This window comes from Sarcophilus harrisii, chromosome 1 (assembly GCF_902635505.1).
Source record: "Sarcophilus harrisii chromosome 1, mSarHar1.11, whole genome shotgun sequence".
In the NCBI taxonomy this organism is placed as follows: domain Eukaryota; kingdom Metazoa; phylum Chordata; class Mammalia; order Dasyuromorphia; family Dasyuridae; genus Sarcophilus; species Sarcophilus harrisii.
In genome coordinates this window covers 403,805,212-404,093,569 of record NC_045426.1, presented here as the reverse complement: position 1 = coordinate 404,093,569, position 288,358 = coordinate 403,805,212, and the positions used below count along the sequence as shown (strand labels likewise).

General features: G+C 34.5%; 1 protein-coding gene and 1 long non-coding RNA gene across 3 annotated transcripts; one reads left to right on the top strand and one right to left on the bottom strand.

The window, feature by feature from the left end:
* Nucleotides 1–21,722: 21,722 nt before the first annotated feature.
* On the bottom strand, nucleotides 21,723–32,077 carry LOC105749289. Its single transcript, XR_004231571.1, has 3 exons — nucleotides 31,932–32,077; nucleotides 26,129–26,205; nucleotides 21,723–21,761 (listed from the first exon to the last, which is right to left on the bottom strand). It is a non-coding gene; the product is annotated as an uncharacterized LOC105749289 (long non-coding RNA).
* A 105,402-nt stretch (nucleotides 32,078–137,479) lies between these two features.
* Nucleotides 137,480–285,858, top strand: ANKH (ANKH inorganic pyrophosphate transport regulator). Of its 2 annotated transcripts, none has more exons than XM_031946137.1 (13): nucleotides 137,480–137,536; nucleotides 138,325–138,470; nucleotides 213,112–213,328; nucleotides 222,926–223,044; nucleotides 226,108–226,191; nucleotides 235,455–235,625; nucleotides 237,842–237,976; nucleotides 241,205–241,297; nucleotides 247,989–248,084; nucleotides 273,702–273,831; nucleotides 276,171–276,294; nucleotides 276,757–276,856; nucleotides 279,000–285,858. In XM_031946137.1, the coding sequence occupies exons 2-13, from the start codon at nucleotides 138,375–138,377 to the stop codon at nucleotides 279,111–279,113; spliced, it is 1,479 nt and encodes a 492-aa protein (XP_031801997.1). In that variant the 5' UTR covers nucleotides 137,480–137,536; nucleotides 138,325–138,374; the 3' UTR covers nucleotides 279,114–285,858. The 2 variants fall into 2 exon arrangements, with proteins under 2 accessions (XP_031801997.1, XP_031801998.1); XM_031946138.1 differs by lacking the exon at nucleotides 137,480–137,536 and adding an exon at nucleotides 137,699–137,777.
* The last annotated feature ends 2,500 nt before the right edge of the window (nucleotides 285,859–288,358 follow it).

The following is a 288,358-nucleotide window of genomic DNA, read 5'->3' as shown; positions in this document are numbered from 1 at the left end:
TTATCATCCTTTCCAGGCAGATATTTTTTTCCTTTTTTTAAAAATAGTATTTTGGTTTTTTTCCAAATACATACAAAGATAGTTTTCAGTATTCCAGATTTTTTTTCAAGAAGCTAAGCATATCTAAAAAATATGATTCTCGTTGGTGATATTAACCTTAATTTTAAATATACCTTTTGTGTTACAACTTTTTTTTTATTATAAGGCAAAAAAATGGCAAGAAAAAGAACAAAATCCTATAATACAAATTGCATATTCCAGCAGCTATTTAGATATCTAAATGTGCCCTGAAGTGAAAATAAGAACAATATTGTTTCATGTTAATTTACTCTCATGCTATTGAATGCTACTGTTTTGAGAAGTTAATACTGTGCTTTTGTGTCAGAAAAACATAACCATACAATTATGGTTATCTAGCAATTATCTATTAAAAAAAAAAAAACAGAGTAGCAGACTTTGGATGTCTCTCTCTCCAAACCTCCATAGTAAACTCTACAACGTCCTATTGTAGTTGCATTTAACTCTGAGTTATGTCTCACATTCTAGAAATTAACAGAATTTCAACCAAAACTATTAAATAAAGATCCAACTCAGAATAAGCTGGAAAGCTAACTAGATGCCCATTTCTACTCTCTTTTTTCCTGGATTCAACTATGTTCTCTCAGGTCACTCACTGGGTGCCTTTTTCTTTCCTGGATGAGAAGAATTAATGTCTTGGCTTATGAGAACTTTCTGTAAGCTCCCTAAGTTTTGGGAAGGGGACCTCAGGTACCCTCCTTTTTTTTCCTTTCCATTTACTACATTATATTATAGTTGGCACATAAGTCATTGCTTAGTTGGGCAACAACAGAAAAAAGATCATCATCAAGATGTCAGAAATAAATCCATGCTGCAGAAAGATTAAAGATAAGTCTCAGGTATGCAGCAAGGTGATAAAAACTGAGAATAGATAAGAGTCAGTCAACCATTTTACTGGTAGATATTTATTATATACTAAATGTATGACTGTTACGCACATGTCAGAGTCAAAAATTCTAGGTATGTCTAGACATTTCATTATTTGAGTAATCAACTTTTACACAATATTAAAACATTGTCTTGAATTCTATCTTGGCCATGGTGAGTTGAAAACATATAAGATATCCAGGTCTGATGAGTTTGAAGTATTTTGGTCATTGACCCTTCATTATATACCTTCAACTCATCATTTCCAAAAAGGAAATTGAGGAAAATATTTTAATATTATTCAGAAGTTGATTACTCAAGTGACAAAACTGTCTGGACACACCTTGATCTCTTGATTTGTTAAGCACATAACCACCACATTTTTAGTGTAAATGAGACACCTCTACCAGCAAAATAATTAGTCAACTACCCTAAGCTATTATCACTTTTTTGTATATGTGGGATAAATCTTTAATCTTTCATCAGAAATTTTTGTCTGATGACTTTCATGATATTTTTTTCTCTGTTACTGCTCAACTAGGAGCTATTTGTCTACCAACTATAACAGTAAATAGAAGGGAAAGAAAGTTTACTTGAGGTCTCTTGCCCATACCCAGACAGCATCCAAAATGGCTTCATAAGCCAGTGTATCAATTACCTGCCTTCATTTCTAGGAAGGTAAAAGTCAATTAACTAATCAGTGATCTGGCAGTAGCACCGTGGATATAAATCTGTCCCCAGACATTTACTAGTTTTGCAATCCTGGACGAGCCACAGTTCCTATCTGCCTCATTTTCCTATATTGTAAAATGGTGATACATTTTATCTCCCACAGTTACTATGAGGAGCAAATCAAATAATATTTGTAAAGCACTTATCATAGCATTTGGCAGATGGTAAATGCTTAATAAATTGTTGTTTCCTTCATTATTTCCTGAGAGATCATCAGCTGAATCCAAGAAGGGAAGATGGATAGTTTTAGCATGGAGTGAGGGGCAGGGAGGGACAAGATGAGCAAGAGAAGAGAATCTGGAATCTAGCTAGCTTTCTAGCTCAGTCTGAATTGGATCCTTATGGAACATTTTGATCATTTTCTTTGAAATTCTGTAAATTCCCAGAATGTGAAGCATACTCATCATTAAACACAACTACAATTAAGTATTTGACAGCCCAGATTGGAGGTTTAGGGAGGGGGACTTTTCTGCCTTCTATTTTTACTAATCCCTTTAGGGCAAATTCATCTAGATGTCTAAATGGCTGTTGGAATATGCATTTTTATGTTATAAATTGTTCCTTTTATCATTTCTTACCTTAATATGAAAAAAAGAGTTAAAAGAGAAAAACATATTTAAAGCAAGAGTAAAGCAACATGAATCAGATTTTTTTTTTAGACTTGCTTATATTTTTGGTAGTGAGTAGTGCAGGACTGAGGTTCACTGAAAGAGATTAAGGCTGATATATTGATTTGAGAGTTAATTGCATAGAGCTGATCATTGAGTCCGCTGGAAATGATGATATTATTGAGAAAATAAAGAGAAGGCTTGAATCAGATAAAACCAAGGACCTAGGAAGGCAGTGAATTAGAGAGCATGCCCATTTTGTATCTTTTTTTTTTCCATGAATAAATATTTCACCCTTGATTTTTACACTATCAAGGAACTCCTACAGTTAAATCCAAAAAAACCCATTATTCTGAAGTGGAATTAAGTAGTTATGAGAGCCAACAATATTACTTTCCTTGTATATTTTCATTTAGTCCCTTTGAGCTGCTGTAATATCAATAGACATTTGGAAAAACTCACAATGATATCACATGACCTACACAAGTGCCTCTTTGGAAAAGCTAACTTAAAGTCTAAACTTTATTCAAAAAAATTGAAGAGACTGAAAAAGTATTTCAAAAGACAACCTTTTAGATACAGATTCTGAGATTCTATCCTTTGAGATTGTCTCATGCTTCTCTTGTGATTGGGGATATGTTAGATGCTTCATTAAATGTCTTCAGACAGCTGGGTATGCCATAAAGATACAGTGTCTCTTTATTGTCTTTTGTATTCAAATTTAGAATTGTATTGTGTGCAGGGAAAGAGTACTTTATAGTCTCTGCACTGAATCATATACTAAATGACAAAAATGTACATTGTCACTTAGAGATAGCTCTTCTCATGGATAATAACATGGGCAGTTGTGATAGGAACTATCCAGATACATCTGATGTAAAGGAAGACGGAAGGTAGGAAGGTAGAATAGTTTCATTCAACTAGTTATAAATATACCTGCATGCTCAAGGAAAGCTGAGAGCCAGAAGTTAGGGAAATTCATTAAGGAATTTGGATCTCGTTCTTTTTTTTTGTTTGTTTTTTTAATCTTTTTTATTTTCAAAATATATACAAAGTTTTCAATATTCATCCTGCAAAATTCCATATTCCGATTTTTTTCTTCCTCCCGTTCCCTCACCCTCTCCCCCAGATGGCAAGCAATCCAATAAATGTTAAATATGTGCATTTCTTCTATACATATTTCCATAATTATCATGTTGCCCAAGAAAAATCAGATAAAAAAGGGGGGAAAATGAGAAAGACAACAAAAAAGCAAGCAAACAACCACAAAAAAGTGAAAATACTATGTTATGATCCACACTCAGTCCCCACAATCCTCCCTCTGGGTGCAGATGGCTTTTCCCATCACCATTGGAACTGGCCTGAATCATTTCATTGTTTATTTGGGTTCTTTTAATTATTATTTTTAGACAATTTATTATTATTATTATTATCATTATTTGGCTTGCCCAGGGTCACACAGTTAGGAAGTGTTAATGGTCTGTGTAACCTCCCACTCCAAGGCTACTGATTGCCAAGGCCAGATTTGAATTCAGGTTCTCCTGATTCCTGAGCTGGTGTTCTATTCACTACATCATCTAGTTGCCCCATTTTATTTTTATTTTTTTATTTTAAATCTTTTTATTTTCAAAACATATGCACGGATAATTTTTCAACATTGACCCTTGCATGTCTTGTGTTTCAGATTTTCCCCTTCTTCCCCCCATCTCCTTCCCTAGATGGCAAATAATCCAATATATGTTATACATGTTAAAATATATGTTAAATTCAATATTTGTAAAACTATTTATACAATTGTCTTGCTGCACAAGAAAAATCAGATAAAAAAGGAAAGAAAATGAGTAAGAAAACAAAATGCAAGTGAACAACAATAAAAAGAGTGAGAATGTTATGTTGACTCAGTTCCCACAGTCCTCTCTCTGGGTGTAACTGGCACTTTTCATCACAAGATCATTGGAAATGGCATCAATCATCTCTTTGTTGAAGAGAGCTATGTTCATCAGAATTGATCATCATATAGTCTTGTTATTGCCATGTAATGATCTTCTGATTCTGCTCATTTCACTTAGCATCAGTTTATGTAAGTCTCTCCAGGCCTTTCTGAAATCATCATTTTTCATAGAACATATTCCATAACATTCATGTACCACAACTTATTTAGCCATTATCCAACTGATGAGGATGCTATCTACTTCTAACCTAGAAGTCTTCTCAGTTCCTTGCTATCTCTATATTCTACCCCATATCCATATTCCCCTAACTTATATCCATACCCCCCTACTCCATATCCAATCTATCGCCAAGACCTGTCAATTACACTTTCTTAATATCTGTCAAATACTTTGCCTTCTCTCTTCTGACATTACAACCATTCTAGAATATGCAATATATTCTATTACAACCATCATCTCATCATTCCTTGACTATTATAGTAGCCTGCTGGTGGGTCTGCCAGTCTCAAGTCTCTCCCCTCTTCTATCCATCCCCTATTCAGTCAACAAAGTAATGTCCTAAAGAGCAGATCACCCCCTACTCAATAAATTTCAGTCACTCCCTATAGCTTTCAGGAGCAAATACAAAATGCTCTACTTACTATTCAAAGTCTTTAATAACCCAGGCCCTTCCTATCTTTTCAGTCTTCTTATACCTTATTCCCCAAAATGCACTCTTTGATTCAATGACACTGACTTCCTGGCTGTTCCACAAATAAGACATCTCATCTCTCAAGTCCCAGATATATTCTTTAACTGTCCCTTGTGCCTACAACTTCCTTCCTCACTTGCTCCAACTACTGATCTCCAAAATTTTCTTAAAGTTCCATTTAAATCTCACCTTATATAGGAAACTTTCCCCATTCCCTCTTAATTCTAGAGACATCCTTTTAATTATTTCCTATTTATCCTGCATATAGTTTGCTTTGTATATATTTGTTTGTACATTGTCTTCCCTATTATATTTTAAATTCCTTGAAAGCAGGAATTGTCTTTACTTTTCTTTATATCCTCATTGCTTAGCACAGTGCCAAGCACTTGGCAAATGCTTAATTAATGTTTATTGATTAATAAGTACAGCTACTTGAACTACCAACTCCCCTAACTAGTAATATCCTTTTGATTTATTCATACACTTTTCAGTAGCATTTCACTTCATCCTTTAACACTTGGAAAGTCTGTTTTTAACTTAAGAAGACATCTAAAATTAGTCTCATTGCTTTTTGAATTATGTGTACAGATTAACAGTTACATTTGAATCAAGCAGCCAAGGCAAAGGCAACCCCTGTGATTCTTTTTTTCTTTTTCTTTTAAGGTCATGGACAATTGTATAGCACAGTTATGATATAAACAGGATAGATGAGCAGTATTTTCCCATGCTTGTGACTGATGAAAAATTGAATGTCTAGGGCTTTTTCCAGACATGGTAAGTTGGAGACACTTACTCAATGGCACTGACGCAAATAATATTCCCATTGGTAGGGTGATTCAAAGTATTAAATACAGCAGATTTTTTTTTAAGGATGAAAAGCATGTCTAATAGGAAAGAAGGGTGACAAGTAGTTACAAACCACAGTCGGTAATGTTTACTTAATTTTTCCTGTGGTAGAGCTTGTGAAAACCTAGTTCATCTAGGGTAGGAACAGTCAAAAAACAAGTACCTGAATTGAAGACTCACAAGATGACCTGAGGACTTTAACTTTCTCTTAAATCCTTCACTTGACCTTTTTGTCTTTTGTTTTATTATTTCTTTCTCTTTCTTTCATGGGGAGAGAGGATTATATCACTGAATGCTTACAGCCTTATAGAAAGAAGTCCACCAACTGGAAAAATAAATATATAATAAGCAGCCTGGGCCAGAGTTGCATTTTTTTTTTTTTTGGATAATCAGAAAACTATTCAATTAACCTCTCTTCTGAAGTTGCTATGACTAACTGACAGATGGCCTCTCCAGATACTGAGGTCATTAATCCATTTATCTGATCCCCAATAAACCCTTGTTTACAACATACTGGATCAGTTTGAAAGACAAAAGGCTCCATATCTCCTTACCATTACCCCTGGTAATGTCCTTTCCTTCAATCTAACCCTAAGCCTTTCTCTCAGAAACTGCTTAAAAGGCAATTAGGTTTGAGGAGCATTCTCAGATGACCCTCCACCTTTGGACTTTTAGCTGTGATGCTTAGTGGACTTTTAAGCTTAACTTAAGTATAGGATAATAGATTTAAGGCCTCAAGACCATCAAAGTCAATTCCTTTGGTTTATAGATGAAGAAATTGTGGCCCAGAGAGATTGGAGACTTGACCAGAGGCACACAGCTAGTAACTGTTTGAGGAAGGATTTAAATTCAGGTCTTTCTAACTCCAAGTTCAGTGGGTAAAAACCTACTGTGTTAATCTAGATGCTTCTGGTTCAGTTTATCCACTTTCCCCTTATGTACTTTTAATCCCATATCTACAATATCTTAAGAGAATAGGCCTCAATTTTGTAGCTATTTAGTGTTGTTTATATAATAATGATCCTAGAATTGAAAAGACCTGGATTCAAGTTCTGCCTTCAACACAAATTAATTGTATGACCATGAGGAAATTTCTGAAGTACCCCCAGGCCAATAATCCCATAAATAGCAGAAAAAAATTGCTGAACATGAAATATGTTATGTTTAAAGTATTTTTTAAAATATCCAACAAATAAAGAGAAAAAATTTAAAAAGTAAAATTAAATTTCTTAATGGAGATTGTTGATCATGAGGAGCTTGAAATCACAGGTCCTATTATCACCATCCCCCTGAAAAAAACTTTCAGTGAGTAAGAAACTCTTCTCAATCCTACTACTGGAAATTGTACTGTTACCCCCAACATATCTTTTCCTGTATGTGATAAGTGCCTGAGCAACTTGGAAATTTTATCCTAATCTTCTGTTACAGTCAGTTTTCATCTAAAAATAATGGTTACTTTGCTTAGTGTGTCAGGAAAGCTTTTTTTTTTTTTTTTTTTTTTTTTTTTTTTTAAATTCTGCAGTACCTGGAAGAACGCAGTGGGGAGGGCAGGGGACTTGCTGCAGCTGAACTGTGATCTCTCTAGCACCCCAAGGAACCTAGAAACAATCTCCAGAGTATATTCTACCCCATTTTGCATTTGATAGAATTATTTTAGGGTAGAAAGCTAAGAAGCTAAGAAGCACCAGGTTTCAGGCCTACACACAATGTAAGAACCACTGCTTTTCCATGTCACTATCCAAGGGAAAATAATGAGTGCTATTGTCATAGACTTTGCTTTTTCATTTTCCAGTAATATTTTGAAATGAAACATTAAGGGTTACTTTCCAAGAAAAGGGTTGCAAGTGGCTTAAAAGTAAATACTCCTTTTTGGTTTTAACATGAAAAAGAACTGGTATAAAAATTTTCCTTTCCACACATAAAATCCCAAACCCTAAGATTTTACCACCACAAGTTGAATGTGTGCCCTGGTCTCTCATAGCATGAGCATTAGCCTTCTAGACTGCTTCCTTCCTTGTGGGTCTTGGATTCTGCAAGGTTACTGTATGAGTACTATAAACATCTGGATTCACTTACCAGTTAACAAAATAAGGAAGTCATTGCTCTCTTATTCATACAGAAATATTAATTTTGTTTTTAGTCCCCTCAAGATAATTTTATCACAAATGAGAAAATAAAAATCAAGAAATTTAACTTTACTTTTCCCCCTTTTTCTTTTTATTTGTAGGACATTTAAAAATACTTTAAATAGGAAATTTTCCATGTTCAGCAAAATTTAAAGTAACTTTGAATACTACTGAACCTATGAAGTAGAATTTTATTTCATAGATTTAATTTTACATTTGAAGAAGCATTGTAATATAATGTCTAAAGAGCTGGCCTTGGAGCTAAGAAGACCTGCATTCAAGTCCTGCTTCTGACATAAAATGGCTATGTGATCCTGGCTAATCACTTAATCTGTCAATGATCTGGATAATTAAGCTAAGACAAGGTGCTAACAGAGAACTCACATTGTACTCACATTAATTTTACATTTGGGCTATTTTTGCAACCTCAGCAAAATAAAAAGTTGGATTGTCCAGGTAAACTAGGGAAAATGATGTACAAACAAGCAAAAAAAACAAAACAAAACAAAAAAAAAAGATTGAAGGAGGCATGGGAATTCTGCCTAGAACTATCCAATTTGGGAGTATATATTTTCCCAGTATAGATGTGATATCAATAAACAAGAAGGATATATTAGGTCAGGAGGGTTGTTTTGTTTTTTGGTTTGTTTGTTTGTTTTTGTCATCTACCTTTCTGACAGTGTAGTGATGCCCATGGACCCCTTTTTTGGAATAATGTTTCACTGCCTATATTCATAATTAAGGGAAATGCTAAATTTCAGGTAGAGGCTAGGAAAGCTATGTATTTTTTTTCTCATCTAAAGTTATGGGCCCCCTAAATCTATCCATGTAAACACAGAAACCCTGATTTATATCTACATTCAGATAAAATGATTTTGGATCCCTGCTGGATATTGTAACAGTATTATCAACATTCATTTTCCAAGACCCAACCAAACGTATATAGAGACTTCCCTCTTTTACTATATTCTCTCATTTATTTTTTTCTCCCTAGCAACCTTTTTCAATGTTTGCAAACTGTCTTTCACATTTGACTTCTTCCTCTCAAACTCCTTCCATCTTTTTGTAGTCACAGAAACTTAACTCTTACCACACAACACTGTATCCTTGGTCACCCTCTCCAGTGCGAGATGTATTTTCTTTACTACCCCAAATCTCCAACACTCCTCCCCCCGAAAAAAATGGGCCTAAAGAAATAAACAATGTCTTCCTTGCTCTTTATGGTCATTTGTTGATCCTTTCTTTGCAGTCATTAATTCTGCACCTTCTCCTTTGAGGATCACATCAGTCATTCAGAGACTTTTGGAAGTTTTGAATCAGCTCCTTTGTCATTTTCTTTACTTTCTCAAGGAATTCATCACCTAACTGACAGTTTTCCTCTCTACCTCAATTTCTGCCAGCAAATATGGGGAACTTCAGACTAAATATTGACATCCCTTCAAACAATTGACTTCTCAGTTCATCATCTTCAACTCCTGTGTCTTGAATCTTCATTCCAATTCAGTCACACACAGGAATAACTGTTCTCTTTATCTCACCCATAATTTACAAATGTTCATCTAACATGAAAGACTTGGATTTCTCTATCTAACCATAACTTCCTTTCTGTCCATCTATCCTGTTCCTCATCCTTCTTGATTATATTATTTATCTTATTTTCTTCAATTACTTCCATACCTCTTTACCTTTAACTGGGCATCACTTCAACTCTAAATTCACTTTCAACCATTCCCCATTTTGCCCTAGTTTGATTGACTATCACACTTGTCATGACAATTATTCCAAACATATCCTAGGCTACAATGACCATTTGCATAAGACTCTCTTCTTTGGGGGAGATTGATTACTCTCTATTCCGTGTCTGCTAGGGAGTGAAGTTGGTAAGAGCTTAAAAGAAGAGAGATTCTAGTCTTCTGAATTCCAGCTTGAAAAAAGGAGAAACTTGCTTTTAGAATCTCCTCAGGCCTCTAAAAGTTTCTGAGAAGGAAGAGAGAAATAGTTAGCAATGAGAGAAAAAAAAAAGAGTAAAGAATAGGGAAAAGATACCATCTCCAACTAGTTTTTCTTGACATGATTTTCTCCTCCTGTTTGACCAATTCTTTTTGGTCTCCTTTCCTGTATGATAAAGTATGCCATAGCTCCTAGGATGGGGGTACATCAGAATTTTATCCTAGCCACTCTATTCTTTTCTCACTATTTCCCAGAGTTTTTCTCTAATCAAAACCTATTCCTTTAATAGAAAGACTCTGGGAAGAATCCAACATGTAGGACTTGGATCATGTCCCTACTCTTGGCTTATTGTATCAGAGACTTTTAGAAATTTCCCTTTGGGTGAGATCTAGGAATCTCTCTTGTTTCATCACTCCCAAAGGGAGAGCTCATTTACTTTATGTATTGATTGATATATATACTTGTATATATACTTTCTATGATGGCCATTTTGCTATCAACCTGGATAAATGAGTTAATTCATTATTAACTACATGTATTCATTGTAGAATCAGAATTTGGTAGGAAGGGAATCAAGTCTTTAATATATGGCTAAGGCAGTCCTTCCCCATTAAGTGTTTGATCTCAGGACTTCAACTTAAAGTCATTTTCTCTAGACTAACAATATTTAATGGATTAGATATAGCTCTAGCCGAGTACCTTTTCTTTCTGAGGAGAACAGGGTGGTCAGTGTCTGGTCCAAAACCCCTGCTTTCCTTCCTGAAAGGAAGCAAAATCTCCCTTGGAAAAGAGGGTAGGAGGGAGGAGACTCTTGAGATATTTATTCTTACTTAACTGCAAGCCACATCTAGACAGACACATATAACCTACATGGACAAAACAACACAGCATACCACAGTACCACACCCATACACAAACATTCTCTTCTCTCCTCAAACCTTGCAGACTTCCTTCTTCACCTCATCTTTTCCCACAGTAGAAGACCTAGACTCTTTAGCCAAAGAATTGAGACAAATTCTCATGTTCTACTTCTTTTGCCCAATTCCACAGTTCAAATTCCCTCAACATTATCCCCCATTCTTTCCTATAGTATTAAAGGAAGTGATAAATCCTCTCTTTGATAAAATCAACCCTCTCCTTGTGCCCTTGAGCTCCCTTAGCCTTTTCTTTTTGTCTAATCTCCCATTATCCACTGGCTCCTTTCTTTGACCTACAAATATGCCCAAATCTCTCCTATTAAAAAAAAAAAAAAAAAAAAAAAAAAGCAAAGTCCATTGGAACCTGCCATCCTCTCAAAATATAGCCCTGTATTTCTCTTCCTTTAAACAGTCAACCTCCTGTAAAAAGTTGTCTATATTCATTGTGATTTCCTTACATGCCACTCAATTTTAATCAATTTTAATTTGTGCACTAACTCACAATTTAATTGTAATTGAGGTTTCCCAAAGCAACCAATGATCTCTTAATCCTTGACCTTAAGGCCTATTTTTATCTTCTTCCTTCTTGATCTTGTTATAGTTTTCAACACTCTTGATTCTTTCTTTATTCTAGATAATTTCTCTTCTATGGGTTTTAATGATGCCACTTTTTCCTCCTTCCTGACTAGTTCCTCTAAGTCTCCCTTTTTGGATGATCATGCATATTTTGGCTCTTAGGAATGACCATCATGGGTGAACATCAGAACTCTGGACTAGTAACATTTTCTTTTATACTCTTACTACATTTTTCCTCAGTGAGTTCATCAGCTTTTATGTGTTTTTATTATCATCTTTTTACTGATGACTCATTTCTTCAAATTCAGTCTTCATCTCTCTTTGGAGCTCTAACCCCACATGACTTATGATGACCTTCTCCATCTGCATGTCATAAACAACAAATCATTATCTTCCCTCTTGAAACACACTCTTTTTAAAAAAAATTCTGCCATTAACTAGGCATTGATCCATACTTAACGCCGTACACCAAGATAAGGTCAAAATGGGTTCATGACCTAGGCATAAAGAATGAAATTATTAATAAATTAGAGGAACATAGGATAGTTTACCTCTCAGACCTGTGGAAGGGGAAGGTCTTTATGACCAAAGCAGAACTAGAGATCATTACTGATCACAAAATAGAAAATTTCGATTATACCAAACTGAAAAGTTTTTGTACAAACAAAACTAATGCAGACAAGATTAGAAGGGAAGCCATAAGCTGGGAAAATATTTTTACAGTCAAAGGTTCTGATAAAGGCCTCATTTCCAAAATATATAGAGAATTAACTCTAATTTATAAAAAATCAAGCCATTCTCCAATTGAAAAATGGTCAAAGGATATGAACAGACAATTCTCAGATGAAGAAATTGAAACTATTTCTAGTCATATGAAAAGATGCTCCAAGTCATTATTAATCAGAGAAATGCAAATTAAGACAACTCTAAGATACCCACTACACACCTGTCAGATTGGCTAAGATGACAGGAAAAAATAATGATGATTGTTGGAGGGGATGCGGGAAAACTGGGACATTGATGCATTGTTGGTGGAGTTGTGAACGAATCCAACCATTTTGGAGAGTAGTTTGGAACTATGCTCAAAAAGTTATCAAACTGTGCATACCCTTTGATCCAGCAGTGTTACTACTGGGATTATATCCCAAAGAGATTATAAAGAAGGGAAAGGGACCTGTATGTGCACGAATGTTTGTGGCAGCCCTTTTTGTAGTGGCTAGAAACTGGAAACTGAATGGATGTCCATCAGTTGGAGAATGGCTGAATAAATTGTGGTATATGAAAATTATGGAATATTACTGTTCTGTAAGAAATGACCAACAGGATGATTTCAGAAAGGCCTGGAGAGACTTACACGAACTGATGCTGAGTGAAATGAGCAGGACCAGGAGATCATTATATACTTCAACAACAATACTATATGATGACCAGTTCTGATGGACCAGGCCATCCTCAGCAACGAGATCAACCAAATCATTTCTAATGGAGCAGTAATGAACTGAACTAGCTATGCCCAGAAAAAGAACTCTGGGAGATGACTAAAAACCATTACATTGAATTCCCAATCCCTATATTTATGCACACCTGCATTTTTGATTTCCTTCACAAGCTAATTGTACAATATTTCAGAGTCTGATTCTTTTTGTACAGCAAAATAACGTTTTGGTCATGTATACTTATTGTGTATCTAATTTATATTTTAATATATTTAACATCTACTGGTCATCCTGCCATCTAGGGGAGGGGGGGGGGGGGTAAGAGGTGAAAAATTGGAACAAGAGGTTTGGCAATTGTTAATGCTGTAAAGTTACCCAAGTATATATCCTGTAAATAAAAGGCTATTAAATAAAAAAAATAAAATAAAAAAATATATAAAAAAAAAATTTAAAAAAAAATTCTGCCATTAACAAACATGAAAAGGGGGAAGGGAATAACATTTCTATAGATATGATAGAAAAGAAAAGATATATTAATCTACTACTCTATTTCTTATTTTATTTTATTTTTTGCTTTTTAATTTTTTTCAGTTAGCAAGCATTTACTTTCTCTCCCTCTCACCAAAAGGCATATAATAAATTCAACATTGAGACCTACTTTTATTCCTAATAATTTATTTCTGTAAAGGACAAAATCGCCCTTCCAGTCACCCAGCTTCAAAACTTAGAAGTCACTCTCAATGTTTTATCCTATTGCATACTCCTTATCCCAATAAGTTTCCACATCTTATTGAGTCTATCTCTACAAAAATCTCACATATGTCCCCTTCCCTCTCTTCCTATGACTACCCATCATGATTTATGATTTCTTGCTCAGACTAATACAATCACTTAATTCATTCAAGCCTCTTTCCTCTCTAATGTGTCCTCCATATAGCTATCAAATAGAGATTTCTAAGGCATATCTCACTATGTCACTCTCCTGCTCAATATACTTTAATAACCCTCTATAGCTTCTAGGATAAAATATAAACTTCTCCATTTAGCATTTAAAAGCCTTCACAATCTGGTTCCAAACTATTTTTTCCAGGATGATTTCAAATACTCCCCCTCACAAACCCTATATTCCAACTATCCTGATCTACTTGCTCATCCCTATATATATCACTCCATTTATGCCACCTGACACACACACATACACACACACTCACATAGAATGTTCTCCCTTTACACTTGTGCCTATTGGATTCCATAGCTTACTTCTAAGCCCAGTTTCAGTGTCAATCAACTCCAGTCTAGGGCTTTCCTGCATCCCTTCATTTGTTGGTGTCCTTCCAACTTAGCTCAACACTATAAAGTGTTTGTAAAACAATATAAAAGAATTTGTATTTATAGTACTTTATGCTGTATTTACTTTGCATTGATTTGTTTATATACATATTATTTCTTTCCAGCAGACTATGAACTTCTTGCATACAATGCATGTTTCTTTTTTGTCTTTGTAGTGCTAGCATTTTCATGTGGAAAAATGACTAATAAAGGCTTGTTGATTTGAATGGGATCAGATTGCATGGTAGGAGAGAATGACAACAAATTAAATGATGGATCCTACAAAGTATCTAGGTAGAACAGTTACAATTGTAAGATTATACCAAATAATTATTAAATACTCTAAATAGAGCAACTACAATATTATACAAGTCAGCATACCCCATACTTCTTTAAAATATGAACTGATGAAGTAATAATGATAATTTCATTCAATCAGTATTTATTGATCAGTGCAAGGGAAATGAGTCTGTTGGAACTGTTTTTCAATTCAACAAACCTTTATTAAGCACCTAAAATGTGTTAGGCATTGAGGACATCAACCAAAAATTCAATAGTTCTTGCTCTCAAGGAGGGAAATCAAGAATATATAGAAAATTAATTACAAAACATTACAAAATAATTCTGAGGGAAAGACATCTCTCTAATATAAAAGGTAGTTTATTAACAATAGAATGGGTTTCAGATAATTTAGTGGAAAGATATCAGGGAATAGAGACTCAGGAGCAATGAACTGACATGGATTTGCTTTATGAAGAAAGGAGGAGTGGCCAAAGAAGGCAAGTTTGACTTAGCCAATCCACTGAATTCAATTTACTGGGCGCCATAGGCAATTGATTGCCCAATCCTTCACAGAAGCAATACTAATATAGATTTAATTGACAATTCCTGAAACAGAAATGGAAAATGGGAAGGGAGCAGGCCTTCCCATTCGCAGGAAAGATGATCCAATTCTTGATCTTGCCTAGGATTCAAGGCAGTGGTGCTTTTGTATTTCTTTATTTTTCCACACACACACACACAAAAAAAAAACAAACAAAAAAACAAAACAAAAAAAAACATTTTCACAAAGAAAGAATTTAAACTTTATTTCAAGAAAACTTACTATTGTTTATATAGTTGAGAGACATATACAAATAAGCACATAATATAAGCCTTTATTGAAGAACTTCCCTCCATCCCACATCCCATAAGCAGCTGTAATGAGGAAACTTGTCTAAAAAGTGAAGCTGTAAGGAAGTGGTAACGAGGTGGAGGTGGAGGAAGCAGGAAATGTGTGGGATATTGAATCTGTGCCACTTAAAAGAAAAATAATGACATGGTTCCAATTTGAGTTCAGGCCTTCAGTGCACACATACTCTGATGTATATCGTAAAGTAAAACATGGACAGAAGCAATACACCCACTTTAGCAAAAAAATATGAAATTTAATGTGAAGAAACCTCATGTAGGAGTCAAAGTTGAGGGTGTATGTAAGGTTTAGTTAGTATAGTCTGTTCAATCCTTTGCCTATCAATGTAATTGTAATTAGTGGAATAATAAATAAGCATATGTAATAAAATCTATAAATAAGCATATGTAATAAAATCTATCAAATCATATTTTCCAAACCAAAAAACAATAATCATGAACTGTTCAGGCTACTGTACTGCTATTTTAGACTAGATTAGAAAGAAAAGAGCCCACCTACCAAAAACTCTCAGCAATTGTCAACTGAATAACAGATTAGACCTGGAAATGATCTCAAAGGCTACCTGTTAGAGCTTACTCATTTTATAGATAAGGAAATAGTCCTAGAAAGGTAAACGACAGTCAAGATCTCATAGTTAATAAGTGACAGCAGTAGGAATTGAATCCTGTTCTTTTGACTACAAATCTAATGATTATTCTGCCATGTCATATCTTTTTGCCAGTTACTGGGGGAAAATATAAATCTGTATCCTGTTTTGTTATTAAATATTCAAAGATGTCAGATAGGAGTTTTATGGTAAAACAGATTATCCTACATTAGACTAACTATGATACAAAATCAGAGTTTTGATGTTTACCAAGTTTAAAAGAAACCAGAAAAGTACCTCTTGCATTGATTAAAAGTACCTCTTGCAATGGTTAAAAGTATTTACATCATCATTTAAAGGACTGCCAGCTTTTCAAGGAAGCCACAAACACATGTAGAATATGGCTTCTGAAACATGACCAAGATTATTGCCAAAAAGAAGTTGGCCATGATGAATATTGAACTGAATGAGATTGGTTTCAGTTAATTTATTACTTTTCAGTTATGTCCATAGATTCAGTAACTTATACTAACTTCTTCAACAAGATAATGAGTGTGTGTGTATATATACATATATATGTATATGTGTGTGTATATGTGTGTGTGTGTGTGTGTGTGTGTAGTAGAGGCTAATAAGCACATCTCTCTATAAAGTATTGTCTGTATACAGATCCTATACCAATCATGGTAGATGAGTCTTAGCTGCCTTCTGTCACCACTAAGAAATGAGGGGGAAGGGGTTCTGGTCTTGCCTTAGCTGTAACCAAAATGGACCTTTGATGTCTGAGTGGTTGGATTTTGTTTCATCAAAATTTAGCATAATTTTAAATTGTCAGGAAAAAACAAGACAGTGACAGTTGCATTTTTAAGGGCACCAATTAACCTATTTATAGAACACTAAATTAAAAAAAAATTGCTTGGGGTGCCTGAGTACACCTGTAACAGCTGCCACTGGAGAGGCTGAAACTGGTGGTTTTTCTGAACTCAGGAATTTTAGGCTGCAATAGGATTGAAATCAATCAGGTGCCTATACTGACTCTAGCACAAATTTTATAAGCTCCCAGAGCAGGAGACTGCCAAACTGCCTTAGAAGAGGCAAAAGACCTACACAGCAAAGTAAGCAAGTCAAACATTCAGTGCTGATTGGGAGTAGGCTTGGACCTGTGAGCTGCGGCTATATTTCCAGACAAGGCAAGATTTATCCAGTTTAAATATATGTGTGTGTGTATGTGTGTACATATATTTTTGTACATACATACAAATATATATGAGTGTGTGTTTTTATAAATATATATGTATGTATATATATATATATATATATTTATATATATATATATATATATATTGGCAGGAGAGAGGGATTTATAATAGGAAGCATATCATAACTTAAGTAGGCCTTGAACCATAAAAGAAATGGACATGGAGCCAAGAAACTTGGATTCGAATTCTTCTTCCAAAATATAGTAGTTATATGACCAAAGATTGGGACCTAGCTCATCTGAAATGCCACAGGGCATGAGATAGAACATTCCCACTCTGGTTCACAAGGAAGGATTTAAAATGGTACAAAGCCCTTTTCTATGACACATTGGGAAAATGTGGGACCAGCTGCCTGCCTTTTGGTTCTGAGATGACTAATAAATATACAGATTTAATATCATATAGAGAGATGTACTTATTGGGCTCTACTATATAAACTAACTCATGAAACAGATTCTATAGTTTACAATGTGTCTCCTGGCAACAGTACAACCTTGCAATAAATCTTGAAAAATTTGTGTCTTTATATAACACAATCCAAGTTTATGTCCTAAATGATCAATTCTAAGCCAAAAGCTTAAAAATGTCACTATAAAAGTTTCCATATGGTAAGGAAAATATACATTATATATCATAAGACTGATGAATCTATAAAAGTGACTAGTAGCCACAAGGAAGATATATGATGTATTTTGAGCCAAAAATGAGGAGGCCTGGGCTCTGTTTTGGGCTCAGCCATGAATTAATTACATGACCTTTGACAAATTATTTACACTCTCAGGGCTTCGTTTCTTTATAAAATGAAGGACTTGAACAAAATTATCTAAGACCTCTTTTTATTCTAGTAGTCTCTAGTTCTATGGATATAATTCTATCCAACCAGTTGGTTTTCCAAGGGTTTTAAAAGAAGAGGATGGCCACAGTTAGAAGACCAGAGGGAAGCTGTTACTGTTCAGTTGTTTTTAATATCATCCAACTCTTTGTGACCTTTCTTAAGGTTTTCTTAAATAGTTTGCCATTTCCTTCTCCAGCTCATTTTACACATGAGGAAACTGAGGCAAAAAGAGTTAAGTGATTTACCCAGAGTCACAAAGCTAATAAGTGTGTGAGGTCAGATTTGAACTCAGGAAGCTAAGTCTTCCTGATACCAATGCTCTACCCAAAGTACCACCTAATTATTCCTTGAGTGAAGCTAAGAAATATTAACTATTTTTAAAAAAAGCCTTGTATAAGAAATTTTATAATTTAATACCTTCTTTGTAAGATGATTTTTTAATTAAAACTTTTTAATTTTCAAAATATATGCATGGATAATTTTTCAACATTAACCCTTGCAAAACCTTGTGTTTCAATTTTTTCCATCTTTTCCCCATCCCCTCCCCTAGATGGGAAGCAATCCAATATATGTTAAACATGATAAAAAAATAAATGTTAAATCCAATATGTTATGCATATGTATTTACAATTATCTTGCTGCACAAGAAAAATCAAATCAAAAAGAAAAAAAAATGAGAAAGAAAATAAAATGGAAGCAAACAACAACAAAAAGAGTGAAAATGCTATGTTGTGATCCACATTCAGTTTCCACAACTCTCTCTCCGGCTTCAGAGATCATCACAAGATCATCACCTCCTTGTTGGAAAGAGCTCCGTCCATCAGAATTGATCAGGATGATTTTTTTTTTTAATGTTTACTGCTCAGGTTTTTGCGTTGCCCTGAAAACACCTACGTTGCACAATAAGCCCATTAAATTGTTGCTTTATTGTGCATCCATTGACACAACATCAAGGGCTCAGCAGAAAGGATCAAAAGGCCCCAGACAAACCTCCTTTCTCCGCATCATCAAGCCACACAAAGTACCACAAGGGTCCAGAAACGGAAACGAGAAATGGCCATTTTCAGGAAGCCACATTGTAGAGCCTCAAGAAGTTAAAAGTTGACCTTTTAAGGGTCAAACTCCCTCACCAATGTGGTGTTCTTTTTCCAAAACACAGCCAGGTGATAAAAGAGTTCAGAACTTTTATTGTGTCCTTCAATATAGCCCGGTTAGCTCAGAGGCCTATCTCTCTGCTTGGTTCCAAGAGATCTTGCAGCTTTGTCCTTTATCGCCTCCAGCTCAACTCCAACTCGTGGCTTCTCAATCTCCAACTGAGGTGAGTACGCTTCTGTATCTCCCAGAGTGCTCTGTCTCCGACTCTAGTCAATGTTCCCCAAAAAACTCCCTCAAGCTCTAAGAGCTCCCTGTACATATATGATCTCCCAAAGGTTAACTCCTCCTTCTGGAGAGAGAAGGATTCTGGGTTATCTCCCAGAGTGCTCTCTGGCCCTAAGGGAGGTGTAAATTCGGATATCTCTTTCTAAACCCTGACTCTCCCAAACCTGTGAACTCCATTGAGTACTTAGATACTTATGAGCTCTCTAAAGGTGTGAACACAAGCATTGTTTCCATCAGTTGTACTTAGTACCTTGTTTTAGGTTCTGGCCCAAAATATCTCCTTCTAAGATCAAATCAATCATATTAAACCATGCCAAATTAGATAATTATTGTCTCTATCAACTCCAATGGCTTAACAATTTGTAGAGATTCCAACAACCAGAAATGCTTGCCTCGCCCCCGCCTGCTTCCTCATATCCTCCCTCACTTCTACCCCAGCCTCATTTACAATCCCCACACCTAGAGAAAAGTCCTGGAAATGGCAGAAGCCCAGCATAGGCTGAGAGTTGTTCGTAGAAAAACTCGGTGCTTTTCTCTGAGCATTTAGTCATTTAACCTCTCCACACCACCATTTCCTCACTTTAAAATGAGAAGAGAAGAGAATTTAAAACCTCTTCGGTTCCTTACAACTCTAAGACTATGAAATACTTTTGGTAAAAAATTGTCAAGTTGCATCCATCCTTGACCAAGCAGTGCCATCGCCCTCTGCTGGCTGGCACCTGCCAGCTATGTCCTCTGGCCAGTCGGACATGTTGGAGTAATTTTCTTGGGTGTGTTTGTCAAGCTGCCGGTCTTTGTTAGTCCAGAGCAGAGGGGTCTGGGTTTTCAGACCCTAGACTGGGTACTTTCCTTCTGGAGCCTGAATTATTGGCAGACAGAGGGGCTGTGTCAGCAGCCAAAATGGCTTGGGGTTTTGTTTTTTCCCTATCACTGAACAACGAGGCTTATGAAGGACTGTAACTCTTAAAAGGAGCCAAACACAACACACCTCTTTCAATATAGCTGCTTAAATTGTCATAAACAGGAAGGAAATTTCAACTTTGTTTTTCCCAAGTGTCTGGGCTCAATACGCAGTCTAACATTCAAAAGCACACTAAGCAAAATGTAAAATCTGCAACCAATCAACAGATCCCAGCAACTCAATTCTTTGGCTTGTTTTCCTCTATTCAGCGACATTTGATTTTGTACCTTGATGTTTCTAAGGATTGTATGAATGTTTACCTGTTGTTTGGTTGATTCATATATTCTGAATCTTGGCATATATAAGTATGCAAACTTAAATTCAGAAAATGGCAGGGTCAACCCAATTATTGGTCATATCAAAATAACCAAAAATCAACAAGCAATTTTCCAAGAATCTGTTTACTCAATTGACCAGAAAAAATGAAATCTTCAACTGTTATGTCTGGGATTTTTAAAAGAAGTTTGACCCAAAAATTTCTAATGTTTCATATTATTCTAATGTTATATTTTCAAAATCATAAACACCCCAATCAGTTTAAAAATATTTTCATATATAAATTTATGATCTTGTGAAAACATATTCCCTCCAATGGCCTAGATTAACCTGTTCACATATTCTTAACTTGTATGAATCAACTTCTTGTCAGTTCCCTAAGATAAAGCATCCATAAAAGGTCTTCCTATATGTGAAGGGCCATCCTCTATCTCTTTCTATTGATTGGAGATCAGTGAAGGGTATGATTGTTAATTGCTTATCTCTCACTTAGCTATATGGACAACCCACTTTTGTATCTAGAAAAACATAAATCTTTTTAATGACACCTTTACCATGATTGCATTTTTATTCTTCCTTGGTACTATATAAATAACCTGCTGACATATACCAGGCACCTCTCCATTGCTCTTTGGGGTGGATCTCAACTTTAATTCTTCAGAAATTGGAGTATTCCATGATTATCAGTCATATCAACCAAGAATCAATAAGTATTTATTAAGCATTAACTAAATGCTACATAAAACATAAGTGTGACCCACTAGTGCCATTACTGGGTCTGTATCCCAAGGAAATCATAAAGGAAGGGAAAGGATCCCCATGTGCAAAAATGTTTGTAGCAACCCTTTTTATGGTAGCAAAGAATTGGAAAGAGTGGATGTCCATCAGTTGGAGAATGGCTGAACAAGCTGTGGTAAACGAAGATAATGGAAAATTATTCTTAAAAAAAATTGATGAACAAGCTGAGAGAGAAAGACTTGGAAAATTTTACATGAACTGATGCTGAGCAAAACAAGCAGAACCAGGAATACACTGTACACAATAATAGCAAGAATTTGCAATGATCAACTATGAAAGCCTTGGTTCTTCTCAGTGGTTCAGTGATCCAAAGAAATCCCAATATCATTTGGACACAAAATGCCATCTTCATCCAGAAAAAAAGATCTAAGGAGACAGAATATAAATCAACACATACTATGTTCACTTCTTTTTTCTGTTTTTATTTTTATCTCTCCCATGGTTTTTCCTTTTTGCTCTGAAATTTTTGTCCCAACTTGAATCATAAAGCAATATGTATTAAAAAATAAATAAGCTTACTACAATAAATAAAACAAAAAAAAATAAATGTTAGGAGTAAAAAGGCAGGCAAGAGGGATGAAGTCAAGATGGCAAAATAAAGGCACATCAAATCAAATTCTAAGTAGCACAACCAATAAACTGTCAAAATGAGTCATTTTTTTTAGGCTAGAAAAATTTAGGAAGTCAGAAAGAGAGGTCTTCATGCACTGGGATAGGGACTGAGCAGAAACACAGCCTGGTGTAAATGACACATACTATGGTATTTTGAGACAGCAGAATGGTCAGTGCCCAGAGATGTTAAGTAGATTGAACACTTGGTCAGGAAAAAAAAAATTACAAAGAGCCACTGTGCTAAGACTTGGTATAGCTAAAAAAAATGTCATAGAACCTCAATGAAAAAATGGTGCACCATCCTAACTTTTAAGGAATTAATTTTTTTATTGAGGTTATATGCCTTTTTTTATTTGAATATTCTGATTTTTAAGGAATTATTTTCTTCAGTATTTTTGTGCTCCCCCAGATGTTTTTTTTCATAATTTTATTGCATTTCTTTCTACAATTTGTATTCTACTATTCTTTTTTAGTTTCTTTTTTGTTCTTTAAAAAAAAAAGCTTTTCTAATGTTTGTGGCAGCAATTTGTAGTGGCCAGAAACTGGAAACCCAGTGGATGCCCATCAAGTGGAGAATAGCTGAATAAATTGTGGTATATGAATATTACGGAATATTATTGTTCTATAAGAAATGACCAGCAGGATGATTTCAAAAAGGTCTGGAGAGACTTACATGAACTGATGCTGAGTGAAATGAGCAGGACTAGGAGATCATTATATACTTCAACAACAATACTATATGATGATCAATTCTGATGGACGTGGCCCTCTTCAACAATGAGATGAACCAAATCAGTTCCAATAGAGCAGTAATGAACTGAACCAGCTACACCTTAGGATATACTTTATATTCTAAATATTGAAAAGGAGCATGTCTTTGAATTTTTTCTGGTGCTATGTATAATTTGTAATTCCTTAGTGTTTCTATGGTCTTTTGTAGACATGCTTCTAACATTTGCTCCTCAGGTGCATGCCCCAATATATCAACCATGTAATGTAATTACATAACTTTTGGAAATGCTTTTCTTACTGGAGTAAGAGCAGCAGCAACATACATTTGACACATAGTAGGGCTGTTTTTCATTCCCTGTGGCAAAACTGTCCATTCATATCTTTTATAAGGCTCAGCTAAATTAACAATGGCCACTGAAAAGGCAAATCTTTTCGTATCCTCCTTTTCTAGAGGCATAGAATAGAAACAATCTTTAATATCTATGACCCAAAGAGGCCATTCTCTAGGCAACTGAGTAGGAGATGGAAGTCCAGGCTGAAGAGTTCCCATAGCTTCCATCTGTTCATTTACCTTTCTTAAATCTGTCAACATCCTCCATTTTCCAGATTTCTTTCTTACAACAAATACTGGGGAATTCCAAGGACTTAGAGAAGGTTGTACTTGGTCAAGTTGCTCCTGTACTATATCTAATAAGGCCTGAATTTTATCGATAGCTAAGGGCCAATGTTCTATTCACACTGGTGTATCAGTTTTCCATTGAAGGAACACATGAAAGTGTTGGAAGGCCTTCAACAGCAGCCCTGCTTAAAAAACCGAAGTACTCATTTTTAATACTAATTATTGTAAAATGTCTCTTCCCCACAGATTGATGCAGATTTTTCAACTACAAAAGGAGTAAAAATTCCTCTTTCACCTTCAAAAGTCCATCTCAAAGGGGTAGCACTAACTTCAGCTGCTATTGATCCCCCTATGCCAGACATGTAGGTATCTGCTTTAATCTTTGGCCAGTGACTGGGCCAGTTGGCACCTCTAATGACTGTACAATCTGCACCAATGTCTACCAATCCTTCCAATGGTATGTGATTTATATAGATAGTGAGCATAGGTCGGTCAGCTGTCACAGCTCCTGTCCAGTATATTCCTGGATTTTGTGGTCTGGAGTCAGAATCAGGGTAACTATCACCAGGTTGCTTATTAGGAGTCTGTATTAGTAAACCTGATGCTACTACTTCGCCTGGGTGATAAGTCACACATTATCTTCCTGTATTAGTGACTGGGATATTATCTACACATTCCCCAGTTTCCCACATCAGTATATGGATGGACACTGTTTTGTAAGTGCTCTCAGGAGGTAAAATGGTCAAGCCTACTGTGCCTGGAGGCAAGGGATCCATAGGCTGGAGAGGGACAGATTTCACCTCTCTGCGGGGTATTTCAGTTGTCCCAGCTGCATACAACTCTATTTTCCCCAATTGTAATCCACTTCTCCCATCAGGTTGCTTCCTGGCTGATTGATCATGTCTGGGTACTGGACTTCTAGGCATTCTCTGGGTGTCGCATCAGCTGCCATCATGCCCCAAGTGTTTTTTGCCTACCAGCTTCCAATTATCTAGTCCTATTTCTTCTTCCTCTAAGAACTAAGAGGATGTATGTTCTAATGTACTCAAGAGTCTAGCGATTTGCACCCAAGTTATAATTAAGCCTTGTCCCTTGATCAACTTAAGCATGCTTTCTATAGCACCCCCTCGGGTGGGGTTTGGGGTGGGGCTGGGGCTGGGAGAAAATCTTTTCCTAATATCTGCCCCATTTCAGCTAGAAAAGGTTACTAGTTTAGCCCTTAACAAAGTAAGTTCCCTGTTTGTCTATTAAAATACTCACTCTATTTCTTGATCACCAGGGACTTCAGTGAAAATAGGGTCTTTGGTCCACACATTGGGCACCAAATGTGAGGACCAAGTTAACACCCTGGATGCCTTAGAATCAGCCAGAGTTGGGAGAAGCAAATGCCCTTGATCTTTATTCTTGGTCTTTTGGGGTAGCAGTCAGGTAATGGACACAGGAATCTCCACACCTCCTTTCTCTCTTCTCCACAGCCAAAAAGTGGCTCTCATTTGTCTTACTCACCCTCTAATCCCTCTTACAATTCTCTGTATACACCAACAGACCCAGCCAGCACAGAATAGTGGGGTGGGCCATTTTCTAAGCATATGCTAATAGAGTATTGTCCAATAAATACTCAGCTTTAAGTGCTTGGTTGTCCAAGTGCATCTGCTCAGTTTCAGCCCTTTACAGGTTTGAGAGGCTGGAAGAGGTCAGATTGCCAGAATCTTTAAATCCTAGAAGGCTAATTTTATTTAGAAAAAGGGAGAGGGGGGAAAGATAGTTCTTTGTTTGAAGGACAAGCTTTGTGTAGCATTAAAAGCATTGTGTAATCCAACCTACTCCCTTGTAGCCCTACTAATTGTCCAATTATCTACATTCAGAGTCTGTCCAAGATATGTGGATGAATAGATAAATCTATGTAGATGTACATGTGTATTTATGTATATATGTGTATATATTTGTGGGTGGATACACACAGACACACATGCAAACCAATGGAACAGCTTTATAGAGTATCTCTCTAACTATCACAATATGAACAATAAAATTTTTATTTCCTTATTTTTCCCATGAAGAGAATGAATTCAAATTCTTTTGAGGAATTAAGACTCTTTGATAGGTATTACAATAGTCCTAGTTTTATTTAAATCATTATAATTTCATCAACAAATATGAGCATCTGGAATCCCTCTTTCATTTGGATTCTGTGTTGGATTTCTTGCATGACAATGGCAAATCCTTTAATGAATATACATCTCTTTGTTTCATGTCTTATTTGACATTTATAGTAAGAGGGTCCCTGAAAAGTTATCTCTACTATTACCTCTTTCAAGGTCTTGTATGATTTTGACATGCATGGGAAACGGCGTGGGGTTTGTTGGAAGAGAGACATTAATCTGGCATTCTGCTCTACCAATAAAAAATATTTTATTATCTACAAACAAGAAAAATTGTAAAATCTATTCTCTATCCCTTTCAGTTATTGTGTTGTTCAGTTATTATATTGTCTATTACAGAATATCATTTTCAAAAGTCTGCTTATTTTCTCCTTGTATCTTAATTAAGGATGCCCTCTGTAAAGGTATAAATTGTTTTGATTAAAATTGTATAGCCCTTTTGGTTAATAACTACTATTGAATTTTGAGTCATCTTTTGGGAGGAACAATAAGGCTTGAGATGCTTTTTCAGACCCTTTATATACTTTGAGACCAGATTTCCTGTCCCCACAGCAGTGTAATTTCCAAAATGAATTCACACTACCTGTATTTGATGTGGTACAGATTACCTGAGCAGAGCTGACCTGGCAGAATATTGGAAAGTGAGTACCTGGAAAGACCTCACTTGTCTGCAACTATCCAGGCCCTGGAAGGAAGGAAAAAAACTTTAGTGTTTGAGAATAGTCCTAAAATGCCTAGGAATTGAGTTACTGAAATAGAATTTGGATTCTATATCATGGTGCTTATCCAGGGATAACAATAGTTGTGTGCCACCATAGCTTACCAAGGTTGGTGGTGGAAGAATTGTAAAACTTGGAGTTTTGCTTTTTTCAAGAAACTGGGCCCAAATGAAAGATAAAAATGCATTGAACAATGCCAGGATTGGTGGGAGGAGGTGGGCACAGAGAAACCTCTCTTAGGTCATTGCTTTGGGCTTTTTTCCAGGAAAGAGAAACATATTCTTAGAATTCAAGGAAATGCTCTGGGCAGAATTCAGGGCTGCTGCTGAATAAGGGATGCAGGTAGTAGAAAGGAAAGTAACGTCATACTGGAATTACAGTGGGAGCTGACCCAGACTGAGTGGAGCTTCCTTCTTCAGAGATCCTGTGGGCTACAAAAATAAAAGCTCCTTGGGGCTGAAGTTGGAAGGGTGAAAAACATTGGGCTGGGATTCAGGAGAGGAGGAACTGAAATCTGGTTCTGCCATTCAAGTCTTAGGAGGGTCATTCCCCTTCCCTGGCCCTAATATTTGGGTTTTGGCCCACAGAACATTTAAGGACCCTTCAGATCTTAAATTCTATGAAAATTACCATCTTGCCTCATAAATGAGGGTAGAAACCGAGTTCATAAACCTGTACCAAATTCAGTTAATGAAATTGCTTTTTAGTTTTTGGTAAGCAGAACTGATACTGAGATACTCCACCACTGTAATAAAAGGTTTTTTTTTTTTTTATCTCAAACAGCAGTGTAATATGCAAATTATTTTACAAGAATATGTGTCTTTGTGTGTGTATTTGCTAATGGAGTGTGAGAGGTAGAAGGTAAAAGGGGATAATGATAGGGTAACAAAAAAAAAAAGAAGAAAGAAAAAAGAACAAAAAGAAAATCATGGAGTCATTTTTTTGAAATGTAGAGAATACAGAACAAAGGTCAAATAGAAGATAAACAAGCAGGTCAGCATTGAGAGCTACAGGCTTAATTTACTGAATACTTAAAAAGTGATGAAATACATAGAATTCCAGACCTCGAATTAGGAAGATGAGTAAAATCTAGCTTTGGAAACTTATTAGCTGTGTTAGCCAGGCCAAGACACAAAATTCTATGAAAATTACCATCTTGCCTCCTAGATGAGAGTAGAAACCTGGTTCATAAATCAATTTAGTTGCTTAATGAAATTGTTTTTTAATTTTCTGTATGCAGATTTCCTCATCTGTAAAATGCAGAGAGCAATAGCATCTCCCTCCCAGGATTTTTGTGAGGTTCAAATGAGATCATTTGGTCAAACTCTTAGCATGATATTATAGTACTATGTAAACACTATATAATTTTAGCTTTATCATTATTATTATTATAACACTATAGAGATCTATAACTTCATATAATCCTCTTCTGTTCTACTTTATGAAAATGCCTATTTTATTTGCTATTTGCTAATTTCAGAATAAAAAATATTTTTAAAAGAAATATGTGTAGAGTGTTACAGAGGACTTTAGAGGGGTACCATAGGAAAAATAAATGGGCCAACCATGATTTCAAGGGCACAATTTATTGAGGAGATACTCCCATTGGGGATGGATAGAAGGAGAAGGTGGCAACAGAAATGTACCAAGTTATAAAAAAAAAAAAAGTCTTGGAGCCTTTGTTAAATCTTCCCTCAAATATCTCCTGTAAAGGGTGAAACTCTTGAGTTAATTCATTGAGGTCGGACAACCTAACACTTAAGGCTAATTACCAATTAGACAATACTCTATGGGCATGTGCCTGGGGAATGGCCCTTCCCACTATCCTGTGCTGGCTCAATGATTGGTATATACAAAGGATTGTAAGAGGGACTGGGGGTGGAGTAAGACTAGCCAAGGTCACTTCTGGGTGGGAAATGAAGAGAGAGGTTGTGGAGATTCTGCTTCCATCCAATTTAACCCTACTTCTAAAGACCAAGAATATAGACCAAGGATTTTTTATTATTGACACGCCCCCATCAACTCCACCTTCCAGGATGGAGGGGGGAGGAGTAGTGGGAGGGGCAGTGACAGCACCAAAGCTGCTCCCAGAAGCCCCCCAAGAAACCTGCTCCCAGAGAACATTATATTTCAGAGAAAAGAACATTACATTCCTGAGTTCAAACCCTGCCTCAACATTTATTGACATTGCAACCAAGGGAAAGTCATTTATTCTCTCTCAATCTGTGTTCTCCTTTGTGTTAGTATAATAATAGCATCCACCTTACAGGGTTGTTGAAAAAATCAAAATAGGTAACATGAGTAAAGCATTTTGTGAAATTTAAAGGTCTATAAAAATGGTAGCTATTGTTATTTTACTATTATATCTATATGGCTAGATTGATGTAATATGTATATGAAATAGGGCTTTGCCAGAGTCACCTGGAATCTCACCTCCAAGATTGCCATTGTTCTATCCTGCCTGTGCCTAAAACTGAAAAAGATCAATAAAACAGAACATATCAAAACCTCCAAACTTGTTTTCAGGGATTTAAAGCCTCAAAGGGAGAAGGAGGGAAGAAGTTCTTCCCTCAAACTTGCTCAGTTCATGCTCCAAAGTTGACCATGAACTTTCACACTCTCTGGATTCAAGCAGAAAAAAAAAATGCATCATCCCAGGCTAGAGGTTTTAAAAAATCAGCTTGTTCCATGAATGGAGCAAAGGAAAAGAGATTATTTCCACTCACATGGTGGCGGAATGCAGATTGTCTTCTCCAAGAAGCAGGTCCCCAGTGTCTCCCATATTCCCTAGGAATCTGAGCCGCACAAAGAAAAGCCCTATTAAATATCTATCTTCCATGAAGATCCCTATTCTGACATTTCACTGTGGTATGGAGCCAGCTTCCCAAAAATGTGCTTATAGAAGACAAGTCTTGACAAGCCCTACCAAACTGGATAGACATATTGGAGCAAGGGAAAAAGGGAGTGCACTGAATGACTGTCCATTGCTTAATCGCAAGGTTATCTCAGTGCAAAGAAGATTATTACCAGAAGATTAGCCACAAATAATTATTTCTTTTTGTCCACAGCAACAAAAATATCTGTTGTGGGTCATAAAGACTGTGATGTGCATGAGCAGAAACAGTATCTACATCAGTGAAATTACAGATCCCTTGAAGTACTGCATGTGCTGTACCAGAGAACACAATGAGGAAGAGGTATCCCCATTAAGTTTTTGAGTAGATAGGTATTGTCAAATTAACTAAAAACCTTAGATCTCTTAATAACTATTGCTTATTTTTCACAAAGTTTTAATTCTTAAATAATTAAAAATATACATGTAGAAGGTTCATGGCTTCATTCCTAAGGCTTGAGTGCTGAATAATTATTATGAAATATGATAATGAATTTGATATATGGGTTATTTTTTTAAAATGTAGGTCATCTAACCTGCTTCATCTTATCTCCCTACATGGAAATAAAGGGAAAAGAAAGCCTAAAGTGAAAAATCTCAGTGTTGGATTGAATGAGTGAGAAAATATACCCCCCAGATCAGTTAACAAGCATTTATTAAACAACAATTATATGTGTCAGACTCCATGCTTATTGATGAAAATACAAAGCTAGGGGGAGGGGGAAGTCCCTATATCCAACAAGCATGTATTTTAACAGAGGAAATATGTGAATCATTAGTTACACACAAGATCTAAACAGAATAGCTGGAAGGTAATCTCATTAAGGCAAGGCATTAAAGCCTCCTGCAGAATGTGAGCTGAGACTTGAAGCCAGTCATCAAAACTAAGAGGGGGCAGAACACTGCAGGCCTGGGAAACAGCAAGGCAATACAAAAGCATGGGTATACAGGGTGGTATAATTCATCAGCCAGCCAATTGAAATGTATCACCCTTTCCAAGGCAGGAATGAGCCTCCTTTTCTTAAACCTCCTGAGAAACTTACTGAAATGAAGCCAAACCCAGCACAAAATGTCATATAAGTTACTTTACTTCTTAATTCATCTCAAACAAATGGAGATAGCTTTTTAGGAATAAGTCTACCACCAAAAGCCAAAGATAATGTGATTGCCATTGTTTCAAGATTTTATTCTTCAAAATATAATGCAGGGAGAGACAAATGTTAAATCCAATGCCATATTTTATCATTTGTATTTTCAAAGCACAGTTGGAGAACATGAAACTGTGTTCTCAGAAAACTTTCCAAAAAGCTTGATTTAGCTGTTCTTGGCAATGCAGATGAAGATAGCAACTTTAGTTCCTTTAAAAATATATTCTAACTAGAAAAACTAAATAGGGATTTTCTCCTCAACTCTTCCATCCTTCTACATCTTCAACTACTCTTGTTACTCACAAGATTTACAACATTATTTGAAAATGACTGGGGACTCTTCTGAATTGTAAAGAGGAAGAAAAGGTCATATAGCAAAAATAAATTTGATGAAGGTCACATAATAAGTGACAGAGCTGAACCCCTGACTCCAAATCTAAGAACTCTTCCACTATATCACCTATCAAGACCAGTAATTCTTATTTTTTCTTTCTTAAGGGAGCTAGGTCATGTGATACAGTTCTGAATTCAAATCCTATCTCCAACACTAGTTGTATAACTTTGGGCAAGTTATTCAATCTCAATCTGCCTTAGTTACTTCAACTATAAAATAGGGACAATAATAGTACCTATTTTACAGGATATCTATTTTACTCATCAGAGTGCCTAGCACATAACAGACATATAAATATAAATATTTAATTCATTCTTTACTCCTTCTAAATATTATTGGAAACACACAGAATTATGGGCTTTCTTCATAGTATATATAAAGGATTTTTTGAGGAATTGTATTTGAGATCCTTGGTTGAAAGAATTTCAAATGTAGGAGAGGAAAGTATTTTATTGTTGCTCCTGGTAAACGATTTTTTTAAAAAGTTGGAGCTGTCTTGGAAACATTACCCTTTCATCCACTAAGATACTTATTAGTCATGGCTCAGTGCTAAATGACCATTAGATATTTTTCTGAACACTGACTATGTTTTGTCATAAGCATGAGGAGTCATCCATGCTTACATATAGTAATCTACAAAAGCAGAAGAAAAGAAGCAGGAATCAGTGAAGGTGAAGTCCAAAGACTTGAATAAATTTTAATGTATAGGCTCAAACTTGGGCCAAAGATCATTTCTGAACAACCCTTAATCATCAAAGGAAACAGTTTAGGATAAGCTGTCCAAAGTAGGAGCTTAGAAATGGAAAATTCCAATATATACTAGAAGTTTATTTTCTCAAATATTTCTTTCAAGAAGTTGAATAATGGAAGTATTTCTTCATGTTGGCTTGATCTTAATTATAAATATAATGAACAGTAAAATAGTTGATCATGACCAACAAACAGACAGCGACAGAGACAGACAGAGAGACGGAGACAGAGAGAGACAAAGAGACAAAGAAAGAAAGAGAGAGAGATAGAGACAGAGACAGAGAGAGAGAAAAAGAGAGAGGAGGGGGGGTAGGAGATGGGTGGAGAGGGAAGGCTTTACTTTATTCTCACAACTTTCATCACAATTATATTTCTCTGTGTGTCTCTCCACCACCACCACCATCATCAACCCCGACCTCATATCCTTGTAAATCCTTGTTTTAATTTCTTGTCAGACATAACACATTTGCCATATCAGAGTCTCCTAAAAGAACTGGGAGTGCTTACCGTTTTGAGTATCCCTCTACTTCCCTGGGTGGTAGGTTATTAGTCTTCATTGGCCAGAGGCTAATGGTTTAGTGGCACTCAAACAGAGATGACAATCTGCACAGGAAGTGGATGAAGCAATACACATTAAAGTAGCTCATTTTTTCCTGGAAAAGTCATGGAACAAAACCATTCCCCTCTAGGAATATTTGAACTAAAGGTGCTTTTTTCCCTCCCAAATTCAAGTTCAAGTTGTTTAGAATATGTCTTTCACCTATATGTCTCCTCTTGGCATTTCAAATCCATTATGGAGTTGAAAGAAAGACATGATATGAATAGTTTAAAGTATATTATTATAACCTTTATCCATTCCAAATCCACCAAAGCAAGAATACATTTTTCATCATTTGGATTTTATCTCCCCAAAGCAAAAGTAACAGAATGTGACAAATTACCATGATGATGATTCCCACAAAAAAAAAATCACCAAAGGACATTTTGAGCATAGGAAGCATAGAGTTTTAAGGATCATTTCATCCAACAGCCTTACTTTACAGATAAGGGAACGCAGACTCAGAAGATTTAAGTGGCTTTCCCAAAGTCCTGGAGGATGTGATCCTAGATCTTCTGATTCATCAACAGACTTTTCACTTTAGCATATAACTTACAGGAGTAATTTCAGTTAGAAAGAGAAAACAAACAACAAAGCTCCATAAAACTACTTCCAGGAACTCCCAAAAACATAATATACCTCAAAATTGCTATATTAACATCAAAGAAATCATTACCTCTGCTGTGCCTTTAAAACATATAATTTTTATATGCTTCTGGAAATCATTAGTATATTCTTCACAAAATCTCTACTGAAAATTGCATGTCAAATTATGGTGAGGGAGATTATGTTTGAATTGGGTTAGATGGAAAACAGAAACTTGAGAAAGCAGAAATTTGCTTTCAAGATCCAATTCACCTTTTCTCTCTATTCCAGGAGAATCAATCAATCTGGGCAGTCTGATATTCCACTGGAAGCATGAGCAGGATGACACGCACTACTTAGCTTCTGCCAAGTTTATTGCCAGGTGGAAAGAGTTCAAGTTTTGACTGATCATTTTGACTGGTCGTTGACTCAGAAGACTGGTGAATTTCAGAGATATTAGGGGACATAACAAAGCCATTTGGAACTGCATGGATCTCCAAAATCATTAGCAAATATAAACAACTAAAAAAGCAACTTTCAGTCAGTGTGGTCTCCTTTGAAACTATAATTAGAAGTTGCAACTAAGTCTCGGTTCAGGAAGAAAATGAGAGATAGGCAGGTAAACCAAAATACAGAAACAGTGTTAGAGACAGACACAGACAAAAAAGGAGAGAGAAAAGATAAAGAGGTAGACAGAGACAGACACAGACAGACAGAACAGAGACATGCACAGAGAGAGAGAGAGAGACAAAAAGAGAGAGGGAGAGAGAGAGAAAAAAACAAGTGGAATGTTCATAAGTAAGTTGCTTAAGACCCAATTCCCTTAGGCAACTCCCCAATACAATAACTTTTCTATGAGAATTTCCCTACAACACAAAATGACATGTCTGGAGAAAATAAATCACATTAAGAATATCTCTGTGGTGCACATTCAAGAAAAGAAGAAGTAATCAAACAAGCAGGAGGGGAGCTTTAGGTTTTAGTCATACAAAATGGTTGGGGTGGAACCATATTAATAATATTTTACATAAATCTATATGCTTTTTCAAAATAGTTTCCCATTCACTATTTCCTTCAGCTCTCTAAAACAACCATATACAATAAGCAGTACTGGTATATAAATAATGACATTTTACCAGTGAAGCAACTGAAACACAGTCTGGATAAATTAATTTACCAAAGGTCACAGTGAGTAGTTGAGACTAGAACTCTGCTCTATTTGATTCCTTGTCTAAGATCGCTTCTTATTATCCAGCCTGTTTGTACATTTTTCCTATCTGCTTATCTTTGAAAGAAGCATGGGTGTCACAAATATATATATTTTTGAGAGAAAAAAAAATCAAGCAAGAGTTTGGGTAAATGATTTTCACACAGTTTACCTGAACTAAATCTTTTGAGGTTTTCAGCCATTGCTACCTTTAGTCCTTGGAATCATAAAGAGTATTAACATGATTAATTATACTTGTATAATTGCTTTATTATTTTAGTCATTTGAGCTAGTTTCCTTGTCTCCGATTTCCCTTTCTGGTGGAGAACAGAAGTACTATAAGGTAAACTGGCCATTCTTTGACTATATTTCTGCTCCATATTCAAATCTAGCCCAGTCACAACCAGGCCTTTAATGTTTCCCAAATACCACAGTGACACTATAGTTCATGCTTGCCTTGGATGGCCTGAGAATAGTCCCAAAGGCCCAAGCATAATGTTGCTGGATTTAAAAACCTAGGTGAATATTTCACCTCACCTACACAACTCCCTACCACATGCAAGCTTGAGCAAGTTTCCTGAACCTCAGTTTCTTCAACTGTAAAATGGAGATAATGGCAGATTTTGCTATTGGCCTCATAGTATTGCTACAAGGAAAGGGCTCTATAAATCCTGAAGTATTATGATTGTGTGAATTATTTCCAGCATTTTTATTTATCCTCTACTGAATCTAAATTTCCAGTTGTCTAATGATCTCTTTCCCTTGTATTCTCTAGAGTCTAAATGATTTGACAAACATCCTCACACAGCTCAAACCAGAATGAAGCAAACTGTTCAATTGACTACAGTCCCTGTAAAACCTGCTTTGTCAGAAATGGGTAAGAACTGGACTAGCCTCTAGAAGAGAAGCCAAGGAAATGGTCATTTGTTTCAACCAGTTATTTTCTGTTTCCCAATGTAATCGCTTTCATTAGTTTAATGAATAAAATGTTATTTACTGCTACTCTCTGTACTGTAAATCAATTGTGGATATAAAAACATAAACTGATGGATTTGTCAGTATTCTTGGTAGTGCAGGAACATGTCATCTGAGCTTTTCAAGATTTTTTGATCTTGCCTCTAGAGGGTGGGGCCATTTCTGTATTAGCAATAAAGATAGATCTAATACAAAGATAAATCTACTTAAGTATAATTTTTTTTTAAAGCTAGGTAAGATACATTCTAACTCCAATACTTAAACATTATAAAAAATTAGGCAGAAGAGTCAGTTTTAAACATCCATTTGCATTTATCTTCAATTGTTTCATCTATTTATTATAATCAGAAATTAAGGGATTCCACATGAGTAACTTTCCTCTTTAAGGACATAAAATTTATGTTAATTTACTTCCATGGAAAGATCTCTAAAACATATTAGAAATCCTGACTTATTAAGTAGCTTATGCTTTAGCATTGAGGAAACCCAAGAGAATAAAGAAGATAATAAAAATCACTTAGAATCTGCTATGGAATAAGGGGTAGGAAGTGCAATGGGGAAAAAAGGTATCAGAATCATAACATCTCTGTCCAACCCTTTTCAAATTCAATCAAGTTAAACAATGTAATTCAGGGAATCCCAGCTCCTTTCTTCATGGCAACTATCCACAGTTCCACATTCCCAGTTTTGCACAGCTTCTCACAGTCTTTCCATCTTTACCTCCCTGCATATTCTATAGATCTCTTCAGGGTTTCCCTTCAAGTCTGACTTGAACTCATAAATAGATTTCCAAGTGTCACTCAGAGGACTTGTCCAATGGCATTCCTAAATATAGTTTGTCCTATGGTATTATTCTCTTCTTAATTCATTTTAGGGACTTGTTCATACGTCATAAAGTGATAATGACCAGACTTTTATAATTACTTTTTAATAACTCATTATCAGTCTCATTTCTGTGATTCCTAGGTTTTCAAAGAACCATCTGAAAAAGTTCTTTGCTGAACATGAATTTACCTTTTCTTGGTGATTCAAGATAGATTGATTAACATGACTAAGTTTAAGAAGCTTTGCATTATCCCTTACTCCTTCTCTTGGTAAGCACTTACAATTTTGAATAATGTGATATAGAATTTTGTCAAAAATCAATGTTTAACTAGTCTATAGTTTGAATATTTCACTCTCTTTCTTCTCTTTAAAAAATTAGGAAATTTTCCCAATTCTTATACCTTGTTTCCAAATTGTAGCTTCTGAAGCAGGTACTGCTAAATCTCACCCAAGTGACTGGGTTCTTTCAACTGAATATTCTTTTGCATCTTCTTTCACTTCTCAATCTTTGTTTCAATTCAATTAATTTAATGCATTATACATTTATTAAGTACCCACTGGCTTCAGAAGCTTTCCTCCTCCTTCTTTCCTTCTAGTTATAATCAACTGGTTGTTACAATCTCCTAAATTTAAAAGATGCAGGTGTCGGTAACAATCTCCACTGAGACATTTTTCTATTGATGAACATTGAAATTCAGTGAATATTGAAGCCACTTTCATAATATCTTTAATAAAGATGGGAAGGCATTAGATCAATAGGCAGATAAGCCTGTTGAATGACTGTTCTTTAAATGTAATCATCACAAATCACCGTAATTACTAGAATTGAGCACTAATCTGTTCATCTTCTTCAGAAGAATATAGTGTAAAAAACCATGTAAAATGTTCTATCAAAATCTAGTATTTACTACCTCCAATAGTCCCCTAGTGTATCACTCTACTATTCCTACCCAAAAAGGAAATGAAATCGACCAGGAACATCCTATTCCTGAAGACTTGCTGGTACTTATATCTCCATGCTAATCTCTACAGCATATCTATGAATTACAGTTCTTCTAGCACTCTAGTCTTAACATCATAGATTCTGAACTACCTTAAAAGTCATAAAGACCAGCATTTACATATGAAGAAACTAGGGAAGGCTAAAAAAAATTGTCCTAATTTTTTAAGGAAGAGAGTTAAAATGTTTAAACTCTAAACTAGTTAAACATTGATTTTTAACCAATTATATTACATTATTCAAAATTGCAAGTATGTACCAAGAGAGGCAGTATGAGGAATTGCAAAGATTCTTAAACTGAGTCACTATCCCATATGGAATCACATAACTCAATATAAGGGTCCCAAAAATTTGACAACAGTAAAATGTTTCTAAACATGACAACCAAAAATTAATTCAAAATCAAATGAGGTGTTTCTGATATCTCTTCTGATAGCACATGATTTCACTGCAACTTTGGTCTTAAACACACAATATGGCCATTTTGCACTGAGCATGCATGAATGCTGCTAGAAATATCTTGGCTCAGATTTGAGATGAGGTTGCATAAAAATTTCTTGGGCAAAAAGGAGATACTGAAAAAGTTTAAGAAGCCCTAGAATAATAGAAGGCTAGAGAGATGGACTTGAAGTCAGGATTACTTAATTTTGAATCCTACATTTGTAAATGTTGGACTTTATGACTTCAAAGACACTTGTTAATTCTGGAAGACCTTTTGTATTCTCCAGCTTTTTAAGGTTCATTTTTACCAGCTCAGAAATAACATCTGCCAGTTCTTTCGAGTCATCAAGGCCTGGTGACCTGAACTCATTGAGAGCAATTTGGTATCCTCTTACAGTCTTCTTCCTTGTCACTAGTTTCTACTCGTTCCTAAGCATTTTTGTTCTGTCCTCCATCCAAAGACCATTTGTCTTGGCAGAGAAAAGAGAAATTGAGAATTGAGTAATTATGTCCTCTTTCTATAATCCATCATAATCATCTCATCCTTCAAAAGCAGAAATATTAGCACTTTTAAAAAAATTCTTCTTCATGTCCCTAATAGAACTTTAAAAATACAAAGGTATTGTTCTTGGAATTCATTACCTGTTCCTAACTTTTCATAACACTACTCTCATAGAACCTTGCCAGTCCATTATAGTCATCAAATAATGTTCCACATGTCTTTTCTCTATTATATACATACATATATATAATATATACAAATACACATTTATGTGCACATACATATTTATATACACATATATACATAGGGGTTGTTGTTATTCATCCTTTATTTTAGAAGAGACCAATTATATCATGTGGTAATATCTTGACTTGCACTGAATTAGAGTTAAATGATGCAAAATTGCACAGTCATCAGTCCCATTCTCTCTTGCAGTATCATTAAAGTCTAGTAGCAAGACTAAAGTCTAAAGATCTAGTGATGTCCCAAAATGCAGTGAATGACCTTGGTATCTTTGGTATATGAACAAGCTCTAAGCACTCCATAGTCATCAGATCAAATTGTTCTCATCCACCCATTCTGCCAAGAGAAGTCTTCATATGGTTGGGTTAGAGTTTAATGCCTATTGAATATCTTCAACCAGATTTAGCCTATCTGCCAAAATGATTTTACTGGATATGGCCACTGTACATGCTATACATTCTTGAAGTCACAGATGAGAATTGTATGACAGATAGACACCAAAAGTGGAACTCTGACAAGAGTTTAGCAAGCCTTTATCCCAGAGGTCCTAATCCCCTCTAATCTCTCTCTCTCAATCTCTCTCTCTCTCTCTCTCTCTCTCTCTCTCTCTCTCTCTCTTTATATATATATATATATATATATTTATATATAATATCTCTCTCTCTCTCTATATATATATATATAGAGAGAGAGAGAGAGAAGGCCACATACACACATACATATATATATATATGTATATCTATAAATGAATGAGTAAATAATATGATTTGTTAAAGTTTCTGTGGATTTACACAGGTTTCTTTGGATAGTTCTGAGGACTTTTCTTCCTTATCAACACTATTTCTTCCTGTAACTTCAAAATTTCATTATTAATGGTTTTCCATCCCACTTGAACTGATTTAGGTCATGGTAGCCAAATTAATCTTCCCATATACATAAGATCATAGATAAAAGAGAACTTAGAGGTCATCAAATCCAACCCCCTTGTTTTATAGATGAAGAAACTGAGTCCCACAATTCCAATAAACTTGTGATGGAAAGCCATCTACATCCAGAGAAAGAACTATGGAGACTAAATTTGGATCACAACATATTTTCACCTTTGTTGTTGTTTGTTTGCTTGTTCTTTCTTTCTTTCTTTCTTTCTCATTTTTTCCCTTTTGATCTGATTTTCTTGCACATCATAATATATGTGTAAATATGTTTAGAAGAATTGCACATGTGTAACCTATATTGGATTACTTATGGGAAGAGTGGAGGGGAGGAAGGGAGAAAAATTTGCAATACAAGGTTTGCAAGAGTAAATATTGAAAACTATCTTTGCATGTATTTTGAAAAATTAAAAGCTATTATCATTTTTTAAAAAGAAACTGAACCATAGACAAAGCCTTCTCCTAGTGTTGTGCTCAGTAAATTTTATGATATCTGACTTACCAGATATTTGAACAGTTTTGTTCCTTTCTTAGTTAAGCTTAAAATCCTTTCATTCAGATTCACAACTCAGTCAATGGTATATAATCAAGTCATGTCAATGCCATGTATATTATATCCCTGAGGAAAAGTCTGTCATTTCTGTATTTTAATCTATGGTCCAGAAATTGAAATCCTATTTGCAAAACATCATTTTTTTGTAATTCGTTTTTTTATTTCTAAAAATCCTATACTCTGCAACAATTAGTGATACGTGTGCTTGGAATTTGGCAGATCTCTCTATTGCTAATTTTGTTGATAGCTTGAGGCCTCAGTACCTCTCAGTAGGAAATTATGAATCCCACTATCCCTTATCTCTTCTTTCTCTGACCATTACTGGATCATGTCTCTCCTAACATGACACTCCTTTGTGTCTATTCATCACAATTCTTCAGAGCAAATGAAGTTCCTTTGTATCCTAAGTAATTCCAGATATCACCCCACAGGAAGACCCTTACATGTGGTTCATTCCAAATGTTTAATGGAACTTCCTTTCTTCCTTCTGTTTCACATTATTTTCCCCTCCAAGCAAAGATTAGAATTCCTCTCAACCTCTTCAGATACTTGTTCTAACTTATTTTTTCTTTTTAAAACTTATTCATCCTTTCAATTAATGATACTTGAAATATATACAGAGACACAGATACAGAAAATAAGGAGATACATGATCCTAACCCTTTTATCTTTTGCATATGTAACATTGTTACATATTGTTGCATAACAAAAGCACAAAGTAATCACTGCAAAATCACCCTTGCCCTCCATACTTTTTCTTTATTTAAACATTTTTATTTTTATTTTGAATTTTTATTTTTATTTGAATTTCTTATTTTTCCAGATCCAAATCTCAGAGTTAATTCTAAATTTCAAAATCCCTTTCAACCCTCTCTTATCTAAGTCTTACCTTTTGCATAGGCTCTGCTTATAAAAGCTGCAAAAAACCTATATGCAGCTGAGGGGATGAAGTTTTTTTCAGCCTTCAAAATCCTAAGGACCAGATGGAGTTGCAACTTCTATCCTTAGTTTTTTTCTTTAACAAATTTGCTTATGTTAAAACTTTTGCCATCAATAAAGACATTTGTTTTCTTATTTATTAAAATAAGGGATTTGAGTCGACTAATAGAACCCTAATTAATTGAGTCCTCCCTCCATACTTTCTGAAACAAGATCTTCAATCTTCTGTTTTCCCTCTTAGTGGCTGATATGGCTAATTCTCATGGTGAATTGATGTTGCAAATTGCCTTTTTGCCTCTTCTCTTTGCCACACCTAAATTCAGTGGCTGCAAGCTCTTGAATGAAGCTTTATTTATATATGACAAATTTCCTACTATTTCTCACTATATGATGCTAGCTCACTCAGTTACTGTTGATGAGTAATTAGCAGATTCCTACTAAATGCTAATGCAAACACCAGCTGTCCTCAGCTAGCCTTTCTTTCAAATAAGAAATACAATTACATTAGAGCTTTATTTAATTAATATAATGAACTTATTTTCTTGTCTTCTTAATTCTAGACTTTAGATAATAGAAATATATCTAATAATAGCTGCCACTTACATAGTGTTTTAAAGTCTGCAAAGTCTTAATGAAAATTATGTTAATTGACCCTCACAATAATCCTGTGAAGTAGATATCACTGATAGTATTATTCTCATTTCATAAATGAGCTGTAAAAGCTCATTTAGAACACAAGGTTTTGTTACTAGCTCATGCTCACAAGCAAGTGAATGTCATAAATAAAATGAAAACTCAGGTCCTCTCCAAACTCCAAGCCTGGCCTTTTCTATAATACCATGTTGTCTCTCCCATTTCATCGTACTCTTTCATACCCACAACATTATTTACCTCTACTGGGAGCAAAAGATGATGGTGGTGGTGATGGCAATGATCAATAATAAAAATGATTCCCTTATTTGTATGATGCTTTGAGATGCAAAGTACTTTCCTCATACTTTGACATAATTAGTATATTACTATCCCTGTTTTGCAGATTAGGAAATGGAGGCTTTAAAATTCTAAGTGACTTGCCATTTATGACATAGGAAGTATATATCTCACCCATTATTCAATCATAGGTTTCTGGCCTCAAAATTCAGAATTGCTGAACTTGCCTTTCTATTTAGAGCTTCCTTGCCTTCCTATTTAGCTCAGGCTTTTCACATTTTCTAATGAAAGATAAAGTTTAGTGGCAATAACCAGACTTAAACCAATAGGTCTAATTTAGGAAGTTAGAATCATTGTCAGACATAAAGATTATCAGGATAATAATAAATACACCTTTAATTAAGAATATTTACCAATAAGACTACAGAATTGTAAAGAATTGGCTAAAGGACACTTTTGATGTATTTACATCATGACTAATGAAAGCAATTTTTGATAGTTGGATTATATTGAATTTCCCCTCCTTAAGACACAATTTAAATGCCATCTTCTGCATGAAGGTTTTCTTTATCCTATAACTGCTAGAGGCCTCCTTCTTCAAATGCCTTACATTTAATTGTTTGATATATTTGTATTTATTCACTTTGTTTATAATGCATATCTTTAATTTGAACTTAGTCTCTCCCCCATTAAAATGAGTGTCTTGTCTCAGTAGAAATCATTTCTTTCTTTGTACCTGAATTTCCACTGTCCAGCAAAATATCTGTTTATTTATTAAATAAATATCTGAATGATTGAAGTCTCTGTACCTTTTTTTTTTAAACACTTCCTGATTGCTTCCATCAGTAATCAGGCCTTATAAATTAGACTTTATTTTGGATCTACAATTTAATCATAAGATGCAATATTATATGATGTATATATATATATATATATCTGCTCTCCTTACTAATTTTGGAAATCTGGGTATATCATTTTGAATCTGGCATAATAGATAGATGATGAATGAAAGAGGGGAGAAAAAGACAAGAAAGACTCAGCACTCCTCAGTGCACTCCATTCATGATGTAAGTAATTTCTAGTCAAAAAGTCCAATGGATAGAACAATTTGGAACTATGCCCAAAGGGTTATAAAACTATGCATATCTTTTAATCCAGCAATACCATTGGAAAGTCTATACCCCAAAGACATCCAAAATAGGTTGGGGGAAGACCTATTGTACAAAAATATTTATAGCAGCTCTTTTTGTGGTGGCTAAGAAGTGGAAATTGAAGGAATGTTCATCAATTAGGGAGTGGCTAAAAAACCTATGGTATATGATTGTGATTGAATATTATTGGGCTATAAGAAATGACAAAGAGGCTGATTTTATTAAAAAAAAAAAAAAAGACCTACGGGAACTGAGTCAAAGTAAAGGAAACAGAACCAAGAGAACATTGTACACTACAACAGCAATATAGTATAATGAAGAATAGACTTAGCTATTCTCAGAAATATAATGTTACAAGACAATCCCAGAGGACAAATGACAAAGCACACTATCCACATCCAGAGAAAGTACTTACATTGAATACAGATTGAACAAAATACTTTTTTTCACTTTCTCTTTTCTTTCTTTTGTTGAGTCTTCTTATACAAAATGATTAATATGGAAATGTTTTACACATTTCCAAAACAAAAAAAAAATAGTCCAAAGGTTTCCCATTGCAAAGTGTTATTGGAGATTTTTACATTCTTGTGAGGGGAAAATACTCTAAAACTCTAATTGTTGCTTACACAAGCACAACTTGCATACCAAGTCATCATAATGCATTTTATTATGGAAAAGGCCAAAAATTGTAATGTGGATCCACAAGTGCTTTTGTTTATTTTCCCAAAAAAGCCAATGCTGAGAAAAAAGGCTGTTTTGAAGTATTCCAAAATGAATTTGGAGTGTTCAAATAAAGAATAAGACTCTATTCTCAATCACAAAGTGTTCAACCTATGTCAGTCAGAATCAAGGTCCCCAAATTGGTGTTGGAGCTATAACATATTAGAATCCTTGCCACAGAATCCAGGTGAGCTTCAGTATTATATGAATACAGCATTTGGCAGTTTAAACTTAGTGATTCATAAAGAGGATAATGAACCAAAAATGATGGATATTGCATAATTTCTTTAAGATTGCTGTGGCCAAATGCTATATAGCACGTAGCTTCTTAGAAATGAGCCAATTCTATCCAATGAATGATTTACGTATGATTTAGCTAGCATCAATCCATCAGCGAGCAGTTATAAGCACTTACTAATATCAGGTACTGGGCATACAAGATAAAGCAAAAATAGTTCCTACCCTTATTCTAAAATAAGTAGAAATAAGATAATTGGTAATTACCATCTTAGATTAGGAAAATTAAACTTCAGGACTGGAGAGATTCTTAGAGATGAAGAGTCTGAAGTCCAAGAGATTTCCAATAACTTGTTCAAGGTCATATAGTTAGTAAGGAATAGGATGGAACAAGACCCCCTCACCCCCAGTGAAGTGATAGATCCTGTAATCACACTAAGAAGTAATTGAACCCAATACTTCTACAACATCTTTGAAGCTACTCTTGCTATCAACAGAATTAGGTTTTTTTTGTTTTGTTTTGTTTTCTTTATATCTATGGTCAACCTGTAGGGAGATGTACCTAACACAGTGGTAGGCATATAGTGGGCAATTAATAAATGCTTACTTACTGAGTGACATATTTTAAGAACCTATGGGGGGGTACTCCCCCAATCAATGGAAAGAACAACTCCTCTGTAATATATTAGTTTTTTTTTTGATAGGTGTTATTTTATCGCTCAAATAGTCCAGCAACAAATCTTATTACAAACCTTTCCAAATTGGTAGAAACTCTGTGGGTATGGTCACAAATCATCAAAGACTTCAATATCAAGACAGAATTCTCCTTCTATTCTAAGGAAAATTATAATGAAGAGTCAGAAAATTTAAGAAAAGAATCTGAATTCTGGAAGCTTATCCACAGAAGTTTCCATAACTTTCTTCCCCCAGACCTATACTTTCACTCTTTTGTAACATAGATTTGCCTGAGGCATTGAGAAGTTTGCCCATAATCATGAGTGTCATAAGAAAGACCTGAAGTTAGGAATTCTTATGTTATACTGCTTTTATAAACTTGATGCCATTCTTCAAGTTAGTTATCTACTTCTTTTCACAAAACTTTTTTACACTACACTTTTCAAACACACTAGTTGTTTATTTGATAGTCCTGGTTTCTGCAAAATAAGAAATGAAAACAAATGGTTTCTTTTTATGGCGTCAAGGCAAGAAAGTAAAGATGGGTTTGAGGTTTTGCTGGTAGTGGTGATAGATAAATTCAATTAAAGAAACACCAAAAAGGATTCTTTTTTTTTTTTTATCAAATCTGACATCATTCAATGAAAAGGTCACTCCACCTACATGTTAAGAGAGCTAAGCATTTTGACAACAGTCCACAACAAATGACTCAGAATTAAAAGTCAATTTTCCCTTTCAATAATGAAACTATTAGAGAATAGAGGAGGCTAAAGGGAACTCAGCAACTAATACAGCTGGGAGTTATTAACAATCCAAGAATATCAAACTATAACAATAATATTTTGTTTTCCTGAATCACTTTTCTGCCAAAGAGCTCAAAGCTCTGTATGACTATGGATGTCTACACCCTCACAATGATCCCTCTGAAGTAAAGACTCATTTTCTTAGCAACAGTATCTGTCTCTACAAATAGGGAAATTGAGTACCTCAAGGCAAGCAATGTCCTGGTCTTGATTGGGAAATAATCTAAAAATGATACCTTTCCTCTATCTAGAAGTTGCATATATTTTGAAGATAAACTAGTACATAAAATTTTAAAATTTCCAAAGCATATTTGCATTTCTTGCCTCATTTTATCTGCCCCCTGTAAGTTGGAAAAGTGCCAAGCACAATATACTGCCCAGAGCTGATAGGCAGTAAATGTTTGATGGATTGAACTTGATGAACCCTCATTTTACTAACAGGAAAGATTAAAGTCTGAAAGATTTAGTAACTACTCTAAGGTCACATAATTAAAGATGCCAAAATTATCCCTCAACATCACTGCGACACTAGACACTAAAGTGGAGTGAGTCTCCCTCAGATATTTTCTGTACTATTCTACCTCTTCTTTTAAAAAGAATCTATAGAAGTTGTATAAGTTTAGAAAAATCTATATATGGCTTATAGAAGGAAAGGCGACCAGGATCATGAAGGACCCAGAGTATGTAAGAAATCAATCAGTCAGCAAGCATTTATAAGCTACTATATCAAGTACTATGCTAGGTACTGAAGGTACAAAGCCATAAATAAAATATTCCCTGCCCACAAGGGGATTATGTTCTAATAAGGGGATAATATAGCCTCATACATACATATATGATAATGAGTTGAAAGAATTCAATGTGGTTAGTCTGGAGAAGAAAAGAATTAAAGGTGACATGATACCAATTCAAGCATGTAAAGAGCTATCACATGAAGCAATAGATTTCTCCAATATGACCCTAGAGAAGTGAAGCAAAACCAATAGGTAAAAGTTGAAAAGTGGTAGACTGAGTCTGATGTGGGGCTGGGTTGAATGTGAGGAGAGGAGTCCTAACAATCTGATCTCTCCAAAAGTGGGTAAATGAGCTGTCTTGGGAGGTGATGATTTCTTCCTTGTTAGAGGTCTTCAGGCAAAAGATAAATGAACATTTTTTAGGCAAGTTATAAAAAAGATTTTTTCTTCAGGCACAAGTGAGACTAGATATCTGACTCCAGGCATGCATTACAATCCTGAAATTCTAAGATTCTCTGATTCTTGCTGCCAATCAATAGTCAGTAAGCATTTTAATATTATCTACTGAACCACTTCCTATTCATCTACCACATCCAAAATTCCCTGGAAAGAATTATATTCCACAATCATTCCTTTTTCTATTCTTATCAAATTTCCTATTTCCTAAGACCCAGAGTCTTACAAAGGAATAGAAGGAAACAGAAGGAAACAATTGGTGAATTTTCACTTTAAGGTATTATAATTTCATGTTACTTCTCCTGGAGGCATTTTCATTTTAAAACAAGACATTTAAACTAAGTATCAGATAGGGAGAAAATGGAATAGGAAAATATTTAGTGGAGGGAACCTTTGACTCTCCTTAGTTTGTATCACAGAGGTGACCTTTCTACTATAAGGACATCTTTGCTTATGAGAAAAGGAACAAGAACAGACAGGAGATGTGACTTGCCTAAAGTCACATGGTGAGTCAGCAGAAGAGCATGGAATATTTCAGTCATCTGGATGGAATTCCATGGTGTGTAAGAAAAAGACTTGAGGGGTTACTTTATAAACTAGACAAAATATTAACAAAATTCATCTGGAGAAACAAAATTCAAGATTCTCAAGAGATATAATAAAAAAGTCAGAAGAAAGTGATGCTTAACAATACCAAATTTCAAACTATTACTATAAAGCTATAATCATCAAAACTATTTGGTATTGGTTAAAAATATTTTTAATTGGTAGAACAAATTAGATAATGAGGCTCTGAGCAAACATAGTAGTATAATTACAATTAGTTCATTAATATCAACTCTTTGAATAAAGCTATTTGACAAAAATTTCTGAGAAAACTGAAAAGTAGTCTGGCAGAATTTACACCATTTTTGAAAATATATACCACTATACATGCTCCAAATAGAAAAATTATCTAAATATAATAGTTTTTTTTATTTTAAATATAGTAACATTTTTAAAACAAAAAAACCTGTGCAAACTGATTAGAAGGTAAATTTTTTTATTACTTTCAATATATAAAAGAAAAGAAAAGCAGGAAAAGCACACATTGCCATGTACACAACAATACATGAGAGGATTCAACATATAAAACAATAGATTTCCTTTTTAAAAAACTCTATATAATAAATATTATACATTGTGTTCAGAGCTATCTATCTTTATTTCCTTATAGGTTTTCTTTTATTCTCTGCTGTGCACTTTTTACTTTATTCTTTTTTCCCCTTTCCTTCTCACCACTTCCCCCAAGAAGACTATAATTAAGCACAAATACATTTATATCTACATACATATATGTAGATATCAATAACCATACACATACATCTGTACATTCATATACACTCATGTAAGGCTATACATTGCTTGTTTGCCCTCTGATTCTCTGAAGATGGATAACATCACCCTTCAGAATACCAAATCTTTTCATATTTTTCTAAATTCACCAACTCATCATTTCCTATACCACAGCAATTTTCCAACCTTCTACTATCTAGTTATTTTATATAGTTTAAAAATTAATGTGGTTGGCATATAGTGTAATTTCCCCATTTTTCTTTTTTTGATTAAATCTATTTTAGCTTTTGCTTTGTCTGGAATCAATAATTACTAGCCTCATTTTTTTTCTAATAAATTCTTCTCCTGATCATTATTATTGTGTTTGTATGTATTTCTTGTTTCCTATTCCTACTGAATTCTCTGCTTTATTTCTACCTTGCTATTGCTTAGACTACCTCCCCCAAGAATCTCCCCAAACTCTCCCTCCCCACCTTTCCTCTCCCTCTTTATCCCATTCCCATTAATCTACACACCCTTCTATATTCCCGTCTCATTCTTTCCCTATCATTTTTTTTTTTATAAATTTAGAAGACTTTTTTTATCCTTCTAAATCTATATGTATTGTTCCCTCTTTAACCCATTCCTGATGTGAGTAGGATTCCAGAACTACCAGCCATTTTCTCCTTTTTAATCCTTCTGTGTTAGTTCTTTCTCTCACACCTATCTCTCATTCCTAATTATTTTTTTTTTTGCCTTTTTCTAAATGGTTTTGCTTTTTAGAATCACATCACACTTGGCTCTACCTCAGTCTTTCTTTCGATTTACCCAGTTACTAATGACCATCTTAAACATATAGTTTACATTTCTATATATAAAACATAAATAGTTTGTCCTTAATTAGTCTCTTAAAATTACTCTTTAATGTTTATCTTATATTTCTCTTGGATCTTATATGTCAAATTTTCTATTACATTCTGTTTTTTTGCAACAAAATCCTGAAAGTCTGGTAATATATTAAATAACACTTTTTGTGTTCAAGATTATGCTTAACTTTGCTGGGTATGATATTTTCTGCCATATAACTCTAATTTTTTTTCTTTTTGATATATAACGTTTCAAGATCTTCAATCTTTTCATGTAGCCATGTTAGAACTGGCATTGATTCTAATTGTGATTCCACTATATTTGCATTGTTTTTGTTATTCTTGTTGTTCATAATATTTTCTCCTTGATCTGGTCATTTCAGAATTTGGCTCCCTGTAGGTTTTCCTCATAGGAATTCTTTCAATTGGTGATAGGTAGATTCCCCTCCCCCTATTTCTACTTTACTCTTCTGTTCTAATAATTCAGAACAATTTTCTTTAATTATTTCTTGTATTATTGTATCAAGATTCTTTTTTCATTGTAGCTTTTAGGTAGTCCAGTTATTCTTGTTTTCTTTTCTTTATCTGTTCTCCAGATCTATTGTTTATTTTTATGAGATGTCTTACATTTTCTTGTATTTTTTCATTCTTTATATCTTATTATTTCTTGTTCTTTTATAATTTCACTGGCTTCCCCTTGCCCAATTTTAGTTTTCAAGGAGTCATTTTCATCCTTAAGTTGCTGGATCCGCTATTCTAGTTGGTTAACTTTCTTTGCAAAATGTTCTTGTTTTTTCTCAGATTGTTTTCATTTTTTATTTTATTAGTTTTTCCTCAATATCTCTCACTTAATTTTTAAAGTCATTTTTTAATTCTTCTATGAATTCTTTTCAGACAGATGACTATTTAACATTTCTTTTTGGGATAGGAGAAGCTCTTTTTTATACTTCAAGATTCTTTTCTGAAGATGAAACCCCAATTTTCTCTATTGCCATGGTAATTTTCTATAAGTGGGTGCTCTTTTGCCTGCTTATTGTTTTTAAATAAGAGCTTATTAATGTAATCACCTCCAGTCCTGGGGTGAAGGGGGGATAGTGCCTCTGACCTCATATCTTCCTTCAGTTCTCTCTTCTAGATTAACACCCCAAACTAAGAATTCTACCCTCCTATAAGTATCAAAGTCAGCAATGTCTCTGTCCCACTGCTTCTGAACTTATCAGACGTGTACTGACTCCTTCTTGCCCAGGCCTTCATCTGAGCAGCACATCTGGGCCTGGCCTGGCATCCCTCATCAGCAGAAGTTCCCTCAATCTTCTCCAGTGTAGATAAGTGACTCCCATACTATCTGGGAGCTAAAAGTTCTTGTGTTTGGAGATGGCTGAGGCTATAACTTTGAAGACATCAAAGACAGAGGAAAAACAAAATGTTCTATTATGGAACTGATTATTAAACTAGGTAATATGAATTCAAGGGAATATGATTTACTATAAGAAATAAAAAATATAATTTGAAAAACTGTATGACTTTTATAAAATGATATAGTGAACTTCATAACAGTCTTGAAAGATTACAATCCTGATTTTATAGATAAAGAAACTGAGGCTAAGAGTGGTTAAGTGTCTTAACCAACATTGAACAGTTTGAGACAGGATTTAAATTAGATTTTCATGGGAGAGGAATCAAAATAGTGACATGAGAGATCACAACCTTACTTCAGCTGTCCCAAAATTTCATTAAGAACAATCACAGAAAATGCATGAAACTAACTGTGAACAGGCAAGCAAATAAAAATTCAGAGTCATTTTTTTAGTCCAAGGTAGATTAGGAAATATACAGTGAGGTAGAGGGTCACTGGGCTGAGGGATATCTAAAGGTGCAAAAGAATTGACAGTAGCACAAGCATCTTGTCTGTAGTCATAGCTACAGAAGCAAAGGAGCCCAGCATCCAAGCATCCAGAAGCAGATCTCAAACTATACTACAATTCTGTAATCATTAGAAGAATATGTTATTAGATAAATGATATAGTGGTTGATCATAGAAACAGATTACATACACAATATACAGAAACAAGTGAGTACAATAAACTTAATGTGTGATTAAGATCCCAGGTATTGAAGTAAGAATTCACTATTTCACAAAAACTGTTGAGAAAGCTAGAAAGTAATATAACAGAAACTAGATATAAACTATCTCATGCCATATACCAAGATAATAATCTCAAAATGTATATATGATTTACATATAAAGAGATATCATAAGCTAATTAAAAGAACCTAGAAGAAATTACCTGTCAGATCAATGAATAAGGGAAGAATTTATTACCAAACAAGAGATAGGGAGGTTTATAAGATGTAAAATGGATAATTTTGATTACATAAAATTTTAAAAATTTTGAAAAGTTAAAATCAATGAAGGCAAAATAAAAAAAACAGGAAACTAGGTTGGTGTTACAAGGAATATGAAGCAAAATTCTATGACAAAAATCTCATTTCTCAACAATATGGGTATCTATTATAAAATTAAGGACAATTCCCAAAATGATTTCAAGAAAGAAATAAAACTATAATTATATGAATAAATGGTTTAAATCATTAAAAATTAGAAAAATTCAAATTAATACAAAGAAATGCAAATTAAACTCTGAGGCATTACCTCATACCCACCAAGTTGGCTAAGATGAAGGAAAAAAAAAAAAAAGATAAATGCTAAAGCTAAGGACTGACCAACCATTCTGGGTAGTATTTGAAATTCTGCCCCAAAAGCTATAAAACTGCACATATCTTTTGACCAAAAATATTACTCTAAAGATAACAAAGAAAAAGGATACATATGTACAAAAACATTTATAGTAGCCTATTATAGGCCAGAACTCTGAATCTGAAACAAGGATTCTTACAAGGTGCTAATTCAGTGGAATTAATAGAGATAATAGTTATTTAGCATGGTGCTTAACAGTTCTCTAGTTCAGCACATGTACTTAGTACTTACTATATAGTTCTACAAGATTCACACCTATAATGAGAGAGTGTATAAGCTCGAACAAACTCAGCCAGGTTCATTCAGAGGCCAGAAAAGACAGAAAGCTGGAGGCTGAAGCACAAGCCCTTGGACTATTCATTCACTTCATCTCACACCACTGGTGGCAGGGCTCTCCTCCTTCACTTCCCCACTGAAACCAAGACACCAGAAGGCCTCAAGGAAGCTAGCTGGGCCCCAGGCAAGGAAGCAATAAATAATTTGGACTTTAACAACTGGCTATACTTGTGGTGATTACTCTGAACTGAAATGAAGGCTGCTCCCAGAGACCCCAGGAAAACCGAACCAAAGAGAACATGACAGTAGCCCTTTTTTTTCTTTGTAGTGGCACATAACTGGAAACTGGGAAAGTTCATCAATTTGGAAATCATTAAGCAAATTGTGATATATTAAATAATGAAATATTGTTCTGTAAGAAATGATGAAGGAGATGGTTTCAGAAAATCCTTGAAATGCATATATGAGAGGCAGCTAGGCAGTGCAGTGGATAGAGCACCAGCCCTGAAGTCAGGAGGATCCGAGGTCAAATCTGACCTCAGACACTTAACACTTCTTAGCTGTGTGATCTTGGACAAGTCACTTAACCCCAAATACCTCAGCAAAAAAAAAAAAATGCACATATGAACTGGAACAGAATCAGGAGAACAATCTACATGATAACTGCAATATGTGAGGATCATCTCCTGTGAAAGATTTAATAACTCTGACCATTATAATGATCCATCACAATTCCATAGGATTCATAATTTAAAATCCACATCTAGACAGAGAACTAGTGAACAAAGTGCAATTTGAAGCACTTTTTCCTTTTTCTTTTTGTTTGTTTTCTTTTTTTTTTCAATATTTGGCTAATACAGAAATAATTTTTGCATAACTTCATCTGTATAATGATTATTGCATTTCTTGCCCTCTTAAATAGGAGAGGAAAGGATGGACAGAAGAAGAAAATTTTGAACTGGAAAAATAAATAAAATTGAATGCATGAAAAAAAACAACATGAAAAAATTGATCTTGTTGATTCCAAGTATGCAATCTAAATTAAAACACTCACTTTTTATCATGGAAATGAACTAAGGGGTATACATTTCTAAATGTCATCATAACATCATAGAAATTATATTGATTTGTTTTAGTAAACTATATTTATTATAAAGGATGGTATGTATTTGGAGAAATAAGATGAACTAGTGGATAAAGAGAGGCTAAAACAAAAAAAATTCATCAAAAATTTAAAATGCACAGAAGGAAAAAAATTTCAGAAATAAACACGTCATTAGAGATTTCGTTACTGTCTTGTTCAATTCAATATATATATATATATATATTTTTTAAAAGAAATGTTATGTAATAGAAATTCAAAGATTTATATATACAATTCCTTTTTTCACTGTGTATTAATTCATGGATGACTAAGTTAATAATAAAAAATTTAGAAATGATTATATGATGTAGGGTCGATTTTTTTCTAGACTGATTATTTTAGTATGTAGAAAAACTGGTTTTCTTGAGTCTTGGGGCAATGAATTTGGAGGGCCAGCATCTCAGTTTCAACCCTGGTCCTTTCATTAATAATCTCTATGATTTTCAGCAAGTAATTTAATATCTCTGGGTCCCAATTTCATCATATATAAAATGAAGACAGAGAAAAAAATCAGAAAGGGAGAAAGAATTGGTCCAAATGACCACTGAGGTCACTTTCATCTCTAAAATGGTGATCCTATAATCATTTTTTTTCATTGAGTTCCACACACAGGTTAAAGATTAATAGACTCCCCAGAATCCTCATGCCTCTACACTGAATACTTTCTTTGAGAGAAGAATTAGTAGCTGCCAGATGTTAAGAATACTAAATAAGCTTTCTAAAAATGAAAGTAATTTTAACAGTCCTCCCCCCCAAAAAAAGCTCATTATTGATGAGGTTATCATTCCTAAATGAGTTGTCTACTTATAGATAGGCAAAGATCAAAACTAGAATAATTCTAGAAAAAAGAATAATAACAAAAATATATAACAATATTGAAACAATTCAATCCTGACCCATTTAAATACATTATTGTTACTGACAAATAGCAAAAAGTATAAGTAACATTAAGATTAATTATAAACATTTCATAAAGAAGTATATTCATAAAAAATATAAATTAATTGCCAATTATGAGAACACTAAAAGAATCTAAAAGGCATTTTTTTTAATTTTAGCTTCAATTTATTTCAATAATGCTTGCTTATATTTTATGTCCATATATCAAATGAATGACGTAAATTTGAATAAATTATCTACACATTTTAGAAATGAGGCCTTTATTAGAGAAACTTGCAGTAAACACTTTTTCTTCTTTTTTCTGCCAGTCTTTTCATTTTGTTTGCATTGATTTTGTTTGTACAAAACCTTTTTAACTTTATTAAATCAAAATTTCATGGTACTTCTTGTGATAGTCTCAATCTTTTATTTTGTCATGAACTCTTTTTTCCTATGTCAATCTGAAAGATAATTTCTTCCTTGCTCCTCTTTTTGGTTTATGATATCAAACTTTAAGTTTTAATCATGTACCCATTTAGAGTTTATCTTGATAAATGTTGTGAAATGTTTATCTATACCAATTTTCTTCCAGACAGTCTTTCTATTTTAAAAGTACTGTTGAAGACAAATATTTGACTTATTTGCCAACTGGAAAGCAATGTAAGCCAAAGGTAACACTAGTCTAGAATGCAATTATGAAGAAAATCATTTTACAAAGAGAAAAAGAAGAAATCAGGCATAAATCATGGTTTAATTTTTGTTTGTTTTTTTAAAGTTTTTTGAGACACCCAGAAAAATAAAGTCATCACAAGGATGGAAATACTAGGAGAGTTCAAAAGAAGAAAGGTTTTGGGGAAAAGATGATGAGTTCTGTTTTAAATATATCAAGTGCATGATGTCTATAGAACTCACAGTTAGAGATGTACAAAAGGTGGTCAGTGATAGGGAAATAGCTTGAATGTTCCATTGGTATTATTTCAATGTCAAGGAAATTTGAAGAAGGCTCCTAGCACATCGGGTTTAATTGAGTTATTGTTACCTTAAGTTCACATTATTTGAACCTAAATTCAGCAAAGTAAGTTTCAGAGGAAATCCAGCCCTTTCCCTCAAACTAGGAACCTTAGCTTTATGGAAATTGCTCATCAAATTGTTTTGGAGTTGCTCCTAAAGGTGAGAACCTTCAAGGTAATCTACATGCTCTCTTATCTTGATTATATTACGACATATAACATATATATATATATATATATGTAACAGGTAGAGATAAATTAATTACAGATTCATAAAATATCAGAGCTAGAGGACTTTAGAAATGAGGTTGTCAATAAATCCTATTTTAGGTTGTAAGATCATAACTTCTGAGATGGAAGGGAACTTCTAGTGCAATGCCTTAATTTTACAAATAGGGAAACTGGGACTCAGAGAGATTAAATGATTTTTTTATGTTTTAAAAATAAAAAGCTTTAATAATTAAAAAAAATTTTGAGGTGAGGGAGCTGCACCTGAATTAACAAATAATATGTTAGTTGGTCTGTCAATATACATTTTTAAAAAATAATTATAATTTTTTATTGACAGAACCCATTCCTGGGTAATTTTTTACAATATTACCCTTGCACTCACTTCTGTTCCGACTTTTCCCCTCCCTCCCTTTATCCCCTCCCCCAGATGGCAAGCAGTCCTATACATGTTAAATATGTCACAGTATATCCTAGGTACAATATATGTGTGCAGAACCGAACAGTTCTCTTGTTGCACAGGAAGAATTGGATTCAGAAAGTAAAAATAACCCGGGAAGAAAAACATAAATGCAAACATTCATTTCCCAGTGTTCTTTCTTTGGGTGTAGCTGCTTCTGTCCATCCTTGATCAATTGAAACTGAGTTAGATCTTCTCTTTGTCGAAGAAATCCACTTCCATCAGAATACATCCTCATACACTATTGCTGTTGAAGTATATAATGATCTCCTGGTGCTGCTCATTTCACTTAGCATCAGTTCATGTAAGTCTCTCCAAGCCTTTCTAAATTTATCCTGCTGGTCATTTCTTACAGAACAGTAATATTCCAAAACATTCATCTACCACAATTTACCCAACCATTCTCCAATTGATGGGCATCCATTCATTTTCCAGTTTCTGGCCACTACAAACAGGGCTGCCACAAACATTTTGGCACATACAGGTCCCTTTCCCTTCTTTAGTATCTCCTTGGGATATAAGCCCAGTAGTAGCACTGCTGGGTCAAAGGGTATGCACAGTTTGATAATTTTGGGGGCATAATTCCAGATTGCTCTCTAGAATGGTTGGATTCGTTCACAACTACACCAACAATGCATCAGTGTCCCAGTTTTCCCGCATCCCCTCCAAACATTCATCATTATTTTTTCCTGTCATCTTAACCAATCTGACAGGGGTATAGTGGTATCTCAGAGTTGTCTTAATTTGCATTTCTCTCATCAATAGTGATTTGGAACACTTTCATGTGAGTGGAAATAGTTTCAATTTCATCATTTGAAAATTGTCTGTTCATATCCTTTGACCATTTATCAATTAGAGAATGGTGGGATTTCTTACAAATTAGAGTCAATTCTCTATATGTTTTGGAAATGAGGCCTTTATCAGAACCTTTAACTGAGAAAATGTTTTACCAGTTTGTTGCTTCCCTTCTAATCTTATTTGCATTAATTCTGTTTGTACAAAGGCTTTTTAATTTGATATAATCAAAATTTTCTATTTTGTGATCAATAATGATCTCTAGTTCATCTTTGGTCACAAATTGCTTCCTACTCCACAAGTCTGAGAGATAAACTATCCTATGTTCCCCTAATTTATTTATAATCTCATTCTTTATGCCTAAATCATGGACCCATTTTGATCTTATCTTGGTGTACGGTATTAAGTGTGGGTCCATGCCTAATTTCTGCTATACTAATTTCCAATTTTCCCAGCAGTTTTTGTCAAATAATGAATTCTTATCCCAAAAGTTAGGATCTTTGGGTCTGTCAAACACTAGATTGCAATAGTTGACTATTTTGTCTTGTGAACCTAATCTGTTCCACTGATCAACTAATCTATTTCTTAGCCAGTACCAAATGGTTTTGGTGACTGCTGCTTTATAATATAGTTTTAGATCAGGTACAGCTAGGCCACCTTCATTTGATTGTTTTTTTCATTAATTCCCTTGAGATTCTCGACCTTTTGTTCTTCCATATGAATTTTGTTGTTATTTTTTCTAGGTCATTAAAATGTTTTCTTGGAAGTCTGATTGGTACAGCGCTAAATAAGATTAGTTTAGGGAGTATTGTCATCTTTATTATATTCGCTCGGCCTATCCAAGAGCACTTAATATTTTTCCAATTATTTAAATCTGACTTTATTTGTGTGGAAAGTGTTTTGTAATTTTGCTCATATAATTCCTGACTTTCCTTTGGTAGATAGATTCCCAAATATTTTATGCTATTGACAGTTATTTTGGATGTAATTTCTCTTTGTATCTCTTGCTGTTGGATTTTGTTGGTGACGTATAAAAACGCTGAGGAGTTATGGGAATTTATTTTGTATCCTGTAACTTTGCTAAAATTATGAATTGTTTCTAATAGCTTTTTAGTAGAATCTCTGGAGTTCTCTAAGTATACCATCATATCATCTGCAAAGAGTGATAATTTGGTTTCCTCATTACCTACTCTAATTCCTGAGATTAAATGAATTGTGAAATGAAAATTGCCTAAAGACACAGAGGACGTAGGACAGGATTTGAGGCAAGTGGATGTTAGAGCGTGGAATGCATGGTTATACAAAGAGTGGATATAAGGCTGCCATCTACAAGTTCCCAACAAAACTTTTTTTATGGTTTCTTAAAGACAAATTCTTCAGATCTTCAGATCAGGGATCCCCAAACTATTGACAGCAATTAACCAATGTATCTTGAAACTAAGCATGGTCAAATACATGAAAGCAACTTCTGCATTGATGTTTTCCATCCCTTATAGCTATTCTCATTGCTTTGCAAGGGGTAGGCAGGGTTAATAGCTACTGGCATGGTCTTCTTCCTGCAATTTACAGGCATTTCTAACAGAGGAAGAAGAATGCTTGGAAGCTTTTAGAATTCCACCATAGACAGAAAGAGTCATAAGTAGGGCAGAGGGACTGGGGCTTTGCTCAGTCAGACAAATTTAAAGAGTGCTGATGCTTGCACCTTTCAGCAATATAGAAACAACAGAATTTCACACATAATTGGCAAAAATAGTTAAAACAGAAAGCTACCAAATGGTGAGTTACAGTGAGCTCCTTCCCTGCCCTACACTGCTACCTTGCATCATAGCTGCATATTACTGTTGTCCCAGCGTCCCTGTTTCCAATGCCCTGCCATCAGTCCCCAAATGAGAGCGAACTTTATCTATCTGCCCTGGATTCAATTTGTGTTCACTGTCACAAGTACAAGAATTAAGGATCAAATGACCTCTTTCATCTAGCTTCTCATTATCAACATCCTTCCCTTCCCAACTCGGTGATTATAAATCTTCAAGGAAATAAAAAGGTACCATGGCATTAAAAGAATTGGCAAAACCAAAAAAAAAAAAAGTTTGGTTTTATCCTTATCTTGCAATAAGGATAATGTCTGACCAAATAATGAGTCTAATTTCCACAAATGTATAGAATTTTAGAGAAGAGGACTTTTTGGGCTATTTAGTGCACGCTCTCATTTTATAGATGAGATATAAGATAGAAATGGTAAGAAATTAAGCCAGAGAAATTAAAAAATTTTCCAAAAATCACATAACTGGGATTGTAATTAAGAGCTCTAAACTCTTAGATCAGTCTTTCCACTAGAGTTTCTCCCAAGTTTAAATTTAGAAGGTAAGAGTAGAGGGTTAAAGAGAGCATGCATTTATTAACACTATTACTATCTGATGTAGTGCTAGAAATGCTAACTATGAAAATAAGAAAAGTAAACAAAATTTGGGAAGAAGCATAGGCAAAAAGTTAAAAAAAAAAAAAAGGAAACCACATCACTCTGACTTTCTATATTATAGCCACAAAAAGTCAGTTATTACCTCTGATATCCTAATGACCATTTGCTATAACAGCAGATTTTTTCACATTTTCACACACACACCTGGTTGGTAAAATGTTTGCTAGGACTAAAAAAATCTGTTATAAATAAGATTTGTGTCTTATATTGAAGTCAAATGACATTGAAGGCAAGAAAAATGTGCTGCTCCTTGTTGGGACAAAGGATTGATCACAGGATTGAGGTCAGTTAATTCAGCTGATTGTCATTTCATTCAATCTGAGCCTATTGGCAAAAAAAAAAGAAAAAGAAAAAAGCTAAAGATGTCAATGAACAAAATATAAGGTCCCATTTCTTCATTTCTTCTTAAACAATGAAATTCATTGCCACAAGAAGGTCACAAAAGTCAAAGGCTACAAAATCAGGCTTAGTGTCATGCCTAATAAACACATGTGAAGAGATAAATGTCACAAATCCTAAATATTTTGGGCACAAGCTAATTGTCACAAGGCCAAAAATTATCATTTTATATCCATAAACATAATTAGACAAAGCAGAGTTTTATTTTATTTACAACTAGAGAATAGATACAGACCATAATTGAAGAGATATGCTAGGTAAAACAGTTTAACATACTTCTTGAATATTTCAAAAATATCTATTTTTTTTTCAACATGGCCATTGCATCCACTATAACTCCTATATAATCTAGTAGTCAAACTTAAATCGTTGTTCTGTAAAAAAAATCTCTTAAATTACTGATGATTTACTCCAAACTCAACTAACCTATAGATGACATTCAGAGAAATTTTATTAAAATATTCATAATTGTATGAATGTGTGGAAAAAACCCCTGAAAATCAACACATATTTATTAGAAACTACTCTTGAAATAAGCAACAAAAATTTAACATTTCCTAACCTAATGAAGTTTATATCCACATAGGGGATATAACTTGGATCTCGGATAGGACACAAAATCTCTAGGTAGATGATCTGATAATCAAGGACAAGTGATATCATCCTAGTAAAGCCATCCCAGCCAGTGAGCTAAACTAGATTGAGGATAATCAACAAGCCTTAACCCATGGTGAATAAGGATGCTGTCCAATCCAAGGATGTGAAGACTTCCATCAGTGGAATGGGCAGGTGAGAACAGATTGTGTCAACAGCCATAAAGAATCCACGTGAAGATTCTGTGGAGGACCTAGAGTTTGATCTAACGCCAATGTTATACACTGCAACTTGGGTCAAGTCATCTTGATTTTTTTCTTGCCTTTGGACTTTTTTGATTGCAAGACAGAATGAGGCTGATGACTTTGTGCCATTCTGTCTCACTCAATTTCAAATCAATTCAAATCAAGGTACCACCTCATGACGTCATTGGACTTCTCTGAAAACAACGAATGAACAACAACAATTTCAATACCGAGAAGTAAATATTAGATTTTTTTTTGAGAAAGAGTACTGAAACTGATAGAGTATTACAAAGAAGATGATTCCTAAAGCTTATTTTTTGAAGAACATCAATAATTTTGAAAGATATAAAGTACATTTCTGGCATAGGGGATATCTTGTATGAATTCTACAAAGGCACAAGATAGAAAATTGAGTCCTAAATTGAGGGGACAATTAGTAATCCAGTTTGATTATTCTTAAAAGGAGCACAACACTGGAAAAATATAGCTGAAGAATAGCTTGGAAAAAAGCTTGTGAGAGGTATTAAATGTCAGTATCAAAAAATCTCTTCTCTCCTTAGGGCAACAGGGAATAACAGAATGTTTTACAGCAGAAGAATGACGTGGTTAAAATAGTATCTTAGAAAGATTATTTTATATCTGTATGGAAAGTAGAGTGGAGCAGAGAATGACTGGAAGAAGGAGTACCAATTAACTATTCCATTAGTTCAGGTAAGAGGTGATATGGATATTATAAATTATGAAATATGAAGATGAGCTCAGGAAAGATTTTATTCTCTCAATAAAGAAAGAAGACGACAATGAGAAGGAGGTTGGAGGGAACACAGAGTAAAAGATTTGAGGGAAGAGGATATGATTTAATACAAGGAAGTAAGTAGAAGAGGGAAAAAGAAGGGCAGAAAAGCCCTTATATATTGACTATATAATCTCTTCAGTCACCACCTAACTTTGAGAAGCAATGAGAAAACATAAAAATTACTAAGTTAATAGAAATTGAGGTACAATGAAATCAACAAATTTTATTAAAAGATGTAATTCATTGCACTTCTTGTGTAAAATGTAGCATAAGTTATTAGATGATGGATAAGAGAGAGGCATCCTCTACTGAGGTCAGAACAAATGAAAATCATTCTAAAATTACTAAAGAAGGGACTTCCATTAGCCATAAAAACAATTTCCTAAAAGTGCTATCAAACAGTATAATTGATTTAAGGGAAGTTGTGGATCCTTCTTTTTCAGAGGTTTTAAAGAATAGGAGAAATCCCATTTGCTAGCACAGTTATAAGTAGTTCTGCCAGAATAAAAAGTAATGACCTCTTCAGTATCCTCTGAAAATATGCCTTTCAGCAAAATTGGTCAGAATCTATATTTGTGGAGGGAAGGTCACTGAAATAGCAAATATTGCTCTGTTCACACATCCTTAATGAAATTAAAACTTGACCACATTAGCTGTCAAATGATTTATATAAAAATAGTAAAACTGGTCATATATTTTTCAGCTATGTGAATAAATGGTACCCTGCTATCTCCAAATGATTTGTAAACAAGAAAATGCTATAAGAAACATTCATCATTTTCAAAAATTGCTTTGATTAGTACTATAAAAATGGGTTAAAAAGAAAAAAGTTTCTGGTCAATAAAATCTCATGATTAAAAAGAAAAGTAAGCATGTAGACATGCAGCCCATGAGTCCCAACAACTCTGGACCTTCTCAAATTTGTTGTAGGAATTTTCAATAATCTATTATCCAAAAATGTTTGTGTCAGCCCTCATTGTAATGGCAAGAAATTGAGTGGAAATTGAGTGGATGCCCATCAACTGGAGAGTGGCTGAATAAGTTGTGGTATATGAATGTTATGGAATATTAATGTTCTATAAGAAACAATCAGGAAGGTGATATTAGAGAGGCCTGAAGAGACTTTTGTGCACGGCAACAAGAAGACTATACGATGATTGATTCTGATGGATGTGGCTCTCTTCAACAATGAGATGATTCAAACCAATTCTACTTGTGCAGTGATGAAGAGAGCCATCTACACCCAGAGAGAGAACTGTGGGAACAGAGTGTGGAATACAATATAGCATTCTCACTCTCTCTGTTATTTGCTTACATTTTGTTTTCTTTCTCAATTTTTCTTTTCCTTTCTTCTTGATTTGATTTTTCTTGTGCAGCAAGATAACTGTATAAATATGTACACATGTATTGGATTTAACATGTATTTTAACATATTTAACTTGTATTGGTCTACCTGCCAGCTAGGGGATGGGGTGGGGTGAAGGAGGGAAAAATTTGGAATAGAAAGTTTTATAAGGATCAATGTTGGAAAAATTACCCATGCATATGTTTTGTAAATAAAAGCTTTAATAAAAAATAATAATAATCTATTATCCATCTGGCTCACTGGGGCCCATCCAATTGAAAAGCCAGAACATGTGAAATTAATTTCAGTCTAAGTATTCAGCTGTTTACCTTACCCAATAGACTCAAGAAAAGGATATCACTGAATAAGTAAAACACATAATTGGGACAAAAATGAAGAGCAATGCAACAAAAAATAATGTCAGTCATGTTCCTAGATGACTTCAATTTGTTCTAGAATAGTTTGTAAAATGAGCTTCTGCAAGACTCACAGCAAATTTCTAACAAAAGACTGAAGAGATTATAAAAGATAAAATAGATAGTTGTGATGACAGAAAATTAAAAAATTTCTGTGCAAATATAATCAACTTTTAAAAGAAAATATAGAATAGAAAAATATTTGCATCAAATATCATTGTTGAACTATATCAAAATACACATCATATAAAAATGTATAAAACCAAGAATCATCATTCTTGAGATTAAATTTTTTAAAAAGATTTAACTATATATGATGACCTAAAAATATGCTCCAAAATTACTTGTAGTGAAAAAAAAACAGTTAAAATATCTCTAAGTTTTTATTTCACTTCACAAAAATTAGCTAATTGGCAAAAAGATGGGAAAAAGAAATGTTAGAAATGAAGTGGGAAGACAGGCACAGGGATGGTTGGTGGATCTGTAAAGCAGTCCAACTCTTTTGGATTTCAATTGGCAATTATGCAAGAAAAGTCACTAACATGCCCATATTCTTTGACTCAGCAATCCCACTACTGGGCATGTACCCAAGAAAGTCAAAGCTAGAAACAAAGGTCCAGTATATACCAAAATATTCATAGCAGCACTCTTGCTAGGAACAAAGAAATGGAAACCAAGTAGGTGCCTTATGAAAGGGAAATAATTGAAAAGACTGTGATGTATAAAGGTAATAGAATATTATAACACAGTAAGAAATGATACATATCAGGAATTCAAAGAAAATTATATCTCTAAATACTGATGATGAAATAAGTAGAACTAAAAGAATAAACGCAATGACTCCAACAATGTTAATGAAAATATCACCACCAGGGGCAGCTAAGTGGTGCAGTGGATAGAGCACCAGTCCTGAAGTCAAAAGGACCTGAGTTCAAATGTGGCCTTAGACACTGAACATTTCCTAGTTGTGTGACCCTGGGCAAGTCACTTAACCCCAATTGTCTGAGCAAAAAAAAAAAAAAAAATTTAAATCAGAAAATATCACCACCAGAAAGCCAGACTCTGAATAATAGAAAAACTAATGAGGTCCTGGAGAAGAAGTAATGAAACTGAACCTCCTTTCTCAAAACTATTAGGGCAGGATAGTTCACTATTCTAGTATATCATGTCAGACAAGGTTTCTATATCAGATGTTTCTTATTGTTGATCACCAACAGGGAGAAGAAAGGGAAAGGAGAAATAGCTGTGATGTAAATTCAAAAGACATCAGCAAAATGTATTTTTTAAAAAGAACAAAACTCAGAGCTCCAGTACCACAAGATATATATATGCAAGGTTCCTATGCAACTAGAAAGAGGAATGGGAAACATGGGTGTGGACAGGCTTGGCCTCTGTACTAACATAATGCTTTATCTATTATCTGCTGGGTGCTTCTCACTTGCCCAGCCACTGTCAGGATCCTCCTATTCTGTAGGAGCCCAAGCAGCTTCTGCCTTGGCTCACCTCAAGCACAACTTGCTGCTCCCGTCTGTGGCTCCCATCTGTCTGCTTTTCTGCAGCCGGGATGTCTCATCTTGCCCTGCTCCCCATGATCACAAGCTCAAGAGTGACGTTCATGGTTCCTCGCTCTTCTCAGGAAATACAAAAACCAAAAAGTTGTGTCCCCAGCTATTTGAGAGAAAAGACAATCAGTTTTCAAGACTGTCTTCACCCCCATACATGTCAGCAAATTCTTCTCTCTACCAGACAGGGAAGGGAAGAAATTTCCATATGGGTATCCTTCTAATAAAAGGCAACATACAAATCTATAAATACAGCAAAAAATCAGGGCAGCTAGATGGTGCAGTGAACAGAGCGCTGGGCCTGAAATCAGGAAAATTCATCTTGTCGAATTCAAATCTGGCCCCAGATACTTCCTAGATGTGTGACCCTGGGCAACTCACTTAACTCTATATGCCTCAGTTCTTCATCTATAAAATGACCTAGAAAAGAAAATGTAATACTCTAGTATTTCTGCCAAAGAAAACCCCAAATGGGGTGACAAAGATTTGGACCCAAGAACGAAGAGCTTACTGGGTTTGGAGTTAGAGGACCTGGTTTTAAAACCCAGTTTCATGATTCTGTGGTTGGAAAGAACATCTGAAACAGACTGATAGGTCCAAACAGCATGGGACCCATTTTTTTTAGTCCTCTTGGATAAGGTCCATGGATAAGGACTAGTGAGGTATAAGATAGATTGGTTCTAGAAGTACTCGCAAAGCAGCAAAGGGACAGGTCTTCGATTTTGGGGGGTTTTTTGAGGCAATTGGGGTTAAGTGACTTGTCCAGGGTTATATACATCTAGAAGACTCTATCTAGCTCTATCTAGCTGCCCCAGAACAGGTCATCTGTATGCAATATACACCTTCTGACTTTGAAGAAGACAGGGAACATAGAGCAAACAATAAATGATTCCAGATACTAATCTTATGTTCGTTTAGGTTCAAGTGTTATCTTTTTTGATAGAATCCTCAGTTGAGGCTAGAAATGAGTTTATTTGTCTCTTCAACTTCCCCAAAGTCTAGCTCAGTTATTATTCATAATAGATATTAAATCATAGGAGCACAGATCTGGAAGGGATCTCAAAGACCCTCTGGTCCAAGTTCTATCTATTCCAACTGATGAGAAAACTTGGGCCTAGGGAGGTTGTAATTTATCCAGTGACAATAGTAAGCTTCAGAGGTAAGATATGAACCCACCTTTTTTATTCTCTGACCCCAGAATCAGTGTGTATTCTTTCTACTACCATACCATGCTGGTGAATGTTTACTAAATGAACAGATGGGTTAGTTAATTAGTACCCTGGCATAAGACTGAAGAAAATCAATAGTTTAAGTCATGGGCTTTTATTTTATATAATTAAACAAAGGCTTGTTGCCTTGTTTACAGAATGTTAAAAATATAAATGATGGTCTTCCTGCCTGCAGATAAAAACACTGCTATTTTGAGCTTTTAAAACATCTTTTTAATTTGCTAATTCTAACATTGTCTGATTCAATTTTTGGTACTTAACCAAGGGCAAAGCTTCTTTCTAATTTCTCCAGGGAACCAAGTCCACACCTAGGATCCCAAAGTCAACACTGTGAAGGATTGCCCTGCAAGTTAAGCGTGGCATATTATACTGTTGCAATGGGTAAAAACAAGGCAACATGATTTACCTAAATCTTATCAGGTCCCTCACAAAGAGGAAACAATGGAAGAATGACTGTTAAATAGTCTATTTTTATGAATTCAAAATGCCAACAAACTTACTGGAAAGAATTGGTTTCCTTAAAGCCTGAACTAATTTCTTTAACAATAATAATAATAATAATAACAACAATAATAATAATAAAGTTCTGATGGTCTTGTGATTAAGAGAGCCACCTGCACCCAAAGAAAAGTGTGGAGACTGAGTGTGGGTCACAAGATAATATTTTCACTCTTTTTGTTGTTATTTACCTGCATTTTGTTTTTTCTCATTTTTTCCTTTTCGATCTATTTTTTTCTTGTGCTGAATATTATTTGTGGAAATATGTATAGAAGAATTGCACATATTTAACATATACTGGATTACTTGCCATCTAAGGTTGTGGGTGGGGGGAAGGGAGGGAAAAATTTGGAACACAAGGTTTTGCAAGGGTGAATGCATATATTTTGAAAATAAAAGGCTTTAATTTTTAAAAAATGAAATAAAACAGACTTCCATCTCCTCCATTGACTTAAATTTGATTACTGCCTTCAGCCAATGGTTTTCTTAGAAAGATAAAGGCTGATAATCCAGGTGAATTATTCTGTTATCTGATACTATAAAGAATTTTTGGATAACTGTAGCAAAGTCATAATTGATGTTTACAATGGTTCTCTCAATCTTTCTTTTTTTCCAAGTTCCTGATTCACTTCAATAGTCCTTTTTCCTTACTTTCAGTAGATGACCTTGTCTTCTACTTTCCTGAAAACATGAAAGACTATTTGATATGAGCTTCTTCAACTCCTCTCTTCTGCAGTAATCCAGAGGAAAGGAATGTGACAGTGCAACAGAAATTAAGGACCTGGAGGGAGAAAACCAAGGCCTAGGTCAGATTTTACTACCATCTAATGACCTGTGTGACCTTTGGTAAGTCCCCATAAATCTTTGGGGCCTTAATTTTTTTTTGTCTACAAAATGAGGGGATTGAATTTGATGGCTGACAAATCAATCCAGAAACCATTTTTACTAAGCATCTATTATATTCCAATCACTGTGTTATAGAGATACAAATATACTACTATGATTCTTTTTTTTTTAATTTAATAGCCTTTTATTTACAGGATATATACATGGGTAACTTTACAGCATTAACAATTGCCAAACCTCTTGTTCCAATATTTCACCTCTTACCCCCCCCCACCCCCTCTCCTAGATGGCAGGATGACCAGTAGATGTTAAATATATTAAAATATAAATTAAGATACAAATATACTACTATGATTCTTAAGCTGCTGTCATACAAGTTCGCTTAAACAAGGAAATGTAAGAAACATGTTTCTCTTCTCTCTCTCTCTCTCTCTCTCTCTCTCTCTCTCTCCATCTCTGGTGAGCTGACACCTTGCAGGAGACAATTTTTAGTCACTATACCTTTTGTTTCTCCATGGTATTTCCTAAATATAATTCACTGAGAACTATTCTGGGCCTTAAATACATTTCACTTCTTGTTTAGCCCTCTAGATTACTATGTCTGATGTCTCTTGGTGTCAATCCTAGAGCATTTTGTTAAGTTTTAAATTGCCATGTAAAAATTATCATTTCAGCTTGGGTTATTCCCCTTCACCAATAAATTTCTCTCCCTCTAGGTCTTCTAATTACAGCCAATTTTTAGCAACCTTACTCTTACTTGCTATGGATTTGTGAAAGGAGACTCAAAATTCCTGTGTCATGTCTCAAAATAAAAACAGCAACCTGATCTTCTCAGACATTCAGACAAAAGTTGAGCCCCCTACTGGCCTTATGGCCCTCCACCAGAGGTTCAGAAGTTTTACAGGAAAAATTGTGCTCCAATAACTCCCAGGTGAGATTACAAGAGAACTGGCTATGTTCTGAAAAATTTGTCTCCTACAAGGTGTCAGCTCAGGAGTGAGTGTGTGTGTGTGTGTGTGTGTGTGTGTGTGTGTGTGTGTGTGTGAGAGAGAGAGAGAGAGAGAGAGAGAGAGAGAGAGAGAGAGAAGGAGAGAGACAGAGACAGAGAGAAAGAGACAGAGACAGAGACAGAGAGAGAGGCAAAGAGAAAGACAGAGACAGAGACAGACAGAAGCAGAGAGAGAGAGAAAGAGAAGGGGGTTATGGAGGGGGGGAGGAAGGGAGAGAAAGAAAGAGGAAGGGAGGAAAGGAGGAAGAAAAGAAAGGAGGGAAGAAGAGGAGAGAGGGGAAGAGAGGAGAAGAGAGGGAGAGGGAGAGAGGAGGAGGAGAGGGAGAAGATGCTACTTACATTTCCTTGTTCAGGTTTTGGAAATTTTACAGAAAGGAGAACAGCTGTCTGCTTCTAAATACAAGAATCTGTTAAAAAATTTACAGACTGAGAGGAAGACCTCCTATTTATCCTCATTCTACCTGTCCCCTATTGGACAATATTGATGGGTTCCATTGGAAATTCAAGGAGACATGTACATGAGTTCTAACCACTAGATTCATAGCACAAGACAAGAGCAATGACCCAAGATAGATTATGTCATTTCCTACAGGATTTGTCTCAGACTAGACTTGCTTTTGTTGATCAAATTTTAAGATTAATCAGTTTTTTAATTTTTGATAGATTAGCCCCAACGGAGGTAGCCACTAAAGGTTCTCATATTTATTAACAGTGCACCTGCATAGATTTTCAGCTTCACTTAAATCTTGCTTTCTCTCCAAAATTTTCATTTCCCATTCATTTACAATATGATCCCTGGAACCCTTAACATCAAAGCAGTAAATACAAGTCAAAAAAGAGGACTATTCACAGACCAATCTATCTAGCTCAACCAACAAAACCTCAAGAAACCATTCCTTATCAGTTTTTACAATGTCTGATTTCCAAGGCCCTCCTGGAGGCCCACATGATCCTGACTTAGGTTCTAGACAAAAGGATGAATTTTCTACCCATTGTCTGCTATAAATCAGTTTGGCAGCCTCTGGAATCTCTTAAAAGCTTATGGATCTGAGCCCTCTTTTGCTACAGCAAGTCCATAACCCAAGCTTTCACTGGTCCTAAAATCATGAAAAATGCCCTTTTCTCTTTGGACTTGTGATTTAGGAGAAGCCACCTTTAAAAGACCAAGAAGAAATGCACTGGAAATTGTTTAGTCAGAATATTATCCACTACTCTTCTCTCCTTGGGGTCCATTTGTCAATGCTGGATAATCTGAACATTGTGTGGAATTTAATGAAAGTCATTTTCCACTCACCATGCTACTAGAAACATTGCCTAGAGCAGATATACTTAATAGCCAGCAATGGTCTTTTCCCCAGCATCAGGAATTCAGGGATATATTTCAAGCAATAAAAGCAGGGCTGTTACTTCATTGATATTTTGAATGAATGAATGAAAAAGCAATTATTAATCACTATATTTCAAGATACTAAGGATACACATGCAAAAGGAAAGAACGTGTCTGATGTTTATTTCTAGTAGAGGAAGGTGACATGTATAGAAGAGTGATGGCCAGAGAGCCACATCTTGATTTGAAAGCCAAACTATGAGATGATAAGTGGAACTATAAGGCAATAGACTGACATATCCTTTCCAGAATCAATGACTAAGTTGATATGAGTATAGTTATGAAACTAGAAGGAGAGTAGAGGGAGAAATGAATAGACATAGAATGTGAGTTTATTGGCATGGAAGTGGATGAGATGGCTCAGGAGGGAAATAACTGTGGATAGAGTCAATCCTAGGAGTGGGTGATTTGTTTCTTTTATTAGTTTGTTTTGGACAGGACCTGTGATTTTGTCAGAACAAGGAGTTGCAGATGATAAGCTCCTACCATTGCAGACTAGCAACTTTTCTGGGAATTCAGGTCTTATAGAATTTTCAGGTACACAGAGATATTAAGAGACTTATATAGAGTCATTCTTTTGATGGAATAAAACTTAAATGCATATTTTTCTGACTTCTAGGCCAGCTCTAGCTGCTCTATCATACTACCTCTCACTCTGTTATTTTCCTATTAACCTATTCCAGATCTAAGTGCCAACCAAACTTGATACTTCAATACTTCAGTAGTTTTTTGAAAAGAATATAGAAAAGTAGTTCATATGGTTATTCCCATCAGTTTCAAGATTATCTGTTAAGAAAAGGCATGGAAAATTAGATGGTACAGTAAATAGACCTAGAATTCAGGAGAACCTGAGTTCAAATCTGACCTTAGACATTTAAAACTTATTAGCTATCTAATCTTGGCCAAGTGACTTAATCCCAACTACCTCACAAAAAAAAAAAAAACACACAAAGAAATACATACCAAAAAAAAAAAACAAAAAACAAAAAACAGAAAAGGCATGGAAAAGTTGTATTGTATCTTTACTATACAGTTACAGGACTCATATAGGACTAATGCAGCCTGCCCTCAATACATGATGTAATGAACCTCTTGACTATAGTAATTAAAGTCATCAAATTGTATTAGTAGGAAGCATACAAACTGATCTAAATATGGGAGATGATAATTAAAACTGTTAATAACAAAACAATAACAAGAAGAAACCCAGAAATTATCCCATCCAATTATAATAGGTGTGTGGAGGGGGTCATCTACTTTATAGCAATTCCCACCCTCACATGGCTGTGTAGACACCTACAATCACATAATCAATCTATTAGTAATTTCTCTAATTATTTGTTTCCATGATGTTCCTCTGTCTATTTAGACATATCTTAATAGTAAATGTAGTCTTTATCTTCTAGCTTTAGTTGATGGAGTTCTGAAATTTATCCTTCCCCCCCTTTCTTTTTTCTTATCTAAATTCAGACTCTGTGTCCTTTCTACAAACCATTCTACTATATCTTATGATTAGCACTCAGATGTAACTATCTTATCAATAGCCATAAATTATATTTCTGTCCTAATCCTGCAACAGTTCTGGTGTCTATATCTCACCAGTTTTGTTGTCACTTTCAAAACTGATCAACTGCTTCTTTAAGAATTTTCAATCAGACTCAACTCCAGCATTTAGAACTCTAAGCATTCTTAACTGAACAACAAATTCTAAAAGAACAGTACATTAATTAATAAACAGTCAATGTCTTTGTCAAACTGGAGACATGGCAGAGAAGAGTGCAAAACACTATAGTAGAGAATGGTAAAATTATGAGCAGCATCACCTAGTAAAACAGCAAAATACATTGGAAGTAGAAAAAAAGTGTATACAAAGCTTAGTATGAGACACAATTGAGCCATTATTATCAAGGAGCTTTCTTACATGGAAGACAACAAATAGAAAATGAAATAATTTACTGAAGTTTCTAGGATGATCTTTTTTCCTAATTGAGTATAATAAGACAATGGAGTTCCATGTCCTAGTGTTCAGTCCTCTAAATGGTATATGAAAAAGTTAAAAAAAGGAATGGAAAGAAAATAACACGAGTAACAGTGGCTGAGACAAACAAGATATCCACTGAGAAAATCAGCGATAAAGATAACAAAATATTCATTGGAAAATACTTTCAGTGAAAGCACTGAGAACTCATTTTATAAAATCTATCAAATGGAAATGATAGGAAAGATTCTGAGGAAACTGGCACAATATTATATTTAAATAAGGTAATGAAGAGAATAACAATAATTACCGACTTTTATATAAAATCTTTATGATAATGATCTATACATGTAGCAAGAATATCCATAATGAAAATATAAGGGAATGGACAAGCTTTTCTCAATGACTTTCTAAGGCAGTTATTTTTACCAATCACATAATTGACTGAAAGATATAAATAATCACAAATCCTACTATTTCTATTTATTGATAACAACAACAAAATATGAGGCAAGAAAGCAAAATGAAGACTTAAAAATCTCTCATATACAAGTTAAGATTATGTAGGCTATATTGATAAATAAATCACAAATATATCCTTATTCAACTATTCTTGATTATTAATATAAAATGGTAGAGAATGTCCTATACAAAGACAAATTCCCTAAAGATGAAGAAATCCTCCAGATGGTGTTATTTGGGGGTGATATTACTCTGTACATTGAATCCCAGAACATGGTTGGCAATCTACAGTAAGATCCATGATTATTTAAAGACATGATTTAGGGGAAAAAATAAATAAGTAGAAAAGTCCATCACCCAAACCATGACATACCATTGGATGACCAGTTTACCTGTATCTCAGTATATATGTATGTATGTATATATGTGTGTATTATACATACACACACACATACACACACACACACACACACATATATGATCTAAATGCATATTGAATTGGGCCAAAATTGAAAAGAGGAAAAGTGGGTTACTCCTAAGGTTGCCTTAATACACAAACACATATTTCAAATATTTGATAAAAACAGAGCTGGAACTTGGACCCAAGTCTCCTGACTTGAGGGGAAGATAGCCTTTCAGATATGCTAGTCAGTATGATCTTCAATCAGTTTTATATGCTACATTCTAAACTTTGAGATAATTTTTCATCTTGATGATATCATCTTCTCCTCCTGGCACCTCACCTAGCACACCACATTGTGTGTGTCCATTGGAACTTACTAGCTATTTGCCAAGATGGAGAAGTGCCCATTTTAAGGAGGAGATAAAATCTTTAGGATATACAAGGGGCCAGGGAAGGGGCCAGGGCTGATTGATGAATTCTCGTAAAACTAAAGCTGAATTGTAGTAGGCGGTCCTCTCATTGTCATAAGACCTGAAGGTGTTCCTTAGTTCTCTGGGCTGTAACTACTCAACCTCAGATCTTCCTCACTGATGGTACCTATTAAAGATGTATTGAAAGGTGCCAAACATTCCACTAGTCACCAGAGGCAAGTTCAAGCATTGCTGTAGGTTGGCCTCCATCTTGCTCCATCCAGACTCTCTTAAACAATTTGTGCTAGAATCCAATGCATCTGATGTTGCAATAGGTATGTCCAGACAGCAACTTCCTTCCCCATCCCTTGAACCCAGGCTGCCAGCTGCTATATAGAGCTGCCAGTGACTATGAAAGTTAATGAAGATGTCGAAGAGGGAGGTCAGTGAAGTGGGATTCAAAGGAAGGTACAAGATTAACCCAACCTAAAAACTCACACATGTACATCAATGGTCAATGCACTCATTTGGAATTATACTAATTTACCTCTACATTCTTACATGCTCCTAGGATCTCAGTAAAGAACTACAATGTCTGAATACTAAATCTCATTCAGGCCATCTTCTCTGGACTTGGCTGTGCCAATTGTCTCAATCCAGCCCCCTCTACTCCCTCTGAACCATTTGACTCCACTAACTTTGGCTTCTGCTTCCAGCTTTTATTACCACCTAGTCCTTTCCATGTAAGGCCTGAATCATTGACCTTTAGCAATTCATACTGTGATTTTGCTCCCTGTCTTGTTCCAATGCTTGTGTCAAAACATCTTGGCTGAAATGTTACCCTTACTCAATCATTCAGTAAACTCAAGGGACTTTCTATCACCTCCAGGATCAAATATAAAATCCCTCCTTAGAAGTCAAAGCCCTCACAACTTGGCCTCTTCCTACATTCCCAGTCATCTTATACCTTATTCTTTGACCCACTCTGCTATATTCTTTGTTCTCCAGTGACACTGATTTCCTTACTTCTCTGTGACTAATATACTTCATCTCCAGATTTTAAGCATTTTCATTAGCTGACATTTATTATAGAAATACTGTTCCTTTTATTTCTCGGGTTTCTGGCTTCTCTATTTCTGCAAGTCTCAACTAAAACCATTTTCCCAGATTTTTATGAACTTTATATTTAAATCTTATTCAATCTTGATCTCATTAGATTTATTTCATTTTACCTCATTAAGATATTTTCAGATCCTGACTTTGTCATCCAGTCTATTAGCTATATCTCCCAGCTTCATGTCATCTGCAAATTGGAAATACAGACCCTCTGTGCCTCTATCACGTCATTCATAAAAATATTGAACAGTGTAAGGTCCAGGACAGATTCCTAGTGCATTTCACTAGTTATGTCCCTCTCCAAGATGATATTGATAAATTCCTACTCTTTAGTTCTGGTATTATCTATGACTTATCTTTACCTCTTGTTTCCAATGAAAGAATGAGAATTGTTGGCTCAGATCTAAGTATGCAATTTGTTTATAATTTATTTTTCACCTTTTTCAATTTATTTCACCAATTTCAATTTATAATTCACCTAGTCCACTAGGCTTGTTCAGTACATCTGAGATCTCAGGGCTAAATATTCTCTATAGAAAAATATATTACAACCAGTCTAGTTTCCCTATTTAAAAAGGGAAATGAGATTTGCTTGACATGACTTGTTCTTTAAGAAGATATAATATTTTGTTTTTAACCATAAAATTTTAAATATTAAATAAAGACTCAATTTAACTATAAATAACCAAATTAACCACAAAGGACATATGGGGAAAAAAAGATGTCGTTTGCTTCCAGAGAAAGAATTGATAAATAAAAGTATGTATAGAAAGATTTTACAGATATATTTATGTGTCACACACATATTTGGGTCTGATGGTAGTTATCTCTAGGGTACAAAAGGGGTAGAGGAGAAAAAAAAGAAATTTATACAAAAACACTATTATATTTTTTAAAAGAATAGGAAAATTGTACAAAATAGATTCGCAGTTTCATGTGGATTCTTTTTTAATTATACTATATTGTAGAAATACCTTTTTTATCTCATAAATTAAAAATAAAATAAATAGACAATTTTAAAAAAAGAAACTATGCTAGCTTTTAGTGATTACTTTTTTTTCTTTGTAAATATTTACAAATTATCCTTTTAATAATGTGTTACAGAAAAGGAGTCAGATTCACCAGCATTTTGCAGACTCTACCTTCTTTTATTTTTATGAAATAAGGAAATTACCCTTCCCCACTCTGTAGCACCTCTTTGGTTCTCCATTATCTTTAACACACATGCAAACACACACACACGTAGATATATACTGATGCCAGTTTAACAAATGCTACATGTTTTTTTTTTTCAGTACCCTTAAATGTAGTTTGTCTGGGCCTGATGATATGAATTTAGATCTTGGGGTACACTCCTCATTTTCTTGGTTTTCAACCACCTGTTAGCCAGTTTGTTCTAACCACCTCAATACAAGATTTTTATTTTTGGCAGAGAAAATATAGGTGAAGTCAGACCTGGAGAGTTCAATATGATTGTTTTTTATCCTACCATCTATCCCAAGCAGCAATTCTATGATTTGTTTCATCTTCTTAACCTATAACAAGTAATAACAAAACAAAATATCCCTTTTTATTGCCCTGAGCAGTCAGCAGCAGCCTCAGCTCCTACTGTGCTGTAGATCTCAGATTAGGACACCTTGGAGAGAAAGAGGCTCACACATAAAGGCCTGTGGAGTTTTGGTGGACTAAATCAATAGAGCGACTTGGAAGCCAAAATACCTAGTGTGAATTTAAGCTATTTTAGTAAAAGTATAATGTTAATAAAAGAGAAGTAATAGTCCTGCTGATATACAACCTGGTCAGACCATTTCTGACTGGTTCTTATTGTTACGTTTTAAAAGACAATGACAAGTTAGAGAACAGCAATAGGCAGATAGATTGAACAAACTAGGAATGCTTAATCTAAAATAAATTATGGAAAAAATGATTTTAATATACTAATATGTGAAAATTTGTCATGGAAAAGTGTCAGGAAATTTTAGTATCAGGAAAAGCTTTCTAACAATTACAGGCAGCTAGGTGGTATAACCACTGGGTTTGGAGTCAGGAAAAGCTGAGTTCAAATCTGACCTCAGACCTCAGATACTTACTAGTTGTGTGACCTTTGTTTTGGTCCTAAACTTTAAAAACTTTAAAATAAGTATAATAATAGCACCTACCTCCTAGGAGTGTTGGGACGATCAATGAGTTAAAAAGTTCAAAGCACAGTGACCCCTGCATATAGTAAACACAAAATAATGCTTCTTCCCTTCCATCAGCCACAGTTTTCCAAACATGGAACGAGCTACATTATAAGCTAATAATTTTCTCTTCCTAAAGGCCTTCAAGTGAGGCCTGAAATGTTGAGAACTAGGGGTGTTACAAAAGTAAAAAGAGGACAACAAACCTTCATAAAAACTTGAGAATCTGAAGAGACCTTAGAGTCAATTTCCTCCTTCTGCAGAAAAAACAGATCCACAAAGATTAAGTGATTTATTTAATATCATATGGCTGGTTATCCTGACAGAGTCAGAACTCAAACCCACTTCCTCAGATTTCAAGTCCACTGTTCCTTCTCTGGCACATGAAAATACTTCATAAAAAAAAATCAAGTTAAGGTAGTACTACATGTTCCTAAAGTTGAATGTTTTTTTTTCATGAAATGTTAAATTAGTTTCAGGTTAAATGTTCATTTTAAAAGCATTTTAATGTATCTTTTTTTAAAACTGAGAGCCCACTTTTAAGCATCACTACCTTGAGGTGAAAAGTATGGACTAGGTAGCTAGTCCCTTCAGAAGGATGATTTTTGACTCATCAGCTAGGTCAAATTCTGAGTCAAGATGCCAAATATAAAAGAGCAAGTTATTGGGGCAGCTAGATGGTGCAGTGGATAGAGTGCTGACCCTGAAGTCAGGAGGACCTGAGTTCAAATCCAGTTTCAGACACTTAATACTTCCTAGTTGTATGACCCTGGGCAAGTCACTTAATCCCAAATTGCCTCAGCAAAAAAATAAAATAAAAAGAGCAAGTTGTTGTAACCAAGACGCTTATATTAAAGTATTGTGTAAAATTAAACTAGAATAGCAGTGGAAGGACAGGAATATGAGAATTAGGAGAGAAGTCAATAGTCAGGAAACCAAGGGCTCAGTCAGGAGTGTACAAATGATGAATGGTCACAAGAGCAAAGAAAATTGCCAAATGATGACTGTATTGAGCTTCTTTCTATTTCCTTTCTCCCACTAAATACTGAAATAGAACTAAAAGGGACATTTGAGATCATTTAAAGAATAAGTTCTTTTTTTTCTTTTGAGACCTCTCATAAACCACTTTAGCAGTCTGGCAAAGCCTGGAGACCACTTTTCAAAATAATGTATATATATATATATATATATATATAAAACAAAATACTTAAGATTTAAAGGAAACCAATTATATCAAAATATAGTTTTCTATTTAAAAAAATCAAAGACTACAGTTTAAAAAAGAAGCTGATCTAGAGAGACCCTCTGATTATACAGATTTGAAAATGAAGGCCCAGAAAAAGGCCAATGGCTGGACACTTCTGTGTTCATAGAGTAATCTTCTATTAACTAGAATACTATGTTCCCTAAATATGTTAGATGGCAGAATTTATTCAATTGTGACTGATGAAAATGAAGAAAGTGTTGATCTTTAAATATACCACATTATGATTTATGAAAGATGAGAAAAGATTATTCCCTGCATTTCTTAGTAAAGAGAGATGAAATGTGGTTTTTTTCCCCCCTAACTTATGAATTTCTAATTAAGTTTCAACAAAAACAGCAACACTGAATGAGGTTAGCCCACTCATCCATCTGCTGAAAAGTAATCAGCAGGAAAAAAAATGTCAAATATATCCCTTGGGCAGGCCCACACAAAAAACTAGAATATGTCTACCCCTTTATTCTAGTGCCATAGCTTGCCACAAAATGAGATTTTTAAAAATTAGCTACATTTTAAAGGCTTTAAAGTCACTGACTCTTTGGCACAAGCAGAAGATACCAGTATAATTAGAATGTTATGGAAATGCCCAATTCTCTGTATAAACAGAAAGAAGATAAACAGACAAATAAAGCAATGATTTTTAAATGAACATCAAAATAAGCAATAACAAAAGTTAAATATATATTTTAAAAGTAGTAAACTCATACATTATTTCTTAGTAGAATACTACAAATTAGCCAAAAAAAAGTTAAATGTTTTGTTTCTATCTCTCTTCCCAAATCTATATAGTTACTTGCCTTCAAATAAGTACTACTGACTAAGGAGTAATAATCATAATAATTTACCCTTACATAACACTTTAAGATTTACAAATCATTTTGAATATCTTATTTCATTTAAGCCTCACAATATTGAAGTTAAATATTGTAGGTATTCTTATCCCCATTTTATTGATAAGGAAAATGAAGGTTAACTAGTTTGTCCAAGGTCATCCAGCTAAGTACATAGAACTACAAAATGGAAGGGAATTCTACTGCATTCTACCTGAAGCATATATCCCTTCTTCATTATGACTAACAAGTGGTCATCCACTCTCTGGCAGATCTCCAGTGACTATGTCCTAAAGCATCTCAATCCATTTGTGGACAGCTTGGAACATTAGGAAGTATTTCTTCATCAGGAGTCAACATCTGTTGGTTCTATATAGTTCTGCCCTGTTGGGGACAAGTGAAATCCTTGCTAACTCAAGTCATTTCCCTTTCTGCACCATCTTTACCAACACTTCCTTTCCTCTTTCATGAGTTTTTCTTGATACTTACTAGACTACCACCCTATTTTAGGTGCCTCTCACCTGAATTATTCTAATAGCCTATTGTTTGATCTCCCTGCCTCATGTATCTCTCTCTACAATCCATCTGCCACAGCACAGTCAAAATAACTTCACACATCACTAACCTGTTCAATAAATTCTACTGACTCCAAGATTAAATGTTATTTCAATCTTTGTCTCATTTTTATCTCTTTTTACATAATATACATGTTTATTGATACAGTAGCAGAATATTATGTATAAAGAAGTGAATAGACAAGTTTATATATGTATTTTTATACATATATATATATATGGGGGTACATGTTTGAACATTTTTACTGATAGGGATGCTAGATCAAACAAAGTTTGGAGACCACTGGTCTATGGCCAACAAGACATACTCCTTCAAATACTTGAAAACATCCATCTTGCTCTACGTCATCAATTTCTTCAATTGATGGCATGATTTCCAATCCTTTTTAACATCCTGAACACCTTCTTCGAAATAACTATCAATGTCTTTCCTAAATTATTATATCTAAACACAATATTTCAAATATGATTTTCCCTGACAAAAAACATTCCATTACTCTGGACATTTATTCTACAAACATTTGCTAAGGTGCTACAGCAAATAGAATACCTTACTAGGCCTTGGGGAAGAGACATTTTATTTAATATGTGATTCCTTCCTCTATGGAGTTTACACTCTAAATATGGAGATAATAACATAGCTATGTTATGAAAAATATTGTACATAATTGTACAATAAATATTGTACAATATGAAAAATATGTACATAAGCATATTAAAGAATTACAAAATATAATTTGAGATACAAGAAAAATGATCATTAATGATTTGAGGTAGAGAGGATCAGGAAAGGATCATAGAATTTAAAACAGAAAATAATTTTATAATTTATCAAGTATACTCCCCTTATTTTTACAGATAATTACAAGAGGGTCTTAAAAGTTAATGACAACCAAGTTAAGAAGAGTCAAAATCAAGAAATGAAATTCAAATTTGGTGCTCTCTTCCCTATATTGCTTCATTAACGAGCTAATATTTGAATTGGGTTTAAAAAGTTATCAGGAATTTAATAGCAAACCAAACAAGGGAAAGGGCATTTCAGACAGAGAGAATAACTGAGTAATGTCCCAGAGAAGTGAAGGCACTGGGGCTGTTGAGGGAGAGGTAAAAAGCAGGAGAGGCAAATAATGAAAAATATGATTTGGTTGAAAGGTAGAGGGCATAGAGAACACTCATTTGCTATTAAGCAAGAAAGGTAGTACCAAGTACCATCAGATTTTGGAGTCCTTGAATAACAAGCAGAATAATTTAAATTTTACTTTGTAAGCAATAGGGTACTGAGTAAAGGAATGCCATATCCAATTTTCTGCATAAGAAAAGATTTTTCTGGCCGTAACATGAAAGATGGGTGAAAGAAAGAAAAGGATGGATACAAGAAACCTTGTTGGGAAGCTACTGCAAAATTCCAATCAATGGGATAGTGAATTAATAATTCCTTCCATTTGAATGTAAGTGCCTTGAATGTAAGGATAATTTCGTTCTTTGCACTTGTATCCCCAAATCCGATTATGTTGTTTTTCACATAATAAGTACATTATAAATACTTGTTAATTGTTGATTATTGAATAATGTGGAGAAATTTCTACAGAAGTAAAAGATCTTTGCCTAACTTATTAAAGCCAGCCTTGCCAAGTAGCAGATGTTATGGCTCACACAGAGATATGGAAGAAAGATAAGTTCCCAAAGGATTATTTTATGTTAAGAAGGAATCAGGAGTTAGCATGTAACAATATCCTTACTTTAAAAATAAATATTTAATACTTGGCCACAGCTATATAGTATACATTTATCTACTTGGATGTAGACTTTTCTGCACTTATGTAGCAATATATCAGCATCCAGTTCTGCCTCCAGAAGTGGCTAGACATGTGTGGTACACCATTCAACATTTTATTAACCCACCTACCCAATTGCAAGATGAGTCATAATTATTATATATACATCAGAGAGATAGATGTAAGATGAATTTCCATCTAGGCAAAAAACTACCCATAGACTCAAAAGTTTTCCACCATAGGTTACCTTCATCATCCCCAGCTTTGAATTTATTATATTTCATCTTCCACCTACAGCCAATATTTCTGATCCTCAAAACTGAATTGCCAAGCACCTTGGGGATTGTGGTTCTCAGCTATGGCAGATTTGGAACCTCTGCACCTTATGATTCTCAATAGTTCTGGAAATTGGTTGGATACTGTGGTGGAACACAATCCAGTCCTTCCTTTCCTAGGGTTTCTTTACACATTTATCTATCAGCTAGATGCTAGACCAGACCACCCTCCTCAGCATTAGAATCATTGAGATATAATTTCTGTGGTTGAGGCAAAGAAGGTATCCTCAAACAGTTCGTTCATTGAGCAATCAAATTATTACTTATCACTTATTAATATTAATATTGAACCTATTTTTATATGGTTAGAACATTGTCTAACTCAAAAAGCTTATTGTAGAGGTCAGACTGACCTCAGAAATGCTCCAGAGAAGGAATGCTTAGATCCCAAGCAATGCTTGTTGTGGGTCTACCAAAAGTTTGTGCTTTGGGTTTCCCAAACTAGGCTGATTCATTTACTGATATATATCTCTTTTTTAGAGACTACCTACTGCCTATGAGAGACAAATGCCATTGCATCTTTGTCTAAACTCTATATAATGTAACTTCACAAAGATTTAAAAAGGGAGCTTCCCCTTCTTTCTGGCTCTCTCTACTGAATAATAAATTTCTTTCTAAAACTACTTCAGAATTGGGAATTTATCCTTCTGACTAGCAATAAACAGGAAAGAGTTCTTAGAAAAGAAATAGAGGAAAGGTCACTTGCCCATTTCTTCTCACCTGCTAGTGCCCCTATAATATTTGTTTAAAAACAAAATAGAGGCTTAAGATTCTGTCATGATTACGAAGTCCAAAGCACCATCACCCGAGTCACAAAATCATAGAATCTCAGAGTTACAGGAGATTTCATAAGAAATCTAGTCCAATCCATACTCAAAATGAAGTCCCACTTTCACATACCTAACAAGCGGTCATCCATTTGAAGCTTCAACATGAAGTATTTAAGTCAGGGGAACCCACCTCTTTCATTTCATTTAAACAACTTGAGTTATAGGAAGTTTATTGTTGTTTTCCCTGAAATCAAGATTAATTCACTATTTTTCAACTTCTATCCATTAATCTTAGTACTTCCTCCTATGGCCAAATAAATATCGTACCAACCCCTTTCCTTTCCAAGTACCCCTATCTTTGATAATTATTTTTATACTTTGATATTACTTCATCAGTAGCAGGAATATTCATCAAATTGGATCTGTAGGTATCAAAAAATTTACCCTGCTATGAAGGGGCAATCAATAGAAAACTGATTTCCAGATTCAATGCAACCTAGATGAATATTCACTTGTGCAATTTTAGTCTGTACAACACCCTTATTGCTTTTCAAAGATTTACAAATTCAATGTTTCAAAACCTGTTGGACAAGTGGGAAATGGGGTGTGGTTTATCTCAAGAATCTCTGCTCAAAGGATCCTGCCAAGAACATCAAATTCATCTAAGCCCTTCTCAAACATGTCTGCCAACACCTTCTATTCAGTGATTAGTGAGGAGTTTGAATGAATCTATTCTCTTGGAGATAAAATTATAGTGGAAGAATAGTCACATCCATAAAAACTCTGTAGAGGTTCCTCAGCTTCACAGGATATTATTTCCTTCTCAGATTCTTCACCTTGATACTATTGCTCACTAATATAACAAAGTATCCCCAAGTTTTTCAGTTAACTTCAAGAGAGAAAGATCATTTGAAGAACCTCAGGCCACAGTGTGATATTTCTAGATCCAAAGGAGTTCATCGTTGAAATCAATGAATCCAACATCATCAATGGGAATCATTTTTTCCAAGCCACTTTCCATATACTAGTCCTTTTAATGCTCTTCCTGGAAATTAATTTATATGGAAATAACTGTACAATCAAAAAGAAATTGCTGCTTGTAATCAAAATTGCATTCAGAGCATGGAAATCACTAACTGAAGAGGTATGTTACTTCATCATTTCCACAATGATGTCAGGAACTTAGAATGTTTTCAGGTTGCCCAGTGGCTCAATTTACTTTGATTATCACATACACTCCCAGACAGAGCAATCTACAGGCTTATGTACTACAACACCCAAATCTGGACACCCCAACAAACCTAAGAGTACAAACCTGAAGACCATTAAAGCAGCGCTACTAACAGATATGTAACACCTATACTATGGCCCGGTTAACTGCCCTCAAACAGAAAACAACATCCACACCCATGGGAGGGTTAGTTTTAGTTGAGATACTATACATTCCTCCTGCGAGGGCTAAATGGAAACTGTTCTCTCTGCTACGACAGTGCAATGTCAATGGCCAAAGGGCTTAAGACCCCATGGGCAATATTAAGTGCAACAGTGGATGCAACTGCGCCACCATATTTGTGAAGTATTTGCTCATATCTATAAGTCAGTGATTCAGCCAGCAGGTTTCCTTCAAGCCTTGGCAGTTCTTCCCTATCCCATCGTGGTGAAAGCATTGGATCTCTTCAGAGACCTGTCTCTGTCACAGGAGTAGGAGGCCTTCTTGAAGATGGAAGTCTAAGATAATGGTGAAGCATTTCTTCTCTAATTCTGGACTAAGGTTGCCTGACTATTTTCTGAAGAGAATTTTCTGCTCCATGGATCTCTCTCTTTCAATAATTAATGTTGAGAATCCCAAGGGAAGACCAACAGTCAGACAGCTGTTTCAGTAAGATGCAGCATTTGTACAGCTGTCTGTAGTCATTAATTATCCCACAATTCCAGCTAAAGAGCTTCAATATGCTCCTTTGCGGCTGGTGACTAACTAGTCTCTATGAAGGTTTGTGAAAAAGTGTATAGTGGTTATTAAGAAGTGAAACAAAATGTGTTTGTGTGTGTGTGTGTGTGTGTGTGTGTGTGTGTGTGTGTGTGGCAGAGAGAGACAGAGATAGACAGACAGAAACAGAGGGAGACAGAGACAGATATAGAGAGGGAGAAACAGAGAGAGGGAGGGACAGAGAGAGGGAGGGAGGAAGAGAGAGAGAGGGAGGGAAGGAGAGAAGGAGGGAGGAAGAGAAGAATGGGGGGGTACAGTATTCCACTAGTCCTTCCGAGACACTTGGAGAAAGGTAAACAAGTCTTTTCTCCATTACTCAGGAACTAATCCAGTGGTTTTTGGAATGGGACTATATCTCACTCTGTACCCCTTGGTCCTAATCTCATCTTGTTGTGGACAAGAAGAAACAATATCTTGTTTGGAATATCTTTCCTGCAGTGGTAGGGTTACTTACAGTTCCTAGCAGATTAGCTATAGGTTTGACCTAGGAGAGTATATCAAGTATGTTCCATCAGAGCGTGAATTCCTTAAGGGCAGAGCATCATCTTTTTAACTTTCTGTCTCCAGTATTTAGTACTGTGCCTAGCCCAGAGTTAACTGCTTAATAAATGCATGTTTGACACATTATTGACTTGCTCACACTGGAATAAGGGACTATACATCAATCTCCTAACAGCCATAGGCTTAAAGTCTAGGGAAATAGTCTAAGGGGAAGAATAGACAGTGTATATAACCAGATAGAGCCAAATTAGGAAGTAAATAGCTGGCTTCATCCTGTGGCTGTGGTAGCATGCTACTAGCAGGAAATATCAGAGAATGCAAGCAACTTCAGTTAAAAGAACTAGGATATGGGAAATTCAGGTTGCTTCAGAAAGTTGACCAGTTCCTGGGCAATCATGAATTTGATTTTCTAATCTTATTTGAGTGTCCTCACCACCAGGCTCCACCAATACTAATATCCACTTAGCCCTAAATCGACTCTCTGACAACATGTCTTTAGCTCTATCTCAATCTTTTAGACCTGGATGGTACAATTCTTGCTCTTCAAAACCTCCTTCACCACCACCACTCTGCCACTCAGCAAGGGCTCAAACATGAAGATGTTTTCTTCCAACTTACATTCAGTTCCCTCAATCCCTGGAAGTAATGGATCTTTTCTCTGCTTGCTTAATCACTGGCACATGTCAGCTAGGTCTTAGGATGAAGTATTCCCATCTACAATCCTTCCTAGTCCATAAGTTCCTCTAGATGGAGTACTCAATATTTGGTCCTGATTACGTTACTTAAATTCAGTTCAGCAAACTGAAATGAATTAAGTGCCTACTATAAGCAAGGTTCTGTGGTAAGACCGGTGATATAAAAGAAAATCAAATAGTCCCTGAATTTACATTGGGGCTAGAGGGGGCTATAGAGAAACAATATGTATTACACAAATATATGGTATTGGAACCTAGATTTTTCCTGGCTCCAAATCTAGTACTCTTCCCCACAGTATGATTTAGCTTCACTTAAAAAGTTGAAGTGAAAAGAGCATTACTAACCCCAGGATAAGGCTTGGGGAAAGATTAAGGCTTCCAGAAGGAATAACTGAACTGAATTTTGACTTTGGCATCCATTCACCTTAAACAGTCCTCAATATGCCCTAACAACAACGTCTTCAGTTGGTGATATGCTGGCTACACCTCCTCAGACTTCATTGCCATCTCTGTCTGCATTAACAGAATTGACAGAAATATGCTGACAAGGTTTATTCTGTGACAAGGTTCATTCTGTTACAAGGTCTCTGCTTTGCTCCAATCAACCAAACTAATTTGCCACAGAATTGCTAAAATAAATCAAACCTATAGAGCCTCATTTAGACCAGTTAACTTAGAAAGAGAGCACTTTGATCTAAGAAAATCAATACTGTGGGTCCAGTTCCTGTAAGTTTGTACAGAGAAATCCCTGATCCCATAGTATTTAATGATTTCTTGGAGAGTCAGTCATCTCACAAATGCATGCTACTAGGAATAAGGAGATCATAGAGGATCTAAGATTACCTATTACTACTGCAAATAAAAAAACCCTCAAAATATATGTTGCTTGTGCTTTAGCAGCTTAGTAGAATCTCATTTCTATATTCTAATATAACATATTAAAATTATTGCCTTCCTCAAAACAACATACCTGAAATAAATATGTTCTTGGGATTCAAATGATTATAATAACAAACTAAAATCTCTTTACACACCTATAAATGAATATATATGATCTATTTTTCTTCAAAAACAACCTTGCAGAATTGGTCCTAATAATCAGAAGCCCTATAATTTAGATGATGGAACATTTCATCAAACATGTTCATTTAACAAGTATGTATTCAACATGAAAGAGGGCAACAGGTAGCAAATAGATTCCAAGGCAAGTTTGGAGTTAGGAAGACCTACCTCTGATACCTATTAAAAATATCTTAATGGATTTTTTATGATTTGTTTAACAAACTTCTTCCTAGGTTGGGACTAGGAATAGGGCAGGTTTCTATCTATTTGGGGAATATTGAAGGATTTGGAGCTCTTTGATCTGTTAAAGAACACTTGAATTTTATGACATGCAAATTAACAAAAAGAATTCCTTGGGTTGAAATTAAAACCATATAGCTTGGAAAAATCCCAGATTGATTTTTGGATTTTTGTTTTTTGACAATGTAAAAGTGGCCATTCTTCACCTCATTTCTTACCTAAATTTAATCATTGAATGAGTGCTGTCTCGGTCAAACTGAGACCTGGGAAAGACTTTAGCCTAAGAAGGCCAAGGTCTCTTCCTGAATCCAGGACCATCTCCAGTTATCCTCATCTGTATCTTGCCAAATGACTCTGGAGGAGAGAGTCAGGCCTGTGACTTTGCACAGCACTAGCTCAGTTAAATCCAATCCATCTTCAAGCGAAGACATCACCTTCCTGATGTCACAGGCCTCTTCAGAAAAGACAAACAATTAGTTATTTAACTCCTCTGAGCCTCTGGCAACTCTGGAAGACTGTAAGTCTAATACGGTTGTGTTTAGGGGTCTGTCTCCTCAAGGTTGAAATCATAGGTTTTTGAGCTACTAAGTCCCTAGCATTCTGCTGAGGGATGCTTTAAAAAGATATATAAGACGGTCCCTGCTTTCCAGTAGTTTAAAATCAAGTTGGGGAAAATAAGGCACACAAATGAAAGATTTCAATAAAAATGTAAGGCGTGATATCATTATCTATTGAATATAGGAAGTACTTAGTACAAATTGTTAGATTTACAGGATAAGATGGTGAATTTAGGACATCTTATGCACTTTCCAGCTCTGAGATTAAAAGTGAGCAAAAAAGGAAGGAAGGAAGGAAGGAAGGAAGGAAGGAAGGAAGGAAGGAAGGAAGGAAGGAAGGAAGGGAAGGAAGGGAGGAGGGAGGGAAGGAGGGAAGGGAAGGAAGGGAGGGAGAAAAGGAGGGAAGGAGGGAAGGGAAGGAAGGAGGGAGAAAGGGAGGGAAGGGAGGGAGGGAGGGAAAGGACGGAAGGAAGGGAGGAAGGGAGGAAGGAAGGAAGGAAGGAAGGGAAAGGAAAAGGAGAGGAAGAGAGGGAGGGAGAGGAGAAGAGAAAGGGAAGGAGGAAGGAAAAGAAGGAAGGAAAGACGGAAGAAGGAAGGGAGAAAAGGAACTTTTGACCATACAAACACAAATACTTATTTTGCATGATTAGAATTTCTGTGTATTTATTCTCAGCCCTAAGGTCACCCATTTAGGTGATTATTTCCCCTTAGTTGACTAGAGGTGGAGGAGTACCAAAAATACAGAGGAATAGGTCTGGGTCTACTTACTGCCTATGCTACTTACTACCTATATGATCTTAGGCAAATCATTTCTCTGAGCTGTTTCTACATCTACAAAAAAAAAGAAGGATTGGAGTAAATGATTTCTACTGTCATTTCCAACTCTTTTTAATAATATATAATTAAAGACAAAAATAACTTCCACAAAATAATTTAAATATTTCAAATGAAAAGTATGGAAATTTACAAAGTAATATTTTGATTTTTATCCAAACTATATTTGGTTTGTGAAACATAAGTGTACTTCAATCTTCTGATTACAATATAGGTCAACTGTTCCTACAGATCCATCAGAATTGTGATAAAATGGAAACTTTCAAAGATTATCAAGACTTTTGAGGGGTAGGGGGGTTTGTCATTTAGTACTCTGGTAGTGGTCTCATAAGACCTGGCATCTTCCTATTAAATATAGGAAAAAAGACAGAGGAAAAATATACCCTTAAATATCCTGGTAGAGGAGATAAAGTACTTACTTGTGCACATACCCCATTATCTCCATCATTAAAGCCTGAGGAATTAGGACTAGGTTCTATCTAGAAGCTGGTGACTTTTTTCAGATAAGATTGAACCCGAGGTTTTAACCTCTCAAGATCATTAAAAATCACATGATGTTCTTCTAAGAGTAGAATATTGCCCTTGCTGACCCAGGTTCCAACTTGTTTAATCATTCTGCATTTTCAAAAGAAATGAAATTTCTAGGACACAAAATTCTTTGTCTACCTCTTTTAGGTCCTATTAATTTGTCTACAAATTCTCTAAACTGTTGCTGTACATAACCCAAGTCTGAATTTCAGTAGTGGTTGAAGTGGCCCTTGATTATCAGTTTAAAATATTTGCCAAGTGCTGTGGAGTCTCCTACAATGAAAATTATTAATGTGCAATTTATTCATTCAGATGTAAGTATTTTACCTGAAAGCAATGAACTTAGACAATCCTTGGGTTGGAATTGGAATTGGATTGGAATTTTTAAAAATCCCAATCTAAATCACAAGACTCAGAAATAGCTTCAGACTAAATAGTTAGGGTTAGGTCTTTGGGGGCGGGGGTTGGTGGGTGGCAGGGTTGAAGGTGGTTTTTTGTTTGTTTTGTTTTGTTTTGCTTTGTTTTTTTTTTTTTCTGGAAGACATAAACTTAGTAAGAAATTCTGGATCTGTGAATGCCAGTTGGCATATATGCTCAAAGATTCCAGAAAAAAAATAGACCAGTGAGTATATTGCCTTGGGGCAGTTCTATCACTTACCATCACACAGAAGGCCATTATTAGAGGGGGGAGAAAGGAACAAATTCTGAAACTACAAAGTAATGAATGTTACCTGCTATAAGAAAGGTGGGGGAGAACAGAAAGAGGTGCCTGTTATGAAGTATCTCAGAATGAGGCTCTGCTCAAAGGATAAGGATGTCAGATCATTTTTTTCATTCCTAAAAGAATTGCTTAATATTTTTCTTTTTAGAAATTTTTATGCATTATCTAATGTTGCTTAACAATATCTTTCAGAAGTAGGTAGGAGCAAGAAACATTATTGCAAACTCGTCAGAAAAATGGTGATTCAGAGAAGTTGTGACTAGTTGACCATCACAGAGTAAATCAATAGTAGATAAGAGATTAGAACCCAAATATCTTGATTCCTGCTTCAGTTTTTTTTTTCCCCACTAGACTAAAGCCTTTCAAACTTTTTGATCTCCTAGAGTCTTATGAAAGGATTTACAGCTAGACAGGCCATCAAAGAGCATATAGGTTGACCTCTTCTTTTGATAGATAAGTAAGTGGAAATTTAAAGTGAGTAAATGGTCAAAACAGGGAAGAAGTAGCAGATTCAAGTCCTCTAGCTCTAAGTCCAAGCCTTAACCAGGACTTTAGCCTTCATGGATGGCAGGTGGGGTGAAGAGAGAAGTTTAAGGAGTCTTAATCATCCAGTAGTTTTGAATTGTTCTCTTTCTGGAGAGTCCTTTATATACGGGAGCAAGCTAATATATTGCTATGGGAGAAAGATGGGAAATAAAAGGGGGAATGGAAGGATCTAGATTAGGAAATACTATATTGAGAGAAAATTACTCAAAACACCTAATTCTAGGACCATTTACGAAAGTCCCTAGGTTTCCAGAGAACACTTTTTTCCAAGTCACTATGTACATAAAGATTGTTTTTCTCCATTTCTAGTCCCATTTCTAGTCTAGGCTCTAAATCATTGTTGATCAGAGAAATGCAAATTAAGACAACTGTGAGGTACCACTTACCCACCTGTCAGGCTACGACGACATGAAAAAATAATGACAAATGTTGGAGGGGGATGTGGAGAAACCATTCTGGAGAGCAATTTGGAACTATCCTCAAAGGGTTATTAAGCTGCACATACTCTTTGACCCAGCAGTGTTTCTACTGGGTTCATATCCCAAAGAGATACTAAAGAAGGGAAAGAGACCTGTATGTGCACGAATGTTTGTGGCAGCCCCGTTTGTAGTGACCAGAAATGGGAAACTGAGTGGATGCCCATCAATTGGAGAATGACTAAATAAATTATGGTATGTGAATGTTATGAAATATTGTTCTATAAGAAATGATCAGCAGGATGATTTTAGAGAGATCTGGAGAGATCTACATGAACTGATGTTAAGTGAAATGAGCATAATTAGGAGATCATTATACACAGCAACATTATACACAACAACAACAATAATGATCAATTCTGATGGACATGGTTTTCTTCAACAATGAGATGATTGACACCAGTTCTAATGATCTTGTGAGAAGAGAGCCATCTATACACAGAAGACTGTGGGAACTGAGTGTACTTATTTAACAATATAGCATTCTCATTCTTTTTGTTGTTGTTCACTTTCATTTTGTTTTCTTATTCATTTTTTTCTTTTTTGATCTGATTTTTCTTGTGCAGCAAGATAATTATATAAATATGTTTACATATATTGGATTTAACATTTTTAAAATTTTATTAAAGCTTTTTATTTACAAAACATATGCATGGGTAATTTTTCAACATTGACCTTTGCAAAACTTTCTGTTCCAAATTTTCCCCTCCTTCCTCTACCCCCTCCCCAGGTGGCAAGTAGTTCAATACATGTTAAATGTTAAAATATATGGATTTAACATATATTTTAACATGTATAACATATTTTGGATTTCTTGCCATCTAGGGGAGGAGAGGAGGGGAAAATTTGGAACACAAGGCTATGCAAGGGTCAATGTTAAAAAATTATCCATGCATATGTTTTGAAAATAAAAAACTTGAATAAAATAAAAAGAATTGTTTTTCTTAAAGTATACCCTCAACCATCCCCAGAGTCATTTTCATCATTCTTATAAATTCACCTTTAAAATAATTCTCTGTACAACCATTGGCTTGAAATCTGAAGCAGTGTTGGAGGTAGTCCTTATGGTTTAAGATTTTCCTCGATTCACAAAAGCAGATCCTCTAGCAAATTTGTCAAGTAGCCTAGCACTGTCCTAAACCCAAGAGACTTAGCAAGAATAGTGACTTTCTAAAGAATGAGTATGTCATCTATTGCTTTAATTCCTGGCGTCTGGCTCTGGGAGATGTTTCCAAGTTTCCCTGTCATAAGCACCTAAGCTAAAAGTAGCTTGTGCCACCTGCCCTCCATGTACTGAAGTATAGATGCTTATTTTAAAATTCATGGTAATTGCATTTGCAAGCATAGGCTATATGCAGCAGCTGGACAAAAATCTGGAAAAACAAGTATTGTAAAAACATACATCAACTATCTGGAATCATCTTTCTTAGAAAAAAATATTCTTTGGTGCCTCTGGTAAAATAAGGTAAAATAATAACAAATAAAGGAGGGAAAAAAAGATTAAAAGTTATTTAATGGAAAATACTCATCCAGGTTTCTTCACTTAGCTCCTCATTCCATCCCAGTGTTAATTTAATATAGGCCGAAAAGTGATTTTCCTTAAGTTCACATTCTATCATGTTCATTTCTTCCCCCAAGTCAATAAATTCCACTGGTCCCTCATTTACTTCTGGGATCAAATATAAACCCCTCTGTTTGTCATTTAAAGTTCTTCACAAGCTGTTTCCTTCCTTCTTTGCCATTCTTCTTGCAGACTAATCCCCAAGTGCTGGGTATTTAGCATTAGGGTTGACTTATTTCCTCTTCCATACACATGACACTCCATCTTCCATCTTTGTGCCTTTGCATTGACTGTACTCCTTTTCTCAGAATGGATCCCCTCCTCACCAGCCCTTCTTAGAATCCCTGGTTCCCTGCAAGCTCAGCTTGCTCTGCTTGGTGTCTACCCACAGGGATTCTTAGAAGGCCTGCTTCCAGGAAGGAAGGAGGGTGTGAAGGGAGGGGGGACTCTGATGCAAAGTATGCAGTTATTCTGTGACTGTACCTTATGGAGGGAGAAGGGAAGCCTCTAAGAAGGCTGATGAGAAAGACCTCAGAGGATCCACAGAGGTTTCCAATGGAAAAACTTAATCTCTCTTTCTTCCATGTTTTCTCTCTAGACTTCTTTCTCTTCCATGATGCGGCAGCGTTCTCATCCTGGGACTCCAACTCTACCTCTATATCCCCTTCTTCTGAATAGTCACTCCTCCCAGAATCTCCATTTTAAGTGAAGTGCCTAGGACAGCAATGCCCACTTCTTCATTCCTCCATGAGCTCTACTCCTGACTTTCTGGGCTTCTTTCTCCACCATACCCCCTTCCTTCTTCTCTCCTCCACTTCTCAGCTTCCATTTCCATGTTGTCTTCTCCCATTAGTAATACAAATAAACTCAAACAGACACACACGGTCTTTTTGCTTGAATTTTTATTCCCAGCAGTTAGCATATTTCCTTGCATATAGTAAGCATTTAATAAATGCTTCTTGAGTTGATTTGATAAATAAGAAAATAATTTTAAATATCTGGTTTAGGGAGAAGAAACATCAACGTACAGCCCAAAACAAATTGTTCTCAGTCACCCATTCCTCCAGAGGAAGTCAACATTTCCCTAACTCATCAGTGGGTCTGAGACCTATCAATTATCTTCAATTAAAAACAGAACAACCAGCCATTTCTATTCATATGAAAAAAAGGCTCTAAATCAGTGTTGATTAGAGAAATGCAAATTAAGACAGCTCTGAGATATCACTACACAACTCTCAGATTGGCTAAGATGATGGGAAAAAATAATGATGAATGTTGGTGGGGATGTGGGAACACTAAGACACTGATGCATTATTGGTAGAGCTGTGAACAGATCCAACCATTCTGGAGAACAATTTGGAACTATGCCCAAAGGGCTATCAAACTGTACAAACCCTTTGATCCAGCAGTATCTGTACCCCAAAAAGATCATTAACAAGGAAAAAAGCCTCATATGTGCAGCCTTTTTTGTCGTGGCAAGGAACTGAAATTGAATGAATACCCACCATTTAGAGAATGGCTGAATAAGTTAGGGGATATGAATGTAATGGAATATTATTGTGCTATAAGAAATGACAAGCAGAGTAAATTCAGAAAACCTGAAGAGACTGACATGAACTGATGCTATGTGAAGTGAATCAAACCAAAAGTTATACACAGCAACAAAAAAATTATGTAATAACCAGCTGTTGCTCCTTTCAACAATGAGGTGATTCAAGGCAATTCTAATAGATTTGTGATGAACTGAAAATAGATCAAAGGATAGTATTTTCATCTTCCTTTTCGTTGTTTGTTGGTTGGTTGGTTTGCTTGCTTGTTTTTTTTCTTTCTGCTGTTTTTTCTTCTATTGATCTGATTTTTCTTGTACAGCATGACAAATATAATTTTTTAATAGAATTGCATGTGTTTAACCTGCACATTAGGTTGCTTGCTCTTTAGAAAAGAGATGGGAAATGGAGGAAGAAAAATTTGGAACTCAAGGTTTTGCAAAGGTGAATGTTAAAAACTATCTTTGCATATATTTGAAAAAATTAAAAGCTATTATAAAAGGGAAAAAAGAAAACAAAACACTGAGTTTTAGAAAGGTCTGTGTTCCAAAAAAAAAGTTAAAAAAAAAGACTAGAAAGGATGGGGAAAAAACTACCAGAGGACTAGAAATGGAAATCTGTCACTTTTCTACTTTTCCAAAACATTTTTCTTCAATAGATCTTCTTTTATTTTCAGATATTACTTAAAACACTTAGTTGTAAGCTCTTTTTTTTTTTTCATTCACATTGTAGTCATATTTGTTAAACCTGGTAATTATAAGGAGTTCCTTTCATTTTCAAAGAAAGTTATTAGAGTGGTGAGTCAGGCTAATACCACTGATACCACACCACTAATTTCAGTGATAAAGTAGAAAAAAAGTTTCATATTATAATCTTGTACACAAGATAGAAGGCTATAGGCTTGGTGAAATTTAGTGAAGTAGATTTGACTCTAATTGAATTACCTGACTCAATGAGTAATGACACAGATGGGAAAAAAACCAAGGCAGCCATGAAGGCTGTCTTGACGTTTTTAAAGGATCATATGTGGAAAAGGGGTTAGCTTCATTCTTATTGACCCAAGGAATAGTAGGTGAATATTAGAGAAGGGCAAATTTCAGCTTGAAGTATGGAAAATACTTCCTAACAATTAGAATTATCCAGGCATGGATAAATGCTTTGTTTTCAATTCTTTTATACCAAAAGTACTATTTTGTTATGAAACTGATTGCCTTTGATTTGGAGGGAAGAGGGGGAAGAATATATGTGCCAAGTAGTGCAATCTTGTGAGTTCAAGGATATGGAAATGGAAATTACACATTGATTTCTTCTGTTTTGGTCTTTTCTTATGCTCTTTTTTCTGTTATTTTTTTGAAATCTTAATTTTTATTGTAATTGTCATTTTTACTTTATAGAATATTTCTCATTTAACCCATCCTCTCTGCCTATCATGCATGCCCATGAGTTCTTATCTATGTAATTCTTTTTCATGTCTTTTCTTAAATCCTTTACAAAGATTTCACATATTATATAGATGGCTTATGCTGGTTCCTTTAATTTTTGTAGCTATTCATGCTACATGTAAGCTGCCTATTAGTTATCCCTGGCTTTGTTTTAAGTAAAAAAGAAATTAAATGTCCCCTTCAAAATGAATCAAGGTCTTACAAAAAATAAAAGATTTCTTTTTTTGTACTTTATCTTCTACGATCTTTATCTTAGATAATATATTTTTCTTTAAGCAGGGCAATAAGATAGTATAAGAATGTCTGGGTCTAGAGTTAGAAAGAGATGAGTTCAAATCTAGCCTCAAACATTTAGTAGCTGTGTGAACCTGAAGTCATTTAACTCTGCTTGCCTCGGTTTCCTCATTTGTAAAATGAGCTGAAGAAGAAAATGATAAACTATTTCAGCATCTTTTCCAAGGAAACCCAGATGGGCTCATGAGGGGTTCCAAGAACTTGAGTGAACAGAAAGATGGAGGGGCTTTTAATAGCAAGAGGCAAGTTCTAAGAAAGAAAAGGGTTTTTTTAGGAAGTGACAATGAGGTCAATTCTGGACTTGTTGAGTTAGAGATGTCTACAGAAGATCCATGTCACAGTTCCCAATAGATCTAAGACAGACAGACAGACAGGAAGGCATTCCTTAGTTGCCTCGAGAAATAATGTGCTTCAACTCATTAGAGGCCTTGCCTTCTGATAGAAGCTAAATGACAAGTCATCATATTTTGTTGAGGAAATTAAATTGCTGTTCATGTAGGCTTTGGACAACCTGACCTCTGATATCCCTTCTAACTATGATTTCTTTGGTTATAATTCAGCAGATATTCTGCCCCTCTCCCAAAAAATTATATAATGGTAAATAGTTAAATAAAAACTAATGCTTTTTAAAAATGTAATGATAACAGGAAATAGTCTTAGCCAAAGCTAATATTAATCCATATTTCAATTAGTATTGTAAGTTAGCAAATGTTACATTGTAATATTATTATCTTCATTAAAAAGTCTTTAACCTTTCAGGACCATTTTATCTATCTATAAAATGAGAGCTTTACATGTAATGATCTCTGAGGCTCCTTTAATCTCAATAGCCTATAGTTCTAACCCATGTCCTTGCCCTCCATCCTTCGGAAAATATTTGGTTTAACACTGACTTTTATCTCCATCTGAAAACTTAATTTAGAAATGCGTAACTATCCATAGTTAAGAAAGTGTCTAAAGAAAATAAGTTATAATTATGTCCAGTAATCATGTATTGACAAAGTAAGTGGATGATTTGAATAATTACCCTCTCTGATGGTCTGAGTGGGAAAAGGAGAGTGTGACATGATAGCATAGGATGCTGATCAGAAATGGGAAGCCCTAATAAGTAATCACCACTGGGGACTATGAAGGAATCAGACCATTCTGCAGACTCCAAACAATGAGGCAGACAGCACTATAAAAACAAAGCTGTGACAGTGACAGGAAAATTTCAAAAGATAAAACTTTGTCTACTTCATAAATTTATATAGGACCTGCCTCAGTGACCTGACCCACCTTGAAATAAAAGTAAGATCTTCATTATCCTTAAAATTAGCACCAACTCAAGCAAGGACTTATACCAGAGTGGAAGACTCCCTGTTCATTGAATTGCTTAAAATGTTCCTTAATTCAGGAATGACACAGACACATAGGCTCTGTTTCTCACCTTTCCCATAGTGTCACTAGACACTGAACCATAGACGGAAACCATAGAATTAGCTTCCCTTAACCACAATCCAAACACATACACTCTCCCCTACACAAAAGAAATCCCCAATTATTCATTGCTCAAAATAGAATATCCCTATTTGAAGTAGTGGATCACAAGATGAAACACAATTACTGTGAGCAGTGTGGCTTGAGAAAGCGCTCACTTAAAAATTGACCTCAACTTTATTGCACCCAATTGTGTTCTATACTGAGTCATGGAAGAATGCACCTGATATACTCTCTACTCACTTTCCAGGAGTCCATTGGTTTCTATCTTGCATTCATAATATAGATAATTAAATGACACATATGGCTAATTAGATCAAAAGTAAAACCTGAACTAATTTATTTTTCTACCGAATGCAGCTAAAACACAACCAAAAAAAAAAAAAGACTTTAATTGTAAAAATGAGGAATATTCTACCCTTCAACTGATTTCTCACACCCTGTGGCATAACTCCTTTTTTTTTTTCTAACAGTAGCTAATACCTAAATTTCCAGTGGCTTCAATTAAGCAGTAGCTCACATTCATACCTTTTTTTTTTCAAAGTAGTTATAAGGAAATAAAACTGAGAATGAATATTTAACTAGTAAAGAATCCAGGAAAAGCAAAAGAAAAACAAAGGATCTAGAAATATTTTCAGAAAATTTTAAAACTAGAAGAGACCAAACGATAACTGAATCTAGGTCCCTCCATTATTACATAAAGAAACTAAGATCAAAAACGGTAAAGCAATTTGTCAAATAAGTTATCCCAAAATGAAAGGGACTTCCTACTTCCTTAAGAGATATTATGTTTCCTCTCACTGGAGATCTTTAAGCAAAGTCTTGATGGTTTCTTTATAAAAATGTAAATATATATATATAGCAGGAATTGTTATTCAGTTTCAGGTTAGATTCAAAGACCCCTAAGGTCCTCTCTTATTTGAGTTTCTGTGATCCTTCCTATAACAGAATGCTCTCTGCTTAACACAAGACACAAACATTATCTGTAAAATCTCTATCTACCAGAAAAAAAAAAGCAAAAATTCACAGAAGGTGGCTTCTAGTGTCAGGGCTTCCAAAGATTAGTAGTTTTCCAATACATCCCTTTAGGAAAAGAAAAAAATATGAATTATTCTATGGCAAGTCCTGAGTGTCCTCTGAATATTATCCAATCTTCACTTTAGTTTGCTACAATTTACACCACATTATAATTCCAGCATCACATAAAGACTGAAGTATTTGAAATATCTATCCCTGGTTTCATGATCAAAATAATAAAAAAAAATAAAAATAGGATCAATCTGAGGAAATAAATCCATTGGCTTATCCCATATAAGTGTGATGTGGAAGTAAAAAAAAATTGTGATAAAATGAATGCAAACTTAAGCCACATTAGTAGAAAAATATTGCCCCAAACAGGAGAATGTAGATGCTCACCAATTCTCTATTCTTCTTAGACCAACCACATCTCATTTAGAGTTTATATTTCTTTAGGAGCACCACATTTTAAAATCACACCAAGAGAAGAAGAACCAGGAGGGAGCTCGAGACTGCATCAGATAAGAATGATTTGAAGAGGCCTGTGATGTTTTACCTAAAGAGAAAACGATTTAGTTGGAAGACAGTGAGATAAAGAGAGGAGATTGATACTATTTTGTTTGTTCAGTCGTTTTCAGTTGTGTCCAATTCTCTGTGAATTCATTTGAGGTTTTCTTTGGAAAAAATACTGGAGGGGATTGATATTTCCTTCTCCAATTCAATTTACAGATAATGAAACTGAGGCAAGCAGGGTTAAGTGACTTGCTTGGTTCACACAGCTAGTGAACTCAAAAATATTTGTCTTATCCCAGCCCTACTCTATCCACTAGACTACCTATCTGCCTCAAAAGGATTGATAGCTTTTTACAAGAATTTGAAGGATTCTCATTTGGATATGGAATTAAACTCATTTCTTTTAGCTTCAGAGAACAGAACTAGAGAAGGGGGCTGGGAGGAGAGGGGGTAAAAATTGCAGAAAGGTAGATTTCATTCATTATCGGGATAACCTCAATAACTACAGCTGTCTCAAAATGGAATGAGATCAGATGAACAGTTCAGAGATACCAGAAAGGAGAGTTCTGCTAAGAGAGAATATGGTGGCCTCTGAGTCCTACAAAGTCTAAGAAGATAATTGATAGTTCCATTATACTGTTTGCCAGAATACATTACAGACTACTTGGTCAGATAGAGAAGATATATCTCAGATTATAAAGAAGGCACAGAAGTAGGATGCTTTGGGGTCAGGAACTCCTTAATATATTCAGACAGCAGCTGGATATCTCTGGGACATAAGCAGGGGCACTGATCAATTATTGACTTGCCTTTCCAACAATTTCATCATTCTGAAGGCATGAGAAACAATAAAATGAACTACTATCTTGAAACTGATAAGAAGAAAAAAGCTGAAATAAAATGGCAGGAACCTTGAGAGAAAGTAATCATATCACCTTATAAGTCTGAAAACAAGGAGGGGTCTGACCTGTGCCCCAGCCTGTAGGGGAGTGGATTTCAAAGTTCAGAGAAAGGATAGATATGAGCTCAAACCTTGGAAAGGGAAGTCAGCACAAGTGGAATGGAAGACTTTCATTTAAAAAAAATTCTGATATACAAATAAAAATTATTCTGATGAAGAAAAGGTGAAGACATAAAGAAACTTATGAAGTTACATAATAAAGTCTCTAATGAGATCACATTTTAAAAGGATATACACATATACATGAAACCAAAAGCATATGATGAATAAATAAGAGAGAGCCATAAAGTTGTTTGTTTGTTTGTTCTTTCATTATGTACCATTAAAAAAACAACAAGAAGAAGATACGGATATACTCACAGCTTTTGATGAAAAGAACAAATAGAAATACCTTGACTATTATCTTATTTCTATTTTCTCTAAAAAAAAGAGAATACTTTTCCATTAAGTAAAAGGTTAAGAGGGATTTGACAGGTTAAGTAAAGAAAACTCCTAAGTGACCTAAATGAGTTAAAGTGAGATAACCCAGATAAATCATGTCCCAATTTACTAAAAAGAGGAAAACTGGCAAATATGATCGTTATCCACTCCTAGAGGTTATCTTTGAAGAACCTGGAAAATAATAAAGGTACTACAGGACTGAGGATAGAAAAAAGTTGCTGATTTTCAAAAGGGAAAGATGATCAATCTACAAAATTATAGAACTGTCAAAATAAAGAGGAGGTGTTATTAAAGGGATGGTTTATGAGCACTTAGAAAGAGAAGCAGTGATCTCTATAAATTATTTCACTAAGATGCAGGGAAGTAGTCATATTAAATTAATTTTCAGCAATACATTTTATAAAGCTTCTAGTAAGACTGAGGACTAAGAGGGAAAAAAATAAGACTAATAAGGAAGCAGGAAGAAAGTATTAAAAGGAATTCTAAAGTAAGGGAAATAGAAATGGGAGACCCCATTACATGTCTTCAGTGTCATCAATCCTATCCTTCCTGATCTTTGAGTCCAAAGATTTCTTCAAGATATAAACCAGAGGGAACATCTAGAGGAATGAGAGTTTGGGTAAAGGGAGATTTGAAGGCAGGGAGGAAATCCTCTTAATAGAATTGAAATCCTACCACCATTATCATCTTCTTTCCTCAGGAGATACCAGGATAAATGGGCTAAGGAAACAGAATATTAGCCCTAGTGAATGAAATAATCTAATGTTACTCAATCTTCCACTTGCATTTTGATTTTTATTCCCAGTCTACTATTCTTACTCTGTCTGGCTACTTGTCAGATAAATAGAATGCAGACAGACCTCTGGCTGGAGAACTTCAGTAGCCAATTTCCCCATAATCCACTTTTGTAAAACTTCACCTATGCTCACATTTGCTTTCATACATTTTATTAACTACCATTCTGAACCATCTCTACCTCCCTGCTTTCCTCCTCTAGTTCCTCTTTGCCTGTACCTGCCCTAAAATACACACATACACAAGTTAGATTCTATTTCATAAAAAAAGAGGAAAAAGAACTCCCTATTTTGTTGCTATCTAACAAAGGTAGACAATAATAGAATAAGGCCATCTTTTTTTTAAAATGGAAAATTAACCACTGGTGTTTACTATCACAGGCAAAACACATTACTATGAAAACAAGGTGGGAACTGATTGCAAGTAAGAGGAAAAACAAAATCTGACAGAATATGAAGGAAAATAATTACTAAGTTGACCTATTAGTTTATCTACTATATGGTGTATCCAGCATAATCACTTCCAAAGTGTTCATAAGTATAACCATGCTTCAGCAATTTTTTAAAGGACAGTATCCAGTATTATAATATTATTTTCCAATAATAATAATAGATAAAATAGGATATATATGCACACCTCGGTCTCACCAAACCTAGAATTTTTTAAATGTAGCAGTAGCTCCCCTGATCCACTGCAGAGTCAAGATTGTAAAGAATAGGGTCTTGCAGATATTAAGTGTTACTGATTGACATCTTAGTCTTGTGGCCTTATGTATATTGTTATTTTTGTATAAGGGCATTGAATTTGGAATCAGGAAAGCTTGCCTCCTCTCTGTCCCTAATACTTACTAGCAGTGTGATCCCAAGTATGTCACTTTTCTCAACTGTAAAATGGAAAGAAAATAAACTAGTCATTTCATGAATTTTTATGAGGTTCAAATGACTTAATGTGAGCAATTTATTATCCACCCCTGTGGGAAGTTCACATTTAGATTTATTTTATGTTTACAGACCTCAAAGTTATAGCAAGTTGTTTTCCTCACTTCTAGACATTTTAAGCACTATAAAAATGTGGAATGTAGGTGGGAAGCTCCATCTTGGTCACTCTAGTTATCCTGGAGTCTAACCCTTCTTCAATTAATCATCTTGAAGGAAAGCTCTCTATTGCAAATGGCAACATTTGCCATTGCTGCAGGACAGCCAAGCTGTTTCCTTCTATATATCATGCAAAATTACTATTTTGCATAAGTAAATTATTAGAGTCCTGTGTTAAAAATTGAGAGATAATGGCTAAATAAAAGATCCCTGATAGAGTACCACCTGAAGAATAAATTAAAAGCAACTCCCATGCCATCAGATGGTTGGCAAAGGACAGTTTACTTTGGACATGAGGGAAGGTTAGAAAGAAAGGAACAAATAGCACAAGTCCTGTGGGGAATGAGTAAACACAAGAGACTGGTTCTGGATGCACTGTATTGCTTTCTCCAAGACAAAGATAGTTTCAAGGGGGGAAAAAAGGATGCAGCTTATTTAGGGTGATCCAGAAGTATCAGTAAGTAGAAACTGAGTAGAACAAAAAAAATACTAACTCTTTAGATAGATATAGAGAAAAAGAAATCAATGAATGTAGGGACTAGATGGATTCATGTGAGTGAATATCCAGGAGAGACCTAAATTGGGCTATGTATACATCTTTGTAATGATTTATGTACATATAGTTCGAACCCATACACAACCTCACCCTGTAGGAAATGAGTTCATGCTATATTCAGGATGACTGATCTAGGGAGTGTATTGTTATTAATATTCACATAGAGGAGTTGGAAATACAAGGGGAAAGTCACTGCTGAGACTGTAGTCACAGAAAAAGTTCCAAGCTCCTGAAAGGTAGCTATGACAGTAAAGAGTCTTTGGTTTTGTTATAAATAATCAAATGAACTTGCAATTTCACCAAATAGAAACAAGCAAGAGATAAAAAGAGAGAATATGACCAGACATCTTCAGCTAGGTTGTACAATGGACAGAGTGTGGGGTCTGAAATTAGTAAAACATGAAGTCAAATCCACTTAGCAGCTGAGTAATGCTGGACCAGTCTTAAATTCTGGGTTTCAATTTTCTCTTCTTTAAAAATAAAATAACAATAACACCTACTTTCTGGGATTGTGGTAAGGCTTAAATAAGAATAATTGGAAAGTATAGTACCTGGAATATAGAAAATGGTTAATAAAACCTTTTTTTTCCTTTTTTTTGAACATATAATTCTTTGATGATAACGTTTACTCCTGCTCTTCTTCAGAGTTCTTCAGAGATCCTACACTAATGAAAATCCTAACTACCCCTGCCCACCCTGTCCCTATCACAAAACATCAAATAAAATCCAATACATTTACTTCAAACTAATTATATATGTTCTGGCCTGCTCACATGTACTGTTCACCTTTCCATTAACCTCAGTGTGTTGCTCATCATTAATTCTTCAGACAGTGGTAGTTTAGGTCTCATTGCTATATAGCAATAGTAATAAAATGTTTGTATTGAAAAAATAGGCCTTTGTGATTATGGGAAGCTTAGAGTCAGTAAAAATACCTTTGGGCCTCATTCATTGTCCATCTGTTTAGTCTCTTCCAGATTTAAATAGTTGGAAAGTTATTTAGGGTATTCATGCATGCTGAAAACTTGGCAACAAACATTCTTCACCCAATTAGTCTTTCCTTTTGGATGAACTGGCCAAACTCCTGATGACTGCTCAGCTTTACTTCACTTAAATCAGATTCCCTGGCAAGTCAAGAGATCACCTTCTTCATGTCATTGGTCCTTTTTGAGAATGAAAAATGAACAACCAACAAAATCCTTTGAATCACCACCAATCTTTTTTGGGAGACAATACAATATTTAAGAGCTTAATACAAGCAACACATTGTCATCTACAAATAGAAGCATCTCACAGCCCTCAGAAGTCACAGAGAATCCTTCTAAATCTGGCCACTGCTCTAGATCTCCTCCCTCATGGTGGCAAGTGCTCTTGTTTGCATCTTCATTTTTTACACCTTTTGCACCAATAAACTCCAGTAGCTAATTATTGCCTCCAGGAGCAAATCCAAAATATTCTGTTTAGCATTCAAAGCCCTTCAGAACCCAGTCTTCATACACCTCATTCTCTAACATTCTTTAATATAGTGACTCTGGCCTTCTGGCTATTCTAAGAACAAGACATTCAATCTAGGTACTTTCTCTAACTGTCCTCCATCCCTGGAACACTCTCCATTATCTCTGGTTTTCCTGGCTTCCATTAAGTCCCAACTAAGGACAGCTAAGTAGCTCAGTGGATAGAGCACTGAGTCTGGAGTCAAGAATACCCAAGCTCAAATTCAGCCTCTGCAACTTATGAACTGTGTGATTCTGGGGAAGTCACTTAAATCTATTTTCCTCACTTTCTTCTCTGTAAAATGAGCAGGAGAAAGAAATGGAAAACCATCCCACTATCTTTGCCAAGAAAATCTCAAATGGGGTCATGAAGATTCTGCCGTAACTGAAATGACTGAATAAAAACAAAATCTCACCTTCTACAGGAAGCATTTTTCAACCCCTCTTAATTGTAATTCTTTCTTTCAATTATTTCATATGAACCTGAAAATTCATATGAATCCTTTGCTTTGTATATACATAAGCACACTTCAGAGATATTGTGAGTTCAGTTCCAGACTATCCCAATAAAGTGAGTCACACAATTTTTTTTCAATTTCCCAGAAAATATAAAAATTACACTATGCTATAATCTATTAAGTGTGCAATAGTATTATGTTTTAAAAAGCAACATATATATCATAAATTAAAAAACACTTTGTTGCTAAGAAATGCTATGATGCAAGCCTTCAATGAGTCATACATAATCTTTTTGCCAGTGGAAGATCTTAACTTGAAACTGAAGACTACTGAATGATTAGGGTTGTGCTAAAGATTGGTGAGGTTGCAGAATTTTTTAAAATAAGGAAACCTATAAGTTTTTCACATCAGCGGACTCTTCCTTTCACTTGAATACTTAGGGGTATTGTAGAGTTATTAACTGGCCTAATTTTAATATTGTTACATATCAGGGAATAGAGAGGCCTGAGAAGATAACAGAATGAATGAAAAAAGAAGGTGAGTGGAGCAGTCAAAAAATATACAACATCAAGTTCACTGTCTTATATGGAGGTATGGTTTGTGATGCTCCAAAACAAGTACAATAGTGATATAATAATGAAAAAGCTTGAAATATTACAATTACCAAAATATGACACAGAGATAAAACATAAGCATATGCTCTTAGAAAACTGACAACTAGAGGCAGTTAGGTGGTGTAGTGGATAGAGCACCAGCCCTGAAATCAGGAGGACTTGAGTTCAAATCTGACCTCAGACTCTTAACAGTTCCTAGCTGTGTGACCTTGGGCAAGTCACTTAACCCCAATTGCCTCAGGGGGGAAAAAATAGAAAAAGTACAAAAGAAAAGAAAAATGACAATTTTAGATTTGTTCAATGCACAGTTGCTATAAACCATCAATTTGTAAAACAAAATAAAAAACAATAGACAGTATATTTGTTTTCATGTTGTCTCACCCATTAGATTGTGAACAGCTTTAGGACAGAGCTTTTTTTGTTTGTTTGTTTTGGCTTTTTTTTTTTGGTTTTTTTTTTTTTTGTATTTCCAGTGCTTGGCATGTGGCAGGTTTTTATACATGACTCTTGTTTGATTGATGATGAGCCTATAAATATTTTGTATAGAATGGAGAATAGGCAGATAGTAGTCAATGGTCAGTTGTTGATAATTTCTTAGTTATCTTTTTTAGAATAAAAAATCTCTTGAATTTTCTTCCTCAGTCTTTATCATCCTTTTTTTTTCACTATTTTGTGAATTGTTCTGCTTTTATTGCTTCCCACATTAATCCCTACAATCTGGCTGCTTTCCCCATCTACATAATCTTTAGAAAAGATTATTGCTTTCTTAGCAATATTTCAGCCACTGTGATGTTGAGGTCCAGTTGTGTTGATTCTATTATCTTTGGGGGTGCAAATAGTTTGGGATAAAAATTAAAGCTCTTCCATTTTTCTACTATATATAGGGATTGAATGCCCTTAGTATGGATATACTTGGATATCTTGCCAAGTTTTTCCTCTGCTGTATGAGAAGATACTGCTCATAATTGTCTATCATTCTTCTTTGTAGGAATTTACAAATGATTTCATATTTTAACCTGGTATTACCTTTCCCAATTGCAACTTTCCACTTGTCAAGGAAGTGAACTATTTGTTTGACCAATGCATATTACTGATTCTTTTGATCTCCTTATTTTAGTAAATAATTTACATTGATTTTATTTCAGATGAAATTAGTAGAGTTGATGTTAATATCATTTATATTGTCCATTTCCCTTTTTTTAAAAAAAAATTCAACAATTTGTTCAATTAATTGAAATTTTTTCAATTACATACCATATATTTTCTCATTGTTATTCTTTCATCCTTTTAAAAAAAATTGTAATTTTAGATCTGGTGAGTCCATAGTGTGACTACAGACACTGTTAACTCAGAGAAACTCTATACCAAGTCTATAATAAGTCTTTATATGTCTGTTAATATATAGTTGATTTTACAATACTAGATGATGACCAGTTCTGATGGATCAGGCCATCCTCAGCAACGAGATCAACCAAATCATTTCTAATGGAGCAGTAATGAACTGAACTAGCTATACCCAGAAAAAGAACTCTGGGAGATGACTAAAAACCATTACATTGAATTCCCAATCCCTATATTTATGCACACCTGCATCTCTGATTTCCTTCACAAGCTAATTGTACAATAATTCAGAGTCTGATTCTTTTTGTACAGCAAAATAATGTTTTGGTCATGTATACTTATTGTGTATCTAAGTTATATTTTAATATATTTAACATCTACTGGTCATACTGCCATTTAGGGGCGGGGGTGGGGGGGGAGGTGAAAAATTGGAACAAGAGGTTTGGCAATTGTTAATGCTGTAAAGTTACCCATGTATATATCCTGTAAATAAAAGGCTATTAAATAAAATATATATATATATATATAGTTGATTTTATGTAAATTAACACAATACTGAGGTAGTATTTTATTCTATTCTATTGGTTAAGATGACAGGAAAAGATAATGATAAATGTTGAAGGGGATGTGGGAAAACTGGGACACATGTATTATTGGTGGAGTTATAAAATGGTCCAATCATTCTGTAGAACAATTTGGAATCATGCCAAAAGGATTATAAACCTGAGCATACCCTTTGATCCAGCAATGTTTCTAGTGGGCCTGTATGCCAAAGACATCAAAAAAGGGAAAAGGACCCACATGTGCAAAATGTTTGTAGCATTCCTTTTTGTATTAGCAAGGAACTAGAAATTGAGTGGATGCCCATCAGCTGGAAAATGGCTGAATAAGTTATGATATATAAATGCTATGGAATATTATTGTTCTGTAAGAAACGACCAGCAGGATGATTTCAGAGAGGCCTGGAGTGACTTATATGAACTGATGCTGAGTGAAATGAGCAGAACCAGGAGATCACAATACATAATAATTGCAAGGTTATGGGATGATCAGCTGTGACAGACTTAACTCTTCTCAGCAATGCAGTGATGCAAGATAATTCCAATAGACTTGAGATGGAAATGCCACCCACATCCAGAGAGAAAACTATGGAGACTGAATGTGGATTGATTTTTTTTTATTTTTTTAAAATTTTCTTTGGTTTGTTTGCTTTGTTTTTCTCATGGTTTCTACCATCCCTCTTCTTTGAACCCTACTTTTCCATATATTTTTCCTCATCTTTACTTTATCCCACCTTTAAATTGATGTCACCAAGTATCAAGCGTTTGTTGATTTGATTTGCAAAGTCTTATCAAGTTTTTCACATGACTTTTCCACTGTTTTTTTCACAGTAATTGATTTTGGTGTGTAAGCTGCAGTTATTTCCATAGTGATCATTTGGCATTCATTATAAATACTGCAATAAGAAATAACTAAGTTTCCAATAAAACATTTCTTTTATATACAATAAAACCCACTCCTTAACAGTGTGTTTTTTCTCTTTTCCAAAAAGTCCTTCTGAAGTATTTTTCCATCTTGTTTCAAGTTTTTACTTTCTTTTCATTTTCTTTTACAAGAATTTCAAGATTTATGTGCTTCAGTTCCTTCAGTGATATAGCCAATCACTGGTCACTGGGCAAAAATTACACATTTTGTGTTTCAATATTGTGATTTTTAGCACCCATAGACTCCTTTTTTTAAATACTTTGACACTACCATTGAAGAATCAAGAAGGGGCCATATTACACTAGAGGTCATCTTTTTCTCTTTCATGCATTGTCCTGGCCAAAAAAATTTCATCACCTAAAAAAGTTTGTTAGGTCTGAAAACCCAAGAAATCATGTCAATGTTAATTGGTGTTTGCAATTTGAAAGCCCTGATGAGACATATGTCTTTAGAGCATCACGAAATTCAGTAATGAAAAATCAAAAAATTCTCTTTAGAATGAAAAGAATTGGGGAAAGGAAAACCATTCTTTTTCTCCCCGTTTTCCCCTTTGTTAAAACGTCTTTGTTAATGCAAAATATTTTGTAATGAAACAGTCAAAACTATTGAGGAATGGAAAATTATTTGTGCTATTACCTAGTGTCTTAATTAGATGAAGGCTATGATATGAGTCAAAAAGAAAAAGAAATAACCAAAAGAAAGTTTTGTTTTCACCTATATATGTTTTGTTGCTTATAGTATAACAGAAAAACCTGCAAGCCTTCTACTGCTGTATCTTTTTTATTTTTTTAAATGATAACTTTAGTTTGAGCTTTTCTGTCATGCTAACAAGACTTTCTCCAGAGTTATCCTATGCTAAAAACTGAAGTGATTTCATCAGAGACTTCTCTAAGGAATCTATTTCCCTACTTGCCTACCTTTTGAATTATCTTCTCCATAGATTTTACAAAAACCGTTTTCACATCCCTACGTCTATATTATAATATAATTTCTGTGGAACAAGTCCACAATCTCTTCAATGATTAAATTAAAATTGCTTTCTAGCTAAGTAGTGCCACTTTGGGAGTAAAGGGTACTTATAGGTCGATTTTAGATGTTGATTTTGGCATCTCTGACCAAATTCTCTCTCTAATTTCTGTCTACCCTTCTCTATTCCTACAAGAAACAGCAAACAGCTCATATTTCTGGAAACTTTAAAGATTAAAAAAAACCATTCACATTCATAATCTTATTTGGTCCTCATAATTACCTTATGATGTAGGTTCCACATGTATTATTATTCCCATTTTTTCAGATTAAAAAAATGAGGCACAGAGAGGTTGTTATAGTTTCATAACAGCTAGCAAATGATAAGAGTTTAAATTTAATTCAAAGCCAAGTCCAGTGTTAATTATAATTGAATTTATACTAACTTGTCAGCTGGCAAATGAAGCCTAAAGAGAACAGGTTCTTTGTGGAAGCTAAAGGGCGTTTTCTTCAATTTCAAGATTGTGAAATGGACCTTGGTTGTCTTCCTTCCCTTCTTCCTTCCCTCCCCTTCACACCCCCTCCTTCCTCTTAGCATCACTCTGTATTGTTCACTATCTATAGCTTCCCACTGCACCTACCCAAGACTGGCCTTCCTTAGGCAGGGTTCTGAGTGTTCTTGACCCCTTTGCTGCCTCACCCCTAGCACAACAATCCTTGGCAACATCCCAACATCTTACCAAATAACAAACATCTGGGGAAAAAAAAGACGTAAGACTTCTACATGAAATAGATCCCAATGGAGTCCCTCAATAAGAAGAAGAGACTAAGGTTCACTAAACTCAGCCCTCCTCTACCTCAAAGTTACTCAGTGACTCAATAAGATTTTACTAGACCTTTAGATGTGCCAGAAATAATAAGAAAGACAAATTGTCCCTGTTCATAAAGAAATTATCTTCTAATCTTATGATAATTGTATAAATAATATATGTACTGGATCAATTGCAAATAATCAACAGAGGTAAGTGACTAGTATCAAGAGGAATTGCGAAAATCTTTTTTATCAAAGGTGGGATTCACTATTCAACTCTGCATGCCTGAAAAGGAAATAGGGATAGCAAACAAAAATAATCATTTACCATCCTATATAATCATAATAAGAAGCAGTGGATAAGTGCTCAGTAGCTCAGTGGATAGAGCACTGGGCCTGAAGTCAGAAAGGCTTGACTTACAAATCCAGCCTCAGATACTTATTAGCGTGTGACCCTGAGCAAGTCACTTAAACTCTGTCTTAATCCACTGGAGAAGGAAATGGCAAATTCCTCCTATATTTTTGCCAAGAAAACCCCACAGTTTTGGTATGCTATGGTCCATGGGTCATAAAGAGTTTGACACAACTAAACAACAACAACAATAAACATAATTAGTAGTTATTATTTTAAAGGAACTTCATTTATTCTTATGCAATAATGTCATAGTGCAATAATTATTGTAATAGGGAGCAAGGCATAGTGGATAGAAAGCGTAGGAATCAGGAAGACCTGTCTTAAAGCCCTGCCCCCAATATACTGACTATGACTCTGGACAAATCATTTAACCTCTTAGTGCTCTCAGACAATTTTATTAAGCCTATAAGATGTTGAACAATTTGAATTGTTGGAATTTGCACAACATACAATGAAATCAGAGGTCCTTCCCCACTCCCAGAAAAAAAAATTATACAGCAAAATGTGTTCTTTTCTAATGAAAATGAAAGAGCTTTGTAGATGTAAAGTACTATATAAAACAAAAGTCATTGTTATTATTGAGTATAGCATTACAGAGCTATACTCTATACAGAGCCCTTTGGTAAGGCCCTTGATAAAAGCAAGATAGTATTCACTACAACTGCAGTAAAGAATGGGGTCACTATTTAGAGGTCTGGTAGGTAGCCAACCTTCACTAAGATAAGATCAGTCAGTCAACAACTTTTATTGAATAACTATCAATTTGTAGAGTAACATTGTGGGGCACCTGTAACATGATGTGGCTCCAATCCCAAGTCCTTCCTTGGTTCCAGCATTCTTTGGTCAGGGTAGCGGATTCTAAGCCCAAGGAACACATTCTCCTTACTGACCCTTCAATCAAAGCAATCTTAAGAATGCTTTAAAATAATCCAAATTGTACTCTTAATTCCAGTTTACTCACTAGTTATTGTCATTGTTGTTCATTCTTTGTTTCTGAAGAGGACCAGTGACTCAGGAGGGTAACGTTTTAATTTACAGGTGAATTGGATTTACATAAGGCAGATCAATGTCTTCAGACCCACTTTTTCCTCCCACATCATCAGAGTCCAGTGGCAAGTCACAGATGAGAATAAATGGCAATGGCCTAAATGCAGTGAGAGATCTTTTTAAACTAAGGCCTTTTCTATGCTTCAAATGGCATCAAATTATAAGATTGAGAGTCTTATAAAATCAAAGAAATAACAATAATAATTCACTCTTATACCTGAGTAATACTCCCAGGGGAGAATTCTCCCTATCACTATAGATAACAACCCATTTACGATTTTTGGGTGTAAGTCCTAAAGTCTCTCTAGAGGCACACAATTTAAACAGCTTGCCCAGCATCACACAGATAGTGCCAATGGTAGAATTTAAATCCAGTTCTTCTAAATTCAAGCATTTTATTCATAACACCAAACTGCTACTAATAGAAATTTATATTCATAAAATTCCTCCAACTTTTGAAAACATTTTCACATCTAATATATCATTTGATCCTAAGAATCCTGGAATGTAGGCAGGGATGCCCATTTTCTGCAATAGGAAAATGAGTTGGAGAAGCTATTACTTGATGAAAGCACTAGAATTAGCAGAAGAAATACAAAAAGAACCTAGAATTTGCACCTCCAAGCCAAAAGTTACATTTCTTTTCTCCTCCTTTATAGAACAAAAACTTATAATTCCAAGAATAGTTAGAGAGCACAGGAGAGAATTAAATTGACCATTGATTGTCTAGCCCCTAGCCCCTGCCTACTCCAATAACCTTGCTATGATCTTACTATAGGGCTATGCTAAAGTCACCTCAATAAAGCCAGGTCACCTTCTATAGCCCAGTAAAAATGCTACCAATGCCACACAGTCACACATTTTTTTCCCTCACTTGTGTGCATGAAGATAAGGGAAAGGAATAAGCATTTATATAGTGCCTACTATATGCGAGGCACTCTCCTATATTTTTTCTTCATGCTAAATGCATGAAGTCCAGGTACAATCATCTTGGTCCACGTTTTGGGCAGTTCATGCTCTAGTTAATCTCCTAGGAAATAAAGTAGTCCTGTGGTAAATCTGTGTTACATTACTGTAATGGGTTTTGTGGAGAATCCTTCTCCTTTAGAATTTCCCTAAATTTCTTTGAGATTCACTCCTAAGACTATGCAGCAGAACTATTCTAACTTTAACCATGTTCCTACATTCATAACAACCACCTGTGACTAAGAGAGATGCTAAACCAAAAGATTCCTTTTTTTTCCCTCTACAAGATGATCTCAAGGTCTATCTCGGCTTACCTCTTACAGGTGATTTACTGCTTAAATGGCTTTAACTGTAGTCTTTACCACACAATACAGTCTGACTTCCACAATAGCATGCCTCTTCCCTGAGCACCTGTTCAGTGAAATCTGGTACAAAATGAACACATAAAATCCACACAACTAAAAAACATCCCCATCTCTCCTTTCATTCTCTCTCCTTCCCCCCACCCAGGTCCACAATGTACAGCCCCATCTTTGGTTGGATGCATAACTTTGGCCACCCTTTGATGTCTTCCCAAAATCGTCCTGTGGAACTCCACCTTATTGTGCCCTTTGTTGTGTGCCCTGGACCAAGGCTCAGAAATCAGGATCAACTCAAGCCAGAGCAGACACAAATGGGTCATGTCTTATAAATATAGGTCAAATATGTGTATACAATAATAATAATTTTATTATTACAATCATTTAAATAGTACTTATTAGGTGCCAGTCACTGTTAGGTTCTATTATTATCCCCATTTTACAGTTGAGGAAGTTGAGGCAAACAGGTCAAATGACTTGTATAAGGTCATATAAGGAATTTATCAAAAGATATAGATAAGTACTTTTCAAAGGACAAAGTCCAAACATATATAGTAAGTGTCTAAGGCCATATTTAAACTCAAGTTTCCATGATTTCAGATTTGTACCCACCATTATTATATCCCACTGCCTGTATATATATATATATATATATATATATATATATATATATATATATAAACTTGTTTCACCAAGTCCATAAACAATCCTTTGGAATTCAGGTGGGTCCTTATAATCTAATCAGAGTTAAGTTTTTCAAAATGTTCTATCTTTATAATTTTTGCTGCAAATTATTCTCCTTAATCTGTTCACTTTACTCTTTCACTATTGATTTGGAGTATTTTTTTTAATACAGCTATTGAGAGAATGGATTTTGTCCTCTAAAAATTAATTATCTACATCCTTTGACCATTTTTCAATTGGACAATGGTTTTAATTCTCACAAACATAAACCAGGTCCTCTACATAGCTTAGAAATTAGATCTTTATAAATAAACTCACTGCCCAAATGTTTTCCCATGTGCTTATTTTTTATCATTTTGTGTAAAAACTTTTTCAATTTCATGTAATCAAAATTGTCCATTTTGCTTGTCTGATCATCAACTCTTCTCTTACTCAGAAATCTAAAAGATACTTTCTACATTGTCCCCCAAAATGTTTTATGATGTCATTTTGTCTAAGTCATATAACCCATATGAAGATCATGCTGGCATGTGGCAAAAGATGCAGATCTATAACCTTATTTCTTCCAGAATGCTTTCTAGTTTTCACAGCATTTTGTGTTATAATGAGGTTTCTTCAATAACTGGGTTTATCAAACCCTAAGCTATTGTACTCATTTATTCCTACATATTGTGTTAATAATCATTTCTATTGATATCTACTTTTAAGCTATTTTGATAATTTATGCTTTGTAGTATAGTTTGAAATCTGCGAGTGCTAGTCTCTCTTTTTCTCCCACTTTATTTCATTTTTTTCCCTTGAGATTTTTGACTTTTTGTTCCTATTGATGAATTTTATTGTTTCTAACTATAACTATAACTTCTAACTATAAATTATGACAATGAGTAAGCAAATTAAGTGATATTGTCAGTTTTATTTTGTTGACTTGAGATGATCATGATCAATTAACACCACTCAAATTATTTAAGTCTGTCTGTGTAAAGAGTATGTTATAATTTTATTCATATGGTTTTAAAAGCGTGTCCTGACACATAGATTCCTAAGAATTTTGTGCATTTTATAGTTGTTTTAATGGAATTTATCTTTCTTAGAGGCTTAAGATTTATGTGAGGTTATTTTATATCTTGCACCTTTGCTCAGAAAGTTCTTCTAGCCTGCTATTCCTCAACCAACTGCTTGTAGGATGGAAAGTTTCAGAGCCATTTAGGAACACAAGGTAAAGGCAATGAAGTTAATACTCAAATTTAAAAATGCAAAATGTTCAGCTTTTATCTAAAAGCAAAAGTCTTTGGAAACGTTCTTTTGGTGCAGGTGAATTAAAATATGAAGAGGTCTCCTCATTCCTAACCTATTTCCATATATAACTCTATAGTAGGAAATACTTATATTCATGATTGTAAATGTTAGTGTATTCTTTCTCTTTGATGGCTGTTCTCCATTGCTTTCTTCACTCTTACTCCATACCTTACTCTATACTTATCTCATACAAGTTAAGTAATCAAAGCAAGTTAGATAATTAAACTGAACAATTATAAAAGGCAGCTAAAACCCCTAAGTAAAGTAGTATACAGCCCAGAAGATCTTTGACATCAGTCCTATAAGAAATATTTGTCGAATTAACTATAATTGGGAAAGAACTATCATAACAGGTTTCTTACTGCTGTAATTCTTAGATCAATCTTATATGATTATTTCAACTAATAAATTGAACTAGACCAGGAGTTCCTAATTTTTTTGTGTGTTTTGTGAACCCCTTTCAACAACAACAACATAAAATAATTGTGAATCTTCAGGATGCTTACAATACACTGATGCACTCCAGAAACTTCAAATTTAAATTTATATTATATAATGTCATAAAATACAAAATTTTATTCTATCTGCAATGATGGAAACTAAATATAAAGTAATCAAACTATAAAATATGTGTGGTTATTTTACATGGGATGTTCTATAAAAATTAGTTTCTTGTTTAGTCACAAAATAAAAAATTATATATAATGTGTGAGACCCATACAAAAAAAAAAAGATAAATATAAGATCAACAAGATTTAGCAACCGGTTAGGTATGTATAATTAATGAGAATGAGGAGTTGAGAATGGCATTGTAGTTGTGAACCTGGAATGGAAGTTAAGAGTAAGAGAAAAGATCACGAAAAGAATGATTTAAGAAGGGGAAGGGAGATGATAAAGTATGATTTCTATAGTTCCTATTCCTGCCTTTTCAAAAAAACAATCAAACTCAAACCCAGGCTATTCAAAACAGAAATTACCATTTCCCTTTTGAAATTTCATCCATTTATTCTGCCAGAGAAAGTCTTCACATACTGGGGTAGACATCTCCCCAAATCACCAGGTAACTATTATTCTCATCAGCCTGGTATAGTGGAAAGAATGCTAATTTTGGAATCAAAAGACCTTAGCTAGACTACCAGTTCTTTCCCTCACTCTTTGTGTAATTTTACACAAATCATTGAATCTCTGAGGACCTCAGTTTTCTCATCTGCAAAGCAAGAAGTTGGACTAAATGATAATCTAAAACTATTTATTAAGCAGGATTAAATTACATAATTCTATAAAAAGCCAAGAAAGGAGATGGATAAAAGGACAAAGATAAGGAATATTATCTCATTTGTCTTATTATATTCATTCCATTTATTATTAATTTCTGGACCTACATTTTTGTTCAACTCAGAAGAGTTATAAATATAATTATCCATTTTATTTCACTATGTAGAGCTAATGAGTAAAAATATAAGCAGAATATAAAGCACTCACCCATATGGAATAAATTACTTCTTCTAGGCTACCAAAAGCAATTTATTTTTTAAAGTGGATGGGGAAGAATTCATACAATTATTAGTCACATCTTTTAAATTTAAAAAGGTATTCACCTGCTTGAGTTTTCATTACCTAAGATTATTCATTTATCATGCTTTATTCACTTTTTATCTCTGCGGGATCTTTCCTTAAATGCTTAGGACCTTAACAGCTAAATGAGAATTAAAACTGATGAATTTTTATGAGATTTTGATGTTGAAAATTCATGCTTTAAAGTATCTGTAATATTATAATTTTCTTCTTTTAAAAACTCTCTTAAAAAGGAAGAAAGCAATTAAAAACATCAACTATGCTTCTTGGCAGAAATTAACTACAATCAATTCTAGAGTATCTATGGAAAATTCTTAATCCCAAATTTGTTTCTCCCTAACACCCACTTTCTGCCTCTGACTGTTGCTGTGTACTCTAGAAATGAGTGTTGATTTTTATATTTGCCCAAGAAAATCATAATTAAAACAAGAAGTTGGAACTAAATGCATTTAAAAAAAAAACTGGAGATCTTTTTTAAAAGTCCTTTTGCTTTCTAATACTTTAGATACTATAATCTGGATGAAAGTCACATGACTTTCAATTAGGCCATGTGTTAGTGCAGACATAAGTAAATACTGAGGAAGAAAAATATTCATAAGAATTCCCTAAAAAGCAGTTTTAAAAATGTTGCTACACACATCTGTACAACTCTTAAGGACTATGTTTACAACTATTATACATTATTTCTTTTCTATTTCAAGAGCTGGATTGGGAATGAGAGACTGGATTGAATTATCTGTCTGCCACTTATTACCTGAGGGACCTCAGACAAGCCTTCTGTTTTTCTTCTTTATAAAATTTCATAGGCTCAACAACTCTAAATCTATTATCCCATGACAAGTAGCCTACCTGTAACTGATCTTTAATCCAAATCTTCCTATTTATAGTTCAACTCTATTAGAAATAAATTTTCTAAATAATTTAAAAGAACTAAATGTATAATGATAGACATTACAATCTGTTCTTTGCTTGGTGTTCCCTTTGCTTTGGGGTAAAGAACTCTTACCATTAGCTCATCTAATCCCTTTAATTTATATCTGCTCTTCAATTTGGGGAAAACCCTCCCCCCTATTTTTTTCTACTCTTTCACATTTATCTTGATCATATTTTCCTCTCATTAATGCTTACCCACTTTCCCTTCTGAAATTCTAGTGTTTTTGTTTGTTTTTCAATTAATAATAAAAATTTTAAAAGAATAATAATAATAAAGAAAATTTTATTTTCTCTTCCATTGGAAAAAAGAAAAAGAAAAACAAAACCCTTGCAACAAATATTCATAGTCAAACATAATAATTTTCCACATTGGCCAAGTTCAAAAATATTCTGTACCCTGAATCTATCACCTCTTTTTTAGGAGTTGAGTAGGATGCCTCATCATCTCTCTTTTAGAATTATGCTTCATCATTGTATTGATCAGAGTTTTAAAATTTTTCAAAGTTTTTATTGGAAAAAAATTGTTCTCCTGTATTATTCTGCATCATTTTCAAACTTTCTTTTTCTTGAGAATTTTTTTTGGTCTATGCTTTATTTCACAACATGACTAATATGGAAACCTTTTGCATGTATACATACATGTATACATATATAACCTATATCAAAATGCTTACCTTGGCGAAGAAGGTTGGAGAGAGAGGAAAAGAGAGAATTTGAAACTCAAAGTTTTAAAAATGAATGTTAAAAATTGTTTTTTTACATGCAATTGTGGAAAAATACAATACTAAATAAAGCTAACAATTACTATAATTGAGTCATTCATAGAGGTGGTCCCACCTTGCTTTTATCATCCCTTGAAACTTCTTCACCTTCTAGAAGTTGAACTTTTAAATTCTGAAATTTGATCCCAATCTCCTGTTCTTGAGCTTCTCCCACTGTCACTTAAACCAGTTCTTCATGCTCCCCTAAATCTTTCATGTCTTTTAATCTCTCCCTGTTCTCCCAGTTCATCTTCAAGTTCTGACCTCACATCTCATTCTTCAATGATTTTACCCCAAGTCAAAATATATTCCTCCAAGCTTGAACATGTTTGCTTTTGTGGTGTTCACACCCTTGATGACCCTTTACCTTACTCCCAGTATCTACACTCTCTACCCAAATTCTTGAGCCATTTTGTAATATTGAAGGAGTAACTCATTCAGATTAGTTTAATTCTGTTTTAAAAATCAACTGAACTATTACTTACTCTTTTATGCATTATATATGTATGACTACACTTAGAAAAAAAAAGTTATCTCTACTTCTTTACTACTCATCTCTTCCTAAACTCTAACTTCACTTCACCATTGTCAGATTAAGATCCTTCATCACATGCCCCTAAATTCTCTACCTTCCCAACATTTCCAACACATTAGGCTTGCTGCCATTCCCTTCTTCTTCAATCACTTTCCATTTACTGGCTCCTTCATTGCTGCTTACAAATGTGCCCATCTCTCCCATCGTTAAAAATCCTCCCATGATCCTCCTGTCCCTGATAGGACTTCTTCAATACTCTCTGTTCCCATCATAGCCAAAGTCCATGAAAAGGCAAGTTAGTCCTTTAGCTAAAACTTGTTTGATGTCTGGCTCTCCTGTCTCTAGCGTGGTTTGTGGATTCCATCTCCCCATATGTTGGAAGCCAATTCCACCCGGTTAACATTAATTGGTGTCAGAACTGGGATTGGACAGGGAGTTGGGTCACTGAATTCTCTGAACATATTTTTAAAATTGCAACTAATTGCATGCCTCAATAACCTGAGTGCCTCAACCAAGCTGGTTAAAATAAGAATTACAACTGCATTCTGTTAGAATTCTTTGTATGTATCTATCATTTTGTCTGTAAAATGTAAAATGTCTGCTTCATTTTTGTATTGTGAAATAGTTTCTGTGACCTTTAAATATTTAAATTAAATTAAATTTATATAAATATAATTAAATAGATAATATATATATATATATATATATAATTAAAAAATTAAATATTCTGCAGCTAGTCAGAAAAACTTCTAAGGGTTGCAGCCATAGACTTTAAGCAATGGGAAAGATTAATGAACTCCCCTATTTTAAGTAATTGTCTCAGTAAGCAAAACTAAATACCATTTCAGGATTTCCATGGGAGATTAGATTAAAAGAAAAGATGGAAAAAAGTTTGCAGGACACGTTTTCCCCCTTTCATTTTAGCTTTGGCTTTGTTGGAATTACAGAAATAAAGTCATTCAGTTTGAGGAACTACTAAAAACATCTTAACAGATTAAGGAGTTTGAAGGATTTAAGATTGAAGGGGAAAATTCTTGAGACTGGGTAATTCCAGAAACTAACTCTCTTCTGAAACGTACCACTCTGTAGAATGTAAGGAAAAATAAGGATTAAATTTTATAAAAGTTAAATGTAGTTGGCATTTAAAGATTTAAAGAGTAATAGTTTCATTTTTCCAGAGCAATCAAAGAAGGCAGCTAGTTTAGAAGTAATTCCAAAGTGAATGGGGAAAAATATAAATGGTTTGCACCTTAAGGCAACCTCATTTTAACCCTTTCTTGACATTTCTGGCCATGAAAAGAGAAAAGACTTTAAATCAGAGACTCCTATGACTCCCCCATAGAGACCCTCTCCCTGTAAAATTCTCTCAACCCAATTAATCTCATTGAAATGCAGATCAGAATCCCAAATACAGATGTTAAAAAAATATGAAAAAGTGTAGTGTAACTTGTATGATATTCTGCCCTTTCGGCCACACAGTTCATTGCTCGGGCCCAGTTGGTGGAGAGGGCAGTAGCCAGACCCCCATTGCCCCAGTAGCCCTATGCTCCTGAGCAGCCTGTAACCTGCCCTTCTAGGTGAGCCTGGGAGCATCACCCAGATACAGTACATACTGCCCACTCTGCCCTAGTATCTGCAAGTGGTTCTAGCCCTAGCAGCTATTGGGACTGGGAAGGAATGGGTCAGGTCCCATGGCTAGCATCTGCTTTGCCCTGCAATTATCACCAAGGGGAAGGTCCCAGCACCAGACATTCTAACCCTAGGATTCTCACTCTGCAGTCTGTGCCTTCTGCCACACATACCCCAAAATGCAGTCAGTGTCCCCAGGGTAGGGTCAGCCCTCAGGAAGACTACCCAGCTTCTTCTGTAGCCTGAAAACTGCCCTACTGTGGCAGTATGGGGGAGAACAGCCAGTCTCTGCCCTTGGTTTGCAGACATTTTTAGCTAAGTAATCTTAGGGAAGTAATCTTACCTCTGTCCCAGTTTTCTGATCTGTAAAAAGAAATACAATAATGGTACCCATTTCCCATGGCTGTTATGAGGACCAAAATAATGTAATGCTTGTAAAGTGCTTACCCCAGAGACTGGTTTATGCTACGCACTACATTATTATTTCTTTAATTGAGTGTAATTGTTCCATATTGATAACTCCAAAGTAGTCTGAAAATGTCAAAAGTAATGATATTAATGATTTTTATATGTTAATTTAGAAATACAATTGTTGTTATCTGAAGTGCTATTATTGTATTTCTAAGTTTTCTTATATTGTGAAATTTGAGAGACCATTGTAACAAAAATACTATAAAACAAAACAACTTTTTAATTTGAATGCTATTACATATGAATTGGGCTTTTAAAAGGAAGGATGAGATAAAAATAGGTATTTGAAAACTTATTCAATGAAGTATATTTTGTAATAAAATGGATAACGGTAATAATATTTACTATAACAGTGAATTTTCATTTGAAAATCTTGACTATGAAAATATGTAGGATGGTTTAAAGATGTAGCTTCAACATATGAATGATGAGTCAACTATCAAATATTTGCTTTTATGCCTGCATCTCCAAAATATGAGTTTTAACTTATAAGTAAAGGATAAATGAAATGCTAACTGTTAGGGAAACATCAGGAAAGATTTTCAAGCCCTTCATGGTGGTTAGTGAAATTTTGCTATTTGAGGCAATAATTTCTGAGACTGTAATTTACTATTGTTTTGAGATTTTATTACAGGGATAGTTGACTGAATTGTCATGAAGCCAGGAGTAGAAAATGGCATGTGCTACAATCTCAAAGGTACTAAAATTACTTTTGTATCTGGGAAAAGTTTTGGAAATGACCATGGCATGATCTAGATAGGATGTTCCTGACTCTATTTCCCCATTGTGCCATTTCCTGATTGAAAAGGAAATTTCTCCACCTGGTTAATCACATGATTGGCTATCAGATATGAATCTTGTCTGGAATCAAACAAAGTAAGGGAGTTTTTTATCCTATTAAGTATATAACATTATTATAACTGTGTCCCTCTTTTTTCTTTTTATAGCAAAATTCTAAAATCAAGAAGTGTTGTTAAGTACAATACCAAACCTACTAAATAGATTGATACTGGAATATCTCTGAGTTATTTTAATAGGATACAAGGAAAAATATCTTACAATTTTAACATATTTTCTCAAATTATAAAAATAGGGACAATATCTTCTTAAGGGGAAAATGATTAGACAAGAATACAGCAAAGATGTAAAAAGTTTGATAATTAAATGGAATAATAAATTTTGAGAAAAGCAACACCACTATGATCTTCCAAGAACCATATATAGATATATATGATTGGCCTCCAAATGTATCTGTTATGGAAATTCAGGTTTTGGGTATGTTTTAGTTCTCAAAATTCAATTAAGGGGTTTATTGATTAAGGATTGCTGAAATTACACATAAATTACATGGATAATGGTAAAGAAAGTGATTATTTTCCCATTTTTAAGATATCTCTAATAATTTTAAAAGGCAGAAGAGTTTATTTTTCAGTTGAACCCTCATAAATTTTTATTTTTAGAGGAAGTATTTTTTTATTTCTTTGTTTTTTAAGGCAGTTGAGTTTAAGTGAATTGATCAAGGTCCCATAGCTAATAAGCAACAAGTGTCTGAGGCAGGAATTGAACTCTGGTATTGCTAACCTCATAGCCAGTACTCTATCCACTGCACCATCTAGCTGCCCTCCACATAAATTTTCAAAAGATTTTTATATCAGGTATAAGATTTAGGTAAGGAGAGAAATAACAATGGTAAATAAACTGAAATTCTTTGAAGTTTCAAAACTAGAGTACAAAATTTAAATGATATTATTAGCAGAATCATGTAAGACCTTCTAGATTTAGAACTAGAGAAGCAGGGCCCTTTTTAGACCTGTCCTAAGAATAAGCACATTGTCTAAGAAGAGATATCCAGGAGCCAGGTAACTACATGAGACATGTGGGACATACAATGTACTGATTAGATGGATATTGAGAATTGGTTATTAGAATACAAGAAGTCTTGATGCTAATTAATATTGGTGTTAACCATGTATTACTTTGATCTTTTGTTTTGAGATGTTTATGCTTAAATTTTCTTGGTTACCTTGGTGACTTGTAAATCTCCCTTTCCAGAATTAGTCCATTGTGAGATCTCTAAGACATTTAATCTGTACCTAGTTTAATGTAATTATGAAATTATGGAAATTATGAGGAAAACTTCATTTTATTTGAACTTAGTCCTGTGTGACTGGAAAATTGGATCATCTCAATGTGTTGTTTAGAGAATCCTGTCTAAGGACTTATGTTATGTTGAACAGAAACTCAGATTCAAACATTAATGCCAAGGGTTTTCTCTAAGGGATCCTACCAGGTCCTTCTGGCTACTCCCAAAGTTGTCACACTTGTGGCTGTACACTCCTGTACCATGTGAAGAAAGCCACTGCTCCTGACTGGATAGCAGAGTCTTTCAGGGACCTCAAGGTTCATGTAGTACGGACCTAGGAGCAGCAACATCCAGATGAGACAGCTATCCCAAGATTCTGGATTGGGGCTGAGTATACTGTCCTAGTTGTTTTAGATTTTAAAAAAAAACTCCCTAAAGTACATAGTGCAGTGGATAGAGCACCAACCCTGAAGTCAGGAGGACCTGAATTCAAATCTGCTTTTAGATACTTCCTAGCTGTGTGATCCTGGGCAAGCCACTTAACCCCAGTTGCCTTAGCAAACAACAACAACAACAACAACAAAAACCTTCTTCCCTTTTGTTATGTGCCTACCAAAGGAAGCATGTGTTGGACATTTTTGGACACCTTTTTGCTTGCAAACAAAAAATGGCTGGCGATGATACCCCAATAGGTCCCCTCAAGGACCTAACCACCTGGACAACATTTGGTCCTGGACCAATTGGCCTGTCATGACTTTTTGGCTTATACCTGCCTCCCCTTTATTGGCCAGAAGGATAAGAATTCTTTTATTCCCCTTCTTTTTGCCAAAAGGGGAAATATCAAGGTATTAGGAGATACTCTGTTTTCCAGAGCTAAGGCCCTGCAAATAAGCTGTACCCCTGAGCTTGGAATAACAATCCTTTGCATTCACCCTCTGGATGGTCTCAATCACAGCAAAATCCCAGAATTGTTTCTAGTCATGAAACCCTGCTATGATTACACTTTTTTGCTGTTATCCTTCATTGTCATGGCTATTGCTAACCGTGCAGCCATTGGTATAAGTACTGAAATCTCCTCACGCTAAAGTGAGTATATAACATAATATATAATATAATAATCACATAAAGTGATCCCTCCACTAGGAGCAAGGGTCCAACACATATGTCTTTCTTTCAAGCCATTTGAAATAAAACTTCTGTTTGATTCCTGACTCTCCTGTCTCTGTTCAACTCCAGCCACAAGTCAGGGACTGATTCTGTCTGAGACTTCTAAATCCTGTTAATGATTTTCAGTCCCATCATTCAGCTAAAACTGTCTTCTACAAATTATCAAATTATCGAATCTAACCCTTATAGCATCTGACACTGTTGAGCATGACTTTCTAGAAACTGTCCCATCACTAGATTTTCATGGCACTATTTACTCTTGGTTCTCTTCCTCCTTTGCTCCTCAGACTTCTCTGTGTGAGTATACCCCAAGGCTGAGGCTTCTTTCTGCTTCTGTATTTTCTTGCTTTGTAGTCTCATCAGTTTCATCCTTAATTTCTACAGAGATTATTATCAGACCTATATATCTAGCCTTATTCTCTCTTCTTAGCTCTACCTTTTAGAATATTAAATTCAACATACCTCAAACAGACAAATTAGCATTCCTTCCAAATCTTTCTTTCTTCCTAACATTTCATATTACTATCAAGTGCACCACCTTCTTCCAGGCACTAAGACTCACAACTTGGTGGACTCTTCACTTTTACTCATGAAACACAACCAATTTATCGTCAAATCTTCTCACTTCTATCTTCATATGCCTTATATGAATGAAAGCAGGATAAAGTATGCAGAACCTGAAATATATATATATATATATATATATATATATATATATATATATAATGTCTAACCTCCTCACTCTTTGCAAAATTATTATTATAAATTAGAAGTAGCAAACATGTAATCTGTATTGCCTTTGGCTTACAACACTCCTGAGCGTAGCCTGAATCAGATTAAAATGTAATTGGGAAATATTTAACAAAATAAATAAAAACACACAAACAAAACATAGATATCATGTGGTTTTCTAAGTCAATATTCAGATATCAGTGAATTATGTACTATTTCTATTTGAGTTTGACTTTACTGCTTAAATGGAAATAATATAAAAAACCCAAACTGAATACTGTTAAATTATAATGACCAAGTTTGGTCCCAGAGAAGAGATGGGGAGACACACTTCCCTCCCTTCTTTGCAGAAACAGACAACTAAGGATATGAAACATCAAGTATACTGACAAATTCAGTATAAGTATTGTTCACTTTTGATGAACTATGTTTTTTCTCCCTCTTCTTTCTTCTTTGTTATAAAGGATGAGTCACTGGGCAGAGGAGAAAGAAAAGATATATTCAGAAATGGAAATAATGTAAAACCTAAAATTAAAGAAAACTTATAATGTTACATAAACCTGAGTTATTATTCATCTCCACTCACTACCTCCACAAAGGAAAAATAAGAATTTCCTTTTTTCCTAACATCCCTAACACTGTCAGTGATACTACCTTTCTTCTCATCACGTTGGCTAAAATCCCCAAGTCATTTCTTTTTATTTTCTTCCTACCTGTTCCTTTCTCACTGAACAACTACAATAGCCTCCAATGGACCTCCCTGAAATCCATCCTTCACACAGCTGCCAAAAAAGCAAATTTGATCAGGTCTTTATTGTTTAAAAAAAAAAAAAACTTCATTGGTTCCCTAATGTCTATAGACTAAAATCTAATTTCCTTAGCATGGCATTGAAGCTCTTTTTTAATCTGACTCCAAATACCTCTCCAAGTCTATTTCACACTACTTATCTTTATATATTTTATTCCCCAAATGACATGGATCACTATTTATTCCTTCAATGTGTCATGCCATATCTTACCTTTCTATATTATCACAGACTACTTGCCCCTCCATGACCAGAATACAATCTTCTAACTTTTTAGAAATCCTTCTTTTCAAGACTCTGTAAAACTTCTGAATATTCCAACTAGAAGTATTGCTTCCCTCTGCAAATTTTCCTAGAACACTTTTTATAGAATTCTTTCATCTCTATCACATCCCACATTTTATTATACTTATTGATGCATATGAGCAGTTAGATGGTTCAGTAGATAGAGCATCAGGTCAAATCCAGCCTTAAAACCTTACTATCTATGTGACCTGGAAAAAGTCACTTAACCCTATTTGCCTCAATTTCCTCATCTGTAAAAATGAGCAGAAGGAAATGATAAATTCCAGTATCTTTGCCCCAAAAAACCCTAAATGAAGTCACAAAGAGTCAGACATAACTGAAACAACAACAAACAATAATAGTGTTATGTGTTGCACATTACCCCTCCCCTATATTAGCATTTAAGCTTCTTGAAAGAAGGGACTCTATATTCATATTTTTATACTTCCAAACCTAGCAGAATATTTTCCATATTGTAGTCACTGATGAATTGCAGCTATTTTCAGAGAAGCCTTTATGGTAATCATTTTCTATATCATGCAACTGCCATGATCTCAGATAGAATAAGCTAGTCCTATAGTCCAATAAACTTATTGTCCACTTTCTTTCCATCCCCCAGATACTGAGATCCAAACTAGAAGTTTATTCTCATCTGTTATCATATCCCGAAAAGTTGTTACCCACTACCTGACATAAATATATGCATGACTTTCCTATGTCTTTTTGAACAAAATATCAGGGCTGAAGTTTTTTGTATGCTATCACTAAGTCCACATTATGATGTATTGATCTAGCCATTCCTTTTATGACATAGTAAACATTTTCATGGCCAGAAATTCAGTTTAGCTGTTATATTGAAGATCATATCTTATTTACTTTTTATCCAAAGCTAAAAAGTCTAACCTAGACAATCCCACAACAAAGGAGTAGAGAACAGTAGATAAGATACAATAAAAACAATAAAGTAATTCCAAAATAAATAATATATTTCATAACATAACAAAATTTTTTAAGTTATCAACTGCTTTGGACTATCTTTATAGCTGCAGTGTGATTGAGAGAAGAAATTTTACAGACCCAAACACTTGTTCTAATCATTATCCTGGATATATATGTAGCACCAAGTACAATTTTCTAAATTGTACAAACCCAAAACTCCTGGTTAGTGGTTGAATTATTTGAATTTGTCACCTCTATTGAACAGAAAGGACCTTAATAGTGAGTGTCCAGAGGTAGCCTAACAAAATAGTTTATGATCTCAAATTCCAATGTAATGAAGACTATTAGAAAAAATTCAAGAAATTTAGCCTAGAGAACAGAAGATATAGGGAAATTTGGTATCTGTCTCTTAAGTATTAAAAGGGTTTCTATGTACAAGAGGGATTGGATTCATTCTATTTGTCCATAGAGGGCAGAACTAGAAGTAAGACTAGGAAGCTCAAAAGAAGCATATTTAAGTTTGAAGGAGAGGAAAACAATTAGAGCCATCCAAAAATGTTCCTGGGTTTCCTCAAAAAGTACAGGAATCTTTCCTCAAGACTAGATGATCATGGTCTTAAAGGATTTCTTTTCAGGTATGAGTTGAACTCTAAAGCCAATAAGGGTCCCTTGTAATTCTGAAATTCTGTGATCCTAATTTTGTGAAATAGACCAGGCAATTGTCACATCATCCATTCACTTTCATGAAGACCGTGTGTTACTGAAATTTTTATAAACTTCAAATTTAAGATGCTCTTTATAACTAAAGATAATACTGATTGAGGTTCGTTAGTGCTGCAGAATTTAAAAGAACATGTTCTAATAATGGATTTGCATTGATTCATTCAGACTTTCTCACCTAATTGCCCTTGCCTTCAAGGGCATTTATTTAAAAGAATACGTTCTAAGTTTAGAAGAGCAGTCTAGGTCCTTACATGGAGAAAAAAAGTGAAGCTAACTGAAGTGAAGTAAGTGAAAATTAGGTCTATGACCCTTACTTCATAAATAACAACTGAACTAATTAGTCCATATAGAAAATTAGATCCTTTTAAGCTAAATGAACATATAAAAAAGCCAAATTGATAAATTAGATAAATTAAGGAGTGATTATGTGCCTTACCAAAAAAAAAAGATTTTTTTCCTTCAATAAAAGTCTAATTCATGATGATACTCCTTTAAATGTCCCTAATATAATTAAAACTAGATTCAGGTTTTTAAATGGTCTATACTTATCTTTCAGAAAAACATAGTATGCATGTGCTTCCTCTTTTTTGATTTAAAAACAAAAGTCTTAAATAATGAAAATAAAATGTTTTTAACTTAGGAAATAATTATCATTACTTCAAGTCAAGGTAGTAGGCATTTATTAAGTATTTCCTAAGTGCTTGCTAATCATTGGGATGCAAATGCAAGCCAGTAAGGTAGTCTTTTTCCCTCAATAACCTTATATACTATGGGGAAAAAATAACACATAAAAGAGAACTGAAAATTGGGGGAGGGGAAGGAGAGGGAGATGTTAATGTACTGAAATGAGAGAATAATGGTAAAGTCCACGTAATGAAGAACAACTAATCTAAAACCTTCCTCCATATGGAGGAAGAACTCATGAACAAGAAAAGGGGCCTTGGACTTGTGAACTTAGTACTGGTTCAAATTTCAAGTACCCATCTCTTCTCTTTCTATTTAAACTAGGTCTATATCTTTCCCCAAGTCTTCTAAAGAGGATCCACCCATTTTCCTCTAAATAGTTTAATATATTTTTTTAAACTAAGAAAGTACCTATTCCGTACTCAAGCTGTTAATGTTATCTGCTTTTCTCATTATATTACTGGCCCAACTTCTCTTCAATAATACATTTCTTGGATACTATCTTGTAACCTATTATTTCTATAGCAAGGGTCAATAATTTATGTGTTATATTAGCACAATAATTTTCATTAATCAACCTTCCATCTAGTGATGCATTGTTTAAGTTCTTGGTCATTTAAAAAGCTATTTAAGTTGAGCATAATATATCAATCCATTTTACATTTGAATGCAATATTTCTGAAACTCAGTAAGGGCATCAGAAAGGATCTGGTAGGTTTTTAATATTGTGTACATCTTTGCTATCATATCACTGACTAAAAAGTGTAAAGGATACAAAGATCCCAGTATAATTTTTGTTTGTTGATTTTAGAAAACCATTTGATTCAATAGAGGCAATTTTACTTTAATAACTATCCTCTTACAGAGTGTCTACCATGCATATGTCAAAATTGTAAAAGATTCCTTGAAAGATAGTAACCTTGTATGATGACCCTCTGGTAATAAATGTCAGTTGTAGCATAAAATTTGGTGATACTCATCAAAGGTGTTTGACACTCTCTGGAGTAAGGTCCAAGGGCTGAATCTAAGTCAAGGAGGAATTGTCTATGGATGATAAATTCCTCTACATGTTCCTAATGGCAGATTATATTGTGTTGACTGCATAAAATTCGGGAACCTTGAAGAACCTCCTAAATGAGTTCCCCAATCCTTCTAAAGAGTTATAGATACTTTTGATGTAGGAAAAATAAAGTGAATTATCTTTGTCCAAGTTGATCCCCTTTTATAATGTAAATACTAATGAATTGTTATCTGCATTTTGTTGGGGTACAATGGGAGGAGAAATATATCAACACTGATAAAAATTGTAGCTCTATTTATGTATTTGGTTTTTTGTTTTTGAAATATCTATATTTCTTAGTATGGAGTGAATAAGATCCCAGCAAAATACCATATCCCTTCTATCAAATTTGTTTCTAGGTGGGCCATAGGGAGGTATGTTGATCAAAGAAAGCTTTTTTTAAAATTTAAGTTGGCTTTTGTTGCAGTGAGCCCTACCTAGTTGAATTCTCCAGTTACTCCCCAAGGCAAACAGAAAGAAGCATTGACAGGAATATCCTATAATTCCTTGTTCAATTCCTAGCATTGACAAACTTATCATGATCTCACAATTAACTGTATCCAATCAGAAGGACCAATTATGATGTCAACTTCTGAGATTATTCTTCTCCTATAAAGGAATTTACCTTTACTCCACTTCCTTCATAAAGGCTAATTACTTTTAGGGTTAGTCTGCATACTAAACATTACAATGGCTACTTCATAGAAATTTAGCCTGGCTTAAAGATATCTTCTCTTTGCTTATGGAATTCCAATAGGGAATTCAGCCCTCCTCTTTTTGTTAATTGCTAAAATTTCCTTTTGAAACTTAAGCCTGTCAGTCAATGGCCCAATAATAAACACCTTGCCTCTTGATTTGGAGAAAGTATAAGCTTTACAAATTCCTTTGATACATCTCGTGACACTAACATGAAACCCTAATATACTTTTGGGGTTCAACCCCTGCTCCTCAACATTTGGTGGCCTGAGTAGGGAGAATCCTAAAGCTCCAATATATTTTGGAGAGTTAAGTGCTTCTGCATTGTTCCTCATCCCATCAGTACCATGTAAAATACTAGTATAATAATAAAAAATAATTTTTAATATTAAGAATGTGCGTACAAAATGTGATATACTATATTTTTACATGAAAATGTTTGTAATAAGGCATTTGTTATATTTTGTTATATATATACATATTTGTTATAAGGAATATGCATTTTTTCCAAAATAAGGTGTTAAAGAAAGAAAATAGATTTCTGTTCATTTTAAAAGTAAAATAATTTCAAAAATAAATGTTGCAATAAATCACTTTCTTAAAGATTCTTCAGTACATATAATTCCATGAGGCAGTGTGATATAATACAGTGGAAAGTGCTAAATTTAGATTCCACCAGATCAGAGTTTGAATCCTGGCTTAGTCATTTACCACCTGGGTCACTGACCTTTGCAAGCCATTTAATACATTGAGCTTTGGTTTCTTCATCTACAAACTGAGAAAGTACTAACAGATGGCCTCTGTAGCCCTTTCCAGATCTGTAGCAATGGTTTTATAATTTTATATTCTTTTCAAAGAGAAGGAATTGGATTTACCTGATTTACATATGGTTTGATTACCATGTCATTCTTTCAGAAGTATAAGTAGTCATTAAAGAATGGGGATTATCTGGCTGTATTTTACCTTGAAAACAAGAGGTGTGTGATACTATTATTAAGAAATATGCTATGTATGGTGGTTTGTTGTTTTTCCCCTTACATTAAGTTGGACTTCTTGGTATGTTATAATTTTACTTCATCATAATTCTTTGAAATAATTCATTGTAATAATTGTACTTTAAAAGCTCAAATTTCATTGTTTTAAAAGATCTATGCAGAGAAGACCTCAAGCCTAGTGGCTTGTGGAGATAAGATAAAGAATAGTCTACTGGACTTGTGATTTTACTGGTGTCAAACTCAAATAGTAATGGGGGCCACTAAATTATCATAAGGATCACAGATTAATTTAGAAAAGCACACATTATTATTATTGTTTATTTTTTTATTTTTATTTATTTTATTTAATGTTCCCCTGTTACATTTTAATTTATTTCAGTGACACTCAGGAGTGTGGCAGGGGATGCATAGTGGACTTGCGAGTATATGTTTTATACCTCTGCCATAAGGAACTCTGGAGCAGAAATTCCCTATAGAAATGTATACCATACCTTTTTTTTTTTCGACATAAAAGTAGCCCAGAGAGCATAAAGCAGTTAAATACTTGATTTACTCAAGGCCACATGACCATTAAGTTGTAGAGACAAAACTTAAACTAAGATTTTCCTGGCTTCAAAGTCAGCTTTCTATCATGGCCTTTTTACACTTCTCCAGTGAGACAACTGAAGCTGCAGTTCATGCCATGCAACACAATTCAATTAAGAATTTAATTCTTCTCCTAAAGTATAGAAAGCTTGCTATCTGAACCTATAGAATATAAATTATCCATACTAATGAAATCAAATTTTAAGGAATAGCAGTAAAAAGAAGGAACCACAGTGTCTGACTGACCCTAGAAAATAAAGACTAGCTCCTTTTTCATGGGAATGTTATGATATTACTTCAATCTTGCAGGTGGGACAAGATACATAACCTTATCCAAAAATAAATCTGTGTTTTATTTTCAGTAAGCTATTTAAAATCTGTCCATTATGGGATTGGGTGATGAAAACGAATGTATCCTCTGCAACCTCTCTGTTGACCTATGAAGATACTTTCCCTTTTTTATTCCTTAAGTGTATCTTCATAAAAATAAAAATAAGCAATGGGACTATTTTAAAGTACTGCTCAGTTTCCTTCTTTCTCATTTCAACCTCAAAGCACTTCTTAGGTAGTGGGGTGGGAAGAGCACTGAGCTAGGCATCAAGTTTTATTCTGCTGTTAACTAACTATAAACTCACTTTCCCTGTTATCTCAACTATAAAATGTAGAAATACTATATGAAGCACTTAATGTTTTATACATAGGATTAATTTCTAGATAATTTATAAAATCAACCTTTAAAAATAATCTTTATCTTTATCTTTGTTCTTTCCCTTCCTCCTGCCTCTGTCATTCCTTACAACAAAAGTAGAGGAAAAAGTTCAGCAAAACTAATCTACTAATTAAAGTCTAACATAATATGTAGCATTCTGTACTTCTGATTCTCATCCTATATGAGATACCTTCTAGTGTATTTTTCTTCTCCTTTTTTTTTTTTGGCTGAGGCAACCGCAGTTAAGTGATTTGCCCAAGGTCACACAACCAGAAAGTGTTAAGTGTCTGAGATCACATTTGAACTCAGGTCTTCCTGACTTCAGGGCTATCCTCTGAGCCACCCAGCTGCCCCAGTATGTTCTTCAGTATCAAGCTTAATCATTATAATTTTAAAGTTATAAAGTTTAAAGTTACACTTCACTATGCATCAATTCATGTAAGTCTTTCCAGGTTTTTCTGAAATCATCCTGCTTGTTATTTCTTATAACACAATAATATTCCATCCCAATAATATACCAGAGCTTTTAGTCATTCCCCAATTAATGGGCATCCCTTTGATTTCCAATTCTTAGACAAAAAGAGAGGATATAAATACCTTTGTACAATAATTTTCCATTCGTGGGGATTTCTTTGGGATATAGACCTATCAGTGGTATTTCTGGATCAAAGAATATGCACAATTTTACAAGCTTTAGGCATAGTTCCAAAATGCTCTCCAGAATGGTTGAATCAGTTCACAACTTCACCAACAGTTCACTAATATTGCAGTTTTCCCACATATAAAGTAAAGTTACTCCAACTACATTTGATGAGCAACTAGACTCAAGTCTCTGGGAAATAATAGCAACCAACCTCCATCCTCGTGGCTCAATCCATAAATTTTATAAAGTAACTATAATATGCCAGGGACTGTCCTAAGCACTAAAGATGCAAATACAAGAAAAGAAAGTCCCTGAGCAAAGGAACTTACAATATAATGGGGAAAGGCAACACACAAAAGGAAGCTGAGAGGAAAAGGAAGAGGGAAGAAGGAAGGTCCTGGGCAGCCATCACTGCAAGAGAACCAATCACTGTATAGATGAGGTTTTCCTATCTTTCCACTACTAACACCAACTGCTAACCAACTGCCACTGACTGACAAGTAGGTCTGAGTGCTGAGGACGGCCCCACCCCTCCGTCCTGGAAGCTATCATCCCAAGACAACCAGCAGGGAGTGTGACCTGGCAACAGATTCTGCAAGTGCCATCTCGGGGAGCAGAGTACTTGCCGCCAAAGTGCTTGGCTCTGTTAAATGGTTCAACCTCAGAAGTTATTACGATTTTGTCAGTCAAATGGATGTTAAAGATAAAATTATCTTTTGCTTCACTGCTGTATCCTAAGGGTGATAGGACTTTTTCATTCAACTTGAAGCTCCTTCTTCTTAAATTTTGTTGTCTCTACCCTTTTTAATGAAAGCTTGAGAGGACACACCGTCTTCCCTATTTGTCACCTCATTAATATCCAATACTTTATTTTGCATAATATAAGCACCTTATAAAATCTTTTTCATTCACTCATTCATGGTTCTTTCCATTTACATTGTTGTAGTCACAATATATGTTGTTTTTCTGCTTTCCATTTTCCACATTATCAATTTATACAAGTCCTCCCACACCTCTTTGTAATTTATCATTTTTTCTTTTGTACATTTTTTTCTAACATCTTTATTTAAATTTTTGAATTCCAAATTCTATACTTCCCCCTTCTCTATCCCTTCCCTGATATAGTAATCAATCAGATATAGGTTATACATGTGCAATTATATAAAAAATTTTCATATTAGTAATTTTGTATGACTTGAATAAAAAAAGTGAAAGAAAGAAAATGAAAAATATCATGCTTCAGTCTCTATTCAACCAATATCAGTTCTTTCTCTGAAAATAGTAAGCTTCATCATTAGTCCTTTGGGATTGTCTTGGATCATTTTATTGTTGAGAATAGTCATATCATTCACAATTCTTCATTGGAAAATATTGCTGTTACTGTATATATATTTTCCTGGTTCTGTACACTTCACTATGCATCAATTCATGTAAGTCTTTCCAGGTTTTTCTGAAATCATCCTGCTTGTTATTTCTTATAACACAATAATATTCCATCCCAATAATATACCAGAGCTTTTAGTCATTCCCCAATTAATGGGCATCCCTTTGATTTCCAATTCTTAGACAAAAAGAGAGGATATAAATACCTTTGTACAATAATTTTCCATTTGTGGGGATTTTTTTGGGATATAGACCTATCAGTGGTATTTCTGGATCAAAGAATATGCACAATTTTACAAGCTTTAGGCATAGTTCCAAAATGCTCTCCAGAATGGTTGAATCAGTTCACAACTTCACCAACAGTTCACTAATATTGCAGTTTTCCCACATCTTCTCCAACATTTATAATTTACCTTTTCTGTATATTAGTCAATTTGATAGGTATGATGTGGTACCTCAGAGTTAATTGGCATTTCTCCGATCAATACTGATTTAAAATATTTTTTCATATGACTATATATAGCTTTGATTTCTATGTTTGAAAACTGCTTGTTCACATATATCCTTTGACCATTTATTAATAGAGTAATGACTTGTTTTTTTAATATAAATTTGAGACTTAGTTCGCTATATATTTGAGAAATTAAGCCTTTATTAGAGACACTTTTTGTAACTTTTCCCCAGTTTTCTGCTTTCCTTATAATTTTTGTTACATCAATCTTGTTTATGCAAAAAACTTTTTTTAGTTTATGTAATCAAAATTATCTATTTTACATTTTATAATTCTCTATATTATCTTTTTTGGTCCTAAATTCTTCCCTTATCCATAAATCAGATTGAAAAACTGTTCCATGCTCTCTTAGGTATTATCCTTTATGTATAAATCATGTACCCAATTTGACTTTATCTTGATATATCATGTGAGATGCTAGTCTATACTCAGTTTCTGCCATACTGTGTTCCAGTTTTCCCAGAAGTTTTTGTCAAATATGAGTTTTTGCTCCAATAGCTTGGATATTTGGGTTTATAACATACTAGATTACTACAGCCATTTATTGTAATGTAAATTGTACTTGATCTATTCCATTAATTCACCACTCTATTGCTTAGCCAGTACCAGATTGTTTTGATAATTACCACTTTTATAATGCAGTTTGAGATCTGGTACAATTAAATTACCTTTTTTCCACATCTTTTTTTCCACTGATTCCCTTAATATACTTGAGCTTTTATTATTCCAAATGAATTTTGTTATGCTTTTTCTAGTTTCATAAAATAATTTTTGGATAGTTTACTCAGTATGGTCCTGAATAGATTTAGGTGGAATTGTCATCTTAATTATATTGGCTCACCCTAACTATGAGCAATTCATATTTCTGAGCTAATTAGATCTGACTTTATTTGCGTCTAAAGTGTTTTATAATCATGTTCATATAGTTCCTGGGTTTGTCTTGGGAGGTAGACTCCCCAGTATTTTATATTGTCTATAATTATTTTAAATGGAATTTCTATTTCTTGCTACTGAATTATGTTGATAATGTATTAGAAATGCTGATGATTTATGTGAGTTTATTTTGTATCCTGCAACACTGTTAAAGTTGTTAATAATTGCAAGTAGTTTTTTAAGTCGATTCTCAGAATTTTCTAAGTTATAACATATAATCTGCAAAAAGCGAAAGCTTTATTTTCTTATTGTCTATCTTTAATTTCTTTTTTTTCTCTTACTGCTATAATTAATATTTCTAGTACAATAATAAGAGAGGTAATAATAGGTATCCTTGATTCAGTCACCTCTGATTTTAGTGGTAAGGCTTCTACTTTATCCCCATTACGATAATGTTCCCTGATGGTTTTAGATAAATACTCCTTGGCGTTTTAAGGAAAACTCCTTTATTCCTGTGCTTTGTAGTGTTAAGGTACTTTTTCCTCAAAGGCTTTTTCTGCACCTGTTGTGATGATCATATGATTTCTGTTGGTATTGTAATTAATAAGGTCAATTGTGCTGGTAGTTTTCCCAATACTGAACCAGCCCAGCATTCTTGGTATAAACCTCAGTTATAATGTATGATCTTTGTGATATATATAGCTGTAGTCTTTTTGCTAGTATTTTATTTAAAATGTTTGTATCATTAAGGAAATTGGGATATAATTTTCTGTTTCTGTTTTGGCTCTTCCTAGTTTGGGTAGCTGCACTATATTTGTGTTATAAAAGGAATTTGATAGGCTTCCTTTTTCATCTGTTTTTCCAAATGGTTTATATAGTACTGGAATTATTTGTTCTTTAAATGTTTGGTAGAATTTGCTTGTGAATTCATTTGGTCCTGGGGAACTTTTTCTTAGGAAGGTCATTAATAGCTTGTTAAAGTTCATTTTCTAAAATACTGAAGTATTTTATTCCATCAGTTAATCTGGGTAAATTTATATTTTTGCAGATATTGATACATTTCAATTGGATTGTGCAATTTATTAGCATATAATTGGGTAAAATAGCTCTGAACAATTGTCTTAGTTTCCTCTTCATTGGTGGTGAGTTCACCACCTTTTAAAAATTGAGATCTGGTACAATTAAATCACCTTTTTTCCACATATTTTTTTCCACTGATTCCCTTAATATTACTTGAGCTTTTATTCTTCCAGATGAATTTTGTTATGATTTTTTTAGCTTTTAAAATTTTTTATTATTTTTATTTATTACGTCAATGTCTTACTTTCAATTTTATTCTCTCCATTTAATTTTCAAGATTTATAACTTGCCATTTAATTGCGTATTCTTAATTTGTTCTTCTAGTCTTTTAGTTGCATGCCCAATTCATTGATCTTCTTTTCCCCTATTTTACTGTAAGCAATAAAAGATATAAATTTTCCTCTAAGTACTTCTTTGGCTACATCCCACAAATTCTCATATGTTGTCTCAGTTTCTTCAATGAAATTTTTGATTGTTTCTATAATTTTTGACTTACTTGTTTTTTAGAATTAAATTATTTATTTTTTAATTATTGTTTAATATCTCTTATCATTGTCCATTATTGAATGTAATTTTTATTGCATTATGATCTGCGAAGAATATATTTACTATTTCTGCTTTTTCTGCATTTGGTTATGAGGTTTTTATATACTAATACACAGTCAGTTTTTGTGTAGGTGCCACATATTGCTGAAGAAAAAAAAAGTATATATTTTTTTCTATTTCCATTTAATTTCCCCAGAGATCTATCATATCTATTTTTTTCCAGAATTTTATTTCCTTCCTTAACTTTTTTTTAAATTTATCTGGTTCTAAGATGGGAAACAAAAAATAGCATGAAGGAAAATATAGTTAAGTATCATTATCTATTTCCTCCTATAAAAATACTTAAATAATCCCATCTTAGAAAAAGAAACGATCCCAATACTACATAAACTATTTGGAAAAACAAATGGAGTTCTCCCAAATTCCTTTTACAACATATAGTGCTGATATCCAAACCAGGAAGAATTAAAACAGAAATAGAAAATAATAATAATTAAATAATGCCTCAAATGTGTTTCTTCTGAGTATTGGCCTTGATGTCAGGAGTACCTGCGTTCAAATCTAATCTCAGATCAGAGATACTTATTAACTGTGGTACTTATTAACTGTGACCCTAGACAAGTCACTTAAACCCAATTGCCTCACCAAAAAACACCAAAGAAACAAACAAACATGTTTCTTATAAAAATTCTGGTTTTCAATCCATTCTGCTATTTCTATTTTATGGGTGAAATTATCCCATTCATATTAACAGTTATGATTCCTGTATATTTTCTTTCATGCTGTTTTTTGTTTATTTATCCCTCTCTCTTATTCTCCTATTCTTTTCCTCCTCATAAGTATTTTACTTCTGATTACCTTCCTCACTATACCTTTGCTTTTAATCATCCCACCCTTCTATTATCCTCATTTTTACTTCCTTATAGGGTAAGATAGATTTCTATATCCAAGTACTTCCATTTCTATTTGATTAAGTGTATTTTTTAGGGAGCTATTTTCCTCAGTAAAATTTTGTTCACGATTCTCTTGCATTTCCTCATTTCCCCAATTTTTCTTTTCTTCTCTAATTTGCTTTTTAAAAATCCCTTTAAAGATATTTAAGGAATTATTTGGGGGCCTGAAACCAAATTACATTTTTCTTTGATGCTTCACATGTAGTCATTTTGATATTCCTGTCCTCTTATAAGTCTATGCCTTGATCCTCTTTACCACCATTGTAACTTTCTATATGAAGTTCTTTGGGTTGTTATTTCTTGTTTTTTGCTCCTTTTTTCTACCTTTTTTGTGACTTGGTATTTTCATGTAAGAGTTGAGGCCTGGTCCTGCACTGTGCCAAACTTTCTGTATTGGAGCTCTGGGGCTTACTGCTGGCTTTCACTAAGCTTCAGGGCTTGGCTGTTCTTTCCCTGGCACATAGACTTCCCTTCTGGTTGATAGTTGGGGGTGGGGGAGGTGGAGAGACACAGCGCCTCCCTGGTGACCTCCCTTGAGTTTAGCTGCAGGATGCTCTAGGGGTTGGATCTTGCTGCTAAGACTGCAATGATAACAGAATCTTTCCAGGGCCAAGTCCTGGAGGAGAGCTCTTGTTGCTACTCTCTGCCCCAGGGGTGGGACTCCGAGGCCATTTTGCTATGGAAACAGAGTCTCTGCTGGTAGGCCCCACAGGCAGGTCTTGCTGTTGGGGGGAGGGGGGGCAGGATGCACTTCCCTGCAGATCAGCAATGGGACTTTAGTTACTAGTGGAGGTAGGATCACAGGGGAGCGTCCTCTTGTGCTACATAACCTGCTCCCTTGCCTAGAGGGGCGCTAGTTGCATCCATCATTTCTTACGGCACAATAACATGTCATTAGCTTCATGACAAGACTAGTTATTCCTTTATAGAGAGGCAGCCACTTTGTGTCCAGTTTTTAATTATGATCAGCCCTGCTATAAATGTTTACTCTTTATGGGACCTTTCTGTCCTCTTTGGGGCATATTGTAGCTAGCGCTGGAATCCCTAGGATAAAGCTACTTTCTTTGTTGATTCCTAGAAGATTTGGACCTATTCACATCTCCGTCAGCAGTGTAAAATAATTTCATTTACCGTTTTGTGCGTGTACACCTAAGTCACATAAGGCGACCCCCTAAAAAGAGAGAGGCTATCTTGTTTTTGTTAACTTTCCTATTGGCCCTAGCCCTGTTTGGCACCAAGTTTGACTTGTCAAACGGAGTGACTCATAATATACTGGATAACTCATTTAAAAAACATCTTTCCCCATTTCCACCCCCCCCCCCCCCCCCCCTTTTTTCTTTTAGCATCTAACATCTAGTTCTCTAGTGTCTCTTCCCCCTGGCCCAGCCAAGTGCAGGTCTGAAATCCGTCTCTCGGGGGCTCGGGTTCTTCCTTCCCGCCCCCCTCGGTCCGTCTCCGTGCCCCTCTCACCCACGCTAGGGAAGGCCAGTGAAACTTGTCCGCAGCCTAGTCGGGGAAGCGCCCGGGAGCGCAGCGGGGCCCCCTCCCCTCCCTCCGGCAAGCAGCCCTTTGGCACAGCGGCCCGGGAGCTGCGGCGGCCCGGCTCGGGCATTAGGAGGAGCAGCGAGATGACTTCGCTTTCTCTCCCCCTCCTCCCTCCCCCTCCTCCCCAGCCGGCTCTCCGCTGGGCTGTGGGGCGGCAGCGACACACACACGCACACACACACACACACACACGCGCGCGCACACACGGTGTGTCAAAGCCCACGTGTTCCCAGCCGGAGCGAGCGAGCGAGCGAGCAGGCAGACGCACGCACCGAGCCGGTGGAGGAGGTGGTGATGATGGTGGCGGCGGCGGGGGGGTCCCCAGCTCGCAAAAGAGAAAGCTCCGGGCCCCAGGCGCTGGAGGCCCCCGGGCCCAGCCCTCCCGGGGCGGCGGCGGCGGCGGCGGCGGCGGCCCAGGCAGCGCGGTGACAGCGGCCGGAGGTGCTCGGCGCGGGACCCGCGGCTTCCAGCAGCTGCAGCGACGCCCGAGCCGAGAGAGCCCCCGCGTGTGCCCGCGGAGGAAGAGGAGGTGGAGGAGGAGGAGGAGGGAGCGGAGGGAGGAGAGGCAGGCGGCCCCGGCCGGCCCCGGCCCCCGGGCCGGGGCTGGCTTGTTTTTGTTTGCGCCCCACATTTCCTCTGCGCGGCGGCGGCGGCGGCGGGGCCTCGCGCGCGCGGTTATTTATTTATTTCCGGGCCCCAGAGCTCTTATAATGGAGAAGCTGTCAGCAGAAATTGCTGCTGCTGCTGCTGCTGCTGCTGGTGGGGGGGGCGCCGCCGCCGCCGCCGCCGCCGCTGTCCCTCCTCTTTTTTTTCCCGGCAGATCATTGTTGTGTGGGAGGGCAGCGGGGATGGACTTGATCTTTTGGATTTCTTGCTAGAACAACACCCGGCGGCCCAGAGCGGGGAGCAGCAGAGGCGAGCCGCCCCTCGGCGCTGCTTCATCTCCTGAGCTCAGACCCTCTCCGCCCATCCTCTCTCTCTGCTCGCCCTCCCTTTTATTCATTCACCGCCACTATTATTACATCTCTTTTGCTCCCCTGTTTTTCATTTCCTCCTCTTCCCTCACCTTCCTGCAGAGTCTCTTTGCTGCGGCAGATGTGTGTGGGGTCACCACACAGCTGGGACTATGGTGAAATTTCCAGCGCTCACTCACTACTGGCCCCTTATCCGGTTCCTGGTACCTCTGGGCATCACCAATATAGCCATCGACTTCGGGGAGCAGGTAAACTCGCGGCGAGCGGCGCGGCCCCTTCTCCCTCACTCCCCTCGGATAAATGCAGCCCTTATATAGAAGCGGGGTAATATACCTCAGCGCTGCTTCTGGACCTGCCTTGAGATCCATACAAGCTCGCAGGTTCAGGTAGAACACCGCCACCCCTACCTCCCACCCCCCTTTCCCCTTCCTCGGAAATTGGACAGTCCCAGGTGGCACACCTGCTCTGCATTTGATCCTCTTTTAGCAATCTCTGCCCTTGGGGTTTATTTCTTAATTCTGCTATCCAGACCTGAGTATAGTAAGTAGAGAGCCTGAAAAGACAGAGAAAACTAAGAAAAAGATTCAATAGAACACAGGTATCTTCACAAACTCATACTTAGCGGATAGTTGCCGTGCAGATTTTCATTTGTTGGAGCAAAGAGGTGTCTCCCTGTTTGGTGTCTTTTTAACCTGGATGTTATGGGATTGATTTTGTTACTCACTTAAAAAGGATGATCTTATTCACCGTCCTTTAAAAAATATTATTATTATTATTATTCATCATTAGACTTTTTCAATTCTCCGATTAATGTCGAACACTTAATATATAAAGGGAAAGGTTTTCAGTGCACAGGAAGATTATGTAATTTATGGTTATATAACCCACTGATCTGTATCTTAATTAAAAACTAGTTTTCAAAGGCTAATACTGCTGGATTTGTATTTATCTAAGGGTAATAGGGAGAGCTTTCTGTTGTGATTTTGCAAGTTAATATCCCAAGTGGAACTGATATTTTTAAAGCAGGAAAGGATTACTTATAGCCTAGATAGGTATTGTTTAAGCTTACCTTTGGTCACTTTTTGCTTCGTAGAAGGGGTGGCATGCAGAATTCCTATTTTTGTTTTTTCTGCTCCTCTTAAAATAATTTCGCTTTTTTTTCTCACCCATTCCTCTTTTCTCCATGTGGCGTCATTGCAAATATACTGCTGCAGCCTCCTCAGCAGCCAGTGGATGGGTACCTGCGCCCGTTGGAACCCCTGATAGGGAACCAACTTATTCTGCTGATTCTAATGCTAGATAGAATTTTGTGAGTTGAAGTAGTGAGGGACTTTTTGATTCTTGAAATGCTATTTCATTCAAAGAATTCTTTTTTAAATGTCAGCTTTACTGCAAATAGGACTCTTAGTGGTCAGTTTATTAAAATATCTTTCCTAAAAGAATACTTGTTTTAGCTGGACACCTAAAACATATGGATGCACTTTGTATTAAAAAGTGTACTCGTTTTCAGAATACTTATGGTGAAACCTAAGGCTCAAGTGTTAACCTTCAAACGATAGCACGCTGCTTGGATTAGCTTCCCAGTTTTCACAATACTTTTGATTCATTGCATCTGCATAAAGCTGTAGACTTTCAGTGATGCGGCCCAAGGGAAAAATTTGCTTCAGTTTCCTCTTTGGAGGGCATTTATTTACGTTTAAAACATCAAATGCTCCTGGACCCAACCTGCCTTAGCAGTTGAAGTTTATGTATGGAAATTTTGATATTTATTTTTAAAATTCATTCTAATTATGCATTTATTCTATGGTCTCCTTACTTGTGTGTGATAGAGGGGTACAGGGAATAGCTGCTATTTTGTTTGGTAAATCATTGTTTTTCTCTTCTTTCTAGACCTCTTCCCCCCATCTTCTGGCTCATTCTCATAAAATATTTATTGGCTTCTTTGATAATTCATTGACACCTTTGTCTATTTCTTATGTTTTTGTCAGTTATTAGACCCGAAATTTAGAGTGTGTAACCTTGGCAGAACTGTAGATTATTTATTCACCTGGAATTTTTATTCTCTTAGCTTCTCTTCTGAGTTTTTGAAACATGCTAAAGCTCAAACTACAATTTTTAGTTTTTTTAAAAATACATATTCCTTATAATTTCCCTAGGAGCACTAAGTGATTGGGGGAAAAAAAGGCAGTATATTAGAATAAAATTAGTTGAAGCATGATAACTGTCTTTGCCTCATGACTACCTTAATCTAATAAAAGGCTGTTCTAACATGTGAGAAGTGATCTTTATAAGACCAAAGGACTAAGGAAGATCAGCATAGGCCAGATATAAGCCAATTGTGTAAGTGTCTTATCTGAGTAAGAATGATAATACAAATTCATTATTAAAATTCTAGCAATCCGAAGACAGGCCTATACTTGGATAAGAAAGAGAACTTCCAGAAAAGCAGGCAGCTGCTATAATCAAACGTTGGTTTGGGATGATTGCAACTTAAACTCTGGTGTGCTCAAGAAAAGAATTACTTTGTTCTGGTGATATTATCGCAGAGATAGGAGTGCAGGCAGGAAAGGAAAATCATTAGGTTTACAAAACCTTGATTTGCCTTTTGGTGTCAGTTGATAATTGTTTTTGCAAAATGGGGGATGAAGGAGCAATGAAGGGGAAGGAAAGTACATTACTACTCCATTGTCAAGGGGAAGTGGGACAACTGCAGAGTAGCCATATGGATAACTAGGAGAACATTTTACAATTATTTAAAGCATCCTTAGACAGACTAAAATCAGGACCATCATAATCTTCACTATTTGCCCCTTGCTTTCAGAGGGAAAATTGGAGCTATTCCAAACAGCCTATTTTTATCAGACATCTGCAAATGCACAGCTACTTCTATCATCAAATTCTAAGCTGATTGACAAACATAAATATTAACTAAAAATGGGTCGATGTAGAGGAGTGGGCATGGGGAGAATCATATAAGTGTAATGATGCATATTTCAAATTAATTCATGTTCAAAGTGTGGACTAATAGTCCACATTCTTCTTGACCCTGCATTGTGACCACAAATGCTTTAATGCTGATCAGGAAATGCAAAATCATAACCAACAATAAAATATTTTATTGGCTTATTTAAGCCTATGACTTAGTGGGAATACATAGGCTACTTAAAAAATTTTTTTTATTTTCTTAAGGCTTTGAAAAAATATTACTAAGAATTTTTTTGGTTGCTGCAGATTATATATGAGTTGGACTTTAAAAATATAAATCAATTTACATGTAATACCATTGTGATCAGGGTAAGTTGTATTCATGTGACTTTGTAAAGGAACTATAAATAATTATTGAAAGTCTATTAATGGTATATCTGGGTCAAGAAGAAGTACCTAATAATAAATATGCATATATTTCTTAATCTCTTATGTAAGCATTAATAATAAAGGGAGTATATATCCTCAAATTAATACTATGGAAATAACTATAGTATAATTAAGGAGAAAATAAAAATATCATGGGACTGGTATTGAACCTTCCTTTAACCTTTCTTGTATTACTATACTTCACATTGTACATACAATACAATATTAATTTTAAAAAATATTACTAATATTAAAATTTTAGACTTTTCCCCAAAATGTTTGAAATAAGATGATCATCTGAATTAAAAATATTTAAAATAAATATACTAGTATATGAGATTTATATATATTGTTTTCAGACATGTCTGACTTTGTGATGCCATTTGGGGTTTTCTTGGCAAAAACATGAATGACTTGCCATTTCCTTCTCCAACTCATTTTACAGGTGAAAAAACTGAGATTTAAGGGACTTACCCAGTTCCTTTTAACCAGTAAAAAAACTCAAGATAATTCTGATTGTATGCTAGTGCTCTATCTAGTGTGCTTGTTAGCTAAACAGTTCAATTATTGAATATCAGATTTGGAAAAGGACCTTCCTTAAGTCTAGGTCATAAATCAATTAATAAAACAAATAATCCCTGATCTTCAAGGAACTTAAAATCTAGTGAAGGGAATAAAGTTTGTGCACAAATTACAATTACATAAAGTAGAATGTGTGTGTAGGAGAAAGACCAAATATTATAAGTGAGCTGACAATGAGAAAAATATTTCCATTAGGAGCCTCATAATAACCTAGTGACATTTTGTTTATCTCTTAGTTGCTCAACAACTCTTATAGCAATTATAGAAATCATGTAGGAAGCAGAATTAGTGTTTTTGTCCTCATTTTCTAAATTGAGTGAGGCATCATGAAGCTATGATTAGCTACAATTTATCTCACGTCTGTGTACATATGTGTATGTATATGTACATACACACAAATATACATACATATACTACACACACATTTAAATGTATTTATGTGTGTATACACATACACATGTATATTTGTACATAGTTCTTTTCATGTTGTCTCTCTTGCTAAACTGTGAATTCCTTGAAAAAGAGACACTGTCTTTTGTCTTTCTTTATCACATCCCTGGTACACAGCACTGGGCCTAGTAGGCACTTAATAAGCATTTACTGACTGACTATGGCCTAGCCAAGATCCATTTTAAATCTAGAGTTGTCTCTGAGACTTCTTGATTCCCGGTCCAGTTCCAAATCTAATAGACTTCACTATTTTGAATCCAAAGGATTCAGCACGTTCAGGAGAATCTTGGGAAGGCTTTTGTAGGACAAAATATTTGTTGGAAAAGAGCCCATGACAGGACATCTATTTTTACCCTACATTATCCTCCTAATTGCATCTTTTTAGTTTTATTTTAACATTTGGTAGCTACAGACTTTGATTAGGGTAAGAATAAAAGCAAAACATGTGAAGTGATAGAAAATGAATATCTCTTATAGTGAAATAATTTCATCATGTGGAATTATAAGTTGAACATAGCTAATAATAGCTAAGAAGATAACTAGATGGCACAGTAGGTAGAATGCTGGTTCTGGAATCAGGAACGCTAGAATTCAAGTCTATTCTCTGGCACAGAAACTTACTGGACCAAGTTACTGAATTTTTGTTTACTTCAGTTTCCTCAAATAAAAAATTTGGATAATAGTACCTATCTCCCAGGATTGTTTGAGGATCAAATGAGTAATATTTATTTATGAAACACTTAGCACAAAACTTGGCACATACCTGCTAGATATTATTATTATTATTTCTGATATGATGCTGAAATACAGAAAAGTGTTCACGTGTGAAATGATTTTCTGAAAATATCTTTATGTGATGTCCTTTCCCTAAGTTTTAGTACCATTTAAAACCAAGCAAAGTTTTAAAGAAGAAATGTATTTATACATTAAGAGCATATAGATTGCAGTTAGGCAGATGACCTATGTTAGGTCACTTAATCTCTCCAAGTTGTCATTTCTTTATAAGAAGAGGGAAAGAGCATAGCAGGACTTAGATCATAGCAGGACTTATACTACTCAGGTCACAAGGTGATTATGTAAATCAAATTAGAAAAAACATAATGCAAATGCCTATCAATTTTAAAGCAAGCAAAATAGACAAATGAATAATTTTAAAGAACTGCAGAACAAGGAAAATTTCTACTTTTCTGTGATGACTTTGGAAGAAATAAGGTGTAGACCTCTTGATTTCTTGATAAAGGGTACACTTAGATCAGGAAACTCCCTTTAGCCATTGCATTTCCTCTGCCGTGGATAAGCTTATTGATTTGCTCAGAATTGAGATTATATAATTTGTATGTTGTCTCAGAATAGTTTGTGTTCATTATGGGTCATGAAACCATGGCCCCTTGTCTCCAAGGCCAACTCTTTCACTTCGCCACATTGTCTCTAGAGAAGTTCAAAGGGTAGTTTATGAGAGAAAAATGAAGATATTTTCTACTTGGGTATTAATTCACCCTGGTAACTTAAATCAAGGAAAAATATGTCAATTGTGTTATCAGCTATCTTTGAGAATGTAATTTGCTTTGAGTAATTCTAAATGATTCCTTGAATTTGGGCGGGGCTAATTTGACATTTTGAAAATTATGCTTACTAGTATGTGGGTGGCTTATGTAGTTGTATTCTGACACATATAGATGTATATAATCAATAAAGACTATAATATTGTCTTTTCTGTAATAATCTTTAATAGTGAAGTGATATATATTTGTATTATATATAACATTATATTATTATTATCTTATTAAAGTGTCATTGGTTTTTCACAATTTAAGAAGGATCTTGGAGAAAAAGTTAAGGCACAATGTAGTGTAGCTAAAGAAATACTTCTTCTGAAGTATAAAGCTGTAGGTTCAAATCTTGCCTTTGACATTTACTACTTGGGTGGCTTTGGATACTTCATTCCTTCTCCCTGGTTGTCAATTTTCTTCTTTCTGAAATGACAGGGTTGGATTGAATGACCTTTTAATTTTGTAAAATAGATTCTAAGGAACGCATGTCACCAGAAGGGAAGATGACTAAAAAGTGGCCATTAACAAAATGTCTTAAAAGGATTTGAAAAAAATGTTTAGCTTATGTAAGAGGGACTTATTATACTCCTTCATAGAAAACAGAATTAAAAAGGGAGGAGAGTGGAAAGGTTCATTTGAAGTAGGAGATTGATGCAATCAAGCAAAACTCCGTGGTAATATGGGACTAACCATAATCAACTGGATGAGGGTCTCTCAGGAAAGTTGTGAGCTGCCCCCAACCCTTAGCAGAGTTCTAGCACCTATAGTCGAATCTCAGTGTGTGCTGGTTGATTTGATTTGGGGTATGTCAAGCACTTAAATAAAATTCAATTAAGATGTCCTCTCCTGTCCTAGGTACCTACAGTTCCCTTCTTTAGTCATGGAGGGAATATCGAGTAGGATATACCACACCTCGTGATACATGAGTTGGCAATTCTACAGATCAGTGACTTTTTTGCCCTTTTAAATTCACTCCTTCTACTCTGTAAGAACTTCTATTACTAAAAAAAATCTTTGGCTATCCCCCAGACTTGGTGGGTTGGAGAGGAATGCAATGTCAGGACTTCCTTGATAACCAGTTATAATTATATTTAGAATAGGACTGGGGAATAGAAGAGAAATAGTGGGCTCTTCTGTTCTTTACCTGAATAATACTGTCCTGTTATTCTCAACACCAAACACTGGTCAGGCTTGTGTTTTCTCCTTGTGTTCAAAGACCACTTTTCACCAGTGAATACTTTTACTGTTCTCCAGCCTAACAACTCAAAAAGACCAGTTCAGTTGCCATTTTTCTACCACATATTTTTCAAAACTGCTTTGTGTGTGTGTGTTTGTGTGTATGTTTGTCTGCAGATATACCTGTTTGACTTCTCTGGATTCTACAATAGAGGGATTCCAAGGGCTATGGTATCACAGACCCAGAATAATGAGTAGGTTGGCCCTTCCTTTCCCAATGCCTGAACTTCCTAAATAAAGAATAAAGAATAGCAGGTATTCCATTCACAGGCAATAATAATAATAATAATAATAATAATAATAATAATAATAAGCTCCCTGGTTTATTTCCTCATTCATGAAAACTGGTGGAAAGAAATGAGATCATACTTTTTCTTGAGGCCCATATTTTAACAAGTACATTTGCAACAGTGTTGATCAGATAAAAACTAAGCTTGATATTGGGTCTTTCTATTTTTCTGTAGATAGACTGATGGATATATAGATAGCTGAAGGAATAGATATATTTTTAAGTATCATTTGCTTTGGAAATAGAAAGTTATTTGAAGATTAACTTTAGCCTTATTTCCTCAAAATACTACTTTTTTTCTAAGCATATTTTTTCAAGAAAATATTTTGAAAATTTTAATTAATATTGAAATATAGTCTTACCAGTGTCTAATAGTTCTGCCAATAATTTTAATTATTGGTGAAACAAATTTTTTTCAGGACAGTGTGATATCATTTATGGCACTGTGCTCAGACAGGGAGATATGTCTAGTTTTGTGGTATTTGAAAATTATTTGGCTACTTCTCTCATCAGGAAAAAGGCAGCCCATTCATTTTGGCCTGAAAAATCTACTTCTTTAGAGTGTTTAAAAGCACATACTTGGCCTGAAAGAGTTAATGTGCCTTATTAACATACTATAATATATATTATACTAATACATATTATAACATACTGGGGAGTAATCCAGGCTCTGGCTTCATGAAGCATCTGAAGTAAAAGTGAAAAAAAAAATCATCAAGTATTAATTTAATACTTGTTTTGTGCCTGACATTGTGGTAAGTGTGATGGGGACAAAAACATTCTAGGAAGATATCCTTTATTGTTCATCTCTATGAAAAATTTTTAATTTGTTTTATTTACTCTTTCTTTTTATGCTAAAGTCATTTATTGATATACTGTCTCATTCTTATAGTTGTCCCTTAAAACAAAGCAAAGCAACTTCCAAAAGCAACTGCTGTTATCAAAAACTTTTAGCATCTCTAATCTCCTGGGAAAAAGGAGAGGATGTTTTTGATTTTTTTTAGGTAGTTGAAAATACTTTTTTAAAAATACCACAATCAATTTGTCTTAATAATTTTAATAGGAATTTTCAAAGGATTATAGAATCTAAACTGAAAGGGACATTAGAGGCCTTAGATATCACTCAGAATATAATTCCAGCTGAGGAAACTGAGGCATAGAGAAGTTAAATGTAGTTTTCCAGAGTAACACTTCTAAGAAGTGTCTTTATGAGGTAGGATTGTAATTGACGTTCTTGACTCCAAGTCCATCACTCTCTCCACTATGCCATGTTGCTTCTTCCTAAGTTATACTGTATATTTTTCCTACAACCTGAAAATTATATATTTATATCTAAAGCTACAGAACGTAATTTAAATGTTCCTGATGACTTACATTCATCAGTGTGAAGATGCTGTGCTCTCAGGCCCAGCACTATTGAGGTATGTTTTTCTCTGCATGAGATGGCCTGTGTTATGTTGAAGATTATTTTTTATAGTTGTTTCCTTTCTTGATATAAGAGCTGTATCATTTCTTGTTACTTTCTTCTTTTTTAACTTCCTTCTTATAATCTACTATGCCTAAGGACTGAGATAACCAAAATTATTAGAACTATATCTAAATAGTTGATAATCCTTGTTTGGCTCCTCTGTAACTCAAGCTATAGATTTTTTGACATATTGGGGGTTTTAGGGTACATTCTGGCTTTTTGAGTTCTTAACTTTGGTTGGTGTATAAGGCACTGTGTGTGCTCACAAAAGTCTTTAATAATCTCGTTGAGGAGAAATACATGAACGATTGAGCAGTAAAGTATATGGTAAACTATTTGATTATGTATTGTTTTAATATCTCATAAAAATGCTATTGTATTTGGGTAGCAAAGACAAGTGCTGCTGAAAGTTTAGGGCTATGGAAAGGAAATAACTAAATGATGGATTAGTTTTTTCACTTTTAAAATCTGGATATTTTGAAAGCAGATTAAAGGTTTTCATTTTCCTCCAAGTTCCTATCACTGATGGAAACATATAAATAAGCAAGGTGAGAAAATATATCCCATGAATTTGAAATCACGTTAGTCAATCTTATACCAAAACAAAATCTAGCAGATGGACTTGAAATTATAAGTGCAGTAATTTTGGATTTGTCAGTCATCTGTAAGAATTAAAAGTCATTTATTATTGTTTAATCATTTTTCAATCACATCTGACTCTTCATATCTCCTTTGGGGGTTTTCTTGGCAAAGATATTGAAGTGGTTTGTCATTTTCTTCTCCATCTCATTTTACAAATGAGGAACCTGAGGTAAACAGGGTTAAATGAATTGCCCAGGCTCACACAACTAGTAAGTATCTGAGACCATATTTGAACTTAGAAAGAGGAGTCTTATTTACTCCAGGCCTGGCATTCTATCCATTGTACCTTCTAGCTGCCCTAAAAGTTAGAAACTAGAATTTAACTATATTTCCAATATTTGGTAACAGTACATCAAACACTTTTGTAAATTACTGACTTGCCCCCCAAAAAAGGTTATAATTATATTTTCAGACCCAAAAGGATATATATATATATATATATGAACAGAAGTAGGTCTTGTGAATTAAATAGCTTTTTGCAATCATAAAACTGGCAATATCTCTGTATCTTGTTATAGGAAGGACACAAGTTAGCTAATGACTAGCTGTCTGGCTTTGCTTCTAATGAGCTGAGCTTGCACATTTTGTATTTAAGCTAGTTAGCAGTAGGTCAAGGTTGCTTAGTGAATTTCTATAGTATTTTGTTAGCATGTGTAAGGCAAGACATTTGACAGCCCTGCAGATTTAAACATTGACACAGCTTATCCTTTTTTATGAAAGTCACAGAAAAAGTTGTTGCCCCTAGAATCAATGGATGCCTTAACCATTAATTTTACCACCACCAGCACCATCATCAAAACATGTGTTAAACAACTAATCATGCATTTCTTTGCTAAAGGACCATAGAGACAAATGTCTAGTGAGGACATCTGTTATGATACCAGTTGGTGAAAGAGCTTGAATGTTTTCTGTACTCAGTTAATTTTGACATATAAATTTTAAATTATCACGGGGTGATTAAAATATCACGGGGGGTGGGGGGGTAAGAGGTGAAAAATTGGAACAAGAGGTTTGGCAATTGTTAATGCTGTAAAGTTACCCATGTATATATCCTGTAAATAAAAGGCTATTAAATAAAAAAAAAAATTATCACGTATGAGACATGTTTGGAGCTGGCAGTTGGAGATACTTAAAATGTTCCCTGTCCTCAAGAAGCTTACATTCTATTCCTTAGTGATATGGTCCTGAACAAAATCCTTTGACTTACTAAGCCTATTTCCTCATTTACAAATTGAAAGGGATGGAGCAGCTGGTCTCAGAGCTCCCATCCAGCTCTGCAGTGTTAATTTGGGAAGCTGACAGAGGAAAAAAGAATTGCTTCTACCAGCTGATCCTGAAACCTTAACTCACAGAACTCCAAGTTCTTTGGCCACTACCATTCCCACCTGCTTTAATCACAATACCCTCTATGGTTCCTTGTGATTTCTAATAGCTCTATCAGACACCATCAGTGGCCCTTGTTTAGACCTCTCCCTGGCATCTCTGCCACCCTCCTGTGTCATGAATCAAAAGATTTAAGGGAAAGAAACGTAGCTCTTCCTCATGGAGTGATGAGACTCAGGTTTTAGAATTGGAATAATAGTGAAAATGAATCTCTGCAAACCAGGAACTCGGGGAAACTATGGGGAAGAATTGGTGGATAGAATGGACAAATTAAGGGAAATGAGCCATGAACTAAGAGCAATAAAAATCAACTATTCTTCCTCTGTTGTTGATTATTAACTCATGTTATCTATCATATCAGTAACTCAGACATGAGCATTGGGTTCTATAAGAGACCTAGAGAGAAACATTGTTCACCCCTAGTGATTGTTTTTCCCCTTGAGCTAGTGTTTGGCCCAAGTGAAGTCATTATACAATTGGAAACCTACATGTGAGTAAAACAAAACATTAGGATGTTCTTTAATCTTGCTTTCAAAGCAAAGCAACCCAGTAACAACAAAAAAAAAATGCAAGGTAAAAGAGGGGAATAGTGTTAGGGTAAAATTAAAGTTACAGATTAAAAAAAACTATATCTGTAATGATATTTAGTTGGGAAACTTACAGACCTTAAGGCTGTGCAGTATGTGACATTGGAGGGGAGAAAGCGAGAGAGAGAGTGAGAGAAAAAGAAAGGGAAAGAGAAATACCAACAAAGAACTAAAAAAAACGAGGTTAAAAAGGAAGATGGACTTTCTGTCTCTTTTCATATCCAGTCAATGTTAATATCCCAATAAGTAGAAAGACATTTTGATCTTCAGTGATGAATAATATTCCCTTCCCAACTGTATCACAAAGTTATTATTTTGTTCCTTTAGAATATTAGGCTCTTCTGTTCATGGAGTACCTTCATCTGAAGTTCAAAGCCCTTGATGTAACACTCTTAAATTCTTTAGCATTCCAAAGAAATATGGAACAAGTGTTTATTCAGCTCCTTTATTCGGATAGGTTGCATCACCTGGGAGGATACCTGTCAAGTTACCCAGATTGGAATGAAGTGTACCTCATTCTTCCTCCTACACAGAGTTATGCAGCTATTAGCTGTATTACACCCAAATAGGGATGAAAGGTTCATTCTAGCATTGCAGATGGTCACCCCATAAAACTTGTTTAGAACTTTTCCCTAGACCTTCTCATACATACCGGGATCTTAGCAATGAAACTTGAGATTGGTAACTGAGTCTGCAGAGTATACTTTTTTATCCTTTAATTAAACTTTTTCTTTTATTTCCCCATAACCTGTTTTCTTTTTGGTTGAAACTATTTTCTTTAAGGGTCCCCACTGTAAACAAAGCTTTGCCAATTTGTCAGACACAGAAACATTCCATGTATGTAACTCATTTTTGGATAAGTGTCTGTGAGAATTATGTAGTACTTAAGAAAGATAATGCCCATTCTTTTCCCATCTGCCAAATATCACCTATTCTTTTGTTTTTGTTCTTTTCAGGGAACTATAAGAAGCTGGGTGTGATTCATTTCTTACATTAAAAGTATTTCTTCCTTTTATCATACTTGAGATATATTATGATTATGGCAATTTTAATTCTAATTCGGACCTCAATCATGCTAATTAGACCATTGCACTAATAAGTTAATTGAGAACAAACAATGTAAATGTGTTTGAACAAATATAAGTTCAACTAGTGGAACAGATAGCTTCTCTGGATGAGATCTGCTTCCCTCCTTAATATCTTTATGGTATTATTCAGCACTGCAAATTAGACTGCTCTAAACCATGAAGGAGTGAAATCCTTCTGTAGTTTCGTTTTTTAAAAATTTAATGCATGATTATGCAGAGATCAATGACCTTTTCTATAATACATTATTCCTTTAAGCTGTTTGAAAACTGTAATTCATTTTTATGGGCAAATATCCACAGACCACATATTTTCCATAGATTTGTGTGAAGAGAAGGAAAGAATTGTATTATATTCACAGAAAATATCTGTTATTACGTATCCTTAGGCATAGAAAGAACTCTGAATGAACTATCTGCCTTTAGTATAACTGTGTGTGTGTGTGTGTGTGTGTGTGTGCATGCGTGTGTTTAATAGGGAGAGGCAGAGATGGTGGTGTTGAGGGGGGAAAGAACCTAGAATGGTTTTTCTGTCTACCTCCTAACATCCTAAATCTGATTCCTGGCTAACTTTGATCCAGCTTCCTCATCTTACATGAGTTAGAAGAAAAGAAGAAGAAAGAGAAAAAACAAGGGAAGAGATAGTTGTTTATTTTTTTTAAAGAGATTCTCAAGGATTCAGAATTGCAGGAACAAAATGACTCCAGTAAAGTGTTATCTAACATTGAAGCTTTAATCTCCTTCTCTCCTCATCCTCAAGTGGGTACTGAATTCGAGAAGTAAATTCCTGCCAGAGAACTTCAGTGGATATAGCACTAAGATTTGGGAAAACAGGGGAGCCCAGCCCTGACTTTGCTATCTATTTGTCTTGTGACTTGAAACAAACTACCTTGACTTATAGTTTTCTGATCTGCTGAATCAGTGTCAATGTTTAGCCCATCTAGTTCATGGGATTATTTTGTGGATTAAATCAAGTAAATGATATGAAGCACTACTAAAAATCATATTCAATATTTTAATTTAAATATAAATAATGCTACTTTACATAGAATAAAAGGTGTAAGACATTTCATACAGTGTTTCATATTATATAAAGGTAAGAGAATATTATTTATTAATAACCATAAATAATAATGATATCATCCAGGGGATCTTTTGTATCCATCCTTGTCAGACATCTCCATTGGCCTATCAACACAGGAGACTCCTTATATGTACTTAAGCCAGGAAAAGGAAAAGTTCTGGTTTACATAGGAAAGGCATGTTATTTACAGGAACAGAGAGTTGGCAAAGCTTCCATATCTGAATCCACTCTCCCCTACAGCTGGAAAAGTGTTGAATTTAGGCTTTTCCCATTGCTTTTATTGTGTATCCAGGTATAAGTCTAGATTGATTAAACACCCATTACATTAATTACCATTTGTGGATTCTTCACAGAAAACAATTACTAACTAATTTGCCCAATTAGATCTTCTGCTGGATTATATATCCTCCCTAATAAGTGGAATACTCAGATTCTATCTGAATAGCATGTCTAATGACCCGATCCATCAAGTCACTTGCCCCCTCCAAGTGAGGGGCAGTTTGCTTTTTGTTTTTACTTTTCATTGGGACAAGTAGCTTCAGTGCATATGCTTATTTGTTTGTATGCTCGAATAGTTGACTTTTCATGGTCTGTAGTAGTTTGGTGTTTAGGATAAACAATGTTTCCTAAAACTAGACCCAGCTGGGTTAGGTACAGGCAGAAGCATGTCAAATACCAGATGCCAAGAACATTTGGGCTTGGGTTGAGTAGAAATATTGTTTTTGTCCCTTTTTCACTTTTGGGAAAACACATCTACTTGTGGTTTTAACCATTATTGACTTTTCCTCCTCACCCCCAACCCCCACCAGTTGCTATGATTTTAAGTAGTGCCATGCATAGTGAAATTGCAACTGGCAGTGTTTTGCTTCCAGTTTAGGTTGTGATTTCTCACCTGAGGTGCCATCCTATTCTGCTCCCTGCTTCCTTGACTTTAGATACAGAATGGATGACAGTACATCTACTCATGCTGACAATTACCATAGTAGTATACATAACATGGCAACAATATGAAAGGTGGTACTCTGATGATCCAAAAGCTTAAATATATTTTCGGTATAATTTATTGTCAAAGAGCAATTCAGGACTTCAGTAATAGGAGGAATAAAGCAAAATGGTAAAAACTGAAGAATGAGTGCTAAAATTTCTCATGTTCATAAAAAAAAAAAAAGAAATTGGATGAACTGGAATGCTAGAACATAAGTACTAATTTGTAAAGCTGTTGATTTCTATCCACTATTTTGTTTTCCAACTACTTTAATAAGGTTGACAGAATGACAGTTTTTAGAGACTTGACTTTATAGTCAGGAAGATCTGAATTTTAAGGCATATTTTGGGTACATGCTAGGTATAAGAGAGTGATCAAACCACTTAACCAATCAGTGTTTAGCCTCTAAACAACTTCTTTCTTCTTCTTCTTCCTCTTCTTCCTCCTCTTCTTCTTCCTCTTCCTCTTCCTTTTATTCCTCTTTCTTCCCCTTCCTCTCTTCTCTTCTTCTTCTCTTCTCTTCCTCTTCCCCTCCTCCACTTCCTTCTCCCTCTTCTCCCTTTTCTTTTTCCTCTTCTTTTTCTTCCTCCTTTTCCTCTTTCTGTTCTTCCTCTTCTTTATCTTCCTTTTCATCATCATCTTCTTTGTTTTCCTCTATTTTCTTCTGCTTCTTCAATGTGTTTCTTTTAAAAAATATATTAATATATATCAGTTTTCTATATATGGTTTATTTGGTACATTTTTAGGGTACAAAATATTTTGTTTTCTTTTATTCTCTGTGGCATATTTTTTACTTCATTCTTTTTTCCCCCTTTCCTCTCCTCCCCTCCCACCAAGCAGGCTGCATTTAAGCACAAATATATTTATGTGTGTATATTTATAATATATATTTTTGTATATATAATATATATACCTACACAAATATATATATCTACATATATATCTTCACACACATATACACATGCATGTACATTAAAATCAATATTAATATGGCTGACATAATGTAGATTTTTCTCTTGTTTGAATCTTTAAGTTTGACTTTGAGATCAATGATTACTATCTCTACTCTTTTTTCTAATAAATTCTACTCCTGATTATTATTATGTTTATGTGTATCTCTTATTTCCTATCCCTGACAACTCCTCTTCTGTTAATTTGCCTTGTTATTGCTTAATCTCCCCAACTTCTAATTCCTTATCTTCTCCCTTTACTCTCTTTCCTTCTTTTATCCCATTTCTATTAATCTACTGTCCTTATCCCATTCCTATTGATTTAACACCCCTTCTTTCTATACCCCACCTTATCCTATTCCCTCCCATCTTGTTATTGTTTTTTACTATCACAATTCATACATATAGTATAATTATTGTTTTAGCCTTTTCTTAGAAGTTTTGCTTTTTAGAGTCACATCATACTCAACTCTACCCAATCTTTCTTTTGGACTATCCAGTTACTAATTGTAATGTTCTTCTCTAAAATATAAAGTTCTCTGGGAGAGGTTTCTTGGTGGGGCTTCTGGAGGCAGCCTTCCTTTCAGTTCAGAGTAATAATCACCTCAAATTCAGCCAGGAGTTAAAGTCCAAATCCTTTATTGTTTCCTTTTAAGTCTTGTCTCCTTCTTTGGGCCAAGTTAGCTTTCTTAGAGGCCTATCTCTCTCCTTAGTTGCTGCCACTAGTCCTTTGCCTCTGCCAGCTTTAGCCTCTAGCTCCCTCCAAATCTCCAGCCAGCACGGGGTGGAAAATGGAATGAATCTTGTCTCTGTCTCCAAGAGTAGGCTTGTCTCTTAGTGGGCTTGTCGTTTAGTGGAGTCCTCCTTATATATGCTCTCTTAAAGGTGTGAATCTTGTGGAACTTTAGTAAGTACTAAGTGCATCTAGAGAACTGTTAAACAACCATTGTCTCTATTAATTTCACCGACTTAGCACCTTGTAAGAATTCTAACAACTAATGTCAATCTCAGACATATGGTTTACATTTCCTATAAGACTTTCAAAAAATATTTAATCTGCAACTTTATTATATTCTGCTTAGGATAAAATTACAGTTGGTATGTGTTCCCTGAGTACATATTGATTGATCAACAGAGAACATAACCCAAATGTTTGTTACCACAGGAGCAAGCCAGCCAGGAAACCAAATTTGGTTTTGAAAGTATATATACTATTGTATATTAAATGTGTTACACTTTCACTAATCAGGTACCTACTTTGTACAAGGCCAGGGGCTGGGTATAAGAGGGTAATAAAGATTTTAAAAAGTTTTCTACAAAGTCAGTGTTTATTCTGTAATAAGCCCTTTAATAACAAGTAACAGACTATTATCACAAAGTTTCTTATCTATGATGTCATATAGAATGTCATGCTTCAGATTTTATGTTCATCAACTTTCTAAGAAAACATTTTTCTCATAACATCATGGTGGTTGGGTTCCATAATGGCTCAGAGAGGCTAATTTAACCTAAAACACCATATATTCACAAAATATTATGCAATCAATTAGTAGACATTTATTAAACTCCTGCTATGTGCCAGATTCTGGGGATAAAAGGTCAGAGAATGAAATAATCTATACTCTCGAACTAGAAGAACCTTTGAAATCTGTCATCATAATGCTTTCATTTCCCAAAAGAGGCAGTTATATTTAATAGTTGCAGTACCGTTAATTTTTTTAATTGTCTAGATAACTGGTCCTTGCGAAAGAACCAGTTTCATTCTAAAAAGATGTTGAGACAAATGGAGGTAAGAGATTATAATGTGGACTTGGGGGAATTTTGAAGACTGAAAGCTTACAGTCTAATTTTATCAAATTTGAACTGAGACACTTATTTTTTCCTGATGCAGCTGAAACTCAGAGCTCCTGACTTGGAAGTCCAGAATTCTGCCCATTAAGCCCCATTGCCTCTAAGTGAGCAGCTCTTGCCTTATAGCATTCATCCATAAGCATCAATTTTTGGCTTACTATTAGAGAGAGAGGAAATTTATTGAGGTAATTGAAATGTTTACCAAATTTACTGCACTATCCTATATAGAATACTTTTCTAGGTCCTGTGGAGATGAGTAAGACCCAGTTCTTGCATGCAAGAAACACTTGTCAGAGAGTTAAGTATAAAGGTTATTTTATTTTCCCTTGTATTATATAACGAAATGTCATAAAAAACCCAAAAAATTTAAAGAAAAAACACATGTGAGTACAGGGAGTTTAGAGAATTGAGCAAAGATTTCACAAAGTACGTAGCATTTGAGAAGGGCTTTGGAGGAGGAATAACATTTGTAAAGGTGGAGATGGGAAGAGACATAAGGAGAGGGAAGAGTAATAACATGCATCATGCATAAAAATGGCTTTAAATTTACAAAATGCCTCTCCCACAGTAATAATATGAAATAAGTACTGCAAGTAGTATTATCTCCATTTTACCAGTTTTGAAAATGAAGCTTTGAAATGTTATTCTTAAAAGCTTCACTTTTCCTCAATCAAAGTATCTGAAGTAGGATTAGAACTCAGGGCTCCTTGACTCCAAGTCCAGAATTCTGTCCACTAAGACCAGTGGAGATAAAGTAGAGGTTACTTTGGATGAAGGGAGATAGATATAAGAGCTGTTTTTTGGGAAGGTAAATATGGTAGTTGTGTATAAGAGGGACTGAGACCTGGGGTGGGGAGACACCCAAGATTATGTGCCAGATTTGAACCCCGTTTGCAATACTTTAAATGAAAGATATTGAAACACTTAACTATAGGGTAGTAGTGGGAATGTAAAGGAAGAGAAGAATGAATTAACATGTAAGAGAAAGAGATGACTAGAGCGTAAAATTCATTGAATTGGAAGAAATCAAAAATATAACAATGTGAGTAAAAAGGTGATAATGAACTTCCTTAAAGGAAGAAGAAGGGATATGGCGTAGACAAGACATGGGGTCAGACTTCTTGCTTGACCACACCATTATCCTAGAACTTTTGGGGTTTGTGAATAGGAAAGGAAGTTACATATATCTAGGCATTTTTATGTACAGGATTGTGTTGTACTCAAAAAATATCTATAATCCTATTCTTATAGTTAAACAGAATAGCTAGTTGTAATATTTGGGGAATCTTTTATTTCATTTAACTTGCATAAAGAAAAAGTACTTTAATATCTTTAATTTTCTTGTGATTTTAGCAATTTTTGTTCAAAAATTCATATTTTAACTAAATTTTGTTCATAAAAATAATTTTCCCTGCTAGGTAAGCTGCAGTAACCTGATAATTATTTGCATCCAAAAAGTCATATATATATATATGTATATTTGTATAGATATGTGCATATATTTATATATATGAGTGAAAGCACATTAGATTTGAAGTCAGAAGACCTGGGTTCAGGTACTTGGATCTTGCCATATCATCTTTGATTTACTCATATTTTATGCTGAAGAGAATAGCTATTAGGCTTGATCATACAAGGTAGGATTTAGAATAAAAACTGACAGTTAATCCAACAGCCTCATCTTACATATAGAAAACTGAAGCCCAGAAAGACTTTCTCAAGGTTACTCAACCACTAAATGATTGAGGATTAAGCACCAGATTCTTCCCACTCCCAATCCACTACTCTATATCACCCATGGGTACATTACCCTTTTTTCACCTGCTTTGGGTCCACTGGGTATTCAGGACTACACTGTTTGGGAAGAGGGTGAAGATAGTGTTAAAGGCAAGCTAAGTGATTGTGATACTATTTTAATATTGGTTTTGCAGAGAAAAAGTACATTTTGAGGTGAAAAAAAAAGCACAAGTTTTTCCCCTTGCCAAGCTGAATTATGGCTTCTGCCCTCTGCATCCAAGATAGTCCTTAGCTAATAAGAGAATTCTTTTTTAGTGTGAGAAAGAAAAGACATCCTTCTTGTGCCTTAAAAATTTTAAAAGAGGACCGCAGAACAGAATGGTTTCTTCAGGGCCAGTGTAAGTAATGGAACTACAATGAAACACAATCCCAATAATAGTTGCCAGAGCAAACCATTAGCTAGCATCTTCTTTTCCTTATTTCCTAGTCTAGAGTTACAGTTTGAGTCTTCCCTGTTTACTAAGGTAGACCATGTACTTCATTAATTAGGAGGGCCAAATAGATCCTCTTAGGAGCTCAGCTCTGGCTTAGTGCTGTTTCAGTGTACAATTTCAATATTCAGCCCAATCCCTGCTGAAGTAACCATTATTCATATTTCCCCAAAAAATACATAATAGACTTTTAGATTTATTGAAACTTCAGTTTCTTGTATCCTACAAACAATATTCCCAGTTTTCCTTTTTCTGTGTGGCTGTCAGATATTACTTTCTTAAAATCTAATCAGTGGGAAAATCTCAGCTATAGACTCTATAGTCATAAATCCACTGTCTCCTCAAAGATATTACCTATTTCTTTGTTTTTCATTACTCTTTCATATTTAAAATATATGATACTATCTTGCAACCTTTAATGCTGGTTTGTTTATCCTGTACAAATCCTACTTGTTCTTGTTTGGAAATTTTTTTTAAAGCCATCAAGTGGTAGAACCTGCTCTTTGGTGGTTTTCTTTAAAGAATTCATCAGTTTCACAGTGTTGCCTGTGTAGATTTCTGTAAAATGTCTGTTATTGGTAAATCCTTGTATTTCTATTACAGATCTACTAACTTTTCTCATTAATTCATGTAACTTCTGCATAGGGTTATTAGGATAGGGAACTAGAGATAATGGTAGAGAGATTCAAAAAGATGAATTGCTTTGCTCAAGCAAGGTCAGTAGTCAAAACAGTGGATCTAGATTGTCTAAATCTTCTTCCCCTTTATCCTTTTAACTATACCAATGCTCTAAAACTATAGAGTTTATCTGGAATTGCAAGTAATGAAGGACCAACAAAAGGGTCCCTAAAAACGGCCTACATTGCATGAATTTTGCCCTGTTTTTACTAATGAGGAAGAAGATAATATTTTAATATACAGCTTAATAGAGTCATGTTAGAAACTGATAACTTCTTTTTACTTCTTTGATATTAAATCTATAATAGTTTCAGGCTCAGTAAATTTTATTAAACAATGGAGTGCTATAATGGAGCAAGACTGATGATGGTCTTGGTAAACTGGAAAAGAAAAGTGTCTTGTTTTATTTTTTGTAGAAAATCACTTTAAAATGAAACTTTGTCTAATGTGTGAGAGTGTTTTAAGCTTTGTCTTTCAAGTTAGGTCTTGTCATCTGAAGCAAAGGACATTTCCTCTCTGAGTCCGTGGAAAATGTTCCATGGTTAGGACTTGCCAAGATGTTATCATAGAATCTCAGGCCTGGAAAGGCCCTTGAGTTCCACAACCACCTTTGATATTTTCCAATGTCTAACAGCCCTCCCATTAACCTTTTGGAATGTTTGGAAGCCTCAGGGCCAAGAAACAAAGAATTCTGTAGAAATTGTAGAGAAGAAAACCTTGAAAGCAGATATCCCTTGATTTTTTCCTACAGTGTCACTAATGGCCTGCTTGACTTTTGGTTCTCTTGTTTCATAGATGATATGAGGTCACTGGGCTTGAAGGACTACACTGAACAAATTTCAGATTAGAATGGAGCCTAAGGAACCATCCAGTTAAAGGGATCATGAGTGTGGAGCCTGTTAGCCATTACAAAATAATATGTCCTTTTGAGCCAAAGAGTAAGATGATTGTTAGCTTTGTGAGTTGTGATCTTTTCAGGTGCTGATATTCCTTACAATCTTATTTCTTGAGCATAAGGTAATAACAAAATTTAGGGGTAAAAATACACCATTCATCTTACGGAATCTAAATTTGGTACATTACAAAGTCACATGAAAAGAAAATGAGGTCAAAAACAAAGCAAAAGGGAATCCTCCTTTTATGTGGAGAATATGGGGAAAGTATGTAATAGGAAAAATAGGAAAAAACTATAATGATTAGTTAGAATATAACTTTCTGGCTATCAACATAGATCTTTTTTAAAAATGGAGCTGGGGATAAAGATTAACGGCAAAAACAAACAGTGGTATGATTTTAAAATATATGATACTATCTTGCAAACTTTAATGCTGGTTTGTTTATCCTGTACAAATCCTACTTGTTCTTGTTTAGAAATTTTTTTTAAATCAAAATTTCTTCTTTGGAGTTACCTGATTATAGATGCTGATCCTTACCAAATAAGCTATTTTTAAAAATATTTTCTTCAAAATAATATAAAATCTTTTCAAATTGATTTAAATAAGCTAAATATAAACATCAGAATTTACAACTTTTAATGAACAACCAAAGGCATTATCACAACATTAATATTCTGATATCTTGGCTTTTAAAAAAAGAATTTCTAAATTAGACATTAGTAGTCATATCTTTTAAAAAGTAATTTATCTATGATAGTCTTTTTTGTGTTTTAAATTCATTAGTTAGGTTTACATTATTTAATTTCATTTTATTAAGAAAATGTAGGGGAAAAAACTTCACTTCCAGGAGTGGACAGCTCCTGAGTAATGAAGCATTATTTATTTTTCCCTTCTTTCCAAAATTTCCTTCTTTTGGGGGGGTAAGATGAGGGGGGAAAAGAGCAGCAGAGAGGATACAGGGTGGAGGAAAGTTAATATAATGCTCTAACAAGCCTTTCACGGTGTGATTTAAAATTTTTTTGGTTTATTTTTGTCAAGAAAACTAGAACTATAAAAAAATATTTTTTTGCATTGATGATAGGTTGTCAGATTTCATAAATACACACACAGAATAGATTCTGAATCTATTCACCCAATCTATTTGGCCATTGGTATTTGATATAGTTTTTGAATATTTAGTTACTGCTGAAATAAAAGGATCAGCCTTGCCCTCATCTGGTTCCTAGAAGTGTAGATATAACCCATGATGGACCATCATTGTTCTTTTCCCCTCCAATCCTAATGTTCTCTCAGCAGATCTGTTTACTCACCCTTCTTCCTACTCTATTTACTGAAGCAGTAATGTCCCCAAAGGATTCATTTTACTCTCTGGGTCTCCTAGTGCACAGCTGTTTGCTAGAAACAACACATCATTGGCGCAGACATCAAAGGCCCTTTTAGTATCCAAAAAAGAGATCGTTTCTAGTGATCTTCATGCTTTCATTATCAACAACCTATGAATTTGTTTTTCTTTTTAATTTTTTTCCGTTTCTTTTCCCAAAATGGAATGGAAATAAGGAAAGGAGGTATTACTCAATGTTTGTCCCTTAATATGGAATCTTTTGTGGTATATTTATTGCTAATGCATTTAATCTAATTAGGGATGATACTTTTTTTTGTATAACTTCTAAGATCACAGCTTGAAGAGATTCTGAGTTTGGGTTCTGTTCTTAGGATGTACTATTAAGCAGTTTGCCAAAATAAGATTTCTAGAAGCAAAGGAAATGTATGCATATCATATTTTCCCAATAGTTAGAAGTTCCCTGAGGACCCCCAAATTGTTTAATTCTGTCTTTGTATCCCCAATTCCTAGTGTCCATAGTAGACACTTAACAAATGCTTTCAAAACTTAGTGACATTTCATTTAATACAAATTAAATAATCCAAGCCACATATCAATCCTGAAAAACACTTAAAAATTATAATCTCACATTTAAGGATTTCTATCAAAAAAATAAAAGACAGGAATTTAAAAACACTAACTTTAAAAGGTCACCAGCAAAGCCCTCTGAATCCACCTTTCCCTTCATATAAATAAATACCTGTTCAGTTTTTTAGATGCAGTACAAATGTGAAAAACTCAGGTTTTGATTAGTAGATCCCAACAAAATTTGGATCTTACAATATGTATTGATTACATAAATTAATGAAATGCTACCACCACAATTACTGCAAATGACAACATGTAGATTCTGGCATATTAGAAAAACAAAATTCTGTCAGTATCAAGAAATTGGTAGTACAAAACCTTATCTTAACTAAAAGCTTCTTTTGGACTTTGTTTTAAGGGAAGTAAAAAATTTAAACAAGAAAAAAAAAAGTGGTAGCCACCTAGATCAATGGATATATAGGTGGGTGGTGGTTGGAGAAGCTGATAACATGACAGGTTTGGCAGGTAAAGCCCTACCCAAGGGGAAAATAACTTTAAGCAGAAAACTGACACCAAGTTTTATGGCTAAAATCTTACCCTAAGGACAAACTAAGAAGCAATATCATCAAATTTCTCGGGTTTAAACAAAGAACTCATTATATAGACAGCAAAAGGGAAAAAAAATTGAACACTCCCCAGCCCAAAAAAAACACCCAAAATCCTTAAAGTGACAGCATGCCAACAAACAAATCTTCCTAAACTAACATCACTTTTAATTGTTCCATTATGAAGGAGAGTTTTAAAAAATACAAGGTCTATAAGATGCTAGTCTTTCAACAATACCCTGGCACCCAACCAACTGAGTTTTGCTTTATGATCTAGAGCTTTAGATTTTCATTGTCACTTGTGACATGTATTATTTTTTTTCTCCTGATTACCCAATCTTCATCAGTAATATTGAGATACAGAGGACCTTTAGAAAAGAAAAAGAAAGACTGAATCGTTAACTGGCTTATTATTACCCTTAATAAAATTTGAATTATACTTAGTTGATGCATTATAGGGAAAAGTGCAGTTAGCTAAGCGCTGCCAACAAAAATCTTATAGGACAATTCCAAAGTGCCTAGGCAGGGTGAGAGTCAAAGTTATTATAGAAATAATGTTTATCCTTATTCCCTGTTTAAATAAGATTTTAAGTTACAGCTATTTTATGTTATTTTTTGAGCTGGTAGTGAAGTTATTCAAGCTTAGTACAAAATTATGACACATTTCTGAAAATACTGGAAGAGAAGATGAACTACCATTCTTCAGAAAAATCTTTCCTGTTTATCTTTCCTGGGAGAAAGAGTTACTGGCTGTCACACAAGGATGAATAAAGGTGCCTTAGGATTTTTTAGGCTGGAGAGGATAGAGAGGCCAGGAAAACATCAGCTCAGGGTGTGGCAGGAGATGGAGCTAGGAAAATAAATTTAATGTTCATATGCCTTACTGGAAGGGGAAGTATTGAGAAAGCAAGCATTATGATAGGAAAAAAAACACAATCCCTGCATTCAGAGCACTTACATTCTAACAGGGAAACACTTAAATGCACACACATATACACCAAAATTTAAATTCTGCTTCAAATAATTATTAGCTGTGTCACTCTGAGCAAATCAAGGAATCTCTCAGGCTATTTCCTCCATCTGCAAAATGGGTATAATAATAATCCCTACATCACAAGATTGCTATGGGGATCAAGTGAGATGACATAAGTCAAGCTCTTTGCAAATTTTAAAGTGTTTTACAAGTACTAGATATTACTAATACTTTTTCTTTATATCCCTAATTCTTAGCCCTTAGAATAATAAAATGTGTTGCTAGATTGATTTAAAAGAAGTAAATACTAGCTAAAAGGAATAAAGACAGGCTTTTAATAGAAGGTCAGCATGAAATAAACTGTGAATGATTCTTAGAATTCTAAGAGGCAGGATGAAGAAGGAGGATATCCCAGACATATTAGGAGGTGATAACCCAGACAGAGGCTGGAAATAGAATCCTGAATGCTGCATACTTCAACTGAATCCTAGAATATGTTAAAGGTAATGATTAAAAAATAGTCTAGAGCAGTAGGTAGTTAGATCCAGATTGTAAAAGGTTTTAAATTACAATGTGAGGAACCATTTTGTCTTAAAGGCTATTGCCTTTAGAACCATTGCGGATGCTTGAGTTGTGTGTATTTACAAAAGATTTACAGTAAATGTGTATGTTCCATATAAAAGGTTCAGACCTTGTCTAGCAATTTTCTGTTGAAAACTAGAACTCAAGGTGGTGATTTTTTTCCCCTTTGCCACAATTCATTTTGGAGTTGAGCCTTTAGCAATGATAAGGATACCCTCTGTTATAATAGAGCCACCCTTGAGAAGGAATTAAGAGTTGTCTTCATAGGGCGATGTAAACTGCTTGATAGCAGGGCTTTATATTCCTAGTATCTAATTCAGGCCTTTGTTTGTAGAAGGCACTTACTGAATGTATATTTTTTGCTCTTTCTCTTGTTTTAGTTTTACTGATTTGGCCATGGTCTTATCAACCTTCCATTTGCTGAACTCTATTTTATCTTCCAATTTTCTAGTCCCTCTTTGTGCAGTTTACTTGCTCAGTTACATCAGATTGGTCTTTTTCTCATCTCCCTGATGCCGCAGGTTGTTTGATTGAAGCCCTCATTTCCCAGGGTTAAGTACATTATAAGGAGGTTGGATCTATATCAGTCAGCAGTGTTATTATTTGACTGATGCTGTCCCATTAATGGCTGCTATGTGGCCCAAAAGATTCTGGGTAGCTGCTGCTTAGGTGTGGTAATTAATGTCCTCATGAAGTAATATCCGTGAATATGCTAATCACCTCAAGGGCATCAAGCCACATCATAGAGAACAGTTGCTTCTCTAGTGATGCTTTCAAAATAAGCTTTTCTGTGTTATGGCAGAACCACAGCAAGAGCAGAGCATACCAAAAACATGAGATAATTGTGATAGGCAGGTTTTCTTTATAGGAATTTTTTTGCCTAGTATGCTCTGTTCTACCATGCAGATGTAGGAAGAACATTCTGCTCTAATTGAATAGGTGATGCTGTCCCCAATCAATTTATTTTCCAATTAACTCCAATTTAATAGGATTATGCTCGTCAAGACTCTTCCCTTATCCACCCTATGATATTTATCTGAAACTGATCTGATAGTTTTATATAGTTTTAATATTAAATGTTAATTTAATTTAGTTAATTAAATATTAATATTAAATATTTTTTATTCCTCACAGGCATAGGCTCCATGTATAAATTAGCTATCTCTTCTTTCTGGAGGTCATTAGGCACTCATACCAAGAACATGTAGCCTATTTCGTGGAAGCTTAAGCTGTCCTGAGAAATGTTCTGTTCTCCTTCCATACTGACTAGATTTCACAGAATTGTAGCATGTTAGAATTGGAGGGAAGTTTAGAAAATAATTCACCTCCTTTTTATTAGAGTTAAGGAAGCTAAAAGTTTGAGAAACTGTGACTTACTATTAGTAAATAGCCAAAGTAGAAATCAAATCTATTTCTTTACTATTCCACACATGAGTTTCCTGGTGGGCATAATCTAATATTACCCTGTTCTGCCCTAAGTTGACAAATTTTGAGGGAGTGTGTGTGAATGTTCTGTTATCATAAGTGATCATGGAATCAGAGACTGGGAACTGAAACCCTATCATTCTGTGGACAAAGAATTCAGTTAAAATGACATGCCAAAACTGCATAGGGAATAAAGGAACAGAGCTTGGATTCAGACTCAGGTCTTCCATCTAGTATAATTTTCCAATGTAACCTGTTGCCTTCAGTTGGGATCTCAGATCAGCTCATTGCTACCACTAACCACACTCAAATTACTACAAATGAAAGATAGCTCAACAAAAGTGGCTTGGGTTACCATCAGATTCTTTGCTTGACCCATAGATTAACATTAACACATACATACACACATACACAATATTCATATACACATATTCTTTCACGTATTGTGTATATATATATATATATATGTGTGTGTATATATATATATATATATATATATATATGTATGTATGTATGTATAGTAGTTTTCCCACATGCATTATATAGCATGGATTTAAATAACCTTTTTTTGGCCACCTTTCAAAGGTGACATGATATAATTATTACATTATTAACAGTTTTCAAGTATATTGAATATAGACTGATGATTATATCCACTTTGGGGAGATAACAAATTAATTGGGACTAAAATATATAAAATTAAAACTATTAAAGAAATCCTTAATAATATAGATCTTCCTTTATAGTTCTATACCTATGAATTTTCCTACCCATCTGATACATATTCATATTTTCCTCCTGGACCAACTCTCGGGATAAAATTTTTTTTATATTTGGGAGGAATAAGATATGAAGAATAACCTTTTTCATAAATTTACTATTTTAGTAGAAACTAATACTTACTTTTGTTCTAAAACTACATTGTTCAAACTTCAGGCTTGCCCATGAAAGTCCAGGTTTTCTAGGAGTTTGGGAACAAGTTTCTGTTCACCCTATTCACGCCCTTCCTAATTTTATATAAACTTTAATAATTTGTCCTTTTCAGCATTTGTCTTTCCATATAAGAGTCTCAGCTTCTTTAATCTAATGTCATGTGTATAAACTTGTATGTAATTTTATTTTTCCTATCCCTATTGATAAAGAAAAAGTTTTACTAGCCACCAAACCCACTATTCTACTTGCCATGTCAATGTTGAATGTCAAATGTTACTTGAGCAAAGCTATCAGGACAACTAGTTTTGGGTGGATAATGGAAGTGTTCTGACTTGTGAACAATCCTGTGAGGTTGGAAAAGACTGAAACTGATTGGGGACAGAGTTGAGATCTTTATCTGATATTATACTGAAAAGTTGCTTGTTTCTTATCTGATTTCCTATTTTACATATAATTAGACATGTTTTTAGTCATTTACCACATACCTGGACTGTCAGATTTGATCTATTGTGTACAAACTAATCTTACCAAGCTGAGCAACCATTGAGAAATTTACAGAATTAACATTAGGCTAATATAGCTCTAGAATTGCTAATACTTGGATGATATATAAACTTAGGTCCTTTTCATTCTTCTCTTCTTGCCATTTGCCACATTAATATCTGTTGAAACACTTTTCTTCTTTCAAGAGCTAGCTTAGGAGGCCCAACCTTATATGAATCGCAACAAAGTTGATATTGTGAAGCAGACCTATGTGTTCTACCTTCTAATTTGAAAACAAAAATCAACCTTGAAATTTGCTGTTCTAAGCTCGCCTTGAGAACAGCTACCCAAAATCCAGGAGACACCAAGCTCAGTTTATTGTGGATCCTATTCAGAATTTCCCTGCTAGGTCACTTAAGCAAGAGGTGAAGTCATTGGGATTTACCTTTATTTCCCGGAAATGTTGAGTATGCTTTGTAATACTTTGATCAACATATTTAATTTTAATTCCTAAAAAAAATAGCAGCGAGAGCAGCTAGCATATGTAGACTTTGTGTACAGACATAGCAGGCAATGGGGAACAGATTGGTCACTGAACCATGACAGAAGTATAGCCTTAATCCTGTTACTTGGTGGGAAGTCTTAAGTTAAAGCTCAGAGAAGCAAAAGGAGAGTAGAAAAAGGGAGAAGAAAAGATGGCATGTTAAAAATAGAAAATGTTTGATACATAACAAAAATATCCTATGTCTTAATACTCAGTTCTTAATATTTTTTCTCAATATTAATTAGCTAATTCAGCAACTTCAAAAATTTAGTGATATACTAATGTAACTGAAAACACACATACACACACAAAGATACAATATGGTTCAGACAGAGTATTGGATAACATAATGATGGTCATATATTCAGTCCTATCTTGCTTAGTTAGTTCAGAGAAGCTGCCTTGTATTGAAAATGTTGAAATGATCACCTAGAACATGACCAGCATTTGTGTGTCTTATCTGTATCCCATATCACATCCATTGTATTAATTCAACTGAATGGATATTTATTAATCACCAGTATGTGTAATGTGCTAGAATAAAATTCAAGAGGGTAAGATATTTACTTACTGTGCTGTTGCTTAAAAGAGCATGCTCTGAGGCAGGTTCTGTCTAATGTCTGATAGGTCCAGACAAAGCTCTAAGAGAGATTTAATCTTTTTCAGAAATTGGATGAGGTAAAATCTCTTTTCAATAGACGTTAATGTAGAAGAAGGCGATTTCAGGGAGAGTTGAGATTATAGAGAACCAGAAAAGGCAGGGAAGAATTGGGGGAACAAATAGTAGTAGTCCACTTAGGTTAAAATGTTTATGTAGGGTAGGTTTTTAAACTTTTGTATAAGTAAATTAAAATAAAACTGGAAAGATAGGATGTGGCCAATTTGTGGAATACCTTAAATGCAAGGCCCAAGAGTTCATATCCTTGGAGAACCATGAAAAAATAATATCATAGAAGCCTATAGAGGAAAAGAAAAAAGGAATGATTGTGAAATGGCATGGAAGGGTAGAAGCAAAGATTAAAGGGAAACATGTTATAAATTATCTTGATATGTAATTGTGGAAAAATATTATATTAAAAATTTTTAAACACTAAAGGGGGGGATACCTCCTATTTTTCCCACCTATTTTTCTTTCTTCTTAAACTTATATTGGAAACTTTGATATGGCAGTTGTCTCAACCCCATTTTATCTTTTAGTAGTAGAGATCCCAGAACAGCCCCTGCAGCATTTTTTTTTCCTAATTAAGTGAGAAAACTTGGGCATCTGGATGCTTCTACAGTTTTAAATGTCAAATGGAAAGACCCCATGGTCTTCCAGAAAGAAGATACTCAGTATTCATCCATGTTTAAAGTGGCCTAGAGAACTGCTTCTCTTAAATCTGAGATCTCCACACAAGCCTAAGAATGAAAAAAGAGATTTCTTTTGGAATGAGAAAGGAAAAAAATTATCTTCTAGATATTTCGCCAAAATATTGCTTTTGTTGAATATGTGAACATACACTAAAACAGTTTCTACGGTCTTTACATATGTCTTGGAGTCTACATTTTCCCTTGTGGAATATATCTCTGGAGAGGAAAAGAAAGAAAAGAAGGGTTTTCTCTTCAGGAAATCTGTAAGTCAATAGAAATACATTTTGGCACACAATAACATTAACATTGGCACTGGAAGATTGTCTAATGTAAAGAGCTGCTGATCTCCTGTGATATATTAGTGACTGAAGGACATTTCAAAATTGGAAAAATCAGTGCATCATTCCACAAATCAGCAAGATATTTTCACTATTGTCGTCCTTATAGTGATGTCTCCAAAAGCAGTTAGCATGAGGATCCTGAATTACTGTGGGTCTAGTTTTCTTAAAACAATATAATTCTAATTTGTCTTTGTCCTCTTTCTTCCCAACCTTACAGAGTATTAGGCACAATACTTTTTTGTTTGACTTCACTAAATGATTCTAACAGGTTTCCCATGGGAAAAGAAAATTATTAGAACATTATGTCACTGGTTGTATTTTTTGGTTCACTAAATAAGAAGCCACAAGAGAACAGAGGGAGGCCCATTGAAGCTCATTCTAGTCTCGATCCTGGAGCAGCTCTTCCACTCTCAGGAAAGATGTGGAGTTTGATCAAGGGACTTGGTACTGATACCACTAAAGAACTTGAGGAGTGACTTCTGAAAGGACCGATTCAGAGAATGGAAAATGTGCATAATTAATTTGAATATAATGTGCTCTCCACTAAAAGTACTTTAAATCTGATTTGCTTTTGACTTCTATTCTGGCTCAAATTGTGAATATTTTTGATGCTCAGGGGAAGAGTTTGATGGTGACCATGAATGTGGAGCAATTCTGGTGTTCATTAGGAAATATCTAAGATTGCTAACAATCATCTAGTCTGACTTCATCAGTTTGATAGTGTGGAGTTGTAAAGTCACAGAGTGACTTTGAAAAATCATCTCAGTTTACACCACTTTATAGATTATACCAGAATTTAGTATTTCTTGGTCAAAATCAAATCTGACATCTATGAAGTGGTCAATTGGGTCAATGAACATTTAAGAAATACTCTAATTGGCTAAAAGGAAAGCAAGTAGACAGATTCATCTACTTAAAGAAAAGAGACAGCATTTCTGGATTAAGAGAAGCATGTCATGGATGGCACTAAATATGATATTTGGGAAAAATCAAAATCTTAACATGGAGTGATTCTGTAGTCCCTGTGAATTTACCATAGATGCTCAGCATTATCAGAGAGGCACAGCCCATCTGCATAGACAATTTCTTATCAAATTGGCATAAAGGTGAACTGAAGACCATTGTTGCCTACAGAGATTTCACCTTGCATGAGTCTCCACGACCTATTTCTGTTAATATTTTTTTAATTAAGTTGAAAGAGATTTCAGATTCAACGTAGAGAAAAACTCTTAAGACTGAATTTCAGTAAAGGTGGACAGAAAATCTTTATAACTATCAGAGATCTCATCTTACATGAGTCTCCATGTCTTGGTATATTGCATCTGTTACTTGTTGACATTTTTGAACTAAGATAAAATGGACTTCAAACTCATCCTTAAAATTGAAATATAGTAATCATGAACATCAGACTTAAAAATTGTCACAGATTTCACCTGGCATGTGTCATTGTATATTGCACCTGCTACTCCTGCTGACGCTTTTTAACTGAGGTTGAAAGGGACTTAAGACTATATTAGAAAAAAAAATTGTGTTTCCAGCTGATTGTCACCAGAATCACATCCAGGAAAGATGGGAACCAACTGAACTTCAAGGATATTTCTTTAGAGTTACTTCTATTTTGTGGTATTGATCTTGAGGGATTATGTTGTTTCTCTAACCTCTGATTCATTGCTGAAATACACCACTAAGGTTCATTCTGGGACTAAGGAGATAACTGCACTTCCTGATATAGGATTGTGACAGATTTTAGATTTTGAAATTCAAGCTTATAGATATTTAATGTAATTTGTCTTCAATAGTAGTATCAGCCTGGCTGAAATACTAGAAGCACTGTGTATACAATGAAATGAGGATAAATGAAAAGGGAATGGGGAAAATGAAAAGGGAAAAGGGTAAGAATGAGAGTTGTCCAGTGATCCAGGAAAAAAAAAAGTGAGTGCAGCAGCAATTTTATATCTATATCTATATCTATCAGCAATTATATAGCAGGGTCTCTCTCTCTCTCTCTTTATATATATATATATATATATATATATATACACACACACACATATAAAATGTGTGTGTGTATGTATACATCTACCCTTGACCTCAGTCAAACAGTTTAGTTTGAATTACTATAAAGAAGCTATATATTGCTGTGATTGAAGGGGAATATTTTTTAATTTATTATTATGTTATCAGACTGTAGAACCATATGGTCACCTCACCATACAGAAATAGCCATTGGTTTATATGTTGGACAAAGAGAGGGAGGCTCAGGGAGTGGGGAGGTAGTCTTGAATTCCCTGGAGTGGGAAGTATGGTATTCTAGGAATTTCAAATGTCTGAATAGCATTTGCCCAAGATATTAAAGTGAAAATGAGAGCAAAGTAGAATGAGGAAAGCTCTTCCTTAGTATGCCCAGGAATGGGACAGTTTTATTTTCTGGGAGAATGGGTTCTGAGATGAAGGATTAAATATATGATAAGTTATATAGATTGTAGCTTCTTTCATGTTTTCTCTTGTAAAAATTTAACTCAGTTACTATTTATGATTGTTGCTCTGTCCAGCAGGATATAAAGGTGGTCCAAAAGAAACTACTGCCAAAAGGACATCCCTGAATATTCAAAGAAGGGCAGAGTATTGCTATTTAGCAATATAGCAGCCTCTTACTAGGCAACAAAAGTGAAGATTAAAAGGGAAATTCTGCAGTTTAAGTGTTAATGAAATAAAACATGATTCAGTCTTTAAAAAAAAGAGAGAGAGAGAGAGAATTTTTAAGTATTTTAAGAACTATTTACAGTAGATAGAAGGCCAGGCCTGGAGTCAGGAAGACTTATCTTCCTGTATTCTTTGGCCTCAGACACTTACTACCTTTGAGCCCATGAGCAAGTCACTATACTCTGTTTGCCTCAGTTTCCTCATCTGTAAAAATGATTTAGAGAAGGACAGGGCAAACTATCTGGTATTTTTGGCAAGAAAACCCTAACTGTGATCACAAAGGATTGGATATGACTGAAAAAAAAACACTAAAAAACAATATATATGATGAGATTTATTTTCAAAAACATGCTTGTGAAAGATCATATCAATTCATAAGTGAGAAAACTAAAGCATGTTTTGTGTCAGTCAGTGGCTGAGCTGACATGATAGTTCATAAAAGTCTTGTGGATGCCAATCTCCACTCTTGCTACTATCTTACTTAATTAGATGTCTGGAAAGTGCTTTGAGCATTTTGGAGCAAAGCCTTATATCAATACAATGTATCATTATTGCTGTAAAATTTAGGAGTGGCTGAATGCCTCTACAATGGGGAGTTAATTTTCCTCCTTGATCCCTGGAAATCTAATCTATTTCTGGTAGGTAATATTTTGGCAGGAACTGCCTATCTCTTGCCTCAGATATTTTTCATCCCAAGTGAAAATTAGATTAAATTAGTAAAAATTAAACCCTAGATTCCTTTGTGTGTAAAAGTAAAGTCCAGATCCTATTGAAAACCATGTCATAGGAAGTATTTTGGCTACAAAATGCGAATTTTGAGTCTTCTCAATCAAAAGAGGACAACTCTAATAAACCTTTTTTCTCTTTTCCACTTCTTGTACTTTCTTCTAAGGAAAAAAAAAAAATCCAGGATTTGATATTTTTTGAGTCTTGGTAAAATGTACAATTCAAAGAAAATGCATTTGTAGAATGATCAAAATCTAAGCTGCATTTAAAAATATATATATACTTTATTCTGTACTAAGAAAAAGAATTCCTCTGGGTATGTTTTGGACTTTTAAACATTTAAAAAAGAAAACCAGCTCTTAAACACCTTAGATTAGAACATGTACCTTGGCAAAATACTACTATATACATACATATATATATATATATATATATCCCTTTGTTAGGAGAAAAATATTTTTTAATTAAATAAGCTTCCTAAATTAAACACTGAGTCTGAGTACTTCAATGTTTAATATAGAAAATTATAAATGTAGATATAGGAAGCTATAGTACTTCACTTATTTCCTGCCTTTCTTTTCTTCTTGGGCTGGAACTCAGTAGGCTATAGTTATAAGTGTATATATACTAATAGGTCTTCTTTTGGGGGATCAGTAGACTGTAAAAATCATTTCATATCATTTAGAGGTGTCAGGAACCACAGAGATCTTCTAAATCAAATCCCTTATTTCCTATATAAGAAAACTGAGATATGAAAATTTAGCGACATCTTGGTCATACAGATAGTAAGTAGCAGTACAGAGATTCTAATTGAATTTTATCCATAATGTCATGGTCAGTTAACTTGTCAGGATCTCAGTTTCCCTATCTATAAAACGAGACTCATCCTAAAGTTTTCTATTCTGAAATAATAGGCTTACCTGCATAAAGGCAAAACAACCAATATGGATATTGCAATGACTAAATCAACACACTCTAAGATGCTAGCTTTATAATCATAAATAATAGTTTTGTTTTCCAGTTATTAAAAAGCCATTTGCTTAACACCCACCCAAGGCCCCACTGTCCAAAGCCCTCAGTGTGGTCTTCTTTCCTATTGATAGATTTCCTGTTCTTCAGCCAACCCATAAGCACCTGGAATGTGTACACTGGCAGAAAAAAAGTCACACTAAGGAGTGTTTTGTTTTGCTCATTAAGTGATTTGTTGAAAAAACAAACTGCTTTTAAGCAATCATTTATCAGAAAGTGTTCAAAGAATTGTCTGCCAAATAAAATAGTTCATTTGGAATTAAACAACTAGCCCTCCAGGGACCAGTTGTTGATATGAATGCTTCTTCTGGGTTCTGCTATCTTCCCACCCCATCAGATCAGTGAGAGGAATAACTAAAATGGTTCTTCTGAGATGTAGGCTTCTCACCCAGCTGCTGCTGTTTGCATTTTGCACAGTAGGAATTTCTTATTCCCATCCAGTGCCTAGAAAATCTTAACTCCTGAAAGCACTACAAAGTCTTAGTGAAAGTGGATAACTGTCCCAAATCTTAGGTCATACCATCAGGAGACAGATGTAGGTGTCTAGATGGACATAAAATTGTTGAACAATAATGCAAGTCACAATAAGAGATCATGAACCAACATGACCATAAGCTCTAAACTTATATATCATATTAACCATATGGAGTCAAGGTGGAGAGCTCACTGGCTTTGTCGTCGGTTATAAGATCACAAGTCTGGAAAGCTATTCAGTTCAATCCCTTCATTTTGTAGATGAGTAAACCGAGTCTATAACAGACAGTGGTTGAGTGACATTCAAGTCACACAGGGAATAAATGACAGAAACAGGATTTGAATCCAATTGTCTCCTACTCTTTGTGATCTGATTTGGGATTTTCTTGGCAAAGAAATTTGCCATTTGCTTTTCCAACTCATTTTATAGATGAGTGAACTGAGGCAAACAGGATTAAGTGACTTATCCAGAATAACAGAACTGGCGTCTGAGGCTAGATTTGAATTCAGATCTCCAATCCTAAATCTATGATCCTATGATCTCTATTTCTGAAAATATCAGAAGAATCAAAATTCTTAAAATTAAATGAAATCTACTGTTTAATAGAGTAGAGGTGATTATGGTTTATTCCTGTCCCAACTTTCACTGAAATACTTTCTTTAAAAAATTGTCAAAACTATTTGAGGTTGTCCACTCGTGCTAAAAAGTAATTTAGTCTTCCTCTTTTAATGTGATTTGAACCTGCCTCGGTGGTATGGGTTAATTTTGTGAGAGATAAAACTGTAGTCAGAAAGTTAATGATGTTGAAAACCTAGCCCCTGTGGCTGTACGTGCAAATAAATAAACTTGGTACTCTGGCTTCTGGTTTGATTTTGTCAGTTTGCCTAGTGGAGTCAATTCCAAGTCCTCCGTGTGGCTCTTGGAAGTGTTACTGTGATAATACAAATTCAATAGGATTAAAAGACTTATTTGAGGTATTTGAACAGGGCATAGCAAAGTCCCCTGCACAGTGGTATGCTCAATAAAGAGTTCTTGAAGAAGAAATCGGATTATGTATAACATAGCGTGATGTGGTTAAGGTTTTATTTCTTGGTTTTATCAGAAGGTTGTCCATGCTTAATATTATTGGACTCTATTATTTTCATGAGGCAGCAGCATGGGATAATAGTCAAACCCTAGAGGCATAAGGTTGAGTTTTAGCACCAACACATATTAGTGAGGCTTACTACACTGTGTAAAAATGGATAGAATTGTATTTGAACTATTTTCCTCACAGGATTCCTGTGAGGAAAACACTTTGCAAATTGCTAAATACTATCATTTTGAATTGTTCTTGGTATCAGCATGGTACAGTGGGGAGTATGCGGCTGGAATGAGAAGAGAGTTGATTTAGCTCCTGCCAGACACTAGCAAGTTTGTACTTTAGAGCATTCCTCCAGATGGGGCTTACAGTATGTCACAGTATCATTGTGAGGATCCTATGAAATAATGTATATCAGCATTTTGTAACTCCCAAGACACTATGTAAATGTTTATTGTTTGTTGGTAATATCAGAATCATAGATGATTATCTTAGAGACCAATTCTTTTTTTTTAAGGCTGCTCTTAAATCATCCCATAAAAGTGAAACATGGTCTGTGTTATTTATAAAGATCTCTATTGTATTCTGCAACTCTCTAAGCATGTTGAAGAGCCTTTACAATTATGGGAACTTAATGAAATCCTTATCCCTGTTACCCTTCATTTGGAAGTACTCCCTCTTCTATTGGCCTTCTGTGATCCTCCTCATTGACTTCTGATTACACACAGTAATGATGCATGCAATTTTACAGCCTAATGAAGAACAAGAGTATATCAGCCACCTGCAAAAAATATGTTCATTGGCTTCTATTCTAAATGTCCTTTGCGTATAAAAAAAAATAATCTTCCTCTTTTAATTTCTTTTAATTTTCATCATTCTTCCTTATCTTTTTCCCTTAACTTTTCCATTAATATAAGAATCTTCCTACTCTTTAGATTCTACTGTTTATGTTTTTTTTTAATCATTTCTTCCTGTGGATTTTTTTTCTTCTAATCTAGCTTTTCCTACCTTCACTTTGTAGTAGTTTCATGATACCTCCTCTCCCTATTACCTTTATAAAAAAGTACTGTATTTTTGTTTATATTGTTAAATTGCTCCAAAATTAACTTTAGGTTTTAGACTTTTTTAAATTTCACGGCATCTAGAAATTTGGAGGCAAATTGTGTCTCAAGAGCAAAAAATTGTAATGACTGCTCTAAACTGTACTTTTCAAGGTATTTTTCCCCATAAGATGATAGATTTTGAATTGAAAGGGATCTTAAAGGCCATTAAAATCAACTTTCTGATCCTACAGATAAAGAAATTGAGTCAGAGAAGTAACTTGACCCTAGTCACAGCTATTATGTGTCCAAAGTGGGATTTGAACTCTGATTTTCCTTACTCCAAGATCAGAATGTTCTATACAATATTAATTTTTCCTTTCTTATTTAATCAATAATTACAGCACAGATGCTCCTGAATGAACTAAGATTGCAGGTAACATTATGCTGATGGCATTGAGCCCTAGAATGCTATGCAGCCTCCAGAATGATAACCATGGCAATTCCAGTGATATCTGTTGACCCATTTACATCAGGAAGAAAAATACAGATAATACACAGTTGGATTAGTTTATTAGTATGTATATCTTAGACTCTATAGAAGTACTCTAAGCTGAGCCCAGAACTGAACAGGAGGAAGAAATTTAAGCTGATTTGCATTTGAGAAATTGTACAGCTCTTTCAATGATCCAAACTAATCACTGTTGGTGAAACTTATCTTTTTTGCAGTTATTTTCCATTATTTTCCAAGTAGTGCCATATTGATGTGAATCATAGAATGCCATGATCTTAGAAAAGGTTAAATTATAAGTGAACCAAAAATGAATGTTTAATATAAATTGGCTACCATGTATTATTAATGATGACTTGCACGTGAAACATGTACACTGAGAAAATAAGGCAGATTGCTTAAGTGATCAGAATGAAAGGTAATAGCTAGATGTCCAAGCAGTAGAGTAATCCTCATAATATTTTAAAAGAATGAGAGGAAAGCCTCTAACATGTTGTATGGATTATTTTTTTGGAGAAAATATAGAAAAAATGCAAAGATTTTCACAAGATGAAATGATATGGATAAGAAATTACCACTTCTTCCAAGTAAGGAAGTTCCTATGCCAGTGGAACCATAGATTTATTGAATTATTAGATTCTAAATTTAAGTTTCTTAAAGATGGGATTGACTACCTCTTATCTACTGTTGTAGTGATTATGTCTGTGTAGATATACACAATAGGTGCTTCATTATGTTTTTTGTTGCTGCTGAATAATAGCCTTTGTGGTTTAAAAAAAAAAGATTATATAAGCTTAAAATGAATATATATAAAACTGGTAATTTTCACTATCTTGGCAATGGGGGAAGATAACTTCTTACTTAAGTTTTGTCATATATTAAACTTCTGAAGCAGTTTGTTTTAGTTTCTTCCCCCTCTTCCCCACTCATGATAGCAGATTTCTAGATATCTAGAAATAGCCTATCTAGAATTTAGAACAAGGTAGGCCCAATTTGAATACGCCACTTCTCCATCCTTGAAAAGATAGGTAAACTTTAAGCCAGACAATTTATTTTGGAATGAAAAGTGTACATGAAATTCTTTAGGACATTAAAGGCCTTACATGTAAACAGTATATGATGCAAATGTTACCATATGATTGCTAGATATATTATCATTGAATGATTTTCTGTTATAAATTTAGATTGGTACTAGTCAGTTATTTCTCTTAGACTACTAATGAAAATATTTTTTAATCATACATTGGGAAGCTAATAGAAGTTTTTTAAAAATATTTTTATAGTTATCCTTTCAAAAATTGAATATTATAGATTCATTTTCAACTGGAACAAATGGGACAAAGAAATGTACAATTTCCCTAAGTTATTTAATTCATTAATTTAACTAGTCTCTAAATACAGAGCTTGTTATGTACAGTTTATTATGCTTTTGTTAAATGAAATAGTCTGTTGCTATCAAGAAGCTTACGATATAATTGAGAGGATAGGAGATCCATATATTAAATTTACATTTATCTTACCTAGTATCCATATTTATTCCATTACATTACTTTTTTTGAAGCTTTCCCTCCAGCTTTTAGTTCTTGACACAAAATTGGTTGAATTTTTAAGAGCTTAAAAAAAAAAAAGATTTCTGTGTTGTTAACAGATGCTTAGGAGGGGAAAAAATCTGTTCCCAAAGTCAGTGTTTTAAGTTACAAGCCAATGTGTATTTTTTCCAGTGTTGTATAAGTCTCTGAAAACAGAAACTATAATGGAAGCTTTCTTCTAACATCATGTCCATCTGCAATTTGATATAGTTTTGGTCTTATAGATAAAAAGTTTGATAATAAATTTTTGCTCTTTTTCTACTTAAACATAGGTTGCTTCTTTTAAAAAGTAGTAGCTTAATTTTTCTGTGTAAAAACTAATTAAGCAAAAAGTATATAAAAGTAAACTCCTTTTAAAGGAAAACACAAAAATCCCCAAAGCAGTCTTGAAAAGACATAACTTAATTGAATGTATTGAGAGAGAGAGAGAGAGAGAGAGAGAGAGAGAGAGAGAGTGTGTGAGTGTGTGCTGTGATGCTTACTTGATTTCCTCCATGTAAATAATGAGAAAGAGAGAATGATATAGTGGCAAGTACAATTAAGTGATTGTAAAAAAAAAAAAAAACTGCATTCTAGTCCTGACCCTGAAACTTACTAGCTTGTTAGAAACCTAGGGATAAAACTTAATTTCTCTGTTACTTTTTTTCATTTGCAAAATGAGAATTTAATACTTATCTCTCAAGATTTGTTTGAGAAAAGCATGTTGTAAACTTAAAAGCACCGTATAATTGTAAGTTGCTATTATTGTCAAAGTAATGAAAAATTAATATGATCTTAAATGTCAGAAGAATATAGTATCTATAATAAAGGGTTACTACTATAGAACTCATAGGAACAAACCTGGTCAAGGTTCCATTTGGGAATCCATAGGTGCTTTTTCTTAATTTTGAAAATTTGTACTTTTATTTTGAACTTAAACATTAAATAAATTGTTTCTATGCATATACATTGTAGAACCAAGAGTACTACACATGAAATGTCAGGTTTGTATTCTGTAGAGTTAACTTTTCAAGTGGGTAATATGTTCAGCCTGTAGCTTTCAAAGCTGTCCTGCTTTTCTCTGCTTCTTCCTGATTTTCCTTCTTTTTTTTCCCCCCTCTACAATTAAAAAAAAATGATATAGTAATGATCTTTTATTTATTTTTAAAAACATTTTTCAATCAGCAAAAATCTGCCTTCTGATTATCTTACCTGAATCCACAATCCTAATTGAGAACAAAAGAAAAACATTAGAAATTACATATACTCAACATTACAATTATGTATTGCAAATATGTAAAGTCACTAAAATGGAGAGTTCCACACTGGCCATGTCCAAAAAATAGTTCTTTTATTCTGCATTGTGAATCCTTCATCTGTTGAGCAGGAAGAAGGGTAGCGTGTTTCAGCACTATTTTTCTGGAATCATTTTTGTTATACTAATGATTCCTAATTTTTTCAAAGTTGTCTTTTTCATATTGTTGTAACAATGTGAATTTTTCTCTTGTTCCTATTCACATCATTCTCCATCAGTTCATATATATCTTCTCAGATTTCTTTGAAGCTGTATCCTTCATCATTTTTTCAGTGCTCTTATATTCCATTATATTTATATACCATATTTTCTTCATCCATTTCCCAATATATGGGCATTCAGTTTTCCATTATTTGCCATCCTTAGACTTTGTTTACTTAAAATAATCCTTCTCTCAATTTATCCTCCTTTCTGTTCTTTCACTTTCTTCTTCCTTTTCCCTCCTATTTCCATGAATGAGATGTACTTCTTTATCCAGCTTCTTGTGTGTGCTATTATTCTTTCCTCCTTTGAATTGTTCAGATTAGAGTGAGGTCCAAGTATCAGCTCCTTCCCCTAGGCATACCTGCTTTTTTGTCTATTTGTACAACCAGATAATGAAACATAATTTTCCCTAACCTTCTTTTCTCTTTTCCTCTTCCCAGGATTCTTTTTTCCTTTTCTTTGCCTTCTTCTCTAAAGATCATCACAACATAATAGAACCTCTCCCAGTCCCTCTGTGTAATTAGATTACCTCTGATGACCACTGATTATGATAGACTTCTGAGAGGGTAAATGTATCATCTCCATTATAAAAAAAAATGTAAACAGTTTATTCTTAATCCCTTATGATTACCCACTCATTGTCACTGTTTTATGCTTCTTTTCTCTTTTGTTTGATCTTCAAAGTTTCTGTGCAACTCTACTCTTTTAATCAGGAAGTTTTAGAAGTTCTTTATTTTATTAAAGGTTCATCTATTTCTCCTCTAGTATTTATCATACCCAGTTTTTCTGAGAACAGTTATTTTCTTAGTAGGGTTTTCTGGGTAAATTATTCTTGACTATAAGCTTATATATCCATAGACCAGGAAAATTATATTCGAAGTTCTGTGGATCTTTATTAGTGGTAGTTGCTAAATCATTTCTCATCATGACTGAAGAATTTTTTCTGGTTTCTTGCAGTATTTTTTCCTTCTAGCCAGAAAACTCCATACTTTGAATGCTTTGTAATGTTCATGATAGTTTTCATTTGGGGTTTCTTTGAACAGGTAGAGATCCATGTTTTAGGGGGACAGTAATGATCTAGAATCCTTCCAGGGAAAGTCAAACAAAATTGTCAGAGGACTTGAAAGGATTTCTTCTTATAATTAAAATGGGAATGTTTAGCCTACAGAAGAGAAGACGTACAAGAACAAAATCATCACCTAAGTATTTTAAGAATGTTATGTAGAAGAGGGATCAGAGCCCCAAAGGAAGAAATGATGGGGAATCAAATATTGGTTTAAAAAAATCCATCTGGACCTGTCCATCCTCAGCAACGAGATCAACTAAATCATTTCCAATGGAGCAGTATTGAACTGAACCAGCTACACCCAGAGAAAGAACTCTGGGTGATGACTAGAAACCATTACATTGAATTCCCAATCCCTATATTTATGCCCACCTGCATTTTTGACTTCCTTCACAAGCTAATTGTACAATATTTCAGAGTTTGATTCTTTTTGTACACCAAAATAACGGTTTGGTCATGTATACTTATTGTGTATCTAATTTATATTTTAATATATTTAACATCTACTGGTCATCCTGCCATCTGGGGGAGGGGGTGGAGGGTAAGAGGTCAAACAAACAAACAAACAAGAGGTTTGTTAATGCTGTAAAGTTACCCATGCATATAACCTGTAAATAAAAGGCTATTAAATAAAAAAAAAATCCATCTAATAATGATAACATGTCATGAAATTATAAATTTTGTTGCTCAATTGTTATTTATTCCATTTTGAATAAAACAGGATCAAAACAGAAGGGGAGACATTAGGAAAAATTTCTTAACAATTAGAATGAGGGGGTGAAATTCTTATGACTGATGATGAAGCAGAGGCTAATTGACTTTTTAAGGGGACCAGTAGATGGGATTAATCGTTTACCCTTTGAACTGGATTCTTTGTCTTCTTTTTTTTCTGCATTGTTTTTTTAACAGTTCTAATTGATATCCAAATAAAGGCTTAGACCTGTTTTCCCCATATTTAGGAAGCACACTAACCTATAGTGACCAAGTAATAAAATTAATTTGGTGAATTCTTTTATATAACCTTCAGGTCATTTCATTTTAAAAGGCCAGCTAACTCTCCTCAGTGACTCTAAATACTGCCATATCCCACATCCTTATCAGTACATTACCCTAGAGAGTAGTAAAGCCTTGTAAGAATGTTAAGCTAATCTTAAAAGTACAATGCAAATTACTTTCTAAAAGGAAACATTAAAATGTATTGAAAATAGCACTAATTTTAATTTCTTTAAAAAAAAATTAAATGTAAAACAATTGAATACTATCCCAGCTACTATAACCTTATACTTTCTGATGCTTTCTTCAAAAGATCTCAACATTCTTACAGTTTCTATTATCACCTGTGTCTGAAGATTCCTAGATCTCTATCTCCAACTTTATTTTCTCACTGGATCTCCAATCTGTATCTCCAACTATTTCCTGAACATTCAAGTTGCCTAAAACCACATTTGCCACTTTGGGGTAACTTTTCCGGCTTTTCTGTTTCCATCAATAGCACTGCATTTCTACTGATTATCTAGGCTTGAAATCAACATGTCATCTTTGAGCCCTTTCCTTCAAGCCTCCTACCCTTTTCCTTTTAAACTATCTCTTATGCTTATCAAGCTTTACTTTCTAAAATGAAACATTAAAATGTATTGAGAATAGCACTCATTTTAATTTCCTTAAAAAAATGAAATGCAAAGCAATCGAATACTATGTCAACCACTATAACCTTGTACTTTCTAATGCTTTTTTCAAAAGATCTCATTCTCACAGTTTCTGTTATCACATCTATACTGAAGTTTCCCAGATCTCCAACTCCAACTCTTGTTTTCTCACTGCAGCGCCAATCTATATCTCCAACTATCTCCTGAACATTCAAGTTTCCAGTTTGTGACTCTTGACATTTTTAAATACCATTTTTCTCCTCTTTTTGTTCAATGCACAGACATTAGTAATCAATCCTATGGATTCTTCACCAGGAGAGGGAACAATGAAAGAAATGCCCTCATCTCTGCTGTAATAAATGAAAGAGGTTCAAACAGATCAACTAGGATTCTAGTCACGTAGCAGATTTCACATACCGTTTGTTTTTATATCATAGCTGTTATTTCCTATAACCTCTTTACTCCCTTTGTAACAAAAAAACATTTCAGAAAGGCAGCCAATAGTGACCTTAACTGGCTGTGTACATACTGCATTTCACATCTGGAACCAACTCTTTCTTGAGAAAAGAGAGGTATATATTTGTATCTGAGATTGTTCAGTCCGTCAACAAGGATTTATTATTAAGCACTTATTCTGCCGGGTATTGCATTACGCATGAGTGGAAGGGGATACAGATACAAAAAAATAAAACTCTTCTAGAAGCTTGCATTCCACTAGGGGAGATAACATTAAATATCTAAGTATATGGGCCCCTTGATGATGCAGTGGACACAGTGCTTAGCCAGGAGGCAGATTCTTCTTGAGTTCAGATCTCTCCTCAGACACTCAGTGGCTGTATGACCCAGGGCAAATCACTTATTCCTGTTTGCTTCAATTTTCTAATCTGTAAAATGAGCTGGAGAAGTATATAGAAAACCACTCCATTATCTTTGCCAAGAAAACCCCAAAATGGAATAAAAAAGAGTTGGACAGAAAATGAACTGAACAACAATGTAAAAAATAAATAGGAGTAGAATAAATACAAATAAGTTAAATACATAGTAATCTAGAAGGGAAGATCCTAACAGAATCAGGGAAGACTTCTTATAGAAAGGGGTGTTTGACCTGCTAAGGGAAGTGGAGGGATTGTAAGAGTGTTCATCAGACTTGAGGGTAAATGGTACAAAAGCACACTGATGGGAGATGAAGTGTTGGGTAAGGAACAGAGAGGTCAGTCTATTTGATTTAAGAGAGTAGATGAGGGAAGTAATGTCCAATGAGTCTAGAAAGATGGGGCCAATGTTGTGAAGGACTCCACAGGAATTTGTATTTCACCCTAGAAATAGTATGGAGCCACTAATGTTTATTGAGTTGTGTGATGACATCGTTAAGATCTGCACTTAAGGAAATTAAAGAAAATGCACTTAAGGAAAAAAGACAAAGCCAGGAACCAAATTAGGAAACTGTTTCAATGACTAGATGAGAAGTGATAGGAAATGAATATTAAAAACCATACCCCCCCAAAAAAAATAAGAAAGGGCACTGTGATTAATTTGAGAGAAAAAAATTGTCACCAGGCATTTTAATCAGCTTTGTCATGCTCTTTGCCTATTTATCTGAAAAGAACTCTGATTTATCTTATTTATAATTTAATAGAAAGGAAGGTTGTTTGAAATTTTTATGAACTGGTAACCTTTCTTTTGTTTAGGCTTATTTTAACCTCTCTTGTATTGGTACCTGACTGCTCTGCACTCCCTATCTTGGTATATATTTCTTCATTAAATCCCTTCATTATGTTCATAATTAGAAGCATGTATTTTCTCCATTTTATAAGTTAACTAAGATTAGAAATATCGATAGCAAAACAAAGAAAGGTTAAAATGTTAAATGGCTTACTGAAGTTCTTAACAGAAATGATATCTAGCCACTGAATCTGCTTCAGAATTTTTAAGGGCATCATGGAAGAACATAATCATAAATATTACAAACTAATAATTTATTACTTTTCCAGATATCTTGCACAATTAAATATTTCTTTCAGTTAATTTTTCCTCATTTTTTTGGCCCATTAAATATAAGTTGATAATTGCCATAAATGAACAGTTTTGAACAATCCTTACTTGTTGAAAATCTGTCCTGTTTCCTTCCTTGCTATGTTCTCAGTTTACCTTACAGTAAACCCTAAAAGTGGAACTGACATTTATTTAAACAATGAAAAGCTATTGAAATTTTAAATATTTGAAATATTTTATTAATTTATTAAATTAAAAATATATTAGTAAACTAATGTCATAGTTTAGTTTAGTTTATATTGGAAATAACTAGATGGCAGTTGTTTCTGGGATTGGTGGTTTGTGGGATTTGTAATATATGAGTGTAATAGGATATTACTGTACTGTAAGAATGAGGAATATGATACAGAGAAATTAGAAAGTTTTATATGAATTATTACAAAGTGAAATAAACAGAACCAGAAAAATAACATACACCATCACTACAAAAATGAAGATGGAAAAAAATACAATACTGTCAAAATTAAATGCTGTGTATTTATAATGACCAATTGTGACTTGAAAGAGAGATAAACTCCTACCTCAGAAGTGGAAGGTTAAGAATATATATCATATTTCATATGCTGTATTGGTTAATTTTGCTGAATGCACTTTATTTCTTTTTGTTACAAAGATTGTGGGGGAAGAATTTATTTAGAAATAAAAGTAAGATAAAACATAAATCTATTAACTGATTTTGTAACGTTTTAAAATTACATTAGAAATTTTATCAGAATGACTACTTTTTCTTAAAGTGGATTTTTAATCAGGAAATACTTTCTTTTAGATTATTGGCTACTTTCTCATATCTTTGCTTCAAAAACAGAACACTTTCCTGGATCTCCCCTTCTCTCTAGTTATTTTGCTTCTTACTTCTTGGGTCCCTTATTCTCTTTCTAAACCCTTCCCCCACAAAATCCTGGACTGTCTTGTACTTTTTATCTATACCTTTTCTGGTAGTTTCATTCCTATGTAGAGCTTCAACAACTACCTTTCTTTGAGATGACTCTCAGATTTGAATTCTAACTCCTGACCTGTCCTGAGCTCAAAATCTACCTCTCCAGCTAAGTTTTTTCCATCTGATTTGTCTCACCAGTATCTCAAACCCTACATGTCCAAAACATGGCTGATCTTTGCCTTGAGATCTCTCCTTCCTTCTTGACTGTACTACTTCTGTCTACAATACTACCATTGCCCTGTCTACTAAGGTAAGTTTGACCTTCACTTTCAATTTTTCTTTTCCCTTTTCTTCAATATCTCCCCAAGTTCTGGAGATTTCATATCCACATTTTGTTTTTCTCTTCTCTAATCTCCCTACCTGGACAGGTGTAAAAACTTCCTAGCAGTTCTTCCCTTCTCAAGCCATTCTTCTTACTAGGACTAGTAGAATCCTCCTTATTAGCTAGATCTCACAATGTCACTCTACTACTCAAAATCAAACAAAACAAATTTCAATCTTTCTTTCTTATTGTTTCTCTATTAAAATAAAATCTAAACCACTCTGCCTGACTTTTAAGAATCAGCACAACCTACTACCATCCTATCTTTCCAACTTCATCTTGTTATTTATTTTAATGTTTTTAGAAAAAAAATTGATATCCATTAAAAAAAAATCAGTCGTTTCCCAAAGCCTTTCCTTTTCCCTGCCATTTTCTAGTGCAGTTCAATGTACTCAATAGATATATAATAAATGCTTTTTGTTTTGAATTGAAATCCTCATTTTAAAAAATATTGTTCTACATGTGCTGTTCTAAAGGTTTTGTCTTTTAAGGAAACTTCATTATAGTTTTGTTAAATGAGCCATCTTAGTAGATATGTGATGAAGGGGATAAAATAGGCTATTTTCATAGATGGTAGTAGGTCTTTAAAAGCTAAAATCTTATGGATGCTATTTGACTAAGGGTCATCACTTGTTAAAATCCTTACAAGCTATTAAGCCATTAGAATTGATAGGGACAATAATTATCTAATTTAGCATGGGTCAGTAAGATTGATCTGATCTTACAAGGAGATGTTATAGGCCAGAACTTGAAACAAGGTACTAAGTGGAACTGATAGAAACAATGCTTGTGTTCACACCTTTAGAGAGCTCATAGAAGCAAGAAGCACTTAGGGCCAAAGGGCACTCTGGGATAGACACAGAGGCACTCTGGGAGGAAGCCCACAAGCCCATTCTCGGAGGTGGAGTCAAGATTCATTCCATCTTCCACCTTTGTGGTGGTTGGAGGCTGAAGGACAAACCTTTGGATTTGGAGACATTCAGAGGGAGCTCTTGGAACCAAGCAGAGAGATAGGCCACCAAGAAAACTAACCAGGCTATTTTGGAGGAAGCAATAAAAGATCTGAACTTTTAACACGTGGCTGCATTTGGAGTGATTATTACTCTGAACTGAAACTAAGGCTAGCTCCAGAAAAACCTCCCCAAGAAACCTGCTCAGAGAGAACCATTATATTTTAAAGAAGAAGAACACCACATTTTGGCACCCAACGTGGGGCCAAAAGAAAGTGGTGAATGGAAGGGAATTAGGTAGACTAACTGCTTGGTTCCAAGAGCTCCCTCCGAATGTCTCCAAATCCAAAGGCTTGTTGTCCTTCAGCCTCCAACCAGCACAAAGGTAGAAGATGGAATACATTTGTCTTGCCTCCAAGAGAGGGCTTCTGGCTCTCAATCTCCCAGAGTGCTCTGTGTCTGTCCCAGAGTGCCCTTTGGCCCTAAGAGCTTCTTGCTTATATGAGCTCTCTAAAGGTGTGAACACAAGCATTATTTTTATCAGTTCCACTTAGTACCTTGTTTCAAGTTCTGGCCCATAACATCTCCTTGTAAGATCAGATCAATCATACTGAACCATGCTAAATTAGATAATTATCATCTCTATCAATTCTAATGACTTAACAGATTGTAAGGATTTTAACAATCACTTCTTTCTATTTTTCAAACATTGATTTTCCATGCAAGTTTTTTTTTAAAATTTCAAGAATCAGAAAGAAACAGTTAAAACTATTTGTACTTTACACATAGTTGATCAGATATTTTAGTAGCTAAATTTGAGTTCAGATATCCCTCTTCATTGCTCCCTGGAACTGAACCATTTTTTATAACAAAGAAAACCAGCTAAACCAAAACATCTATTGTATAAACATTCTCTTTCAATAGTCCCAGAATTACCTCTATGCCAAAAACATGCAGGTATGTTTCAATATTTATTCAGTGACACCAAGATTATTTATTACAGTCATGTAGAGATTAGATTCCTTTTAATTTTCTTTTCAGTTACATTATTATAATGATTGCATGTCTTTTTTTGCTCCTGGTTATATGATAATGTACCAATTCATACCACTCATCCCTTTCTTTGAATTTCTCATATTCATCATTTCTTACTGTGTAGTAATATTCAATACTTTGAGATGAACTGGTTTACTATTACAAAAGGAATGAATTTAATTTAATTATATCTTATTTTTCCCTAATTCTTTGTCATCATAAAACTCGAGTTTATTTGATATTTGCCTTCCAATAACCTTGAGAGGTAGTCCTATAGTAATAATGACCATTCCCAGTTTATAACTCTTTGACCCTCAATGTCTTTGGGTGATTTGACAAAGGTCTGTGAGCCCATTCAGTTTTTTGTTGTTTGTTTGTTTGTTTGCTTTTTGTCTTTTACTTAAATTCTTGGCAATTTTCTACTATACTACTTCTTTTGTGCCTTTTATTGTAAGATGTCCTTTGAATTTAAAAATACTTCTGATTGAATTCTCTCCCTTTTTCTAAGAGGGAAAAAAGAAAAAATTTAAAGACAGCCTCAGAAATACACACACATTTATTGTTTTAAATTAAGTACAATTTTGCTACCAACCTAGATTTATGACCTTGATAAAGTCACTTTATCACTTATATTTCCTTTACCATCTTTGTTTCCTCTTCTATGAAATAAATGAGAGGATTGAATTAGATGATCTCAAAAGTTCTTTGTGTCCGTTTTATGCCCTAGGTGTCATTTCTCTAAAAATAAGAATGCTGAAAAAGACTTAACTGATTGACTAGAGATTAAAATCAAGCACTTCGTTAATATGCAGCAGCTTTAAGATATTTATAGAGAATTGGTCTCAAGAGAGCAAGAGATCTAAAAACTACAGAAAAGATATATTGATTGAGGGAATTTCCTCATAAATCTAGGTAATAACAGATGTGGTAGCAAAATTGTATTTAATTTAAAATAGTAAATGTGTGTGTGTATTTATGAGGTTGTATTTAAATAATTTTCTTTTTCCCTGTTAGAAAAAGGGAGAGAATTCAATCAGAATTAGTTTTTAAATTCAAAGGACATCCTATAATAAATAGGAGTTGCTTCCTATGCTGATAAAATCACAGGTCTCAACTACAGTCTCGCTCAAAAAAAAAAAGCTTCTCAACTTGAATTCCTTTCTAGGCTTCATGTAATCATCTCCAGGCTGGTAATTGGGAAAGAGATCTTTATATTACTAGATTCCTTCTAATGTAAGGCCATCAATAGCTAACTCAATTCAATTCAAATTCATTATACTCTCAGTCTTTGCAAAGTATTAGGCCAAGTGTTGGGACTGTCTTTGGAGAGTTTGGAATCTAGTAGAGGAAAATGAGACATATACTGAAGAAATACAATTACAAAGTGGAGTATCAAAGAATATGAAAAAAAATTAAAATCTTGTGATCTTCTAAGAAGGCAGATCATTTGTGACTGTAGAGATAAAGGCAAAAGTAATATTGAAAGGTACATGGGATTCTAAGTAACTCTGAATTTTAACTTGTTTAGGATTTGTCATAAAGAGTATATCTCAATTACAACCAAGCTTGTTTTTCTCTTTTTTGTTGTTATTTTTTTCCAAAAGAAAAAATTATGCAAACCCACAACATGGAAAATGTTTTGGACCAAAATATTCCCTTATTATATTCAGGGACATATTTGGAAGCCACTTCCTTTCCTATACTAGTGGTTTGTTTGATTTGGCCTCCCACTTCACCAGAAAAGAGACTGAATTTCCCTCTCTATGTCATTCCAAAAGATTTGAGGAGTTTATGTGAATATGGATAATTGGATGAGGGACAGAATACAGCTCTTGGGGCCGTCTGGCATAAAATAATTACCCTACCTTGTATTCCTTTGTTAAAGGTATGATAGCCCAGTAAGCCTATCTTGTAGTGAAATGTGCCTGTTGTTGAAAAACTGCTATCTCAGACAACCCAGAAAAAACATTTGTGTGTTTGTATGTGTATGTACATGCATAGGAAGAAAGCATGATTCTTCAAATTTTTGAAACAATATAAAATATACTTACTATATATTCTTTTTGTCAAAAATGGTTCTAACATATCATCTAATTGAATTGCTTTTCAACTTAAACTACTGTCAATAAAATCAAAGGTGATTCCATATTTTGTTCTAATAGTAAAATTCCCCTTCACATTAAAAGAATGGTTAAAATTACATGTAATTTACAATTTTCCCTCATCTGTTCTATCATTCCAACCAAACTATTAGCTCCTTGAAGACAATGACTGAAATATACATTTCCTGATGTTTCTCACTATGCCTTTTTTGTACATAGTAATTACTAATTAAAAACTTGTTGATTTGATTCTCTGAGATTTCCCCCCTTGCCAAGATTTCTAAGATATAAATGTCAGTAACATATGTTATACATTTTAGCATGCACATACATATATATCTAACATAACATGTAGTATCATCTCACCAGTAAAAAATTTTGAATTTTTGTTTACTTGCTATTTAGAATTTCAAGCCTGAAAAGTTCTTAGAAATTGTAAGATTAAAAAATTTAGAATTAGAAGAATGAATCTAGAGATAATCTGATCAGCTCCCCTCATTTTGTTTTTTAACCAGGTCTTTACTTTATCATTCAAAGAGAAATATGAGACTTAGAAAAATTTGTGGCTTTCTCAGAACCACACAGGTAATAAGAAATAGAACTGAGGTTGGATTCAAGGTCCTTCAGCTCCTGATGCCAATCTTTGCACTTTTCATGACAACAAATGAATTGCCTAACCATATTTCTTGCTTTCCTAAGGTAATATGTTATGTATAAACTAAGGGATATGATACTTCTCATACTTGACACTGAGTGCTTTGATATTTGCAGAGTAATGTGACATGTACTAGAGGCAGCTCTCAAAAGACTGTCAACACAGTTAACTCTTTCTTACCTTTGAGAGGATTTTTCTCAGTAATTTATATCACCTTCTAGATAAATTCTCAGGCTGAGGAACAAGGTAATTGTCATAAAGAGGACTTAACTATATGAGTGCTTTGGGTGCTTAGTAGATAGAATTCTGATTATTCAAAGCTAAATATAAAAAAATTTAGATTATCTGATATTTGTTATTCATTGTTTCTTCTCTCATTTAAAATGACCAAGAACTACCAATATGTAAAAGAATTCTTAATAAATGGGAAGTTTACTCTAGTATAAGTGCCAGGGTTTGTTTCATGGATACACTTGATGGGCAAATTCTAATGTGACTTCATAATTCTGTAGCTAAATCCTTTTGCATGGGGTCTAAGAAAGATCTGCTTTATATTGAATAGCTAAGTGCTATAGTGAATCATCTCCTTGCATGGCCTAATTCAAATTGGAAGTAGTATACAGTAAAGGTGTCAAACATATAACCTTAGCATTGTGACCTACAATATTCCTGAGTGTGGAGGAACTTTATTAAAATATCATCGGAAGATGTTTAGCAAAATAAATAAAAATATAATAGAACATGTATTGTTTTCTAAGTCAATATGAGCCCCAAAGGCATCTTTATGAAAGATTGAGTGGCTCTCATTTCTATTTAATTGATACCCCTGGTATAGAGCAGAGGAATCAGACTTTTAACCCACAGTCCTCAAGAGTTTTCCTATAAGGGTTTCTCCAGAACTAAACTAATTTGTCATTGGGAAATATTTCACAAAATAAATAAAAATGCACTATAAGATAGGTAATGTTACTTTATGATTTTTGAAGAGACTATGCATCCAGTAAGATATGTTTCTAAGTTTGGAGTTACTGGTCTGGAATAACTTTCAGAAAAGTTTAATGGTAATTGCCCAGGATTATTTATCTAGTGCCACAGGTAAGACTAGAACCCAGATTTGTGTGCTCCTAATTTGGAGCGTCAGTGCTCTTTTCATTCTGGCTGTCTTTTTTATAAGTTTATGCTTTTATTTTTAGATATCAACATGTGAAAAAGTTAACTGATTGTCTTGTGTTATAAACCATAATTGTGTCATTGTGAAAAATTTGTTTAAAGCAATTAATCAGATTAATCAACATTAGATTAAGAAGTAAACTTAGAAGTCATATACTCCTATATCATATATATTCATATATAGCAGTTGATTGATGCTATTACTTTGCTAGGGTCACCCAGGTTAAAAACAGTAATAAGTGACAGAACAAGGGTTTGAACAGGGGTCTAAATTCTGACTGTAGCTCCAACTTTTTCTTTACATGTGTGCAAAACACTATAAACAGTAACCTAATGAAATGTTATCTTTTCAGGTCATGTTGTGCACAGATGGCTATAAATGCATAAGCAAACCTTTGCACCAACATTACTTCCAGTTTTGAAAGAGCAGATTTAGTTACAGTCAAGAATAGCAGGTCATTAATGGAGAAAAGGCCTGATCCATTACAGGTTATTCACCTTAACTGATGCAGTTCACATTAATTTGTGATGAACTAAATGGTTTGTCAAGGAGCCTCAATACGCACACACTTGGAAAAAACCTCTCATTGTGCGCTCAGTCTTCTAGCTCTCTGGGGCGTGTTTTAATTTATTGATTTTCTCAAACATGTCTGTCACAAGTATTAGCTATGCATATGCTGCATGAGTCTATATGGTAGCTTTGGAACCCCTGCCCTCTATGGCAGTTGAATAGCTTCCTAGAAATCCAGCATTGCTTATGACTTCTTCATTTGCATTTAAACTTCCCTTAATATTTTAAGTATTGCTATTTAAAAGCCTAATTCCCTCTTATATAATTAGAACTGGAGGGCAGGAAGATTTAAACTAACATAAAAAGATAAAAGCCTGGATTTTTAAATGTACAATCATTTTTAGTAGAGTGATATAAAGCACAGGAAAGTGAAAAATCAGATTATGTTTAAAAAAATGTTTATTAAGGCAGTATATTCAGTGCTGAAGATGCAGACAGATAAGGATATATCCTCAAGAAGGCTTAAATTTTACCAAGATTGGAATGAGGCTATAGTGTATATGCACATGTGTACATGTAAGTATATATTAGTGTAAAGGGAAGTAAAAACTAAAAACTCCATTTTATCTCCCCTTACAAAATATAATAATAAAACTTGAGAGAAAATTAAGGACTCCAAGATGAACACAAAGTACTTTGGACATGTCCAAGAAAATACTAATCTTTGGAGTAGGAAAAGGGATCAAGGAAGATTCCATGGAAGAAGCAGTACCTCAGGAGAGCCTTGAAGAAAGATAAGAAATCTCAGAAGTAAAAATATAGAAGGAATATATTTGAGGCATTAGGTGACAAGCTACAAAGACGCAGAGGCAGCTAAATGACACAATGGATAGAGTGTGCATGTACTAGTTGTGTGATGCCAGGCAAGTTACTTAACCTCAATTGCCTTGCCAAAAAGAAAAAGAAAAGAAAAGAAAAATGGAGAATTTTAAAAATGTGAATTACTTCATTAGAAAATAATTATTCTAACTATAGTCTATATTCTAATTATAACTATAGAGTTTTGAAGCCAGAGTTGTATGTAAGTAGATTTTTACTGATCTTTGATTTGTTCGATCTTTTATTTTTCTAACTGACTTGGGTATAGTCAGTTGCTTTTGTTTGTTTTTCTTAAATAAAGCTAATTTTTCCTTTTATCAATTCCATAAAATCTATTACATACTTTTCTACTTAATTATAGAGATTTGTATAATATATTTTATTAATTAAAGCATATTGGAAAGCAAAAAACTTAAAAGTATGCTAGTAGTAGTGTTTGTAATAATAAAAGATGAAGAGGGAAAAGAACAATTTTTTTAATTTCTCAGTAATATTTAATTTTTCCCAATTGAAAGTAGATGGTTTTAACATTTTTTTTGTTTTTTACAATTTTGACTTCTAAATTCTTTCCCTCTCTTCTTTACAAATTCCTTCCCTGATATGATTTGATGCAGGTCCAACTGTGCAGTCATGCAAAACATATTTCTATATTAGTCGTGTTGTGAAAGAATATACAGACCCTCTCCCCTCCCCCCCCAAAAAAGTGAAAACTAATATTCTTCAGTTTGCATTCAGAGATTAGCATTTTTTCTCTGGATATGGTTAACATTTTTCATGAGTCCTTTGGAATTGTCATGGATCATTGTATTGATGAGAATAGCTAAATCATTCACAATTGATCATGGTACAATATTGCTGTTACTATGTACAATGGAAGAGGCAGTTATTAAGCACCTATGTTCTATGCACTATCTTCTAGGCATTGTGCTAAATACTTGAAAAATATTATCTTAGTTGCAAGCCTGGTAAACATAGGACCATGAGATTTATAATTAAAAAGGAATATAGAAATCATCTGCTTTGAATTTGTTTGTTCCAATCTGTATAGTTAAATTAAGTTAGAGCAACATTAGAACAGTCATTCACCTAGTAAATGATGGACTAATTTATATGTCAGTAATGGAAGAGAGAATACCTGTAAATGGAAACTTGAGAGAATCTGATATAGTAGAGAGAGCATTGGCTCAATAACTAGCCTAAGCACAAAGCTTATTCTTCTGTTTTTTGTGTAGCACCTGTATAAAGTCCTTAGTCTAAAATTTTAATCCATCCCTCTTTTGCTCCCTTGCTAAAATGGGCAAGATAAATTTAATGAGGCTAGGGTTATTACAATACCCTATCAAAATCAAATGAGAAAAAGCTGCAGATAGGATCCAGTAGTTGACAAGTGACTTAAAAAAATATCAACCAGAAAGTCACAAATCTTTTAAGAATCTTCATTATGGAGCAGTAATGAACTGAATCAGCTACGCCCAGAGAAAGAACTCTGGGTAATGACTAAAAACCACTACATTTAATTCCCAATCCCTATATTTATGCCCACCTGCATTTTTGATTTCCTTCACAACTAATTGTACAATATTTCAGAGTCTGATTCTTCTTGTACAGCAAAATAACGGTTTGGTCATGTATACTTATTGTGTATCTAATTTATATTTTAATATATTTAACATCTACTGGTCATCCTGCCATCTGGGGGAAGGGGTGGGGGGTAAGCGGTGAAAAATTGGAACAAGAGGTTTGGCAGTTGTTAATGCTGTAAAGTTACCCATACATGTAACCTGTAAATAAAAGGCTATTAAATTAAAAAAAAGAAACTTCATTATAAGATTATTTCTGATATTTTTAATATCTTTAACTATGAGAGGTGGCCAAAAAATAAGAAAGCCCTGGATTCAAGTTTCATCTGTGTTGTGTACTCTATGATTCAGACTAAGTCTTTTAGCATCTCCCTGCCAAGAAAGAATATTTGGGGATTTGCTTTAATTGAGAGAGTAAATTTTCCCACTAAGAATTTGCTATACTGATGAAATCATAGACTGCTTCTTAGGCTAATAATAATAATAATAATAATAATAATGTTATCCTTCCCTGGATATGGACATGTCATATAAGTTGTTTTGTGGTAGGTTCTTTTTTTCTTTGGAAGTGGGGGGGAGTGAATCATAGAGAAAAAGTTCCTGTAACATATTTTGATTTTGTGGATTTTTTTAAATCATAAATTAAAGTCTTATATTAACACTAATAATCAAAGTTATTGAATTTTTTTCAGGCTTTAAATATATATACAATACATACATCATATTTTAATTTTATATATATATATATAATTTGCTTTCTTATAATTTTTGAGGAAAGCACCCATTGATTATTACATTAGTTTATATTGGCAACTCAGTTTCAATTGTACTATTCAAACAAGGATAATTTGTGTATTCAGGGAGGTAAATGGAACAATTCTGAACTAGAGTTCTATGAAGTCCTTCAGATAAAGTATCTAAAAACCTGTTTTTCATCTCTTCCTTTACCTTTCTAGTTTTTTTTTTAACTGTGTAAATTTTTTTATTGATATGTCTAACACCAGTAAGTCTCTCCTAGGACAAAATTGTGGCTTTTCTCATGTCCAAGTTCAGCTACACTATCAATTTTTTTAAATTATCAACCTTATATTTTATTTATCTTAAAAATTCCTTCCTATGGGAAAAAAAGAAATAACCAATATGGGAATTTGTTTTGCCCTTATAGTTTTTTTTTTACTTTCCTCATGGTGTCTCTCTGAAACTTGTATGTTGGTAGAATGAAGGTTATTTTGATTTTTAGCTTTGTGGAGGTGGAAAGTAATGGATTTTTTTTTCTTTAACTGAGGCTGTCTGAGGATTTTGCAGACAGTCAGTGTGGGATGTTTTTGCACACACCTACTTGTTCAGTGGGTTTTTGTCTGCTGCCTGTTTATCTGGGCTGTGATACCACAGGAAGAAAGGAATTTTTTTTTAAGTGGAAATGACTTCTGCGTCAGAGGATATGAACTTGAAAGTGATTGCTTGTGTGCATCACCAATTTGGTTGGAAAAAAAGCCACCTCTTCCCAATCATCCTACCATTTATTGAGTCAGGCTAGAAGTGTCTGCTATGGAGACTTGGTGTCATGCTTGCTTCCTTGCCATAACAAAATAGTAAATGAAGATTGTGCTTTCCACAGTGAATCATTCATTTTATAGACATACCATCCTACGTTTTCCTCCTCTTCTTCATCTTCTTTTAGAAGTGTAAATATTTTATTTCCAGAATTAATTTTACCACTTCTCCCCACTTTCTCCTGGTAAACTGGTAAATTGACAACTCTGCTAACACTACACTAACTATATTAGGATAGAGAAATCAGTTTCACAAAAAATAAGTTTCATTGTGTCTGAGTGCTGAAATCAACATAGGACTAGAGATCAGACAGTTGAGGCAGGAATGAGGTAAATATTACCTCTAATCTCTGAATGTCTCTCTTTGCCCTTTGAAATACTCTCATGAAATGGATATTGGTCCAGGGTTGCAAAGCTATTTCCTGGTGTTTATTTTGAAACACAAAACCATACCTGCTGTTAGTAACATCTTAATGGCAAGTACGCGCTGGTCACAGTATGAGAGCGAGAATGGTTTATGTGTTATTTGTGGTTGAAACATTGCTACCACACTTACATTATGTAAAAGGAGGCTTTCAGACCTTGATATTAGTAAGTTATATCTGAATTGATGGCCTGGCTATCAAGTTGATGAAACTAGAAAGGACACTGGAGTTAGAAGGCCTGGATTTGAGTCTAAGGCTAACGCTATAACCATGCAGTTATGAGCTTGTCTTTCATCATATATAAAATAACAACATTAGCACTACCTCCTTTCCTACTTTAAGAGTGTTGCTATGAGGGAAGTGCTTTGGAATATATAAAGTGCTAGGTAAATGGGAACTACTATTATTTAAATCAAAAGTAGTAGCCTCATTAGGGAGCCAATGATTACATGTCTGCTAGAGAGGTATTTATGAAGGTATAATAATCCTTCTATTCAGGTGATTTTTAAGAAGCGCAGCTGTAACCCACATTCATTAGAAATTAAGTAAATCATTCAGTGGATTTTGTTGAATTTAAATATGTGTGCCTGTGGGTATGTGTATTTTTTTTTCTTATTTTCAAGAAGAAAAAGATCCTTCAACAAATCAGCTCCAGAGAGCACATGTAGAAACAGTGATTAGAGATTTTAGACTGCATATAAGGCAAAACTTCCAAACAATTACATCTATCCAAAAAGGGAATAGGCTTTCTTAAGAAGGGGATGTTTATTCTCTCTTACCAGCAGTCCACAAGGAAAAGTTGAATAGCTACTACTAGGGAAGGTTGAATTCCTGTTCAAGTAGAGGTTGGAGGAGTGAGATTCTAAGATCCTTCCCAGTTTTGGGAATGTGTTTCTCTCCATTGAATCTGCTTTTATGCCCAAATATGTGTGATAGTAACAGAGAAGAGTTGGGATTAGAAATTTTAGAAGTAACAAATAATTCAAATACTATTGGACTTGAAAATAAAATATTGGTCAGACTATTGAGATCATGACTTCATTGGGGGAAAAAATCTTTTTGTTTATTTGTTTTTGTTTTTTGCTGAGGCAGTTGGGGTTAAGTGACTTGCCCAGGAAGTGTTAAGTGTCGAGGCCAGATTTGAATTCAGGCCCTCCTGACTTCAGGGCTAGTGCTTTATTCATTGCACCACCTAGCTGCTCTCTCCCCCCCTCAAAAAAAGTCATCTTTTAAAGTCGAAAGTATAGAATGGTATACTATATGGGATGGCACTTGACCAGAAAAATTTTACTTCAAATCATAACTTTGTCACTTTTCATTATACATTTATGAGCAGTCACCCAGAATGCAAAGTGAATTGATAAAGGAGAGAGGGCTAACAAGTAATGGAAACCAGAGAAGGCTTAACAGAAGAGGTAGCAACTGAGCTGTTTCCTGAAGTAAGACAAGATATTTTGAGAGGTGAAAACAGAGTGGGAAGATCCTCAATGATGAACAACAAATGCAAATGGATATAGGCAAGAAATGTTGTATCAAGTTCAGAGAACACCTGATAGTTCAGTTGTGAAAGACATAAAGGTCATCAAGGACCTTATGCCAAAATAGGCAATTTATGTCCCATCCTAAAGATGATGGGGTCTCGTTCAAGGTGTGTGTAGAGGGTTTAAGCTGTGAATGTGAACTGTTCAGACTTCTGTTTCTCCTAAACTCCCCCAAAATTCCCATTTAATTTCTTATGCTAATTGATGATAGAACCAAAATGGGGGTTGTTAAGTTAAGTTAAAACTCCACGATGTGGAAGGGAGGATAACTATATTTCAATTTCATTATTTGATCCAGAAAATAGCATCTTCTTCCCAGAGTGGTAATGAGGATCAATGAGATCATATATATATGAACTGCTTTGCAAACTTTAAAGTGCTATTTAAAAATTAGCTCTAATTATTGGTTTGGGTGTTATTGTTATTCTTGACAGCGATAGATGTTCATGTTTATTACTTTCACTTGTCCTTTAAAGAAGACCATCTCTCTTTACAGAGTACTACAGGTTGAATTTAAATGCTTTTGTTCTCATTATGACAGGAAGAATTTTTTTTCATTTAAAAAGTTAGAGATTTTCAGTAAAGTGCTATATATTGAGATTTTGTTAACCTGTGTGTTTCTCTATGTGGTAGGGGTAGGAGTAATATATATGCTCCTTATTCCTTCTTTAAGACTAATTAAGACATGAGCTAGTACATTGGTGTTAAATAGTTATTATCAAGGACTATTAGTCCTAGCAAACTGATCCTTTTTTTTCCAACTCTTTTTTTGTGGATGATTTTTTTTAATTCTTATTAAAGCTTTTTAGTTTAAAAAACATGCATGGACAATTCTTCAACATTGGCTTTTACAAAACCTTGTGTTCCAATTCCTCTCCCTCTTCCCCCATACCTTCCCCTAAATGGCAAGTAGTCCAATATATGTTAAACATGGTAAAAATACATGTTAAATCCAATATATGTATACATATTTATACAATTATCATGCCTCACAAAAAAAGAGAAGCAAAATAAAATGCAAGCAAACAACAACAAAAGTGAAAATTCTATGTTGTGATCCACATTCAATTCCCATAGCCCTCTCTCTGGGTGTAGATGGCTCTCTTCTTTACTGAACAATTGGAACTAGTGTGAATCATCTCTTTGTTGAAGAGAACCATGTCCATAGAATGCATCTTGAAATTTTCAATTGAAAGTAAACAAGAACTTTTGGGTCTTATTCAGTCTAGTTATATATGTCATGGAGATCCATGTACTGCTTGAAACCCACTTTCTAATACATCCTCAGCTTTCTATGTGATATACATGTACCTTTCTTTCCAAAGAGTTGAAATCAAAGATGTACAATGATAGAAGGCCCTGCATAGTGAATTTAATCTTACCACTGAAAATGAGGGGAAGAGGAGAGAAAAAGAATTTCTAGGCAGTTTAAATTCATTCAGAGTGAAAACTAGAGCTACTAAGAAAGAAAATTTAGAGTTGACCAGAAGGGAAGTAAGAGAAACCATGCAGAAAATGAAGAAAAAAGCTAGAGATGCTCTTAACCTTTTATGAGTAGGAGAACCATTTTATAATGTTAGATGTAACTATGATAGCAGTTGTAATTGAAAAAATACATAATGAAGAAACTACTATGAATTTGGTCATTTTGTAAATTAATTTGTACTTTATTAATCATAATGCCATTTATATACATTATAAAATTAGCAATATATGCATTTTTGAAAAATATTATTTTGTATATGGCATTTTTGCTTATTCTTGGTTGCACATATGGATTCATGAACCGAGCTCAACAATTCTGTAGTCTCACAGGGAACACATAGCCCACATATTGAGAACTATTGCTCTAATGCATACTCCTAAAGCAGGGACAAAGGACTTCAGAATTGGAAGGGTTCCCAAAGGTTTGGCTACCTTGGACTTGAACAAAAATTCTCTCTTCAGTAAACCAAGCAAGTGATCTTCCAGTTTAACTGAAAGATCTCTAGTGAGGGGGGTTACACTGCCTCTGGAAGCAGCAGTCCCTTCTACATTGGACAGCTCCACTAGTTTTTCTTCATATGCAACCTAACTTCCACCTGTAGTTTGCCTTCTTTTCCATAACAACCTCTCAAATATTTAGACAGCTATCATGTACCCTGACCCTAAGTTTACTTTTCTCCAACCTAGATATCTCCAGTTGTTTCAACCTATTGTTCTCTGGCTTGTTGTCAAGGCTCTCCGTCCATTCTACTTACTCTCCTTAGGTCTTACCTAGTTTATCAGCGTTCTTCCTAAAACATAATGCCCCAAACTAAACCCAACATTCCACACTGGGTTTATCAGTCAGAGTGCTTTGGAAACATCACTTTCTTGATTCCAGATGCCCTGTCTCAATGCAGCTTAAAATCATAGTAGCTATATTTGGCTAAAATGTCACATTTTTGATTCATAGGACCTTCAGACCTCTAATTTATTTTTTGAAATGAACTGTTATCTAATCATGCTTCCCTTATAGCTTTGATCATTTTAACCCATTTAAACTTTATATTTACTGTGATAAGATTTATCTTATTTTATTTGATCCAAAAGTAAAACAAGAGAGAAATTTTAAAGTAAATTCTGAAGGGGAAAGATACTAGAATGGAGCCACTGACCATATATCTTTGTTAGAGCAAGAGAGTTATAGGAAATAGTGAGGTTTATGATAACTTTAGAGATGTAAATACCATTTGCCAAGATGGGGATTCCAAATGTGACATGTGAAACTTGTATAATTCAAGAAAAAAATTCATGTCATTACAGAATATTTCTTGCTTAGCAAATTCAAAGAATCCAAAGAGTATAAAACACCCATCATTCAAGTGTGTGTGTGTGTGTGTGTGTGTGTGCGTATACTTAGACACAGCAAATTCCGGTTTGCTGTACTTGACTATACATATTTGCTATAAAGGTTTTTTTTTTTTTTGCTTTCTTTTTTTTCTTTTTCAGTAGGCAGGGAAAGTGGAAAAGAGTTAAGATAAATTTTTGTTAATTTACTAAGATTTTTAAAGCTTAGATTAAAAGTTAATTTGAAAAAAAAGTCTCCATAGTTTGGTTAGTTAAAATTACCTGTGCTAATATGAATGTTGAATTTGAGTAATTCTTTAACAGTTAAACAATATTACCTTGTTTGTATATTAAATCTGTTGGTTTTGGAGGGGACAATGTAAAGTTAATCTTTTTTCTGAGATTTTGAACTAGCAATTAGCAAGTAAGTAAAAACCTTACTTAGGTTAGGTTTTACTAGTTAAACCATTTACCCAACTTCTTGGTCTATTTTAATTCTTTATAAAAACTCATCCCTATGGAGTGGGAAGTGGTGGACATTCACATCAATATGCCATTTTGAGGTTTTTCAGGAAACTCTATATATGGACACCGTGGTACACAGCAGTCACTTTGTAAGCCTAAGAGACTGTGCTTCACTTTCCTGCTATTCCCTGGAAACCACAACCTTGCATGTGGGGGTGTGAAGTGCTTGGATGCTACTCCAGTTGAGCAAAATGAAGGCGTCTTATTTGAAATTGTGTGGGACCTTATGAAAATAAAACACAACTTGGAAAGCTGCCGGGACACAAGTGATCAGAATTAACCAAAACCACTTTTTAAAATACAGGGAAGCAGAACAATAACAGTGGAAAGTTACAGAGTACCAGACTTCTGAGATGATCAAAATACAAATATAGCGATTATACATGGCTGAGAGACACCTGGAGGTTAAGTTCTGTAGTTTTCCAACTTGATTAGTCTGTTAGAGAAGAGGATAAACATTTTAAGGGGTTGAGATTGTCAAAGGTTAAGGGGATGAGAAGAAAGATTCTCTCTTCACTTATATTCAAAATGAGAACATCAAAACAATGGTAATGTTTTAGGATTACTGAAATTACAGATCAAGTCTTCTTCCTGTTGAATGGATTAGATTATTATGTAGACTTCTTCCATGCAAGACAGAATCATTGCTTACCACTTATCTATTCCTCTAAATTGCTGGATCCAGTAGGAATCAAGTGAAGAAAACATTCATCTTCAAATAAAAGACTTTCAAAATGATAAACATTAATTTTTTGATACATGAAGGAACAATTTCAATTAAAGTTTCAATGCTCTATCCACTGTATCACCTAATTCCCCCAAGTTTCTTTTCTTAAAAAAAAAACCTCAGTTTTCCATAAGAAAATATTTTTATTCCTTCCCCCCTCCTTTTTTTATATTACATAGCAATTTTTGCAAGTTTGAAATCAAGATTTGGCCCTTTTCACTTCCTCCTGAGTGGTATGGTTGTCTCCTTGAATTTTTTTTTTTACACATTCAAGGACCCTTCTTTCTCAGCTTGTACTTTGCTTGCACTAAGCAATTTGGACATAGAGACCTCATCTGTCATGGTCAGCCAGCAATCTACCCATACACTCTCAAGAGCTGTACACTCTCAAGAAGAGCTCTTATAACAATGGTCCTTTCTATAAAAGTGTTTATTCTTTATTTCTCATAGTGGCAACTTCTGTCTCAAGATTTTAAACCTTTTAAGAGAATAACAATCTTTTTAGAATCTAAATTGATAATCCCAGTGTCCATGTAGATATTCCAAATGAATAAAAACAAATGCATATCTGCTTAAGTTTTACCTTGAAAATATTTATTACCCTAATTGTCAATCAATGAATATTTACTAACTGGGTTTTTCATGTGCCCAGGGAGTTGAAATTTTATGTAGGCATGTTTGCCCCTGAATAGTCTGGAACAGGTAAAATAACTATTGAAGACATAACTTCATATAATTATATTGTATATTGTTGTCTCCTCTATGCCTTAGTTTCCCCATCAGTAAAAATAATTATAATACCTCTCTACCTCATAGGGATTTTGGAAAAAAGAATGAAAAATATATGCAAATTTCATAATAGAAAAAAGGAAATATGTGGTTTTTTATTGTTGTCATTTTGTGTATATAAATATGCAAAATAAGCTTTCATAAACTGAACCTTACAGTTCATAGCATCACATATCTAGAGACCATGATATCCAACCCCTCTCAATTTACAGACAAGGATACTGAGGCATAGTGAGGATAAGTGACTTGCCAGGCTCACACAACTTGTAAATGCCTGAAGTAATATTTGAACTCGGATCTTACTGACTTACTGAGAATTGCTCTTCTCGTCTGAACTACCAGGCTAAAATTATGAGAGATTACCCAAGAGACAGGAATTAAGGTAATTCAATGTGCAGGAGGAACATGTAGGATATGAATGTGTAGATTATGATTGTGAGATAAGAAATTTTTTCTTCTTGAGTTTACTTAGTGTTATCACATTCCCCATTCACCCTATTCTGGTTTTCATTCCTCATTTCTTCTCTGATTAAAACAACTTCTGACTTAGAAGCCAGCTAACTCCTCCTTTTTGTAACTTATCTATGCTTTGAATGTGTTCCATTCTGTCAATATTATCTGTAATAATTGTGTCTGCCCCTTGCTTTGCTATGAGTCCTAGAAAATTCTCTAAATTAGTAAGTCCTAATGTACTATGAAAAGATAATTTCCTAGGCAAAATATTACTGAAGCTCCCATAGACACACACACACATACATTTAGGACACACTGGATGAGAACCCTTCCCTTCTGCAATGTCTCCCCTTAGAAACAAATTGCCTCTCACACATTTATTTCCCCAACCACAATATGGCACTTGGGTATCACTTGCTACTGTTCACAGATCAAACCAAGATATTTACATGGTGGTAGGTGGTGGAAGTTGCAGTAATGACCTTTAGAAGGGAATAATAACTGAAGTTTTTGACAACTGCGGCAGGTAATACAGTCAATTTGAAAATAAAATTTAAGCCCCCCCTCCCCCACTAAAAAAATATTAAAATCCCAGCCCTACTATAGAAAAGGAATCGAACCTGGAAATCTAGAGGAGAAAAACTCAGGGAGAAACCCTATGGTCAAGGCCAGGAACCCATGTTAAACAATAATGCTTAGAGATTTCATAGCATAAGTATAAGTGTATACTAGGCCAACTCTGAATAAGGACAGTCAGATATATTTGTGGATCATCCTAATATAATTTTTTAAAGTTTATGGTGACTTAGAATCATTTAATTTAGAGCTAGAAGGAACAGTATGGATCAGTGAAACTTCTTTAATTTCTAGATGAGATGATAACAGGTTAAGGCTTATCACCAAAGTTATACAGAAAATAAGTAGATCCAAGATAATTCCTATTCTGAAGCATAGGGTTTTGGTAACATAAGAACATTATTTTAAATAGTTCTGTTTAGACACTGAAGTCCTTTTCTGAATCATAGAATTGATGATACTAATCTTTTTTCTTTTTTAAAAAAATTATTTATTAGTTTTTGACATTTATTTCCATTTTTTTCTCCTTCCCTCCTCTCACCCCTTCCCAAGATGGCAATTAGTCTGATATAGGTTAATACAATCATATTAAACATTAGTCATGTTATGAAAAAAGAATCAGAACAAAAGGGAAAAGCCATTAGAAAAACAACCAAAAAAAGTAAAAATGGTATATTTCAATCTGCCATCATATTCCATAGGTCTTTCGCTGGATATGGATAGCATTTTCCATGATGAATCTTTTAGAATTGTCTTAGATCATTGTATTGCTGAGAAGAGCTAAGTCTATCTAACTCTATCAAAGTTGAATGATATTATATTTCCTTTTCTTTCTTTCTTTCTTTCTTTCTTTTTCTTTTCTTTTCTTTCTTTCTTTTTTTTTTCTTTCTTTCTTTTTTTTTTTTGCTGAGGCAATTGGGATTAAGTGACTTGCCCAGGATCACACACCTAGGAAGTGTTAAGTGTCTGAAGCCAGATTTGAACTTGGGGCTGGTGCTCTATCCACTGCACCATCTAGCTAGCCCATGATACTATATTTTCAAAAAATAAGATAGTATAAAAGTTTGTAGCCATTTCATAAAAGTCTCCTTTTGACATCTAACATTCTGTCCAGTTTTATAACCATTAAAAAAAGTCACAAGTCACTTAATGTTAACTATAAATCAGGTCAATAATTCACGGTATGTCTTAGGGGCCCTCCTTTGAAGCTGATTGACCACATATATAACATTTAGAAACCTCCCACTGTGTAGCTAATACTATACTGAATTATGAGAAGGATTACCAGTTCTCCATCTCTTCTTTGAAAGCAGGAGTGTGATGTAATCGATTATGTAATTATGATGTAATCGATATTTACAATCTTTTGAGTCATTTTAAGTGTACTTTTTTTTTTAGCAAACCTAAACTTTTTTTTATTTTATATGACTTTTATTTCTAAATATATTCCTTTCCCACCCAGTAAGTCATTCATTGTTCCAAATTACTATTTACTTTAAATTTTACTTACTTTCAAAAGAACATGGAAATAATAGAGAATTATCTGTAAGCTTCAAATTGCTCTGTATTTTTTTTAAATATAACACCTTAGAGCAGAATTACCAACCACACACTGTTAATTTTGAAAACATCTATGGCCTCTTCTTTTAAATAGTAATTTCAAAACTTCTCTTCTCTTTTTCAAGGTAATAGCAACTTTTCTTTTGCTTTTCCCTAAAAATTTAAGTGATTGAATTGTTTTCATCATTTTCAAATATTTAATTTCAATTTGAATTCATTCTCAATGGATGATCCAGTATTTGATTTCTATGTGTATTTTAGAGACATTTCATTAGCTATGTAATATTTCCCATTATATTATTATTTTGTGTGATTTCTGAACAATATATGAAACTGCCTTTACTATGAAAAAAGATCATAAAATCCTTGAGTAATGTACTATGTCAGATATTCATTTTATTATCCTACACAGTACTTCACAGTTTCTCAATTTGCAGAGTACTATTTTGTACCAATTTTAGTCTGCTGTATAGTACTAAATTCCTATCAAAATTAGCTGACTTTTCTTCCCTATTGATCTTTTTAAAAAATTAACAAAGATATACCCATCTGAAAATCCAGCTGCCATTTTGTGTTCAGTGAACTAATTCACAAATTGAATTTAAGGCCTATCTTGAAACTCCCTAGTAATATAGATGATTCATCAAAAATCAGACAGCTCTATCAAAAGTTATTTTGGAGGAGAAAAATGCAAATACAAAATGGCAGGCTGTCAATTTAAAACTTCGACCTCACTTCTTTCAATAAATTATTTTCTACTTATAGCACATCATCTATGTCAGCACCACCTAAGAAACTAGAATAAGGCCATATATTTGCCTATTTGCAAATTGAACCTGACAATAAATGAACCATAAATGGAGTGAAAGATTAAGGGGACAGGGGGAAGTAACTATTTGTCAGTAATGTTCAGAGAATAGTGTAGCATTCCATTATACACAGAAAAATGTATTATTGGGTTTGTCTTTTAAGAAATATTACAACTTAGCCTACATTTTTATTATTTTTAAAATATCTGGCTATTAAAGCAACTTTCCTGAGTAAACTTCTAAGTCAAAAAACAAATCTTGGTCTGATTTACTCACTTATGCTGCTAAATATTGCAGGTCAAGATTTAATTGCTTAAGGAAATGGAAAATTAAGTGACTGTTTATTAATATTTATTTTTAGCAATTATCCTGCATGTCTTTGGCAATCATTAGTAAAAGAAAAAGCATAGATGAATTTATATAATTTAATCTTTTCCTATCCTGTCTTTCTTATTTGTCCATCATCCTTTGAATGTTATTTCTCACTTAGAAGGTAAGGTACACCAGGTCAAAGAAAGAAGATTGGACAGGGAGGCTCAGGAGACTGGGATTCTAGTCATGGATTCGCCACTAATTGGTTGTGAGACATTGCCTTTGTCACATAAACTTTGAGGTAGACTAGGTTCTGGTAATCATGGGTCGTTATGGTAGAACCAGAAGTTAGCCAGTTCAGGCACTTAGTAGCAGTACACCCCTAGGTAAAGCCAAAGTTTTAGTTTCCTTGTCAATAACAAATGAGGAATACATGTACTAGTATCATTGACAAGGGGAGGGGGAGAACAGCTCTGAACCCAAGGGTTTTAGGAGTTCCTGATGAAAACACCCAAGATTTGCCAGGAAGTTATTCTGGAGGGTAATGGAATAAAATGTGGTGTTCCTCAGGCCAGATATGTCATCACAGGATTGTTTCAGAAGTGGTTAATCTGTGAAAGTAATACTGACCCTGACTGTCCCTCTCCAATGGAGAAAAATGGATTATGTCAAAGACATGAACAGATACACTTGGCTCTTCTTAGAAGCGTTGTGCTTGATTAAAATCTTTTTTGTTCTTTTCACCCCCATGTTTCCTGCTGCTCAGGCTGGGCAACTTGACACTGGCAGTCGCCATGCATGGATAACCCTAAAGAGTCAGAAACTTGGACAGAATGGAGGCAGGAAAGATGGAAACAAATATGTTTCATATGTTTTATCACTGCAGAAATGCTGTAGTATGTATTCATTGCCCCTTGGAGCACCAGCAAGTATTTGTCCTTTCTGATATGTATTCTGTAAACCACAGAATACAAAAAAGAAAAGAAATGATTGGATTCTCTTAATTTTGTATAGTAAGAAGGACACATCCCTAATATTCTCTTGTTTAAAAAGAGGACATTTTATCATTAAAATGTCTCATATTTATATAATATTTTATAACTTAAAACATTTTTCTATGTCAAAATAGCAAATCTAAGAGGTAAATAGTACAAATACTAATTTTTTTTCATTTTATAGATGAGGTAAAACAGCACAGGTTAAACAATTTGTATGGCGTCATGCAGCTAATAAATAATGAAACTGACCCTCAAAATTTTATCTTTCTAACCACTGCATAAAGGATGGATTTAGGCATTTAAAGCAAAAGCTCTGTAAAAGAAGTCATTTAAACACCAGATATATTTTTTAAAAGAAGCATTTTAGGATCTTCCTGCTTCTTAATTTTCAATTATAAGTCTATTTAGGATGACTAGATGTCACAGTGGACAGAGTGCAGGGCTTCGAGTGAGGAAGACCTATATTCAGATGTTCTGTGACTTCAAACAAATCACATAACCCTGTTTGCCTCAGTTTCCTTGTTTGTAAAATGAACTAGAAAAGTAAATAAAATACACCACTGTCTTTGCCAGTAAACCCCACCCCCCAAAGAATCAAAAAGAGTTAGACATGATTGAAAATGACTGAATAACAAAAATCTACTTGTTTTCTGGACATAGAAGTCATGTTTAATTGGAAATGTTGATGGGGATGATTTGCTGCATCAGGGTCCATTGGGCAGGGAAGAAAAGGGGAGAACCCAGCGCTTCTTAATTGCTTCCTAAAATGAATACTTATTTTGATGCTTTGCACCAGTAATTCATAAGCATGATTATAATGCATTAAGTGTCATGTGTGATTCTTATCCATGTCTTTCTACAAATACTTTTTGCAAGATCTATATAAATGTACTGTTACTTTGAATATTTCAGAGATTCCAATGTACCATGAGTTACTTCTTTGTAGTACATGAAAAAAGATGGGTTGCACTTGTCCTTGATAATATTAATTTTTATGCCATTTCTCAGATGCAAGTTATTGTTCATGTGTCATACTCGACTCAAATCCATCACTCTTCTTTTCTTTGTGCTTTGTAATTTGGATTGTTCAGAGATTGGAATATTATCTCATTCTCAATTGTATTGCATCTCTTTTCTGATCTCACTCACCCAATTGCTAGGGCCTTTTCTTCCAATTATCCTATATCTTCCATATTTATTCTGAATATACTTAGATTTATACTTGCTCTTTCCCCTAAAGAAAGGTAAGCTCCTTAAGAAGAGGTATTGTTTCATTTTTGTATTTATAGCCACAGCCCCCTAGCACATAGCACTGCTTAATAAAGGATTATGGGTTGACTAATAGGAAAAAGAAGCTTAGAGCTTAAAGTTGTGAAAAATGTCTTTAGTGCATTCTTACTCCTCATTTTTCAGGGTTTTGTGGTACAGTTTGTTGGGAAGAAAATGGAATAAAGGAGGAGTTTAATGTGGCTTTATAGCCACACTGTTATGACTAGTTAGTTTTGCACAAAAATCATGCTCACCTATCCATTAAGTATCCTGTAGTCTGTGTTGACCATACACTTAAAGCTTAATATAGTGGAGAAGGCACCTGTCTTTGGTCACAAGAGCTGAGTTTAAGTGTCAGCTTTCTATATTCCTCTATTCTGGGCCTATTTGCAAATTTGGCCAACCTCTCTGAGCCTGAATTTTCTCATCTTATAAAATGAAAGTAAGAGAATTTGTTCTGATCTCCCTGGTCCTCAGGTTCTGTAAAATGAGTTAGTTGGACTAGATGACTTCAAAAGTCCCCAGCAATTCTGAAAAACTGTGATTCTAAATTATAGAAATGATGTGAGGGAATATTTTGTAAATCATAAAGCAGCAGACATGTAAACTATGGTGAACAATAATAAGATGACATGAATTCATTTTTCCCACTTTATTTAACCATGGTTGCACAATAAACTGTAAATTTGTTGTGATTATAAAACAGGTCTAATCATCTTCAGTATCTCACTTAAGAAAGAAATCTTAACATCTTTTCTTCCCAGGTTAAACAATATTTGTATTTTAAAATCAGTTAAATATTTAACCATAAAACACTCCACTTGGATATTGCCCAGGAGCAAGGTTTACTCTATTTGTAATTTAGCCACAAATCATTTCTCTTTTTCTCCTCTCCTTCTTTCTCCCTTCTCCCCTTAGCACTCACATACAGAAAAATTCCACAAACTATGTTACAAGACACTAAGTGATTCTCTTCTGAGCATAATATGATAGTACTGTCCCATACTAAGAAGCTATGATATTGCAGTCATTGAGTCAGCTGAAATTTTTTCAGACTTGGCATCTTAATCAAACCTTATTAATATATATCTTGCTTTCCTGTCCATTTGCCTCCTTGGCACATGGCACCAACCATGGATCATCAATAGAAATAGAAAACAGAAAATTATATTAATAAATACTCTTAGTTAAGGTCAATTTGTATCATTTTGTCAAGGAATAGACCTCCCAAATTGCCAGTATGAAGTCTAACACTACAGTATTTAAATATGCTAATATGTTTTACGGAAGTATTCTAAATAATTCATCTACCTTTTGTGGAAATCAACACCTTGGGGAGGGATGCATCAAAAAATGAATCATATGGCCTTAAGAAGAAAAAATCACTGAATGACTGAATGTTAGAAATGGAAGAAGACCTTAAAGTTAATGTCATCTTACATAGTGGGAAATTGAAACCCAGAGAAGAACAATAATTGACCTGAGAACTAGATCCTAGTTTGGTTGCTTTGAAAGTATCATAAACACATGCAATATTATAATTAATTATAAAATTATCTCATCATGCTGACACTCTTGCCAGTATGAAAATAAATAGGATGCCATTTTTCATATTTTGCCCGTAAGCAATAGATGATATGCACAAAAGTGGATAAAGGGATTACAGCCAGAATTATGAAAGGCTCGGAACAAAATGTTCATGGGTGTGTGGGTTTTGTTCTGAACTAGATGTAATTGGATGTACAACAGCAAATTAAATTGATGGGCTTTCAAGTGCTATAGGTATGTTTTGATGCATAACCAGAACCAGCCCACTCTCCAATCTTTCCCTTGCTCTATACAAGTGTTGTCATCGGAGCTCCTGAGTTTTAAGATTTATTTTAGAGTGACTAGACATAAGAGAATCTTTGGTGAAGTGGGAAATCAGTCATTTAACAAAGTGTTTCATGACAATTTATGTGTTATTTAAGAAATAGAGATAAGAGTCTTCTAACAGAGTTTGTAAGCTATTACTTAAAGGAAATTAAAGAAAACTGGAAGTAAAAATAAACATACCACATTAGCATCCTGAATAGCTTTGTCTAGAAGATGATACTGAATTGCAATAGCTTCCCAGAATTCTTACTTTTGATTGTTCTGAGGTTATCTTGCAAGCATTATTCCTCTGTAAATACATTAATTCTTTGGGATACTTGTATATAATTCTTTTTCTTGTCAGTGGATTGTTCCTCATTAAATGCAGTGAGTAAAGATACTCTCCCAAGAAAATTGGAATATTTTTGGTTCAAATAAAATATTTGTTGATCTCCTGCTCTATATGCAAGTCACTGCTCTAAGAAATGAGGAATGTTCAAAGGTTAGATTATATTTACTCATATCCTCCGGGAGCTTTTTGGTTCCAAAATGTTCCACCTGTTGCAAATTGTGTACTAAAAATTGTGTATAAGCAAAATCACATATTTTTAGGTCTCAGCTCAATGTTTATGGATGGTTTCTGAAAGTAGAGGTTAGTCTTACAAATAAATATGTAGAAATAGTTTATCACTGTGGGCTAGGTTAACTCTTTTAATAAGGTTATAAATTGTTATACATTTCTCTGAGAGCAAACAATTAAATCTTTCTGTTATATCTGAGACATTTTGTCAAAGGATAATTTGTTGGCATACTTAGGAAGAAGTTCATCCCTTCTATCTGTGACTTTCTCCAATTTATAATCTTAAAGAGTTGGCTAGAGAAATAAGAGGTTCAATGAGTTGCCTGGGATTTACATAGTCAATATATGTATCAGAGCATGATTTAAACCCAAGACTTCCTAATGGCAAGGCTGTCTTTCTATTGACCACACTATCCAGCTTCTGAGATACATAACTAGTATTGGTATAACACATGCAAGAAAGCAATAAAATGTAGTAAAGAACTGCAGGTTGATTTTTATTAAATTTCACCTAAGTTATCTGAAGAACACTGATTTTGAAAAAGAGACTAAGGAAAAGAATTTATTTCTTCTCTTTTGAATTTAAATAATAGATATTGGGATTATAATAGACGACTATATAAAGAATGATAGTTGGGAAACATAATTTCAAAAGAAAGATTCCCTAGAGAGAGCATCACTGTGAGCTCAGGTCAGTGTCCTTTTCAGTCAGTTGCACATCATTCGGAACAAGAATCCTGGCCCACTAATCATTGCACACAGCAACAACAGAATTATGTGATGATCAATTCTAATGGACAATGAGATGATTCAGGCTAGTTCCAATGATCTTGTGATGAAGAGAGCCATCTATACCTGGAAAGGACTGTGGGAACTGAGTGTGGATCACAACATGACATTTCACTCTTTTTGTTGTTTGCTTGCATTTTATTTTCTTTCTCATTTTTTCCCTTTTTGATCTGATTTTTCTTGTGCAGCAAGATAATTGTATAAATATGTATACATATATTGGATTTAACATATTTTAACATGTTTTAACATATATTGGATTACTTGCCATTTAGAGGAGGGGATGGAGGGAAGAGGGGAAAAATTTGGGACACAAGGTAAAAAATCATTCATGCATATGTTTTGAAAATAAAAAGCTTTAATAATAATAATTTTCAAAAAAGAATCCTGGCTCACTGATGTCTGAATTTTGGGCCAGAGAATTTATCTTTTAAAATCACAATGTCACATATTTTAATATGATCATTTCATCCAAAGATATAATTTAATGTCCCTATGGGACAAAATTTTCCAAACATATTTGAATTTTCCAAGTTTGATATTTCATGCCAAGAACAAGAGCTTAGTCAACTCAGTACTGGAACAAGCACTAAACTGTTGTTAGTCAACAAGTAAACAAGCTATTTACTCTTAAGAGACTTGGGCTTGTTTCTCAATCTTATACTTTCTCTTAACTCTAATGGTTATGGAACCAAATCTATGATTTTCAACAATCGAGGGAATTCTTGGAGTGTTACTCTCCTCCCAAAGTTCAAATCAGCAACTTGGACACTAAACTGGTCTAGTATCTTCCAGACAAAGATAATTAGATTGCTACTGCGGGTGTTCATTTTTACCTCCAGTTTTCTTGAAAGGGTTTCACATAAGGGCATAGCAATGGACATTAGTTCTCCTGTCTGAAGACTAGCTTTGGAGGCCCCTCACAATTTTGGCTAATCTATGCTGAACTTTTGGCCTGAGCAACTCCTAAAAACTATATTAAAGAGTAGAGGAGTTGAATTCTGAGCCAGTAGCAGAAATGTGTGTCAATGAAATCGTATATCTTTGAAATCTTAAAGAATGTAATTGATCAAATTAAAATTGAGATTCACGGGGTGGTAGTGTGTGATCCTAATTATTTCTATAAAAATATTTTTTAAAAATTTTAGATATTTATATTATTTATATTTTATTTATATTTATATTATTGTATTATATATTATATATTTTAATATTTAAATTTTATTTTAAAAATTGAATTTCCTTTGAATACAAATTATGTATCTAAACCTATTATTAATATTTGGTTTTCTTTATTTTTTTCCCCTTAACTTTACAGGCCTTGAACCGAGGTATTGCTGCTGTAAAGGAAGATGCAGTCGAAATGCTGGCCAGCTATGGACTGGCCTATTCTCTGATGAAATTTTTCACAGGCCCCATGAGTGACTTTAAGAATGTGGGTCTAGTATTTGTGAACAGCAAACGAGACAGGACCAAAGCTGTTTTGTGCATGGTGGTGGCCGGAGCCATAGCTGCTGTGTTTCATACTTTGATAGGTAAGATGCCACTGATTTACTTCACAATCCATTTAGTGGCCAAGGATCCTCTTTCCCTAAACTTTATCTTAAGATACTTCTACTACATGCATAATTTAATTTAATTTAATATACAAGCAATAAATATTTCACATGATAAGTAACAATAAATATAAATAAAATAATGAGTATCATATGTCTCCCATGTAAATTTAATTGCCAATAGAAAATGCATTTATCTTCAAAGTTATTCCATAGCTCCAGAAACAAAAACCCCTTTTTTTCCTCCGGGAACCTGTGATTCCTATTCAACTTTTACTGATCTTAGTAAAATAGCAAGTACCTCTGTGACTTTATTCATATTCATCCTCATTTAGGATTGACTTTATTTGATGTTAACACAATCACAATTTCTTTTGTTTAAGATACTGGTAATTGGTTAAAAACAAGTGTGCTCTGTTACACTCATATTTGAATTTGGAACAAATTTAATCATGTACAATTTTTTTTTTTTTGCTTAAGGGAGTGATCACAACTGCATGAGAATTATCATGGATACATTTATTTGGATCTCTTAAAACTTACTTTCAGTAGATTATCACAACACCATGCTGGTGGCCTATAAGCTCAGTATGAATAGTGCAGCAGAGCAATTTTTTGTTGTATTAAGAGAGGCATGAAGTTCTGACCATAGTAAGAAATAGTCCTTCTGTGTTTTTGAATTAATTTCTGAACAATTTAAGGAAAGATATTGAGGAGCTAAATAACACCCACAGGAGGCTTACCATTTTGGTTAGGGACTTCATCAAGCTATAAGAGAAAGAGTTGAAGGAATTGATTAGTCTAATTAGTCAAAGAGAATAACAGTTGAAATTTGAGGGGGGCAATTTTGTTATACTGGAATACTGAAGTGCTATCATATGGGAGAAGAGTTAGATTTTTGTGAATTTAACCTTAGAAGAGAGGAATAGGACTGAATTTATAGGCAGGTTTTAGGGAAACAGATGGAGTTCAATGTAAAGAAATAATTAAGAACAATTAGAGCTATCTAAGAGTATTAACAGGCTATCTTAAAGGAAATGGGTTCCCCTTCACTTGAAATCTTCAGGCTAAGACTTATCTGTTACGATCTGAAGAGGATTCTTTGTCAGATATGGATTGTAATAGGTGTCTCTGGAAAGCTTTTCCAACTCTGAGGTCATGGGACAAACAGCCCTCCTATAGTCTTTGCATAACATTATACATCATTGTGTATACATGTTCTGCAATTTAACCAAATCCTAGGTCTATCAAGGTCTTTAGATAGGAGTTTTGTTCTCGCTGGCTTCTTGGGAGGTGATAAAACCCCTAAAGCCATGATTACTGAAATCCTTGGCTTTAATCCGGCTCCATTCATTCATTCATTCAACATAGAAATTGATTGGCACATCTATAAAACCCCATTGACCACAAAGACCTGTGACTAACACTTTGCCAATCCATTGTTTACTTCAAATTTGGCATTGATTTATGCAGGAACTATGAATATGAATTATAACTAAAGGAGACAGCGGTTTCCCCTAATCCATTTACAATGTATTATGATCTAACAGCATACAATGTCACTTCCTATGGAAAATCTTTCTTCTTATTTTTGTTTAATGTGTCATAGCTCCCATGTCGGGACAGCATGCAAGATAACATGCAGCCTTTCATCTTACTTAGCAAATATCCAGTCCAGTTTCTAGTGCTAACTATTTGCACTCACAAAGCTCTTGGCAGAAAAGTTGCCTGTTCCTTTGGACCTCTGCCCAAGGCTCCATATATGTGTCCTAAATGTTCACTGGAATCAGCGTTTACACATATATGTGCAACTTCAATGATTTAGTGATATCTAAGTATTTGCATATCAATTTCTTCAGCTAATGTTATCTTGGGCCTTTTCCCAAAAAATGTTTAAATTTCAGCCCATTCCATGTTTAATATACAACAAAGGGGTTTCTATACTAGTTAAAAGAACCCCTTTTGTTTTTGAATGCTCTTTTAAGTTTGATTTCTGAAATAAATGCATCAATTACTTCCTTCTATCTTTTTTTCAAAAAAAATGTGTGGAATGGATTCAGAGGTCACTTAAGTCTGAGCCTGTTTATCAGGAAATCATATCCAAGAAATTTGAGGTGCTATCCCACTGAAGCTAAAGAAATCTTTTGCCTTTCAAGAAATCATTTCTATAAAATTATCATATTTTATATATTAAAATTGGATTCCATTTTCAAGCATATTATTTATGAGAAGATAATGAATTTAATCATATAATTGAAAGATAGTGGGGGATGGGTGCTAGACCCTTTTCCCAAATTAACTAATCAGAGACATATTCAGGTATAAAGAGAAAGCATTTATTTAGTCCCTGCAGGGAGAGGCCCAGCACACCTAGGAGGCATCTCAGCTCCCACCATGTGCTCGACTTGACCAGCAGAAAGTAGAATACCCAGTTAAAACCCAAGCCTTTTCATTGTATAGACTAAAAGGAAGCATCATTCTCCCTTATTTCTGCTTTCCCATCAATTCCCTACATTTCTCTACTTTTTACTTATCCTCTGGAGACTAGGTGAACTTTGCCAAATTGATGCCCTTTGGAAAATGTGAGTTTTTTTTTCCATTTAAATCTTCCAAATTATAGTCATAATATTACATATGCTGATTAAGTACATGACAGAGATAAATCCATAAAAACACTAAACCATAATTAAAAGGCAACAAGTATTTACCTACTTGTTTTTATTATTTAAGTGCCTACTAAATGTCAGACACCATGCTGAATCCATTACTACCACACACTTCTGGAGTGGTCCCTAAACACATCATCTTACCAATCAATGTCCTTGATAGCTCTCTAACTATGAGCTACAGAACAGTTTCTGATCTATATTAATAGATAAAATATCTTCATCCAGAGTCCTCAATACAGATGAAACTACAGATCTAGACCAAATAATAATAATAATAATAATAATAATAATAATAAATTTATATAGCTATAATACATCCATTTGCCAGGATATCTAGAGCATCTTAATTATAATTGGTAACAGTGATTTGAAGTCACACCAAAGTATAAATGACTTCTTTTCCCCAACCCTAACATTCCTTCTTATTCTTCTTACCATCTTTACCTATTTTCTAATCATTCCCTGATATTCTCTTTTCCTCTTTCATCCTCCTAAAACTACATTAAGAGCTTTCTGATAAACCTCTTAAAAACAATGGAAGATAATTAACCAGACCTTCTTTGTATTCAGGAAACCTTTGGAACTGGGCATTATTAGTGCCCCCAACTAGCAGATTTGCCTACCCCTATATACTTGGGACAGATAAGTGGAATAGTGAATAGAGCACTGGGATTCATATTCGTGAGTTCAAATCTGGCTTCAGACACTTGCTGGGCAAGTCACTGAAGCCTGAAAATGGAAAACTACTTTAGTGTCTATCTCTTTAGTATCTTTGCCAAGAAAACCCTAAATGAGGTCATGAAGACATGACTGAGACAAATGAACAGCAACAAATATATTGGGAAGTAAAAGAGAAAAGAGCTGACGCTTGAAAGTACTCCCCTTCATTTTATACTTTCCAGAATATCTATCTTTCACCAGTTGGTTTGAGGAATGGTGATTAAAAACATAATTTTATTTGAATTTAAAGAATATAAACTCTGATTTTGCTGCTTGTTACCTATATGATCTTGTACAAATGATTTCCTTTCTGGGCATCTTTTTTTGTGAAGTAGAGATTAGATGATCTACCAAGTTCTCTTATCACCTCTGAATTCTGGAGTCATAAGAACATAAAGTTTATTTGATTGGATTGTATTCAAGTGCTTACAATTTATATCTGTCAATACAAGAACAATTGCATATAACACCGTGTCAGTTGGAAGTGCTATTTGTTCCCATTACATATCCTCTTGAGTCTTCATAGTGTTCACATAACACGGTTGTTTGCTTACAACTTGACAGAGGATTAGAAGGAATATTGATAGGAAAGCATATGGTTTGTCTGGTTATTCTTGCTTTTGGTTAGGTGTGCTGAGGGGAAAGATAGAAGTTTTGTACCAGTTAAGCAGTACCAGTTGAGTCTCATTTCTCAGGACTAGTAAAAATATAGAATGTAAGCTTCTTGTGAGCAGAGACTATTTCTAGATGTCTGTAGGCCCTAGTTCAGTGCTTTGTATGCAGTAAACATCAGTAAAAGATGAATTGATTATCCAGGAACCTGATGTTTACCTGTACAAGACAAGGCTGTCAAGTCCTAAAATGCTTTTTGGATCATGTTGGGGGAAATGAAAGAACCAATTAGTAAGAGAGACAGGCAGACAAAGTCCCAGAGTTATTTTCAAAGACCTTATTAGCATTCCACTAACATCCCTGGAGATTTTAAAACCTAAGAAAAAGCCCAGGAGCCTTGCTGACTAAAGCTGTTTTTTTTTTTTTTAATCTAACTTATAAAGGAAGGTGATGCTGGCTTCTTGAAGACTATAGCAAACCAGAAAGGACTTGTAAGAATGTAGCCCATGGGTTGGGTGAACTCAGAAAGGTTTATTGATAGTTTGGTTGCCACAGGGTGGGAAATTTGTAGTTTCATCCATTTTCTGAGTTTCTAATAAGTTAGAGAGAGGCAGTGATCTATAGTAACCTATCCAAAAATGCTAAATGCTAGAGATGCAAAAAAAAAAGGTCCTGCCCTCAAGGAGATGGCGTGTGTGTGTGTGTGTGTGTGTGTGTATTTTATATATGTGTGTGTATTTTATATATGGATATATCTATATACAATGGATATGTGTGTATATATTTATATACAGTGTGTGTATATGTATATACAGTGTATGTGCATATATAGTATGTGCATATTACGTCTATATCTATATATAGCATGTGTGTATGCATATATTTATATTCAGTGTGTGTATGTATATATGTATATGTGTATGTGTATATAGATATGTGTATATCTATATACAGTTTATGTGTATATATATAATGTGTGTGTGTATATATATATATACAGTATATGTCTGTATGTGTATATATTTATTTAGAGTATACATGGATATGTATATATCTATATACAGCATATGTGTATATGTATATATCTATATACTACGTGTGTATGTGTGTATATTTGTATAATGTGTGTATATACTTATATACAATATATGTGTGTATATATATATATAGCTCTATATATAGTATATGTGTTATGTATATATATACAGTGTGTATATATACACATATATACATTTACAGTATATGTATATATATATCTACAGTATATATATGTGTGTGCATATATATAGTATATGTGTTTATGTATATATTTGTATATAGTGTGTGCATATAGTATGTATACGTGCATATATATGTATAATATGTATATATGTACAGTATGAATGCGTATGTGTGTATATATATAACATATGTGTATATTTATCTATATAATATATACACACATATATACATAGTATGTATGTATATCCATATAGCCTTAGTGTATGGATATGTATGTACAGTATGTGTGTACATATCTTATACAGCCTATGTGTATATATATCTATATACAGTGTGTGTGTGTGTGTGTGTGTGTGTGTGTATTATATATGGTTTTTGTTTGTTTGTTTGTTTTTTGCTAAGGCAGTTGGGGTTAAGTGACTTGCCCAGGGTCACACAGCCAGGAAGTGTTAAGTTTGAGATTCAAAACTCTATCATATGCTTTATCCGCTGCGCCACCTAGCTGCCCCATATATGTTCATTTATATAATTTACATGAAATATGTTCTACTAAATACTGTAAGCAATCTGCCCTTATTTAGATTAGTAGTCTAGATATAGGTGCCATTACCCTTGTTTAATGTGTTATATATATAAATGATATCAATGACAGAAACTTCCTAATCTAGTATTTAATTTGATGGAAGAAATTCAGTCCATCTTTGCTTTTTTAAATGCGATTATTCTGTAGTATGAGATTTAACCCCCTTTCTTGCTTTGAGAAACTATATTGTGAAACATTATGTGAAAAAATATCAGTGTTCAAATAGTAATCAATTCATGCTGGCTATCCATTTCCAGCTATTTGCTTTTATACTGTAACAGTTTTTACTCATTGCTTATAAAACAAATACCAAAACCATTTACAGGACTAATTGCACAATTTGGCACAATTTAATCTAACTGGGTAAGGAAACTGAATTTAAAAGCTTCTAGATGATTCCTAAGATGGGAATTAAAGAATAAATTTAGCACCTGTGTAAAATATTACTTCACTTATTTCGTAATTGGCTAACCAGCACATTGCATAAAGATAATGCCCTGTTTTTATAGTACAAATAAAAATATTTTTCTGGAAGATTTTAAGGTTTTTTTTGCTGCAATTATATGATATAACCTTCTATGATATCTGAGGAGTGTCTGAATGAAATTGCTCCTGGTGAAATAATTGTACATCTGAAAAGTATTATCAATAAAAATTAAATTTTACCTATAACAAAGACCTGCTTAATATTATATAGAAACTTATGGTTTTTTTTTCTTCTTTGTTTTTTACACATTGTAAGGCCATAAATGTCAGCCAATACTGGCTTCAATTGGACATTTGTGGTTTTCTCTTATAGTTATATTACAAGGAGCAGCTAGGTGGCTCAGTGGATAGAGCACCAGCCCTGCAGTCAGGAGGATCTGAGTTCAAAAATGTGGCCTCAGAAACTTAACACTTCATATCTGTGTGACCCTGTGTGGGGTTAAGTGGCAAGTCACTTAACCCCAATTGTCTCACCAAAAAAAAAAAGAATAAATAAATGAATGAATGAATGAATAAAAGTTATATTACAACTCCCAAATATTTGATCTCAGACCTTTATCTATATTATTAACATTGTTCTCTACATCTTCCTAAGAATTTTGATCATACCCAATTAATCCAAGATCATTTTTTACATTCCTATTCTTATCTCTGGCACTAGCTGTATGACCATGGATGAATACTAAAATACTAAATACATCAAGGTGTTAAATACTAAATAATTAAATGTTTTTTCTTCATCAATCAAAGGTCTTCTGTTTTAAAAAGCCATTTTTTAGCTTAGTCGTTCTAGAACTGTTATATAACATTTAGTGAGGGCTTCCTTATATTCTCTTGACCTCTTGGCTTTATCTCCACACTAATCTAAGATATACTAGTCATTTGTCAAAGTCCTTGGGACAGAGACTTTTTTTTAAATTTTCACCTCCAATTCTTTGCAAACTTCCTTGTATTTTTTTGAATTGTTGAAGTATTAATTGAGTTGATTGGCTTGAATTATGTCCGTCATAGAAATGGCATCATATGACACAGTAGAAAAACTTGGCTTTATCCCTTCATGGACTCAGCTTTAGAAGGGCTAGATAACATTGATTTTATTTTGTTTCTTTAAAAATACTTAAATTTTAGCTCCAGTTTCTATAAGTCCCATGTTCTTTCATTGTGCTGTTTTAAAATACATCCTGGCAGGCTAAGCATTTGCATAGTGTAACACACAGATGAATTATGGTGTGTGCACATGTCCCATTTCACAAGTAAAAAACCAGCCCATTCAGTGTGAGGAGCTGTCAACTCTGCTGCAAGTATGGTGTCAGTGATTTTTTTTAAAGAAATACATTAGCAATACATATGTGAAATCATCACCATTTATCTTGCCCAGACATAGAAAGGAAAATTATGGAAGAGCTATAAGAGCTTTGTTGTTTGACTAGATAGTGATTGAAAACTTTGTTCTGAGTTAGACAAATAAAGAACAAGATTAGTTAACATGTTAGACTAACATTATTTTCTTGCTTGCCTAAAGTCAAAGCTAACAATCCTAATGGGTTCAAATGACCTTAAAGTTCTCTTCCTATTAAGGATCCTATTAAGATCATAAATTTAAGATAGAAAAGTATCTTAGAAGTCTAGTCTAACTTCATTCCCACTTTATAGGTGTGGAAAACACAGACCTGGAGCACTAAGCAGAGTCAGGAAGATGAGTTCAGTCTTGGATATTTACTAGTTTTGTGATCGTTGGCAAATCATTTATTTTCTGGTCTGCCTCAGTTTACTCCTGCATAAAATGGAAAAGATAATATCATGAGGATAAAATGAGGTAGTATTTATAAAGTGCTTCACCAATCTTGAAGCATCATATAAACGCTAGTAATTGTTGTGTTACTAGTACATGGTTATACATATAACAGCTGATACAACCAGGATTAGAAGTAAAATCCTCCAGGTTTCGAAGCCATCACTGATCTATTTGAGAAGTTCACTTATATTCAATCAAGTTTATCTGCAAATAGGCTAATTGTGGACCATGTCATGGAACCAGTTTAAATTTGTTTTCTAAAACCTTATTCAACTTTCATTAAAAACTTTTAATTTCTAAGATATACAGATTCAGGAAGTAGTTGCTGAAGAATAGTTTTACTAAGAAAGGATTGTAGATAAGTTATTACTAAGGTAGCCTAGCTGAGAACTTGTTAAATAAGCTTTATATACAGATTAGTTTTAACAATTTACACCTTGCTAATTTCTCACACTAGAAATAAGTAATGGGTGGGAAGAAACCAAAAAAAAAATCACAAAATAGTGTTATGCAACATTTGTTTCTCTGTTTTTGCTACTTTGGTCTCTCTTAAGATGACTATTTGCAAGACACCTAAAGGACTCAATGGATAAGCACTGGGCCTGGGAAAGATCTGAGTTCAAATATGTCCTATCTGTGTGAACCTAGGCAAGTCACTTAACCCCTGTTTGCCTTAGTTCTTAATAAGGACACAATAGAGAAGGAAATTGCAAACCTGTTCCAATATTTTGGCCCAGAAAACCTCAGGGACAAGTCCATGGGATAACATAAAGTCAGATATAACTGAATGACAAGGAAGATGCTATTTTCAGGAGCAGTATAAATGTGAATCAATCAGAAGGTTTAAACAAAAGTACCTTCATTTTATTTTTTTCTACTGTAATATTGTTAGAATGTTTACATCATTATATTAGGCAGTGCTAACCTGTTAGAAAATTATCGCATCTTAGAAATAAAGGAATCCTAAGAGCTCCTTTACTTTTTTGAGCAGAACTTACCTAAACTTGTCCACAAAAAAATAAAGATATAAGTAGGTAGGTAGGTAGGTAAGTAGAGAGATGGAGAAAGAGGGAGGGAACAAAGAAAGGAGGAAAGAGAGAAGGAAATAGGGAAGGAGGGAAAGAAGGAAAATGTATGAAGGCAGACTAATCTATACCATGAAAAAGAAATTGTGATATAGAAAAGAACATTTATATTTCTCTGAAAGTTGCCTGTATCTACAAATCTAGTTAGTGAGAGGAGTAGTCAGTAAAGTACTCATGTTGTAGTCAGGAAGACTTCAGTTTGAGTCCCACTTCCTAAACTTGCTAATTGTATGCCCCTCAGCAACTCAAAGGCTCTCTGTAAACAAGGGTAATATTAGCACCTATCTCATGGAGTTTTTATGAGGGTGAGGGGGACATGTGTGAAACATTTTGCGAGCCTTAAAGCTCTTCAAAATTGTGAACTGCTCCAGGCATTAATAATAACTTTGTCTTATATTCTTGCAGCTTACAGTGACTTAGGCTACTACATTATTAATAAACTGCACCATGTGGATGAATCAGTGGGAAATAAAACTCGAAGAGCTTTTCTTTATCTTGCTGCCTTCCCTTTTATGGATGCCATGGTGAGTGAAAAAAACATTTCACTTTTAACCAAGCTTTCATAATCCTTCATTTTATGCTTTGCAACTCATATGTTAGTAAAAGAATTTAAAAAAAAATTTTTTTTCTAGTTCTGAGCATATGTGCAAGCAGCCAGAAAGAGCTATTCAAATATTCTTAGGTTCAGAAGATCAGAGAGGAATCTTCTAATGTGATTAAACATATATAGCATTATTTTAGCTTAGGAAATCATTTGCAGTTAAGGCGAACTGGTGAAGATGCTATTGCTTCAGTAATTAGCTTTACTATATTTAGTTCAGTACTCATCATCTTGACAGCCCAAGCTTTCCATGTCATCATACAGGCAAGTGTTCCCATGAAATTTTATACTTAGACTTATAGATTATACATAGATAGACACAAAATATTACAGATGGCACAGAATCATGAGAAAAGAAAAGCCACTGAAAATTATTTCTAGTACTAAAATATAAACCCTTCTTTTAGGTTGCAACTTATTTCATAGCAGTCTTAGAGATAATTTTTAAAAATCACAAAGTCTGAGTCTAAAAAAATTTGTACTAACCCCCATGATATTCACCCTGTCATCTTAAAATTCTTATTATTATGAATTGGTTATAAATATTTATCACTTGAAAAGGTCTGTTATTAGAGACCTTTTTACATTTCAGAAAATTCTTTAATTTGAGGTCAAGCAGAGTATCTCTGGTCTACATCATTATATCTAAATATTTCTGCTTCTTGGGCACATTTATTTCAGTTGTATATAACCTTTAAGGCTTTTCAATGGAAGATAAAACCTCTGCTATAAGAATTACTGCATATAAATGTATGTTTTTATGTGAATTTTCAAATGCATCCATTTCAATACTTGATGTATTTTTATCAAACATTGAACTGAATTCACAGAGCTGAGTTCTCCCGAGCATCTAAATTTATTTAGTGCGAAAACACTTCAGAGCACTGAAATACCTACCACCACTAACATTCATTAAGTGTATCCTTTTGTGGCCTTCAAAGAGTTAACATCTTTCATTGGTAGCACTGGGGGGAAAGAGTAATAAAATTCTAATGAATATCATCAAATCCACATTTGAAATGAAGGCTTCTTACTCATAAATGAAATGCAGTACAGCTATCCAATGAATTCAAACCTATTGGGATGATTTGTTCACAAAAGTACATTTGAAAATCTTAATTATCCATCCTTCCGATTCTCTCTGCCTTTTTTTCTCAGCCATAAGAGTATTTCTAAGGAAAAGTACATAACAACAAAACCATAATCATATGGTATCTTTTCTATCTTTACATACACATGCTCAGGAGAATATAACACAGCTGAGCAAAGCTGTTATTAATAGTATCTTTAAAAAAAACCTATAAAAAATGCAGTGAACTTGTTCCCCCATGACTCTGATATATTTGTTGAGGAGACAATATTTGAAAAACCACAAAATTTATTAATCATACTGATAGCTTTTAAGCCACCAGACAGACCACAAGATGCTATTCATAGATATGGATACTGTGAGCATTTCTTTTAACATTTGTAACTTTACAACCTGTATGTTCCAAGATAGGGCTAAAGAAAAACAAAATGACTAGAATAAACAATTATACACAAACCCAGGAAATGGGTATCAAATATGTAATAATTTTCAACTTGCTTAGCTGTGAAGATCTTCTATCTCTTAAGTATAGGTTCAACCCCCCAGCCACTAAGTCTAAAGAGAGTCCAGTACTACAGAGAACTGAAGCCCTTCACCAACTTTCATACGTAAAGTTTTGGTTTTATATAGTACCTCAGTCCTACTTTCCCTTGAAGATGCTGGCAGTCAGATGTAGTCAGGCTGTGCCCAAACTTGTAGCCAAGAGACTAGAAGACTCCCCACTAATCAGTAAATAAGAATGTACAAGAATTGTAATTATAATGAACTAAATTAAAGAGTCTTGATTATAGCATAGTTTCATATAAAATTTAAATTCTTCCTCTTAATATTCTCTTATATAAGAAAATCAGGCTCGTTATAAGTCACTCTTGCTTAGGAATAGCTATCATAATTCTTTTCTTCGTAAGCATTTTCCCATAAAAATGCTTAATATTTCAGAGTAAGCAATTGCATTATTGGATTAAATAAGTAACATTGGTTGCTGGGTCCTTATGAGTCATTTAGCCAGGAAAGACCATCGCCCAGCATACTCACCAAAGCATAAAAAGCCAGAAATTCTGCATTGCCCTAGCAGCTTCAATGCTGATTCATTGGCCATCTGTTCACTAAGAAACTGAAGGTGTCAGTCACCTAGTTAATTCTTCTTAAAATATGCTTTCACTTGGAATACATAAGTAATTGAGGTAGAAATATGATATTAATTTCATTGAGTTTATAAGCTCTTCAAGGAAGGAAAAATCTGCCTTTTCTACTTCATTTGTATTCTCCCCCAGTCCTTTCTACTCATACACATTCACATGTTGAGCAACTACTTGTGTCCTAGATATAAATGTCTTTCAGCAGCTGTCTCAGTTCTTCAACTTTTAGTACTTTTGTATACTGAAGATCTGGCCATTGTATAAGGCTTGATAAATTCTCTAACCATGACACCTAAATACTACCTATTGTATTAAAATGATAATTTGATAAGTAAGAATATTTGTAAACCATAAATTAAATATAAAAGTAACAATATAGATTCATGTTTCCAGGAAGTAGGAGGAATATAGAAATAGAATATAGGATAGAGTGCTAAATTTAGCCTTAGGAAAACCTGGACTCAAATTATTCATTTGACACTAACTATATGACTATGTGTGACTTAACCTCTCTGTTTCCAAGATAACTTCCTGATAGATATCTCCCAAACCAGAGATAAGTTAAATTGATAAAAGAAATTCCCATACCAGAATTCCCTATCCTGATGAAATAAATCACCAATCATTCACATAGTCACAGATTCTGAAGAAATAGAAAATGATTTTAAAAAACAACCCATAATTAAATAAACATGAAGATGTCTTTTCAATTAGATATGTTCACTTATGTTTTGTTTTGTTTTTTCCTTTGTGACAGGCATGGACCCATGCTGGCATTCTCTTGAAACATAAATACAGTTTTCTGGTGGGATGTGCCTCAATTTCAGATGTCATAGCTCAGGTAAGAAAGTCATCAATCTGTTCCACTCTTTATATTTACCTTATTTGATGTGATTAAAGGAACATTCCTAATGAAGGCCATGTCTGATGTTCCAGAATAGCCACAATTCTGAATATGTTCCATATTTCCTCATATAGGTATATGATGAAAGTATTCTTAATCATGGGCTAAATCATCTGAGATTTGAAGCAGCTGAAATTTAAGAATTTTATTTTTAAAGATGTGACTGTAATATGAAGTCTTACTATAAAATAATGTGGTTGATCCCATAAATCCCATACATCAATTTGATTTATTTAGTTTCAACTGCAAGCATCTTCCATGAGTAAAAGTTAAAAAGCATGTATTTGGCTTGAGTTCTTACCAAATCTTAATTGTGTAGATCTTCTACACAATGAAAAATAGGCCTAATCTTTTAAAAGAGTGGATTTGTTACAGAATAGTGGGGAAAAAAAACAACCCTTATTTCTCCAAATCTTAATACATGTTTATGAAAGAAAGGGTAATTTTAGTGAATGAAATTAGGAAACAACTTTTATTTGCCCTTATGTGATCTTGAAAATTGATCAGGCCACCTTGAAAAAATTAAAAACTTGCAGACTCCCATAACTAGCTCTGAAAACATCTACACAAAAAATCTGAAGTTTGGCACAGTGCCCCCTTCACCCTGAGAGCAGAGCCTAACTTGAACATCAAGCTAAAAGTCTAGTGATAGGCTCAAAAAACAAACACAAATATCCTGACCATATAAAGTTACTATGGTGACAGGAAAGCTCAAAACAAAATTTAGAAGACAACAACGTGAAACTGCATATACAAAGTCTCAAAGAAAAATGGGCATTAATTTCATGACCAAAAGAATTCCTCAAAAAGGATTTTTAAAAATCAGTTAAGAGAAGTCAAGTAAAAATTGGGGAAAACGAGAGTGATACCAGAAAATTATGAAAAAAAGACATCAATAGCTTGGTAAAGAAGGCACAAAAATTACTGAAGAAAATAGCTCCTTAAAAACAGAATAGGCCAAATGGTAAAAGAAGCACAAAAATACACAGAAGAGAAGAACTTCATAAAAAGCAGAACTGGCTCCATGGAAAAAGATGTACAAAAATTCACTGATAAGAATTTCTTCAAAGCAGAATTGGCCAAAAGCTCATTGAAGAAAATAATTCCTTAAAAATTGAACAAGGGGAAGCTAATAACTCCATGAGACATCAAGAAACAATAAAAATCAAAAGAAGAAAAAAATAGAAGAAAATATGAACTACCCAGTGACCTAGAAGTAGATCAAGAAGAGATAATTTAAGAATTATTGGACTGCTTGAAAGCCATGATCAAAAAATAGCCTGGGTGTCTTATTTCAAGAAATTATCAAGGAAAATCATCCTGATAGTTTAGAATCAGAGGATAAAATAGTAATTAACTAAATCTATAGATCACCTCCTAAAAGAGATCCCAAAATGAAATAAAGACTCCCAGGATTATTATAGCCAAATTCCAGTTTAAGACAGGGACAAAATACTGCAAGCAGCCAGAAAGAAACTTTTCAACTATCATGGCGCTACAATCAGAATAACATAAGATTATCAGCTTCTACACTAAATCAGTGTTTGGAATATGCTATTTTGGTAGGCAACGGAGCTAGGATTACAACCAAGAATCACCTACCTACCAAAACTGATAATCTTTCAAGGATGAAAATGGATATTCAAGAAAATAGAAAACTATTCCTGATGAAAAACTAGATATGAATAGAAAATTTTACTTTCAAATAAAATGCTCAAGAGAAACATAAAAAGGCAAACAAGAAATGGAAATCATAAAGGATCCAATAAAGTTACCTTAAGATTAAATAAGGTTACATTCTTACATGGGAAGATAATGTTTATAACTTGTGGTATATGATTGTGATGGGATTCTATTGTTCTATAAGAAATGATAAGTAGGATGCTTTCAGAAAAACCTAGATTGATTTAGATGAACTGAATCAAAGTGAAGTGAGCAGAACCAGGAAAACATTATACACAGTTTAAAGGCAATATATGTACAATGATGAACTATGAATGACTATTCTCAGTAGAGACAGTTCCAAAGGACTTATGATGAAAGATGCTGTCCATATTCAGAGAAAGAACTGATAGAGTTTGAAGACAGATTAAGGCATACTTTTTTAAAACTTTCTTTGTCTTGTGTTATTATTTTTGTCTTTGATTTGTCCCCCCCCCAACAATATGACTAATGTGATGGCACATGTATAACCTGTCTCAAATTGCCTGTCTTCTCAATGGAAGGGAGGATAGAATTAAGAACTCAAAATTTTTTTAAAATTAATGTCAAAAATTGTTTTTACATGTAACTGGGGAAAACAACATATATATATATATATATATATATATATATATATATATATATATATACACACACACACACATACAAATATATGTGTATATATTTAATAATTACCTTCGTTTTAAGGTAATACTGTTTTTCCTCTACTTTTCTTTTTCTGCTTTTCTTCATCTTCTCTCCCATAATCATAAAATCTCCAGATCCAGGTTGTCAGCACAATATCATAACAGATACATTCATGACAGAAAATCAGAGAGATCATTAACTGCCTTAATTATTTTCTTCCCAAAAGTTGTAATGAGTTGACTGTCGGTGATATTTATTTATTGGAAAAAATGGATTAATTGGCATATTCAAGCTCTTAAGACTCAGTGAGTTTTTTTTTGACGCTTCTAGCTTTCCTCAATATGTACTCTAGTGTTTCATCCCTTCAACAAGATCATCTATTGTTGAGTATTTATTTCTTCCTTAAAAATTCAGAGTTAGCATTCTGCATGAACTATGTAAATTCTATAAGACACTACTTTCAAGTTACTGATCCTGACACCTTTTCCATATGCTTAAATAATAGATGATGTATTTGTTTTTATTGTTCTCTACTCTTACTTATTAGCTAAAAAATTTTTTCCCCTTAGTCTTCCCTGTTTTTTAAATCTTGCATTACAAGCCTCATCTAAACTGTCTTGACTAATCTTATGACAGCTTTATTTGAAGCAAATAATTTACATTCTTAATAAATTGACATTAAAACTCAGAGAGCACTTAGAGATTTATTTTGAAAGCCAAAAAGAAATTAAATCTGCATATGCTAAATATAGTTCACATTCCAAATAAAGAGAAAATATATGGTATTGAAAAATATCATTATTTTTTCTCCTTAAATTTAAGATCCTGCTCAATGTGGCAAGGACACTAATGGGAATGGTTTGAGTAGATATCAGTAGATATCAGATGTCATTTGCCTTTAGACTTTGTGAATTTAATTTTGTTATTGCTGAGGATTTGAAAAAGACAGTTTATGCTCTGACAATGAAATTCCTCTTAAAATTGATTTTAATATAGCATTTCTATCCATTAGATTATTTTAAGCCTTGTCCTTTGTGTTTATTCAACTTGGTGGAATACAATTTTTTGTTGACCATTAATCCCACTCACTAACACAAGTTCTGTTTTTGTACATGCTCATGTGTGTGCTTACACACACACACACACACACACATACATATACTCTTCTCTTTTATTATACAGTGACATTTTTGCTTTTGTGATGTGCCTGATTTTTAACTGGTCAGGTTAGTATACTACTCACTGTTTAGCTATTTAGGAAGTTCACATTGATGTAAGACTCACTCATGGTTGAATACTATACATATAACATCTAAATAGGTGTTTTAACATCTTTTAAGTTTTTTCAGAACTTTAAAACTTTAGGTCCCCACTTTTTGCTCTCAATCAAGAACTCTCCTGAATCAGCGTAAGAAATCTAATATTTCAGTTAGATAATACTTTACAAAGTTGCTGTTTTTATTATAACATTTATATGTCCTCAGTTGGTCATATATTGACTTTACCCAAGAATTGTAGAAAATGCTTCTTTTTCTTATTTCCCTGTAGTCTAGAATTTTTAGATATCCTATTTCATGCTGGCAAAATGACATCTTTAATTGCTATAGTTTCATTCCTAAAAAGCCCACAATTCACAAGAGTCACACACACAAACAATGAGACTTTGAACATTAAACAGGAGGTAAGAAGCAGGTGTTGTAATTGGGGTTTTGTTCTTAAGTTTTTACAGTGACTTCAGTGAAACCATTGAGCAGGTTTAAAGATTGGATTTTACAAAGAATATAAATTATAACTGGTCATTGAAGCTAATTTGGGAAATAAGGGTAAGATGCATTGTATTAAGTATAGAACAATTATAATATGACAGTTTGCTTTGTTTGATGACCTCTCTCATTTTTTTTTTTGGCCCTAATTCAGCTAAAACTTTGAAGTTTGAAGTACTGCCTACTTTTTTTCTCTCACAATATTGCTTTTTTTATGTGTCTCTAATCATTCCATTTATGTCTCAAAATTATACCATGTATAGGATCATATATATGAGAACCAGAGTAGACCAGTTTTCAAATTCATTTATTAGAGTTTATGATTCCATTGAAAAATCTAATCTTTCAGAAAAAAATATTGTTTTAATTACACTTTTTAGTATTTTAAAAATGCATTTCAATTTCCTCAGTTATGTTAGTATTTTCCTACCTAAAATCAAGAAATAGTATTGTTTATAAGCTCTTACATTACTATCTTTAAAAATAGAAAAGCATAAACAAAACTCTGATCCATTAACAGATATGATCTATCTTGATAATGCCCATATTAGACTCATTTTGGTTTAACAAATGATCACATTATTTATAATAGATTATTTTCTTTGAGGAAAATAGAATGTATAGCCCTTATGGGATACCTTATAATGTTCTTAAACAATTTTTAAAATGTAGCTAGAACTAGGGCTGTCCTCTGGGTTCTAAGCTGGGCGTGGGCCAAAAAGCAAACAAATTAAAAAAGCAATTTTCTTATTGTAGTGCTTAGGCAAAACTCATATATAAATTATTGTGAGCACACACATGTTATAATAATATGGGTTTGTCTGCTGGATTCATCAACAATGATCTACTCTTCAGAAATGATTTGTTCAGTAAGATGGCAAGAGTTCACCTTTCCAGTATTTTGCTTTTTGCCTTTAGTTAGTAAGGGACTATCCTAGTTCTTCTCATATTTCCTTATAGAATTTTTTTCCAAATCATTACTTTAAACTTATCATATTATATGATAATTATTTATGTTTGAATCATATCCCCCTGGTGTTTTGTTCCCTGAATACTTTGGGAACAGCAACTATGTTGATTCTTTTGTGTTTGAAACCCCAGCAGCTAGAACAATCATTCTTCAGCCAATCCTGTACTTTTTGAGATAAAAATTAGGGTATGGGAAATACTTAGAGAAAAGAAACCAGATTGGTCTCGGTGTAATATTGACTCTTCTTTGTGTGATCACATTATTTGAATTCATACTGCATATTTCTACTGGATTGGAACCAATAACCATATATTATATAATTGTAACTTCAAATAATGCAAATACAAATACATACAAGTTCTTCAAGGGTTTTCTAATTAAAACTAATTGTGATCTATGTCATTTATTGTACAAGCATGGTGAGAGAAAATTGGGGTTAAAGTGTACTTTTTAAAAAACTTTCCCCTGGAGAGCAATTTGGAACTATAATCAAAAAGTTATCAAACTATGCATACCCTTTCATCCAGCAGTGTTACTACTGGGCTTATATCTCAAAGAGATACCAAAGAAGGGAAAAGGACCTGTATGTGCCAAAATGTTTGTGGCAGTCCTCTTTGTAGCGGCTAGACACTGGAAAATGAATGGATGCCCATCAATTGGAGAATTGGGTAAATTGTAGTATATGAATGTTATGGAATATTATTGTTCTATAAGAAATGACCAGCAGGATGAATACAGAGAGACTTGGAGGGACTTACATGAACTGATGCTGAGTGAAATGAGCAGAACCAGGAGATCATTATATACCTCAACAACGATACTGTATGAGGATGTATTCTGATGGAAGTGGATTTCTTCAACAAAAAGATCTAACTCAGTTTCAATTGATCAAGGATGGACAGAAGCAGCTACACCCAAAGAAAGAACACTGGGAAATGAATGTAAACTGCTTGCATTTTTGTTTTTCTTCCCAGGTTATTTTTACCTTCTGAATCCAATTCTCCCTGTGCAACAAGAGAACTGTTCGATTCTGCACACATATATTGTATCTAGGATATACTGTGACATATTTAATATGTAGAGGACTGCTTGCCATCTGGTGGAGGGGATGGAGGGAGGGAGGGAGGGGAAAAGTCAGAATAGAAGTGAGTGGGGATAATGTTGTAAAAAATTATCCAGGCATGGGTTCTGTCAATAAAAAGTTATAATTATGAAAAAATAAAAATAAAATAAAATACAAAAAAAACCTTTCCCTCAGTTCTTACAATATAAGTACAAAAGCAATAGCTTCATCCTGTCTTCTCCTCCAAGATGCCTATAGGTACTCCTGCCCCTTTTCCATCATTCCCTTTTTTTTGCCATATCTGACCCCTCTTTTAATTTTCTACTTTCAGGCTCTTCTTTTTCAATTCCAAGCCTCTGATTTCTTCAGAATTGTCTCACTAAGTCTTATGTGGGGCTGAGGATATTATCTCCTCATTGCTGTTACTTGGTTCTTGAATTCTTCACTCTTTCCCTTTTCTGTTTCACATGGGTTATGTTTGTCCTTTTAAAATTTGTGTGTGATTCAAGTCTACCTTCCAGTTTAAAATCTTGATAGTCTCTTTAGTCTAGTCCAAGAGGGAATACTTGTTCCTCTCAACTACAAATCTCAGGTTACTAGTCAGTTTTCAAATTCCTATTATAGTAGAATGTTAAAGATTCTGAAAGGTAAAGCAGAAAAGGCATGGAAGACAAGTTTATAAGAATACATGGAAGCAAGAAATAAAACATGAAGTTTAACAAACAGTTCAGTTAGGCTGGATAAGAAGAGAAAATTACATGAAATAGCCTAGTAAAGTCAGAGATATGGTAGTTGTCCTTAAATTGTAGTCTGAATGGGTTTTTAAATATATTTTAGCACTTTATCCTAGAGCAATAGCTAGTTGGTAGAGCTTTTTGAGCAAAGGAGTTAACATGACCAGTCTTCTATCTAAGGAAATTATCTTGGCAGCCATGTGTGTATTGAAATAGGGAAAAGGTTGAAAGCAGATTCAACAACTAAGCAGTTATTACAGTAATTCATATGACAAGTGATAACAGCCTGAACAAAGGTATTAATTGTGTTAGTGAAAAAAAAAAGATCACCTAAAAAACAGAGAAGAAAGTTTAGGGCAGAAACTTAGGCAACACCCATGCTTACTTAGGGTGAGAGAGAAGAATGATTAATGATTGATGAGTCAGGAAAGGACACCAAGAAGGAGAATCAGAGAAATGTAAGGAGACCTAGAAAAAAGTAGAGTCATAGAAACTATTGCTAGGCAAAAATAGTTTGGAGTTTTCAGAATTCATTTGTCAGGTATTTTTAAAGTTGTCTTAGTTTTTCTTTTTCTCTATTGTGTATAATATACATTATACTATTACTTTTATACACATGTATATATAAAAATATTTAAATGTCCCAGAAATTTAATAATATGAACTCAGTGCTATCAACTCCTAGAACTTAACACAGGTTCAGGTTTTTGTGAGTGACACAGTAAATGATCAAATGAACAGATTTTATTAGAGAAGTATATATTGGAGATAAAAAACAAATAATACATTTTGTATGTCCAGTGGAAGTCCTTCAGAAAGGTTTTTATAAACTAAGTGCTTTGTGGTTTGCAAATCATATTTTATGATTCATTTCCACTTGAATGCCACCAACATGAGAGAAATTGGTAGGTTTTATTATGTTCAGTGGCAAAATGGAGCATTGCTCAGTATATAAGTTCTCCTCTGCTGTTATATACGGTCAGTGTCTGTCCTGCTGGAAACCTTTTTCTATCACCACTATGTTCTAGTGGTGCCTTTGTCCCTCTTTCCTTTAGGGCATCTGTGCCATTCATGGGTCTCAGAAAGGCAATACTGGTGTCAAAGTCTGTCCAGAATGCAGATAAATTAAGTAGCATTTATTATCATTGTTTATTTGAGAAATACTTAGATCAGATGCATTTTCTATGTCTCTATTTGATTTCTTGATTTTTTTTCTTTGGTTTCTTCATGGCTGCAAATGTCCTAATATCACAAACCATACTTGTTCACAAAGTTCCTTTTTTTAGCTTTTAGTTGCAATATGTTTATGGTAACTGGGATTAATGGGTATTTTTGCCTTATGGTCAGCATCACCAAATTTTCTAGTACTTCTACTTTATGGACCCTTTTAAAAAAATTAGCATTTTTCAAGTTGAGGTGCCCTTTCTTGATTATGCCTGCTATTGTCACATTTTTGGCATGCTATGGCCTGGTGGCATTCATTCAGTACATTTATTGAATGCTAATTTTGTCCATGGCATTGCAAAGCTTTGTAAACCCTAAAGTATATTTAAATGTTAGCTATTATTATCTATCATTATTTATGAACTAAAAAAAAGTTCATATTCTACTGGTTTGCTACTCATCTCTACCAGTATTTCACCTTTCTAATACTGCAGATTTGATTACTAATTTTGGCTTTGTTTTCATATGATATTTTTAGTAAGCTCCATCTGTTTATCTCATATAAATAATAATGTCTTATTATTGTTGTTATTAATTATTATTATTATGCCTATAGCCTCATTAATGGGAATTATTTAACTTTCTTTCTGGAAAGTTTCCCAGATTTGGCCTTCCTGTGATATTATGCATTTGTTCCAAATGGTCATTAGTCCTGGTGCGATGGGGGATCTGGGGTTGGGAAGAACATGTTGTGTTTTTGATCAGCTAAAGCTTCTGAAAAAGTTAAGTTGACAAATTACAATTTTTCCAGATTTCACATTAACGAGGATGATTACATGCTGCTTGTAGACAGAAAAATGATCCTTTGGCATATACCTTGAATTTTAACTCAATCTGCAGACTTGCCTTGAGATGGTTTCAACATTGTATGTAGCACAGAGACTGATATATTCCTGCTTTATATCTACTCATTTAATCCTAAATTATAGAAGGATCTTCTCTCGGAAAACATTCTAAAACAAAACTCCCTAAAACAAGACTATAGAACAGTTTTATTTGTATCAAAGTTTTCTTTCAATGAAACATGTTTTAAAATCAAGTAGAAACTTTCTTTTAATTTTTTCCTTTTGACTTATTTTTTCCCCCAAATTTCTCAGGTTGTTTTTGTAGCCATTTTGCTTCATAGTCATCTGGAATGCAGAGAGCCGCTTCTCATTCCTATCCTTTCTTTGTATATGGGAGCACTTGTTCGCTGTACCACCCTCTGCCTCGGTTATTACAGGAACATTCACGACATCATCCCAGATAGCAGTGGACCTGAATTAGGGGTATGTTTTGATGAGCATATGCTGTGATGACTTACAACTTCAATATCTCATGCTGTAACAAATTAATAGTTGTTTTAATTCCATCTCTGTAGAAATGAAGAATTTAGACAACAAGCTTATGTCTTGATCACCATAAAAAGAACATTTAGTATTTTCATAGTTCATGTTTACATAGTGCTTTGAGGTTTGTTTTTTGTTTTATCAATGACAAGTAAGGAATAAGTAGTAAAGACTATGTAAATATGAGATTGACAGATAATCAATAGAAGACTCTATGAGCATCTTCAAAAAAAGCAAGGATAATTCCATATATTGAGCAGTGTCAAGAATATGATGATTAAAATATGCTTGTTGACTGACCAATTGAACTCTCTGTGGCAAACTTAAGGAAGAATGTAGCTAAGAATCACACAAGTTATACAATTATGGATAGGCTATGATCTACATCATTGGAGCAAATACCCAACTTAATAAGCTCACATACAGAACCATGTTAAGTATAAGAATATTTAAGGGTGATAAAGTGCTCTCTTCAGTCAGTCAGTTAATAAGAATTTAATAAATTCCTACTCAGGGCCAAGCACTGTGCTAAGCTCTAGGGATACAAAGAAAGGCAAAAAAAAAAACCATTCTCTGCTCTCATACTGTGACCCACATAAGTCACAGCCAAAAGTCAAATGCTGAATGATATTCACATGACAGAATAAATAGTAGCATTAGCAATTAGCATCCTCTTTATGCTTCTGTTTTCAAGATTAATTTTGTACTTGAAGAAGTAAAATATGGCATCATTTAAGTTGTTTGTACCTACAGGTAAGTTGTGTTTTTGTATTCATAAGTAGATTGAAGTGAATTTCTCAGCAGGAATACATGGTCTTCTATTTGCAATTTGTTTATTATCGACTGTGTATCAAGCACTATACCAAGTTGTGTAGGAGTTACAGAGGAGGGAGTTATGGTCCCTGCCCTCAAGAAAATTAAAATTCCTGGATTAGTAGTTCAAGATTAATATTATGAAATAATTAAAGGACGAATCTAGGCAAAATGGTGAAATTTTAAATTGTATGCCCTATTAAGAAGATAATCAAGATGAGTTGTCAAGGAAAGTTCAGTGAATGAAGTGAGATATGAACTGACTTTTGAAGGTTGGGTAGAATGTAATCACATTGTAGAGTCTTATAAATATATCAGTAAATAATGGGTCTTCTCAGTTGAAACATAGATAGAATGCCACTTTTTGAGTTTGGTAATTCATAGTTTGGATTAAACATGCTAGATTCATAGAATAACTTTAATACTATGAAAAAACTTATATTTCATAAAACATTACATCGACTATGTCTATGGTATACCATACCACAAAGCATGGAAGGCCATAGATAAATAATTAATGATACCACTTGAACATCAATAAAGAAGGTGTTGACAGCATCATATCATTCTTATCAGGATAATCAAATTAAAATGATTTTCCAGTAATCAGTCCATTACTGTCACTCACTTAGAAAGATAAAAGATAATTATTATTAAATTGTTTGATATAGGGTAGTCCCTATATCATTTATGCTCAGAGGAAAGCAAGCAAGAAGCTACATAAAAACTGGGCATCATAGAACAGTGGGAACTTCTTGTTTTGAGATTCTTTATCTATCTCATAGTTATGAACACTTTACAAAGTTGTTTTGCATTCAACCTGCCTTCTCTTTGATTCTAATACTAATTATTCCTATTAGGTATTGAAATTGGAAATCTGTTTTATTTCCCTGTACTTTCCATAGTCAGGTTAAGGTTTAAGTTCCTTGATACTAAATAAATGCACTAAATATAAAATAAATCCCAAACATCCTTTATCATTGTTACTGGCCAGACAGTCCCATCATTAAATAGAGACCAATTTCAAATGTATCCTTCATCACAAACTGGAAATGAGATGCTGGGCTTGTTAAGAAACATGTTTCCTGCATGGAAAACAGGGTTTTGGATCCACTTAGTTTGATGTGTTTGCCTTGCCAACTATATGAGTTAATTTCCCATAATATTCTATGTTTGTTGGCTCACCTAAGGAGACTTTTCTTCTCTCTATAAATTTTAAAGGTTAGTAATGAATTGCTTTGATTGATGCTTTAGAACCATAGGAAGAAAAAGTTTTAGCTGAACTTTTAGTTCTTTTCCATAGATAGAGTTGAATAAACTTATGTTCTTACCTCTTGATACAGGGAGATGCTACAGTAAGGAAGATGCTGAGCTTCTGGTGGCCTTTGGCTTTAATTCTGGCAACTCAGAGAATCAGCCGACCTATTGTCAACCTTTTTGTCTCCCGTGATCTTGGGGGCAGTTCTGCAGCCACGGAGGTATGTTCATCTCTGGGAATTGGGACTTACTTCCATCTAATAGTGAATTTAAGGATTTACAAATGTATATATATGGTAATCAACCTACTTTTTAATTAGAAACTAGTGGAAACTTCCTTCTGGAAGATATCAAAGTATCACTTAAGACTTTTAAGAGGTGGAAGGAACCTTAGAAATATTGTAGTCCTATTCCTCCTTTTGCTTTAAAGGTAAGAAAGCTGAAATCCAAAAAAAGCTAGTTTTTCCAAGTTCACTCAGCTACTTTGGAAAATTAATCCAATGATTTTTTTCCACTGCACCATACAGTGAGTTCATCACTCTTTTACTCTGGCTGCCAAATTCATAATATTTGCCATAAAATTGCACTTAAAGGCAACATCAAAGGAAGCTTGGGTTGAAGCTGTTCCTTCTCATTTCATCACATTGTACCTCAAACTTTGTCCTTCAGGGACTGTGTCTTTTTTTAGTGATATCAGGTCTCTCCCAAATCTGTTTACCTTCTAGATTCATCTAACCCAATGCTGGAAAAATATAATTCAAAACAGAGAACAGAACCATTTTCTTCCAAGTGACTAAACAGTATTACTTCATTTCTTCTCCAGTACTAAATTCTGAGGCATTAATTCTGTCCTCTCTAACTACAGTTCTTTAAGGAAAGAAATTGGCTGCCTGAAATGTTTTAGAAATTACTATTTTTGGATCTGTTGCTTTTGAAAAGGAAGGGGCAGGATTGAGCACTGAAATGCCTTGTCAGCATGTATCCTGTCCCATGTATCCTGCCAGTTTCCATGAACTGGGAAGCATCTCACTATTGGCATGGGAGGAAAACAACTTCACAAATCAAGAGCATATTAGCCTTTATGCCCCAGTTGGTTCCTGGATTTTATTTTAAAATCATGGTTCTCATCTTGGGTGGTTTCTGTAACAGCAGCTTTCCCGAAAGCACATTTCAAGTTGCCCATAAAGAAAATGTGACAACCACCCTTTGCCCAGGAATTGGAATTCCATCATCTCTTGAAAACAAAATCTGGAGCATAATTAAATATTAAAGCAATTTCTAAATTAGCCCAGAGGGAATCCAGGCCACATAATGAGATGAGAAAGAATGTGATATAAAAATGGAAGATTTGTTTTTTTTATTTATTTTGTTATGTTTTTAATCATTGTAAGGGAGCTAGTTGCTTTCAAAGGTCATAAAGTCTATAATACTTTGTATATTCATACCAAAGTTATCTACTCAGTTATCACTTCAAAAGGACACTATGATTAGGCAAAATATTATATCCTACAGCAAAAACTCATGGAGTAATTTTTCTATAACTTAATTAAAGTATAATGGCATTTCAACATGCAAGAATCCAGAATTGAAAGATACAAAAGCCATATACTGAAGCTTATATAGACAAGCTCCATAATCTCTCCTTTAGCTTATAGTTTTATTGTCAATTTAAACATCTGGCTTCCTATCACATTAACAAATGGAGAAAATCTACAAAAAAAAAAAAAGCAGCAAAAAAAAAAAAAAAGATTTGACAGCCTGAAAACAAAAAAAGGACAGGGGAAAAAGACAACAGGAGAAAAACCACATAAACAACCTAATAGTCTAAAAGTTTAAAAGCCTAATACTATGGGCTATGAAAGTATAATATCATGCACCCCTACATATTACAACAACCATTGTAAAACATGAATTTATTAAAGCACAGAAAAAAAATTGATGACCATGTTATAGTCTTGAGTCATCAATAAAAAATTATGTGGAATGATAAAGTCATTCATTCATTCAAAACATTTTTGAGCAGTTATGGTAGATAAACAATAACATCTGATTTCAAATTCAGTGTTCTTTTTAAACATTCAAGACAAAAAAGTATTAATGGACTTTTAACTTTAATTTAATAATTAAATGATTAGCATGTTAAAAAAAAGTTATCTTTTTTAAAAAATTAGCTAGATACAAATGAGTTGCCATTATCTAGAAATTTCATTTTTCTGGAAAACATTCCTTAGATATAAATAGAGTACTATTATGATATATGATTAAATTATTAATGTTGTCCTATTCATTTAATTACTCTTACTGTCATATAATTACCAGTAAATAGGTAAGAATCAACTCAAGCATGGGTCAGTTTGGGAATTTTGTTGTTGTTCCTTAAGTTAATAACATAAGACAATGTAGTGCAATGGAAAACATGTCATAATTGGTATCAGTCTCTACATTCAAATATTAGTTTTCCTGCCACATGACCTTGAACAGTCAGATAATCCCTCTGGACCTTAAATCCTCAGCTCTAAAATGAGAAGGAAGATCTAAATCTATGATCCTGTGATGAAAAAAACTTCATTTTTGTAGAGATGAGATCTCAACGATTTTCTGGTGGAAATTTTTTAAATTTCTAATGCACTTTAGAAGTGTTCTGCATTCAACAGGTTGTCTGTGACTGCAAAGTAATGGTCAAATATTCACTATTTCCACTAGTATATCCATTCTAGTCAATAGAGTGACATCAAAGTAAAATTAGCTGGCTGTAGAAATTTAAGGATGGTTTTATTTTTTTTCCTGCCCCAGGGCTTAAGTCAGGGCCTAGATTATATTTTACCAGGACAGATTGTCAGAAGTCTTTAATAAATGGAATAGATTGTGGGAAAAGTCATATTGTAAACTGCCTATTGGACTCAATTCAGATAAATGAGTAGATGAGTTCCAAAAGCTGCTGCTGCTTCAGAGATCCATTTTTAGAGGTGCTATCATTCTGGTATTTTTTTTACATAATTATCTTACATAAAAAGATCAAGTAAACTAAATTGCTTGAGAAATTATTATTTTCCTTAGTACAGGATTCCTATTAAAATTATCATGAAAGCAAAGATTTTGCGTTGGCCTTGGTGGCAAGATATTCTAAGATAAGTTTAATAGATGAATGCAAAAGCAATTATTTTTATTTCCCTCTTGGAACCTAATGTTCTGAGTCCAGGTTAGCTAGCATAGAGACTGTACCTAATCTTTCCTTTCATTTTGTACTTTTAAAAAAGCAGTCTGGGCACTTCTTTTCTGTTGAGAACAGAGATTCTGCTCTTTCTGTTTGTGAAGAGTTAATCTCCCAATGAGGTGTGATGTCTCAAAATTGCTAAACCTGAAACATTCATTTGGTACCGTCTCAGAGGGCAGCTTCTGAAGACACCCTTTCTGATGCCAGACTAAGTCTGCTAACTCTTCCTGTCTAGGCGGTGGCGATTCTGACAGCTACATACCCTGTGGGTCACATGCCATATGGTTGGCTGACTGAAATTCGAGCCGTCTATCCTGCTTTTGACAAGGTGAGCACCTGTGGTGTAGAGTATCTCTCGAGGTCCCTCCCTCACTGTCTCTCCCTCCTCCTTATTCCATCATCCCTCACTTCTCTCTTCCCTTCCCCCCTTTACTCTTTACTGGGTTCTACTCTCTCCCACCAGACTCATCCTTTCAATTTCACCTTCAGTATCAAAGTTATTAGAGTATTTTGGTAATTTTACAATTTTCTAATCTGGAGACTCAGACTTGGTTTCTGGGTAACTGAGAAGGATTTTTCTTCAGGAAACATAAAGCATCCTAATAGTGCAGTTATCCCTGTGGCTCTCTATTAAATCACCTTAGAATCACCCTATTAGAAAACTAACATATACTCAAAAGTCTAGGGTGGGGGGATTTAATATTGAAATTCCGCTTGATTGTAGCCTACCTACATAACTGTCTAGAGATTGGCAGAGATACCATAGAGATCAAATGAGATGATATATGCAAAGCACTATATAAAAGTCAGCTATCTCTATTATTATCTAAATCAAGTGCTTCCTTGATCTTACATTGCACAGGGAAGATTAAAAGCCACAGATTAAATTTAGAAATAGAGATTCAACATACATTTAATTCTTGGATTGTGAGAATGTATATGAGGGGGGTCTGCTCTTAATTTGCATGTCCAAGTCTTTTTGGATCTTGACCCAATGAGAAGATTAGTAGTAATATTCATTTACCCTTTGTTCAGCTGCCATAGAAATGAGGCATATCCTACTTTTGGACTCTTCCCATTGTTGAATTGACTAGATTTTAGAAGAATTCTGTATAGACACAATCTACTCTGATATAACATGAAATGGGCATCTAGAATGAACAGATTCCCAACTACTACATATATTAATGGGCGACAATGGAACCTTGATTTTTGTGCAGTGTTTTATAGTAAGAATTTAAAACAGATTTACATAATTATTCATAACCTCACCTTGTTTCTGTGAAGTAAAATGTGATTGTGTGTGTCACAGATTGTTCCAGGTGAAAAAGATCTCTCCAATCTGGCTCACCTGTGTCAAAGCAAAAAGTCATTCTCTAACATCTCTGGCAAGTTTTCATTCAGCTTTTGTGTAAAGAACTCCACGGTGATACTATTCACCCCGGTTTTTTTAAAAACAGCTTATTTCATTTTGGAATACCCATAATCATAAGGAAGTTTTTCCCAGCACCAAATCTAAATCTATGTCTTTGCAGCTCCCACATGTGGCTCCTTGATCTGACCTTTGGGCCTAAGCAGAGCATGTAAAATTTCTCTTTCCAATGGAAACCATTCAGCTCCTTGAAGACAGCTATCATGGCCTTTTCAGAGCTTCTGTTATCCAGACTTAATATCTTCAATTATTCAATATTCAAACATTCAATATCTCCAGACCTCAATATCTTCAATTCATCTTCATATGTCATACTCTTCAGGCAAATTTTATTCTGGTTACCTACTTCTGAGTGTTCTCCAGCTTAGCAATGATGTTCTTCCAAAACTATGACATCCAAAATTGAATCCAGACATCCAGATCTAGTCTGATTAGGGAGGAAGACAGCAGTAGGGCTGTCACCTCCCTGGTCTTGGATAGTAGGCCTCCATACAAATAAACAAAGGGCATTTACTGTTGAACTGTTTATTTTATTTCTAACTCAATGATTTATGCCAGGAGTTAGTTCCCAAGATGTCATTTGTGATTGTAAGAGATGTTAGTGGTGAGTTAGTTGATCCCAGAACCATAGACTCCAACCTTCCTTTCAGACCTTTGTAGGTTGTAAACCTAGAAAATGAAATAAAATTAAAAATGGGACCAGAGCAGCCAGCAGCCCTGGCCCCTTCATGCATTTATATTTAAAAAGAATAGCAAATTGCACATAATAGATCTGCAATTTCATGTATAATCATCTTTTTTTTTCCTATTCTGCTGTTTTGGAAATGCTGACTCTGTTTCTTAAGTTTAGAATAAAATAAATAAATAAAAAAATTTAAGACCCCTGGAATTGCCTACAGGACTTAAAATTAGCAAACTTCAGACCGGCCCATCTAGATTATCATAAATTATTGATAACTGAGTTATCTTTCATATTGCCCCTATAAAATAAAGATAATATGAGAGGCATCAGGAAGTTTCTGAAAAGAGATAATGGTCTGAAGAGATTCTTCTGTAGAGAGATGTCTACAGAAGTAGAATTTTGATTATTTGTAACAATAAGAAAGAAATAATAGAGCATAGAAAGTGCACTTTAGGATTGGAAAGACATGGCCTCCAGTCCTACCATAATACATACTGACTCTGTGACCCTAGACAAGTCACAGAAACTGGCTTAGATGCCAAGATTTAGGGGGAAAAGGAGTCCATTTGCATGGTTAGGGAGAACCTTTTCATCCTGAGTTTCCCATGCCACCTCCAGACTCATTTCCACTTATAGCAATAGTAATACACAGAGAGGGCAATGAGAAAGTGATTTGAATGAAAGTTACAACTTAAAAAAGCAATTCTTAAAAAGATATTCTAAACAGGCTGGGTTAAAATGCATAATCTGGTAAAAAATCTACATGTTTGTAGAATAATTATATAAGTGAATAAAGTTAGATGATCTATTCCCTGGCAAAAAATAATTTCACAATAGAAAATGTATGTGCAGAATAAAGACTTGGAAAACCAAAAAGAGAAGTAGAGGAGTTAGAGGCTTGGGTAGAGGAGTGCATAGAATCTCATACTGTTAAGTAAATCCATCAGAATAAAGATTTCATTTCTACCTTTCAGAGAATATTAGATGACAACTAAACCTGCTGGGATAGAAAGTACTAAAATGTCAGAGCCTCCTAACTGTGAATATTTCATTTTAAATGGTTTTTGGCTACTATGAAATAATAAAACTGAACAATACACACACTGTAGGGTTTTGATCAATGGATCCAAGAAAAATATTGTTTTATTCATGATATTGTGTCACTCACTTTTAAGCCCAGAAGATGAAAGCTTTGAAAAATCCTTTTAACAAGCATACCTCCAGCCAGAAACTCTTGTTATTTAGAATCCTTCTAAAACCCCACCCATTGTTTCCAAATATCCCAGTAAGCTGTAACCAGTTCCATATATGTGAACACTGATGCTTATTCACCATAACGGATATTATCTCTAATGCATTTGTAGCTCTAATCTTTGATTTACTCTCATATTAGAGAATGAGAATTCTCATAATTTCACCAAATACAGTTAAATGCACGTTGTGAAGACATTTTTGGCTAGTGTTAACTCTATAGGGATTACCTATGCTTATTGTTTATTGATACAAAGCAGAATTTCTTTTTAAAATAGAGCTAACAATTTAGGGATGGAATAGGTCTGGCACGATGATTTCCTTAGTATAACAATCACCCAGGTGAAGACACTCAATCCAGGGTAGTTTGGCACCTTGCCATATTGTCTTATTCATTAGATCATCTCTTGGAGGACAAATACTGGGTATTTTTTACCATTCTTTGTTGCCCCAGCACTTAGCATAGTGCCTAGCACATAATAAGTATTTAATAAATGCTAGTTGACTGACTGGCTTAACTTATAGCCTTAGAAAGTTTCACACAGTCTTGAGAGGTTGTGATCTGCTCAGGGTCATATAACCAACACATGTCAGAGATGGAACTGGGCTTAAAAGTGAGTGACACAGTATCATGAATAAACAATGTTTTTCTTGGATCCATTGATCAGAACCGATGACCCTCAGTCAGAACAGTGCCTGACACATAATAAGCATTTCAATGCTCAATGACTTGACTTAAGCCCATCAAAAAACAGTACTAGTGCATCTGATTGACCATAATGACTAAATCATTAGATTCTCTTTTGTCTGAGAAATGTAGTATTACATAGAATGAAGGTCCAGCATTCTTCACCTATTATTATGGAACATAGAACTAAAATGCAGAGGATTCTAATTTACCCTAAATTAAAGCCTTCTAGAGGGGCATATTTTACATGGGAACCTTAGCCAGGCCATCTTTTGCCACAGTACTGGCTCCTACTTGCTAAGATGAGTTTAAAACTTTCATGATATGAGATAAACTCATTTCTATATCAGCCACCTGATTTATTCCAGTTACATATTTGATCCTAATTTAAAATGGAGATGGAAATATCCTACCCCTTAAACTATTCTCTGACACACTGTAGTGGCTCTGGTTTTTAGAGGAATAGATTCTCAATTAAGAATCTAATTGTGATCATTTTCACATTCAAGCTATTGGGACAGGTAACGGGAAGAAAGAGGAGAGGCAATTATCTTAGTTTTTGATTTTCCTTTAATACCCAGCCTATATCCAAATGGAACAACTAACAACCCTAATTGTGTATACTTCATTAGGTTGAATTAGTGGACCTAGATATTCCAAAGGGTTTGTTTATATTAGCCATTTATGTGACTAATTTTATCCAGGATGAGCTTGGGTAGATATACATATTTACACACACACGCACATATTAATATATACATATTTATATGTCTATTTATGTGTATGTATATGTATGTGTGTTTACATATACATGTGTGTACATATTTACATATATATGCATACATACGCGTATAAAAATTACTTTTGTGATAAGAGTTCTTCTTAGTCATTCATTCAATGGCTACCAATAGAAAAGTAAGCTTAAGAGCCCAATAGCAATGGTTCCCACAATCTAGTCCTCCATCTAGCCTGGCCTTGAAGCCATTATCCAAGGGAACAATCCCTCTGGAAAGGCAGTCCCCCATCCAATCTCTCAATATCAACTGACATTGATAGGAATCAAGCCAACCTAGCCAAATTAGCTTATGCCAGAAAAGGCAAGCTACTTCCACCGCTTTGGCTACCATCTTTTTCTGACTGACTTGGGTACAGTCTAGGACCCCAAGCCCAGGAATCCTGGGAATAGTAGGAGTTATTCTCTCTGTCTCTCCCATTTCTCACCCTTCCCACCCCCCATCATCAGTCCTGCTTCCAGCCTAAGTATCATCCAGTAAGCATGGAGATATACCCCAACAACTGCCTCCTCAGGAGCCACAAGGAATGAAGCCTTAGTTCTCGTTCCTGCTGTCTCATTGGTGTTCCATCAGAAACAGATACTTTTATAGTTGGGAATAATGTTAAAGAAGCAACCCTACTCGTTGAACCTAAGATTTTTCCATTTGACTTGCATCTGAACTCTCCTCTATTCTCTGTTAGAATATAAACTCTTTGAGAACAGGAACTGCCTTACTTTTTCTCTTGGTATTTCCAGTGCTTTCTTAACACAGTGCTTTATGCATAGTAAAAACATAATAAATGCTTTTACCCCATCCCCATTCTTTCAGTCAGATGCAAGATGAATATTAGTAGAATAGAATATTAGTACCTTTCTCATAGGAACTATGAGAACATAGGAACTCATAGGAACATCTGACTCTTCTAGCCAGACTCTATTTAACACATTCTTCCTCATATCTGATGATACAAAAACAAGGAGTTTGCAATTTACTGTGCAGATGTAACATATGCACCTGTTAAATATAAAACAGGGAAATATGAGGAGGGAAAAAAGTATATTGCCAGGTGGCTGCCTGGCAGGAACATGAAAGGAGAAGTGAGGAGTGTTGGAATCTTTACAAACTGTTAAGCCATTGGAGTTGATTTGATCTTAGAAAGAGATATTTTGGGCCAGAACTTGAAACAAAGTACTAAGTACAACTTAGACCAGTGTGGGTAGAACAATGGCCCTTAACAAGAGATAAAATTCAGGCCTTAGTAGATATAGTGCAAGAGCAACTTGACCAAGGACATCTACAGCCTTCTCTAAGTCCTTGGAATTCTCCAGTATTTATTATAGAAAAGAAATCTGGAAAATGGAGGATGTTAACGAATTTAAGAAAAATAAATGAACAGATGGAAACTATGGGAACTCTTCAGCCTGGACTTCCATCTCCTTCCAAAATTGTCCGGTTAGTTGAGGCCTAACTCTCTGCCTGGCTCCAAGAGATCCTGCAGCTTTGTCCTTGGCTTCTGCCTCTGCTTTCTTCAGTCTCCAGCCCGCACCAAGTTAGAAGATATGATGAATCTCTCTTGCCTCGAAGATAGGGCTTGTAGGCTTTCTTCCAGAGTGCTCTGTCTCCAACGCCTGTCGATGTTCCAGAGAAATTCCCTCTAGCTCTAAGAGCTTCCTCCATATATATCATCTCCCAAAGGTTAACTCCTCCTTCTCGAGGCAGGGATTATGGGTTATCTCCCAGAGTGCTCTCTGGTCCTAAGAACTTCAAGGGAGGTGTGAATTCAGACTAAGCCAGCCCTGAATTCTCCCAAACATGTGAACTCCATTGAATACTTAGATACTTATGAGCTCTCTAAAGGTATGACACAAGCATTGTTTCCATCAGTTGTACTTAGTACTTTGTTTCAAGTTCTGGCCCAAAATATCTCTTTCTAAGATCAAATCAACTCCAATGGCTAAACAGTTTGTAAAGATTCCAATAGAGGAGGTCCTGCTGGTCCCATCCAAGTATTAAGATTCTAAATTATGTCACTCTTAAATCAAGCAGCAGATATCATCCCAGGATGCAAAGGAGCATAGTCAGAGCTGTACCACACACGTGGTTGATACTGTGAGAATAAAATAGAGACATTCAAAAATCAAATGCCTGCTCACTGATATTTTTAGCACTGATTCTCTTTTTCTCTCCTAGAATAATCCCAGCAATAAACTGGTGAGCACTACCAACACAGTGACGGCAACACATATAAAGAAATTCACCTTTGTCTGCATGGCCTTGTCTTTGACGGTAAGATGTCTATATGTTTATGGTTTACAAAGCAGAAAATTATTTTATCTATCAGCAATACCATATCCCATAATTTAACATTTTGTAGTAAGATGATTAATAATAACTTTTCGTTTTTTTTTTCTTGAAATAGTAACTTAATAGTGTTGTCTTTTTTTTTTTTAATTTTTGGAGAGGCAGTTGGGGTTAAGTGACTTGCCCAGCTAGTAAGTGTCGACTGTCCAAGACCAGATTTGAATTCAGGGCCTCCTGATTCCGGAACTGGTACTCTATCTACTGCACCACTTACTACCCTAACAGTCTTGTCTTTGAAGAAAAGGGAGACTATGGGAACAGTACATTGTGAATAATTGAGGATGTTCATTGTAGACTTTTTCAGTCACTTCTTATTCTCTTAAGAAAAAGAGACTTCCCCTTCACCTTTTTTCATGCCATTCCCATGCAAAGTGCATCTATTGTGTGATTAGTGTGTATGATTTTATTAGTCTGAATAATTGCTCAGATTCACACTGCATGTTTCCATGTGCTGGAATAAATGGCCATATTTTGCATTATGATAACTTCAAATCATATAAACTCTTAACACATAGGACCACTTCACAGTTTTTTATTTGTTCATGCCTGTATATCATTGATATAGAGATATCTCCCTGGAAAAAAATTCCTCTACCAATGTAGATCAACAGCTTTTGTGAAACTTGGCTTTTTAGAGCATTGTCTAAAGCTTACTCAGGGTCATATAGCCGATAATGGGCAAAGAGCTAGAATGCAGGTTTTCCTGACTTTGGAGCCAACTTTATATCCACTACATTTTCCTGTCCCTTTGATAGCTCCTCACCCAGGCTTAAACCTACAAAGATTATTTTATGACTTTCTACATTCCTTTTCCAAATTTTGTGGGGTTATTTGAGTTTCTGTAGTAGAACTTTCCTGTCTTCCTGACTCCATTTGTCCTGATGTGGCTGATCTCTCTTTTCAAATACAGAAACAGATTATATTCCCTAGCTAGAAAAAGATGGCATACTAGACTAAAAATCAGCAGATTACATTCACAGACCATAAGACCAATTCATTACCTGGCTGTAGATAATCATTTAGCCTTTCTGTACCTTCATATTCTCATCTGTGAATGAGGATGTCATTTTCTCTTATCTAAACTCAGGAATCATATCAAAATGAATAAGATGATATTAAAAATGCACGTATTGGCTTTCAGAAAGATCAATCAAATGTTTTTTTTAAAAAACATCTAAACATTTACCAAGTGTCTATTATACACAAGACATTGTACTGGATACAAAAAATAAAAGTATGAACAACAGTCCATTAACCTTTGGGAGCTTACAGTTTCCTGGGGAGGAAGATGAGAAGGTTGATGTGTGTGCATTTATGGATGTGCATGTACATATATACACACATATGTATATGGCATTTTAGAATGAGATAAGTGCATAAAGGCACGAGTATTGGTGGAGAAATAGTTCAGTAAGTTGGGGGAGAGCATCAAAAATGGAGTTGGGGAAGATTTTATTTCATGGAGACATTTTTTGAACTGGACCTTGAATGAAGAGATTTTCACCAAATAGAAATGGTAAAGGATGCCCAAGGCAAATTTGGAGAATGGTATGTAAAAGTAGGGAATTAGGAGCAGGGGGGAATGGAATTAAGTACTGTGGAACGCTGAGCCTAAACTCTGAGGGAAATAAGATGTTTGCAAAGGACAAAGCTCCTGGTTTCACAGAAATAACTATCTTACAGATAGATTTGAAAGTTTGAAGGTAAGGATACTAGTTAGAAGCTTTTGCAATAGTTCAAGGCTGGAGAAGGAAATGGCAAAACACTCCTGTGTCTTTGACAAGAAAACCTCAAATGAGATCATGAATAGATGATTATGACTGAAACAACAGAGCAATAACAGACCAAGATAAGAGTAGGAACATCAACAGAGACAGGAAAATTCAAGGTGGAAAGAAAAAAGGGCACGTGCATATACACACACATACACAGTGTAAATGTAAAAATTTGTGTGAAGATTTTTAAGGCATCCAGGTAAAAATGTCCCCTAAGGAGTTGGAAATTTAAGATTCAAAACTCAGGAAGAGGTCAAAAATAGATACCAATTTGAAAGTCATATGCTTAGAAGTGACAAAGTCATGAGAATGAATGATTATCTATGGAAAAGAATATGCAGAGAGAAGAGAATAGGGTGTCCATGCAAAACCCAAATGAAGGAGGCCAGGGAAGCATGATCAGAGAGAGAAGATTAGAACCAGGAACCAAGAACAAGAATATCAAGACTTTTGGGCAGCTGGCTTTCAAATTTTGCAGAAGAGTCAAGGAAAGGAAGAAAAAGTGATTAACTTTGATGATTAGGACACTTGTCTGAGATATATATATATATATAGTATTTATAATTATGAAGCAAATTAAATAATTTTTTCTCTTACATTAGTAAACAAGCTTTTATTAAGTGCTTATTCCATGCCAGGAACTGTCAGGCTGTAGAGATAAAAAAAAAAAAAGACAAAAATCCCTGCTTTCAAGTAGCTTACATTCTATTGAAGCAAAATTTAGTTTTGAATCCATTTTCATTTATGCATGTGTTTAACACATAGCATTTAACGATTCTTTGTGTCTTCACATATCCAGATTTCCTATTCATTTCTTGTGAAATATTACACTTTGATTCACTAGAAAGCATTCGTTTAAAATAGATTTAGTGAGTGGTTACATTTTTAATGTATTCTCTGCAGACATCAGATCTAATTTATAATAAATATTAAAATGCTGAAACAGATTCCTTTCAAATTTTCAATCATTGCCTAAAAGAACACAGTGTATAATTGGATCCATGGTTACTGTTTTCAGATGACACTAGTTGCATATGCATGTGACAACTTTTAAAAAATAATACCCATTTTTCTCTCCCAATTCTGTTACTAACACTCCCCATGTTTCTCTGTATCAAAACAAGTACACTCTTTAACTCAGGATCCTTTTGGCAATGGATGAGGAAACATTTGGCAGCTTGAACACCATTGAATAAAAAGACAATTTTGATTGGGGTAGGGAGCAGAATTTAGTGATGACCAGTGAGCACACGGATTTGTTGTAGAGAAGGAGACTTTTTTTCTCAGTACAAACATACATATGATCACAAGCATTTTTATAAATTGCAAGTGTAATTCCTAATGGTAATCCAAAGAATATTAAGACAAAAAAGTCTTTCTAAAAATGGGATGTTATTGAACTACCCTTCCTAAGATCCAGTTGCACCTATCTTGACATGAAGATATAAGAAGTCCCAAATTCAGAGAGGAAAAAGAAAGGCAACAGAGAGGTAGAAAAGAGAGAAAAATAAAGAAGAGAAGAGGGAAGAGAGAAAGTTAAATGTAAAGGATTAATTAAGAGACCTAGAGTGTTAGTAGCATGAGTAGAGAGAAGTAAAATTAATAAGACTTGGCCACTGATTGGATTCTGAGGAAAGGGAGCATGAAAATTCAAGAATAACATCAAGGTTATGAATTTGGCTGATGAAAAAGAATGGTGCCCTTGACAGAAATAGAAGAATTCAAAAAAGACATGCATTTGAGGGAAGGTTAATAATGAGTTTAGGACATAGTGACTTTGAGATTTGAGATGCCTAGATTTAAGCTTAAGAGATAATTAAGATCATAGATATAGAAGTGGAAGAGACCTTGAAGGTCATCTTGTTTTATGGATGAGGAAACTGAGTCTCGTTGGAATTTGAACTGAAGTTCAACTCTAAATTTGGTGTTCTTAATACTACCCTGAAGCTTAATCTAGTCCCATGGATCATTGAAGCCTATTTATGTGAAATTTATTGTTCTGACAGAAGCTCGTCGAGAAGGAGGCAAGTTATTATGCAGTGCCCATTTCATAGAGCCAGAAAATATGGAGGTGTCAATTGACAATTATGATATTGCCAAGCATATCTAGTGAAGCAGGCAGGTTCTTAACCGAACGAACTTCTGTCCTTGCCATCGTGTGAGTCATTTAATGTTAGGAAGGCCCTTCAAAACCTAGACCCTACATAAACAAGGTTAGTTACACACATTTTTTTTTGTCTCTGTAATGCACTTTAAAAGAAGAAAAAAAAAAGCTGCATATGAATGTCTTAAATTTGCTATTTAGCTCTATTTAATAGTATTTATTTCATTACCAGTTCATATTCTGCCCTTCCCCCTTCCTCTTTCACTGAATCACATGTGTGCAGTGTTGTCTGTACATATTAGAATGCTGTGTCATGGAAGAAACTTGATATTGTGTCTGTCTGAGTCAGCACCTGTTACCCCAGGCGACCTTCAGTTCTCCGCCCCATCCCCTACTGCTTTCCTGTTTTGTTTTTTTGCTCTCTGCAGAAGAGAGGAGAGAGAGGGGGGAAAAAGAACCCAATGATACCAAACTGTTTTAAAATAGTTCTATAAAGTAAGTTTGGGCAAAACATTAAAAATCTTGAAGAGACTATAGGATTAAAAAAACAACTAGAAACCCTTCTGTTCCATGACCTTGGAAGACTGTTAAATGACAGAGAGGTAAAGTTGAATCTCTGTGTACTTTCGTGACTTAACTCCCATTAGATCAAGTCAATATGCATTTTTTAAATGCTTGCTCTTCTCCAGGTACTGTACTAACAGCCCACAAAGTGAGTCTTATAGAACTCATCACATTTTCTACTATGTGCTTTCCTCTGTCTCCATCCCAACTCTTTTCCAAAAGAAAAATCTTATTCCCAAAAGGGAAAAATACACTGCAACACATTTGAATTTTAAAGTGATTTTAATATAAATATAATATTTTAATATAACTTCAAAATGAATATGAATAAATTATCAGATAAATTTAAGATAATTTTAATATAAATATAAAACATTCCAGTAGTTTCTATTTAGGTACTTTTTAAATATCTAACATTGACAATCAAATGTGTTGCTATGGGGGAGAGAAGCCCTTCACCATGGAAGCAAAAAACAAATAATTTTAGCACAAGAAAGAACCTTAAATATTATTTGGTACTTAATATCCTGATTTATGTTTCCATAAGAGACTTCATTTTTCTATTTGCAAAATAAGGAAATTGAAATCGATTATAGAATCATAAAGAGAAAAGGAATCTTTAAGGCTATCTAATGCAATTTAATTTACAGGTGTGAAAATTGAGGCTTTTAAGAAGCTAAAAATCTTGCCTAAGGTCATACAGTAAATTGATTTCGGCTCAATCTACACTATTTCAAGAGGTCTTCTAGGGTACCTACTTCCTCCATTGCAAAATTTCTTATATAAGTTGTCATTGTGGCACACACAGGACAAAATATATGTAACCATAATACCAGGTGGCTAGTGTTCTATATAAATAGTATAATAGCAAAGTAAGTATATTCCTTCAAGATCTTTAGCTATCCCTTAATATCAATGTTCAGTGAGTATTAACACATAAATCCTTACGCTGTCTCCATGCTCACATTTTATGCTATCCTAAATTAGCACAAATTGGACAGTTCTGCACCATGACTTGGCTTTAGAATGCTGTTTCCTTAGTTGCTTCCTTTTCAACAGTCTTCACTATAACTTTGTAACTTTGATTCTTGGAAACAGGTGTGAGTTTTGTGTTTTTTTTTCTATTGATAAGAACTTAACAAGCCTTTGAACTGCAAAGAAGTAGGTTGAAAGTTTGGAGTAGACAGGACAAACAGTATAGTAGGAGCAGACATATTAGAGTCTTATGACCTTCTCTTCCTGATTGTGAAAGGAGACAGCAGCAGTGAAGGTATTCATGCATCGTATGCTTTGCTCTTCCCCATCCTGTTATAAAAACCATTTTCTCTTCTCTCCAATCACCTTTTTGTTCTTTTTTATTTTCCTGATGTTTCTTGATCACTGTTCTATCTTGCTTTCTTTTCTAAATATTGTCCAATTTAACCCAAAAGGCATTTATTCTAAGTGGAAAGAATACCAGGCTTGGGAAACACCGGACTGGGGACTATAGTCCAACAACACCCCATCCCCCACCCCCTTACTATGTGAATCTGGAAAACTCACTTAGCTTTTCTAAGCCTTTTTCTCTATCTGTAAAAGAAGAGAGACTAGATAATTTCTAAGATTCTTTCTAACTCTTCTACTTTGCAATTCTGTTAACTATAATGTTCTCTGAAAGCTATTCATAACTAAAATTTATCACACAAAATGTGAGATGTCTCGCTGTGTCATCGAGTTTCTTAAGGTACAATCATAAAATTTTGCTAAGAATTAAAGGTAAGCTCATTGGCCCATAGTTTTCAGACTCTCCATTCTTACCTCTTTTAAAATTTAAAATTTCCTCCCATTTCCCAAGACCTTTTGAAGGTCACTGACTGTAGCTTAGAAATTATATCTTCCAGTTCTTTCAGTATCCAAGAATGTAGTTCATCTGGGCCTGGTGAATTCAAAATGTAAAATGATTCCTCTTTATACTTAAATACAATATATTCAACCACTTTTCTCCTTTTTGAATACATAAGCCAGAAGACTAGTTCTAATTTAAAATTTATGGCCTTCTCAAAATCCTTTCATTTGTTATAATTTCCCCCCAGAGTGTTCTTACTTCCATTTAAGTTCTGCCATGTTTCCTGATAATATGGAGGTAAACCTGGGTTCTTGGAGGTCATACCAATGGAGCTCCAACTCTAGAAGACCTCAGCAAGTTGGAAAGGATTCAATTATGCACCTCACAATGACTGGTGTATATTTTTGTGAGGACCAGACTAGGTAAGGTGGAGAAGTTCTTCACCTGAAGGTTGTCAGTGGAAAACAAAATGTCTTGGCCACAAGTCACAAAGACTAAAGAGATAGTTTTGTTGTTTTTGGGGGGGTTAGTATGGGGGGAGAATGGAGGGAATGGGAAAAGAATCACTAGATTTGTAATCAAAATGGCCTAGTTTCAAATCCTAATTCTTAAATTACCAGCAATTTGACTATGAATTTTGCCGCTCTGAGACATCTATAAAATGTGCATGTTTTGTGCCATTTACCTAACTTCTGGTTTTAAGAAAAGTGCTTCTTAGATGTTAAAATATATATATATATATATATAATGTAAAATTTTTTGATTGTTGACCTGAAAACCAAGAACATCTGAGTCAAGTTCATCTCTGACGTACACTGGCCTATGACCTTGGACAAGTTCTTACTGATCTTGGCGGTTCTCTGAGCTACAGAGAAAATGCCAACCTGCGTTGGTAGAGGAGGTTTCCTCACCAGGGGAGTTGTAGTTCCAGATCTTATTCTCATATAAATATAAACTGTTATTATAATTATTATTATTACATAAGGATGCTGATCTCAGTGGAGAGGAGGCCTGCATAGAGAACACTAAGTTCAAGAAATCATTTATTTAATGCTGTGTTTTCTAAACTTGAAAGACTTTTAGAATGGAAGTGGATGCACCACCAGAGTCAAAAATGACTTATTTCCACATATTATTTTATCAATATACCCTCATACACCTCACAAACTAAGTATTATCAGAAACTTGGTGAGAAAGAAGCCCCTGGTCCTTTGCCCCAATTTGCTTACTCCTTGCTCTGAATGAGAGCTTACTGCCCTGGGAGAAGACTCCAAATCTTAAAAGAAAATGCCCCTGACAATAGATATTATAATGCCCCAAATGCTTCTGATGCATTCAGGACTTTCTAAAATATAAATTCCATAAATTGTTTTTCTTAATCCCTTACTGAAATTGTACTTTAAAAGTATATAAAAAGTTAAGTAATCCATTTTAAAAAGATATTCATACAAAAAAAATTTAAGACTAAATTTTGGATTTTTCTTTTTCCTCTCCCCATTAATGCATTTCTCTCATTTTGAGAAGTAGAGGGGAAAGTTGGAGGAGTAAGACGGTCTCATGTGAAAACATTTTTTCATCCTTAAAATGTGTTTGTTTTGAGAAGTTGCAATAGTATATAGTAGCAGCAATCTAAAAGATATTCTCACAGCAGTCTTTCCAGAAATTGTTTCACCTTGTCCTAGGAAACAATGCAAGAGGCTTAAATTATTTTCTTATCTTCTCCTTGTGACCTTTTTAGCCATTTGGACTTTCTACCCTCTCTCCCACACAAACCCCAAGCTTTTTTCAGTAATGCAAATTTTCTCTCAGTGTAGTTCAGTGCCAGTGCACTTCTAGTCTTTCTGCCCTGATGCCCTTCTCTGACCCGTCAGCTTTAAACTGACCCTGAAGTGATCTAGAAGGCTGCTGCTGCTATCTGCTAACTGTGTGCTGGGAAAAGTAATGTTATAGTTCACAGAGAATTGCTACATTTTTAAAACTACCGTGTGTTTTTGATGGGCCTGTTTTCCCTTCCTTTCCTGAAACTATCTTCTCAAGTTATTATTGATGCTGAGGGTTGGCAGAAATAAGGGGAAAATTGGTGACTGCCTTGTTTTGCTTTTTTTCTTTATATTTAGTTACTTCTAAAATAGAAAAAAAGCATAAAAAGATTAAAAACTGAAAAAATTTCATTTATAAAAATGTTTTATGAATAGCAGATAGAATTTTAGCTAAATGAATTGATAGCAATTTTTATTAGCTATATAATATTAATTTAGGCATCTCTTTTTTATTTGAGGAGCTCATGCTCTATAAGCTTGCATAAAGAATCCTAATATATGTTTTTCAGATTTTGTATGGTCCTACATAAGTGTTAAGAATATATTTACTTATTTCCTAGAAGGCCTATATATACAATATACATTAAGAACATTTATTACCACTATATAGTCACAATTCCTCTAAATGTCAGTTTGGGGCATTTTTTGAGCAGACATAATAGACCCTAATATATGACTTACTAACATGAAAATTCTGCAAAAGGCTTTTGATTTCTTATAAGAATTATACTGGAGTCAGCATGTAAAAAAGTAATTCATTTTTTAAATTTGTTAAATATTTATCCACAAAATAAGTTACATTTTAAGATTTTACTCTCTCTCATCCTCCTTCCTCTTATTAATATGCTTTTCTCCTTTTGGGGGGAGGGAGAAGGTAAAGGAAGATACATGTAAAAACTCTTCTACTTAAATGTGTTTGTTTTGGGAAGTTGGCATCTGGGAATGTACAGTAGAATAGTAAATAGACTGGCTGCAGCGACTTTGCCAGGTCAGAGGCTTCCATTGAGGATTCATATTATTTAAAGGTAGCCACAATGACATAATGCCACAGACATCAGGTTGCCCTCCCCTTCCTAATTCCATCATATATTACAATTGAGCTTCTTTCTGACAAATGGAGGCATGTTCACAATCACTTAAGAAGGGAAAAGGAAAACAAAAAGAAACCATTTTATGAAACTCCTTTGTTCTGCATAATAATATCTTATGGCATCAAAGACCAGTGAATTTTACTGTTTGGAGATCTGGTTCTGTTTTTATTAAGGCTTTCACTCAAGCTTTGATCTTTCTGGATGTTAAGTCTTGAAATAAATGGGTGGAGAGGAAGGAAGCACTCACAACATACACTGCTCTTCCCCAAAAGCAACAAATTAGCAGTGGGTGTTCTGGGAAAATATGTGTATATTTATTTTTTGTTGCAAGAAACTGGCCTGATGGAATTTCTAAAGAACATTTCACTGTTGCACTAAGTCTTCTATGCATTGATATCTGATGTGATCTAGGAATGTTTCTGGAAAGAAAGCACCTTCTGGTCAGCATTAGAAGCAGTGACTGATCAAGGAACCTTTAAGCTAGCCTCTCTCTGTGTGTCTTGCTCTGTGTGTCTCTCTTTCTCTCTGTGTGTCTCTCTCTGTCTCTTTCTCTCTCTGTCCTTCTTTACTGTCTGTTATAGTGTTTACTTTCTAGTTTTACTGTTTTATTTATATGACTTCACATTCGTCAATGGGTTCTAGTGGATTTTTGTGATCAGTGTCTGAGTTTATGCCAGGTATTTGTACACTCAGTAGGCACTCCTTGGTGTGTTTTGGTAGTTTATGGGGTCACAGCGTGCCTCTGAAAAATGCCACAACAGGATTGTGGTATGTTTTTCATTTAATTGAATATTCACATACAGTGAAAGCTTTTCATTGATGTCTCTTGGAATCAAGTTATTGCGTAACATTTTGGAAATTAGGCACAGACCATTTGAAAACGTAAGCCACAAGAACAGAATCTAATTTCCAAAGGGCTAGTTTAATAAAGATGTGGGTCTTCACAAGCCCCTTACACAAGTGTAAAAGCAGGTTTAGAGTTAGCAGGGCATCAGCTTTCTCGTTCTGCTTTGTGACAGGATAGTTGACAGGATAGTAGGTAGTAGTTTTCTAAGTATCCGTGTCTAGTATTCCAGGAACATTTCCCTGTTACTTCAAAAAAAATCACATTCATTAGAAACAGCTTACATAGTTGAAAAGTCCATTATCCAACAGGTTAAGTCGACCTTACTGATTTTTATTTTCCTTTTCCATGGGACACATTACATAGTTGTGTCAAAACCCAAGAAAATAAAAGAGTTCTGTGAGTAATTGGGCTGAGCTTTGCAGAGTGGGGTTTAACTGAACTAATCAGCTTTGTTTCATAATCCATAAGACATTGTATAGGAAACAAAGGCTACACTGTTCAGGATTTCTCTTTATTTTCTTTGTTTCCGTACCTGTTCAGATTCTTCTAAGAACTTCTTGCTGGGAGTGTGTAAACCTGTTTTATTTAAGCCTCTAAGAATATGGTCTTGCTACTAACAGAATGCTGGCAGGCCAGGAAAATGCCCATTTAGAAGCAGGAGCAGATGCCTACAAAAGTCATGGACGGATAGATATTTCACCCTAAATAGAGACATGTGTTTAATGTAGCATAGATTATGGAAAAAATATGAAATATAACCCCAAATTTGAGACTTGAAAATGAAGGACTTAATCACAAACTGCTAGTTTTTCTATTTATGATTGAGAATAAAAAAGGGAGGCAAGAGAATCAGTGATCAAAGTAATTTATTTTGCTGCAGAGATATGGAACAGTTTACCTTTCCAGAATAGCATAGAAAGGTACAGAGTCCTATTCCAGAGACATATTCTCAAAGATAATAAATGCTTGCCTAGGTACTAACAGTTTAATTTTTTTCCCTTGCAGGCATGCATCTACTTTTATGTTCCCATCTGCCATGAGGTTAAGAGTATTTAAAAAGTGATCAGAAAAAGCTATTTTAACTATTAGATGATTCTTGCTTGGTTGTCTATATTTTTTATTTGTAAAAAGTTCATGATTGCATTCCAAGCTGTGCTTCTAATTAGCACCTTCTTCAGTCACGGCTAAAGTAAACGTCTTTAAATGGTGGCATGAAATGAGTGAGCAAGCAGTTCTTTTCACTGCTTCTGTCTGTTCACAGCTGCAAATCATAAAGAACGGATGTGAGGGAAAGTATGGGGCGGGGGAATGGTGCCACATGAACATAATCACCATTAATCAGGTACGGGGCTACTTTCAACACTGTTTCAACCTGTGCAGTAATCCTGGTTAAGAGACAAGCCTTAATGGATATGGCAGGAAAAATAAATTGGCTCTTAAAATTAAAAGAAGTTTCCCTTAGAGATAACAGTGAGCACATCAATACTTGTGCTTCAGAAATCCTCCCATGAATCACCTTGACTGAATCCAATGGAAGCTGCAGACTTAGGTGAAGATATTGCAACACTGTCTACCCACTGAGGCCTGGGTGGAGATGGGTGGAGGGAAAAGCCTGCGTATTCTCTCCAATTTCGAGGTGATTAAACATAATTAATTATATAATCAGTTATGCTGGGCATATTTCCAAATCATATAAGAAGAGGAGTTGAGGGAAACAATGACTGTGTAGCCAAATAAAAATTTGTGGCCTAGCAAAAGGGAGCCTAACAGAGCCAAAAAGACCTGATTTTGATTTTGGTCTTTGATGCAGAGAATATTGTCTAGGGGAGCCCTGACCTACCCTTTAACTTCTTGGAGCCCCAAACATCTTTCTAAGATTCAGATGGCACAGAAAATGATCCATATCAGCAAAGGAGTTTCTCATCAGAACATCCAATGAAAGCACAAGTTCAGACCTTTCTCTTTCTTTGACTCTTCCATTCTTCCCCCCAAAAAATTCTAGGGAAATAAAACTGGAGGTCTGATTGTTCTACTAAATAATGTTTTTTTTATTTAAGAGTTAGTCGTCACTTAACCCCAATTGCCTCAGGAAAAAAAAGAGTTAATTGTTGGAAGTTGGGGGACTTTGTTAAAAATATTACTTTAACAATTTTTCCATCTGTCTTTTAATGAGATGGAATAACTGTCTGTCTCATCAAACCTCATTATTTGTCATCTGTTAAAAAAAAAAGTTGTATAATGATATAACCTTTCATATATAAAAAACATAGTGAGACACGGTAGCGTTCACCCATAAACAGTTGTTGGAAGCAACATTTCAGCTTCTTCCTTTACTGTATAATCCTTGAAGGCAAGGACCATATTTTATTTGTTCCTGTATCCTCTGTGGCATCTGGCACACAGATGCTCTTCTGCTGAATGAGGTGAATGAAGAAGTGCCTGGTCTCAGTCTAAGAACTTAAAAAAAAAAACAGTACCTTTAGAATCTAAGAAAAAACTTATTTGTCATTTTTGGCGAAAAGAAAAATATTATGACACATTACCATTCTTTAGGTTATGTTTTGTAAGTCATTTGAATGCTATATTAGTTTTCAGTGTTTATTTGTACACTTTCTTGCAAATGTTAAATAGTCTCACTTCCATATCCATCAGTCATCTGGGGAAATACCTCAGTTCCTCATTCCAAAGTACCAGGCACACAGTAAGTAAGCCCTTCATAAAGGCTTATTAACTTGTTTAATAAGTTGTGAAGATAAAGTACATAAAGTGAAGATAAAGATAAATGACAATGCCTTAAGTTTACTAAGTTCATTATGTATTTTAATTCATAATTAATTCTCTTGTGGAAGAGAGAAAAAAATACAAATACAAAATTTTATCCCCTTTTTACAGATGAGGAAAGTAAGAATTAGGTTAAGCAGTTTGCCATGGTCATACAGACTCCTAGTCAAGCATTCTCACTATATCTTGTGGTTTTATTCACCTTTGTCAGTTTGAACCAGAAAGGAGGAGGTGGTAATAACCATAGTTATAAGAAAGGAGAATAGAGTTGGAATATAAAATAGGGTGGCTAGATGTTTTATGTTTGAAGGCAAAAGAATTCACAAGTATATGATTGACTAAAGAATATTGGGAAATGCAGGTTAAACTATCAGAGGAGGGGAGGATTACAATTCATTAAATGGCTTTATTCAAAACATTACTCATTAATTTAACAATTTTTCCTTAGTACTTACTATGTGAAAGGCACTCTGCTGGAAGATACCTAAAAAGGAATTAAAAAATGAATGACAAAGTCCATGCCCTCAAGAAGTTTATCATCTTGTAGGGGAGATAAGGCATGTAAGCCAATAACTTCTAAACTTAGTCTTTCACTTTTAATATCCCTTACTCTACCACTCCCAAGATCGTGATGATCCTTTTCATGTGTTTGAGCACAATTTTCTCAGTTTTATCATTTAGTAGATGATGAGAGTGAAAATATGTCAATTATATCGACCATACAGGCCAAAAGAAAAAAAGATTTACATTCTAAATTGCCTCTGAAAATTGAAAGGGTAAATCTAGAGAGCAAAGTTCAAAATAGATACATGCAGGTTAGCATATATAATAGAATGCAATACAATGGCCATAAGTATATATTTAAAGGAAGTGTGTGTGTGTGTGTGTGTGTGTGTGTGTGTGTGTGTCTAAGTAACAGATTAGTGATTCCAGAGTAAACATAAAAAGCACATTAAAAAGACACACATAAAGAAGAATATAATATAAAGTAACTCATTTAGAACTAGAAGGGATTTTAGAAATGAACTATCTAGCTCAATCCCTTTCTTTTACAGATGAGGAAACTGATTCCAGAAAATAATTCCTACAGAGTAAACAGATGAGAAAGGATTCAAAGCTAAATCCTCTAACTCCAAATCCAGTATGTTTTCTCCTAGATTACACTCTCTCTACCTTATTTATATTCCTTGTAGTGAGCAATGCCCCATCCTAATTCCACAGTGCAACTTTGTTAAACTTTCAAACATAAACCTAGAGTCTAGCTCATATTTGGAAGATCACCACTGCAAATACCTAACATGCAAGAATGTATCCTGCCAAGTTAGACAGTTGAGTTTTTTGTGGAGAGTTATAGAGAAATAGTAAGAGAGTAATGGAGAGTGAAGTTTAGAAAATGAGACTGAAAAAAAAACTGTAGCATTTATTTAGGTCAAAGAAAATACTGATAAAAGCCTCCATGAAGACCATCAATCTCATCCTGAATAATTTTTTGCAAAATAGAGTGACCAGATTTTGCTCATCTCCCTTGAGAATAAAATAAGAAATGAATTTTAATTGTAGAACATGGAAATTCAGATGGGTATAATGAAAAATTTCTTGTCAGTAAAGACAATTACAATAGTTGTTAAGGAAAATTACAGAAATTCCTTCCATGATGGTTTTGGAAACAACAGGATGAATGCACACCTTCATGGTAAAGATAATTTATTTGATGGTAAGAACAGAGGATAGTGACCAGACCTGAAAATTCATTGTCAGAGGGAACTCCCAGAGGAAAAAATTTTTTACTATCAATCCAATCCAAGTTAGCACCTTTCCTACAATTTAGGGCAGTTGCTTTGAACATTGAGAGGTAACAGGATTTACTCTGGGTCAGATAGCCAGGATGGACTCATATCTAGGCCTTTCTAGTTTCAGGACCAAACGTCTATGCTCTACCATACTGTCACTTAATGACATCCTACCATCATTTGCCTATGGATTTATTCAGGGTGGAAATAGTTATCTGGGAAGATCTCTGTGACAGAAATGGTAGTGACAAATGTCCCTGTGGGGCTTTGTTACCTATTCTTGCACTTCAGGCCTTTCTATAACAACAACAACAACAAAAAAAAGAAATGGATTGAAAGTTATCATAAAGTCAGATATTAAGGTAGATTGTAAAGAGTTTGCAAATGGCTCTGGAGTTACAGAATCTGGGTTCTGTTCATCCCTGATGCTGTGTGATCTTAGGCAAATCAGTTACCTCCCCTGGACCTCACTGTACTGAACTTCCATAGTTACATACAATATACTGAATCAGATACATGTAGACAGACAGACAGACATGAGCAGATAGATACATACTTAAGAAAACAGAAGATATGCCCTCTGAGATATTTTCCAGATCTGTGATCCTATTATTAAGGGACTTTCCATGTGCCGTTTTGCCACCCCCATAGTTTAATTCTTGGAAAGAAGCTATTAAAACTTCACAGAATGGAAGGAAAGTTAAAATTGCAATGTCAGAAAGGGTAATAGAGAATGAGAGGGTTTGGAAAGCATTTCTCTGCTTTAGGGAAATATACCTATCTTTCTTCTGTGAAATTTGAATTTTCAAGTTCTTCAAATGCTATTCTAATGAACTAAGGTTTTATGGGAGCCTATGATCAATGCCAAACAAGAATACTCTTCCTCTGAAGGGTGACCTCTTACAGCCACCACCTTTCCACATGCTCTCCCCTGAAAATAAATCAAACACATGCACAAGTACCTTTGAACTGGCAGCAGGATTGCTTGCATGCTAAGGTATTTATAGTGCAGTTATTCCAAACATAACCTTTGGCTGTGGGCCATCTCTTCTTGTGTGAAAGCTCTTGGAGGACACCACCAATAGTTAAAAGTAGATCCTTTTGAAATGCTTTGCCTGGTACTTCATTACAAACTGCTTTTCTGTGATTCTAACCCTGCTCCCTTTCATTGTCCAGGGATCCAAGACAGTGGCCACCATACCTGGCTGGTAAGGGCACTGGTTTCCTTGGTTATATTGGCCTAGAACTGGACAAACAAACAGTTTCATTTTTATTTTCAGTTAAGCCAAGATTGGAATGTTTTAAGTGGAACTTTACTAGGAAACAAGAGGAAACAAAAACAAAAAAAAATTGGAAAGCATTGAAATAAATGAGTTTAGAGCACATGGGATCCTTAAACTAGGTTAATTAGAGTCTAGCCCCAGGTTGACTTGGCTGGCACAGCTCATGAGACGCTTAGCCCCCATTCCTCTTCCTTCTGCTGTCTGAAAAACCTTTATTGAGAAAGATTCTTCCCAATCTGTTTTACTGAGTTTCTCCCCCTGCTTCAGATTATCCTCTACTGACCTTAGATCTGGAAACATCAAAAGCTCCTGTCCCTGGATTCAGTCTTGGACCATTTTTGACCTGTTTTTCTCTGTCTGGGTCGGTTTGCCTGCAGCATGCTCACTAGCTTGTTATTAAGGTTGGGTCTATCCTTAAATGAAGCTTTGCTTCTTCACCCATTATTTTGTAATAACACATGCTGTCATTCCTGTATTTTGCCCACATAGAGACAAAAAGAGATTAATATCTTTCCCAATTCAAAGCCATATTCCCTTTTGGACCTCTCACTAAGTTTCTATGTCCATTCTCAATCTCAGATGCCTCAGAAGTAAACCATTTCAACCTCAAGTGACTTAATCTTTCCTGGCTCCTGATACTAGTCCCACTTCCCCTAGCTTCTCATTCAGGTTCCTCTGTCTATACTCCCAATCCCCGCCCCATTCAAGAAGTGGCTTTTCCTGAATCCTGCCATTTCATGTTTATAATTGAAAATTCTTTATAAATGTAATAATAATTCCTTATAGTTTCCACCAATAAGAAAAGAAAGATCTTTTTCTCACACACTGACTAAAATTGCATGAATCTTCATTTTTATATATTTAAAAAATGGTGATCAATTTAACATGAGATTTTTTAAACATTCAATTATGTGTTTGTCTTGGATCAAATAATATTGTTAGTGTCGGCAAATTTACAATGGTCATTAAAGTCACTTGCTGTCAAGGCAATATTTGTCTTATCTCTCCTATGTATACAACATGCAGCATCTTAAGCCCAACACTTGAACTGTTTCCTATTTGTCTTTCATCATAGATCCTCCCTCATGTGCTTTCATGAGATCATGGACTTAAAGCAGGAAGGGACTTGGGAGGTCACCTATTCTAGCTGAGTTACTTCCCAGTTTGTAAATGAGGAAACTGAAGGCTGAAGTGTTCCAGCCAATGTCACACAAGTAGTAAATGGCAAAGCTACATGTTGAATATCTACTGATCCACCTGAGAACTTTTTAGTCATAACTTCATCCTGTTGCTCCAAGCTTGTCTTAGGGTGCAATCTAAGCTAAGAAGCAGTGGAAACGTCTATCTAAGAGAGGTTTGTGACTTCAGAAGTCAAAAGTTCAGGTCATAACTGGGCCCCAGCCTCCTTTCTGGGTTGCTGACTTCAGCTGAAGCCTTAGCTTTTATTCATCCATCTCTAGAGCCAAATACTAGTGGCCATTGTACCCTGGTGACCATTTGTCTCTGAACAAGGACGTTTTTGAGGATTTGGTTGTTTGCCCTTATGAGGTAAAGACTACTTACTGCCTCATTGTTCCATATTAGCCAGTATAAGAAAATGATTCTCTTGTGCATGGAGGGAAAAGGAATGAAAGGAAAAGAATAGATTCTGTATTTTCAGTATTGGTGTCCTAGAATGTTTCTAAGGGTTTGAGCTGGGAAAACTTAAGTAACACCAGCATTTATTTGGTCACTGAATCACTAAAAACTTCAGTTTAATGCAAAAAAAAAAAATTAGAAATGGAGTCTACAAAATAGCTTGTTTAAACTTGCATTATGATATCCCAGGAGAAAATGGTCCTGTGGGAACCCCCAAACTCCTTAGCAAATGCACTGGGCCCTCAAACCTGCCTGTCTGAAAGCAGAACTAGCAGTCCTAACCAGGTAGAGATTAGAGAGACTTTAGCATTCAGGAATTAAAGTAACTAGCTAAACAGCAGCTGTGGCCTCCAATCCTCTGTAGATGCTTCTGACTGTGTAAGGGTTACTTCTGGAGGGCCGTGCTAGGAATACATGTGAATCAGGCCTTGCATGGGTCAGCCTCTCTTTGGAGATGTCAGCTCTAGGCAAGGATGCCTTCAGCCTGAGCATAGGGTTCCCCCTGCTGTTCACAAAGTTCTCTTCTTGTTTTCATGTACACAGGTTACACGGATTCCTTTATTCCTCAAGCATTTATTAACAGTTCATCTTGTACCAGGCACTACGCTAGGCATTGGGTACACAAAGATGGAAACAAAAATCTATGGCCTCTCTCAGGGAGCTTACACAGGCACATAAATACAAAATGTACAAAATTACTGGCTTGGTAGTCAGAGGATTTGAATTTCAATGCCCTATCTGTTAATTATTGCTTCTCTCAGTTTGGCCAAGCAATACCCATAATATCTATGGGCTTCAGTTTCCTAAGCTGTAAATTAAGAGGGTTGCTACCTTCTATCTCTAAATGTATGATACTGTGATTCTAAATGCAAAGTAATTTCTGGAGATTGATCGGGGAAGACACTAATACCTAAGGAAACTCAGGATAGACTTCAAATAGGAGGTGGCAATTGAGCTGAATCTTAAAGGAAATTTAAAATGACAGGGCAAAAATGAAGAGAAGCAGCCTATTGCAAACATGGAGTCTGAGTTGGGGTATGGAAATATTCACCAATGATTACAATGGGATGGTAGATGAGAAAACTGTTCCATGAGAGCATCTTCAGGAAGAAACTTCCATTTCTGACTCTTGTGACCCCTTCAGCAGAAGCCTCTACTCTTATCATTATTAAAGTAGGTCAAAGTTAGGATTTTCAGTTTTTCAACTTCCTACCTGGAACTCCCAAATTTATTTTTCCCACAGGAACAATGGAAACTTATAGGCTAGGTCATACTATACTTTAGCTATATTATGGACTAAATTGAGTTCTTGCGTTGGTTTGGCAATCTAAATACAATAGTACCATTTATAACAGTTTCCAGTGTCAAACATGCTACTTCTAAATGATCTCTTGGAGCACATCCTGCTCATAAGTTGGAAACTTCCTATATTGTTAAACTATCAGAATTTGGGGAAGCTCTAGTTAAAAGGATTTTTAGAAAATAATAATCCTCCAGAAATAAAATGTCGCCTCTGCCAATAGATGATTCAAGCAAAGAAAGCACTTTGGGTTGAGGTAGCAGAGGAGGCTAAATAATAAAAATTATTTATCAGGATTACAAAGAATCTCTTCTTAGAGGATTAAAGGGATTTGAACAAACTTTGATTCTAAAGAATTATAGGGGTGCAGCTAGGTAGTGCAATGATAGAGCACCAGCCCTGAAGTCAGGAGAACCTGAGTTCAAATGTGACCTCAGAAACTTAACCCTTCCTGGCTGTGTGACCCTGGGCAAGTCACTTAACCCCAATTGCCTCATAAAAAAAAGAAAGAAAGAAATATAGGCAAGATTTTGCCTCCCAGTTTTGCACTTGAGCTTAACTCTGCAAAACACAATTTTCAAAAAATGTTATGCCCCTTTAATCACTTGTTAAAGGATGAAGTTCCCTTTCAGCCAGGTCTTTAGTAGCTCTGGATCATCCAGGGTTCTTAAGTCTCTTACTGACAGAGACTCTTAATGGGTTTTTGCTGCCTTAAATCCATCTTCTCAAAGGAAAGACAAATGTGATAAATTAATTCTATTTCTTTTCAGGAACTCCCCAGCCCTCCAAATACCCCTCTCCAAATAGTAATTCTTGTCTCTGAATATTTTAATTGCTGTTTTCCTATCTACCTTCAACCACAAATACATCGGCTCTCACCCAAGTTATGGGTTATTATTCACAGCACTAGAACTTATTAAATCAAAGAGAACAAGATTACTTATGCCCTCTTTTGATGGATAATAAATACAACAGCAACCTTGCTACTTGAGCTCTAGAAAACTGAATGTTGCCAAACCTCTGTGGAATTAAATATATTTGTTGGTGGTGATTAAGTTGTATTTTAGGCAGGAAAATGTTAATGTCATTGAATCCTAGCAGCATTTGAAGACTGCAGAGTCATTCTAGTGAAATTTCTGTGGCATTTCTCATAGGGTTTAATCATACAATTAACCAATATTTACTAAGTACCTAGTGAGTGTCAGGCATTGTGCTTAGATGAAAACCTGAACTGACCTTTTGTGGGGAAACTAGTGATTGTCTGATCACTGTTTAATGAGAATGACTTTCTAAAGACCCCAGTTTTCTTGGATGTTATGTTTTAAAATGAGGTAATATTAGCTTAATTCAAAGCCACAAAAACCTTGATTCAAGACATATTCTACATGTGTGGCCTTGAAAAGTTATTTAATTTTTCTAAGGTAAAGGTTGTTTCCCTGGGATCTAGAAACCTCAAAAAAAATCATAGACAGATTTCAGGAGTTATATGAACTTCAATGGGAAAAAATTCATATTAGTCTGTGAAATTTATTATTTGCTTCAGTTATTTAAAAACAATATTCTGAGCTGGGATCCACAGGCTTCATCAGACTTCCAAAGGAATTCCTGCTGTAACACTATAAATTGCAAAGAAGGAAATCAACAAGTGTTTATTAAGCACCTACTATTTTCCAAGTGTTGTGTAAAGTCTTAGGGATACAACATGCAAACAAGATACAGACAAGATACATCCAAGATATATAAAAAGAGAAATTGGACATCGCCTCAGAAACAAAGCATTGAGCTTAAATGAGGAATAGGAAATGCTTCTTGAAGAAGGTAGAACTTTAGCAGGAAGCCAGGGAAACTAAAAGGCAGAAAGGAGGAGAAAGAGAATTCCAAGTTTGGGGGATAATCACTGATAATATCTGGTTAAGAGATGTAATATTGGCTCATATCACTAGTTTTTAGAGCACATTAGTGTGAGTTAAGTGTCAGAAAATGGGAAAAATAGGAAGGAGCCAGTTTATGAAGGACTTAAAAGCCAAAAAGAGGTTTTTTTTTTTTTTTATGTGATCCCGGAAGTAAGAGGGAGCCACTGAAGTTGATTAAATGGGAGATGGACATCACTAATAGCTGAATACAGAGTGGACTGGAATAGAGAGAAATTTAAGGCAGGCTCTGGCAGTAGTTTAAGTGTGAGATGATAAAAATCCCACACCGGATCCAGTGATTATGTCGGTGGAGAAAAGGAGGCATATGTGAGAGAGATTAGGAAGGTAGAATTGGATTAAATATGAGGGGGCAGTGAGTGAAAAGCCAAGGACCGTATCTCTTTTGGCAGAGACAGTTTCCTCACTTAGAAGTTCCTTGTATCAATGAAATCAACGCCTAGTCCCAATTGTGAATATATTTAAACACGTGGAAATCAGGACTCTGTTGGCAGATAATTTCTCCTTTTGGTGTAATGGTTTTAATTGGACTTCAGTAGTTTATTTTTCACTTTAAAAAAAAAAAAGCTATGTGTTCTTTTCTGGGAGTTCTTTAAAATAGGGAACTATACTTATTTGGTAACTGCAAAATTCATAAAAAAGATATTTGTAATTATAATTTTATAATAATAAAAGCCAGTGTGTTACCACTAAATCCAGGAGTCAAATTAAAGAGGTAGAGTTTTTTTTTAAGTTTGGTCTGTATTTTTACATGAATTTTTTTTTTCAGCATGGGCTTTCCTAAAGTAGATCCTTTTTTCAGGTCCTCTTATAATAAAATTGTAACAACTCTAGCTGTACTTGGGAATTGTGTTGATGAGGTCTCAGAGTACACATCTCTAAAGCACAAATCCGTGATTGGGCCAATCAGGTTACCTTCTGAGAACTTAGCTAATAATGACCTGGGTGTAACAGCCTAGTGCTTACTATGGGGCAAAGGCATGGGATTGTTTGAATGGAACACTGAGCAACAGGGCCAAAGCAGCCCCATACAGCTGCCCCATAACCCTGACCATGAGTCACACCATGTTTGCCTGAGCCAGGTGCTGAAATTGTAATTGAAATTCTCCAACTGTATGTCTAGAGCAGCATGTCTAACATGTTACAATACTTAGTGGTAGTTATTTTTAAGATTCCTTTTGTGAAGCCTTGTGATACACTGTCAAGTTCAAGCCTTTTTTTTTTTTTTGGCCTTTTAATTTCTAAAAAGTAATTTTAGCTCTGTGTTGTTAGTAGTATTATCACTGTGTCATGCTAATCAAGGTCAAGATTGTCCAAATCCTGTAATTCATAGAATCTGAGTGTCTAATGAATCCAACTCTGGGACAATTCTCACCTGTCTGGAATACTTTAGAGGATCATTACTCTATGAAAAATATTTTGCATTAACCTAAAGCAATGTTGGAGAGGTCTTAGTCCTTACAAGAATGGAATCCGGCTGCACAAATGCTGTGCTGTAATTGCTTCAGCATTGTGAGAGAACATCATTAGCCATAGGGTATGACCAGTGACACAGTCATACACATATAGATGATAAAGTCCTTGTGCTAATTTGCTAGAGTTGTAGAAGTGCTTTTCCTTTCATGTCAAAGATGTGATTTGAGTACTTCCATCCAGCCTAAGTATTAAATTACCCTCATTTGTCACTTTTGAATATCAATGTGACACCCTTCCCAGGTACTAAAAAAAAGAAAGAAAGAAAACTCACCCATTTTGGGTATAATTTAGATGAAACAGTATTTTTTTTAAACAATAATTTCAATGATGTGATTCTTTTTAAGACACCTAAATCCTTTCAAAATAAGATTAATTTTTTTAAGTATTTAATATTTTGCTGGTGTCTGGATAAGACAAAATAACCAGAAAATTTATTTTCACTTATTTAATAATTTGTTTATGCTCCCTTATTTTTCCTTTTTTTTCCCTCTCCAAACCAGTTGAAAGTGCTTGAATTTTCTTCTTTGTCCATTTTTATTTTATTGCCAGAATACTTCAGAAGCACACAAATAGCATACAGGGAAAAGACAAAAAAGTCCATGCAGGGACCAGCAAACTTTGTAATAAAAATGGGAAACTTAAAGTATTAGGCAAAGGAATCCTTTACCCAAGATCCCAAAGTAAGTCAAAGGAAAAAGTGGTAAGCTACTTTGGCTTTCTTAGTTAACTTTGCCTTATTGTTAGTGGAAAGGTTCTTGTGTGGCCTTCCTTCTCACTGGAAGGTAGGTAGACATATTGCCAAGAGGGAAGTCAGGAGGGAAGATGCAAGTTAGCCAGGAGCCATGGTTTCATTTCCTCCACCACTGTTGGGCGGTCCCCAGAAGGTCCCTTTTAGTTTAATGTGGTTAAAGAGGAAGGTCCCCTGTTATTGAGGAACCAGAAATTTTTAGAACAGAAATGGGTGGAGTAACAATGAACTGGGCCCCAGAGTAGTTAATAAGAAGGAAAAACATATTAGGCCAATGAGTACACTAGCAGTGATGTGGGTACTGCCCAAGGACCAGTTTGGTACAGTATTTGCATAAACTGGGGAGAGGAAAATCTCTTTATTTTATTCTGCTTTATACTTATAACTATACTATTAATGTGTGTAAACAAGCATTTTTCTACAATACTATTTTGCACACAGGATATATCTAGTTAAGGAACTGTCAATTTGCAGTATCAGATATCATAAATATAGATTTCCTTTAAAGATGTTTGTTTTCATAGGTTTTTTTTTTAATGAAATACCACAACATCCCTATGTAATCTGTCAGTCAACAATCAATCAACTAATATTGATGTGTCAGGCACTGTGCTAAGTACTGGAAGCAGCTAATGTTGTTAACCATATTTTCCCAGTAAGAAGCCTGAAGTCTGAAGAAATCATGATCTGGAAAAGTCTGACCATCCACAGCTTAATCTAGGAGTAGACCATGTATCTCCTGGCTTCCAGATTAATAAACAGAGAATTATTCTAATCTCTAACAAATTGCCTTGTCTTCTCTGCCTTTTATAATCAGCCTCTGGAAGCCCACAGAAGCAATCATTGATGCACCAAAACTATTTCATTAATCACATGCTTGACTTTGTGCTTTCCTACTTGGTTTCATGATTTCAGTGAGAGAGAGTGTAAAATAAATTGAGAAGTATAAAATATAATACATGCATAAATGTTATTATGACATCCATTGAATATCTTTAAATGTAGGACTTGTTTTTTCTTCCCTGAAGGCTTCAGGATGAAAATGTGCTTTTTAAATTTATGTCAATTTAGTATAACTGTAAAGAAAAAGTGATACTTAAAAAAGTAGTAAAAACCCCAAACTTTCCTCATTCATTCTATTAACAAGCATTTTAATGTTGATCTGGGAAATCCTTTTAAAATGAAGTGAGGTTTTTAACAAGAACATGTTGTCATTCCTATCCTCCCATATTTTATTAATAGTAATTAATTTGAACTACTTTGTAGAGTAACCACCTACAATGTAAGGCACGAGTATTACTAACCCCATCTTCCAGTTATCCAGTTTAGACTCACAAGAGTTAAGTGACTTGGCCAGGATCACCCTGTTAATAAGTGACCAGCACTTTCTCCAGTTGATCCTGCTACCTCTTTACTGACCACAACTCTCAAGTTTTTCCCATATCTGCTGTGCTCTCCAAGTTCCTTGCAGGCTGAGGTACCACCAAAGGGATACAAGTCAGTGAAAAGTACTACACTTGCTTTAATAAAGAATTCTAATTGATTCATAAATTCTAGAAGATTCAATTGGTCCTCCTGCAACTCATTATGGGAAAATAGAATGATGATGGCAGCTATATGGAGAGTATTTTCTTTGCACATTCTGCCAGGTTCAATGTTATTCATTGATTCGTTCAATCATTCATTAGGTGTTCTTGTGCGTGCTGGTGATACAGTGACAACAGAACATTCCTTCCCTAAAAGAAGCTTTTGTTATATTCCATTTGTTATGGCTCATAGCTTTATAGAACAAGCTGAAAGAGACCTCAGAGGTTACCTACATCAAATAGAATCATTTTGTTTCAGATAGGCACGGTAGTACAGTGGAATGAGCAATCGACTTGAAGTCAGAAGGCTGGGTCCAGATTCCACATTTGACACTTAATGCTTATTTTCCTTATTTGTAAAGCAAAGGTTTGATGTTCTGGAGTCTATCAATCAATGTATTTTTCTTTACATTACTGAGATCATCTTATACATTGTTCTGGGTCTTCTTCCTTTGTTCAGTTTTAATTCATACAAGCCTTTTCAAATTTCTATGGATAACTACTTTTCAAGGGTCTTGTGAGGAACAATTGCAGTAATGTTTGTAAATTATTAAGCTCATTAAGTATATATTCACTTTGCCGACTTCCCTTTTTTCCTTTTTTTTTTTTTTTTTTTTTTGCTACTACCAAAATGGAAAAAACAATGCACTTATATATGGAATTTTTTCCTTCTGTGTATGACTTCCTTGTGATATATTCCTCGTCTTGAAATGTTGTATCAAAGAATATATGCAGTTTAGTGGGAATTTTTTTAGTGTGATTTCAAATTGTTTCCCAGAAAAATTGGATCAATTAAGAGCTCTGCCAACAGCACATTCAGAGTGTCTTTTTTCTTAAATTTTCCTCTGACATTTACCATTTTCATTGTTGCCATTTCTGCTGATATAATTGTGAAATATAATCTCATTTATTTTAATTTATATCTCATTAATGATTTGGAACCTTCTTTCATAAAATTTTTAATAGCTTTCATTTCTTTATAGCTCTGTTTTGTGATGTTTTGGACCCCCAATGTTTCAGAGAAGATTTTAATTGACATCATTGGAGTGGATTTTGCCTTTGCAGAACTCTGTGTTATTCCTTTGCGCATTTTTTCCTTCTTCCCAGTTCCAGGTAAAGCTTCCTAATTCCCTTTCCTTTTAGCTTTCTTACTTTGGGAGTAAATATCAGTACTACATTTTTGCAGATTTGATAGAAGAAAGAAAAAAAATAAAAAAGTAAAATAGCAAAAAACTACTACTAATAATAATATAAAATTTTAAGTTCTTTGCATGTATTATATCATTTGAGACAAACACAGGTGGGCAGTTTAAGAGAAAACAGAGGCAATAAAATGGGAATCAAACAGCAAAGCTAGGGAAGAAATTTGAGGTTGTGACTTAGAATACTAGGAAGGAAAAATAATGATAGTTTAAAACAATTATCAAATCAGTACACTGAGATGACCAGAAGACAGCAAAGAAGCTATAGTTAAAAATATTCAAGAGTGATTAGAAAAAAATACAGCATGCATTTAGTCATAACTTGCCTTTAGTATATAAGATCAGAGTAAAGGAGTTGAGAAAGAATCTCCAAGTTGTGGTTACTTTTGGATTCGGTGACATTTTAGAACTTAGCTATAAACTTCTACATATGCTGTTGCTTTCATTTTCTTGGACATCAGCACAAACTGTCAAATGAAAAGCTAAATTCAATTTAATAGAAGAACCAAACCCTTATGGACTGTTGTTCACTGGACAGGGATTGAACAGACCAGAATATTGAATTGTTTAGTACACAGAAGTGAGGACTAGCTGTATTGTCAAGAAATAAGACTTGTCCTGACCTTGTTTGCTCAAATAGATTTGTAAAGAAGGCCCAATGTTCAGATTAAGAACATTGTAGTCACTAATTTCAACTGTAAGGAGGCATCTGTGTGTCTGCAATTTAAAAGCATATTTCTTGTCTAAAAACAGGAATTGTATCTTTCTGGGCTTTTGGTTTTCTCTTCCTTAAAATGAAGGGGATTGAATTAGGTGATTTTTAAGGTCCCTTGTAGCTGTGAAATTCTGTTTCCTTCCTTATGTTGTGGCTAATCAAGCGAACATGTGGTTTGTCATATAGCACACTTGTCACATTAACCAGATAAAATAATGTTCCTGTACTGGAAAAAGTAAAATGAGCTTTAAAACTGGTCTGTCCAGTGGGAAGTGAATGCATGCAGATACATTCAGCCCAGCAGTGAGCACTCTTTCTCCAGTGTGTATTTGCTTGATGCTGACTCAGCAGAGGCTCAGGCCTATTGTCAATTGTTTAACTATAGCTGGCTGCTACTTTTGAAAAGATATGAGTATACTGTGTCCTTTAAGTTCTCAAAATTCAAAAACGTAAGGCAGGTTCCACTTGGAATAAACAAACTTTCTGAGCTTTCCTAACTAAGAAAAATCAACTCTGTCTTTCAAAGCAAGAGTCCCTTGTGCAACACTCTGTGTATTTTTTGAGTACCTAACTCGTACCTACAGTCTGTGAGAGAGATCTAAAAAAAGCATAATGTATGACCTTTGCCTTTACGTGGAGCTTAGAGTCTAATTAGGATGATAAGATCAACACACAGGAAATACACTGTACAAAGAAGCATGTTAGCAAGAGTCCCTTGTGCAACACTCAGTATGTATTTTTTGAGTACCTAATTCATACTTAGACAGTCTATAAGAGATCCTAAAGAAGCTTAACACATGATCCCTGGCCCTACCTGGAGCTTAGGGTCTAATTAGGGTGATAAGATCAGCACACAGGAAATATACCCTACAAAGAAGCATGTTATTTAGGACCAAAAAAAGCTCTGCGAACAATGTGTTATAGATCTTCAGAGAAAAGAATACTGACGTGGAAGGAAATGGGTCAAAAGAGCTTTGGGCAGAGGAAGAACATGACCTTATGGATCATGGGGAGGGAGGGAAGACTGGATAGGCTGATGGGAAAGAAGAAGAGGGGCACTGGAACAGAGTGGAGATGAGATGAAATGGAGCTTGATTTGATTCTGACAGTTGGTGATAAAGTCTGACGGTTTTGTAAGACAGTAAGAAGAATTCAAATGGAACATAAGACTGGATAAGTAGAATATGCAATGAAAAGGATAAGGTAGTACTAAGCAAAGTGTTTTATTAAAATTTTATTATTACTATTTTATTACAAGGAACTTAGGTCCCTATTCCCTTCAGTGAACCTAAAAAAGGAAAGTAAGCAGCAATGGGCCAGGAAATCAAGCAAAGAATATGGGGTGGACCTTAAAGTTTGACTACCCCTTTGTGTCAGCTTAGAAGCCTTCATAAATAATCCATTAGGAAAGAAAATACCCTCCAAATATTTTGTAATCTGGACTTGTCTATAAGTGGAGGATCCTTAGCAGAAGTGGGGGCAAAGGAATTCTCAAAAGGCAATTGCTGATGTCATCCCCCACTATCTCCAAACAGTCACGGTGAGAGCACACTTGACCGGTTGGCTAATGACCTTGAAGAAAACATTTGTATTGGCCCCCAGCTCCGTGCTTCGGATCATTGTCCTCATCACTAGTCTTGTTGTCCTGCCTTATATGGGGTAAGTAGCTTTTCCAATTTCTATTCCGGATGCCTCAGAACCATCATCCTCATTTCCTTCATAAGTGTAACATCCAGACTTAAGCTCTGCATTTTCATGTATAAGTCTCCCGTGTACCTGGATTTAGAACTCTACCTTTGAGATAGCAAAACTGATCAAAGGAGGTTTATAGTCATTTCTGATCAATGAGGATAACAATCCCTAATTACCAAGTGACAAAGTCTGCACAATTCTGTTCCCCAGTAATGAGAAACCCCATGGATAGGAAATGGAAAATCCATCCCAAGGGAGTTTTAGAATGTGAACTCTGTCATTAAATATCAGGACTCTTAACATTCTCAACTTTAACCTTAGATGGTTTAAAATATTTGCTACAACATTTATTTTATGCTGACTATACCTTTTATTTGCATCATGTTTTGGGGTTATATTTTTAAGGATACATTTTTCTCTTATTCTCAGGGTTCATGGAGCTACCCTAGGAGTAGGGTCACTCCTAGCTGGTTTCGTGGGAGAATCTACCATGGTTGCAATAGCAGCTTGTTATGTCTATAGAAAACAGGTAAGATGTTGATTAATCTCAGCAGAGAGATGCTCCATGGATAACCAACCAACAGATATTTATTGAGATAGATGCTAGGAATACAAAGGCAATAGAGAACCAGGTACACACCATAGCTCATGCCAAATTAAGACTATGTTCTGAGGGACTTTTCAAGCCCATTTTGCAGTCACCTTTAGGAAATCAGTATCATTAGAAAATCCTTGGGGAAAGTTACTAATTGCTGTTTAAAATCCTCCTTCTCATACCCTCTATCTTCGAGCTAAATTAGCTTACATGAAATGTCTTTTCATATTTCTGCCTCCCTCATACCTGGAATTTTCTTCTTCCTCCCTTGTGTGTCTTGGAACCCCCAAATAACTTCCAGGCTCAGCTCAAGTACTTACTATTTCTTGAGAGTGCTTTACTATTCCCATAGTTATTGCTGGTGATATCAATGGTGATATTTTGAAGTGCCCCTGACAATTCTCAAGTGACTTAAGTAATGTAGAATTGTACAGAGTCATCAATCTCACTTTCTCTTCTTGAGTCTTCAACGTTCAGTAGCAGAACAAAAGACAAGACAGCTGGTTATGGTCCCGGATGCCAGGATGAATGGTGTTTCCAGTGCCTGACCAGGCTCTGAGCATTCCACAACTGCCTTTGTGGCCCCTGAACAATGTTTTCATTTACCCATTCTACCATTGTTAGTACATAGGTACATGGGCCAAAAGGAAACTAGCACTTATCAAGTACCTCCTGTGTGCCATACACGATGCTAAGTGCTTTACTTGATCTTAGATCCTTAGACCATTCCCGGGAGGTAGCTAATAAGTGTCTAAGAACAAATTTGAACTCAGGTCTTCCTGACTGGGCTCACTCCAGTGTGCTGCCTAACTGCCTAGTATCACCCACCCCCAATTTTTTTTTTTCTTAGCCTTGTATTTACCTATCCATGAACATGCGTCCCACAAGTCAAATACAAACTCTTTGAGGGCTTGCATGTACATCCTCAGTTGCCAAGCACAATTTCCAAAACAAAGTGTGTGCTTAATAAATACTTATTGATTGATTGCTTGATTCCCCACCTAACTCTCCCTCTATTTGACTTCCTTACCACAAAAGCAAATCCACTTAACCATATTTAAAAATAATTTCTAAAATCATAACATCATTTTATGTTTACATCTTAATAACAGAAAAATGGTTTTTTGCCCAAAACAAAATAAACAGGACCAGAAATGTGTACATAATGCATTATAACTGTTTACTTCTTTTCTTTAGAGGAGACATTTTAAGCAGATTTCTACAATCTTACTATTCTTGCCACAACAGACTGAAATCATAGAACATAAAAAACAGAATATAAATTCTCTTAAGTTTTCATTTTGTCTTTTTTTCTTTACATATTTTTGTTATTTTTATTAAAGCTTTTTATTTTCAAAACATATACAAAGATAATTTTTCACCATTGATCCTTGAAAAACCTTATGTTCCAATTTCTGTCCCCTTCACCCCACCCCCTTCCCTAAATGGCAATTAATTTTGTCTTTGTAACCCTAGCACATTTAATAGTGCTTCATCCTCAATATGTTTTTAATAAATACTTATTGGATTAGGTTGAGGAAATCCTGAAGAAATAATTCTTTCTGGGATTCTTCTTTTCAACTTGACCTAGAGAACTTTGCCTTTAAAGGATGTCACCATAAAAGGTGTGTGTGTTTATGTGTGTATAATAAACCATTTGCCATCTTCCAAAATGAAGCACAATGACCACTTTTTGAATTTTTTCCAACAGCTGCCTGCTTCCTAAACTTTCTATACCACTTATCTTTATGTAGATTTTGTCACTTACAAATGCCTGTCACAGATTGTCCTCTAATCACTTGATGGTTATATATTTAACCCAACAAAATTGTAATATTCTTAAGAGGAGCCCATATCTACTTTATAGCTTTCATTGCATGTAGCACAGTGTAGAGTGTACAGTTTTTAATAAATATTTAATGTATCGAACTTAATTTTTGACCAAATTGATATTTATACCTTCAGTATCGAGAGACAAGTAGATAACATTCTGTCTTATGAACTGTTCTTGTTCTATGGTTAGCTTGCATTGGCCCCTTGGCTCTGCCTTGTATTTATGAATTCTTCTTTGATCTAGAAAAAGAAGACTGAAAATGAGTCCGCCACCGAAGGCGAAGACTCCGCCATGACTGACATGCCTCCAACAGAAGAAATTACAGACATCGTAGAAATGAGAGAAGAGAATGAATAAAGACACGAGACGACATGACTGACCCCCCGTGCTGCAGAGACCGTTGGAATAATACTTCAGCATCTTTTCTTCTTTCATCCTGGTTTTTTTTTGTTGTTGTTTGTTTGTGTGTATGTGTGTTTTTTTTTTTTAATGAAAGAGGCCTTGATTTAAAAGGTTTCAGATAAATTCTCTAGCATACTGGGTATGCTCACATTGATGTGGGACCTAAAGAGAGTCTTTTCTTTTTCTCTCTTTTTTTAAATGGAATTCATTTTTCTGCACCATTAAAAACTAAAAGACACGGCTGCATCATGGTACAAGTTGTCTCCATTGTTGAAGCCTTCACTTCCATTGGACAATCTGCATTTGTCTACCAAAGGACTGCTGTGTCTCTGTGCCATTGGCTACAAGGCCACCCGTGCCCTCCGGCCACAAACTCAACTCCAGTTTTTTGGTTTTTTTTTTTTTCCTTTCCTCCTTTTTAGGATCACAAGGTTGAAAACGGTATCTAAACGTTGTTTTCTTTTACTTGCTTGACAATAACTTGGCTGTACAAACAGATATAACCTTTGTGGCCTAATATATTCCTCTTGCCCATGGAGTTAAAAACTGCCTACTATTAAAATTCAGAGGGTCAAGAGGCTAAATTCAGGAAGAGTCAAAGCCTATTCAAAGGAAAAGATTGTGAATGGACGTCATTGAAATATGGAAATAGTTTTTTTTCCTGGTCTGAGACATCATGGGGGTAGCAAAACTGCATTTCATTTACATAGGAGGATTCCAGTTTTGTTTTGTCTCTTTAATATTCTGCTATATACGTCAGTGTTTTTTAGTCATCGCATAGCACCAAATTTCTAGTTTTTTGCATGCCATTACCTGCTTTTCATTCTCCTGTCCTGAAGGTGGCACTACAGGTAGCCGAATGGAGCATTCTAACTTTATTTTTTTTTTTTTGGTTTTGGTTTCTTCAAGACAACTGAAAGCTTTATCTAAGTCATAATCTAGCGATCTTGTGCTGGATTGGGGTATTAATAATTTTTTAGGTATAGTTTATTGTATCATTCTGCCATTCTTATAACTTTGTGGTACCTATAACTCATGGAATGCACTAGGATATAGCCCTTTCATGCCATACAATAAAAAGAAGACACTTTATAAAATTACTAAAAATCACTATGTGATCTTCCCTGAAATTAGGCATTTGGAATCAATTTAGTAAAGTATATTTTTCTAAGTTTCAAATATTTTTTTTTTCTTTTTTGAATTTTGGACGTATTTAGTTTACTAAATTCTTGGCTTAGTCAAAACACTTGAAAACTGACAAAACCTAAATAAAATATTATTTTAAATATATATATATATACTGTATAGGTTATGTAATTTATTTTAAGCTACAATACATTTCCTATTTTTGCATTTTCAACGAGATGTCTTTAATACAATATGTTGGTTGCCTGTGTGCAAAAATGATTAGTGAAAACATATTGTATCAGTGAGCATTGTGTCTTAGTTGCAGTAGTTGTACTTGGTTCATTACTTGTACAAATGCATAAGATGGAGTAAATTTCTGGAGGGATATTTTTCAGTGTGAGTGAATGGGGTCTAACTGGTCAGCCTAAGCAGAAAACATTGAGAACAAAATGGTAACAATACTAGATGGGCAAGGAATACAAAGCCCTCTGGCTGGAGTTTTTAATTTTGTTTTCAATGTTGTACTTAGATTATTCCTCATAATAAATTAACTAAGATGAATAAAGTCAACCTTGTATAGGAATAGTGTTGACATTTAACTCTCTGGATAAACAATATCCCTTGGGCATGCCTACATTGTATAGAGGCCTATGTACTTCCTAGTGACCTGACCTGTTGTCATTTTTTTCTTATCCCACATAATGAGAATTAAGATGTACAGCTTTACGACAACAGTAGGGGCAAAATTCAGGAGTGGAGGATGGGAGAAGAAACGAATGTGGACAGAGATCTTATATTTTTGTTTTAGGTACGTGGCTAGAAGTTTAAGTAGCAATATATTTTATATGTGAGTGTTTGGTGCTTGTGGAATTGAAGCTAGATCTTTTTTAAATTAAAAAAGTAAATTCATCCCTAAAAACCAGGTGATTAAAGTTTCATTATTTTGAGTTATACAGAATTGTTGAGTTGTTAAAACTGAACTTCAGCAAGCCCCTTTCAAATTTAACCATTCTTGTTAAAATAACAAAAAATACAAAAGAGCAACAATGAATGCAAGTGGGAGAAATGATTCCAGTGCTTTCTTGGAATGCTACATACCTTTCCCAGGGGGATTCGTCTTGAAGAAGACTTCCTGTACTCCTGTCAAAGGAATGGATTTAACACAGACTTGAGTTCAAAGTTGAAAGTCTATGACAGATGTTGTCTTCTATTGTGAATAAAGACTTCACAGAAAGAAAAAAGAATATGAAAAGTGAGGAACGGGGATCTGGTCGGACTAGGGATAGGCAAAGTAGACAACAACTGGGCACACTGCTTAATCTTTTATAAAAATGTCCATTTTATGTTAGAAAATCTTAATCTCTGTGAAATATAGGTATTTATCTTGTTATAAATTAAGCCACATATCCCCTCCCCCACTAAAAATGTTCTTAAGCCTCTGGTAGAGAAGTAGCCCGTGTAATTTTTCAGTTCTTATTTAGGGCATGTTTTGTCTCATTTCTAGGTGCAACATGTTTGCACATTTTCCTCCCAAATTGTTGAGAGAGTTGATGCCAGTCCTTGGCATATTGACACTAAGTTTAACATGAAAGTCAAATAACTGAGAGAGTGATTAAATAGATTATCTCCCTAGTGAAATAAGAACAAGAGCTATGGAGATGATAGGATTGACTCTCTCTCTATTATTGGCTCTTTTCAAAATTTAAAAAAAAAATAAGCCTGAAGGATATTTTCATTTGAAAATTTAAACGTTAGCATCTCTGATAGATAATTATCCTGAACTAGAGAATCTTCCTGTTTTGCATTTTTTTTGTGGCTAGTGGAGGAGGAAGTTATTTTTTATTTGGTTGCCTTCAATATTTTTTTTTTATTAAGCTGATACAAGGAAATAATCCTGCTTAAAGGAGGAACTTGTGTCTCCTGGCACACAAATCTTGCTATAGAAAGGAAATGGACCTCTAATAAGATATGGACATGCCAGCCAAATATCTCAGGGATAGTTGAGAAATTTATTAGCAGGAAACCCATGACTTATCATTTTATAAACTTGGGGATGCAAAGTTACTGTTTTGCTTTGCTATGGCTCATTAACCTAGCTCTCCTCTTTGTTTTCTGGGCTTGAATCTGAGATAACAGAATGTACAAACATAATAAAATGGGATAAATTCATTCATTTATTTTTCAACTTAATCCAACACCTTACTATTTATGCTATGCATTGAAATGTTATAGATCAGTAGTTTTCCAGGGCTAGAAGGCCAGAAAACCTGTCTCATATATATTGGCTCTGTGTCCATGGACAGGTTATTTGACAGAGCCCACATACAAGTCAAAGACAAAGTTACAAATAAGCTGCTGATCTACATTAGGGGAGAATTTCCACACTAGGAGTTCTCCAGATGGATGAAGTCAGAAGTCTGGACCAAAAATTAAAAAAAAAATCTCATTTGTATAGAAAGCATATTGTTTGTTTTTGTTATCACACCAGATCTTCAAAAAAGATTTGTGAAGTGATAACTTAGGCATTTATCCTCATTTGATGAGGAAGCTGAGTCTTGGCAGAGGTAACTGGTTTGTCCAGTCTTATAACTTATACAGTAAGTTAGAAGTGAAGGTAGGACCTAAACCTGATAAGTCAGTGTTCTTTTCACTCAGTCGCTGAGCCCCATGGGGTTTTGGCTGTAGACTCCTCTGCATTTAAAGCAGGAGCTGTGTGGCCTTGCCTTGGCCCTCTGACTCCCACTCTGGCTTCCTCAGTAGTTTGCCTATAAACAGCAGAGAGGTACTATAAATTCACATTTATGTACAGAAGGACTGACATTAAATTCCTAAAATACTGGGGAAGGAAATCGCTTGTTATGAATACTTTTCCAAACTTTTTTTTACTTTTTATTTCTTCTTTTCTTTGAACTGAAGATTCCTCTCAATTTCTAATTTAGCTAGTTTTTCTTCTGAGGGGAAAGTGGAATTTGCATGTCAATTGATTGTCTGAAAATAAGTTGATTTTAAAAATCTAAATAGCTCTCTGGATCAGTTTTTTTTCCTTATCATTAAAGTAGTAGGATGAGAATATATTTAAAAAACAAAAGGGCAAACTATATTTATATAATTGTAATTAAAGATATTCATTTGAGAAATATCTGTATTATATTTTAAAAAAAAACCTTTCCATTTTAATGAACTTTAAACCAATACTTAGGTTAAACTTTATTGGTTAAGATTAGAACTAGCCATGGAGTTAGAGCTAGCTATCTTCATCTAGGGGTGAGCTGGTCTCTGAGCTTGGAGTGGAATGCAGCTTGTAACAGGACCATAAATTTCTATAAACAGAAAAAGAAAGGGTTTCAAAGGCTAGCATGTGTATATGTGTCTGTATGTGTGTGTGTCTGTGTGTCTGTCTGTAGTACACCTTTCTTGAGGAGTGTAATCATGGCTTTAAAAAACATAGACTCATAGGTATGGTAATACCTGCAATGCACTTTCAGTTAGTATCATAAAAATTGAAAATAATGGCTACCTTCAGAAATCAGTGACTTTCACCATTGCCCACTTTTATACACACACACACGCGCGCGCGCGCAAGCTCTCTCACATTAGAAGAATTTAGCCCTAGATCCTCCCTGTTAAAGGCATGCTTCTTGTAAATGTATTAACAAGGTTTTTCTGTGTGTGGTTATTCTGAATCTCTATTTCTGTAATTTGAAGCATCAAAGATATCATGTGACAGATCAGATGATCTAACCACTTAAGAAACAGGATGCATAGCAAATCTGGAGAAAATATTTCTTTAAAAATATGGTCATTCCTTGTTCCCTATTTTTTCCAACAAAATAAAGGTTTTAAAGTTATTTAGAAACATCAAAATATAAGTGAGATGTTCTTTTAATGGTTGCAATATTACTTCATAAAGTAGGAAGAGCATAAAAATTAAGTTAATTGTTTGATCTCAAAGAAGAAAAGAATAAAGAGGGAATAATATGACCTTATTTTTCAAGAGGTTCACTTTTCTTCTCTTAGGGAAGATCAGGCAAGGTTAGACTTGTTCTGCTGCTATATTCTTTCTCTAAGAACTACACCAAAGGAAGAACTTCTGGATCAGTTTAAAAAAACAAATAAATAAACCTCTCTTTTAAGTCCCAGTGGCTCTGGGGGAACTATAGCCAGTAACTTCAATAATAATTTTTTCTTTTTATATTTTTTCTGCCTCATTTACAATCAACCAGGCTCTACAAAAGACTACATATATGCATTTTTCTAAAATGCTTTCAACACTAGGTAGAGTCAACAAGTTTGTTTTAATATAATACCTGGTTTTAGCTTAGTAGGTAAAAAGTGCACTTTTCTAAAATGAGACAACCTCAGCCAGCGGCAGTATGTGTATTTCAAGGAAAACTAGAAATATGATCTCCTAATATAACAAGTGGTTTCTTAATTTTTTTTCCCTCAAAAGAATGAACCAGCTAAAAGTAAATCCACTTGTTTACCCTTGCACTCCATGGGAAATTATTTAGAAAATAGAATTTTTTTTTCCTAGGAAAATTTAGAGACAGAGGTTCCCTAACTTTGGTCCTGGGGGCTGGTAATGGTGCCTTGGGGAAGAGAAAATGAAAATTTCTGTAGGAGGGCCACTTCCTAGAGCCTAAACATTTCTAAGGAACCTAAAAGTTCATGTAAAGGACGGCCAAATGAGTTATGAGTTTGTTCTAAAAACAATGTTGGTTGCCTCAGTGGCGTACAGATGTCACTACCTGAACATCCTATGAAGTCATGTGTCCTTCAAGAAATGGTCATTGTACAAAGGAGAAATAAATAACAAGCTCATGCCTGGTAAATATATTGTTGTGGAACTCCACATGAATATTATTGGGTTTTCTTAACCATCTTCTAAGGTAAATGAGACTAAAGTCTAAAATTAGTAAGAATGAAGAATTGGATATAAGAGTTAGAATGTAATAAATCCATGAAAATAGGAGAAGGTTATTCTGTGTAAATTGAGTGTCAGTTTCTTTCAAATGATGAAGCTTAATTATTTTTAAGAAAAATTTCCGAAGAATCAAGGACCCATAACTAGAGGATTTGAGTCCCACAGGATTTAGAGAGTGACACAAATGAGACTAAAATTGGGGAGCAAGAGGAAGGGGGAAGAAGAGCATGGAAAATGGGAATTTTACCTCGTTCATCATTTTATATCTAACATTACAAGAGATTCAGTTGTGTTGTGTGTTTAAAAAACTTTTTTAAAGGAACCTTGGGAGTCATTGTGTATGTGTGCTTTAGCTGTCAGTTTATACACTTGTTTCACATCAAAACTGGGTTTAATATAAACCATTGAAATCACTCACATTAAAATATTTGTGCAGCCTTTTGATTTAAAAAATGACTGCAGAGGTCAGTACAAAGTATGTATTGCATTAATGAGTGCTGTTTATGTATTTAATAGAGAGATGTAAGTTTTTGCATTGTTAAGAAATTATGCTTTTTTCCCTTTTTTTGGATTTGTGCTCAGATATTTTGTCAAGTAGCTTTCATAATCTAATTTACTTTAAGTAAAGCTCAACAAGTTTGCATATGATTGAAATTGTTTTCAGTTTCTTCATTCTGATATTCTAATCACTTGTTCACTACCTCATTATTAGCAATTACTAAGTGCTTGGCTATAAAACCAAATTTAAGCTTAATCACAGTTTCTCCTCCAACTTTAAAAAGTACAGTAATATTCCATTTCTTTCCATTGGTAAATCTTCCAAAATTTAAAAGCAAGTTCTGTCTAGCATATTTTTTTATTCAAGTCCATTTCATATAGATCTGTCTCCTGTGGAAATGACTTTATTCCCTATATTTTTAATAATCTACATTAACTCTGGAGTTATAAATAGAATAATAGTCTTATAACAAATTGGTTCCTCAGTCAAGGATTTATGGGAAAACACAGACAAGAGAGTCAAGTAAAATGGGGATCAGATTGTACAATCTGAATTGTCAGAGAATGAACCCACACAGAGAAACTAAAAGTTCAAAATGATCCACTTGGTTTTTGAAATTTTTCCATGATTCATGATTTTACAATATTCTTATCTGTTTCCTGCTTTTGTAATTTCTGTGAGCATTTCCTTTGATTATTAATTTTAAAATAAATTCTGAGATTCACCAGATTGCCTAAAAAAACCAAGACACACAAAAAAGATTAAGAACTATTGCCTCTAAGATTAGAGCTGTCAGACATTGAAATGAAACAGACTGTCTCCATTACTAGAAATTTTGCATGTTTATAACATCTCAATAGAATGTAAGATCCTTAAGGTCAGGAACTGTTTTCACTATACGTTTTTTTAATTCCCTACATTGGTACCTTATACTAACCGGATGCTTAAAGCTTATTGGATTGGCTAACATAGATATAATTAATTAGAACAATATTCCTATAGATAAGTAGAGAAAAGAAATTTCTCCCGTTACATGGAGGAGGAATGCTGAAGAGAGCAGTGCATATGGGGATTCCATAACATTTATAAATTAGATGTCATCATAAATATATTTTTTAAAATATGAGCTCATGAGTGAGCAAGAAACCATACAAAGTCACTTAAAATATATATATATAGTAATTGTTTTCTAAGAATGCAAAGGTTTTGTCTACATAGTACATGGGACCTGAAATCCAATTTAATTCAAGATTTTTGTTGTTCAGTGATATCCAACTCTTCGTGGCCCCATTTGGGATTTTCTTTGTACAGATGTTAGAATGTTTGGCCATTTCCTATTCCAGCTCATTTTCCACATGAAGAATTAAGAAAAAACAGTGTTAAGTGACGTGCTCAGGGTCACACAGCTAATAAGTATGTGAGGCCAGATTTGAACTCAGGAATATGAGTCTTTTTCACTCAAGGCATTGTACCCACTCCAGCACCCATCTGCCCCAGTCAGGGATAAGACCCATTTTTTTATAATGCATTTAAAAACAAGAACAACATTCTCAGTTTTCAGGACATACAAAAAAAGGCATAGTTTGCTGGCTGCTCTGGAGTCACTCTATAGTATCCACACTTGAATGCAGTACTCCAGGGCACAACAGACCGGTACTATCTTCTCTATCTAGACGAATTTTCCTTTTAATGAAGTAGATATTCACATAGAGTATTTTGGCTCTCATACCACTCTGCTGATTTCTATGATGCCTTTAGTTCACTCAAACCCCCAGATTTCTTTCCGATAAAACTGCCATCTAGCTACACTTTCTCTGCTTTGTGCTTATGGAGTTGATTTTAACTCTAATATGAGGCTTTAATAAAATGAAAATTAATAGCAATAAATGCAAATTCAGCCCAGTGCATATGCATAATTTCCTGCAGATGGTGAGTTTCTCCTGATACTTCTGTGACATTATACTGATAATATCAAGATCCAGAATATTGCAAAGATTCCTAAATAATATTAAACTTACTCAAAGGTGTTAGGCACCATTATCCACAAATAAAAAGGGATGACTTATTTCCACTTAATGATCTCCAGTTGGATGATTAGCCTCTTAAAAAAAAAATCAATTCAGCTGAATGGACCAACATATCAATCACATCTGACTGCAATATTCCATACCCATGGTCTTCCATATCTTGAAGTTTGGAGATATATTTTCTCAGTGCTTCTCCAGGTCAGTATAATTATAAAACATTCCATTTTGTTTTTGTTTTTCTTTTTATGTGTATTTTTACATTCACTATGTATATATTTTCCCAGTTCTATTTCACTCTGTATTATGGAATAAACAGAACCAGAAAAATATCACATAAACATACACACATATTTTCTTATTTCTCTTAATTCTTAATTTTTGTGACGTCTTAAAGTGCTTAACATTCTTTTACATTTAGATAGCACAGTTTATTCATCCACTGTCCTATTAACTTGTACTTACTTTATCCTTAGTTCTTTGGGGTATATATGGGATTTTTCTACCCTCAACCTTCGTGAGGCATATATGTGTGTATCAGTAACATTTTTGCATCAAAAGTTAAAGACATCTTAGTGACCTTTTGTTAACATAATTTCAAGCTACTTTTCATAATCTCATCTTT

Coding starts and splice junctions, on each gene's coding strand:
- ANKH (XM_031946137.1), top strand. CDS start 138,375: ATGGTGAAATTTCCAGCGCTCACTCACTACTGGCCCCTTATCCGGTTC. Junction 138,471..213,111: donor CCATCGACTTCGGGGAGCAG/GTAAACTCGCGG, acceptor TTAACTTTACAG/GCCTTGAACCGAGGTATTGC. Junction 248,085..273,701: donor GCATGGCCTTGTCTTTGACG/GTAAGATGTCTA, acceptor ATTTCTTTATAG/CTCTGTTTTGTGATGTTTTG.